Raw genomic sequence first — 288,358 nt, 5'->3', positions numbered from 1 at the left:
CTCTATTTGAACTGTTAGGTCAAGAAAATATCAACACAAAGTGATAAAATAATAAGTCACGAGTAACCTTACTGATGTTTATTTCTTGAAAATCCAGTTCGTAATTTGTCTAAGCGTATATTTAATATCTTTACGGATTCTACGTTCATTTCACCAAGTCAACTATTTGGTAGAAAGTCTTCAAATGATAAGGAAGTGAATCTAACAACTTGATCTCTAGTTCTGTAAATAAACTTTAAATATCAGAAAACATTTCTAACTTGTTACATCATATAATTTATAATCATAAAAAGACATCTGAAGACAAATTTATAGATTGGATGGTAGGGAATTCATAGATTTTACTTTCATTTAATCATATTTTGAAAATACTTTGCAGTATTTGTTATTGGATCATCCGATTTGAATCAATTGTGGTTTGTCTTCAGACGTTTAGATTGTGTACTGCGTCTTCGGAAGTATTTGAAAGCTAATCTTTTTATGTATTTAACTACTGAATCTGTAATTAAGTAATCAAGAAAGGTTTGAAAAGAAAACAATTGTTATCATCTCGTAAACACTTGGATAAAATGAAATAAAAATATTATTTTACAATCAAAATAGCTCAATATCATTGTCTCTAAATCCAATACTGAATGATATATTTAAGTCGAAGAAACAGTGTTGTTCCTTTTAAAGTTTCAGATCAGCTTAACTGACGACTTTGAATAAACAAGACATACAATTGCAGAACCGTCTGAATATTCAGTCAAACAAATTTTGCTCTAATGTCTAATCTCCTTGTATAGTGAGTGCATCTTAAATGTGACTGTTAGTTCTGAGGACCGTAAAACTTAATACATTATAGTTGCTAACTGCTAAAATTTTGTATAAATGATTTTTGTCTATATATCAGATGTTTCTATACTGTTACAGAAAACGATCACTATACATAAAAATCAGCGACTTGGATGCATTCTAAGAGACGGAACAATTTAACCCTTCAATACAATCATCCGAATTTCAGGTAAATAGACTCAATTTTATTTGAACCCCTCATTGGTCCAAATAAATTGATGTATGACAGTTCTATACCTTTGCATTTGAATTGTTTGCGCCGACTAAATGTTTACTTAAAATTCACTTCTAATGAGTCAATATCGCGAAATTTCAATCCCTGATAAAATATACTCTGGGATAATGAAATATAGTTACGTATGTCAATTGACTGACAAGTGAGTCTTCCAGCAAGTTACTTACAGGTAATTAGTTTCACATTTTACCAGAGGCTAAGATTTCTTTGTGCTTTAATTCTAAAAAGAAGTATCCTTCCATTATGTGGGGAACCTGGAAGTGACAACCACCCTCATATATGTAGTGCCACTGGAAATCTCGTTCACAACCGAATCTTTTCGTCAATTGTTAATATCTCATCTCCTCACCAAAAACTCCTATGATTTTACTTCCATGCGCCACCAGTGCTAACGACTCGAGTCCAAGAGATATTATTTTTGATTTATTGAAACCGCGCTCTAGACTACATGTTAGAGCCTTCAGTATTCAGAACTTGTGTAAATTGACCAACAGGCCTCTATGGCTAGGACTCTAGAATTCTATGCCATAGATGTCTCAAAAACACACATACAGTATCAAAATATAGTCATTCACTTGACCCCACCTAGTCAAAACAGAGAATCGGCAAGCAGAACACTTCAGCTAAAACTCGACTGCCTAATTTTATCAAGTAACTTGAATGGGTTGTCAACATGAGCTTTTTAACTCTTAAAAAATTAGAAAAATTCATAGTCAACCTAAAATGCAGAAGAGTAAAAGGCCCTGTTAGATTAACCCCTGATTTCTTTAAGGATAACGGTACAGTTTTAGCTAGCAGTAATTCCGTATGACTAGTCTCATTTGCTGATCGTTCTAGTCTATACGAAAGAACAAAAGTTGTCTTGTTGCAACCACAAAAGAATCGTTTTGACTAATATGACGTTTAAAATAGTAGCTTCAATAATTATCCAAGACCGAACTAGGCGTCGTAAAGAACAAACTCTGGGAAATCAGGTTGGTTTTAGACGTGAGCATGGATGTATTATTCAACTATTCGCCTTTCACCCGGTTCTGGAACACAAACACAATTATTCATTCCAACCATATTTGTATTTCTCGATCTTAAGGCATCGTTCGAATCCATAGACTAACAGGTTTTGTGCTGGTGCTGTAATGCATAGAACACGAGTGGGGACAATCGGATGCATCTAACACAAAATTACAGGACTTGTTAATAAAATCTAACAATCATAAAGTAAATGCTTAATTTGCAAAATGTCCATCGATTGTCTCAAAATGACTCAGACTTCATTGTTCTTGCATTTTCATACAAAGTGCATCCTGTTTCCATTTTTTACTGTTCGATCCTCTTGTCTCTCTGCTTTTAGACCTTCTGTTCACTACTAAGATCATATACTACTTATGTCAATATAAGTAGCACACATCACACTCGTCCCCCCTTTTAAAGCAGTCGTTCTTGCGGTGGTTCATGCTCGCCTTCGTCTCTGCAGTCTGTGCTACGCTCTCCGTCAAAATGTCGAGTCTGCGGAGCGCTGACCTCCATAGCTCCGTCGACCAGCCGGGGCAATAACAAGGCCTGTCATTGAAAGAAATGTCAAAGATGTATATTGACCTTGTATAGCTTCTAAAGGATTATTGTTTCAGGAAGAAAAAATTGTTAGAATGATTAACCACCATTTATTGAATAGTAATTTTATTCTTAACTTTAAAACTTATACAACATTAGTGTACAGTTTTGATAAAGAACTAATCGAAAAGGAATATTTCTTTACTCATGTTTTCAGTTTGCTAACTATTCGATTGTAATTGTAAATGTTTCGTTTAGTTTCTTATTATCGAACTGTGACACTTCTTTTCCCTCGATAATATAACCATTTCTTTATTCTTGCAGAATTATTTCAAATTCTTTCATAGAAACTCAATAAATTGTACTTTAATGTGTTAAAATCATCTACAGATAATTTCGTTTTATACTGTTTTAATCTCAACTATCATTGATATATCCATTGATTTCTATATGTATATTGATGAAAACCGATTGTTTGTAAAGGTATCTTTGAACAATAAAAACATTTTATTTTTCGGTATAAAAACGAATGTATGACGAATGATAGACGAAAAATGCATATTAACATCTGAATGTCTGTATTAAAGTCATACCAAATCGGTTTCTAGGATTATTATTAATAATAATTGAATCATTAATTGATTAACCGAGAAATTTAAGTAAATTATAGATATCAGAAGGGGTTTTGTGGATATTATAGTAATTTCAATGGTTGAGGTCATGAGTCAGTTGAAGTTAGACCACCATGAAAAACCTGGAATCACTGGACGGCCGTTTCGTTCTGTTGTGGGACTATTTGGCAGTGCGCATTCACGATCCTGCCTCGCAAGATTCGTACCCATGACCTATCAGTCTCGTGCGCGAGCCTTTAACCACTAGACCACTGAGCCAGCCGGCATCCAACAGTGTTAATGTCTAACTTCAACTAATCCACGAAATTGAGTGCCACGTCCACCACTGTCATCAGTAAGAGAAAATACTACGGTACAAACAAAACTTAACTATTCCCCATTTTCGTTTTACAAGAATGGGTTATATTTCTCCACTGAAAATATTTCTAATGAAGAGAATTAAACTGGTAAATATTCTGAAAAGACTTAAAAATTATCATAAGTTTGCATAGAATAACTTTGGAAATTCACTATCTTAATGATTTTAACAAATTCCATGAAGTGGATTGAAATTAAGAATAAATTGGTTACTCTAAATCTCTACTCAGAACTGTATAATTTATCAGTAAATCGCTGAACGCTAGTTGTATAAAATTAGTAAACTCATCGGAAGAAAAAGTAGTGGTCGATTATATTAATTATTTTTCATGAAGAGTAGTAGTAGTAGTAATAGTCGTGGTAGTAAAATACACGTGAGCTCATCTAATTACTTATTTTGTTACTCCATCCAAATTTACATTACGGATTCGAAAAGCTCGTTTGACTTTTGCCAACTTACGTCACCTATGGCGAAGGCGAGATATCCGTCTATCAATAAAAGGACGAGTATACTGCGCGGCAGTCCGTTCTGTTTTACTTTACGGCAGCGAAACATGGCCATTAATAGTAGAAGACACTCGTAAGCTACTAGTATTTAACCACAGATACCTTAGAAATATTGCTCGCATCTGCTGGGATCATCGGGTAAGTAATAGTGAGGTTAGACGCAGGGTATTATGGAATGATGGTAAATCAGTTGATGAGGTTGTGAATCTTCATCGACTGGGATGGTTGGGCCACGTGTTACGTATGCCTGAACACAGATTACCACGACGTGCAATGCTAACGGGTGTTAGAGATGGTTGGAAGAGAATTAGGGGCGGCCAAACCAAAACGTGGCATCAGTGCTTGAAGACACTAACTTCTAGTCTGAGCCATGTTGGTAGATGCAGACTACTTGGTTGGGGTCCCTGTGACTCTCATAATCAATGGTTGGAGACTCTTGGTGACATGGCTCAGAATCGATCACAATGGCGTCGGTGTATACACTCCCTGTCTTCTCTTAAACTGTGAGATTTAAATCGCTTCATATATTTCTTTCTAGGAACTAATTCTTTCTTCCTGTACTATATCCTTATTGCAATCTTTCTTTTGTATATTACCACCTCTGAATTAACTACTTTTATGAATCCGGTGTTCATCTTGTTGTGTTAATGAGGTATGGCAACTTGGACCGATGCATATATGTGCCTGGTCCTACGTTGTAGCTGACTGACTGGCTGACATTACTTCGGAACATGGACAGAGAACTTTTAATTTCAAAAAGTTCACAGTTTTCTGATATTTATGGAAAATGATTAATGAGATTCTCGAGAGTAAAAGATATGATAATATTAAGTTCTGATATCCATAATTGAGTATCGATCAGATGACGGAACCAGTTATCAGCAAAATGACTATTTTTTCGGTAATATTGAATATCTTCTTACATGTGATTAAAAGCCGTCTAAAATTTACAAGATAATAGGAAACAAGCCATTATAAATTACCTATCAGGTAAACAAGACTCATATATAGAAAAATAATTTCTTATTTTAGAAATAAAAGTTGAGATGAATAAAGGCAGACTCGAGATGTTTGGTTATTAGTTCTCTTATTAGAAAGAAACATTTAGCTAAAGTTATAGTCATAAACAGTTTATTTAATTTGTATATGGCAACTACTATTCAAATGAGTGAACTATGAAATAGATTGCCTAAACTTTTAGTAAATTAATTAAGACTATCTAATCAGAAGAGATTGTAAAAGATAGAAACAAGGTAGTTTTGATGTGCAATTAAAACTATTCGCATTTATTAGTGTATTCTCCTTAATAATAGTGGTGAGACTATAATTTATGGACGACATTTGAGCGACACAAAAGTCACCTTGAGAGTGTTTACCTATTTAATAGAGCTAAATAAAGGTTATAATGATTTACAGTTGATGATAAGGATAAGAATTTCGATTTATGGTTTTCCTCACGGACTGACATAAGCTATAATCCCAAAACAATATTTCGCCAAATGAATGAATGAATTTCGCGCCAAAATCCAAAACCTATTATCCTAAATCTGATTGGTTCGGTCATAAATGATAGTCTTGCCATAATAGTCATATCCATGTAAAGATCTAAAATAGAACACAATCAATTATTGAAAGATATTGAGAAAAAAGCAAACAAGATTGAACATTGACAATAAAATATAAACATAGTTTAATAAATGTTTTATACAAAAGGTTTATTTTATGATAAAGGTAATAATATAAATAAATGTTATACACTCTTATATTCAATTACCCTGAATGATTAATTTATGGCTTAGATACTAATGTTATATAACATGGATACATGTAATTGTAACGTTCTTTTTTGAATTTCAATTTTTTTTCGTTTCATTTGTCAAAAAGTAAAAGAATAAAGCATAATTTATGTTGGTTTCCATGGGTTGATAAATTATACTTCATCTTTAAAGGTTGTTCGTATTGTTTGAAAAGAGGATAGATTTGAAGGTGAAACTTTTGTAACTGTTTATTCTATGGAGAATTGTAGTATTTATATTGTGTAATTCTTCAATAACTGGTTTATGATACTTTCGTATTGTCTTAATTATAAGCTTTCGTATAACTTATCAACTGCTCCACATACCCTTTTACCGTTCTGGATTTATTGTTAATCAACTATTGATCTATTACTTCGTTATGCGTCACTGATGAATTAGTTGTGTAGGTATTATGATTTCTTATGTGTGATATGTTGTGGTCAACTAACCAATATATATAAATCTGTATTGAGTTATATTATACAAAAGATTTATCGACTTTCTGAGTTCATCTTCTAACTGATAATTTGGGAAAAGAAAAATGTCATCAAATCAATAGGATTTCGGATTTTGTGATCACAGAACTATTGGTCAAGAGAAGGTCATTGATCAAACGCCATAATTAAGTAACCTAATTAAATGGGCAATGGTAAAACTATGAATTTATAATAATTGTTCCAAAATGATTGAAATATTAATAATAAACATGATAAGTCTAGACAAAGAGCCTTTGTCCCTATTTAACGGGCAACCTTTCTAAAGACTGAATCAACTTGAAGAGTGACCAGTGTATAATTGATATTATACCGCAGATATTCTATTAACCGATTTTAAAAAAATACAGAAGAAATACAGGGTTCCAATTGTAAAATGTCCAAAGGAAATATTAGAACATATTTATATGTCAGATCCTACCATCGATTTCTGTAATACTTCCAAATATCGATATCAGTTATCTGAATATCTTGTTATAGTTATAGTTATATAATATACCCTTGTGGGTCAGGGTAATTTTTTCATTGGTTTTCAGGAGAACCACACACCACCTAAAAACTACGGCTCAACCCCATCTAACAGGAGAGCCAGGCACCTCCCAGGTTTAAATTTTATAACCCGAGCAATACAGCTCAATCTCGCTTCACAGGAAAAACAGACACTGTATAGGCTTTAACTTTACAATCTGAATGGTACAGCTTAATCCAGTGGCACAACCACACAGATACTAAGCACCCTGATGGACCATTGGCACCATTCATATACATATTCACGTCGTATGTATAGTTATTCCGATCAATGATCGCATGAATCAATTATGCACAGCACAAACAAGCCAAAGCTGGCCTATTCCGCTTACACGATAGTCAAACTCATTAATGTTAGCAATGGTGGCAAGCCTTACAATGTCCCAATGACAATGGCCCTTAAGAACACTGAAAAGCAACCACCAGTACGAATGAAATCAGTTAACCAGCAAACCAATCTTGTGCATGAACAGTCAGCAAAACTTGCCAAAGCAATGCCAAACCTTTAGCTCTACATAGCCATATCTTGTAATCTTTTCTAAATGAAAAATATCTCTCAAAAGGCCAATCCACAGATTAGTTTATTGTTTAACTTAAAATATATTTGTTATAAAACTTTTATGTTGATACCAAATATCAAAATCAGAATGGATTTCATAAAGTGAGTTATGATATTTTATATAACTGTTATACAACAATCTTTTATTTTAACTTTGAGTATGAGTATTTACTCATGAATATTCCTTAATTTTGTTTGAGATCTTATTGTAAATTATTTTTCACCTAGTTACAGCTTGTTTTCATTTTCAAAGGGGTAAGTTCAATGAGACTTGTGATAAGTTCACAAAATTAAAATGCACAGATTTGTGATTCATGTATATACACATGTGTGTGTGTGTGTTGTTCAACACAACTTAATTTAAACATGTTGTAAGTTTATTTGGTTGATAGACAAATCAACATTCTATGAATTCGTTCATCAATTAACAGTTTAATACAAGTTACATTTACCATTCATTCGTGAATTGAGTAGTTCCATTATGCCAGTTCAAATTTTCAAACAATGATGTATTTCTACAACTCTGAAAATCCGACTTAATTACATCTAAAATCTTTTTCTTAACTGATCAAGTTAATTAAGTTAATTTGTAGTGTTAGACATTAGTTTTAGCCCATAATACATCTTATTCTGGTTTCCGGACATTCCATTCTATTCGCTCTACTTGAGTCATGTTTTGACCTTGTTAATTATTCGCTTATTAGCCTTGATTGTTTTCACATGAGCGTATATGTGTGTACACTTCATGTCCCATGACTCATCACATGTCTGTAGTCTATTTTGTCTGCCTATAAATATTGAGTAATGTCCGGCTTGAAATGGAGTTGGCTTCCCAGCCATCTTCCATACAATCTAAAATGGAGTCGAGAACCACGGGCCGCAAAAAATTTTGTTAATTGAAAACTGTCGGAAGAGCATTAATTGACTCATGAATTCAACTGTTAAATAACTAAAATATCCACAAAACCCCTTTCTAATAATAATCATCATCTACTCACTAGTCAGCCAGTTAGCAACAACGTAGAACTTTGCACGTACGTACATCAGTTCAAGTTGCCATACCACATTAGCACAGAGATGCGATTGTCAATTCAAATCCAATAGCGGTAAAGGTATTAAAAGTGTAAGCAGTAATTGCGAAAATTAGGGTTTGAAGTTGTTATTCTAGGAGTATAATCCAGTGACTGGCTTCAAGAGGTATTTCCAGGAATTTTAGTGTGAAACAGTGACCAGTGGAGTTCAACCGGGACTGTTGTGAGAGAGTAACTGACTGAAAACAGTGGTGGATGTGTCACTCAATTTCGTGGATTAGTTGAATTTAGATATTAACACTGTTGGATGTCGACCGGTTCAGTGGTCTAGTGGTTAAGCGCTCGTGCACGAGACTGATAGATTCTGTGTTCGAATCTCGCGATGTGGGATGGTGGATGCGCACTACTGAGGAGTCACATAATAGGAGAGAACAGTCGTCCAATACTTTCAGGTTTTCCTTGGTGGTCTAGATTCAATCGATTTTATGATTTCAACCATTGAAATTACTATAATATCCACAAAAGCCTTCTGTTATTAATTACTTCGCTTAAATTTAGTAGATTCTTTCTTTTTGTAGAATGATAAAATCTGAACTTTAAGTTTCTATTCAATTTGGAATTCATATAATTTTTTTTAGTACCATGTTTCGACGTAAAAAAGTTTCGTTATTATTACTAGTGATGAATCGGATACTAAATTTTTTTTCTCTATTCATACAATTAGTCTCTATTATTTTTTTTTTATTATTGCTTAGTGACTTGAATTAACAAATTTCATTTTGAAAATATGTGTGATCTTTTGTTATTGAATCTATTCAATTATGATTCGTTATATGAAATACAATGCATCTAATATATTTTTATGGATCGATAATGAAGTAGGAAACTATGTGATATCTTTTAAAATGAACAAAAAAGTGTTGCACAACTGTTTCGTCTTATTATATAACTCCATTTGTATTGTGTATACACGACTCCGTTATGTATCGAAATCAAAACTTTTAGATCTACGAGAGAGTGTTTAATCTTCAGACTATTAAATTGGCTTCCAGTAGCTTACATTTGTAACTTTAGTCAATTTGTGATAATGTGTAACCATCATTCATCTCAATTAGTGGGTAACTGCCTTACATCAGGAATGATTGAACTTCACTGATTAATTGTTTTTAGTTATTTAAATTAATGAAATACTGAATTTCTGAATTACGTTTTGAAGTTATCACAAACTATTTACTCAAGGGTTGTGATAATACTATTCTGACTGTGAAGCTGGGTGACACGGGATCGAATCCGTCAGGGAGCACCAGTTCCCTCAAGATTACAGGTACACCTTGCTGACGAGTGCCAAATAGTACGAAACCCGGGTCCAGGGTTTCCTGTTGACTACCTCCAACCACTATTTTATCTCAACAAAGTGCACGCAATGTGGAGTCACTTAGACTAGTAGCCACATTGCAGCTTGGTCGATAGCATTCGATCTGCACTAATAAGGACTTGACACACATGACATTGATCACCACCCAGTGATCAATTAAATGTGGCAAGCAATAACTGGAAGTCCTGAAGAGAAACGGGAAAGAGAAAGACCAAAGAACACACTACATCGAGAATTGGAAAGAGATATGAAACAGATGAATAGCAACTGGAAAGAACAAGAAAGGATTGTTCATGTCAGAGTTGGATGTAGAATGCTGATGAGCAGCTTATGCTCCTTCACGAGGAGTAACATAGGTAAGAAAGTTGTAACATACAATGACAGCTAGAAATAGTAAATGATGATGTTAAAAAGAACTCTAATCATTCTACCAGTTCATAGGCTAATTTGGAGGTTATTTATACAATTCGTCCAAATCTATCTAGATTTCTTTGTATCCGACTCTTCAAAACGGCAGAAACTCTTGTTATCCATGAGATGAAGCTGGAACAGTGAGTACAAAAGAACTATGTCTTATCTGTATCATTACCATAGCATTAAACCATATTATTATTGTATTTCGTATTTGTAATACACCCCCACCCTCACCCTTTAATTATGTGTTATATCCTCATAATTTTATCTATAATTGCTTTCTGACATCATTTCATTTCATTTAACCTCTCTATTACCTTTGATTAATATAACAAAAACATTTTAATAATCTTACTTCATTCTCATACTAGGACGAAACAGACATTCATTACTTCCAGGTTTTCCATGGTGTAATCTAGCTTTAATTGACTCATGAACTCAACTATTACATTATAATCCGTTGCTAACGCACACAGATACAATCTTTTATTGTTATTATTCACATGACGTAATCTAGTATTAAAATCTGTCTATAACATCATCATATTAATATCTGGTTCAATTGTCCTCACGGAACTACTACTATAACAATAAATTTTAATATATTTATACAATAGTATATCTTGATAATAAATTCATTGAAAACAAAATGGGACCCCTTCACTAAACTTTGTGTTTTTAATGTTTAAATTGTTGATTATAATCTCCATTAGTAGCTTATAAATAGAAAATTAAACATAATCTCAATTATTCATTGGATATCAATGATCAACTATTGTATATTTTGTATATTATCATTGAGATATATTTCTAATTTATTTCCAACATGATTGATGTTACAGATCACCAACGTAGATGATCTATGTCCAAATGATTGGAAGCCTACTCGAGTTAGACGTGAATGGCGTGACAAACTAGCTAACGTTGAAGTCACACCTCGTGGTCAGCACCTTACGTGGACTACCCCATGGACGTATCAAGGTACCATAGATGCTTTGAAGACTGTACAACACAGAGGACGTTATTACAGAAATATATTAGGTAAAGTAGATACAAGCGAAAGTAAGACCACTGCCGCATGGGCCAGTCCATGGCACACAACTAATTGATGCGCGTTGGTTGCCCCTGACCTTGACGAGGATCGATGATTTGCTCGATATTCAATGACCCAACTGCCGGATGATTTGGCTAGGGCTTAGTGACATTTCGCTGGCCCTACAATGTAACTGACCAAATTAAGTATCATTCATTCATTCATTGATTCATTCATTAAATCAATTTATAGAAATCACTGATTTCATATTAGCTTTCTTGTGATCTTTTTATGTTTTCTTTAAAATTCTAATATAATGTGAACGATGCAAAAGCTTTCTTTTAACCTGTGATTGATACATTTTATTAAATAAACACTTCAAGAGTGTTTGATACTTTTCACTATTGTGAAGTTAATTGTTACAAACAATGAAATAATGATCAGAGAATCTAGTCTATTGTGAAATTATTTTCATATTCAATTTGAGATGGTGGAGATTATTTGTAGCTAAGGTGGATGATTTTGATGGAGTTTTGTTGTTTGAGCTAAGTGGTTTGGTCGTGGAGCTTTCACTGTTCTTCTGAAAGACATTATCAACATATATTTCAGGTAGTTACAATCAGTTTATAGTTTCCATATTCTTTTAGTGAACATTTTAATTACAGTAGTTATGAATATCAGAAGGGTTTTGTGGATATTATAGTAATTTGAATAGTTGAGATCATGAGTCAGTTGAAGCTAGACCACCATGGAATACCTGGAAGCACTAGACGGCCCTTTTGTTCTATTGTGGGACTCCTCAGTAGTGCACATCCACGACCTCGCCCCCTGAGAGATTCGAAACCAGGACCTACTGGTTTCTCGCGTGAGCGTTTAACCACTAGAACACTGAGCCGGTCGACATCCAACAGTGTTAATATCTAAATTCAACTAATCCACGAAATTGAGTGACACATCCGCCATTGTCATCAGTGAGTTACTCTCTCACAACAGACCTGATTGAACTCCACTATTCACTGCTTCTCAATAGAACTCCAGTAAATACCTCTTGAAGCCAGTCACAAAACGACCGTAAAGTGCTTTCAGGTTTTCCATGGTGGTCTAGCTTCAAGTAACTCATGATCTCAACCACTGAAATTGCGGCAGTTATGATTTACCCAACTAAGTTAATGCTAAGAAAGATATTGAACCATCCTGTGAGTTGACAGAATTTTAGAATGTCAACTTCTGAAATCCAATTTTATCATTTATTTATTGTATGGTTCAAGTTTCTAGTATTTTTCAAAATGTATTACATTAGAATATTAAGTTAAAGGATCCTAAGTTAGGTCAAGAACAAAAAAAGGAACCACTTGTTTATTTCATGTAAGCTTGTTTAATGATTACTTAAATCTAAGCAAATATATGCGGTAAATTTATATGTTACATTAGGAAAATCATGAATGTCTTTCTTTTGAATGTTCATGTTGTCTTCATAGTCGAGTTATTCTGTTCAAAAGTTGATTATATGACTATGTTTTATGATTAGTGTTGTAGTTCAATATTTGTATAATTGACATTTCTGATTATCTTGTAAATAATCTGTGCGTATTTTATTGAAGAATGCATGTATTATGGGACTCTTCAGTAGTGCACATCCACGACTTCGCCCCCTGCGAGATTCGAACCCAGAACCTACTGGTTTTATGTTCATAGTAATGTTCATAGTAATATATATAACCATTATTATGTAATAGAAAGTAAAGGAAATAAGAGATGTTACTTTAATGTCAATCATTCTTTAAAAAACTGAATTGGCACTAATTATGTTCTGGTTTTAATTCTGAACAAAAATCACATGATGAAATCTATTTAATGATATACATGTTTACTTTACCATACTTTACTTTCTATCAATTAAATTTTATTCTCAGAAGGGGTCTTGTGGAGATTTTTAGAAATTTCACTGATTGAAATCATGAGTCAATTGAAGCTAGACCACCATGGAAAACCTGGAATCATCGGACGGCCGTTTTGTTCTAGAATGGAACTCCTCAGCAGTGCGCTTCCATGATGCTGCTCCCCGCGAGATTCTTTAAACGACCGTTTTTTGGAATATGTTCATATTTTTCAAGATCCGTTTTTTTAAATATTTTTAATTCCTTAAAATAATAGAATCTTTGATTATTCAAGAGGTGAAGTTTAATTATTATGTCAATAAGTCATATAAAATATACAACCTTGTACATATAAGCATCAATTTACACTATCACATCACATTAGCATAGCTAGGTGATATTATCAAGGTATATCCGAAGGTAATGAAAGTTGTAATCGTATCAACAGTAGAAGAAAAGATTACCTAAAGACAATATAATTCAAGAGGGAAAGAAATTTACAATTTTAGATCATTTTAAGACTCAAGGTCAAAGGAAAGAAAAAGAGTAAGTGTATACATATCAATATGATCGATTATGAACTATGTCATCCAACGCTTCAAATCACTGGTTACAATAATCCTGCTAACATCAACCAGATAGTCTGCATTTACAAACATGGTTATACATAAATAAAGCAAATTCAAAGTTTCTCTCTGTTTTATCCACAATGTTCCGTATGCATTATATTCTTAATAACTTGACAACAACTAATTTGCCTATATTATTCTTTCACTAAAAGATTTCCTTTCTTAATTTCTTTTTATCATAAAGAATCAAAGTTATTGTGAATAATTAAAACGGAAATATTTCGTATGTCTTTAAGTGGCTATGAATGTATGTAAGTGTTTAAGTGTTTTATCACAAAAATAGAAACATATGATGCAGTTTGTACACTTCTCAATGTCCTAAATCTTAGAATCATTGAGGAATTCATTTATTATCAGGTGATACGTTAACTGACTAATTGATTGATTGATATAAATTGAATATTTTACCATACAATGAATGGAAAGATTTTCTATTCGTTTACAAGTAATTTATATTTTTAGATTAAATTATTTGATATGTTATACAATAAATTATCGTATAATAGAATAATCAGGAAGAAGCGCTGGAAGTAAATAGGACACACAATGAAGAAAGCACCCAACTGTGTTACAAGGTAGGCACACAGAATCCTCAAGGCCAAAGGAAAAGAGGAAGACCAAACAACACATTACGCCAAAAAAATGGAGACAGAAATGGGAAGAATGAACAACAATTGGATAGAACTAGAAAGGAAGGCTCAGGACAGAGTGGGTTGGAGAATCCTGGTTGGCGGTCTATGATCGATTGGGAGTAACAGGCGTAAGTAAGTAATTATTAGTCCTTTTAAGGTTGATTGATAAATTATTGTTATATAAAAAACTTGATCTTTCAAAATGATTCATTACATGTATCAGTATTAAAAAGATGAACAAACATCATTATTAAATGGCCTTGGCGTAACTAAAGAAACCTGAAGTTTCTCAACATAAACCATCACGAACTTTTAATATTGTGTAATGACAGTTATATCAGTTTTCTTTAATACTTATGTGTCTGGGAATTACTTAGAATATCCTTGGCATAATAGTTTCCGTAGTGAAGTTTGGTAGATACATATACGAGATGATTAAAATAATTTCAAGTTTGTACTGAAATTGAATAATGAATAATCAAGGTTTGGTTGAAACTAACGAATTGATTTAGTTATTTAATTTTACGACATCACATTAAACAAACACTTCTTTATCTTATCATTGTTTAGCTAGTAGAACATACAAGTCAGGTAAAAGTGTATTACTTACCTACGCCTGTTGCCCCTCGTAAAAGAGCATAGACATCCTACCAGCATCTTGTCCTGAGCGATCCTTTTCATGTCTGCATCCGATTCTCGGCACAGTGTGTTCTTAGGCCTTTAACTTTTCTGTTTTTCTTCAGGATTCCAAGTTAGCACTTGCACCGTGATGCGGTTTGATGGTTTCCTCAATATTTGTACTATCCACCTCCACCATCTTCCTAATTTCCTCCTCAGTTTGAAGCTTGTTTGTCCTTACCCACGGCAGAGTGTTCTGATGGTATCCGGCCAACGGACATTGAGTATATTGCGTAGACAATTATTGACAAATATTTGTACCTTTTTGATGACGGTTGTGGTAAATCCCTAAATTTCAGCTCCATACAGTAGAACTGCCTTGATGTTCGTATTAAAGATTCTGACTTTGATATTGGTTGACAGTTGTTCTGAGTTTCATATGTTCTTCAACTATAGGAATGTTGTCCTTACCTTGCCAATCCTTGCCTTTACGTTTGTACTGGATCTTGCTTGCTCATCGATGATGCTTCCCAGGTACGTGACTGTTCCCACCTCTTCAAGAGCTTTTCCATCGAGTGTGACTGGGTTGGTGTTCTCCATATTATATTTGAGAATCTTGGTTTTTCCCTTTTGTATGTTGAGGCGTACTGATGTAGAGGCTGCTGCTACACTTGTTTTCTTCATCTGCATTTGTTTATGCGTATGAGATAGAAGGTCCAGGTCATCTGCGAAGTCCAAATCTTCTAATTGATTCCGAGCTGTTCATTGTATTCCGTGCTTTCACTCAGATATGGTCTTTATAATACAGTCGACAACCAGAAGGAAGGGGAAGCGGTAGACTAGGCAGTCTTGTTTGACTCTGGTCCTCATTTTGAATGCGTCTGTCAACTGTCTTGCATGTTCTACTTTGCAGTGCAGTCCGTCGTATGAATTACGTATGATGACGATTTTCTCAGGTACACCATAGTGTCAAAGATGGTTCCAAAATATTCTACTGTCCATACTGTCAAATGCCTCATAGTCGAGGAAGTTGATATATAGTGACGAGTTTCATTCAATTGATTGTTCAACGATGATCCGTAGATTAGCGACTCGGTCTGTGCAAGACTGATCTTTACGGAATCCAATCTGTTGACCGCAAAGATTGGCGTCTACTGAATCTTTCATTCAGTTCAGCAACACTCTGTTGAAAACCTTTCCTGGTAATGATAGTAGTATGAATCCTTTGTAGCTCTCACAATTTCTGAGATCTCCTTTCTTTGGTATCATGATGAGGTGATGTGAACGGAGAAACAAGAAGCCCTGACAAACTACGAAAGCTATTTTTCGGGACGTTATTTCATTTTATGCAAAGCTTGTGGAACACTAACATTTATTTTTGTCCCTAATCTATTCTACAGAACATAGGCTTTCGTTCGATGCATGATTCATTGCCATACCCTTTTCTGTTCCGAAGCTATTGTAATTTAAACATAATATTTTGCACCCTGTTTTCTACGCTAATTCCCGAATAATATTGTCCGACCGGCCATTTTTTTTTAAAAAAAAATTTTCCAACCCCAAATTACAATATTTTTCATCCCGTGTTTCGTCCAATGAAATGGCTAGTTCCAAAAATTAGATTTAATTGGTTAGTTATGTCTTGAAAATTGTTATAAATTATCAGTACTTGTCGACGAAGCACAATCTCAATCGTCATTATGGAGCAGAATAACGTGCCGAGTACGAGCGCTGGTGTTTCTCACGTAACGGAAATGGAGGAAGTCTTTTTGACTACCTTGTTTCTGGTTGCGTTTCCATCGGTTGAAGCGTTAAAGACCACTATCACAAATTTTGAAAGATCGACTTACAGTCATTATGTAGTGAGAGATTCGCATATTGGCAGAGATCAAAAATCCTACATTAAATTTGTGTGTTGGCGAAATGGGCGTATAAGATCTAGCGGTTCGTCACAACGTATTAGACGGAGGAGGTAATTTGGTAAATTGTTTTATAATTTTTTTTAATGAAGGGCTTCTATGAACACCCAATGTCCAGCATTTATGTTTTGTAAGATTACAGACGGCTATTGGACTGTTGTACGTGGGAATGTACATCACAATCACGAGTGCAATTCCCTGAGGTACCAGGGTAATTCATGGATGCGCAGGTTAACGGATGGGGAGTTTGAAACTGTGAGACCGCTGCTGATTTCCGGTACCGCTGCATTCCACATCAGGAATTTTGCTTACCAATCTTATGGGAAATGTCTGACCGCTCAAGATGTCTGCAATATGCGGTACAAAGTGTTCTCACACGCGAACCTTCCTGGTACGGAATTTGCCAATTTATAATGTACACTATAGGTGATTACGGGAAATTGAAAGCTCACATAACATCCTTGGGTGGGCTTTGCGAATACGAATTGGACGATGAGAACTGTCTATCGTATTTCTTCTTCATGACTGCTGAGCAAGTGAATTTGGCCGGTCACTTTTGTGACGTAATTGGTTTTGACGGGACGTACAAAACTAATAACGAGAACGTCCATTTATATCAAGTCGTTGCCATGGATATGAATTTTAAGGCAATACCCATGTGCATTGCCTTTTAAGTCGCGAAACGTCGGCCTTGATTTCTCGATTCCTCTTCTTTTCCAACGGTGTACCAACAGTCGACAACTGGTAGGCATTGTGACCGATGATTCACCTGCAATTGCTGCTGCTTTTACGCAGGTGTATCCGGATGCACACCATATTCTGTGTCGCGTACACCTTGTTCGGAATGTGATAAAGAACGAGAACGAGTAAAGGCCCTTTTCAGGGCCACCCACAATTTGATTTCCATTATTTTTTATCTACTACTTTTCCGCCGCAAAGGTCAAGTGATTAAGCACTTATTAATGTCTCATGAATTTAGATATCCCTTAGAGATTAATAGTGGAAAAGCGATTATCGTTCATGTATTCGTAAACTTGTTTCTAACGTTTATTAGATATAAAGGTTAAGAAAACTTAGACAAGATTTTGTCATCTAATGAAGACTAATCTAGTAATTTTATATTGAAAATAATGTGATTAGCGTTCATGTTTTAGTAACACATTTGTAAACTATCTAATAAAAGTACATTTTGAGTACATTTTAATAGGAATATTTTAAATGAGTGAAAATCGTAATTTTGTCGTTAGGTCAATAAACTTATGATGACATTTATTAGTGAATGTAATAAGATAATTACAAAGATGAATGTGATTAAAGCTCATAGAGAAGTAAACGAAATTGAGAAAATTAACTTATTTAGGAATAAAATAATGACATTTGAAAACAAGTTGAAACCATCATCATTGAAATGATGATGGTGATAAAAGGTCATACAGTAAGTGTAAAAAGAAATAAGAATATTATCCGTTTCATAGATACACAAAACAAGAACTTCATATTCTTGTTTTATATTAAAATTTCCTGAAACCAGAACTATGAGTACGTAAGAAGTACGTCTGATCGTAAACTAAGCCTCCATAGTTATTCATAACTACTGATTATATCACCGTATTCATTTGCACACCTCATCAACTATTTATGACTGGTACAATCTCGTTGTACCAGTTAAATATTCCCTTAAAATATTCAAAAATCAAAAATAATTTAGGAAACAATCGTTTTCCTTAACTTCATCATCACACTATACAGTTATTAGTCCATAATTTTATTATTTTATAAAGTCCAAAAATAAGGCATGACATTTATGAATTTGACAATGTAATGTGTTAACAATGGTTAACGTTTACATCTGTAACGATATATATATTTACAAATTAAAAAGGTCATTCACTAAAGGTCGGGATGATTTGCAGTAAAGTGTTCAGTCACAATAAGTGACTAAGCATTATAGGAAAATTGAAAATGCAAAAATTTTGTGTCAATGAAATACATAGTACAAGAATTGAATCTTGTCAATTGACATAATAATAATAATAATAATAATAATAATAATAATAATAATAATAAGGAAAATAAATAATACTAATAGCATTGTAAATGTTCATTGATACAGTTGACCTTACTCATATTTATACGTTTAAAGTCGATAAATATTTGTTGAGTCAGTCAGACGACGTAGGCTTGTTCATTTACACTTCATGAAACTGATATTTCAAATGCTTGTCAAAAATGGTTACATTCATAATGTCTAGATAATTCAGGTTTCATATTACGGCGGTTAACAATATTCACACATGACTGATTAAACACACTAGTTCTTATTACGACCAAATAATTAATTTTAAAATAAAGAACTACAAATAATTTACAAGTGAAAATAATGAACCGTTTCAATGGATTTCCAAATTAACCACATTTAAATCTAACGTTTTCTAATTCTCATTAAGAATGAACATTTACAAAAAAAACGTTCACTAAATATTAAGTGCCTATTTCGGTTAAATTTACTACTACATTCATATACTGTCAAAGTCAGTTCATTCAATGATGGTCTACGGTTGCTTCACCTGAATTATAAATATTGCAACCAGTAATTTATCATGATGATTTATTGATATGTTGATTTCTTTTTCCCATTAACACACCGTGTGTTACAAAAAGCCTATGCACACACTTTGGTGATAATTTGTTTATTAATTTGGTATTAAATATTTGACTACCGACCTCATTCAGTAATCACTATTATCAAATATTCAAACCGGTTTACAGATGCTTTTTCCCAAAAACTTTCTTTTACTGAGATACATATGATTATTCCTGTTCCGATAACTAACGACTTCAATTCAAGGTATACTTGATCGGAAAACAAAAATTGATCCCAATACACATTCACTAACAGTAGGATTGCATGGTAATGCAATTAAGTTGGTGTCTTTTTCTTCAAAAGTCTAAATTTTTTTCAAGACTAAGATTACACAAAAAAAATTATTCATTATCATTAAATTTCAAATGTAAAAAATGAAAATTCTGGTATCCAATCACAGCTCCAGATGTGATTTCGATTTCAACTAATCAGATTACAAAGATGAACAGTTTACGACCAATCACAAAATTATTAAAGGTAACAAAATGTTTGTTCATTATCACTTGAGCACACACTTGCAAAACAAGTCCACCAATCAATGATACCTAAATTTTTCATTCACACCCCACAATTTTTTTAAAAGGGGTGGTAGGGAATCATATAGGCCGGTTACTTAATGTCAACCCTAATTCCCGGCTTTGGACATAATTGTATTTTCCCTAATTATTGTACGTTGTGGTTGGGTTAGTCACCCATATTATTACTATTTATTATCGGGAATAGATCGCGTAGTGTTCCAGTTGTCTTGTCTTCTCTCATTCGCGTGCTTGTCAGCCAATCAGGTGATAGAATAGTTTTCTTCTCTCTACCCCACTTCGAACTCACGCGTACTAGCCTCAAGGTTAAGTTGGTCAGCCTATCGCGCCAAGGTCTTAATCTGGATTAGATAAGTGGCCTCAGCACCAAAAGTGGGTAGACAGATCAAGGACATAAAATGAGGTATCCTTCTTTCCGGTCTGTCGGTGCTTGTTCCTCCTTAAAATTGTATATACTATCTTAATTTGCTCATTCCTTTTAACCATTATTTATTTGCACTTCTGTCAAGCTATTAATTTTATTACCATGTTGGATTTGTAGAGATTATTGAATTTCATACCTTACACAAGCGAGTGAATTAGGTTTAACATCCACTTAAAATAAAGGAGGAATGAACATCAGTTTTGCCCTAGTATGGAACTCTTAAGCACTGACCATTCACTGACTAACCAGGGATCGAACTTATGACCTTCAGATCTCACGGTATAATCTCCAGACCAATGAGGATTTATATATTGAACTTTACCCTATTCTTCATACTGGTCATTAGTGGATGAATGTCTCACACCATATATGGTCTCAGCTTACCTCTACAATGACAGTAGGATCAATAATGCTCATTATAACGAAGCTACTCTTCAATGCTTCTTGGTTTAAAATAGCTGTTTAGCCAAATACATTTACTAATCATTTTTTCAAAACATCGTAAATTTTCTTTATCGAATGTCTTTTTTTTCAAAAATCAATATCTTTTATTTTCATCAGGGTTATTTAGATCGGCACTGCTGAGGAGTCCCACAATAGGATGGAACGGCCGTCTAGTGCTTCCAGGTTTTCTATGGTGGTCTAGCTTCAACTGACTCATGATCTTAACCATTGAAATTACTATAATATCCACAAAACCCATCTGACCTTTATTATTAGACAAGAAAATAATTGATAATTTAGATGGTGGTTGGAGGTAGTCAACAGGAAACCCTGGACCCGGGTTTCGTGCTACTTGGCACTCGTCAGCAAGGTGTACCTGTAATCTTGAGGGAACTGGTGCTCCCTGACGGATTCGATTTCATGTCACCCAGCTTCACAGTCAGAGACGTTACCACTGAGCTATCCGAGCCGCGACTGACCTCCTGTAGGACTGAGATGTAGTCACAATTGATTGATCACTGGGTGGTGATCAACATAAAACAATATCACATTATTCATTATCGTTTACTGTTCATGTATTTCATCCAAATACAAATGAATAACTGATCAATATTTTTAACCATTCCCAATATGTAAAAAAATAATCATCAAACCAATTAGAATGAAGATGATGAAATAGTCAATCAGCCCATCAACCAGGTGATTAGTCTGTTTAAAACTAAAAATAACCTAAAGTAGTGTTAGACTGATTGCGTTTAGTACAGGAAAATGACTACTTTAACCATTGGAAGTTAACAGCGTTGTGTATAGAATAATGTTTATTTTACCTGACCAGTAAATAATACTCATTATAATATTGTCTAGTTTATACTTTAGACTAACTTTCGTCTATTGTGTTCTAAATATAATCAATAAACAACTACTTGATATTCATGCTGTCTTACATTTGATATTGAATGATTCAAGATTGCCTCCAAGAGGAGTATTGTCTATATTGATTATTTATAGATACAAGTTGACTGAAAATCTCTGATCCCTAAAAACATTATTATTCACTTAGAAAAATGCAAATCCTCTTCATTTGATAATGCTACTACTTACAACTCGAACAACTTCAACATGAATGAAATCTTACATTTATATGCATATGTTAAAATGAAAAATAATACTACTAATAATCTTAACATTATGCTAACTTAAGATTAAACACATCGATGTATTGAAACCTTAGTGTAAATAAATAATGTATTTTTGGTCTGTAAAGAACAATTTCATCACATAAAATAAGAAAATGATAAGTCTTCTAATTGAACGCTAAATTTGGTTCCTAAGCTATTCTGGTAACCCCCAGGCTAAATCTATACAGCAACTTGAATACAAGAGAAAAGATGCGAAATGCGTAGGAAAACTTTTACTCCACAGGTTCGTTTATGTACGGAAAATCTAGGGTATTTGCAGTATTTTGAATGGCCTTGGGCTTCTGGGAAATTCTGGGACGCTACTAAATATAGTACCAACATAGGTAATCATCCAATCAAAAACTCGACATGGAAATTTTCACTTTCTAGATGTTTCTGGCAAAACTTGTATTGAATGCTGATTGGATAAAATGTTTCACAGCGTTTTCAAAGCCTCTTTTTGGCTTTTTTTCGAGGAATTTTCTGAATCGACCCAAAAGAAAAAAGTGAGCACTCTGTTGGAAATAAAGAATTACATCGATTTAATACTAAAAGTGTTTTCACTTTACTCTTATAATTTTCAAGTTCATTCTTGAATTGATTTTTGTTGTTGAAAATCGAGTATAACTAACTTGGATTTTGAATGTTTTATTAGCTTAGAATCAATTAAACAGTCTATCTTAGTTCTCCTGTCGTTAAACGATATTTTTAGATCAGAATAAATACATTTTATAGTATTTAGTAACTTTTAGAAAGTTTGATAGAGGAATGGGAAGATTTCAAAAGAAAAATGATTTGTTCACACTATATATTTAGAATGATCTGGCCACGCATATAGTTGCCAATGCATTTTTAATTCTGAGATAGAGACTAAAATCAACTATTAAGAAAACATACTATGCTGTTAAACTGATTATTCTTGAGAAAACTAAGCCTGTGATTCCATGTAGACCTATATACTGGACAAATGATTGTGTCATACTGCACTGGATTGGTTTGGATACACATATATAAGGAGGAGTAATCAAACAATAAATCAAAGGTTATGGAATTTATGGTTAGATGGATTCAAAGTCAGTAAGTGTCAAACACTCCGATAATATAGAAAGTAGAAAACTATATTCATTGTTGGCAAAACATATAATGGAAAAACGGGCTATAAAATTGACATAAATACATCTTTTAAACCATTGTGTAGATACTGTCAAGAACAAATCCTCAACCTTATGCAGATCCTTCTTTATATGTACAGAAACAGTTTGTCGTAACAATGACTCCTCCTTTGTAATTTTTAAGCAATTTTACGGCCTAGAATGATGTAATAATCTCTCCTCGTATTATATTAATTTTCCTTTCTTTACAATCATCGCTTCATTGTTGTTCAGTTTGCGTTTATGTTTTGATAAGTAATACGTGTGACCAGATTATTATTGAAAATGTATAACACAAATACATCACATTTTTTTAGATTAATAGAAAAAAACTAGTTAGTTACTATTTCATTTGATGTTAATTCTTTATTAACTATTATGATAATGAACGAGAAAACAAATGGTGACAATCGAATGTATTTGAACACAAAATTACATAACATCACAGTAACCATACAGTGAATACTTCATTCGCTGTTAATGTCAATCAATTGTCTCAAATTTGACTGTTCCTTTTGTAAATATCAGTCAATTATCTCAGAATTCAATGTTCCTGCATTTTCATACCAATCGCCTTCTTTTCCCGTTTTTTTTTTCTCCTCGATGTTCTCGAACTTCTATTGTCAAACATTCTGTTTCTGACCTGAGTTATATACTACTTATATCGATATATGTAGCACACATCACATGATACCACCCCCCAAAAAAACTCATTGTTAATTCTCTTAGTAATCATTATCATTTAATGATTGTTTATTTCCAAAGTGTATTTTAATACAGAATAATGAAATGACATTTCATATTAAATGTTTAACCGAATGAATAATCTAATAACATAAAAATTTAATATCTAATTATTATTTATTTATTTATTTTATTTTTAACACATAGATATTGGTACAACGAGGCACCAAATACATATGCGCCACACAAATCTCATTGAATATGTGTGAGGGATGTGATACTGCCTGGGTGCCCAAACAGAAGCAGGTGGTTTTCTTAGGGGGCCATATCTGGAGCCTTCGACCTGAAGGTCTGATCCACAAGGCAGTGGAGAATCGTCAGGAAATGCAGTTCCATGTGAGCCGGTGACCAATAATTGGTTCATACGCCATTTGTTCCCTCAGGATACTGGAGCCCATGTGCAACATTGGTTTGGGATCCGGTTAAAGCGCCGGTGATAAAGTGTAGTGGAAATGATTAATAATATCATTCCTTAATAAATCAATAAATTAATCATATTCAATGTGTAATATCCGTATATTAAGTGTAAATGACCTGTGATAAGAAGTGAATGAAATCAACTATCATAGATTTCCATATTATGTATCCGATATAAATTAAATATGAAATATTTATATAATTAATTACAATTATGTCATTTTAAAAAGGTTTTGGATACAAGGATAATTCTAATTTAATTTAACTTCATTATGAAATATAGAAGAAATTAATTATCAAATATGACATGAAATTAATCAAAAAAAGAAGATAATTTTCTACTAATTAATTATAATAAAATAACAAACATATTAGAAGGATGTTTGTGGATATTATTGTAATTTCATTAGTTGAGATCATGAATCAATTGAAGTTAGACCATGTGGAAGCATTGGACGGCTGTATTGTCCTATTGTGGGACTCCTCAGTAGTGCGCATCCACCATCCCGCATCGCGAGATTCGAACACAGGACCTATCAGTCTCGTGAGCGACTGAGTCAGTCGGTATCCGACTGTGTTAATATCTAACTTCAACTAATCCACGGAATTGAGTGACACATCCACCATTGTCTTCAGTGAGTTAATCTCTCACAACAGACCTGGTTGAACTCCACTGTTCCCTGCTTCTCACTTGAACTCCAGGAAATACCTCTTGAAGCCAGTCACTAATGAGCATATGTTGATTCATATCAGAAGGGTTTTCGTGGATATTATAGTAATTTAATCGTTGAATTGATGAGTCAATTAAAGCTAGATTACCACGGAAAACATAGAAGTACTGGACGACCGTTTTGTCCTAGTGTGGAACCACTCAGTAGTGCTCATCCATGATCTCACTCGACGAGATTCCAACCCACGACCTATCGGTATTACACGCAAACGCTTCTAGGTTTTCTATGGTGGTCTAGCTTTAATTAGCTCATGAATTCAACTATTGAATTATTATAATATCTACAAAATTTATTTAAGTCAAATTAATTTGTTAGTTTTTTATTTCCGATATTTAAGTGTAGCTCCATTACTGAAGTTAAGAATTTAAGAACTGTTAGTTAATATTCTGTTAATTGATTAGTGATAAGTCTTGCAAATTGAACGCTATATCCGTTTCTTAAGTTATTCTGTAACCCCAAGCTAGAACTATACAGAGACCTGAACACGAGAGAGAAGACGCAAAGTATGCGAGAAGTACTTTACTCAAGGTTCATTTCAATACAGAAAATATAGGGTTTTTATAATATTTTTAAATGTCCTTGTGTTGCTCAAAGATTCTGGAATGCTACTAAACAAAGTAGCAGTATAGCAACCAGCCAATCAGAACCTCTACATGTGACGTTTCACTTCCATGATATTTTTGGCTAAAACTTCAAGTGAACGCTAATTGGATGAAACGCTTCTTAATGTTTCTTGATCCTTGCTTGTCTTTTGCAAGAAATTTTCTGGATCACCCCAACAATTAGACTAAAATGAATTCATGTTACATGAATCAATATAAGTTACAAATTCATTGAAAATTAAATTTTATTCAGTTATCAAACTGTTATTTAAGAGTTAAAAGATGACAATTTTCGGGACTTGAGACAGATCATCAAAAGATATAATGAAGTTAGTAACTGATTTAAGGGTTGATAGTTATCAACTATTTTCATCGAATTTACTAAGAGAAAAACGAAAGTAATAGTGAATTAGGCGAGACTCTAATTTATGGACGACTTTTGAACGAATCTCAAGTAACCCTGAGAAATATTAGACAATCAACAAACAGTCAGTGTAGAGTAAAAATATGATATACAAAACCAAAGAAATAAAGTGGATACACTTCTTATACATGGTTCAAAATTTTGTCAAGGTTAGGAAGAGGTTCAGAGGTTCTAAACTCGTAATGCATGCAGTAGAGGAAATCATCCATACGGCTACAGAATAGTCGGCCTCTGGAGCCATGGTAAAGTCTCAAAAACTCTTTCAGCCTCGACCACGTAGTTTCAATATTGTTTATGTGCACTCCAGTTGTTGAGTGCACAAAATTTTACTTGTGGATAACGACACGATGCACATGACCAAGCTTATGGAGGATTCTGTACGCTCTCCAAACATCCATGCATATTGTAGTACCTGGCTGCAGCCAGTGTTACTGATGCTTTTATTATCCAGTTCACAATAATTGTCGTAATTTGCCATAGTTAGGAATTATATATGTGGTTTTCATCACGAACTGACATCAGCTATAATTCCAGAAATGTATTTAGCCAAATGGATGAAAGGCTTTCGCGTTAAAATCCGAGATCTATTATCTTATACCTGATTGATTCGTCCACAAATTATAGTCTCGCCGTTTTATTTGTTATAGCCGCTCAATTATCAGATTTTGTACAAAATTCCCTGTGAACCGATCGTACGTTAGCACTAAGCGCTGAAGTTGGCGCCGTATCCTTGAAATCCCTAAACCGCTTCTGATTGGCTCGTTCGTAAATTAGAGTCTCGCCGTAAATCATTATTATTTTTTTGGCAAACAACTTACGATGAAAGAAACTCTTCGATACATTTGACATTCTAATCAAATTCATGAACTGAATCTTACATTTCAATCATTTTTACAATGATAAAAAGTAAAATCACAGGGTTATACTGATTATCATCTCGATAAGTTCTTAACCAACTAGCTAAACAGAATAAAATTTCATTTAGTCAGTTAATTTCATCTTTAATACCTTGGAAGAGTCTGATCGATGAATAAAATCTCCAAGTTATTTTCGATTTTATAAGATATTTCAGTTTATAGTAGATTCCATGATCATTTGTCTATCCTATCTCCATATATAGTAAGAAATTTTGAGTTTAAGTCCATACTATCAAATAGCAAATACTACACTATCAGATACTAAAAGGTTTGAATTTCTTCACTAGAACTATATGAAACTAGCTTATATCTTTTAAATATAACGAAATTATTAAAACAGTTATATGAACGAAGAATACTCTTTTCAGGTTCGACAATCATATATGCAAATTAATAATCCAACAAATATGGTCAGGTTTAAGACAAAATACATCGTTTAGAAATTATAGCATGTGAATTTAGGATTGTAAAATAAAATCGTCAATTCATTTTTCTATTGTTTGTTTGAATCTTCTCATTGATGTTTAGGAATGTGATTGATCAGTCTTTTATTGACTTGTATGCATCCTGTACGGACTGTCTCGATCTTACCTTAATTCACAAGCATTATAAGCAAAGATGGTTGGTGGCTAGCAGTGGAATACAATGTTGCGATGATTAATATGAAGTGTTGACTTGAACAAACGTTTATACGTTAAATGAAATTGTGAAATCAATAATCAGAATAAATATGGTTAACATAGTGTGAGATAGATAATAATGTAGTTACAAATCAGAAATCACTTAATATGTAGAATAATATAAATTAGATACGAATTATTAAATAGGGGTAGATGCTTAATAAATTTGACAAAGCGTTTGTAAGTGTTATAATAATAGTAATAATAATACTAACGGCAAGTTGTGCGCTTAAGATAAGTTTGAACTATGAAAGTACAAAGAAGGTTGTATGCTGTGCCGATGGATCGTTTTTGAGTTTAATGTGAAAAATGTAGGCCAATATGGGACCTAGTGGTGAGCCTTTAGTGATCATATATCCGAATCCAGTTAGATCGGACAAAGGATCGTTATCGAACGATTACTGTCAAAATATACATCCTCCTTATCCTCATATATAATCATCGACTTAAATCGCATTAGTGAATAACGGAATTAGATAAGTCAAATACGAGAATGCATTTCAAATATGTATATTTTATATAATCGTTGATTGGAACAGACAATCAGAGAGACGTAGCAAAGAAAGCAAAGAGAAGATAGCAAAGCGAAATGACGCGCGATGGAGAAGGCGTACGAGCCAACTCGATTTAATCAAGCATGGATCAATATTTGTAGTCACATAAAAATAAGTTACACACATGTGATGGGTAATATAGAAAATGCACACACATACGATTACATAAAAACAGTCAGGTTTGATAAGCGAATAATGAACAAAGTGAAGGTGTGATTCAAGAAGAATGAATAAATTGGTCTGTCCGAAAGATAGAATAAGCTGTGTGGGCTTGTATAACACTACAAACAGATAAAATGGAAGAGATCTTGATTGAAAATTGAAACAACTTGCTTAAATAACTGTGAAAATGTGAATAAAGCGAACAAATGATATAAACCTTTTTATAATGAAGTTTTAGATCACGAAACAGATGAAATTTCACACGATTCTGATTTTAAATGGTTACTATTAGCTACGTTTCAATCAACTTTCGATTATCTTTCAAGATTCTCTAGAAAGATTGACTAAGCTTTTGGGCGTGTGATCGACATACATCATTAAAGGGTTATTTTTTATCTGATTACCTTTGAGCGTATAGTATTTGTGACCAGTTGGTAGGCGAGATTACTTACTTACGCTTTTTACTCCTAATGGAGCATAGGCCGCCGACCAGCATTCGCCAACTCACTCTGTCCTGGGCCTTCTTTTCTAGTTCCATCCAATTCTTGTTCATTTTTCTCATTTCTATCTCCGTTTCCCGACATAATGTGTTCTTTGGTCTTCCTCTTTTCCTTTGTCCTTAAGGATTCAACGTGAGGGCTTGTCCTGTGATGCATTTGGGTGCTTAGGCGAGATTAGCTCATTTATTTTTAGTTTTAAAGCCTGATTCAAACGATGGATATAAATTAGTGAAGCTAAAATGATATTTTCATAGAAAAACAAATGATTGTTTTGACAATTAAATCATTTGCATAAAATTTATCCGAAATTCAGGAAATTGTTTCCAGATTATGACAAACACTGTTTGTTTTGTTTTTCGAATATTAGTTGAGTTGATCAATGAAATATTAGCATAACATTTGAATTTAGAGTGTTGTTTGATTATCTAACCGTAAATTTAGGATAGATTTAAAGCATTTCTTTCAGTTTATTTAATGTTTATAGGAAAGATAAGAAAAATAACTGAATGGGTCCTGGGTTCGAATCCCGCGAGGCGGAGTCGTGGATGTGCACTGCTAAGGAATCCCACAATAGGAGGAAATGGCCGTCCAGTGCTTCCAAGTTTTCCATGTTGGTCTAGTTTCAACTGACTCATGATCTCAACTATTGAAATTACTACAATCTCCACAAAACCTTAACTATTTGCTTTTTATGACAATTTGAGAAAATTAACTTTACGCTGATGATTGCAGCTTTTAATAAATACAACAAAGGTTAAAAGAAATTTTAACTGTCCTGATATAATATATAGCACTATTGAAAAATTACTACAAACATATCAGCTTTTTATAAAGTTAAGAAGGTATACTCCTCTATAGAATTATTACCATAAGTGTAATTTCTTTCATAGTTGTTTGTAGTTATTTTCTTGATTTCACTGTTTTTGTTTACTTAGAGTCAAAACCATCAAATTGGAAATGTGTTTAGTTTTAGAATTTGACATATTAAACAAAATGAATCATAATTCATTTGATATTGTTTATTTGAATCTTCTCATTGATGTTTAAGACTGCAATTGATCAGTCTCTTATTGGCATATATGCATCTTGTACGGATTGTCTCAATATTGCCTTAATTCACAAGCATTATAAGCAAAGATGGTTGGTGGCCAGCAGTGTAATCCAGGACATGTGTTTCGTCCTATATGTGACTCGTCATCCGGATGTACCTGGATCCCAGAGCTGATGTTCACTCTGGGACCCGGTCTCAGTACCGTTCGCTTTAAACGACATCACATTATCCACTTAGCTACTGAGTCAAATAGGTCAATCACAAGTCGAATAGAGTATTTTATCAACTTATTCCAACTATTACTTAGAATAATGATCACAATGCAACTTGGTTGATTAAACTCGGTCAACATTAAAAGTTAAACGAATATGATGTTGGTTACCACTCAATAATGAACCAAAATAAGTACCTCGACCATACATGAGGCTAGTTGTTGTCCGAATAATGTCTCAGGCTGTGATTCTCAATGAATAGGATTTAAGTCCGATAGAGTGTATTAATTACTTCACTACTATGTAGGCCCTCATATTGTGTATTTCCAATTAATTAACTTCAAGTTCATAACACACGAATATCTGTTTATATCACGTGAATATCCGATATAATAATCTACATATAAACGATGTCAATAATAGAATATATCATCATATATTGTCATGGTTACGTGTTATTATCATCTATCCATTAATGTCTAATTGACATTTTAATGACCAAAAATTGTGTGTATATTAAAGAAAACAACAATAAACTAACAATGAGTTAGTTCCATAATAATGTAAAGTTAACTGCAAAGGAAAAAAATTAATATCAAAAGGGGTTTTGTGGAGATTGCAGTAATTTCAATAGTTGGGATCATGAGTCAAGTGGATGCGCACTGCTGAGGAATTCCATAATAGGACGAAACGGCCGTCCAGTGCTTCCAGGTTTTCCATGATTATCTAGCTTCAATTGACTCATGATCCCAACTACTGAAAAAAAATCAATATCATTTTTTATGTAAGTGCACTGTTTAACTAATTGTACATTTTGAGTAGTTGTTCATTTTAGAAACAAAATAAATAGTTTGTCAGAAATAGATTAAGTTGAATATTTTTTCAATACATTCTAAATATATCCTTTGGACAGAAGTTGGTCATTCTATTTGGTTGCTTAGTTTTAATCATTAATAAAGTTATGAAAGTAAGGTTACTATATATATACAGATATATATATATATATATTCTTTTTACCATTGACAGAATTATGAACAAACTGTTAAAGAATTTCAGTGAAAGGCGGTCTGTTTGAATATCCAGGCTATCTGTTCCTTCCGTCTAGATATTTCAACAAGTTATCTGTTTTGTTTGTTTGTTTGTTTTCACACATCATTATGCCTGTTAGTCTCATAATCTATTTAGGTGTGTTAATGAAAAGTTTACGATCTTTCGGTGTACAAATTACATAATAACCCAATCAGCGGCATCGTGGTTGTTGACAGTATGCATTGAAAAGAATGAACATTATTCAGATGTCGATCCCTAAACTGATAACATTTAATTGGGGATCACTCAATGTTTACCGACAATATCGATTAAGAAATAACAAAAAGTAACTTGTTGAAATACTTTGCGCTGAGAATTCTATATTGTACCAAAAATATAATATTGAATAAAGCTAATAATAATAATATGTTAGATCTACAAACTAAAGAAAATTTAAGCAAAGTGACACGAATGTTATTAAATTATATTGAATCTGTTTTATAGGCGTTGATTGTTGTTTAAGATCTTTTAAAATCATAGAGCGTAAATAAATAAATAATTTAAAAGCGAATGATACAGTTAGGTAAAGTAAGGTTGCCATAGCTAACGAAATGTCAATCATATCCTCCAGGTACAAAGTTCAGGGATTATTTTCACAAAGAATTTACAGGATTGTAGAGAATCAATAGTGTCCTTAATGTTTTTTCAGAACTATTCATCATAATGTTGCTGCGAATCAAACAAATGCTACCATGGCTACCATAGAGTTGTTGTGAAAGGGAAAAACAGTTTGTACATATATCTGGTCTTGATTATCTTTTAATATGATGAAAGAATAAATGATAATTTAACAATGGTTGAATTCATGAGTCGATTTAAGCTAGACTACCATTGAAAAACTGGAAGTACTGGATGGTCGTTTCGTTTTGGTACGTGACTTCTCAACAGTGCGCATCCATGATCCCGCACGTGGAACTTGAACCCAGGACCTTTAGTCACGAACGCGAATACTTAACCTCCAAACCACCGAATGAGGATCCTGTTATGGCTGCTGAGGAATAATGTGCCAATCATTATCATGTTAAGCCTAATGATGTCCTTGGACGTTAAATGAACATTTCCTATTGGCCGTTATTTATTTCACTCGTTAAATATTGTACAGATGTTGTTTTCTATTTTTATGGTACGATGTGGTCTGGTTGGTTAGTATATAAATAGAGTATGTCTGAAATATAATGATTCATAACTCAGAGGCTGTGACTTGCGTTCTAGACTCAACTGGCTGGGCTAGACAGGGAAGCGGGACCAATCGGGACTCTAGGTCGTCCGTACGTGTTTTATGTGTCACTGTAATCGATCGATAAATACGCTGAGCATCTAACCCTGCAGTCCACACGTTACAACAGATCCAACGGTGTTAATGTTTAACCTCAACCAATCCACGAAATTGCGCGATCATCTACTTTCTTCGTTAAATAACTGCCTCACACCCAACATGGATTAGCTCCATTGGTCGTGGATGTGCACTGCTGAGGAGTTCCATACTGAGACGAAACGGCTATCCAGTACTTCCAGATTTTCAATGCTGGTCTAACATTGATCAACTCATAATCCCAATCAAAAATATTTGACACTAGTCAGGAGAGCAACCTGTATTCTTGGGAAGACTGATGCTTCTTGTTGGAATTAAATCCACATCAACTATATTCACTTAGATTTTAATTCTAAGCTATTCGGGTGGAGACTAACCTCTTTTATTACTGTATTCACCAACTCAGTAAAAAATATTAATGTACTAAGCAGTATATCGTAGGAGAATGGTTTGTATCAAGCTAGTTAACTGAACATATTATTTAGATTATGATTATTTTAATTTTTAGTGTTGAAGTAAACTGTATTGTATGTACATTTTAAAATAGTTGCACAACATACTTGCTATTTATTTGATGAACTATATCAAAGCTTATACATCTTATGTTTTTCATATTTTATTTTCAGGTTATATATGTTAACAATTATATAAACATTTTCAGTTGCCTATTTTTACCATTATTTTTCTGGTAAGCGTTTTTTTAGCGAGTTAGTTTTCTACGGGATGGGGACGCTAACCCCATGCCCAACCCTCCTCCTTTACCCGGGCTTGGGACCGGCAGCAACCCTATAAGAGCTACAGGCGTCGGATAATAGAAGCAGATATGAAAAGGATGAATTACAACTGGACGGAGCTAGAAAGGATTGCCCAGGACAGGGTTGGATGGAGAATGCTGGTGAGCGGCCTATGCTCCTTCACGAGGAGTAACAGGCGTAAGTAAGTAAGTAATTTTTACCATTGATATCTCTTTTTATAATGGACGCATAAAAATTAAAATTACACAAAAATGTAATATTGAACAATCTAGAAGATTTTTTCAAATTAATGTTAGTTATCAGTTATTTCTTAATGTGTATTGCGTAATTGTAAACATACCCAAGTTTCGTGCTTCTTGACATACGTCAGTTATGTGTACCTGTAATCTTGAGGGAACTGATGCTCCCTGACGGATTCGATCCCGTGTCACCCAGCTTCACAGTCAGAGATGTTACCACTGGACTATCCGTGCCACGACTGACCTCTTGTAGGATTGAGATGTATTTATAATTGATTGATCACTGAATGGTGATCAATGTCAAGTGTTTTAGGTCCTTCCAAGTACAGATCAAATCCAATCGACCAGGGTTAATAGCTCAGTGGTAACATCTCTGACCATGAAGCTGGGTTACATGAAATCGAATCCTCTAGGAAGCATCAGTTCTCTCAAGATTACAGGTATACTTCGCTAAAGAATGTCAAAGAGCACGAAACCTAGGTCCAGGGTTTCCTGATAACTACCTCCAACCACCATCTTATCTCAACATAGTGCACGCAATGTCAAGTCATCTAGACTAGTGGCCACATTGTAACGTGATCGATAGGATTCAAATGACCTAACATACATGATATTGATCACCACCCAGTGATTAATTACTGGTAAATGTAAACATACTTCATGTAAAACGAACAAAGTGGATAAGTTTGAAATACAGATTGATAAATAAATCATTTTTAAATAATATGTGAATAATAATTACGTATTAGTAGTAGGTTTAAGGTTATTCATTAAGGTTAATTTAGTTTTAATTAAGCTGGTTTCCGGATATACTTAACTAACTTATGAATTCTTTTCATTTTGTAAAAAGGTTATATAATAGTGAAATTAATTATGATTATATTAATCTGTCTTTATAATGAATTTATCATAGACTATAATTATAAACTAAAAATTAAGAAAATAACAAACACAGGAAATTAGTCAAATTGAAATATTCATTTCATTCAACACTAAAATTAAATTTTATTGAAAATGTGATCAATAGTTTTCTTTCTCGAATTCAGGACTTTCGGTCTCGCTCGCGAATGCTTAACCTGTAGACAACTGAACCGGCATTTAATGGTGTTAACGTCTAACTTGAATCAATCTGTGGCGGTCTTATCATTTATACTTGAAATCGAGGGACCTCTGCAATTTCGATAACGCGACAGTAAGAACATAAAGACTGGTATAAGTGAAGATTTATTAATAACCAAAACACGACCACGACCATAACGACTCTAGTTGAAAATACACTCATTTGTATATTGATTGATAAACGCAGTTTTTGATTAATAATTAAGATGAAATCATACATACGGAAAATATTCAGTTATCACAAATCATAAGCTGAGTATAGTTCATGTTAACTTAATACAAGATTACCGCATATTATACAGAATAAAAGATCATAAGGGAAAAGAAAATAAACATTCTACTGAATAATCATCACATAAAATTAAAACGGAAATAATATTGAATAAAACTCATAATGAGGAAATCAATCGAATTTTAACTTTTTATCCTATCATATCAACATTATACAATAAGTGGAAGATTTTACATGTACACTGTTGAAGAGTGCCATAATAGTACAAGACGGCTGTCCAATGTTTTCAGATTTTCCAATGGTTAAATGCTCGCGTGCGAGACTGATAGATCTTGGGTATGAATCTCGCGATGCGGGATGTTGGATGCGCACTACTGAGAAGTCCCACAATAGGACAGAAAGGCCGTCCAATGCTTCCAGATGGTCTAACTTCAATTGATTTATGATCTCAATTACTGAAATTACTATAATATCCACGAAAACCCTTTTGATATGAATCAACATATGCTCATTAGTGACTGGCTTCAAGAGGTATTTCCTGGAGTTCAAGTGAGAAGCAGGGAACAGTGGAGTTCAACCAGGTCTGTTGTGAGAGATTAACTCACTGAAGACAATGGTGGATGTGTCACTCAATTCCGTGGATTAGTTGAAGTTAGATATTAACACAGTCGGATACCGACTGACTCAGTCGCTCACGAGACTGATAGGTCCTGTGTTCGAATCTCGCGATGCGGGATGGTGGATGCGCACTACTGAGGAGTCCCACAATAGGACAATACAGCCGTCCAATGCTTCCACATGGTCTAACTTCAATTGATTCATGATCTCAACTATGAAATTACAATAATATCCGCAAACATCCTTCTAATATGTTTGTTATTTTATTATAATTAATTAGTAGAAAATTATCTTTTTTTGATTAATTTCATGTCATATTTGATAATTAATTTCTTCTATATTTCATAATGAAGTTAAATTAAATTAGAATTATCCTTGTATCCAAAACCTTTTTAAAATGACATAACTGTAATTAATTATATAAATATTTCATATTTAATTTATATCGGATACATAATATGGAAATCTATGATAGTTGATTTCATTCAATTTTAAATCAAGATCTCTTCCATTTTATCTGTTTGTAGTGTTATACAAGCCCACACAGCTTATTCTATCTTTCGGACAGACCAATTTATTCATTCTTCTTGAATCACACCTTCACTTTGTTAATTATTCGCTTATCAAACCTGACTGTTTTTATGTAATCGTATGTGTGTGCATTTTCTATATTACCCATCACATGTGTGTAACTTATTTTTATGTGACTACAAATATTGATCCATGCTTGATTAAATCGAGTTGGCTCGTACGCCTTCTCCATCGCGCGTCATTTCGCTTTGCTATCTTCTCTTTGCTTTCTTTGCTACGTCTCTCTGATTGTTTGTTCCAATCAACGATTATATAAAATATACATATTTGAAATGCATTCTCGTATTTGACTTATCTAATTCCGTTATTCACTAATGCGATTTAAGTCGATGATTATATATGAGGATAAGGAGGATGTATATTTTGACAGTAATCGTTCGATAACGATCCTTTGTCCGATCTAACTGGATTCGGATATATGATCACTAAAGGCTCACCACTAGGTCCCATATTGGCCTACATTTTTCACATTAAACTCAAAAACGATCCATCGGCACAGCATACAACCTTCTTTGTACTTTCATAGTTCAAACTTATCTTAAGCGCACAACTTGCCGTTAGTATTATTATTACTATTATTATAACACTTACAAACGCTTTGTCAAATTTATTAAGCATCTACCCCTATTTAATAATTCGTATCTAATTTATATTATTCTACATATTAAGTGATTTCTGATTTGTAACTACATTATTATCTATCTCACACTATGTTAACCATATTTATTCTGATTATTGATTTCACAATTTCATTTAACGTATAAACGTTTGTTCAAGTCAACACTTCATATTAATCATCGCAACATTGTATTCCACTGCTAGCCACCAACCATCTTTGCTTATAATGCTTGTGAATTAAGGTAAGATCGAGACAGTCCGTACAGGATGCATACAAGTCAATAAAAGACTGATCAATCACATTCCTAAACATCAATGAGAAGATTCAAACAAACAATAGAAAAATGAATTGACGATTTTATTTTACAATCCTAAATTCACATGCTATAATTTCTAAACGATGTATTTTGTCTTAAACCTGACCATATTTGTTGGATTATTAATTTGCATATATGATTGTCGAACCTGAAAAGAGTATTCTTCGTTCATATAACTATGTTTTAATAATTTCGTTATATTTAAAAGATATAAGCTAGTTTCATATAGTTCTAGTGAAAAAATTCAAACCTTTTAGTATCTGATAGTGTAGTATTTGCTATTTGATAGTATGGACTTAAACTCAAAATTTCTTACTATATATGGAGATAGGATAGACAAATGATCATGGAATCTACTATAAACTGAAATATCTTATAAAATCGAAAATAACTTGGAGATTTTATTCATCGATCAGACTCTTCCAAGGTATTAAAGATGAAATTAACTGACTAAATGAAATTTTATTCTGTTTAGCTAGTTGGTTAAGAACTTATCGAGATGATAATCAGTATAACCCTGTGATTTTACTTTTTATCATTGTAAAAATGATTGAAATGTAAGATTCAGTTCATGAATTTGATTAGAATGTCAAATGTATCGAAGAGTTTCTTTCATCGTAAGTTGTTTGCCAAAAAAATAATAATGATTTACGGCGAGACTCCAATTTACGAACGAGCCAATCAGAAGCGGTTTAGGGATTTCAAGGATACGGCGCCAACTTCAGCGCTTAGTGCTAACGTACGATCGGTTCACAGGGAATTTTGTACAAAATCTGATAATTGAGCGGCTATAACAAATAAAACGGCGAGACTATAATTTGTGGACGAATCAATCAGGTATAAGATAATAGATCTCGGATTTTAACGCGAAAGCCTTTCATCCATTTGGCTAAATACATTTCTGGAATTATAGCTGATGTCAGTTCGTGATGAAAACCACATATATAATTCCTAACTATGGCAAATTACGACAATTATTGTGAACTGGATAATAAAAGCATCAGTAACACTGGCTGCAGCCAGGTACTACAATATGCATGGATGTTTGGAGAGCGTACAGAATCCTCCATAAGCTTGGTCATGTGCATCGTGTCGTTATCCACAAGTAAAATTTTGTGCACTCAACAACTGGAGTGCACATAAACAATATTGAAACTACGTGGTCGAGGCTGAAAGAGTTTTGAGACTTTACCATGGCTCCAGAGGCCGACTATTCTGTAGCCGTATGGATGATTTCCTCTACTGCATGCATTACGAGTTTAGAACCTCTGAACCTCTTCCTAACCTTGACAAAATTTTGAACCATGTATAAGAAGTGTATCCACTTTATTTCTTTGGTTTTGTATATCATATTTTTACTCTACACTGACTGTTTGTTGATTGTCTAATATTTCTCAGGGTTACTTGAGATTCGTTCAAAAGTCGTCCATAAATTAGAGTCTCGCCTAATTCACTATTACTTTCGTTTTCTCTTAGTAAATTCGATGAAAATAGTTGATAACTATCAACCCTTAAATCAGTTACTAACTTCATTATATCTTTTGATGATCTGTCTCAAGTCCCGAAAATTGTCATCTTTTAACTCTTAAATAACAGTTTGATAACTGAATAAAATTTAATTTTCAATGAATTTGTAACTTATATTGATTCATGTAACATGAATTCATTTTAGTCTAATTGTTGGGGTGATCCAGAAAATTTCTTGCAAAAGACAAGCAAGGATCAAGAAACATTAAGAAGCGTTTCATCCAATTAGCGTTCACTTGAAGTTTTAGCCAAAAATATCATGGAAGTGAAACGTCACATGTAGAGGTTCTGATTGGCTGGTTGCTATACTGCTACTTTGTTTAGTAGCATTCCAGAATCTTTGAGCAACACAAGGACATTTAAAAATATTATAAAAACCCTATATTTTCTGTATTGAAATGAACCTTGGAGTAAAGTACTTCTCGCATACTTTGCGTCTTCTCTCTCGTGTTCAGGTCTCTGTATAGTTCTAGCTTGGGGTTACAGAATAACTTAAGAAACGGATATAGCGTTCAATTTGCAAGACTTATCACTAATCAATTAACAGAATATTAACTAACAGTTCTTAAATTCTTAACTTCAGTAATGGAGCTACACTTAAATATCGGAAATAAAAAACTAACAAATTAATTTGACTTAAATAAATTTTGTAGATATTATAATAATTCAATAGTTGAATTCATGAGCTAATTAAAGCTAGACCACCATAGAAAACCTAGAAGCGTTTGCGTGTAATACCGATAGGTCGTGGGTTGGAATCTCGTCGAGTGAGATCATGGATGAGCACTACTGAGTGGTTCCACACTAGGACAAAACGGTCGTCCAGTACTTCTATGTTTTCCGTGGTAATCTAGCTTTAATTGACTCATCAATTCAACGATTAAATTACTATAATATCCACGAAAACCCTTTTGATATGAATCAACATATGCTCATTAGTGACTGGCTTCAAGAGGTATTTCCTGGAGTTCAAGTGAGAAGCAGGGAACAGTGGAGTTCAACCAGGTCTGTTGTGAGAGATTAACTCACTGAAGACAATGGTGGATGTGTCACTCAATTCCGTGGATTAGTTGAAGTTAGATATTAACACAGTCGGATACCGACTGACTCAGTCGCTCACGAGACTGATAGGTCCTGTGTTCGAATCTCGCGATGCGGGATGGTGGATGCGCACTACTGAGGAGTCCCACAATAGGACAATACAGCCGTCCAATGCTTCCACATGGTCTAACTTCAATTGATTCATGATCTCAACTATGAAATTACTATAATATCCACAAAAACCTCTTTCTGATAAAGTAATATTAGTCAGTTAAAACAATATTCGATTTAATTGTGAAAAACGAGTAGATTATTCTAATCACTGTTTCTTATTGTATTAAACTCAACATTACTAGTTTGATTTACAGGTACATTGTGAACTAATATAGTCTGAAAAAAATTCTTATCAGAAATTTATTTTATTCAATCATATATAAATGATGAATTGAATGAAATATGGTCAAATAAGCCGTTTTACAAAGTATATAATGATACTGTTGTCTTGATAGATATTGAAATCATCCAAATCAATGAACGCTATCTTTACTAAATACTCATCCTGAGATACAAAAATATTCTCCATATGCGATTCCTCAGCAGTTCGCATCCACTATCCCGCCCTGCGGGATTAGAACCTAGGACCTTCGGTCTTGGGCGTGAACGCTTAACCTTTTAACTTCAATCAATCCACGACCGTCCTCCATCGTCTTCAGTAGGTAATAGGAATATCTTGATAGAATTCCATGAAATGACAAAATATTGGGTATTTGTATGATTCATTGTAGAATTCAATGTGACCATATATTCCAACTTACAAATTACTATTAAAGTTCTACAGTAATATTCGTACAAGTTCATTTTGTGGTAATATTTCAGACTATGAAGCCTAGTAATGTGGATTCCAACCTTATGGGAAAAAATCAGTCCTTTTAGAATTTTAGATACACTTTGGTGACGTGTGCCAACTGGCATAGAATCTAGGCCAAGGGTTTCCTGATGACTACTCACAATCAACTAAAGTCATACCTAATCTTACTTAAGGATGTTGCAATTAAGTTCAAACGATGTGAAATACCATGTTGTCTCGTAAAAAATCTAAGCTTTTATAGTGTATGTGATAAAAATAATGGGTCATGGAGATAAACAATTAACATGGTTATAACAATTTTGGGAGTTACCATCTCATCTTCAGAGATAAAGACAAGAATTGTAGTCAACGTGTCTCTTATTTACTGACAGTTTGTTTAATAACGTATAAAGTTCATTTTATCTTTACCAGGACATAACTAATAATTTGAAAAGCACTGTCTAAGAGATAAGTTAGTTTCATTCAACTGAATTGATATGAATCATTTAAACTCACTAGTTCTATTTAAGAGATTAGTATATGATGAGTTTTACATGGTATCATTTCAATTTAGAAAGTTCTAAAATCAGTATTAAGTTCTTTCTATTGTGTAACTTACATTAATCAGTGTATAATACTACTGCATTTCCTAGGGGACATATTAGTTAGTCATTATTCACAGAATGTATGTAGTAGATGGGCAAATAAATGTGGGATTTGTTACAGCTTAATTTTTTGTAACGATCAATTATGTTTGTACGTAAGTGTTTCATTATTTACTTAAACTATTTTGAATTTCTTCAAGTATTCACATGCAAGTCAACATCATTATTATCGTTTTCTATATGACTTCGCATATAACGTATACTACATTCAAATGGATCTTCTACGAGATTGGATTATCGGTTTCATATAAATTCAGTTTACTTTATGTGTATAGCTTTTCTGATGTACTAATAAGCATTTCCAAAGGTTCGAGTTTTTTCGGCAAATGATTCTTTATGGGATTCCCATTCAATGCAGATTTATGTAAACGGGGAAGAAATATATATCAAGTTTACAATTATGGAGACTGTTTAGTTTCACTGAAATCATCAATCGATCTAAGCTAAACCATCAATAAAAACCTAGAAACACTGAATGACCATTTCATACTAGCATAGAACCCTTAAGCAGAGCACATTCACAACTCCGTATATGAGAATGGAAACCAAAACCTTCGGTTTCGTGTGTAAACGTTTGATTTCTAGACCATTGAGCCGAAATCCAATGGCGTTAATGTTCAACTTCAACTAATCCATGAAATCACATGATCATTTTCTATTATCTTCGATGGATAATATACATTCAATTGAACTTTTCAAGTTTTATCATTACTCTGTTTATATTATATTTTATTTACTAATTTCACTTATCAACTAACTGCTAACATTTCATAGCTACACTAATCAATTCAATTTATAAAAATCAAATAATTTAACACTTATCAGAAGGGGTTTGTGGAGATTTTAAAAATTTCACAGATTGAAAGCATGAGTCAGTTGAAGCTAGACCACCATGGAAAATCTGGAAGCGCTAGACGGCCGTTCCGTCCTAGTATGGGACTCCTCAGCAGTGCGCATCCACGATCCCGCAGCCAGCGGGATTCGAACCCAGGACCTACTGGTTGAAGTTAGACATTAACACCGTTGGATGCCGGCTCAGTGGTCTAATTTAACACTTAATTAAAATACAAATTATTTTTTTCATGTAACCTATTAATAATAGTCATCATATAAATCCAATACAATTTACACAATGATAACATTAAAGATTGTGTGGTTGTATTTGAACTTTGAACTTGACCTTTGCATTCGATATATGGATAGATAGATAAATAGATAATTTAACTGATTGTCTCAATCATTTAGAGCATAGTAGCGAACATTTGATTAGTCACATTGAAATTCATTGAAAAACTACAATGATAATATAGTTAGTGAATTCCTGTTTATTGTTCAGGCAGATAGGTCATAGAGATACTTTATTCGTACAATTGTATGTTGTATTTTTCATTTGTAAAATAATAAGTATTCATAAATATTTATATTCAAAATTTCATTTATCTCTTTATAAGAAGAAAAAAACTAAGTGAATGAGATCGTACATTTGGTAAAATGTTGAATATCTGATATCGCTATGTATAGCTTAATGAATTACGTCATGGTAATAATTTGGGTTTTAGAAATAGTTTAGAAACGACTATTAAAAATCCACTACCAAATAATCGTATTTCATAGTATTAGCTGGTTAGAAGTAGTTAACGGCAACCTCCGGACCCAACTTTTGCGCTACTCAACGGTCATTAGCATGATGTATCTTCAGTTATAATGGAATTAATGCTCCCTATTGGATTTGAATAGCTCAGCGGTAGCGTCTCAGACTATGCGGCTTGTTGGTACAACTTTTATTTACACAAGGGATATTGGTTCCTTCTAGATTATAAGTGCACACTACTGAAGAATACTTACTAACAAGAAACCTAAGTCTTGGGTTTCTGGTTGAATACTTCCAATAACCTAGCACCTCAACATAGCACATAGGACCTTGATTCACACAAACTAATGTTCACATTGTAGCCTGATCGATAGAATTCTATCAGTGATCAAATAGTTGTAAATTAATTCATAGATTTAACACTGCTAAAGTGTAGCTAGTATGGCTCAAAGTAATACCATAATTAGACACTTTAATTAACTAAGAGAAATGTGACTTATTGATAAACAACCAACATGTATGTTCCTTGGTTGAAACCTTTTATTCTAATCAGTATTAAAATATAGTTATCAATGATACAAATGATCATCAAGTAGGACATGTATATTCATTCTAAATATAAATGGTCGTTCATCTAGATTCCTCGTATCGAATATAGGATAAACCACCCAGATGGAAGTAAGCTTTGAGATCCAATAAAACTGTTCTTATCAGATCATCATATATAAGGGAGCATACTAAACATTTGACAAGATAAAATTTTCAGTTAATTATTGATGAATAACATTCATATAACATATTCGTCTGTGTCGCATTCTTGGATATGTTCCACCTGTAATTCGGTATTCAAACTGTACTTCTTTTGACTTTCTTTGGCATCTTGTTAGATTTACAGGTTCAACTAAAAGTTTTAGTAGGAAATAAATATATGTAACAAGTGAAATGACCTGGTTGAAAATCTCATATCTCTTGATAATAGTACCAAATGTTTAAATAAATATTTTTCATTTACCGCCACAGTTATTAACTGATCACAATGACTACTTAACAGTTCGAACACAAACTTAACCTAATAGTATGAAAGAAATGTGTCAAATGAGAGATTAAAGTTATGAACAGATCAGTGTTAAACCACCATTGGAAACCTGGAGGTAATGGATGGCCATTTGTTCTATTATGGGACTCATCAGTGAGCATCCACGACTCCGTTAGTGCGGATCGAAACCAAGACCTTCGGTTTCATGCGCGGACGCCTGACCTCTAGATCACCAGGCCGAAATCCAACGGTTTTATTGTCTAGTTTCAATCAATCCACGATATTGTGCGACTATCTTCCATCGTCTGTGGTGAATAACTGGCTTACACTCGCCACGACTGAACTCCATTAGTCACAGCTCCTCCCACCGAAGACAATGGAAGATGGTCGCACAATATCCTGTATTGATTAAAATTAGACGCTATTACCATCGGATCTCGGCTCAGTGATCTAGAGATTAGGCATTCGAACGTGAGACTGAAGGTGCTGGTTTCGATTCCCGTATACAGAACCGTGCATGCACACTGCTTAAGAGTCCTATACTGGGACGAAATGGCCGTTCAGTACTTCTAGGTTTTCATGGGATTAGTTTAGCTTAGATCGGTTTGTGATTACAGTAAAACTAAACACTCTGCATAATCCTATACTGATGAACGAATGATCAGTCACTCTAAACTGAAATCGTGTTACGAAAATAATGAAGGTATTTTTGATCTTACCTCAACAGTTTATAGTTTGTCTGTTAGGTTTCATGAATATACTTCCAACTTTTCAAACCTTATAATTATTGGGGAGCGGTTACATCTCACATTATTTGTTGATTACATAATGATCTCAGAGGCGTTAAATACAGTTGAAGAACAAATAGTTTTGAGTCGGAAATTTTACGTAATTCAGAAGTCTGATTGCGTAAATTCTGGATTTTCGGTTTACCTTACAAGATATATAGTACTGATATATTTCTAATATATGAAGTAGGCCAAAATGAAACGTCATAGAATCTTTATAGTTTAAAACAATTAGTTCCTTTGATAAATCTTGATAGTGTAATAAGCGGGCGAAGATTATCAGTACTATTTGATATATTGGCGCAATATATTTCGGAAAATCTGATCACATGTATACTTGTTAAGAACATTTATATATAAAAACAGAAGGTGAGAGAGGCAAGTGGAGGGTAGGAAGAACCAAAGATAAAAAAAGGAAGTAATGTAAAAACACTGTGAAACTCACCGGGCTGAATAGTAAAAATAATGTTATCAGGGTGGGTTTAAGATGAGAACAAACTGTTTTTGAATACATAAGAGGGGTTTGAATTTTTGTATGGCTAAAGCTTCAATAAACTTTAGTATACACCCTTGAACACTTTTGTACAACACCACAAAAGCCGTGTTAAGATTAATCTTATGACCTGTTTCAACTACATGTTTGGCAATAAAGGGCGTTGAATATTCATTATGCACTTTTATTGGTCCATTTGATTTATAGTTTAGATTAAGCAAGTGTAACACCTTACTTATGCCTGTTACCTTTCGTGAAGGAGTATAGGCCGCTCACCAACATTCTACATCCAATTCTGTCCTGGACAGTCATTCCCAGTTCTTTCCAATTGCTATTCATCCACTTCATGTCTACTTCCAATCCTCAATCCAGTGTGTTCCTTGATCTCCCACTTTGCCGTTTCCCTTCAGGATTCCAAGTAAGCGCTTGCTTCGTGATAGAATTTGATGGTTTGCTCAATGTGTGTCCTATCCACTTCCATCGTCTTTTCCTAGTTTCTTCTTCAGCTGGGAGCTGGTTTGTTCTCTTCCACAGTAGGTTGTTGCTGATAGTATTTGGTCAACGGACATTGAGTATCTTACATAGACAGTTGTTCATAAATACTTGTACCTTTGTGATGATGTTTGTTGCAGTTCTCCAAGTTTCAGCTCCATACAGTAGAACTGCCTTGACGTTCGTATTGAAAGTTCTGACTTTGATATTGGTTGAAAGTTGTTTTGAGTTCCATATGTTCTTCAATTGTAGGAATGCGGCCCTTGCTTTGCCAATCCTCGCCATTACGTCTGCATCTGAACCTCCTTATTCATCGATGATGCTTCCCAGGTATGTGAAGGATTCTACATCTTCCAGAGTTTCGCCGTCAAGAGTGATTGGATTGCTGTTCTCCGTGTTGTATTTGAGGATCTTAGTTTTCCTTTGTGTATATTGAGGCCTACTAATGCAAAGGCTTCTGCAATTACTTAATATAAATATGTAAAAGAAAACAAACAGTTAGCAACAAAACTGGGAAATATTTTGTCTCTCTCTCTTTTTCAATAATAACCGGAATTGGCAATGATTAATAGAGTGTTTCCAACTTAACAAACTATTCTTCAAAAATTCATCGGATTCTTAAGAACTATGTTCTTTGAAAAAAAACAACTAAATAAATAAATAAATAAAGAGTCGACTAAGTTACAAATTTTACCGACAATCAATAAAGTAAAATGTCAATTTATCTGTCTTGATAAAAAAAAATCTACCAGAAAATATCTTCAAACTTGTCTCTCTTAACTGTTTCTTTCTTTTTTCTTTCGTTTCTTTTTTGTAACAGATAAACAGATTCAAAAGGAAGAACGTGTTTGTAAGATCTCAGTGAATAAATTCCAAGTAAATCCAATGTTTTTTTGCCTGGCAATCTGGTTCACGTTTATTTTGTTGTTTTTCCAAAGAAATAAACAGATTGTTTGTTGACATTTAGGCTAATGACAAAACTAAAACTCACAGAGAAGCACTATATTTGTCCGTAAAACAAGTATAGATGGTTATTAACATAAGTGAAATAAATGCATAAAATAATATTATTCAATTCATAAATCTTTTCGATTTCATTTTCTATGTTCAAAGACTATAATGTAATGTCTATTTCAACTGTTACAAGTACTTTACAGTAAATACCAATACCTTTTGTAAGATTTACTAAAAGAGAGTACTATCTTTTCCGTAGATACTTGAATCTTGCTGGCGTCAGTTAAAAATAATTTTATTTAATAAAACCATATAGAATCTCTTAATGGTAGTCGTTCTTATCATGACTTTTTGTTTAATCCTAAACATTGATTGAACTATTACTTAACTTACTAAGTAATTGGATTTTTATCTTTCTTTTTTCTAATAATCATAGACAATTTGTATTATTTCTGTTTCAAATGAAATTCTAAAGTATTTAAAATGAATAGATACCGTAGTTTTCATATATAATTAGTAGTGAGGATAGTAACAATGTTCATAATTGATTGACTGAAGCATTTGCTTTAAAGAAATTCAAAATTTATTTATGTATTTAGATAGAAATCATTGTCAATTTATCACTAACATAGTAAATTTATAATTTTCATAAAAAAAGTCATTTCAAATTAATTATTGTTTTACTATTATCATTATCATTACTATTATTATTATTGCTACTACTACTACTACTACTACTACTACTACTACTACTACTACTACTACTACTACTACTACTACTACTACTACTACTACTACTACTACTACTAGTAGTAGTAGTAGTAGTAGTAGTAGTAGTAGTAGTAGTAGTAGTAGTAGTAGTAGTAGTAGTAGTAGTAGTAGTAGTAGTAGTATTGTTCTATACAATCTTCGCCTAGTTAAATGTTAATTTATCCAGTTTGAGATGATCTCTCCACTTATCTGTGACTCTCGCTCACTCCAATTTTTAAACATATTCAAACTCTTTAAAAAAACTCCCATATTTAACACATAATCCATCTTATCAATTTTTTGAATTTTGAATAAATGACTGCCCCATCTCGTTATGTTCTCGACATCCATCTTCAAATGAATTTAAACGTACTGATTCATATATCATATTGATTATCAGTTATCAGTTTGACATTTTTCAGTCACCAATGTTTTTTATTTAATATTATGGGATATCTCAATACAGGCAGCTGAGAAGTAACCACAAAGCTAATTCAGTTCATATTATCAGTATGGGGTTGTGAAGATTATTAAGTTATTGATTGAGATGATGAATCGATTGGTGTAAGACCACCACTGAAAACCTGAAAATACTGGACGGCCGTCTCATCCTATTATGGGACTCCTAAGCAGCGCGCAATAACGATTCTGCTCGCGAGATTCGGACTCAAGACCTTCGGTCTCGCGCATGAGCGCTTAAACCTTAGACCATTCAGCCAACATCCAACGGTGTTAATGTGTAACCTCAACCAATCCATTGAATCGTGAGACCATCTTCCATTGTACTAAAGTAGATAACAGCCTCTACCTAATGTGGATCAGCTCTACTGGTCACAGCTTCTCTGAACTCTGATAATTCCCTCACGAGCTAATGCATGTCGGGTAGAGTCAGGTATATACTTCAGTACAATGGAAGATAGTCGCGTAATTTCGTGGATTGGTCTAGGCTAGACATTAACACCGTTGGATGCCGGCTCATCGATATGAAGGTTAAGAGTTCGCTCACGAAGCCGAAGACCCTGAGCTCGAATCCTGTGAGCGGGATCATCCATTCTGGTGTACATATTAACTTACTAATTTTTTCTACTTGTCCTCATCAGTTATCATTTTACACTGATACAATGTTAGTTTTTATGTTGTTGTCGTCTTTTTTTCAGAATCATTTTTATATCGAATTTGTTTATAACAACATGTAGTAAAAACTAACCTTGAATCTATTTACTCTTTTTTTACTCCTTATATTGAAATACAATCAGAGATTATCGATTAAGTATTTGTCTTGTTTTTTTTTCGTTGTTGTTGTTGTTGCTGCCTCTATTCTAATCAATTTGATCATAGTTGGGTTTGGAATCATTTCATTGAAAACAATTCATAATATATTGAATTAGATTGTACTTAACAACTAATTAGTAGCAATAATAATTAATATTAAGAAATGAATCTAATTTATTTATTCATTTTTCATATTAGACAGTAAGATGAAAGGAATGTATATTTGGAATGTTTTTATAAAACCACTCAACAACAACAGAAAAACAAACAAAACATTAGTACAAATTCTCAGTATAACAAACATTTGTGTGAAAATGTAAATCATTATTGATTTTATTTATTGATAATAATAAAAAAATGATCTCATTTTGACCAATGATTAAAGTCTAATCAGACATTTTTCTGTCAATCAATCAATTAACCGATCCATATGATAAGTTCATTTAATTTGCATAGTTCAATGAATTAAATAAAGATTATAATTTAAGTGTGTTGTTATACTTTAAAATAAATAAATAAATATAGAAACCTTTTTGTAAGCAATGATGGATAGTGGCTAGCAGTGGAATCCAGTTTGACGCGCGTTTCGCCCTATTTGGGACTCGTCAGCTGGATGTAACTGCATCTTAGAGAGTTGATGTTCACTCTGGGACTCGAACCCAGCACCGTTGGCTTCAAACGCCATCACGTTATCCACTCATCTACTGAGTCCTGATAGCCATTTGCTTGTGCAATGGGGTGAATTTAAATTCACTTGGTATTGTTTGGCTTGTATCTTCCCATTGAGGTATAAGACTGCAATTGCTCAGTCTGTTATTGGCATATGTGCATAGAAATCTTTAGATAATTTTATAATCTTGATATTCAGTAATTATTTTAGTTTATAACGGAATATATTCATCATCATCATCATCATCATCATCATCATCATCATCATCATCATCATCATCATCATCATCATCATCATCATCATCATCATCATCATCATCATCATCATCATCATCATCATCATCATCATCATCATCATCATCATCATCATCATCATCATCATCATCATCATCATCATCATCATCATCATCATCATCATCATCATCATCATCATCATCATCATCATCATCATCATCATCATCATCATCATCATCATCATCATCATCATCATCATCATCATCATCATCATCATCATCATCATCATCATCATCATCATCATCATCATCATCATCATCATCATCATCATCATCATCATCATCATCATCATCATCATCATCATCATCATCATCATCATCATCATCATCATCATCATCATCATCATCATCATCATCATCATCATCATCATCATCATCATCATCATCATCATCATCATCATCATCATCATCATCATCATCATCATCATCATCATCATCATCATCATCATCATCATCATCATCATCATCATCATCATCATCATCATCATCATCATCATCATCATCATCATCATCATCATCATCATCATCATCATCATCATCATCATCATCATCATCATCATCATCATCATCATCATCATCATCATCATCATCATCATCATCATCATCATCATCATCATCATCATCATCATCATCATCATCATCATCATCATCATCATCATCATCATCATCATCATCATCATCATCATCATCATCATCATCATCATCATCATCATCATCATCATCATCATCATCATCATCATCATCATCATCATCATCATCATCATCATCATCATCATCATCATCATCATCATCATCATCATCATCATCATCATCATCATCATCATCATCATCATCATCATTCTATAAGTTCGATTACAGTAAAAAATATTCTCAGTTCAAAAATAGGCCTTATTAAGATGAAATTCTCGTTTGATAAATTTCCAAGGAAACTTGTCATAAACACGAATTAACATCCATTTATATTCATCGATCAGTTTTTATAATCAATCTTGCTTTGAGATATCACTTACTTTTGACTAATATATTTTATGAATGAATTTCTATTATAATCACTTCCTAATTACTTCAAGAAATGGATTAAGAATAAAATATACAAATGATTATAGTGATATTCCTTGAAATGTTTGGTCATTATATTCATGAGTGATTAGGAAGGTTCAAAACAATATGGAGTCAACAAACATAATTAAAGAATGAATAACACTGGATTCAATTTTTCACTTTAAGATTAAGAAAAAGGAATAAGATTAATTAGACTCATTAGCTAAGTGGATAATGTGATGGTGTTTGATCTGAACGGTATTGGGTTTGAGTTTCAGAGTGAACATTAACTCTGAGATGGAGGTACATCATGGTGACGAGTCTCAAATAGGATGAAACGTACCTCGTGGATTCCACCATCCATCTTTGTTTATAGTGCTTATGAATTAAGGCAATATCGAGGCAGACCGCACAGGATACACATATATCAATAAGAGACTGATCTGTTCCTAAATATCAATGAGAAGACCCAAATAAACAATACCAAGTGAATTAATTGAACTAATTTCATGATATTAAACAAATACTCGTACCATAACATTTTTTTACTATCAGTTATAATCAATTATAGTTGTTTTTTTAAAATTTGTACTTAATACGGTAAGGTTATTGCATCTAAACAGTATGCATATGTAGTGAACAAGAACACCAGTAAGAACAATCGAATGTGTTAAACACAAAATTACTGGACTTGTTAATAAAATCTAACAATCATCAAGTAAATGATTAATTTGTAAAATGTCCATCAATTGTCTCATATTGACTCAGACTTCATTGTTCTTGCATTTTCATAGAAACCGCATTTCGTTTCGATTCTTTACTGTTCGATTCTCTTGTGTCTCTGCTGTCAGGCCTTCTGTTCACGACTAACATCATATACTACTTATGTCAATATAAGTAACACACCACACATAAAGCCGAGTTTATAATTATTTAGTTAAATCCTAAATAAAGCAACTGCTTTACGAATTTCATTGTGAAGTACAAAAATAATAAATAAAAAATAGTAGACATTACTTACGCTTCACTTTATTATATAATATAACATTTCCAGGAGGAATTAAGTAATTAAGAAATTAGGACAAAACTATGGTTAAGTATTTTAGCAAGCAAATTGTTTGTAATTCATATATTTCGGTCAATGATGCGATTCCAAGTAAATCAATAACTGTAATTATTAGTTACACCTTTGAAAACAAGTTTGATTTCGTTCATTAAAACTATCAGAACTTCAATGTTCTGTGAATTTTTGTTCCATGCTTGAAGTCCATCTCAACGCTCAGTACATTCAACCATTTTTCTTTTCATTTAGTCTGTAATTGTCATCAATTAATATAATTTTCATACAACATTTAATTTCAATCTAGATTATTGACTATAATTGTGTTTATCACCTGTCGTGTTTGGCTACGTTACACAGAATCTGTCTAATAACAAACAGTTTAGGAAAAACTTCAATCTTGTTCTGTTTTACAATAATAAACTATTTATATTACATTCCCCTTTCTCATTATACTCTATCTGATAATTTTAAGCTTTTAAAAAAGCATAAAAATTGTTTTTGTTTAGAAAAGAAATACAGTTTCTAAATAACCATGATTCTACTGAAGATTGTTTTCTACAGTTATATCTTTTAAAAACTGTTTTTTTTTTATACTTTGGATATGATAAGTAAACAATTGTTTACTAGTAGCCTAGTCGACATTTTATTTTATATTATATATGGGCCATAATTAATCATCCTCACCATCAGTGATTAACACCATCAATTACATATTTCATTTTACAGTCATGAAACTATAAACACACACACACAATTTCTTCATTCCTGTAAGTTTCATTCAGTGTCAACCATACTGGTCTTTTCTTTTTCATTTCAGATTTTAGAAGATTAATAAATAAATTAATTGACAGAATAAGATTTTATTGTTTAAATGAAGTTCATGTTTATATTACAAATTACAATTACAAAGTAATAAGTCCAAATGATTTATACAATGATATTGTATCACTTAGCTCAATGTTTATATTGTAGTTCTTTTGACCAAAAGAATTTGATTAGAACTAAATAAAAAAAGAGAATTTACACTATTTTGTAGTTCCTGAGATGGTGGAGGAGATATGTAGTTCAGGTGCATGATTATGATGGAATTTTGTTCTCTGAGCTGGATGGTTTGGTCGTGGAGCTTACGTCGTTCTTTTGAACGACATCATCAGCACAAATTTCAGATAGAAGTGAAGCGTTCGAAGTTCTCCACATGTGGTTTACAGCTTGTCCTGTAGACATCGATGTTGTTTGGTTATTGTTGACCCTACTAATTTTTGACATTATTTCATTTCAACTAGAAGTTAATATGAACCGACTGATGTTAGACCATCATTGAAAACCTGGAAGCACTGGACAGCTGTTCCATCCTAGTATGAGACTTCTCAACAGTGCACATCTATGGTCTCGTACGGAGGATTATAACCCCGTAACTTAGGTCTCGCGAGCGAACGTTTAACCTGCAGACCACTGAGCCAATATCCAACGGTGTTAACGTCTAACAATAACTAATCCACGAAATTGCGGGTGAGTTGGTTGAGGTTAAACATTAACACCGTTGGATACCGGCTCAGTCGTCTAGAAATTAAGCGTTCGCGCGCGAGACTGAAAGCCCTGGGTTCAAATTCCGCCAGCGGGATCGTGTATACCCACTGTTGAGTAGTCCCATAATAGGATGAAACGGCCGTCCAGTGCTTCCAGGTTTTCAATGGTGGTCTAACATCATTCAGTTCATGATCTCAATGAAAAACTTAATAATCTCCACAACCCTATACTGAAAGTTATCAGTTAATCAAACGACATCGTCGTAAGATTTGTCAGTAGTATGGATACTCTGAGAAATCTGTGTTTTCATTCATTTAGATTGTTAGATAATTCATCATCGTATAAACATAATAAATTGTGATATATATTAACAACTAAGAACTCTTTATATGTAGAACTATTTAAACTCAATTCATCAAATCTCAACAAATGGTATTGAATATTAGTAGGTCACTTAAGATCTCTCACTAAATACAAACACTGAAAATGAATTATTGGAACTATAGTTGGAAATTAATTCACTTGATATTGTTTTACTTGAATCTTCCCATTGATGTTTTTGGACTGAAATTGATCAGTCTCTTATTGGCATATGTGCATATTGTACGTATGCCTCGATATTGCCTTAATTTACAAGCATTATAAGCAAAGATGGATAGTGGCTAGCAGTGGAATCCAGGACCCGCGTTTCGTCAGTAGCTAAGTGGATAACGCGATGGCGTTTGAAGCGAACGGTACTGAGTTCGAGTCCCGGAGTGAACATCAACTCTGAGATGCAGGTGCATCCAGCTGACGAGTCCTATATAGTTGAAAATGTTAAAAAAAACAACTTTTAAACGTTTGAAAACAACTGAAATCGGTCTATATAGAGATGATATCTGAACTACGGTTACAAGGAGATCATATAATCACCGGTTTTTGAATCTTACCTTGGTTCTATTTCATTATTTCCTTTACATAATCATGATACTTATTATCACTATTATTATTATTATTATTTTCAGTAATGTGATCTTTGGATCAATAATTTAGAAAAGAAAACATGATCTAATGTTATCTGTAAGTTATTGACTATTAAGTTTGTTAATAGCTAAATGAATGAAAAATTTATCTTCTTCAAAGAGATTCAATCAATTACTCATCAATTATGCATGAAGAATTTCATGTAACTAAGTATGTGAATTCAAAGTGTTTTTAAGTGTTAATTCGTTTACAGTCATTGAAAAAACAACCCCCCCCAAAAAAAAACATAGTTATTATTTATTTAATTGAAACAATAAGGATACGGTTAGACTGATCTATAAAAATTCATGGTTGTTACTATTGTACACTAGTATTTATAAATGAAAACAAGGTTAATCCCGGTTTACTTGACCTTGTCCACCGTATTTACATATAATAACAATTGTTATTACTTTTTAGAGATATTATAGTAGTATGAATGTTAAGCGAACCTGACCTAAGATTTACAGAATTCGACATTTGAAAATGATGTCTTACATAAATATAGTCATACCATAATGCTGACTAATAATAAAGATTATATTTGATGATAATGAATACTTTGCATTAGTTCATTATCTTCTGTTTAAATTCTACAATTAATCAAGTGAGACAAGAATAGATAACTATTGCAAATTAGATTGCTATGGATATCTGTTTCTTTTTAGTATGCTTGAAGTTAGAGACTAAAATTATTGGAATCTAACTCAGTGGTTTAGAAATTTTAGGAACTCATTATGAAACCTAAAGATCCTGGATCAAATCTCCAATGTGCTCATAGATGAACACTGCTTAAGAAACCCTTACTAGTACAGAACAGCTGTCCAATGTATCTTGGATTTCAATTGTTGTTTTACATAGGTCAGTCCTTGATGAAAACAATAAAATTAAATATGGTTCACAAATTCTTACACTGATAAAGGATAAAAGTAATTTAGTGAGAATATTTCTAGTCATTGACTCAATTTAATAAATAGACATAATCTACCTCGAAATTTATAATGCAACCACTGATAAGTACTATCTTACGTCTCAGTTACAAAGAAGTAAACATTCTTGCGATTCAAAACATTTCACATCAGTAAAACAATTTCATTACAATTACGATATTTTGTAGTTTTTATTCTGAAATTTAAAACAATGAAAACTTTGTGATCAGTTCTGTTCTTGATCAAATCGCTTAATTGATTTTTGATTGATTCAAGTAATGATGTCATTTTGTTCATAATCATAGTTTCATAATCCCATCAATTATTTTAATTATTGATTTATATGTCAATGTTAAGTTTTATTATGATTACATATCTTTTTTAAAGCCATGTTATGTCCAGTCTATTAATTATAGTATCCCATATTCACAGCCATTTTTGGCTAGATCTTGTACAAATGTTATTTTCTATTTTATGGTACGATGTAGTCTGTTTGGTTGGTATATAAACCCAGTACGTTTGAAATAAATGATTCATATCGTTGAGGCTGAGATTGGTGTTCTGAACTTAAGAGGCAGGGCTAGACAGGAAGCAGGACCGGTAAAGACTTTAGACTGCTCGTACGGGTTTTATTTATTATTAGACCGGTCGATAAATCACTGTTCTCTAATTGGAAGTGTCATTACATTATACATTAATAGGACACAGGGCACAAGTTATAACACTGGGATGCAGGTACATTCATCTGACAAATCTCAAATAGGAAGAAACGCGCGTGCTGGATTCCACTGCTAGCTACTATCCATCTTTGCTTATAAGTATTTAAATATTAATAATCTACAGCCATGGTAACTTGGTATACATCAGTCTGAGATAACCTTAGTTGAAAGATAAGGATAATAAATAGAGGCACAATGCCTGAAGTTGAAGAGAAATAAACTGAGATAAGATTTAAACTGCCAACATTTTTTAGTTTTTCCAATTAATGGTTATTTATTACATAAGGAGTAGTTCTAGTAGCATTTATTGATCTTCAGCTTTGAAAATATTCTACCATATTCTTATAATCGAACCGAATCCTATGTTTTAAAGTTATTATTATGTTCATTGTGCTTTTGCATAATTAAGACTGCTGTTTTCATGATGCAATCGCTTGTATAAGTTTTCTTCCAAACAAATGTTTTTCATTTATCGAATAGTTGAAAATAATCTTCTTCCGTACAACCAGCATGGACGAACCTTGTTTAATTTTCAAAGGAAAATAGATATATAAATATTTTAAGAGTAAGGGGTTTTTGAAAATGAGTGAGTTTTATGGTTTGTGTCACAAATTAAAACTAGTTGAACAACAGCTGAAAATCACGAGCGATCGGACTGATGCTTAACCCTACTAACTGACTCTTCAAGAGTATGAATCCATAACTCCATTTGGGATTAAGCTAATAAAATTCAAGTCTCGAGTTGAAAAGTTACTCTTTAATTCATTGAGTTAACGTTCAGTAGTTTGCATGTCAATCTTCAGTGAATTTCGGCGATTGGATAACCATCTTTCAATGTCATCGGTGGATAACTGCCTTACACCTAGCATAAGTAAACACCACTAATCACAACTTCTCTCTGAATTCTGACTCAGCAGTTTGAAAAACCAGTGATATCATCAAGATTTGTGGGTTTTTGGTTTGATTCCGGGTGGGACGTGAATAAAGATTGTTGAAGAATCTTATGATAGGGCGAAACAACTCATTAATGCTCCGTGGTGTTCAACAGTTGTCTGATAACGGTGCAAACTATAAAATATGAATATTATGTTTTGTAATGAAACTACATCGTAAAAAGATTGCTTTTCACTAGTCCCTTACGTAAATTGTTTGCACAATGTATGTGGTGGTATAACATTGTGTAGTAATTAGATTTCATTGTTTTTCAGTAATTTTATCATTAGTTTTAAATTATTTTGAGGGACGTATTGGAGAGTTTTGTGTTTCATTAAGACTGAATTTCTTAATATTCTATTTGGAATAATGACGCAATGATATGATTGAATTAATAGTGAACAATCAAATCGTTTTATGCATAATAATGATTTACTGGTTTCCTGAATGCTTAACATGATTTGAGTGGAAATCCGGGAGTGTATTAATGAGTTAAATAAAAATCTATATTTTGATTTACATAATTTATATAGAAATGTATGTAAATAATAATGATTTTTTTATGTGACTAATCAATAATATCAGAATTAGGATTTGTGGAGATCCATGAGACGATTTAAGCTAGACCACCATTGAATGGACGCCAGTTCAGTAGTCTAGAAATTAAGGGTTCTTGCGCGAGACCGGAGGTCCTGTGTTCGAGCCTTTTTGGTACAGAATCGTGGATGCGTATTTCTGAGGAGTTGCATAGTAGGACGAAACGGCCGTCGAGTACTTCTAGGTCTCCAATAGTGTTTAGTTTAGATCGACTAATGTATTCAACTATTAATCAATAATAATCTTAAATAATATTTGGTTAACCCTATTAGACCATTTTAATAAAAAAAACTATTTGACCGTAAGAATATAACATATTCTCGTAATAAATGGATATTATTTTCAACAGTTGAAATCACGAGTCAACTGAAGCTAAACCACCATAGAAAACCTGGAAGCACTGGACGGCCGTTTCAACCTAGTATGGGACTCCCCAGCGGTGCGCGCCCACGATCCCATCCCCCGCAAGATTCGAACCCAGGACCTATCAGTCTCGCCCGCGAGCGCTTAACCATTAGAGCACCGAGCCGGTCAGCCTCCAACAGTGTTAATGTCTAACTTTGACCAATCTGCGAAATTGCGCCACTGTAAACCATAGTCTTCAGTGAGCTGATATCTCATAACGGACATGGTTTTCCATAGTGGTCTAGCTTCAATTGACTGTTGAAATTACTAAAATCTCCACAAAACCCCTTCTGATATATTATTTTGTTATTTTCAAGCCTAGGAACGTTAAATACCAATATTTCCCCAGTGATAACAAATTTGACAACTAGAAATTATATCATCCAATATTTGCTGAACACATTTCCAAATTAATCATTTTTTATCTGAGTTCTATAAAAAAAATGATTTTCATAATGATTTCTCCATTGTACATGAATTTGAACGTATAGGATATTACACACGGCCGTTTCGTCCTAGTATGGACCGTTCAGTGCTTCCAAGTTTTCCATGGTGGTCTAGCTTCAATTGACTCATGATTTCAATGTGTGAAGTTTCTCAAATCTCCACAAACGCCTTCTGATATAGAATGTTATCAGATAAAAGATAATTAATGATCATATATTTGATTATGGATTGTATTATCTTAGATTAAATATAAGATAGAATACTTAAAAACATAGATTATTTTAATTTTTCACATCTTAATGATAATTCTATTCATGTATAGATATTAATCCATTCCAAAGTGTTTTAGAATTGTACACAAAGAGACAGTTGCTGATCTTCCAGAACAATATAGAATTTTAACAAAGCTTTATATACTTTTTAAAAGGCTCGAATATTTTTTTCTGGTTAGCATTTTTTTAACGAGTTAGTTTTCTACGATATGGGGTCGCTAACTCCATGCCCAACCCTCCTCCTTTATCCGGGCTTGTGACCGGCAGTAGCCCCCGGAGGGACTCCAGGCGGAGTTATATACTTTAGAACTATACAATAATTCCAAAACATTTCTATGAAATCAATCACTAGTCCAGGATTATGATCTGTTTCACTAATTTTGATATACTTAAATCATTCGATATTACCAAGTAAACAATTTAAATTCTAAAGACATTTGATTTGTTCTTCTATAGATTGATAATTTTATAGTTAAATTATATCAATCTGAAGGTAACTAATTATTCAAGGCTATTGTAACCTTCATTATGAACAAAAGCTATTGGTTAGCAACGTAGATCGATTTGATTGGTTAGGGTTTTTGTTTTCAAAACTATATGACTTATCCAATCGTATTATTGCCTTGTTAATGATTGTGTATAAGGAATTATTTGAAACAGATTGTTTATAAACTATTACACATTATTACATTGTTTGACATTGATTTATGAATGAAAATCTATATGGTAAGTAATTCATTATCATTTATTTTATTTCTATATATAAGTAACCTATAAATATTACATTAAAGTTTATCTGTATTAGAGTTTTAAATAAATTCTGTTAGGTTTACAAATATTCATATTAGTACTATTAGTCTTAGCATAAAGGGAATGAAATTAAGAGGTTAAGTGTTCACGTGCCAAACTGAATGTCTTGGGTTCGGATCCTATAGGTGGGATCATGGATATGAAGTGCTGAGGAATCCTATACTAGGACGAAACGGCCATTCCGTGCTTCCAGGTTTTTAATAGTGGTCTAACATCTATCGTTTCATGATCTTAATCAAAAACTTAATAATCTCCACAACCCTATACTGGTAATTATCATGTGCTCACTAGTGATTAGTTTCGTGAGGGAATTCTCGGAGTTCTAGTGAGAAGCCATGACCAGTGGAGCTAATCCGTATCGGTTAGAGGCAGGTATCTACTTCAGTGCAATGGAAGATGGTTTTGCAATCTCGTGGATTGGTTGAGGTTACCCATTAATACCATTGGATGCCGGCTCAATAGTCTAGAGATTGAACGTTCGCACGAGAGATCGAAGATTCTGGATTTGATTTTTTTAAATTTTTGTTTTAACACATAGATATTGGTACGAGGCACCAAATAGATATGCGCCACACAAATCTAATTTGATATATGTGAGGGCTGCGATACTAGCCGGGTGTCCAAACCGAAGCAGGTGGTGTTCTTAGGGTGCCACATCCGGAGCCTTCGGCCTATAAGTCTGATCCACAGGGCAGTGGAGCGTCGTAAGGAGATGTAGTCTCATGGTAATCGGTGACCAACATTTGGTTCATACGCCATTTGTTCCTACAGGATACTGGAGCCTATGTTCACCATTGGTTTGGAATCAGAGTTTTCCAACTCCCCTATATGGACTTTCCGTGTCTACCAACCCGGTTAGAGCGCCGGACATTCGCTTTTCGTCCTCTCAATTTCATAAACAACAACCCCACCACGAGAAGTCAGTGAGTAGGGCTTCCCTGGAAGAGGCTATGTACGCGTGGCCAAGTGAGAGCATCTTTAGAGGGAGAGCGGACTCTTCCCACTCTCGGCCATACCAGGGCATTTGGGGGCAATTCAATGAATTGATATTATTAGCCAATTAGATTTTAAAGACATTTTTAATTATTGTTATTATGCACTCAATATTAATTGTCTAACCTCTTTAATAAAACTATAATGTAGTTTAATAGTTAAGATTGAGTCAATTGAAGCTAGACCACCATGGAAAATCTGAAAACACTAGACGGTCGTTTCGTCCTATTGTGGGACTCTTCAGCAGCGTGCACCCATGATTCTGTCTCACGAGTTTTTATATCATATGATATGTCATAGTTTACTATGAATGCGGTTAATGATAATAGAGTATGAGTAGTTAGTCTATGCTTATTTTTTTAATAATATGAATCATATTTTATAAATTTTATTTCGATTTACTCCGTTGCATTGTCTAACTTTAAATTGAGATGAATTTAACTGTAAGTTTTGATACTATATCATAGTTTTCACTAGCTTTCTTTTTTTAAAAATATATTAGTTTGGAACTTCTTAATCGCTGTGTAGTTACCAATGACATGTTTATCTAGTTGTTTAGGGTCGATCGAATGCTGTTGATCAAGATGTAACATTTATCATCAATCTAAGTGACTCAAGATCATATGTAAGATGTTTAGATGTTAGGTGGTTAACGGTGGTATTTAGGAAGCTCTATCTGACCTAGGGTTTATAATAGTTGATACTCATAAACAAACAATATATGAAGTCTTAAGGGAAGTGATATTCACGCTGGGAGCCAAACCCAGATCATCCAGCTTTGTATTTTGAAATGTTACCAATAAACAATTCGGACCACCAATGATATCTTGAAGGATTAGGAACTATACTGAATAGAGCTTTAATTTATTCATTAGGTATTTTATAAATTATAATCAAGTTTCAGCTATCCACTTGGATTTATTCTTTGAAAAAAAAAATCGGGCAAGTTATAAGGAAATCTTCACTTGTTTTAGTATTAGTAATGAGAAAGTTTTCCATTCAAATTGCTTATTTACATTTTAGTTGAGAGTAGAAAAGATTAAATTTACACTTTAGCCTTTAACAAGAATGACCCAATTTATTTGTTAAGCTTGTATAAATTGAATGGAATTCTGCTTGTTTAAGTTATTGTTATTTTATTATTTGGTTATAAATCTATCTAAATCTAAACTAGGCAATTTATATTGGCATAGATATATATGAGGTGAATTAAGAAATCGATAAATCTTTATAAGCATATAGAACATACTTTTTTTTTTTTAATAGTTTGATAGGGTTCAGTTACCGGTTACAAGTACAACTTGTTCTGTTTCTTGTTTTTCTTTGTTGTTGTTGTTTTCTTTGTCATAAGAGTAACATTTAATCGTTGATTCAACTTTTTGTTTTTGGCATATTTATTTAATGCTGTAATTCATAAATCAACACAAATGGATGTTTTACTTTTTCCCATTATAATTATAAATTAAAGATGAGTATTTAATGTTCTTAAAACATCTGAGAAATCAGTCAGTCAGTTACAAAGTACGACCAAGCACATATGCCATAACTCATTAGCACAACAAGATGAACACCGGATTCATAGAAGTAGTTAATGCAGTGGTAGTAATATGTAAAAGAAAGATTGCATATAAGGATATAGTACAGGAAGAAAGAATTAGTTGGTAGAAAGAAAGATATGAAGCAATTTTAGTCTCGTAGTTTAAGGAAAGATAGTGAGTGCATATACTGACGCGATTGTGATCGATTCTGAGCCATATCAATCCGAGTCTCCAATCATTGGTTACGATAGTCACGCCGACGCCAATCAAGTAGTCTGCGTCTACTAATATGGCTCAGACTAGAATTTATTGACTTCAAGCACTGATGACACGTTTTGGCAATATGTAAATTGATTGTGATAAGAATTTATTTGAAAATAATTTTTATGTTATACTAACATAATAAGTGTTGAACCATTAGGACTTAAGGAACATTAAGAACATTCACAAAAGATCTTCTTTATAATGCATAATTCTCATGGTGTGAATAATTCTTTTAAATACTTGATTTGGAATTCAATTATCAATGAATTATTTCAACTAAAGTCACTTTACTATAGAGGATAATTTATATTCAATATCATTCTATGTTATGATTTGAAACAGCTTTCAAGTAAAACTTATGAAAATGTATCTTCAAGCTGATCATTACTAGGTAAATGATTATTAAAATGTCATGATTGTTGTACTATTTTACCTAAAAATCACGGGTTTTATATCATCTTGGTCAAAGATTCGCGTTACAGAAGAATTGTAATAAAGAACAAATTATCTATCTAGTAACACTTGGTTATTTATAGTTTACCACTTGATGACAATTTATTACAAAGCCTTTCAAGACTGTTTTTTTCTACCACAAATTGTTTATGATATGTTATTGTTCAATGTAAAACTACTAACTGCCGCTTATTCTGAGAGTAAAGAAAGTTGTTAATGAGAATTATACAAAATTTCTCGGGTATGACCTAAATTATGGACAATCTAAAATTGTGTATAGTGTCAGTATATCAGTCATTCATATGATGAATGACAGAAATAAAATGTATATTACATGGAAACTAAATTATTCAGATCTATACAGTGAGTATTTTAATTCATACATCAATGACGCAAATTTGTTTTTTATACTTTAAAAGTAACTTACTAACTTAATTGTACTGACGGATATTTGAGGATTTTACATACTAATAAATGAATTGATTTCTTGAAAAAGGTAACTTACGACTTAACAATACAATTATATAAAAATAGACACAGCAAGAGGTTAGTTATAAAATTAGTTCTCAAGGGGACCAGACACTGTACAGACTTTTATACTACGACCCGAACAGCAAAACTCAATTCTGTGGCGTAACCATACGAGTAGCCAGCACCTTGGCAGACCATTCGCATTATATACTATTTCCGATCACTGATTGCGTCCATCAATTATGCACAGCATGAACAGATAAATTTTGAACTACCACGCTTAAATAACTGTTAAATTAGCAATAAAGACACGGATTACGAGGTACCAGTGACAATAGCCCTTAAGAATTCTAGAAATCAGTCATCAATATCAATGACACGGTTATCTAGCAAACCAGTTATGAATATAAGTTATCAAAGAAATCTGTCATAATGATGCCAAACCATCAGCAATATTCGTAGTAAACCTCCAGTTTTACACAAAACCTTCAGCTCCGACATAACAGCATACACTTTGTTATATACATGTGGGATAGGGTATTAAGCGAGGCAGCCTAGCTTAAAGTAGTAAAGCTCAAACACACTTAAGACCCATTGTCTCATGTCGGTATATGATTACTCAGCCATCGAGATTATTATTTATTTAAAAAACGTCAAATTAATAAGTCGATTTAAGCTAGATCACCATTAGAAACCTGAGAGTACTGAACGGCTGTTTCGTCACAGTATGGGACTTCTTGTCAGTGCGCATCCACAATCCCACACACAGGATTCAAATTCAGGACCTTCGATCTCATGTGTGAACGCCTAACTTCAGCCAGTCCACGATATTTCACGACCACCTTCCACTGTCTTCGGTGGATAACTGCCAGTTGAACTCCACCGGTCAATGATTATCACTAAGACTTCGAGAATAATCTCTCAAAACTAGTTAGCATGTACTCATTAGTGATCAACTTCAAGAGGTAATTCTAGAAGTTCTAGTGAAAAGTCCAATGGCCAATGAATTTATTTAATTAGTTGAAATTTAAGAACTTAATCCATAGTTTCTTTAATCAATTTTTTTCTACTCTTCATATAAACAGTTAATATTTATGAAATATTCTATGTTTACACAATTTACATTGTTTAATCACGAATAGAAAACAAAATGATATATTTAGTTATTGTTGTTTATATATTTTATTGTTTTTTCCTTCCTTCTTTCTTTGTTTCTCTTTTAAATTTCACTCAATTTTTGACATCTAAAAGATTTTCTATATATTTTAACAAATCGTTTTCTTAGAAGGGGTTTTGTGGAGATTTTTAGAGATTTCACTAATTGGAATCATGAGTCAATTGAAGCTAGACCACCATGGAAAACTTGGAAGCACTATAAGGCGGTTTCATCCCAGTATGGGACTCCTCAGCAGTGCGCGTCCACGATCCCACACCTCATGAGATTCTTCCAAGTAGTTCAGTTCACTCATTAGGGGATGTTTATTTATTAAAATTAAAAAAAACATCGTTTATCATTTTTTATTTGTGAAGTTTTATATGTGATTGTTTGTTCTTAGTTTTATCGACCAATTATGTTTCTGTTTTTTTGGTATTTTTATGAACAAATTTTTCCAACATGGATATGTCGTGAAACTATAATTTATGGATAAACTAATCAGATATAAGATAACAGGTCTCAGATTTTGGCGCGAAATTCACTTATTCATTTGGCTTGATAGAGTTTTGGGATTATAACTGATGTCAGTTCATGATGAAAGTTCTAAAAGTAATTCCTAACTTTAACCATCCAGTTTAAATCATAATTCGAATTCTTCACACTAATTTATAATCATCATTTGGTCATAGTTATCAGGTAGACACTCAAGGTCAGTTTAGTGTCGCTCAAAGATCGTTCATAAATTATAGTCTCACCGGATATGTTTCCAGAGCGATTGACTTCCGAATTATGAGCTAAATTTAAAGATCTAAAGTTTGATAATATCTGAAGAGTTTCCATCACTAGTAAAATGATTGTTATTAATTTTAGATTATGTTAAACTTACTTGTAAGGATTTGAATTTTTTTCGGCTAGTTGAAACTTGTGACTAAATGGGAATATTGAGGCAATCCGCTTAGATTGTGTATATGTCACTATAAACTGATCATTTGAAACTCTCAATATAAGCAACGGAAAATTAAAAACCCTTAAAAATAAAAACTTGTTGGGTAATTCATTGACTGTTTGAACTCAGTAGTTCAGTGGATAGCACATTGAGGACTTGAAAGGAAAAACATTGCGTTTGAGTATTAATATGGTGATCCAGTTACATTCGACTAACGAGTCACAAATGAAATGGAACGGGGATCCTATATACTACTGATGACCACAATCTAAATTTATTAGAGCAAACTTAGTTTGTATTGGATTCAACATCATCATAGGTATCTCTAGTAGTATCTTACAACGCTTTAGTGATTGACTGGTCATTTTAACCTTTATCCGTTCATGAGTGTATTGGTCATTATTTTGTCGTTAGATGAGTAAAAGAAGTTAGGCATGTATATGTTGTCAACTAAATGACTAAGTGAGTCGCAAAAGTGACTGGTTTTCCGGATTCGGTAGCTAAGTGAATAATGAGATGGTATTTGAAACGAACAGTATTAGGTTTGAATCTCGAAGTGATTATCAACTCCGGGATGCAGGTACATCCGACTGACGAGTTCCAAATAGAATGGAACCTGAGTCCCGGATTCCAGCCCCCTGAATGCCCTGGTACGGCCGAGAGTGGGGAGAGTCCGCTCTCCCTCTCGAAATGCTCTCACATGGCCACGCGTATATAGCCTCTGCCAGGGAAGTCCTACTCATTGCCTTCTCGTGGCACTACTGTTGTTTACGAAAATGAGAGGACGAAAAGCGACTGTCCGGCGCTTTAACCGGATTCCAAATCAATGGTGCACATGGGCTCCAGTATCCTGCGGGAACAAATGGCGTATGAACCAATCGTTGGTCACCGGCTACCATGGGACTGCATCTCCTTACGATGCTCCACTGCCTTGTGGGTTAGACCTTTAGGTCAAAGGCTCGGGGAGTGGCCCCTAAGAAAACCACCTGCTTCCGTTTGGGCACCCGGGCAGTATCACAGCCCACACACAAATTGATGAACTCTTTATGCCTATGGAAATTACCTTTCTCGCTTTGAAAAACAAACAATTGATTCAGATTATTATCATTACAATTCTTGTCATTATTAATACTATTATTATTACTACTACTATTATTGTAATTATTATTATTATTATTACTATTACTATTATTATTATTATTATTATTATTATTATTATTTTCCACATTATTCACCCTCTTTTATACTTATACAGCGGCTCGTCTTTGGTGGAAATTCGACTGTATCTAAACGTTCTCGAGTCACTGTCCGGTTGAAAATTGTATGTTACCACCGAATACGAGGACTGAAGCAGTTTTTCTGAAACCACGTGCACCATTCAAACTGGCTGCCTTCAACGTTCGCACATTTATGCAGGTCGGACAACAGATAGGGCTGGCTATGTCTTTGGAAAGTCTTAATATTGATGTTTGTTGTCTATCTGAGACCCGTATTCAAGACTCTGGCGAAGTACTACAAATTCGATCTCCATCTGTCGCTTCGAAAAGCTTGTTTTACGTGCGCTTATCCGGGGACCCTGTGGCATCTTCGTCTGGTCTTGCTGGCGTTGGTGTCGCACTAAGCGCTAGAGCTGAGGCAGCACTGGTCGATTGGATCCCCATTAACAGTCGGTTATGTGCTGTTAGATTAGAAAGTTCCATCAAAGTGAGAAGAAATCGGCGTGAGAAACGATGTCTTTTCGTCATCTCCGCCTATGCCCCGACAGATTGCAGCCCGGATGCAATCAAGGATGAGTTTTACCACCAGTTATCAGTTCTTCTCCAGAAAGTGCGTTTGACAGATATTGTAGTACTAGCCGGAGACTTGAATGCCCAGGTCGGGCGTCTAGGCACAGAAGAGAGTCGTTTAGGTGGCCGATGGGGACTCGTTGGTCGCAGGTCAGATAACGGGGACCGTCTACTGCAACTTCGCACAGACCACAACCTGTTTCTGGCTAGCACTAACTTTCGGCACAGTCATCGCCGATGTGCCACCTGGCGTCCTCCCTCTGCATCTCAAGCCTGGACTCAGATTGATCACATCGCGATCAGCTACCGCTGGCGTGGTTGTGTACAAGACTGCCGCTCCTTTTGGAGTACCTATCTGGACTCTGACCATGCCTTGGTCTGCGCCAATCTTGCCTTACTTTTCAGTGGCCAACGAAGTGACCACCACCAAAAGATTGATGTTAGCAAGCTGGTTGCAACTTCTGTTGCAAGTAAGTATCGAACCGAGCTAGCCTCTAGGCTAGCTACCACTCCACCGAAAAGTATAGACGAGCATTGGTTGCAATTGCATGACGCCATGAAAATGGCGGGAAGTCAGTTGTGGGTTTGCGAAACGTCCCGCTTTTAAGCACTGGGTTTCTTCTGGTTCCTTACAACTCATTGAAGCCCGTCGGTCTACTCCGGGTGACCGTGAGTTTGACCATAAACGAAGGATGTTACGTAAGGAAATTGGGCAAAGCTTGCGTAAGGACCGAGAAGCCTGGTGGTCGAAGCGTGCTAATGAGTTGGAAGCAGCAGCTGCATCTGGTAACTACCGGAAGCTCTTCCAGCTCATCCGAGCCACTGGCAGCAAGAAGTCTGGTGTGAGTGAAACAATCTGAGAGGATGATGGGATGCCAATCACTAACATCCATCGACGTCTTGGACGATGGGCAGAATTTTTCGAAGGGCAGTTCAACTGGCCTGCTGCTCCGGCAACATCGGTCAGACTATCCTGCCCTCCATGGCCGGTGACGAATGATCCACCAAATGAGGAGGAAGTCCGCAAGGAACTCCAACTCTTGAAGCGTTACAAATCACCTGGCCCAGATGACGTACCTCCGGCTCTTTTTAAAGATGGTGGTGACTTTTTGACTAAGGAATTGACGACGTTGTTTACAAAGGTTTGGGAACTAGAGAGTGTACCAACGTCATGGAATGAGTCGATAGTTGTCCCTATCTTTAAAAGGGTTCACGTCGTTCCTGCAACAACTATCGGGGGATAAGTCTACTTCCGATTGCGTCCAAGCTATTGGCTTCCGTCATTCTTCGTAGGTTGTTCAAAACCCGAGAAAGATTGACTCGCGAGGAGCAGGCTGGGTTTCGTTCTGGTCGAGGATGTATTGATCATATCTTCACCCTCCGCCAAATGTTAGAACACCGCCATACTTTTCAAAGACCAACAATCGTAGTGTTTCTTGACATCAGGGCTGCCTTCGATTCGTTGGACAGGACTGTTCTCTGGGATTGTCTATTGAAGAAGGGTGTGCCTGAGAAGTTTATTAACATCCTAAAAGCCCTATATACAAACACCTCAGGCAGAGTGAGGGCATACAACCACCTCTCTCCATTGTTCCATTCGAGCAGTGGGGTTAGGCAGGGTTGCCCAATCTCACCATTCCTCTTCAACTTTGCCATCGATGACATTCTGGAAACAGCTCTGATGAATGTAAGTAATGGTGGTGTGGATCTGTTGCATGGAGAAAGACTTCTCGACCTTGAGTATGCGGACGATATTGTCTTACTGTGCGATAATGCCCAAGGCATGCAATCCGCACTTAATCAGTTGGCAATCAGTGTCCGTAGGTATGGAATGTACTTTGCACCTTCGAAGTGCAAAGTACTTCTACAAGACTGGCAGGATTCTAATCCTGTACTCACCCTGGATGGTGAGCAGATAGACGTAGTTGAGAAGTTCGTGTATCTGGGTAGCTGCATAAGTGCTGGTGGGGGTGTGAGTGATGAGATCAATGCACGAATAGTGAAAGCCAGAGCGGCTTATGCCAATCTGGGCCACCTTTGGCGCCTTCGTGATGTTAGTCTGGCTGTGAAAGGTCGGATCTACAACGCGTCGGTGAGAGCAGTTTTGCTCTATGCTTGTGAAACCTGGTCTCTCCGAGTTGAGGACGTTAGACGACTCTCTGTGTTCGATCATCGCTGTCTCCGAAGGATTGCTGACATTCAGTGGCAACACCATGTCAGTAATGCAGAGGTTCGGCATCGTGTGTTCGGGCACAGAGATGATAATTCAATTGGTGTCACCATCTTGAAACACCGACTTCGGTGGCTTAGACATGTTCTCCGAATGTCGTCCCAGAGAATTCCACGTCGTGCATTATTTGCCGACTCTGGGACTGGTTGGAAGAAGCGGAGAGGTGGTCAGTGCATGACATGGTGTCGTGGTATGAAAGAAAGCTGCAAAGGACTGGCTTGTGTTGGTCCTTCACGACTCCCTGGTTGGGGTCTGAGAGATGGTGCTACACAGTGGCTAGAGACGTTATCAGATATGGCTCAGAATAGAAGCCAGTGGCGATCCTGCTGTAACCTTCTTTTACTTTCTTCATAAAAAAGTGGTTGTGTCTCTACCTGAAAGATTTCTTCTGATTGTACCTTTTCGTTCCGTCGTTACTACCACACTACCTTACTCCAATCTCTTCGTCATTGTTCTCTTTTTCCTTTGCGCTCCTTAGTTTTTTTTTCTACTTCTCTTCGAATTCTCATTGTTTTGTGTGGCGCATATATACTGGCGCTCTCTTGTACCAATATTCATGTGTTCAAATAAATAAATAAATAAACCCGGATTCCACTACTAGCTACATGTCATCTTTTCTATCCTAAATGGGAGAATATTATTTGATACATTTTTAAAATAAGTACTTATTTCAAATATATTTTTCGAATTAAATAATTGCTGGAGTTTGAAGAAATTAATAAAACTAGAAATGAATTAATACTATACAGATTTCATGCTTTATACATTCTCTAATTTTCTCAGTGGCACTCATTCATGATCCATTTCAACGACAACAAACATTGAACTCATTGACATTTTTGTACAGTAAGCTTTTCTTGTATTACCCTCCAAAACTGGTCGGTTTTATTTATATGCTATGCTAAGGGGAATGAATCAATACCCCCAAATGCCCTGGTACGGCCGAAAGTGAGGACAGTCAACTCTCCCTCTCAAAATGCTCTCGAGTGGCTACCTGCATACAACCACTGCCAGGGAAGTCTTACTCACTGCCTTCTCGTGGCGGTGGTGTTGTTTACGAAATCGAGAGGACAAAAAGAGAATGTCCGGCGCCCTAACCGGGTTGATGGACACGGAGAGTCCACCTACGGGAGTTGGAAAACCCTGATTCCAAACTAATGGTGAACATGAGCTCCGGAATCCTGAGGGGAAAATGGCGTATGAACCAATTGTTGGTCACTGACTATCATGGGACTACATCTTCTTACATTGCTCCACTGCCTTGTGGATCAGACCTTCAGGTCGAAGGCTCCGGATGTGGCCCCCTAAGAAAACCACCTGCTTCGGTTTGGGCACCCGGGTAGTGTCCCAGCCCTCACATAAATCAAATGATTTAGGTGGCGCATATCTATTTGGTGCCTCCTTGTACCAATGTTTACGTATTTAGATAAATAAATAAAAATGAATCAATAAATAGGAAACGTTTAAACTAACACATGTTTTACATCAATAGTTAAGGTTAATAATTTCACCCTAGAAACTTAATTTTAGAACCCATAATTAACCAACGTAAAAGAAGTTATATAAATGAATAGTTACTTATTAAGAAAACTTTTACCATTCTGCCTAATGAGATTGTGAAAGCCTGTTTTTGTCAAGGAAATGATGCATAGAAATTGAAAATGTCATTTGTCTGGTATGGAAAAAGAAATAATCAATAATACCAGTTAAAAACTATTGAAAATGTTATAATGGACTGGAATCAAGAGTGGTTTCGTCTTTTTTTCTATAAAAAAAATCAATATTCCATAGCTGAATGAAAGTTCCAGAGATAAATGGAACAGAAGGCAATGATCTAGCTTTTTAACTACTTTCTTCTTCAACCAATCAACCGTACAGATTATTAAGAAACAAATCTTGTTCGTAATTAAAATGCACATTCACAAAGAACAAGCATAAACATTCATGTCCATATCATTTTAGAAATTGATAAACAGAATAAGAAATGACCTAAATCATGTAAAAAAAAACATCCACAAGTATGAGATTAGATGAAATAGATTACAAACTGTAAGTTAGAATGATATTTATTAGTGGGAACGTAGGCAAAAGTGACAAAAAAGGCAACGACGTATGTTCCTATCTTTTCGAGTTCTTACGGAGCCGTTTAGCTGAACAGTTAACGGTGATTCATTCTAATAGTGTTTGTTCTGCCTTCATACTTAGTGCTATGCCTACACATACCAGTCCATGAGAATTAGCTATCGAGTCGCCAGATTTATCTCATCTATCCTGAAATGTAGGTTTTGATATTTAATTGTAGAACCCAGTAGAACATCTCAGATATAATATATAATCTAACAATATAATCATTCTGAATAATTCATGACAATATAATCAATAAAATATCAAATTAGATAGGATGGTGATTAGGTTGTGACAAATGTAATTCTTTGTAAATATTTTATGAAATTCATTATACTAAATACCTACAGTTTTAGATAGAAAGTATTTATTATCTAACAATGTTGTGTTAGATTATTCAAAAAATCAAAGACAATTTATATTACCTTTCATTAACACAACCATAATCTATAGAGTCTAATTAGTTTTAAGAAAGAATAAATGATAATCATTAATGAGTCTTTTTTTTTCTATATTAGAGACTGGATTATAATTGACAATTAATAAATCTTAATGAAATACCATTGTACACTTACCATAAAACATAAGTATTGTTGTTTTTGAAGTCTTATAAAACAAAAACTACAAAAGAATAAGTTAAATAACAATGTTTATTCTTAAATCGGGCCTACTTAACTTGTTACTATGAGATATAAATTCAATATGTTTGTATCGCATTGGTTGAAGTTAGACATTAACATTGTTGGATGCCAACCGGCTCAGTGGTCTAGTGGTTAAGCACTTGCTAGGCGAGATCATGGTATCACACTGCTGAGGAGTCCCACAATAGGACGGAACGGCCGTCCAGGGCTCCCAGATTTTCCATGGTAGTCTAGCTCCAACTGACTCACGATCTCAACTATTGAAATTATTATAATATTCGCAAAAACCCTTCTGATATTATTCAATGATGTGCTAGATCAATTCGAAAATTTCCCTCGTTATTTTAATAGGTTAACTTGCTAAAATTTCGTAGTTTATTTATTTTATACACATAGTTCCGTTTATTATTTTAAAGAGAGCAAGAACAACGGTTAGTGCGGAATAATATGAATTCATTTTATTTCGTTAGGTTCTCATCAGCTGCTTACAACCTAAAATATGTGAAATTCAAAGTTATTAAAGATATTGACATACTTATACAACAGAGGGCGATGAAGGATGAATATATGTAACATAATGTAGCAAAGATTTCGTTAGAGTTAGTGAGGTCATAAAATTTTGTTTCGAACATATAGAGTTTGGGAGGGAAAGTTCCAGAAAATTGAGATAGTGATTAGAAATCATGGAATTAAAACACATTAGACGATTATGTAATGAAGTAACTGAAAATAGATTAATGTTAATAAAGAGAGATATGAATTGAAATTGGTCAGTTATGAATGATGTAATTATAAAATTCAGAAAGAGTTGGAAAGAAATAAAAATAAAAGGGTGTGTGTGGTGAATGTTACCAGGGCAAAAAAAGATTTATTACTGTTTCTTTTTGTATACAAAGATCTGGTTTTAAACGTTTGATTGCTGTTGCTTCGGCGAATTTCAAAAGGTTTGAATTTGATTGTTTGTTGATCACTTTGAAGGAGATGTCTTGCAACAGCGCTGCTAAATGCTTTTAGTCCGTTTGATATCAAACTCTTCGGAATATGTTCTTTGAATCGGACGTAGGCTCTCCTTTCTGTTCTATCAATGCAACTGCTTTGGCATTATTATTATCTTTATTCAATATTATATTTTTGGTACAATATGGAATTCTCAGAACAAAGTATTTCAGCAAGTTACCTTTTCATATTTCTTAATCGATGTTGACGGTAAACATTGAGTGATTTCCAATTGGATGTTATCAGTACAGGAATCAACACCTGAATAATGTTTATTTTCAATTTATATTTCAATGAATTGACATAATATTCTGTTGACACAAACAAAAGACAGATAACTTGTTGAATTATCTAGATGACAGGAACAGATAGCTCAGATATTCAAGTAGACTAACTTTATTTAATAATGAAATGTTAGAAATCTTTAAACAACTTCTGTTAATTGAACAGAAATTGTATCAACAAAAAAAATCATGAATATGGAGATAATTTACAATGATTGTATTTTATTATATTTGAATAATTACTATCAAAAGTTAAGCTAATTATTAATTGTAAAGGCAAATATATATGAAGTTAAGATTTAGATGATAGGGATCTGTAGTGTTAGTCATTATTTTAAGCCTATATACCTTATTCTAGTTTTTGGACAAACCAATCTATTCATTCTACTTGAGTCATATGTTGACCTTGTCAATTATTCGCTTGTCAGTCTTGATTGTTTTATATGAGCGTATATGTGTGTGCCCTTCTTATTCCATTAATCACATGTCTGTAGCTTTATTTTGTCCGACTATAAATATTGAGTAACGCTTGACTAAAATGGAGTTGGCTTCCCAACCATCCTCCCTGCGTGTCATTTTGCTCTGTTCTATTACATTCACTTTACATACAAAATATATGTATTCAAAGGCCATTCTCGTTAATTGACTTATCTAAATTCCGTTATTGACTAACGTGATTTAAGTCGACGATGATATACGAGAAAAGGCGATAACAACCATTTATACGATCTAAATAGGAGTCAGATGCTCGGGCCACCCAAAGATCATATATGATTCAAAAGTCATAAGTTGATATTCAATGAACTGGGAAATTTGAATCATCATCAACTATAACTATTCATTATATTCACTTATGATTATTCTAGTGATCATTTTAGTAGAATGTAGGTAATTTTATTGATTATTATGATAATAATAATAATTGAAGAAGATAAGTTGAGTAGAAACAGAAATAAAGAAATTGAATGAATCAATATATTTTATCTTGTATAGATTTAAATTTCAAAAAAAAACTATCAACTGGAGATTATTATAGATAATCTATTTTATAATGAATGATTTTAGAGTTTTTATTAAAGAGTTGAGGCATTTAGCTAGAACAGTGTTTACTCTTGCACATTATGCACATCACGTATGTTCAGTGTTTCAAAGAACTCTTCCGAGTTAACCATTATCATCGAACTAAGAAAAATAGGCAATTTTACTAGTGAGAAGCTGTGACCACTGGGACTAATCCGTGTCGCGTAGAAACAGGTATCTACCTCAGTACAATGGAAGATGGTCGCGCAATTTCGTGGATTGGTTGATGTTAGACACTAACACCATTGGATGTTAGCTCAGTGGTCTAGTAAGATAAGCGTTTGGGCGCAAGACTGGGTTAGGATTTTGCGAGCAGGATCGTGGATGCGCACTGCTAAGTTGTCCCACAATAGGACGAAACGGCCGTCCGTGCTTCCAGATTTCCAACGGTGGTCTAACATCAATCGGTTCATGACGATCACAATGGCGTCGGTGTATACACTCTCTGTCTTCTCTTAAACTAAGAGATTAAAATTGATTCATTGATTCTTTCTACGAACTAATTCTTTCTTCCTGTACTATATCCTAATACACAATCTCTATTTTATATATTACCACCTCTGAATTAACTACTTTTATGAATCCGGTGTCCATCTTGTTGTGTTAATGAGGTATGGCAACTTGGACCGATGCATATATGTGCCTGGTCCTACGTTGTAGCTGACCGACTGACTGACTGGGTTCATGATCTCAATCAAAAAACTTTTTACTCCTGATGAATCTGGCTAAAGATGAAACACTTGGAGAATGAATATTTAGATTTTACTATTTCATACTAGATTAATTTGTTTTATTTTAACTTATTTGAAATTTCTGGTTTTATAAATTAATTTATTAAAATAGGTATCCATGCCAATATTGAAGTTGCTCGTTTCAAACAAAATTGAGTATTGGGTAGGAAGTTTATAGAAAATATATCGTTTTGTTATATCTAAATAGTTAGAAAAATTTGTATTTTTGACGTTTCGTGACTTAATCTAAGTCACTTCTTCAAAGTGTTTGCTTACTCTGAAGAAGTGATTTAGATTAAGTCACGAAACATCAAAAATACAAATTTTTCTACCCATTGAGATAAAACAAAAAAATTATTTATTATTAATTTAATAAAAGGTTTTTTTAGGATATTGATTCACTTAAAATATAAAAAAGTTAACACATACTAAGGATACTGTAGTAATTAGATAGAGGATAGTTTAAGATTGTATTCAATTACATTAACTTATGATCTACGGATCATATTGATTTTCATCATTCCCATTTATAATCTTGAATTATTCAGTGACTCTATATCTTAAATACTTTACAATCATTAAATGTTTTCAGTAGTATTTATTAGAATATTACAAAATAAATGGGATACTCAGTCAGTTTTTAATAATCAAACGTTTTCCAACCTGTTATTGGATCTGAACCGTTTTTTTTGTATGTGTGATTTGGATACCACACTAAAAATGATGCCTAATAACTTGGTTTGAGTTATTGACATCAGTGAAATTTTTTTAATGAATTATGATAGAACTTAAACATTTTATTCTGTGAATGATCAAATTTCAATCTAACTATCACTATTAGATGTTTTGGTATACGGAAATTGTAAGATTTCTATAAGATAGAGATGATTTGTAGTTTATGAGAAAGTTTTGGAGGTATCATATTCTCTAAACTGAATGATTCGATTAAGCTTAGTCACAATAAAATTTGCCTGGAAATCTAAAGGATTCAGTGACAACAATGGAAAAAAAAAACCAAATATCATTTACGAGATAAGATGAAATAACTGTGACTAAGACATTACATATAACATTCGTGACTGGCCTTTCTATATGAGTTTACATGCATACCAACCAGCTATTTAAACACCATGACATATTTTCGCATGTAAACAATAATGGATAGGAATTCAACCAAGAAAATGTCTAAATATTGGACAGAGGAAACAAATAAAATCAAGGAATTTTTAGAGTGTGAAGGTCAGGTCACTTATTAACTAATAAACAAATTCCAATTGACCCTACAGTCAGCTAATAGAAAAGGCAAACAAATGAAAGGTCAGAGGTCAGGTTAGGGATGAAGACAATTAAAACAAAGATATAAGGAACGAACATAGAATGATGAGCAAAAACCATTCAAATTTCATGTTAATAAAAGAAGCCTTTTAGTTAAGTGTGGATGAACCCTGATAACTCATTTCCTTCTAAAGTAATGTCCTGAGGATTGTTGTCTAGATGACTAATTAGAGGTTAACGATTAAACCTTTGAGGTTAGAGGACATGACACTTGGAAAAGCTGCACTAATTCGAAGACTACTCTTAGACAGGTGAGTAGAATGATGTAATAGGAGTAAAATTTTGTTTAGATTTTATACGATACTTGCAAATGATGATACCTTATAGATTGACTGTCGAAGTTAATTTAGATGTTTTGTCTCACTAATTAAATATAAAATTACTAAAGAGATCAAGCAGAATAATACCGGAAATAATTAGAAATAAAAGAATATCAGGGCACGAAGTTAGTCAAACGAAAAGAGGAAATGTTGTCCGCATAACCTTTTAAGTTTAGTGAATGATGTTTAGTGGTTTTTTAAATAAAATGAATATGACTTTACCTAAGCAATTTTTAGGACAATTTAAGACACGAATGTTGTTTGACATAACCTTTAAAAAGACTAAAATCAAGTTTTACTGACGAAAGTTTGACATTATAACGCAAAAAACCCATTTAGTTACTTTATTATTATTGAATCATTGAATCACTGATTGTATATAAATATTTGTGAATGGAAGATACAGCTCGGTATTGGGTTCACTCAGTTGCCCATTGCTCCTGGATTTCAAAGGTTATTTAGCTAAAACCAGTCCATGATTTGAAATTTTGAGTTGAACAATCTATACAAAGTTCTATAATTAGATCACTTTGTTTACTTAGGTTGTATTTTTTTTGTTATCTCAATAGAGAATCTCCATTTGTGTCACTGTCAACTTCTCTCTTTATTCTTCTTCAGGATTATTTAAACTAGAAAGATGTCAATGAAGAAAAAAATTCCTTCCATATATAATAATATACAAATAGAATAACAATTGTTTCTGTTCAATCAACAGTGAATATCCGAACTCGTGATTAAAAAAATGCTGGGGCGTGTGAGGATAATCTGCTTGGTTGAACTAAGATTTTGGTTTCCAAATTTTTTAGCATTACAAGTGTGATCCACATGGTAATGAAACAAGCAGATTTTGACCTCGTATTTATAAATAGATTTATTCTAATATCCATTAACTTTAATAGTTTGTTTGAAAACTAGATGAGCAAATATAAACCCGTTTAGCCTAAGGAAAAACAAGTTAAAATTTATGAAAAAATACGAGGTCTAAATTTTTAGCCTATTTAGTCCTGATAAATCTATTATAAGTATATATATATATTGTAAGGTGGTGATCAGGGGTAGTTTACAGGAAACCTTGAATCTAGGTCTCGTGCTGTATGGAACTCACCAGCAAGGTGTACCTGGGATCTTAATGGTACCTGATGCTCCCTGGTAGATTCGACCTCGTATCAACTAGCTTCATGATTAGAGACGTTACCACCGAGATTTCCTGTAGGACTGCAACTAATTGATCAACTGGTCGGTAGAGTTTGATATGCACTAAGAAGGACCTGACATATATTACATTAGTCACTACCTAATGGTCACTCAGGTGTAAATACATCACAGTCCTACAGGTCATTCGTGGCCGGTAAATCTCTGTGGTGACGTCTCTAACCGTGAAGTTGTGTGAAACGAGGTCGAATCTACCAGGGGCATCAGGTACCTCAGGATGATGGATACACCTTGCTGACGAGTTCCGAACAACACTAAACCTAGGCTCAGGGTATCCTGTTAAGTACCTCCAAGCATCACTTTGTTTCTAAACACACTGCTTGCGATGTCGGGTCATCTAGACTAGTGGCCACATTGAGAATTGACCGATAGAATTCTGTCTGCACCAGGAATGGCCTGACATGCATGAAATCGGTCATTACCCAGTGATCGATTAGTTATGAATATTCATTTTCCTTCACAGAACGCAAGGACCATACCAGGTTTTCTTCTAATGCCTATATCATTAGATTCGACAGATCATAAAATTTTTAATTCCGTAATACTGTAACAACACTCTTAAGTATTAAGATTATTTATTTTTAAGGATATTTTCGTTTTATTTGCAAGTGTTTATAAGTTCCTTTTATTGATATAAAGGACTGGGATTGGTCAACCCCTATTAGTATCTGTGTATCTGAACTGACTACTTCAATATTGCCAGTTACAAGTTTTCAGAACAATATAACAGTGAATTTCAGGGCTCGCATTTTGTTCTATTTGGATTTCACAAGCTTCATGTACCTGCATCTTAGTGTTTACGTTCACACTGAATCTATAACCCATTGAGTCCAAGATGAGCTTCAGGATCAAGATACAAACTCTTGCAAATAAAATTCTTATCCCTTACACTAGCTTGTGACTATATTCACTCAGTAACTTTTTAGATAATGCCTTGGTGTTTGAAGTGGCAGGCACTGGGTTCAAATCTGAATGTGAACATTAACGCTGGGATGTAGATGCGTACAGCTGATGAGTTCATGAGAGAACGAAATGTAGATCTTGAATTCTATTGCTAGCAATTATCCAAATTTATTAGATATTTTCGTATCTATTCTTTATTATCACATGGGGATAATTTTTGGATCTATAAACCAGCAGTCATTTCCTATACTATTATAAGTAATACTTGCAGAAGTTGGTAAAACCAGTTTGGTTTCCAAGTGTAGCGATAATTTTTTAATCCAGATGACCATTACTTATGATATTTCCTCAATGGGATCAAATCATTTTGAAGAGGATACCGAAAGGCCAAATGTTATGAATATGAGCTTGAATAATGGTAACCAGCTGGTGCTTTATTAAGTTTAAATTATTGAACAACAAATCTTTATTAAAAAAACCTCTACCAATGGTAACCTTTATGATTTGTTTAGTTCCACCTATAAGAGGATCGGAGGAAGAGATTCAGAGTCCCTTTTACCTTGACATTTATCATTAACTTGGAAATATTTCCTAAACAGTTTGGACTAATTAATATTAAAGTCAAAAACTAGTATGTTTGTTTGTGTAGTTTATCAAACACAGTATACTTAAAGGAAAACATATATATTTATAATTACATCTGTTTGTTTTAATGAAAAAATAATATCCGTTCCTTTTTGGTTTTTATAACTCAGAACTAACAACTTGAATATCTTGACACATCAAAAGGTCATGTGTCCTATTAGCCTATTCATTGTTGTATATCAGGTTTACAGTTTAGAACAATGAGTAGTCTTGGTAAATATTCTAGGTACTCTGCTACCGTATTTTGGCAATAGATTTTTAGAATTAAAGTGACTATATAGTTACTATATAGTTTTAAAAAATTTTAAAATCTATTTATGTATTTCCACTGGAAGTTAATTTTGACAGAGAGAGAAAAATGTTTCATATTCCAAGTTTCAGTTTTGGTATTTAGGGTCTTTGGAATAGTAACACTTACATTTGATAGTCTTTACTAAGTTGCCTTTATAGAGTATTATCACGAGTAACTTCTAGTCACAAAACTATATCAAGATCACAAATATCAGTTTCAAGTGGTATTTCTTGATATTAGTAAAATTCTTTCAAATGTTATATATTTTCCTTAATTATTATCTGCTGATTATCTTATATCTTACTTTCTATCAACTAATTCTTTCTTCTTATACTATATCCTTATATACAATCTTTCTTTTATATATTACCACCACTGAATTAACTACTTCTATGAATTTGGTATTCATCTTGTTGTGCTAATAAAGTGTGGCAACTTGAACCGATGCATATATGTGCCTGGTTGTACGTTGTAGCTAACTGATCTGCTGATAATGGTAAGAGGTATTGAGAAATAGGATTTCATCAGTAAATCAAAAGTAGATTAAGGATCAAATACCAATTGAACGACACTTTTATTTGTTGGAATTGATTAAGTATTGATCCAACCAGGATTGCCAGTCTCGTTCGCAAGATCATGAATCGATTGAAGTTAGACATTAACACTGTCGAGTCCCGGCTCAGTGATCTAGTTGGCTAGGCGCTTGGCGCGAGACTGATGGGTCCTGGGTTCGAATCTCGCGGGGTGCGGGATCGTGGATGTGCGCTGATAAGGGGTCGTACAGTAGGAGGAAATGGCCGTCCGGTGTTCTCAGGTTTTTCATGGTGGTCTAGCTTCAATTGACTCATGATTTCAATCAGTGAAGTTTACTGATTTGTTGAGTTGTGGAGCAGTATGAGTTTATTAACCAGTTGAGGCTGTTATCTGTTAATTCATTGATGTAAACCATAATAATTTAACTAATATTTATGGTCCAGACCGTGGCTGATACTTTCATACGGTGGTCTAACCTTGCTATCATTAACCACTCAGTGGAGCTTTATTATAAGAAAAGTTCGTTCCTTGAGATCATACCATATCAAACAGGTTGGCTGGATAGTGGTAAGATAATAGTCAGCAAATCGAAATTCCAGGAGGAAGTTGCACTCAATCATGCATTGATGCTAAAGGAGTGAAAATTTTCCCATGAATAGTCATCACCTTCAGTGGTACTTTCTTCATGCCATTGACGAGAGACATTGAAAATATCCATCCTGAAATAGTAAATCTCGTCTTTCTATAACGTCTGTTCGCCACAGTCGTAAGCTCTGAAAAGTATAGATCTGGTGTAAAGTAATCAGCCATAAGTAGTTGTTTTGTCGTCTCTGCGTTCAAAGACAAAGTTTTACTAGATCACCACTATCAAACCATTTTTGTTTTCAGGTCTTTCGTGGAGAAATTTCCTTCCACGTTATAAAGTACTAAAAAGTGTGTACCACTAGCGCACTCCTAAATACGTTCGATTTGTGTATAAACTGAAACCCACTCCTTGCTTTCTAATGTTTTTTATACTCCCATCACTGATGCTAATTTTCTGGTTTGTTTTTATCTTTTGCTAATAACCAATGCTAACGATCCCATAATATGAAATGTTATCCCTGATCTCTTTACACTGAACTTAAAGCTATATTTTAAAGCTACTAATATTCAAACTCCGTGTCAAATTGGACATTAAGATTAACTATTTAAGATGGTTGGCTCTTATACCTCTGATATCTAGAACTTGAACGTACTTATCTACTTGAACTCGCCAAAATGGGTAAAGAATCAGCGCTAGGAGCACTTGTTGTATTTGGAGACTGGAAAAGAGCTTGCTGTGGTCTTACCACCGTAGGGAGAGCAACAAATTTGAGAACTAATTCTGGAATGCATGTTTACATTCCGACCACGTATTTGTCCGTTTCTTATTCGACTCGGAAAAAATCTAACATGAAGATGTCCTCAAGCCTTATTCAGAAATGTAAGGACAAATGTTATGTTTACGATAGAATTAGTTAAGCATCTAGTCCATCATGTAGGAAACATTCATCTTTAGATAGGATATCGTGATTCGCTGTCTATTGTAAAAACAGCATTAACATCTGTTAGCTGACCAAACAAGAAGTTATAGGAAAGCAAGTGGATCTCAGAATCTTCTACTAAGCTGATACATGCTTAGCGGTTCATTGCGGAGGGCTCTAAACATCATATAAACTAGAGAAACATACATATGGACTAACGAAAAGTTCATCAAGTGTTCGTCAGCAGTGGTGTTTACGAAAGCAAAGGTAGCTGAAAAGACATCAGCACTAATACTAGTATTACTGCATAAAGAGGTTGAAAAATGTCAGGTGTTAGTGAAATCATCTCTTGAAAGGATAGAGCCTTTATATACTCTCAGACTGGGCGAATAAAATGGTAGGCAGAGTACTTCAAGAGACATTTTCAACTGGCGCTTATATACTCCTCATTTACCCACAACTTGTCTACGACCTGAATATTAGATCAGTATCAGGCCTTAGAAAAGTTGTGAAAGCCACAATCGAATGAAATTAAGTAACTTCAGCTTGTCCTTATGGGTTAGCTCTGGAGGTTTCTCAAGATAGTAGTCCATTTTTCGTAGTCGGGTTAATCAAGATGCTACCTAGAGTCTGAGAGATGGTTGACTGGTTCGATTCTCCCAAAACAAAAATAATAATTCTCATGAATATTTTCAAACTAGGAGATTTCAGTCGTATCAATGTTTTACAGTGATAACAGTATATTTCATGTCAATCTAGATTAAAATACTTGTATATAGTGTGAAAAATAAAGCTAGAAGATAACATAATTATGGGATAATACTAGTTATGTATGGAGAAAAATCTATTTAGTAAAATGAGTTAAGATCGATAGCGTGAAATCATATGAATTCATCTTTTTAAAAATAGACTGAACCATATGTCGAAGTTATTGTAAATAAAGAAAGTTTAATGCGTATTTGAGAACACTTTATAAGAATTGGGGGATGATAGATGTTTCGGTTGCTAACATATTTGAGTAAAAACGGGTGATGCATTTATTGTTAAAGGAAAATGAATATATCAATTTTCTTCCAGTTGATGTGAGTGGAACGTAATTGTGGACCTTGTGGTAGGTCATTCAGAATCAATACAGCTTCTTTTTCCTTGCTGTGATATTCACTATATATCATTAGCGAAAAAGGGTTGTTAGTAGATTTGATCACTTTTTTTCCCGATCATGCAAGTACATTTTCATCAGCTTATAAGAATAAGACCCTTTAAATATGACATGTATCTAGCTACACATATCAATTAAACTCATATCCACAATATAATGTATTAATAAGTTTCACTTGAATTATTATCATTGTAGAGTAACTCTGTGCTTATCATACCTTAACTCTACTTTTAAAAAAAAGAGATTTTTTAAAATGTAACTTAACTATTTTACATCAAATTTTAGTGCTTGAAAAGATTAATCTAAAGAAGTACAAAACATTTTTTTAATCACTATTCTTAAACTGACACGCCAGACCGATAGGTCTTGTGTTCAAATCTCACTGGATGGGATCATGGATACGCACTACTGAAGTATCCCATACTCGGATAAAATGACCATCCAGTTTTTCCAGTTTCATGAATTCAACTATTAACATGTAGAAAGAGAACTTTATTATGATTTAAATTCACTTGGTATTGTTTTACTTGTATCTTCCTATTGTTATTTAAGACTGCAGTTGATCAATCTCATGTTGGCATATGTACATCTTGTGCAGATTGCCTCGATATAGCCTTAAGTCACAAGGTTTTTAAGCAAAGATGGCTAGTGGCCAGCATTGAAATCCAGGATGTGCGTTTCTGGGTTTGAGTTTCGGAGTGAACAGCAACTCTGGGATGCAGGTACATGCAGCTGATGAGTCCTAAATAAGATGAAAAGCACATCCTGGATTCCACTGCTAACCACTATTCATTATGATTTGTATCTGTTGTTAATAGCTAAATCTATGTTACATTATTAAAAAAATATATAATGAGGTTTTATATGTTTTGTACCATTCTCTTATTTCCGTATTAAAAGTGTTTTTTTCCTCATTTTTTGTTGTTGTTTCTAGCCGGAAATATATCCCAATAGATTCAAATGATAATTATTCAATGAAATTTATAAATAATTTCTAATTTGTAAATTGATCCTCTCAATTCAATCTTATTGATCGTTGAAAAAGTCTGTTTTTTTCGCTGAGAGAGAAAGAGGGATAAGGTGGGGGTGGGGAAGAGAAAAAAATCTTTACTCAAATTTTATTATTTTTCCCAAAAAAATTTTTAAAAATTTTTTTTTTTTAATGTTCCATATAAGAATTGATCATTTCATGAAGAATATTACTGAAATAATTTAATAAATCATCATTATGTTAACAAAATTGATCATAATTTGAAAAAAGCATTTCTCTAACCAAATTCTCATAATGAAATTACAATCTGTACAGAATACATCGAAAACAAGTAAGAGCATTTCTTTCTTTTTTTTTGTATTTATATAATCAATATATTGATTAATTGTATTTTGAAAACATTTTGTCTTGTTGTTATATGTAAAGATGGATAGTGGTTAGTAGTGGAAACTAGGATGCGCGTTTTGTCCTATTTTGGACTCGTCTTGAATTTAAATTTCACTTCATTGTACAAGCAAATAGCTATTAGGATTCAGTAGATAAGTGGAGAATGTGATGGCGTTTGAAGTGAACAGTACTGGGTTTGAATTCCGGAGTGAACATCAAATCTGAGATGCAGGTACATTCAGCTGACGAGTGACGAAATAGGATGAAATACACGTCCTGGATTCCACTGCTAGCCATTATCCATCATTGCTTACAAAAAGCTTGTGACTTAAGGCTTTATCAAAGCAATCTGCACAATATGAACATATACCAATAAGAGACTGATCAATTGCAGTCCTAAACATCAATGGGTAGATTCAGACAAACATTACTAAGTGAATTTTTTTGTTTTTTTTATTGCCTCAGTTATTATGGTCTTAGACATATATATATTACTCTTGAAGTGAAGTTTCATTATCATCTTCAATAGGCTGTGATGATTAAGGCTATTTGTGAGATTCAGCAAAGTATTTGGGTGAGATTATAATTTATGGACGAACCAATCAGATATAAGATAACGAGTCTAAGGTTTTGGAGCTAAATTTATTCATACATTTAGCTAAGTAGAGTTGTGACGTCATAGCTGTTGTTAGTTCGTGATGAAAACTGTAAAACTAAATCCTAGCCCTAACCATCAACTGTAAATAATAATTCTAATTACTTACGCTGGTTTATAACCCTCATTTAGTCCTAGTTATTAGGTGAACGTTTTCAAGGTTAACCTAGTGTCGCTCAAAGATCGTTCATAAATTATAGTCTCACCAATATTTGAAATGGTTAGTTTGAACAATGTAACACTTAGGCGTTATCTCTTATAAAAGGGTTCTGGCTTCGCACTGTTATGAAGTTTCATTTGTAATTAATTTTATGTTATCACAATCTATGGTAGAGTAGAAAATCCTCGTAAGCTACTAGTATTTGACCACAGATACTTTGGAAATATTGCTGGCGTCTGCTGGGACCACCGGGTAAGTAATAGTGAGGTTAGACGCAGGGTATTAGTGCATGATGGTATATCAGTTGATAAGGTTGTGAATCTCCATCGACTGATAGGGTTGAGCCACGTGTTATGTATGCCTGAACACCGATTACCACGATGTGCAATGTTAACCGGTGTTGGATATGGTTGGAAGAAAGTTAGGGGCGGCCAAACCAAAACGTGGCATCAGTGCTTAAAGTCACTAAATTCTAGTCTTAGCAATGTTGAGAGATGCAGACTACTTGGTTGGGTTCCGCGTGACTATCAAGTCTCTGGGTGACATGTCTCAGAATCGATCACAATGGCGTAGGTGTAAACACTCTCAACCATCCCTTAAACTATGAGATTAAAATCGCTTCATATCTTTCTTTCTACCAACTAATTCTTTCTTCCTGTACTATATTTTTGTATATTACTACCATTGAATTAACTACTATGAATTTGGTGTTCATCTTATTGTGCCAATGAAGTTTGGCAACTTGAACCGATGCATATATGTTCCTAGTCATACGTTATAGCTAACTGACTGACTCTTTCATTACCCCCCGGCACCCAACTACTATGAGACTCCGTTCAGTGATTTGAAGGTTAAACTCGCTCCACAAGACTTGGAAGTCATGGGCTCTAACCTTGGTGGGGTTGTGGATGCGCACTACTGAGGGGACTTAGACTGAGACGGGACAACGTTTTAGTTCCTCCTGGTTTTTAATGGTTGTCTAGCCTAAGTCACTTCATGATCTCAAGAACATTGAGACAAACTGTCAGTGTACCTAATGAAAAAAGTAATTTTGGGGAATTTCTTGGATTCGGTGTATTTGTGAATAATCTAAACTCATAATCGTCAACCGAGCATCCAAATATTCAATTCTAAACGCTTAGATTTATCATCTAATCAGATTTACTGTATTATTTTTCCCAAATAGACGATGTAACGAAGTAATAAATCTGTGACTATAGGTTATTTTATGAGGACTATGGGTAAGAACAATTTGACACACTTCAAAATTAGTAGCCGTATTGATCATTATTTAGAAAGCAACTGAAAAAAGTCACAACAAATAGGTTATATCTATTTGAATAAACCAATTGTAGCACCAATATTTATAAAATAGATTCAGTTCTACCGATACCAGCAGTGAACTCATGAATGACCTAGTGGGTGTATATAGTTTTTTTTTTCAGATGTAAAATGCCATTTTTAAGGTTGTATGTAAGTAGAATGTTTGTTGATTGATAAATCTTCTAAATGAATGCTCGATTAGATCTCCTAGCCTCTCTTAATAATCCTAGACTGAGTCTACACGGCAATTTTGAAAACATGAAAAAAGGCGTAAAAACTAGTGATCAGGATTTATTTGACTCTAAACAAACCAAATTGATTTATGAGTACGTCACTTTTTATATAATTTATTTACAGTTAGATTAACAGTCAGATTTCTGTAAACTGGACTTAGTTCCATTCAATAATAATAATAATAATAATAATAATAATAATAATAATAATAATAATAATGATAATGATAATAATAATAATAATAATAATAATAATAATGATAATGATAATGATAATAATAATAATGATAATAATAATAATAATAATGATAATAATAATAATAATAATAATGATAATAATAATAATGATAATGATAATAATAATAATAATAATAATCCAACAAGTTACTGTATAAATGCATGTTTACAATATTATAAGATTAAGCATCTATAAACCTCAATATGTAAAAAAAAACACAATTTTATATGTTGTTAACATGCCACTTGATAAAGCTGTTACTCACCATATCATTGATCATCAGTGTAAACATTATTAATTAAGTATAGATGGCTTCATTTATTACCATATGCAGTAATATAAACAGTAGCATGACAAATAAACTCAATATGACGAATCTAACAACATTAAAAACATTTAATAGTAGAAAGTGGACATGCTTTCGGAAAAGACAATTAACCACACATCAAACACCTATTAGTTTTAAATTCAGTTTTATAAATTGATATTGTTTTTATGAATGTTCTAATACTGAAGTTTTCAGGGGGAAATACGACTTCTGTCCATTAAACATAGGATCTTTACAACCTTGAAAGTTTGCTTGATCAGAACAACTGTGCGAGACGCTTGAGATTTTTATGAACTGCAAAGCAAGTTCATGCATTATTGAAATTAGTTTAAGTAGTTTTCACCTCCTAAAGTACATCCCACAGTAGTTATATTTTCATCTTAAATTCGGTATGTTAATTCTAGAAATAAAGAAATCATAAAATCAAGTGCACGTCTGATCCTCGAAAATGTACTTTTTTTAGAATTCCAATATAAAATACTTGATCTGATAATCGCTCTCTCCATTTGTAGTAGTCACTTGTAAAATGACTGTACAGAAAGTAAACTGTATTTTGTGAATAGATTTCGTTTTTTAACAACTACTCTGAGAGTTTTATAAGCAAAGATGAATAGTCGCTAACAGTGGAATCCACGACGCGCTTCTCATCCTATTTGGGAAGCGTGAACATCAACTCTGAGATGCAGGTACATCCAGCTGACGAGTGCCAAAATAGGATGAAATACGCGTCCTGGATTCCACTGCTAGCCACTAGCTATCTTTGCTTTAAAACCTTGTGACTTAAGGATATATCGAGGCAATCCGCACAAGATGTACATATGCCAACATGAGACTGATCAATTGTAGTCTTAAATAACAATGGGAAGATACAAGTAAAACAATACCAAGTTAAAATACTTACAGAGTTGTTTTTGCAATTATGTTGTCGAGTATATTTCAATTATCTCTGCATTATATATTACCAAACTATGTACTTATTTTAAGTCTGTTTGGTAAGTTATAAGAGCACAATATTGGTTCTGTAGTGAATAAGAACACCAGTGGGGACAATCGAATGTATATAACACAAAATTACAGGACTTGTTAATAAAATATAACAATCATCAAGTAAATGCTTAATTTGCAAAATGTCCACCAGTTGTCTCAAAATAACTCAGACTTCATTGTTGTTACATTTCCATACAAATTGCATCCTGTTTCCATTCTTTACTGTTCGATCCTCTTGTCTCTCTGCTGTCAGATCTTCTGTTCACGACTAACATCATATACTACTTATGTCAATATAAGTAGCACACACCACAGTTCTACTTCAAGTTAGTTATATTTCACTTCCTATTATAATGGAGAATTGTAATTTGTTTATGATTATGTAATAATGTGATCAATTGTTATAAACAATTTGGACTATGGCTGATTGCATAAAAAAGACTCAATTCATAGAGTTTGTCACTAACTTAACAAAGTATATGAAGACAAAATAAACAAACAAAAGCTTATTACGAGATGGTTGAGAAGATTTGTAGCTCAGGTAAATGATCTTGATGGAGTTTTGTTCTGTGAGCACAGAACAAAACTCCATCAAAAACTTATTTCTTTTAACAGATTAACATACGACATAGAGAATGTTTAATATATCACATTATCATTGAAAACATTCATACATTTACAAGACTTATATCATTTTAAGTCACTAACCAACCAATAGAATATGAATTGAACTTTAAAACTTATTTCATTGTTGCTTGATAATTAGGACAACATTACCAAAAATTAAAGCTCATTTTTGTTTTTATCAGTGTTAATTGATGTTCTCATGTAATCACAAAGAGGATCTATAAATCAATAGTTTATCCCATACTAAATATTAGAAAGTGTAAATTATTTAAATCCATTTAAAGAGAGGTTTACAGACCTAATGTTTACATTTGATTATAATAGAATATTTTAAAATATAGTCACCTTAGAAACATATTTCTTATTAATTCTTATTATTATATTCTTTATACTTCACAGATATTATGAGAAAAAAAAGAGAGCGTAAACATCGAAGTAAAATGTCTAATACTGTGACATTATCATCTTGTTTGCTATTGTCTTCATCTTTAGACCAAAAGAAAACAGTAAATGATGAATTGAGTGAGAAACGTGTTAATCTAAGAAAAGAACGATCTCGTTTAGCTGCACAAATTAGACGTAATCGAGAAGGTCAAAGTTTAATGCTAATACAAAATGCTCTACCAATATCTTCTCATGTTTTAGGATTAAATTTAGTTCAACAAAATTCAAAATCATCTAATTCGATCAATGGAACGAAACAAATAAATCAATCATCAGAAAATAATAATGTAATTAATTCAGGTACAATTGGACGTGGACAAAAGAAGACTACCTATTTTAATTCATCAATGTCAAACACAATGACAGGATTTTTAACAACAACATCAACAGAACTATCGTCATCTACAATTTCTAATATACCATCAGCTATTAATTTAGAAAAGACTAGAGTACTTCGTATTGCTGGACATACATTATTTCTTCTTAACAAATTGTCTTCCTGTAAGTTATAATGGTTATAGTTAGTAGAATACTTAATGATCTTTCCCCAAGTGGTCTATATAATTATTGATTTCTGTTGAAAGATAAATGTGTAACTATAAAAGTACATACTAGATTATTTTCCAGCTGTATAATCTGTAATCGTCTTTCCATACATGACTGATATTCAAATATGTTGAAGTGATATCGAGTTAAAACATAAAGTTATAATTTTTATTCGTTGAATTCATGAATCAATTAAAGCTAGACAGGCATGGAAAATCTGAAAGCACTGGACGGCCGTTTCGTCCTACTATGGGACTCCAGCATTGCGCATCCATGATCTTGCACACGAGGTTCAAACCCAGGACCTTAGGTCTCGCAAGCGAACACTTAACCTGTAGACCATTGAGCCAGCATCCGACGGTGTTAATGCCTAACTTCAATCAATCCACTACAATATTCACAAACCCCCACCTTGATAAAATTATAATATTGTTTATTGAAACTTTGAAGATATATTTCAATTTCAAACTAATGATACGTTTATATTATTTCTACAACACAGAATTATTATGTTGTTTTGAAGCAAATACTTTGGTTATCATATATGATAAGGCTAAAAAACACGTTGTAGATGGTAATCAAAACATAGAGTTGAAAGATTCTAGCAGAATAGCATGAATTCATTTTATTTTGTTTGATTTTCGTCAGCTGCTTACAGCCTGTGATATTTAAAATCATAATTATACAATAGGTTTAAATTACTTACATGAAAGAGTTTAGTTGGAAGTTATTTTAATGAAACATCAGTATAGTATAGCAAGGGTGTGAATAAATTCTGCCAGAATCTTTGATCTTGCTGTCTTCAAGATGATAAAAGGAACTATCTGTATGAAACATAGAGTTTAATTTGAATTGTATAGGTTTAAGAATGAAATCAGTGAAAGTTCTTTTTGTTAACTTCCTGTCACTGGTTCTGTCTACGAAATATGTTGTTTTGAAGCACAATTTGATGAAATAAATCGATTTCACCGTGGCAAAAATGTAGTGCAATACATGTAGCATAGCGGATTTTCTAAAGACCCAAATAAATAACTTTACCGAAATCACTAACCGATTTAAGTTAGTCAACCGCTGAAAATCTGGTAGTACTGGAGGATCGTGTCTTCCTTTCATGGAACTCAGAAGTGGGCACCCGTTACACCTTAACCACGAATTGAAGTGAGGGCCTTCGTTCTCATGATAGAACACACCCTCTAGATTACTAAATTGGGATCCGATAGTTTACTAGTCTTAAATCAATCCACGATACTGTACGACCGTTTTCTATTGTTTTCGGAGGTTACCTTTCTCATACCTGACACGAATGAACTTCACTGATCACGGTTTCTCATTAGAACTCCGAAATTTTTTCTCGAAGTGATTCACTAGTGAATAAATAATTATTACCAGTATGCAGTTGTGGAGTTTATTGAAGTTCATTTCATATTGATCCTACAAATATTCATTTATATAACTTCATCGATCCGAACTAGGAAGTATAAGTTCCTCAATACAGTAATAATCAATCAACGATAGCTTCATGAACTTGTAGAGCAATTAGAACAACGTACTGCAGCCTATACTCCTTCACAAGGAGTAACAGGAGTAAGTAAGTAAGTACTGCTACTTCAAACTACATTGCACCACAAATTTGAATCGTTGAAATTATTCTCAAGAAATTTATTATTTATGTACATAGATTAATCAATACATTAGTTTACTAAATAAATTCTTCATCTTATTATTTTTATCTTTGTTCATTTATTCAATGATTGAAAACAATTTAGATCTTAGATTACAAGCAAAACTTTGTTTAACTTTAAATAGTCAATCATTGTATGGTATGTTGATTGATGCAAAAGAAATGAGAATTGCTTATGTAACACCTGCTTTAGCTAAAGCTATTGGTTGGTCATGGGTAAGTTTTGTTGATTAATTTCATTTCCTGTTTTTTTTTCTCTTATTAGTTTATATCATACTATCATGTGGATTTTAATACTGTTATGTTATATGTGCATTTAATGTTATAGTAAAGTACATTATAAAGTTCAGATTCTGTGATTATTTTAGGTAAGAATTAAAAGTATATTTGACTGAAAACAAAGAATAATTACTCTAATATCTTAATTGAAGATGTTGCTAAACTAATTCATGCTGATGACCATTAGACATCTTAACTGTGATCCTAGGAGAATGTCTAACCATTAATTACTTAATCAGAATGTAGACTCTGTTGACGAATTGTGTTCTAAGAAACAAGAAAATTACAATGGATATGATTTTAACATGATTAATGAATTTATTGAAAGTGCCAATGGATTTATTAAGACAGAAATCAAAGCAGTTACTAAACGACGATTCGCCTTTATAGCTACAAATTAGTCCCTCTCTAATCAAAAGTAGTTCTTTAATATTTTTCGCATTGCATCAACGTTATTAGGGTGTTTGTTCGTTAGACAGTCTACAAAATACTGTTTTCGATCAAACACTCGATGAACACAACATTGCTTCTGATTACACCTATGAACCCTCCAATAGTCCATGTAAACTGTTTTTCCAGGTAGAACACACTGTCTTATTACAGGTAGAAATGTTGGTGGGTTTCTATTTGTAATTCACTCAAAATGGACTTTCTGCAATGTTTTATGGATCAAATGTCTAGTTAATAATAAGTTAAAATATGTTAAATTTGCATAGTGAAACAGAGTTCGGTTTGGTCGTGGAGCTTTCATCGTTCTTCTGAACGACATCATAAGCACAAACCACAGAGAATAAAACTCCATCAAAATCATCTACCTGAGCTACGAACCTTCTCCACCATCTCAAAATGCAATTTAACCCATCACCAATCTATGAAGTTCACTAACTGGTCGTTGAATATCCAGATGACGATTTGTCACAAATTAATGAACCAACAGTTCTAGTTACGATCCCCGGTAAAGTCATGGTTAAGCACTGAAAAGGAGTCTCACACTAAAACGTGATAGCTGTTCAGGGATCCTCGATTTTCCTTGGCGGTTTAACTAAGGCCCGTTACTTCCCTACTTACTTATGCCTGTTACTCTCAGTGAAGCATAGGCCGCCAACCAGGACTCTCCAACCAACTGCGTCCTGGGCTCTCCTTTCCAGTTATTTCCAAGTGTTATTTATTTCTGCAATGTTCCCCTCCAATTCCCAACATAATATATTCTTTGGTCTTCCTGTTTTTTCTTTCTCTTCCGGATTCCAAGTTAGGGCGTGCCGTGTGATGGGGTTTGATGATTTTCTCAATGTCTATCCTATCTACCAATAGCATCTTTTCCTAAATTTTTTTCCAGCCGGAAGTTGGTTTGCTTGCTTCCATAGTGGGTTGTTGCTAATGGTATCCGACATAAGATATTGATTATCTTGTGTAGACAATCGTTTATAAATGTTTGTAACGTTTTAGTGACGGTTGTGGTAGTTCAACACGTTTTAGCTCCGTACAACAGAACTGTTTCGACGTTTGTATTGAAGATTTTGACTTCGATGTTGACTGAAAGTTGTTTTGTACCCCATGTGTTCTTCGACGGAATGAATGCTGCAGATGCTTTCCCAATCCGTACCTTCACATCTGCATCAAATCCCCCTTGTTTATCGATGATGCTTCCCACTCTTGATTTGTCTGTTCACCATGCTGACTTATTTGATGGGGCGTGGGGTGACATCTAAATGAAGGTCTGTAGGCGCTGCTTCGATGTCTGGCGAGTTCAGTTGGGCTGGTCAACTCAACAGTTTTCCAAAGTGCCTTATCCACCTATTGTACTGTTCTTGAACAGCAAGGACTGACTTTCTCTCTGTTACTGACTGGTCTCTGTGGTTCACTATGTTTCTCTGCTGGGATTTTCGTCTTATCATGTAGTCGTTCCGTATTTCATTCTCTTGCAGCTTCTTCTGCTGTCACTTTTGGGTCTCCCACGTAATTCCTCATTCTGTCTCTAATTCCCCCCTCTTCACCCTCATTTTTGACTCTCTCTTCGAACTGTGCCTTGACTTTCTCTGCTCCTGTTCAACTGTTGTTAATTACTGTGTTCTTGTTCTTCCCCACTTGAATCTTATAGCAGAATATCAATAGAGATCCATCCTTTATGACGGTGCTTCTTGAGGCCCGGCACATTCCGGAACGTCGAAGTTAGTGGTTTTTTGATCCCTTCCCAACTGTCATCCATAGCAGTTTCTTCTTTTTCGAGCAGATCTCGTAAGGTTTAGAACCTGTTGTTGAGAACTATCTTAAATTCGTCGAGTTTGTCATCATCTCGAAGAAAGGCTTTATTGAGCCTCAATAATACTGTCTCTCCGGTGATCTAGTGTTTCTCTAGCCTTAGTTTCATCTTGACACCCACTAGATGGTGATTTGAAGCTATGTCAGTTCCTCTCCTGATTATCATGTCTTCTATCGATGCAAATATGATCGGTCTGGTTCTTTGTAGACTGATCCGGTCAGACCCATATAGCTTTTTGTCTGCGTTTTGGGGGAATATTGTGCTTACTATAACCATCTTGTTGAATGCATATGAGTTTGCAAATCCCTCATCGCTTTCGTTCCTTTCTCACAGTCTATGATGTCCCATGATATCGCGATACCCAGTGTTTTCCGTTCCGACCTTGGCGTTCGGCTGTCCCATTAGGATTGTTAGATCGTTTCCTGAGTACTTCTCTACGATCGACTGCAGCCTCTAATAGAACTGATCTTTATTGTCTTCGTTGTTATAATTGGTTAGTTTATAACACTGGATAATATTCACTTTATTCTCCTAGTTCTTTGCTTTGAAACATGCTATAATAATAATAATAATAATAATAATAATAATAATAATAATAATAATAATAATAATAATAATAATAATAATAATAATAATAATAATAATAATAGTAATAGTAATAGTAATAGTAATAGTAATAGTAATAGTAATAGTAATAGTAATAGTAATAATAATAATAATAGTAATAGTAATAATAGTAGTAGTAATAATAGTAGTAGTAATAATAGTAATAGTAATAATAGTAGTGGTAATAATAGTAATAGTAATAGTGATAGTAATAATAGTAGTAGTAATAATAGTAATAGTAATAGTAATAATAGTAATAGTAATAGTAATAGTAATAATAATAATAATAATAATCCTAGATCCATGAGATTCCCATCCTGTAAGAGCTTTTCGTGCTTCTCTGAACAACATCAGTGCAACTCTTTGTATATGCGAAAAATTTTCTTCTTCATGACGAGAGTACAGCAGTTTCTCTCCTAAATCTAATCTCTCCTGTTCAGCCTGTGTCTAATGAGTTTCATTTATTCCGAGCACCGCCTAGTTTTATCTCCTACATTATCTGGATATTTCATGTACCGATATAAATTGTTGCTCTGGTTGTTAGAAGGGACGTTGGCCTCCTAGCCTCCGAAAAGTCTCGGCTTTCTTCATGAGACATCATAACTTTTCTAAATCAAGATTCTTTAACTCCCAGGACAGAATTTAAATGTTTTTTTCTTGTTAGAGTTTTAAAAAAAAATTAAAGTTGTAAACTATGTAATAGAAGGAATACTAAGAGAATTCAATCCTCATGATGATATATTTATTATTGAGTTGCCATATTGTTGAAATAAACTATAAACTAACTAATTCTACTTTGCAATGTGATCTCTTCAGTTAGTTCCTAAATACTTAATTTATTGTTTCTCATCGAATACATTCTATCGAGTAAAATGTTTACCGGTTTTTTTTCTCAACAGATAAAACTTTTAGGTGCTCCTTTACATAAATTAATAAAATTTACAGGACTGTCTCAAAATTCTACAGAGACTCATACAAAATTATCATCTAAATCTCAATATTCTCCATTCATTTCATCATCTCATTTCAATAAAACAATCAAAGCTTCAATTACTTGTTCCTCTCATCCTATTCAAGAAACTTCTTGTACAAATCTTACTTCTATCAATAGTAATGATGAATATATTAATAATATTACTGATAATGAATTTATTTTACCGGAATTTATTACTTTGTTAAAATCCAACTCTAATGAACAACATTTATTGTGTACATCAAAGAATAATAAACTGGATGAGAGAATATTGAATTCTTCCTTGATGTTGGATAATAATATAAACAATAATAATAATAATAGTAATAATAATAATAATAATAATAATAATAATGATAATACAATGAATACCACATTTTCTAATGTCAATGATATAAATACAAATGGATTTACTGGTACCATTTCAAAATCTCATCGAATAATCAATTCGGATTCATATTACAATAATAAAATGAAGAATATGAATAAATCTATTAGAAAATCTTCATCTACACCATTGATATCATCTAAATTAGAATTAGATAGATTTATACCTGGAAACAATATTACAAATATAATCAATTCATCTATTGATAGTAACAATAATTGTAATTTCGATGATCAATTGCATACAAAATCATCTCTTCAAAATAATAATGATAATGAATTGGTAAATTATATTGAAGATTGTATTTCTGTTGTGTTTTTTGACATTTATTTTAATCAGAGATGGGTTTTGTGAATATATTATAGTAATTTAATAGTTGGATTCATGAGTCAATTGAAGCTAGATCACCAGGGAAATTCGTTCGTTGTGTGTGTTAATGCCAGCTGAGTGGTCTAGAGGTTAAGCGTTCGCGTGCGAGACCGATAGGTCTAGGGTTTGAATTCAGCGAGGCGGGATCGTGGATATGCACTGTTGAGAAATCACATCCTAGGACGAAATGGCCATCCAGTACTTCCAGGTTGTCAATGGTAGTCTAACATCAATCGATTCATGATCTTGATCAAAAACTTAATAATCTCCACAGTCCCATAATAATAATTACCATGTACTCACTAGTGATTAGCTTCGTGAGGGAATTCTTGGAGTTCTAATGAGAGGCCGTTACCAGTGGAGCTAATCCATGTCGGGTAGAGACAGGTATCTTCCACAATACAATGGAAGGTGGTCGCGCGATTTCGTGGATTGGTTGAGGTTACATATTAACACCATTGGATGCCGGTCGGCTGAGTGGTCTAGAGGTTAAGCGTTCGCGTGCGAGACTAAAGGCCTTGGGTTCGAGTCATGGATGAGAACTTCTGAGTAGTCTCACAATAGGACAAAACGGCCGTCCAGTATTTCCAGGTTTTCTATGGTGGTCTAGCTTCAATTGACTCATGATCTCAACTATTAAATTTATTTATTTAGTTAGTTAGTTAAAGTGGTTTTTTAAAATTATTTATCTGTTTTAATTCTATTGAACTTTGTACAATATGCTGTTGACTTTATTTTGAATAACTTATTGAAAAAGATTATGTAAACGAATACAAAAAATGAGATCATAGTGTTTAGATGAGAATAAGATAAAACATACTGGATCGTATGACCAATTGTACACATCTGCTTAATAATGGTCTTGTTTGGGTTGCAAACAAGGTCAATTTTTAACACAAGGATTATTTTAAGTATAACCTTGGTATAGTTATTGCAAGTACTAAACTAGTTTGTTTTTATTCTGGGCAAAAGGATATTAAAAGCTTAGTAGTTGTTTCCTTAATTTTGTCTGAAAATTTAAATGTAAGTCTTTTTTAAAATATTCTAAATTCTGCTTCTGTAATTATGATTTTTGATAAGTCATCCAATTACATTATAATCTCATTAAAATCATGAAGTGATCTAAGTTAGACAAACATTAAAATCCTGGAAGCACTGGACGGTCATTTCGTCCTACTAGGGAACTGAGAAGTGAGCATCCGTGACATTTCAATTAAAAATTGAACTCACAGCCCTCGGTCTCGCTCACGAACACATAATCTATAGACTACTGAGCATACTTCCGACGGTGTACAAGTCTAATTTCACAATGTCGCTCAATATTTATCCATTACCTATGGTGGATAACTGTCTCATAACCAATATTGTTGAACTCCACTGGTCTCAGATTCTCACTAGAAATTCGCGAGTTGTATCTTGAATCTAAACACTAGTGAGCCCATGATGATGATTAAAGTAGAAGAATGTGTTATATATATATATCACAATGGGCGTAAGTCCGTTTAACTACGCTCACCACTCACTTCCACCCGATAAATGAGTGAAACCATTTCAATTCAACAAAACAGATTGAATTATGACTTTGATAATCCTATTTGAAGAAAATATCCAATGAATTTCAAGAAATCATTTATATGATTATTGGTAAAGTTGTAAAATTGATTTCGTACATACTGACTTCGATGATTATTTGTTAGGTAGCTCTATTTATATGTGTTTTGAGATTTGTTTGCAGTACATAGATTTATTTTTCCATTGAAATAACGAACTTATACTGATTAATGTTGAATGAATTACGGGTTTTCTTCATAAAATTTTTATGCTGTTACCCATACTCTATAACTTCAGTTAGACAGCAATGTATCGATAATAAAACTGTTGAAAAATGTTTATCTACACAGTTGAAAATACATTGACTTGTGACTAGAAACTTATGAGTGACTTGTTCGCCAATGGTTTTATCCAATAAAAGTTGAATAATTTCATGAGTTGTGTAATTCCCCGTAAGCTATCTGTTTGCATATTGATTTAAGTTCAGTTAAAAGTTTCAGATTAATGGTTTGTTCAGTCTTGAGTGCTATTAGAGGTAGGAGGGCGGTTATCACTTCTCGGTTGCTCACACCGTGGAAAGGTTCTCTAAGAGGTGTCTGAAAAGGAAAGTGGTTCAGAGGTGGTCTTAGTGACCTGGGAGCGTGACGACAGGTATAAATGCGACCTTTTTGTGGGTAATTTTTGTGTTAGCTCCGTACTTGCTGGGACCTTACCGCCGGAGACAGAAATCCGTGGGATAAGGCGAGGTGTGCATTTTTAAGGTCGACCTTTTCTAACCCCACCCTTCTTCTTTGTGGGAAGGCAGCATCGTTGTTATGCTGGTTGTCTGAAGGAAACACCATAAGGCCACCACTCCTTTGTACAGTTAGCAGTGCGATTACGCCCCTGGACCTTGGGTTTGCTGCTTTTAGTCCTATCACTCTTCAACCGACCTGTCTGTCATGTTAGGACCTTGAGGAACTATTGTTCCAGCCAGTATAGCTCGATTAGTTCATCACAATAGGCAAGCCCGACCATTGCGTCAGGGTAGCAGCGACGGTTGGGATTGTTATTGGAACATGTGAACAAAGGTTACAGAGTGTAACAGTGTAAACTAGCAAAGAGATTTAAAAAGAACACTGTAATACTGAAAAATAAATTCATGTTGAAGAACTATGAACAGACTCAATTTTAAGCTAATTAACGCTCAATCAGCCTTGCAGACTTTCTAGTTTAATCAGATTTTACTATCCGTTTATTTCATGTAGATCTTATACCATCATGAACTTTAGGATACTAGATCAGTTCGAGAAGAGGACAACTACCATTTCTTATAGACTGGAAAGATCAACGGGTGGTGTTCACTATGAATACCTTAGTATTTAATATTTAGATACTTAGGCCCGTAAACGTACTTGGTTATGAATCCAAAATAACATACCATAACAAAGCAAACATAATAAACCACAGTAAGTACATAATTAGATGATTGTTTATGTGAGGCTGAATAATGCATTTATCATTAATTTAACCATAAACAATAGATAATAAGAGATAAAAAAATAATTAGTAGATGAAAGGTTACTATAAATTTAGAACTAAACAAAAATATAAATTAATTGTTTAATAAATACATATTGGGATTATATACCAAAGTTCTAGCATTTCCTTGCATCACTACTTCTTAGCAATAGAAAGCTAGAACCCATAGTCGGGTCGAGAATCAGAAAGATTAATCCCCGATTACATTAAAACTTTGTAACTTCTATTATTCGACGATGTGTGTTAATATTCACTTAAAGTTATCAATGGGAATAACTATCTCGCTGTAAACTTGCCTGACTTAACATGTAAAGTTTCTCACTTTCCTTTTGGAGAGTCTATCATGAAACTAATAATCGATTACCTATAAATTACTTTATATAACTAGTTTATAAAGATCCTTCAACAATCATTGTAATTTCAATAGTTGAGATCATGAGTCATTTGAAGCTAGCACTGGATGGCCGTTTCATCCTATCGTGGTTTTCCATAGTGGTCTAGCTTCAAATAACTCAACTATTGAAATTAAAGAATCAATCGAAAGTAACATATACTCAATGTGTTTTTATTAGTTAGTAACTATTGATTAGTGCAAACTGACAATACTACATTATACCAAACATTTATACCACCATAGTACCCAGTTTATTAAATATAAATACAAGGAGATTTTAATTAATTACTTTTATTTTATAGATAAGATTCGGTTCAAGAAAAATTATAAATTACTAGGATTCATTCAAGCTCTAACCAATTAGTTTCTCGTATAATTTTATAAAATGTAATTTATTTGTGCTATCAGTTTATATAAGCACATTTTCTGTTTCTAACCACATCCTGACATCGGTATTATATACATATCTTTTATTATTCTTATCATGTTACCTTGTGGAAAGGTTAAGGTTTCTAGTATGAAATGATAACTTGACTTTAAACTAGTGGACTGTCTATTTGATATTAGTTGTGATACCGTCAAAGAGTCTAAGATATATATATATATATATGCAAGACATGTAATTCATTTGTAATTACAATTACAGTTCATTGCACACCATACCAAATAAATGACGTTTAGTCAGCTTATGCTCAATTCGAATGAATTGATGAATATAATTCAATTGGTATTGCTTGTTTGAATCTTTCCATTGATGTTTAAAACTTCAATTGATTAGTCTCTTATTGGCATATGTTCATACTGTGCACATTGCCTCGATATTGCATGAATTCACAAGCATAACATGCAAGGTTGGATAATGGCTGGCAGCTGAATCCAGGACGCACGTTTCCTCCTATTTGGGACTCATCAGCTAGATGTACCAGCACCTCAAAGTTGATGTTCCCTCTGAGGCTCAAACTCAGTGAATAACGCGATGTCTTTCAAAGCAAATGGTATTAGGTTTGAGTTCCAGAGTGAACATCAACTCTGAGATCCAGGTACATCCATTTGACGAGTCCCAAATAGGACAAAACGCGCATCCTGGATTCCACTGCTAGCCACTATCCATCTTTGTATATAATGATGAATAGAAGTTTTAGTCATCAGATACTTCAAAGTTAAACTTGAAAATTATCATGATTATGAATTTATTCTCAAATAAATAAACATTACTGAATTACTCAGTTTATATTTTGAAAATATTACAGATATGTTACTGTTGGAGTAATTTAATGATCAATATATTTACTGATGATTCTACTGGATTCAGTGAAATTTTGAATTCATTAGATGAATGTAATGTAAATAATAGTTCCACTGATGATAGTAACTATATCAATGGTGATGATAATGATTATGATGATGATAAATCTCTAATCAATAATGAATTATTGGATATATTAATGAAGGATTCATTTTCTCAAGATTCTTCAACTTTTGAATCTTCATGTGATAATTCTCACCCTTTTTCCATAATCAATAATCCATGTAATTCATGTGATAGTTTTGATGAGATTAGTTCAACTTTATCTACTGGATTGTACTTATGTCTTTTACAGCCTGTATGCAGTAAAACTTCATCATTTGATGATTTGACAAATCATGTGTATTCCATAAGCAACGATACTGAATATAATCATAATAACACTATTAGTAATGATAGTAATGATAATAATATTGGTGGAGACATAAATCAAAATAATCTCTTAGATTCATCTGTCCATTCACTTGAAGATTCACAAAAGTCAGCTGCCAATGATAAACAGGATTCATCAATTTCTTGTGAGTTACATAAAAACATCAATATTAGACAGTCAGATGAATCATTAACGGAACTCTGCAATGTTGATACGACAACATCATCATCAGTACTTAATGTATCGACGTCAATGAAAATCCCTTCCCTTGAACAAAACAAGGAATGTAGACAATCAAAATCTTTCCAATGTCATATATATTTAAATTGTGCTTTGACAATAAAAATGGTTCAAGGAAAGTAAGTGATTCTTGAAAAATTTCTGACTTTACTGTATTTAATAAATAATGAAAATAATATTTTTAGTACAGGGGTTTGTGAAGATCGTTGATTGTTATTGAGATTTGGAATTGACCTCAGCTAGACAACCATTGAAAATAAAGAAACACACAAACAGCTGTTTCGTCTTATTATGAGATCCTTTTGTAGCTAATTCCCGCATCTCTACCATGGTTCAGACGCCAAACCTTGATATCTCTCATAGATAACTCAACCTTTATGTTGTTGATTCGGGATTTCATAGTTTACGCTCCTGAGTTTAATCGACTGGTGATACTGCGTAACTGTTTCCTCGTGGCACTGGTGGACAAATGCTTAGCGTAAAATATAGATTAAATCCACTGCCCATTCAGAGTTTATACACGCTTTGTCTTACCTTAAACCGTGAGATTAAAATTGCTTTATACCTTTATTTCTACGAACTAATTCTATCTTCCTATATTATATCCTAATACACAATCTTTATTTTATATGTTACTACCACTGAAGTAACTACTATGAATTTGGTGTTCATCTTGCTGTGCTAGTGAGGTATTACAACTTGGATCGATTCATATATGTGCCTGGTCCTACGTTGTAGCTAACTGACTGCCCACTCACTACTTTCTAATAACACCCCGTCTTTTCTTCATCTAGAAAACTTATGTGAAGCCGTTACCTGGTCGTTAACACACTAAGTTTTCAACCAATCAATCACTGGTTAAAATCCCTGTCCATCTTTCGGAAGCTAAGTAATATCATTATTTTCATACAAATATCGTGGCTCAATGTTTAAATCATGAACATTTATAATAGTCACATGATATTAATCAAATTCCATTGCTTGATCAATTGTTGTAGATCTTCCAATGTTATATTATCCTACTATATTTGTGTCGATCGTAAATCTGTCTATAAAATAAAAACCCTTCGAAAATTGATTACCTTTTGATATATATATATATATATATTACTACAAAAGTTTATGAAGATTGGTGAGTTTTAGTCTACTTCATGGTCTGGTCTTAGAAGACCATTAAAAATTATGAAACAGTACCCAGCTATTTCATCCCAAGTAATATTAATCCTCAACAGTGTGTATCCAAGATACAACCGTAGATCGAGATCAACATTAGAACAACTGTTGTTTAAATTTATCAATCACACCTACCTCTTACATTTATGAACAGTTTTTCACACTTCCCCCCTTTCGTATTCCACAAATCTGTTGCCTTATGATATTATCAATCTTAAAAATGGTATGATTAGTGATTAGTGTTTTAAGATGGATATAAAGGTGATTGACTTTTCAGTAATAATGAGGTCTAGCAATCATACTACTGATAATTTAGATTTAAACTCGAACGTGATTACAGTTAGAGATAGTTCGAATCCCAGTATGCTATATCTTTATATATTTGCGCGAGAAATCTGTGCATCTGGTAATAATATTCAAGACACATTACGATAACACTTGGGCCAATCACTATTTTTTTAAAATGTTTATAATTATACCTTTAAAATCGATCATTTGGGGCAAAAATAGAAACCACAGTCATTTTAATATCATCCAGGGACCAAACCCAAGACCTTCAGATATCATGGAGCGCACTTGAAGATAAGACTATTTGATATATACATGATAATCGGATGAAAACACGTTTAAATTAGAGGATGTAAACTTCTAGCTAAATGAAATAAATGGAATAATAGAATGATCTAATTAATCAGTGAACCATTAACTAAATATTTGGATCTTTTTGAAAAAATACCTTTACTTATATTTTTGTATTCAAATAGCTTGTTTATAATTTTTCTAATGTGCTTGATTACATTTTACAGTTATACAGACTGTTTCGATATTGAAGATCTGAGTGGTATAATCAATTATTCTTATCTTGAGTTTATTCATCCTGATGATCTACAAAATGTTATTACTATTTTTACTAGAAGTAGGTTTCATTCTTATTGCCAAAAGTTGAAAATTAATAATACTTCATATTGAAATTTAATCATGATTTACTGTTAGTGAAACGAAATATATACTTACTTACACCTGTTACTCCTCGTGGAGGAGCATAGGCCGCTCACCAGCATTCTCCATCCAACCCTATCCTGGGAAGTTCTTTCCAGTTGTTATTCATCCTTTTCTAACAACCAGAGCAACAATTTTTCTAGGTACACGGAATGTCCGGACAATAATTATAGGAAACAAAATATATATTGAAATCAAGTTAACAGTAATGAAGTATACCAGAATTAATCATTGAAAACCTTATAAATAACAACAACAACAGATTCAAACATAGGAGTAACCAAGTTTATATTAAAATATTAACTTATTCTGATTAGAATGGATAGGTAGTCAAGACAATTAAGATTACAAATCATATTAACTAACTGCATATTTTATCAGAATGGGTTTTGTAGAGATTTTAGAAATTTCACAGATTGAAATCATGAGTCAGTTGAAGCTAGACCACCATTGAAAACCCATTCTGATAATAATCAACTGCTCACTAGTGACTGACTTCAGGAAAAACTCCCGAAGTTCTAGTGAGAAGCCGTTACCAGTGGAGTTCAACCAGGTCTGTTGTGGGATAGGAACTCACTGAAGACATTGGTATACGGTGGCGCAACTTCGTGGATTGGTTGAAGTTAGACATTAACACCGTTGGATGCCGGCTCAGTGGTCTAGTGCTCGCGCGTGAAGCCAGTAGGTCCTGGGTTCGAGCCCCGCGTGGTGCGGGATCGTGGATGCGTAACTGCATATTTGTTGAATATAGAATGTTCCCATATACAACTTTACTTTATAGTCTTACCTAATGAAAATTTGTGGTCACCCTTAAGTATAATAGTCATAGTTATTGTTATATGATCTGATTTTAATTATGTTTTTACAAAATGGAATGTCATTCAATCCATTATTAGAAATACCTCCTGTGAAAATTGACTGAAATAATTGAATATATCTCAAGAAAGTAACATTCTATTTGATCATTGGATTATATATTACATTTTCAGTTAACAGCGAGTTCTTGATGTTCCTGTACATTGTGATAATAAGATCGGATAATATCAACAGATACGAACCCAAAGTTTGGTTTTTGACTGTTATCCTGATTGAAAATTATTAATAAAACTTGTCATTATTGTGGTCTCTTAAAATTGAAACTTGCTGTTTTCTAATTGTTGGTAACCCTCTAAAATTCCTAGGAAACATTTTCAGCAACTTACAGAAAGATGAAACTCTAAAATCACTCGAGACTTAGTAGAAACTTCTCCAAAAGTTTTGGAAAAACGGTAGATTATATGTTATGTTCATCAAATTTCCAGACGCATCTAAAATGTTAAGGTTGTACACAGACTTATATATAACTTTCTTCTTTGTATGTAAACTAACATTGGAAGAAAAAGTTCTTTCCGTATTTACCACCTTTGCTCGTTCTTTCAGAGTTGAAGTTTTGGAGGCATCTGGAAACTAGGGAATGGTTAGTAGTCAGTATTAAGCATCCAGTTACCAGAAACATCATTGTTTTTTTCATTATGACACCTCTTATACAAAATATTGTTGTCAAGACAACAATACATTTTAAAACAACTGTTGGTTTGATCAGCGAGTAATCTACCATTCATTCATTGGGTAAAACAGAATTTTAATAAAATGTATTAGAAACAGATTAGTAAGTGAGTCTCAGTCTTAATATCAACACTGGGATGTGGATCCATCTAGATGAGTAGTCTTAAATAAGATGAAGCTCGCGCTATGGATTCCACCGTTAACCATATATCAGATTAATAAAAGCCAAGAATATTCTGTTTTCATAAAATATACATTCTTCCTATCTATTTGTGAACATTAACTTTTTCGATGCTCTTTACTTTATACAATTCTCTTTAGTAATTCATACAAATTCTCTGGCATGGATCAGTCCATACAGAGTATCAGTACACAATAAAATGGTAAACAATAATACTGAAAAATCTTATCGTTGGATACGTAGTTTAGTATCGTACAACAAAATGAAAAATATTTTTATATGTTCCAGTCAGTTTCTTGGGTAAGCACTTGTATTACAATATTTACCATTGTATGTTGATTGTGTATGAATTTAACCTATTTCTTCTATATCCTTTTTTAAATGAATGAAATTCGTTAAAAGCTGCAAAAAGTAAATGACACAGATTGAAATCATGAGTCAATGGAAGCTAGACCACCATGGAAAACCTGGAAGCACTAAACGGCCGTTACGTCCTCGTATGGGAATCCTCAGTAGTGCGCATCCATGATCCCGCACCCCTCGAGACTCGAACCTAGGACCAATCAATCTCGCGCCAGTAAAAAGTAAATGAGTCAGAAAGAGTATTTGCACTTGATTCAAGTTAAGAAAGGTCAATATTAAGTAGAATCTGTTCCTGTGCTTATTTTATAGTCACCATATGTTGAATTTGATCTCAGATAAATAATACCCGGATATTTTATATTTTCAATTATGAATAGTATTCAGTTAATCCTTGAAAAATAATTATCATATGAGTTGATACTTATGTTGTACGAAGTTTAAACTTGGAGAACTATTTAATTCATCATCAAAAAAGTACTAGTATTTCTAAAGAGTTGTGTACTCAAGATACTCAGTGTTTGTTAACCGGATACCATCAGCAACGTTTTACTATTGAAGAGCATAAATCAGATTCCAGATGAAGAGGAAATTAGGAAAAGACATTGGAAGTAGATAGGACACACATTGAGCAAATCATCAAACTGCATCATGAGGCAAGCACTTACTTGAAATCCTGAAGGAAAACAGAAAAGAGCAAGACTAAGGAACACACTGGGTTGAGGATTGAAAGTAGACATCAAAAGAATGAATAGCAACTGGAAAAGAATATTTAGAGCAAAGGAGTTGGATAGAGAATGCTAGTGAGCGGCCTATGCTCCTCCAAGAGGAGTAACAGGTGTAAGAGAAGAAAAGAGATGATAATTATGTTCAGTAATAATAAATATATCTATTTTGTTATATCTCAATGAATAGAAAATTATATTTCTGACATTTCGTGACTTTATGTAATCTACTTTTGAAGAATCAACTCTGAATAATTGTCTTATATTAGGTCACGACATGTCAGAAATATAATTTTCTATTCATTGAAATATAACAAAATAGATATATTTCTTATTAACTTTCTAATCAATTCTTAATTTATTTGAAATTATCAAGTCTAATCTTGGCATTGATACCTACAAACTCGTTATATTCAATAGATTAATAAAGACTGTATATATCAAATATCTTCTTAATATAAACTACTAATGAAGATATTATAAATGATTTACGTTGGATTTACTTTGAATTATTTCAGTGAGATTTTACAAATACCATTCTTCTTCTTTGATGTCTTACATTAACTTGGCACCCAAACACTAGGACGCTATTCGATCAAATTTAGACGAAAGTTCTTAATGATTTAAGTAGTTTATGGTTTTCAATTATCGATAATAAATACTGAAATTGTATATTTATTTGTATATTAAAAAAGAAAAAAAAAAAACTATTCATCCACTCTCTGAATATGATGATTTACTCATTTGCTAACGTATCCATGTCTTTAAAAAATACAATAAACATATTAGTAAACAACATTTATACTATAAATTGTTCCTGTCATTGAGAAAATGTAAAAAGAAAAAAGAAAGGTACAATAAATAATTGAGATATACGGAATGGAATGTGTAGCTATTTTTAGCTTCCATATTTTGAAGAGATATCTACTATAGTAGAGTGTACATATGATTCCGAAAGTTGAAATTTTGGTAATTCCTATATTCGGCTACAAATAAATGGGTTTTTTTTCAAGTTTCCTTAGATTGTAAGCAAAGGTTGCTAGTGGCTAGCAGTGAAATCCAGGACGCGCGTTTAGTTCTATTTAAGACTCATCAGCTGGATGTACCTGCATCTTAGAGTTATTGTTCACTCTGGGACTTGAATGCAGTACCGTTCGCTTCAAACATTATCACGTTATCCACTTAGCTACTGAGTCCTTATAGCCACAAGTTTGTTCAATGGAGTGAAGCTTAGATTCATTTCGAGTCTCGAAGTGAACATCCAATCTCAGATGCAGGACATCCAGTTGACGAATCCAAAACAGGACGAAACGCGTGTCTTGGATTCCGCTGCTAGTAACTAACCATCGTTACACATAATGCTTGTGACTTAAGGCAATATCGAAGCGATAAGCCCATTATAAGAGACTGATCACTTGCAGTCCTAAACATCAATGGGAAGATTCAAACAAACAATACCAAATGAATTCCTTAGATCATGTTACATTTTTCATTTGACTTCTCTATTACTAATCTAATTTCAACTAAACAAGCAAGATGATATTCATGCAAAGTTAGACTATATGATTTCTGAGACCAACTGTACAGAGAATGAGCCTGAACTTCGATACCATTGAATGATAGTCTTATGATGCAACGAAACATATTGAAGTTGATTAATGTGAACCATTACACGTGGATTTAAATGGATGAATGACTGAACATTGATGAGCAGTTTTAAACGGAAATGAAACAAATAGTTCAATAATTCATTTTCGAACTAATGTTAGTATGGAATGTAAACTATTTTCATACTAAATAAAAATTTTCGATAGGTTTCAAGTATGTTGAGAAAAAATGCAGGCTAAATTATACTATTCATAGTAATAAAGAATCTGATAAAAATTGGTTGATTTAACCTCATGAGACGAGCATACTGAATCATTAGTACACTTTGTCATTACTTATTCTAACCTCAATTACAATAATGAAAACTTGATATGATATATTTTGTTGGAGTTTTGTTCTCTGAGCTGGATGGTTTGGTCGTGGAGCTTTCATCGTTCTTCTGAACGACATCATCAGCACAAACTTCAGATAGAAGTGAAGTGTTTGAATTTCTCTATATGTGTCTCAAAGCTTGTTCTGTGCACCTTGACGTTGATTGGTTCTTATTGACCTTAAATTTGTCGTTGTTTACTTCTTTTTTTTGGTTGTGTCTCCCATTGTTTTGATTTTTGTTCTTATGTTTGTGCATGATTTTTCTGATTGGTTGATAAATTGGATTGATTTCAATATGCTTGTTGATTGCTGATTGACCTGAGTGTGTACAAATATTGCTGTTCTGTGATAGAGTTAGGATTTATTAATTGATGGGTACACGTATACAGTGTTCAATGGCATAAGTCATGAATCATATTTTTAAAAGGTCTATTTGCGTGCATAATACATGTTTGAAATAGATGAATTGTGGAAAAAGTTTTCTCTGAGGATAATTTTATATTTAGGTAAATGATAACAACTAAATAATTTCCTTTCCTAATCACCATCGCTTAATTAATCCAAAAAAAATTACTGGGTACACTAAAACATCTTAATAACAATTAGTTATAAGAATATAATACATCATGGATCCTTGACACTTTTCAAGAATACGGAGTAAAAGAATTTAACAGAATCAACTATGTTGCTTTATCATTCAAGATTGTCATATCCAACCGCTTATCAGAGATTTATAATACTGGGAATATTAAATGTATGTTCGAGTGAGAACATAAATATATAATCAATACCTGTACAATTATACTTATTCTGTATGCTTTAATTTACGAATTTCATCATTCTTCCTGCTTTTTATTGTGAGATGTTTAGAGGTAATCAACAAGAAACCTTTTATCATGGTTTTGTGCGAGTGGACAATTACAACCAAGGTATAACTGCAGTATTGACCGAATTAATGTCGCTGGTGGATTCAAATCCATATCACCCAGTTCCACAGTCTGAAATGTCAGCACTAAGCTATTAAAGGTGTGACTGACAATTAATTGATTGCTAAGTAATGACTGAATAAAAACGATTTGGCTAGAAAGATTTTTTGTCTAATATACAATGAATCTAAATTACTTCTGAAATTTAGTCAATCATTCGATTTAGCAATACTGAAGTTAGCAGTATAATCTTAGTAGTCAATATGAAGAGAATCAACGACATCCATGTTTTGAACGAATTTATTACAGCTAACCATGCATTTGTTATGTATATATTTAAACTAAATCTTCAAATACTAAAAGTGGAGTATTGACAATATTTAACCAAGACAGTCAATCAAGTGGTCTGAGGTTAATTTATTAAAGATGATTCACTTCGCGTCCGTTATCATCATGATGTTAAACAATTTTTGATTTCAGTATATATTTAATGAGTGAGAGCTTATGGCGAACTGTCATCAAAACTGATTACATCATGTGACGTTCGTCAGGGCTGTCCATTCTCTCCATTCCTGTTTAACTTGGTCGTTGACGTGGTTTTAGAGATAACACTTTCCTCATCTAAATTTCCAGGAGTTGAACTTTTATCGGCAGATTCATTTATTGACTTAGAACATGTCGATGAGATAGTTCTATTTGGTGAAGACGCTGACAAAATGCAGAGTGTTCGAACCACTCTAAGCAACAATGCATGCATGTTCGGGATGTGATTCTCCCCCTTGAAATGCAAAATGCTTCAGGATTGGGTTGGACCGATACCTGAAGTAATGATGGGGAATGAAGTAGTTGAGCGTGTCGACCGCTTCACTTATCTGGGAAGTCTCATCAGCCCTTGTGGTCTGGTGTGTGACGAAATCTCAGCACGGATACAGAAGACTCGACTAGTTTTTACCAACTTGCGTCATTCATGGCGTAGGCGAGATATCCGTCTATCAACCAAAAGACGGGTTTACTGCGCAGCAGTTCGTTCTGTCCTACTTTATGGCAGTGAAACATGGCCGGTAAGAGTAAAGGATATTCGTAGGTTACTAGTATTTGATCATAGGTATCTTCGAAACATTGCTCATATATCCTGAGACCACCGAGCAAGTAATGTAGTTGTTAGGAAACAGTTACTAAGTAAGGGTGGGAAATCAATTGGTGAAACAAAGAAACTTCATCAGTTGAGGTGGCTAGGACGTGTATTAGGTATGCTGATCCCCCGACTCCCCCGACGAGCAATGTTTTATAGTGTAGGAACAGGTTAGAAGAAAGCTAGGGGCGTCCAGGCCAAAACATGTCACAAATCCACTGACAAGTGGACTGAGTCATGTTGGTAGGTGTACACTACCTGGTTGGGATCCGCAAGTTGATAGCAACCGATAGTTAGAGACCTTAAATAACATGGCTCAAAATCATTTGCAATTGCGCAGGTGCATCTACTCTCTGTGTTCTCCTATATTCTAATCTTCTGAATTCTTTATGTCCCTTCTTTATTTCTCTTCCCAAATTTATTTCACTGGATTATACTCCTTGAATAACATCTTCAAACCTTAATAGTTCCGATTACTGCTTATACTCTTACTACCTCTACCACTACGGGATTTAAATCGACATTTGTATGTCTGTGATAATGTGGTATGGCGACTCGAACTGATGTACGTACTTACGAAGTCTTACGTTGTTGCTGACTGACTGACTAAAATATTTAATTAATTAATTTACACAAAACACTATTATTTTAATTTTTATATTGTTACATGTTATTGAACAAGAGAAAAAAACAATATTGTTTATTTCTTTTATTTAGATTATGTGAATTATACACTTGTGCTGTTGGATCGAATCAAAGATTACTAAGTGTAACTTTTGAACTTTCACTTAAACAATTTGAATTAAAACTAAATAATACTATCAATGACAATTATATCTCTTCTCAAAACATAATGAAACCATTCAAATGTAATCCTTCAAATGAATATTCAATTAATCGTCGTTATCATCAACAATTGAAAAGTAAACAAGTTCGTATATCTAATTCATCATTTCGTCCTGTACGCTTAAAAAAACCATCTACATCATTAGTGATTAAAAATAGTAACCTTATTAAACCTATCAAATTGTTTCCATTTCAATCTACTCAATATATAAAACAACAATCAGGACAAGGATATAATCAGATTATTTCTACAAATAATCAGATTAGATCCATTAGGCTACTTTCATTGAATAATAATGGTAATAATAATAATAATAATAATAATAAAGTGTCTTATTTATCTCATTTGAATGCACATTTATATGATACTACTAAGGCTAATGATAATAGTTATAATATACAAATAAATTCTGTATTAAATATTTCTACAACCAAATCTTCATTGCATCATTCTCCTTCAAATATATCATCAGTTCCATATTATGTAAAATCTATGTTACCAGTAGTTAACTATACATCATTATCATCATCATCATCGTCATCACCTTCAAAAAAGTTAATTTTCTTATCTTCAGCTTCATCTTTACCATCAACTGTTTCAACAAAATCAATAATGTTAAATAAATTACAAACATTTAATACTTCCAATATATCTAAGAATAAATTTCGATATGATGATAAACGTGGTAAATATACTGAATATTCAACAATGTGCCAAGACAACAAACCTACAATTTTACATACTACTACTACTACTACTACTACTACTACTACTACTACTACTAATAATAATAATAATAATAATAATAATAATAATAATAATAATATTCATTCTTCATCATATTCACAAATAAATTATCTTTACAATCAAATGGTAAGTTCAATTCATTGCTAGTATTATTTATGATTGTTATCGATGATTATCATTTGTACTTTTGTTCACTTTTGAAATAGATAAATAGTACAGTTGTAGGTTATGACAGTGTAATAATAAAGGTATAAGGAAAAACATAGTACTATAGAGTAGGATCTAGAGAGATTGAGTTTAAATAGTTAACAGTTTATAGAAGCTGATTTCACCATAGACTTATTTGTCGAAGGTTTGCTTAGGATGTATGTACTATCGATATGGGGATTTGTAGAGGTTAATAAATGTTATTAAGATCATGAACTCACCATTGAAAATAAATAAGCGCCGGAGAAGCTATTTCATCTTATGGTGGACGTTCTTAGCAGTTCGCATTCATGACCCCAACGAGGAGGAAACGCAGAAACTAGAGATCTTTCAGTGATAGATCAACCTTTAGACCACTGAACCGACATCTATTGATTACATGCTTAACTTTGAGAGGAAATTTACGGTAACAAGCCGTGACCAATTACGTCTAGTCGTGTCAAATGTGAGTCCACTACTCGGTAAAGACAATAAGAGATAGCTGTGAAATATTATAAATTGACTAAAGTTAACAATGCAAAGTTTCAGGCTCCACACCGGTGATCCAATGATTAGGCACTCGCCACGAGACCTGAAAGTTCTAGGTCCAACCCCCGAAAGGGTCATTGATGCGCATCACCTGTTAGTCCCATATTAGGACGAAACGGCTGTTTAGTGCTTCCGAATTTTCGATGAGTCTAATGTGGGTTAGTTCATGATCTCAATAAAATACAAACTTTTTTCTCTCAAACTTTCTTAACTGAGAATATTTAGGAAATCATGTCATTGTTGTTTATGTCTACTGATTATCCGGCTTAATTATAAAAAATGTCCAAGCGCTTAGATGATGTTTCCAATTTTCTAACACTCAAATGTATATATTCCGTATCTAAACATAGTGACTTTAACCGGATATCATTCTCACTTATTTTCTGAATATTTACTTGGCACAGAATCTTTAAAATGTATCTTTGCTCATAATGAAATGATACAGTAAAGTATGTTTTATGAAATAATTCCTGTATTTAAGTAATAAGTAAATTTTATTCTTCAGATTTTTTGGCATATTAGTATCTGTTCTCAAAATACTAAAAATTGCATCACTTACATTCATAGTACAATACGAGTTATCTAGTTAAGCAGCAGCTTTATGGTCAAACTAATCAACAAAATCTAGTCAATATGAATGAATGTCAAGATTTCATATTTATGATAAGTCATGTACTTAGCTATATTTATTTAACTATTAGATGTAACATGAATATATTTCTTACCACTATAAGAGTTGTGGAGATTATTAAGTTCTTTATTGAGATCGTGAGCCGATTGATGTTAGACCACCGTTGGAAATCTGGAAGCACTGGACAGCCGTTTGGTCCTATTGTGGGATTCCTCAGCAGTGCGCATCCACGACCTCGCTTGCGGGATTCAAACCCAGAACCTTCAGTCTCGCGCGCGAATGCTTAACCTACTGGACCACTGAGTCGGCATGCAATTGTGTTAGTGTCTAACATCAGCCAATCCACGAAATTGTGCGACCATCTTCCATTGTACTGAGGTAGATACCTGTCTCTACCCGACACGGATTAGTCCCACTGGTCACGGCTTCTCACTAGAACTCCGAGAATTCCCTCTTCGTGAGGGGTCGATGATAGGCACTGCTGAGGAGTCCCAAAATAGGACGAAACGGCCGTCCAGTGCTTCCAGGTTTCCGACGGTGGTCTAACATCAGTCAGTTCATGATCTCAAAAAGTTTATTTTTTCTAATATTCATGTATATACAAAACAGGTACTTGCTCATGACAACAATAAAACATTGAACCCAATCAAATTAACTGTAAAACCTGTTTATAATGATCATCAATGGAAATCTGGAGATAATTGGTCATCATCTTTAACAGACAATTCATCACCTCATTCAGTATATTCATCTCATGGATCAAGTACATCAATCGATCTTAGTCCAAATGAACAAAATCTAACAGATTTAAGTGTGAGTATGCAAATGGAAGCTACTGTTAGTGAACTATTAGAATCAATACCATTATCAAACAAATTATCATATGATAATGACGGAGTACAAATGCATATAGATTTTAATGGTAATTCATATGATTCAAATATATTTGAGCACGAAGACTCAGAACTATTACCATTAGATTCTGATTTTGAAATTAGTGAAAATTTTACTGGATTCCAACCAGATTTGATACCTGATTCAAATTTTCTCAGTAGTCCTGTTTAAAGAAATGTAAGTTGCATGTGTAAATATTTATGTATTTCATAATAAACTATTGTTTATATAGTTGAAGATTAAAAGTTTTTGATTGATATTTTAAATTTTTTGTTTATAAACAGTTTTACTGTTAATTTAGTCATTTAACATGAAATGTATCAAGTTGTTATTAGGGTTTGAGATTCGCGTTTGAGATCCACGAGGTGATAGCAACCGATGGTTAGAGACCTTAAATAACATGGCTCAAAATCATTTGCAATGGCTCAGGTGTATCCACTCTTTGTGTTCTCCTACATTCTAATCTTCTGAATTCTTCATATCCATTTTTTATTTCTCTTTACAAACTTATTTCACCGGATTATACTCCTTCAATAACATCTTCAAACCCTAATCTTTTCACTGACTGCCTATACTATTATTACCTCTACCACTACTGGATTTGAATCGACAATTGTATCTTTGTGATCATGTGGTATGGCAACTCGAATGGATGTACGTACGTTGTTACGGACTGACTGACTGAGAGTTTGATTAAATTTAGAAATACTATAAACGTAACTATTTTGACGGTTAATATTGATAGGAAAGTATAGGGATTTTAGTCAGATGTAGTTAGAAACGATGAGTGATACAAAAGTGATCGAGTTTTTCTTTTTGCAAAGTTCAACTTGAAGTAGCTGAGATTACACAGCTTTATCACGTGGTGTAACTGTAGATATTTTAGTAGTTCTTTTATTAAAATAGATGAATTTTAGTTAGTAGGGGAGGTCGTAATGGGAATTACAAACGTTTTAACCACGAATGATGGCAGTAGGCCTCAACATACACAAGAGAAAAACTAAGATCCTTGAATACAACACAGAGAACATCAACGCAATCACACTTGATAGAGAAGCTCTGGAACAGGTGGAAACCTTCACGTTCCTGGGAAGCATCCTCAATGAACAATGAGGATCCGATGTAGATGCAAAGGCGAGGATTGACAAAGCAAGGCCAGCATTCCTACAGTTGAAGAACATATGGAACCGAGAACAACTGTCAACCAATATCAAAGTCAGAATCTTCAATACGAAGCAGAAACTTGGAGAATTACCACAACCATCATCAAAAAGGTGCAACTATTTATAAACAATTTGTCTATGGAAGATACTCAATGTCCGTTGGTCGGGTACCATCAGTGACAGTCTACAATGAAAGAGGACAAACCAGCTTCAAGCTGAGGAAATTAGGAAAACTGTGGAGGTGGATAGAACACACATTGAGGAAGTCATAAAACCGCATCACAAAGCAAGCGCTAACATGGAATCCTGAAGAGAAACATAAAAGTGCAAGGCCTAGGAACGCACTGAGCGAAGAATTGGAAGTAAATAAGAAAAGGACTGCCCAGAACAGGGTTGGATGGAGAGTGCTGGTTGGCGGCCTATGCTCCTCGAGGAGGGATAAGAGGTATAAGTAAGATTTTCCATAGATCAGAATTTTCAACGGTTTAAACACTTTACTTATTTGATTTTACGTAGTACGTTAGATACCTATATAAGAATGAGTACGTTTTCAGTGACCTGAGATTTGACTCCAGTTAGGTCGTATGGATGATTGTTGTCAAAATATACATCCTCCCTGTCCTCTTATATAATCATCGACTTGAATTACGTTAGTGAATAACGGAATTAGATAGGTCAAATACGAGAATGCATTTCAAATACGTATATTTTATATAATCGTTGATTGGAACAGACAATCAAAGAGACGTAGCGAAGAGAAGATAGCAAAGCGAAATGACGCGCGATGGAGAAGGCGTACGAGCCAACTCGATTTAATCAAGCATGGATCAATATTTGTAGTCACATAAAAATAAGTTACACACATGTGATGGGTAATATAGAAAATGCACACACATACGATTACATAAAAACAGTCAGGTTTGATAAGCGAATAATTAACAAAGTGAAGGTGTGATTCAAGAAGAATGAATAAATTGGTCTGTCCGAAAGATAGAATAAGCTGTGTGGGCTTGTATAACACTACAAACAGATGAAATGGAAGAGATCTTGATTGAAAATTGAAACAACTTGCTTAAATAACTGTGAAAATGTGAATAAAGCGAACAAATGATATAAACCTTTTTATAATGAAGTTTTAGATCACGAAACAGATGAAATTTCACACGATTCTGATTTTAAATGGTTACTATTAGCTACGTTTCAATCAACTTTCGATTATTATATTTCAAGATTCTCTAGAAAGATTGACTAAGCTTTTGGGCGTGTGATCGACATACATCATTAAAGGGCTATTCTTTGTCTGATAACTTTTGAGCGCATAGTATTTGTGACCAGTTGATAGGCGAGATTAGCTCATTTATTTTAATTTTAAAGCATAATTCAAACGATGGATATAATTTAGTGAAGATAAAATGATATTTTCCTAGAAAGACAAATGATTATTTTGAAAAGAACGGATAAATTGTTTTGTCCAGAAGCTAGAATAAACTGTGTGCGCTCGACACGGGACCAGCCACTACACGTTGCTCTCGTTCGGAGAAAAGAGACTATAATTTATGGACGAACCAATCAGGCATAAGAGTCTTGGATTTTGCCACGAAATTCACTCATGCATTTGTCTAAATTGTTTCTTGGCAATATAGCTGATGCCATTTCGTGATGAAAACCGTAAATCAAAATTCTAACCCTAACCATCAACTGTAAATAGCAATTCTTATTCCTCACACTGGTTTATAGCTTTCATTTAGTCCTTGTTAATGGGCATTCTCACGGTCATTTCAGCGTCGCTCAAAGGTCGTCCGTAGATTATAGTCTCACAGAAAAAGTTTTCAAACTAATAAATATATGGCAAACATTTTATCTTAATAACTGTTGCTAGTATGCCTGTTAAAAAAGGCTTTAAAATATTATATTTTGCTTTAACCGTATGATCGAGGTAGAATTCAATTTTCATCTAAAGAGATGACCAGTCTCCTGATTTTCTATACGATATTGCGTAACGTAATAGAATCATCGAAGTATTGAGTATCACGTTTACTTGCCAACAGACTACTAATTGTCAAATATACCCCGACAAGTTAGTATGAGTGTCAATTAAGTTAAAATCAAATCAACATCTTAACCGAAAGCTAAGCGTTTTAGGTATACATGAATACCTTTCCCCATTAGTTACTGACGAATGGGGTCACAATTACATTCAATTTAAATATAAATCGTTCGCTTGTTGATGAAATTATTTTTTTGAAACAACGTCAAAAAAACCATACTGTACAAATGTATCATTGAATTTCTAAGAAACATTTTGTAAATTACATTTTACAAACAATCATTAGCATTTGATAAGCTTTTCGTATAACTACTATGATATGATGGGTTAAAAAGGCAATTACCACTATAAATTCGTGCTTTATTTAGAATATATATAAGAACACAGAGATATCAAATGTAAGAATTTTTATTATCACTAAGTACTATGGCTTATTCAGAACATGATATCACTTCAATAAAGATAAAACCTAAATATCTTTATTTTGATTTGTAAAAGTACATTCGGTTGATAAGTCCCGAATATGTGCATATTAAACTTCTACAAAGTTGAATTCACGAGTCAATCTAAGCTAGACCACCATTGAAAACATGGAAGCACTGGCCGGCCGTTCCATGCCAACATGGGACTCTTCAGATGTAAGCATCCACGATCCCACACTAGGGACTCGAACATAGGACCATTTAAATTTCACTATTAACCACGTTCCGTCTATCTTATATTAAATGTCAATAGTATTGAATCTTCAAACATTTATAGCCATTCAATAACGTTTACTCATAATGAACGCCCAGGATTTAATAACGAGAATATTCTCTATTGAATTATATAGAAACCCGGTACAATCTACAAATTGTATTAGAAAGAACCCACGAAAGGTGATTTGTAGATTGTTTTAAATAGTATGTTTAAAAATACGTATTTTATCCTTACACTTTTATTGCTTTTTTAGAAAAGGAATGTACCGAATTCAAATAAAACAAACACTTAATTGAAATTATGAAAGAAGCTTAAATCCTATTCTTAGTTACATCTTTAAAAGAAAGAAAATAATCAGCAAACTACTACTAATATCTGTTCAAAGTGAACAAATTTCGATCATCATCATTTCATGTCTGTATATTTTCTTATGATTTTGTCTTCATTTAAAATGTTATTTATTGAAAGTGAAAATATTGCTTAGTTCCTTTTTCATATATCCTTACTCCTTTGACTAGTACTTCCCTACCTATCTATCTATCTATTCATATATTTGTGTATCTACATAATTACCTTACTTAAATAACTTATTTATCTGTATAATTTATATTCAATGTTAACCCCGCATTGTTAGTCCAGAAGAGAATTTGATATTTAAGAAAATGTGTAGTAATGTATACAGAAGTAATTTTGAACGAAAACATGAAAAAGGAAAAGCATATTTCTATTTAATAAGAACAAATTATTTTTTTATTCATTGACTTCTTGTTAAGTTACGAGGCGAGAATACAAGGGAGAAAGAGTGAGAGAGGGAAATAGACGGAGAAAAAAGTGCGAAAGAAAGTTAAAATAAACATAGATTAAGAACATTTGAAAAAAAAGGAATTGGAACTTACAATTTTAAAACAAACTATTTTTTAAGCAATGATGGATAGTGGCTAACAGTGGAATCCAAGACGCGCGTTTCGTCCCATTTGGGACTCGTCAGCTGGATGTACCTGCATCTCAGAGTTGATGTTCACTCTGGGACTCGAACGCAGTACCATTCGCTTCAAACGCCATCGCGTTATCCACTCAGCTACTGAGTCCTGACCATTATTTAAATCTAGAAGGAACTAATTGATACCAAAAATGGTTGTATTTAGATTGATTTACATGAATTTACAAATTCAAAACATCACTGATGTATTTTAAACTTATGACAAGTAAAGAATTATACCTAAAAATGATATACAACCAAGATTTTCACTTGACAATATAACTTATTTTTATAACATCATTTTTTGCGCCAATAAAGATTTGTGATAAGTTTGTCATAAAGCTAAAGTAATGAGAATAATGGAGGTGGTATTTGAGAGACAAAATATTAGAGTCTTAGTTCGATTTGTCAAGTACTATAGTCATTGACAGTTTGCTTATTAAATCATTATTAACCTTTTGTAATCTTAAAATATTCCTGCAAGTCGATATTTCCATGCTTATTCGTTTTATATTACATGTTAGACATAGGAACATAATATGTAAGTCTCTTTACTGTATTGGGTTGATTATAAATGAGAACATTGATGAAGATTTCGATATCAAGATGAAAAATAACTTTTCTCTGTGTGCAAAGCTTTTTATCATCACAACTATGATCATATTACTACAACTAATGAATTAATTTTTCCCTTCATATCTAATACTTCACATGTCCTGAAAGAATAGCAAAAGAATTTCAGTTGTAAAAAGAAGAGGATATAACTGTGATAAAATTCAAATCGATTATATCAATGTGATGAAATCAATCCATTACTTTTACCAAACTATACTAATTATCTGATGGAATAACAATAATACAAATGTAATCATTCCTAAGGATTTATTAACAATTAAGAAAACAGAGGAGAATAATAGGTTAAGAAGAATAAGGAAAGGAAAACGGTCAAAATCACCAAGGGAAACCTGAAAAGAAAACACACTATATAAATAAGTATTTCACATAGGAAAGTGTATACACATCATATAAGATATAAGAACGACATGAAGATATAATAAAATATGACAATATAATATTGATTTATGATACTTCTTTTTTCTTCATTTCATCAAACAATCTTCATCCACATGAATAATACCATTAAAATTGTGATGAATATATCAATTAAGTATAAAATGGGATAGAAAATAGTGTGACATGGATTGGTTAGTAATAAAAGAGGACCTATTTTGAAATGTTTCTTCTTCTTCTTTAAACAGAATAATATTACAATAAAAATAAATTCTATGGAATAAACAGATTTTCATTGGCATATAATAATAATAAGTAACATAAAGGTATGAACATTTGTTACTGAGAGAAAGAAATTTATTAGTTTTCATTTCTTTGACAATATTTAATGTATCATAAAAGGAACAAAGCATGCGATGGTGCGGTAGAGAGCGGGGGGGGTGGTGGCGGAGAAAACTGTACATATATATATGAAAATTATGCATATTTATTATTTGACATTCATTTGTTGAAATAATACCATGTACATAATATATTGAAATATCAGAAAATGGATAAAACACTAATCAATATATCGTTGGAAGACAGAGATACTTATATATATATATATATATATATATATATATATATATATATATATATATATATATATATATAATCGATAAACGTTCCGATTATTCATTTTATCGTAGCTGTTGCCCACTTTTTTCTAATATCAATTTGCTTCAACTACATTGATTAAAGAGAGTAGAAAAAAAGAATATACAATAAGAAATAAAGGCCATATACATATATACATTTACTGAATAGATATACAATAAGGACAAAATGTGATTAGGAATTAATGAACACAAAACTAAACAATCAATCAATCAACCAATCGACAAATTTACATACCTCACATATCAAAATTTTGTCTTCAATATGTTAGTATCTGAAAATTAGTAGTAGTCACAAGAAAACCTTGATATTACTTTTTTTACTAGTGAATACAATAACTTTGCATATATGGGAGATACTATTTTATAATACACACACTACCATTTTCTTTTTTTTTTTACCAAAAAGTGTAATTCAACAAATGTCTTTTGTAAATCGATTAACAAGATTTCGTTTATGTTCTGTGGTCGATGAATCGATTAGACAACATGGTGATCAACTTTCTATTTCTTTTTTTTCACCTTATTTAATGCAATGACTAAAAAGGGTAAGAATAGACTGATACTATTTCATAACAATTCAGAGAATTCGTCTTTGTCATAAGTAAATATTCATTTTCTGAATTATAAACAAGATATCCATAATAAAAGTAATGATGATTAGTAGAATACTGAATTTCTTATATTTTATGACCTAATATGTGAGCTGTCCCTTCAAATAATAAATAAACCAATGAATAGCAGATGTAAACAGAAATTTTGTCTTCACTTCATCTCATAAATAACCCAAATTAAGTAAAGTTACATAGTCAGTTACATTATCAAAACTATCTTTAGGCAATAGTATGTATAATCAATAATAATAGTAGACATATTTTACATAAGTAGAGTATATTTAATTATTTACAATATGAGTGAAAATTAAATTTTCCATCAGGATTTAGCTAATCGGATTGGACAATTATAATAATAACCATTACTCAATGATTAATCAACAAATAACTTAGTCCGATAGAAAGTCGACCGTGATCTGAAAAGGTTAGTAGTAATGTCTTAGACTGTGGAATTGGATAATCTAGAGTTTGAATCCAAAAAAAAGAGACATCATTCCCTTGGAGACTGTATGTAGTTCTTGCTAACAAGAATAATAAGAAAATATGATATCTAGGTTCAAGATTTCATTTTAACTATTTTCAATCGCCTAACACTTTGTTCATCCTAATCATCAAATATTTAAAAAACTGTTCATAGATGAATACATAGATATGTAACTAGTAAATGAGGTACATTTCTATTTATTGTATATATTCGGGCAGTTTGTACAACAATCTTAACTCATACTAATAAATGATATAAATCTTTGTGAGTATATAAAAACCTACATAATAACTAGACTATTGAAAATTTCACTATATATGGACCCAAAAAGTACATTGTCAATATGGGAACTTAGGCGAATGCTTAAATGATATAACGTTCCAATTAAAAAGTCAATACTTAATGTATGTATGTATAGAAGCTTCCAAGTATTTTTACTAAAGTCATATAGCTGATAAATCATTATTGATATACTCTGGTCTACTTCTTAGTACATTGATGATATTTCAGATTAATTTGCATAAAATACAACAACCATTTTTTTACTTATTTACAAGAGTGATTTATTCATGTTTATTCTTAGACAAATTAGAAAAATGTAAACTTTATTGTTTTCAGTCAGTGAATCTAATAGAAACTTTATGTTTTATATTTGTAAAATTAATCGGTAGCAAAGTGATTAGTGTATACACTCTTTGTCTTCCCTTAAACTAAGAGATGAAAATCGCTTCATATCTTTCATTCTACCAGCTAATTCTTTCTTCCTGTACTATATCCTTATATGCAATCTTTCTTTTATATATTACCACCTCTGAATTACTACTTTTATGAATCCGATGTCCATCTTGTTGTGTTAATGAGGTATGGCAACTTGGACCGATGCATATATGTGCCTGGTCCTACGTTGTAGCTGACTGACTGACTGAATAGAGCTGATTAACTAATTTAAGAAATTTGGGCAAAACAATCAAACTATTGATTGTGTTGTTTTAACTTTAGGATTTCAGGTGAAAACATATGAGAATAGATAGGATGTAGCATGAAAATAGATTCACAATATATTGAATAACTACTTATCTGATACTTTTTTCTTCCTTTTCATAGGAAATATATCCCACAGATTTGTTTCACAAGTAAACATGAATTTTGTTTTTAAAAAAGTGACAGAATAATAGAAGTTTTTATGTAAGAATTATTACGGAACAGAGGAATTTCGTCAAAGTTAAACTGATGCTCATTCTATTAGAATTGTAGTCAATAAAATAAAATTGTATCAAACTTGGCATTCACCAAATTATAGGCATACTGAACTAATGAACTTGGACTTCCATAGGATTCGATCTGCACTAATAAGGACTAGACAAGCATGACATTGATCACCACCCAGTGATCAATCAATTGTGATTACATCTCAGTCCTACAGGAGGTCAGTTGAGGCTCGGAGAGCTCAGTGGTAACGTCTCTGACGGTGAAGCTGGGTGACACGAGATCGAATCCGTCAGGGAGCACCAGTTCCCTCAAGATTACAGGTACACCTTGCTGACGAGTGCCAAGTAGCACGAAACCCGGGTCCAGGGTTTCCTGTTGACTACCTCCAACCACCATCTAATCTCAATACATAGTGCCCGCAGTGTCGAGTCACCTAGACTGGTGGCCACATTGCAACACGATCGATAGCATTCGATCTGCACTAATAAGGACTAGACAGGCATGACATTGATCACCACCCAGTGATCAATCAATTGTGAACTTGGACTTCGAAATAAATTCACACACGTTTTGTTATTTTAATTAAGTTACTTATGTACAATATAAGTAGTACGTAACAAATGAAATAAAAATTATCACTATTTAATCCCGAGATTTATTTTTCTTCAACATAGTTTAATAATTAAGAAATAATAGTAAACAAGAAGGTATAACGTTTTATATGAGTCTAAATGAGGAATGTCTTCCTTGTTGTACTTTGGAGCAAAATTTTTGTCTCAAACCTGAAACTTAATTGTGATAGATTGAGAGTAAACTAATTCAACAAAAAATATATATTAACTTGGTAAGAAAGGAAAACACTTTAGTTTCATTTAATATTTTGATATGGCGTTCAGTATATTTGATTTTATAGAATTAGTTTAGCTACTGACTGTTATTAAGGTGGTTTTCCCTGTCATTTTACTTACTAATTTTGAGTGTGAAACATAAGTTGAATAAAATCTAATCTCCATGTTCGTCTATTCATAACCAATATCAAAACATAGTAGAAATTACAATGATAATTCGTTTTAAATTCGTGTGAAATAAACCGAGACAAGTGTAAACACTTAAAGTCCGACCGTTTAACAAACAAGAAGGAGATCTACCACATATATGTGGAGCGTAAGAGTATGTGTATCTACACTCTTGAGCCAACGAGGTCGATTTTCCAGGACTGTTCGCATTGTGATTAATATCCGTTAGTTTCATATACTCAATGAAGTATCCTAGTGAATAGCACATGTATAGACGTACAACAGCGATTCACAAACGTCGGGAAGAAATAAAATTAACATAACAATGTGAGTAAACGAACTTTTTTTGGTTGCGAAGTGCATAAATGAGTGGCAAATTTCTTGAAACCCAAAAATGTAAACCAAAAGATTTTTACTTAGTAGCTAATCAGTATCAAGTCTATTAAGAGATTCGAATGGTCTGTGTTTATTTATATGTGTGGGGCTATGGGTGTGCATCTCTTATGATTCCCTAACTATGACAAAATATCTGTCCCAATACTTCTTGTTTTCATACAGTTCTATGAGTCATGTCAGTTGATGACAAAGACTGAATTTAAAACATAATGATCATCTTCAATTTTTATTTGCTTTTCACACAGTATTTGTGGAACAATTCCAAAACAAATCTTGATAACGATTTATTTAACATGTAGGAATATTGATAGTTAAGTAACTGATATGTAATACATATGTATAACTAAATTCCTAAATCTTCGGTTAACTCACAGGGCTTGGGGCTTCATCTTATCCAGGTCTAGAAGATCGAGAGGATCCAGATTTAAAATGACGAGATGTACGGGAATGATTCACAAAGCCAGAAGTTGCAAGTGGGGCCGTTTCATCATGAGACCGTTGTCGTCCTACAGAACCACTACTGACGTTTTGCTAAAATGATAAAATATATCCATTCATTGAAAACCAGTTATAATTACTACAACATGTAATCCAATACCAAAAAGTCGAATTTCAAACGTAATCTTGTGATCAAGTTTGATTCTTATGTAAAAAAAAACTGAATAACACAACAGAATACACCAGGAAGTGTATGTCATTTAAAATCAAATATAAATCATGTAAGGAAATTGCTGAAGTACAGATCTTTATATACCACCATTACTGTTTATTCCAGATAAACTTATTAGCTACCAAAATAATGAATCCTTATAAACTGAACATCCAACTACTTATCAAGACGTAAATGACCTCCGTTTGTTTATGATAGAAATAAGATCGAAATTTTTCATATAAACGTATGCACCATTAAAAAAGTATTCTGTCACTGGAATCTTTACTGACATCCATATGCTAAAAATGTTTTTATAAATAAGAACGTATAGGAGGGGGGATTTGGTAAATGGTAACTTCAAGGTTGTATGTAATTGAGAAATTGGAAGTTTCGTGAAGAAAAATATGATAAGTTCTATGAAAGATAATAATCCTCGTTTGTAAAACGTTATTGGGACCCGCCTCCACGATTATCATGAAAGGAAACACGAATGTAACTAACCGCTTGTCTCAGCTGGACATAATTATCAAAGCCAAAAATTGTAATGTCCTTCTGTACATATCCTCGTACAGTTCAAGAGTACAATTGTCTCTCTATCCATCATTCCTTTCAAGGACATAATTTATGTAGTTTTAGATTTAAACATTTAATAAAATAGTATAGAATAGCGAATAATAGATTACAACAACAGATTTTATCAATCAAATGAGAATGATCCACCGATTTGCTCTTGAATTCAGTGGTAATAATTGAGATTTTCAAAGGTAAGCAAAATCGTACTCTTCTGAATATCTCATTACAACGTAGATAAATAAAGTGAAACAGTTAAAAATTCGAAAGTTTAATCGTATTTAAATTTATGTTAATTCATGACTAGTAGAGTTCAGATATGTTGAAAGTGAAACAACAGTTGCCAATGGTACTAGATGTTGGTCAAGCTATACAGCAAAAATAAATTTACGTTTGCATTGTATCACTAGACGCTTGTCGAATGATTCTAACGAGTAAACATTCTCTTTGAGACCTGAGGGTACTAGGTTAGATCTCTAGGAGGGTCGTGAGTGAACATTTCTGAGTAGTATCATTGTCATAGGATGAAATATTAGTCCAGTATTTTCCGGTTCTCGACAGTATTTCAATTCAAATCAATTTGTGACAAACACTATTTACAAACTCACAATTAAGTTTGGTTATTAAGTTGGTTTTACTAGTAAACTAATATCATATGGCGACCTTACACACGTTCATTCGAACAACAATTTGTTTGTTCAATTCAGCGTTATAATAATAAATCTACCTATTGTTAGCTTCAAAAAACTAGCTTAACTATGTAAAGAAATGTTAACACAGACTGGGAACATTGTCGATAAGTTGTCAATTTAATAGTATATTGTTTTAAAGAAAACCAACAATCTTTTCTTTAATCAAGTATGCGTTTGCGATTGTCTCAAATATATGATTAAACATTTATTTGGAAGATATTTCCTTTAACATTATGCTTTATTTCATGAATTAATATGTAAATACATGGAGAAGATGATATAACTATAGGGAACTGTTACCTGGAATAGTCAAGACTAAGATTTAACACAACACAAGAAAGATTTTATTCGTCATACAATAATAATAATAATAATAATAATAATAATAATAATAATCTGAAAACTTATTAACCAAAGGTTACTCATTTAGAAATAGATCTTACTGACATTTGATAATTAATCAACATGTACAACTGATGAAATGGAGATACAAAATTGTTTGGTTTTTCACAGAATTAATACAAAATGGATGTTACACTGAAATGAGACGAATGTGATGCGTAACATATATCATTTTTGAAAAAAAATTATTACACTGAATTAAAGCGCAATATCGAGTTTTATCCCATTCTAACAAACGATTATTCATTAGTGAATAAATTTAAAGTTTATATACTTATAATATGACTTATACCAAAAACCCCATTTATTTGTATGCAATACTTCACACATACTTACCTTCCAATTATTACTTTTGACTGGTTTTGATTCACCTAAAGTTGATGGTGACAGTATAGTTGAATTTTCTTGAACACTTCCACCATTACTCGCAATTTGAGTACCAGGATTAACACTGGAACCTAGTCCTGAAGTGGTGTAGTTTAGTTCTGGATCATCTACCACATGTTCTGAATCATTATTAGGAAATAATCTATATGAGAAATGATTCGATTTTTTGCATAAACCATTTAATGAATCAGTTAACGATTGAACACTATGAAAATTGCTTGGAGAATGGCTTATTTCATGAAATGAATTAGTCAGTAATAATAGGGATTTTTGTAATCCATTTGCTGAATAATTATGATCGGTAATCTCCTGGAAAAGAGAAAAACAAATAGAAAGAAGGGAATAGATTAACTGGGATTATGTATCGTCGATGAACAAGGATCTAATGTAGATGTAAAGGCGATGATTGTTAAAGCGAGGGCAGGATTCCCACAGTTGAAGAACATATAGAACTCAATAAACTGTCAACCAATATCAAAGTCATAATCTTCAATACGAACGTCAAGACAGTTCTACTGTTCGAGGCTGAAACTTGGAGAACTAAAACCATCACCAAAACAGCACAAGTATTTGTAAACAAGTGTTTACGAAAGATACTAAATCTCCGCTGGCCGGATACCATCAACAGCCTACTGTGGGAGAGAACAAACCAACTTCCAGCTGAGGAGGAAATTAAGAAGAGACCTTGGAAGTGGATAGGACATAAATTGAGCAAATCACCAAACTGCATCACGAGGCGAGCGTTAACTTGGAATCCTGAAGGAAAACGGAAAAGAGGAAGACCAAGGAATACATTGCACCAAGAATTGGAAGCAGACATCGAAAGGATGGATAGAAACTGGAAAGGATGGTCCAGAACAGAATTTGATGGAGAATGCCAGTGGGCGGCCTATACTCCTCCACGAGAGGTAACAGGTGTAAGCAAGTAAGTGATGTATAATATCTGACTGTTGGTTAATACAGATATTCCTAATTATTCGATTCATTGATTCCTTAACACAAAAATAAACGTATCAAATGTAAAGTTAAACCATTTTTATATCCTGATGCTAAGATGAAATGAAGAGAAATTCTTTCTTCACACCCTTTAGATTAGAACTACTTTGAATTCTAAATTTATCTACTTATATGAAATGAGATTTTTATTGAAAAATGTTTTAATTATTACTTGAATTCATGTAGCAGGTTGTATAATTTAAGAAAGTGAAATGTTAAAATTTTGTGTATTAACCATCAGTTTTTCACACAAGCACAAACTCAAAATTCTTTGAAACCTAAATATATTCTAAAGAATAAAGAGAGAGGGAGAGAAATCAAGGAAAGAAGAAAGGAAGAGAATATAGTGTGTCAATGTTACTTGTTTATAGCCATTTATTCTTAATAGAGAGTAGAGATTATCCAATTGTTTCTTGAATAAAAGCTTTACAAAATGGTGATCAGATGAAAGACTTTTATTCAATATAAGTATCAATGTAATATTATTTTTTATCATAGCAAAAAATATAAGTGAAATATGATACCTGAATCTCTTGATCATTTGATGAACGATCTTTCACAATTCTGGAATCTGAATCAGGATTTAATACTTCACGAATTCTTTGTCCAAATAATGTAGAATTAGAACAACCATTTTCATCTACCACTGACGCGTTCATTGTATTATTATGCTGTTCTAATTCAGCTCGAACCGCTGACAAAGCAGCCTCCAAACGTTTACCATGTTCAGTTAATTCTGTTTGAGAAGCAATCTATTCATCATTTCATAATGAAAAAATAATTCGAGAATGGTTTTTAGGTAAAACAAAGTAATTAGAAATTATAATACTGTTTTAGTATACATGCAGGTACACAACAAGTACACGAAGAAAAAAGCACGTATATAAAATTAACAAGGAAAAAGGTAAGAGAAAAAAGTTTTAATTATATTGATTGTTGACTGTCTTTTTCGGTTGACCACTGATCTCATAAGTGACAGACTTTATTTATATCCCTATAGTTGCATGATTACTTCGAATGTAATTATGTAATATATATAAATAAATAACAGTTATCAATTCAATAGTTCATTCTATTTAAAATTAAACACCGTGGGAAATTAGAGAAAGACAACACTCAGCTGACCACGCAAGGACAAAAAGCCTTAAAGAAACTCAGAACTAGTGAAGATATTTAGTTTCAGCGGACATAGGACGTACTGCAGTAACTATGGACAAGGAAGAGTATGTCAGGAAGGTGGAGGAACTACTTGAAGATAAAAGGGTATATAAATCAATTGAGGTAAACCCAATCAAAAGGTTCGACAACGATATCTCGACGACTTTAAACAAGCTTTTCAATGCAAAATGAATATCGAAACAAGGACAGTGGAGAATGAAATCCAATGTGCCGAAACTACGTAAATCAAGCATCCCATGATGTCCATTGTACCACACCTCTTAACCCCAACATACAATCTATCGAGAGAAATTTCAATATTATGGAAACACTTAGTGGATTCATCCAATCACTCCATTAAATCTCCCATAAAAATCGTGGATGAAATTAAAGAGATTCAAATCAACAACGACGAGCTGAAAATATCCTTCGACGTTACAGATTTATTCATTTCAATCGAACCGAGGTTAATAAAAGAAAATCTATTCCTGCTCCTCACCAATGACACAAATCTCCCAAAGTATACGAAGCATTAAAGTCAATGTTTACTAAAACTCATCGATTTATGCTAAACAACATATTTTCAGTTCAATAATAAAATCTACGAACAAACGAAAAAAACACCGATGAGATGGCTAACATCATCTATAAAATAAACTGTTCACACTGCGGAAAACACTATATTTGACAAAATGGACGCCTCCTTTATCTTCCTCTTTATGAATATTGATTAGCGACCAAGTACCATGACATGTCTTCGGTTATATCAATGCATGTGGACAACTGTGGACACAGTCGACTGGGAAAATATTGAAATATTGGGTAAAAGGAATACTAAAAGCACCAGGGAAATTTTAGAAACTTGGCACTCAGATCAATCAGTAATCAACAAACACATTTAAATCGACCCAATCTAGCAACCAGTCGGAAAACTTATGGATAAATATAGGACCAAGAATCAAATCAATGGGAGATACAATCAAAATAAAGAAGTAAACATTGACAGGTTAAAAGTAAACAACAATCAATCAAGATCGAGGTCTAAAGCATAAGCTGTGAATCAATGTGGAGAAATTTGAATACTTCACATCCACTTGAAGTTTGTGCTGGTGATGTCGTTCAGAAGAACGATGAAAGCTCCATCACCAGACCATCTAGCTCAGAGAACAAAACTCCACCCAAATAGTTCATTCCATTTATAATTAAACATTGTTGGAAATTAGAGAAAGATTATAAAGTTCACTGAATAAAAAACTCAACTTGTGATATCATGAAAAAGGTTATATCAATTTTCTTAATATAGATTTTAAAATAAAACAAAATCCATGTATCATCTGTTATTGCACACATACAAACAAACGATCAGTAATTCACAACAAGGAATCAACAATTTGTTAACCGTGTGTCAATAAAAAATCGAGAAAAACATTTCTTGATGACATCAATTTGCTATGGATAAATAAATGACAAATACCCTTCACCATGATGAATTTGTATTGAATGTAACATCAGCATGCATTTTCATTAGCAGTTAGACAATGTAAATACGTGCATTTTACAAATGTACTACAACAATGACTAAACATGAAACAAATAGGGAAAAAAAGATTTATTAGAAAAATTGAAAGAATTTATTTGTTTGTTTTGAAAAATTACCGTAATCACTTCATCCATCAGAATTCCATAAGTAGCAATCTTGTATAGTAAAATGAAGGAAGATATTGAAGAAATATACACATATTAAAATATGATAAATTAAATTAGTAGTTATGTGATTCAGTAGTATATAGATTCAACGTCAAATTTTTTTAAATAAACAATGAAAACTTTAAATGGGTATGTTGTAGCTTTGATAATTCACTTAGATTATCTAATGAATAATCATTATTTGATTAGAAGTATTATGCCAAAATACTGAAACAATTCCTGACTATCATGGTGATTATTAGATTTGTTAATCAACTGTTATAATCTATATACAACATGATACTATCAAATTAAAACAGTCAAAAATTTTCGGAAAACAACCGAAAGTTCACAATATACACAATTTCTAGGTGATTGCTTGGTCTGGAGAGAAAAAAACTAGACAAGTGAATAAAAAGTAGAGTTTGTGTGAATATCAGTGCCTAGCTAATCAACAACAAAAAAACAATTACTCAAAAAGGAAAGAAATCATTGTGATTAGAAAAAAGAAAAATAATTCAGATTAAAGTACATTAATAATCAACTTACCTGACTTTTTAGTTGAGCATATTGACGTTTAGCTAAAGATAATTGTTCCGTTAAATCACCAGCACGATTACATTGTTCTTCAGCAACACGTTCTAATTCAGCAACTTCACGTGCTGTACGACGTTTTAAACGTTTCGACTCACGTTGAGCAGCTATCAATGCTGATTTGGTATCCATTAAAGCTTGTAAAAGGTTATTATTATTAATTTTATCATGTAATTTAGTCATATTGTCAATTTTCAATTCATTGAACTGATGACTGTAAGTTAGTTGTTTATTTCTATCGTCTAATCGTGAAAAAACTTGCTGTTGTTCTATAAAAACAAAATGAAGTCAAGTTCATTGCAGTGAACAATAATGCAAGGAATTTTTACTGTTAATTTCATGGAAATGCTTAATTTTAGTTCGATCACAGTAAACAATCAATACTCAAAGACGATATTGTGTCTTTAAGGTGAGTAGACTTATTGTATCAAAAAGTACTCATATATTAGTTTACTTTTCAAAACAATATTAATTTGAGGCAAAACAATTTTTAAATTGTCTCAATAACCCAATCAAAGAAACAACTTCTAAGTGTTAGGTAATTTTTCAACTGACCAAAGTATGTCAAGTAAGTTGACTTATTATTATGAGTGTCTACAAATGTAAATTATTGGACGAATAGAATTGTGATAGCATATTTTTTCTTGGAACTATTACATTTTTACTCGTTTGTTCTACTTCTTTCTAATAACATTGATGAGAAAATGATGAAGAGAATATTCTACTCAAATTTCAGGTATGAATCAAACAAAAGTACAAAAAGAAAACTTGAACGTAGTAGACTGAGTAAACAATAATGAGAGAGAAAAAATGTAGGCAACAACGTCTTAAATAAATTGAACTGAGATGTAAAACTTAACGTCAACAATGAATTATTAATTGGTCAAAAACATTCAGATTATTGCACACTGATATAATATCTACCCAGAATAACCTTAAAAATTAAGATATAATGATTTAGTGAATAAATATTTTACGGGTAGCATTAATTCACTATTTTTTTCAGAATGAGGATTTGTAGAGATGGTAGTAATTTTAATAGTTTAATTCATGAGTCCATCTAAGCTAGACAGCCATTGAAAACCTGGATGCATTGGACAGCCGTTTCGTCCTGGTATGGGACTCCCCAGTAGTGCACATCCGAGATCCACACGCAGGACTCGTAATTAGGACTTTGGGTACCACGCGCGAACTCTTAACATCTAGACCATTGAGCCTGTACCTAATGATGTTAATGTCTAACTTCAATCAATCAATTATCTTGAGCAACCATTCATTTATTGTATGAGGCGGATAAGTGTCTCACAACCGACACGGATTGGACTCCACTGGTCACGGCTTCTCAATAAAACTCAAGGAAATCCATCATGAAGCTAGTCACTAGTGAGCACATGATTATTATCAGAATGAGGATTTGTGGTGATTGTAGTAATTTTAAAATTTAAATTCATGAGTAGAAACAACAAAATAGTTTTCTCCTTCCTCCACTTCAGCAGATTGTTTTTATAACTTAATTTGAAACTATACCGCTTAATAATAGAATAAAAGACGCATTTGTTTTATTTATTTTCTTCAGTCTTATTTGGTGGATTTTAAAAGACAATTTTATTGATAATGAATGAAATATAACAAACATAAAGAATAGTTCCTCATGGAAAAAGTGATCCTAGATCCTGATGAATTATTAGTTTAAAGGTTGTTTATAAATAGATTTCTAACAAAATCATATCAGTTTAATAAAAGTAATCATTAATAAAAATAAAAAATCGTACTGCATTTTTCCAGTTCTTTCTCTAATTCTGGACTATTGGATTTTGTTTGTTCTTTTTTAATATATTCATTCTGTACAATACAAGAAGAAAAGGAAGTCGATAACGAGGAAGTAGCAACAAAAAATATAATTAATTTCAACAAGGAAATTGTGTCATTTTCTTATTGAATGTATTCATACAATCATTTTATTTTAAAAGTAAATATAATAAGTTATATATAAGAAAGTTGAGTTTAATTATGGTCAGAAATGAAGTTTATTGTATATATTCAGCTTGAGATTCAATATTATATATATATACCCACAACCCTATCGGAGATAGAACACGAGACCTTCGGGTTTCGTGATAAGGATTTAACCTCTGAACTGCAAAGTCGGTATCCAATAGTTAACATTTCCAACTTCGATCAATTCGTGATGCTATGCCACTATGTTTCATTGCTATTGGCAAGTAATCTCTTTAAATCCAACAAAGCAAAGCTATATTGATCAAGGCTTTTCACTAGATCATTAGAAACATTTTGAATTAAATCGATAGCGAATAGAGAGCTGAAGGTCTTAGGTGGGTATTTCTGAGAAATTCCATACTAGGACGAAATAGCTATGCAGTGTTCCTTGGTTTTCAATAGTACCTAAACTGAGATCAATTTATAAAGAATACAACCTGGAAAATGAACCAATCTTCACAAAATTTTATTGTGTGCTACTTTATCTTACTTCATTTATTTGAGCAAAAAAAATAGAAAAGGAAGTAAATTGAAAGAATAGTATCCAGAAAAAAAGCAAATAATCACCTGTAATGTATTTAATTTTTCACTGACTTCATTCAATTTTAAAGATTTCTGTGATAATTCCGATTCTACTGATTCTAAATGTTGACGTGTATTATGTAGACGCTTAAAATTTAAATAACAACAAGTAAATTAAATTATCAAAGAGGAATATGAAGAGAAAACAAAGTTATTAGTAGAAAGAGAAATATATTGTGTACCTCCTTAGAATTCGGTCTTCATATTCAACAATCTTGATACATGAACAAAACGAAACAAACATAACTTTGAATAAAAACTTTCCTTTGTACTATCTAAAACCAAAGTTAATTCCTTTGTTGTATTTTTATTGGTTCTCTGAGAAAATGATTCACACTAAATCAATAAAGGATATAAATTTTATTCATTAAATTGTAATTAATATAACATTATTTTTATTAAATCATCTTTGAATTATTTGTTTGGATCTTCTCATTGATGTTTAGGGTCTAGTTATTATATATTTCTAAAAGCAATTGGCGCCAGTCATTAAATTTAAGCGAAAAATATATATACTGCTTAATCACATGTTCTGCATAAAATCAAGGCAAAACAGTACAGTTTTAAATCATCTCTTGTCGAACAAACTCTAATCATGACTAACAAAAAAAAGAATTATGTGACAAAATGTATTGAAACTTACCTCATTTAAATAGTGGAGTTCATTGTCTTTCGACATTCGTAAACTATCCAACTCCTATATTTATATTTATAATAAAATATATGAAATAATAAGCCGTTGTACTAAACGGAATGAATTTGAGATATACAACATGTTCATTAACAATTATAAGAAAATATTATTATTACTTGTCGGAATCTTCCCATTGATGTTTAGGACTGTAATTGATCAGCCTCTCATTGGAATATGAATTAACACTTCACCTCATTGCACAAGCTAGTGGCTATCAGGACTCAGTAGCTAAGTAGATAACGTGATGGCGTTTAAAGTGAACGGTACTGGGTTCGAGTCCCAGAGTGGACATCAACTCTGAGATGCAGGTACATCTAACTGACGAGTCCCTAATAGAGCGAAACACGAGTGCAGGACTCCATTGCTAACTAATATCCACCTATACATATAATGCTTGTGACTTAAAGCAATATCGAGCCAATCCGTACAGGATACACATAAGCCAATAAGAGACTGATTAATTGAAGTTCTAAACATCAATGGAAAGTTTCAAACAAACAATACAAGATGAATTTAATATTATTAATTATCAAATTATTAACTCCACCTATAAAACATAATGAAAATATTTATATCAATATTCGTGTAAAGCAAATAATTCATTGTTGAATTCTCATAAATAGAGATAAACTGCTGGATGTCGATTGGTTTTCATCTGATCTTTTAAACGTATGTAGTGATTAGTGCTTTAACGCTAAAAGGCGAAATATTAATTGTTAAATGACGGGGAAAACTTACTAAATATATAGAGGAAAAAAAGGCAAGTAGAGTATGGTTTTTCTGGTTAGTATTTTTATTTAATAAGGTTCTTTTATATGGAATGAAATTGCTAACCCAATACCCGGGCCTCCTTTATTCGAGTTTGGTACCTATAGTAACCCTGAAAGTGTCCTATCTCATACACATCCATAAATGCAGGCGAAAACAGCCAGTGTGGAAGTAGCCTCTGTAGCAGTAGCTCTCAGCGTACTCAAGGGAAAAGTATGAACCTGAACTGCAATACAGTGAACAAATCACACTCAATGGAGAAGCTCTAGAAGAGGAGGAAGGTTTTAAGTACCTGGGAAGTACCGTTTATAAATAAGAACATGATACACATTTATAATCATCCCATAACTATGAATCAGTACTGTTTGTTGTATTCTAAATGTATATATAGTTAGTTGTTAGTTAACATTTATTTACATCGATACATTAAGATAACATCATTAAAAGACACAATTTATTTATACTGTTTGTCCTAATTTGATCATTTTTTAAATTTTTCATAAAATTACTCTAATGTAGAACGTTCCGCGTTTATAGCATAATACAGTTTTAACAAATTCTATATTCTTATAGGGCCATTTATTAATTATTAATTTAACTAAGATTAAGATCAATCTTTTATTCTACGTTGGATTTTTTTAATTAAAGACTGATCTCTATCATACTGTTCATTTTGTTAACAATGTTCAACTTGTGTATTTTCATAATTTTCTTTGATCCATTGTAATTCACTGTGAAAGTCTAATCCATTTTCACTTGTAAATAAAGACAATACTGAGATAATACAATCAAGATTCACATATGCCAATAGAGACTGATCAAATGCACTCCTTAATATCAACAACGGGAAAACCCGGGCATATATATATATATATATATATATATATATATATATATATATATATATATATATATATATATATACCGACTATCTGGACTCAACAGTACAGTGAATAACGTGTTAGACATTCAATGTGAACACCAATATTAGGATGCAGATACACTCAGCTGTCTGACAGATCTCAAAAGGGACGAAACGCAAAGCAACTACTAGTCACAATTCATCTTTATATATGTTTATTTATGTTACATATTATTTACTAGTTCTTTATGTTTTTATTGTTTCTTTCGTGATGCTATTAAATGACTGACCTATTTTTTTTTTAGTAATTTCGATCCACAACATGAAGAAATTTCGGTAAGCAGAAAACGGATTAACATTTAAGTGACAAAATTGTGAGCATTTGATCAACTATTAAAAGGTTATTCATTAATCACACAAATTGGATTTGAATAAGATATGAAACAAACAAAACAACACTGATAGGAAAATGACTTAATAAACAAAATATGTATGCAATATATATGTTATATGAAGTGTGTTGTGCAAATGATGTGCATGTGTAAAGGTTATTTTTACTAAGTGCTTAAGCAAGTGTAATAATAAATAATTCACAGTGTGTAAGTACACGATTTCATGCATAAAATACGACCCCATCCATTTTTTTTGAACATCTAAATTCTATTAGGAATGAATAGGAATGACTTAGAAGATTAGAGATTATCTTAAAAGCATAAAAAATTATTTTCTAATAATCAAATTCTAGAATTCATTTGACAAATAAAAGCAAATGATACAAAACTGTTTGTAGCCTTTCTCCTATGTATTTTAACGTGCACAAAATTCAAAGGACTAATTATGTAAGTGTAGCTTACTACCATACGATTAGCTGATGAAGGACGCTTTCTGTAAGTCTAAATAAAAATAGTGAAAAGAATGAACAATGTAGGAAAAAAGAAAACAACTGACATTGTCAGATATTCTTATCACTTGGGCATCAAAATAAAAATGTATGATTAAAATTCATTAATGAATTAGATGATTATTTTTTTAGACGTGACTATTAATTGGTCAGAATCTTCAAAACGAACGTCAAGACAATTCTACTGTACGGAGTTGAAACTGGGAGAACTACTACAACCATCATTAAAAAAGTACAGGTATTCATAAACAATTGTTTACACAAGATAATCAATGTTCGTTGGTCAGGTACCATCAGCAACAGTCTATTGTGAGTGAGAACAAACCAGATTCAATATCAAGAGGAAATTAGGAAAAGACGTTGGAAGTGGATAGGACATATAATGACGAAATCATCAAACTACATCACAAGGCAAGCACTAACTTGGGATCTTGAGGGAAAACGGAAAAGAGGAAGGCCAAAGGACAAATTGTGTCGGGAATCGGAAGCAGACATCAAAAGAATGAGTAGTAACAGGAAAAAATTGCTCAGGACAGAGTTCGATGGAGAATGCTAGCGAGCGGCCTATGCTCTTTGACGATGAGTAACAGGCGTACGCAAGTAAGTATTAATAGGCAACAAATGACGAAGAAAAGAGAGGCTTTGAAGTAAATACTTATGTCTTGAACCTAAAGTGAAACTCAGGAGCCACATTCGGTAGAATATATATATAAAGACAAACTATTAAGCTAAAATTAAGGAATAAAATATAAATAATATAACAATCTTGATAAAACGAATTCAATATACATAGAGATTTAAATTTGTTCACTCTAGTTAAAATGAAAAACTTAGACAAAACAATAAAATAAAACTAACTTCTTCAAGTAATTTTTTTTCTGTTTGCATTTTATTTAATTTATTCACAGCACTTTTAAGTGCTTCTTCACTAGCCTCCCTACTTTCATCTGCCAATTGTTTGGCTAATCTTCCTGTATGTACTGCTTCTTCTAAATGATTTAATTCATCTGATAATAGAACACGTTGACGACGTTGTTCATTGAGACTTGATTCAATTGATTGTTTTAAATCATTTGCTTTTTGTAAACGTTGCCTAAATACACATTACGTAATCAAATGAAAATAGGTATACGTAATACGAGTAATTTATAAACGAGGAAATTGAAAAATTAATAGAAACCTTTTCACATAAACAATTGAATAATACCATGATTTTCAATACAACAATTGGATACGATATAGTTTTTAGGAAGATAAAAAAGAGTGAAGTATGAAAAGAAAATAAGAAAACAAAGTAACCTAAGTGAAATTAAATTTTAAAAGATTGTTTCCATCTTTTAAAAATTGAATGATGGAAACAACTCGACTGAAGTTGTACGAATTGATGAAGAAATAAAAAAGAAACACATTTATTGGATTTATGATTGATTTTATCTCATATTGTGGTATGTGCTACTGATGTCGACAGATATAAGTAGTAAGTGAAATGCCTGGCAGCAGAAGATTGAGAAAACCGAAGAAAAGAGAACGAGAACAAATAGTGATTGATATTGAAACGAAGGAACAACAAAGTCTGAGACAATTGATTAATATTTTTCAAATGAAGTATTTATTGTATGGTTCCTAATTTTTATTAAGAGATTCTGTAATTTTATATTCAAGTACTTTTGGTTGTCTCCACTGGTGTTCTCGTTCACTACAATATCACAGGGTTTATATAAATGCTATGGTTTTATTGAATCATGACCTAGAAATAAAGAGATCCATACATAACCACCAAATACTGATGGCAAAAGCGTTTAAACAATGGTATTGTGAGCTTCAAAGGTTATGGTCTACAAATAACAGCATTGGCAGTATTTACAGATAGATACATTCAAGCATAAAGCCCTATTAACCAACCCATATCACCAAGCATTCATACGGATATATACGCCGGTTTATATCATCCTATTTCACATCGGTAGAATGAGAAATCAATCATATATAAGCAGGTGAGAAAATAATCATATTTACAACAGTTGAAAAATAAGTATATGGGAAACATAGTTGGCGACATCAGAAATCAATGAAACCAGGTTGGAATTACAGTTAATCAAATTTTAAAAAAAATGAAATAAAGTCTGTTGTAGATTCAACCAACAGAAAAACTAAATGGATATGATAAATATGCCGTCAAATATGTCTATCGAGTTAAAATATGGTTTTCTGAAACTCAACTTACTCAGTATTATTATTATTATTATTATCATCAAAAGTGTAGCATGATTTAATTTACTTGGACAAACGAACATAGTGCGGATTTTAAGTCCTTTATTTGGTAGAAAATCATTAACACTCTTGAACATAGAAGCAACTTTGTTGTTATTCACTTAAAAATCACAAGTTTCCCTTTTTAGTTATCAGAATTAACCGGTATAAAGATCAAGCGTTACATTAAATTTTTTAGTATCAGCCGGGGTAGTTTTTCAGCATAACCCTAAAGAAACACACTTTCTCAAGTAAATTTAAGCATAGATCATTCGGAGATCTTGTAGATAACCAACATTCATAAATCATTTTCCTTATGAAATTGGATCACACACAAAAATGGGAGGAACGGTGAATCTTACTGTTTAACACTTTGTAAATACTAATGAAACAATGAATGAATAATATGTCTTTCATCATTATAAATTCTTATTATCCGTAATAATCCAAATGTAAAATAAGAATTACATATAACATAACAAGTTTCGTTGAGGAATATCACTTCACTCTTTTATTTCTATACATAAGTGATGAATAACAAGGACCATGACTAAAAAGAGTCAGTTAGTTAATCACAACGTGAAATTGCAAACGATTTTGAACCATGTCACTCAAAGTCTCTAACCACTGGTTACGACAACCCCGCATACTTCAACCAGGTAGTCTACATATACTAACATGATTTAGTCTAATTACTAATAACTTTATGGACTGACATGTTTTTGTTTGGCCACCCCTGGCTTTCTTCCAACATACTCCTACACCAGACAACATCACTCATCGAGGTAGGCGGTGGTTGGGCATACGTAACACATGTTTCAACAACCTCAGCTGATGAAGATCTACTACCTCAGCAAGAGATTTCTCATCTTCACCTATGACCCAATTCCTAGCCCAGGCATTGTTTATTCGATGGTTCCAACACATACGAGCAATGTTTCGAAGACATCTATAATCGAATACTAGTGACCAACGAATACTCTCTATTATTAATAACTATGTTTCACATCCATAATATAGAAAAGAGTGAACTGCACAGTAGACTCGTTCCTTGGTTGGCAGACGGAAACCCCACCTACATCTCAAGCGACGCAAGTTGGCAAAAGCCAACTGGAGAGATTTCGTTAGACACCAGATCACCAGAACTGATGGTACTCCAAAAAGAAGTGAAGCGGTCGATATTTCTGACCAATTTACTCCCTATCATTAATTCAAGAGCTAACGCAAGCGAATTCTGAAACAAAATGTTGTATTTTGAGGGAAAGGATTTCATCCCAAACATGTGAAGAGTCATACTTTCCAGATCCTTAAAAAACTGTAGAATTATATTAATTATTACAATGGTTACGAGCATAACATGTAGAAGGTTAGCTGCCGACTATTTCTGATCAACTAACATCCCGACATAGTGAACACTATGTCAGGCCACTTACTCTAGTAGGCAAATCACAACATAAGTAATAGAATTCACAATTAGAGTCAAAGATTAAACAGACATGACCATGATCACTACTCTGTAACCAATCAACTGAAAATATGTAGACAACTAGCACGAAGAAAAGACAGACTTAACTCACTGAGCAATATTTAATTCATCACGACTATCAGATGTTTGTTTGAACATTCTATCACAATCAGCCAAAGCTGCATTACATTCAATGTTTTTCTGTCGAAGTAAATTGGATGCTGATTCAGATTCCGCTTTAATTCGTGCTAAAGTTAAATTAGCTTCAGAGATAGAATCATGTAGCTGGACTTTTTGACTGGGATTAAAAATAAAAATAACAAAAGATAAGTATTTTAGATATTGATAATTCCAACTTAATAGTAAATCATAAACGACTTTTTTGTTTGCTCAACTGAAGCCCCTAACTTGACAGCGTGGTAAAGCTTGAATATTGTGATGATTTAAACAAGATGCACTAGCGAGGACATTTGTTTCTTTAGGTTTTATCACACTAGGCAGGAGAATGGTAGTAATAAAAGCAGCAGCTTGAAGCTAGAGAAGAAAGTTGTACAGGCGACTGTATTATGAAGTGACAGAAGCAAAGTGATTCTTTCAGATAGCCAGCATTTCCAATGATGTCACCCTCCCATAGCAGAAGAATTGGTTACAGAAAGGCCAAACTTAAAAGTACAGATAGAACAAATCCAAAACGATCCATAAAAATGACGTGTACGGCCGACCTCAGATAGTTGTTTCTTTAACTCTACGGTTACACTCCCACGTCCTCAAGACAATCGATAACCCAGTTTCCTTATTGAGTTCTTCGAGAAGCGTTCTCCCACGATGTGGGTAACTAGGAAGTAACAACCAATTTCGCAACTCTGACAGTACTAAAAGTTGTTTCTAATACACGTATTACAGTAATGAAAAATTTCTATTAAATGAATCACAAATTCGAGTAAGTTGTTGGATGATAGTTAGTGTTTCATAATGTTGATATATCTAATGGCTTCTTTCATGAACGATAACACTGATTAATGTAGAAGAATATATAAATCAGGTTAAAAAACGATATGACCAACTGAATTACCACTTGTAGCAATCCTCTTTCAAACTAGTCTGACTTTGAGTAACCTAATTTTACAACTACTTTTTTTATATCAACGTCATATAAACACATCATGTTATGTCATGCAAGTGTGTAAAAATAAATATGAGTGACCTATAGTGAAAAAAAAGGAAACTAATAGTCTTGGAAATATGCCCTATCTCTAGAATAACAACTTCACAACTACTGCTACGAGATATGCCATAAAAACGTTTTTCCGCTTGTTAAAAGTTCAATTAAATGTCAAATGTAAGACCGATGTTGCTATAGTAACTTTAAACTGTATATTACAAAGTGTAACTTTTAAAAAATTAGTATGTAAACAATGCATTCAGTAAGATTACTAAATTTCATGGACCAAATTGTGAAATCCCAAGATTTTTTTCAAAGTGCAAAATAATTTGATATGAGAGTCAGATCTCTCTTTTGAAATGCTCTCATATCGCCACACACATGTATAGCCACTGTCAAGAAAGCTCTATTCACAGATTTCTAGCAGAGAGGAAGTTATTTACGAAATCGCGAGGAGAAAATGTGTATATCTAGCGCTTTAACCACATTGGTGGATATGAAGGACACATTAGAGGAGTTGGAAAACCCTGATTCCAAAACAAACGTGTACATGGACAACAGGATCCTGAGGGAACAAATGGCGTATGAACCAATTGTTGGACACCGGTCACCATGGGACTGCATCTTCTAGCGTTGCTCCACTGTCTTGTGGTCAAAGGCTCGGAGTGTGGTTCCTTAAAAAAACCACCTGCTTCCGTTTTGGAGTCCGGGTAGTATTTCAGACCTCACACAAATAGGATGACGAAGTGTGGTACATATGTATTTGGTGTCTCCTTGTACCAATGTTCATATGTTTAAATAAATAGTGTGTTAAACTTTATATACTTTATCTTCAGATAGAATAAATATTAGAAAGTGTTAGACGTAACAAGCATTTGTTAACAGCTAATGGCTTTTCTAAAGTTGAATAAATACAACGCCTACAAGTATACGAATATATTATTTATCAAAAATGCTGTTTAATCAGATGATAATAACAGATATCGTTTAAATATTCACAAAATGTCAAACATTCACAAATTGATACTTTAAAAGCTATAGGAAAGTAATATCTGGTGACATCGACAAACATGAGTAGTCATAAAATGTCTTACAACAGTATAAACAATACGATTTTGATTGCAATGTGATTGGAGGTTGTCGACAAGGAAAGTTGATGACCTAAGAGTCGTACTAGTTTGTACTCCTCATTCATAAAGGTATACTTACAACCTTCATTGAACTGGTACTCTCTAATGGATTTGAACTCCGACCAGTCAGTTTCACAGTTTAAAATGTTACCACTGTACTATTCGAAGTGCGACTGACCTCCTGTAGGACTAGGATATTTAGGGTTGATTAGTTGCTGACCCATCTTAGTCGAATTCTATTGATCAAGTGGCTACCAGTCTAAGGGACTCGATGTTAGAGTGTTAAATAGATGGATTTGGGTTAGAAATGTCAATCCACAAAATAGCTGGTAATAAATTACTTTTCTAAATCTTTAATTTTTGACTGGAAACTATCCCACTGAGATTTAGTTATATCCCGTTCCTGTCGAAGATGAGTGAGTTCCAATTCTACTTGTTCTTTTTCCTTTTGAATACGCTCCAATTCTGACTGTTCACGTACAACATCTTTACGCACATTTTCATATTCTGTATTCTAAAAAACACCATGAAAACGATAAAGAATTTGATAATTATAATAAAACATAATTAGATCTACGTGAAAAATATGATGTGTAAGCACTAAGTAATCAAGTTGGAGTGTAAGCGTTGAACTCAACGAAAAAAATAAAACTAGACACATTATTTCTGAAAATATTGTTACTGCAAACCGAAGGGGGTTAAGAAATCCTATTTTCTTTAAAAAACATAATTTCGGAATAATCTACTGATAAGTGGCATACGGATAGCTTAGTAATCAAGATACTTGGTTTTCTGGAAAAGTTTCAAATTCCAACTGTTTCATCGACTTCGGTTTGAGTAATCAGGTAGTCTGACTGGTCCTCCTACATACAGTGTAGCTCAAAGAATCAAGTGGATAAACCAGTACATGGAACATTAGCCAGATTAAACTGAAATTATCGATGATAAGGAATTGATCAGTGACGCACGTGAGTACTAGATAGGGATGAATATGATGTCTTGGTCAATGATGTCAGGTGAATTCTTATGACCAGGCTAGGAAATACAGCTAATAAGCATCGTGATAGAAATAAGAAATGCCTCGATACGTAGTGAGTGATTACGGAAACGACTTAAGGATGATATTTACAAGACAATGAAGGAAATTCTTCGGACTGCGCTGGAGAGATGTTTTATGAGTCTTAGAAAGATGGTAATAATTATATATTGTTCTTTGAATTTTCACTGATTGATCAACACTTTATTTCTAAGCTTCCACTTACACTCTGACCGTCGTTGTGAAACATCTTATTCCAGTGAGAAATCAATAAACTAAAACTGATTTCATTTGGTAGTATTTTTTTGTCATGGAACGTCGATTATTTGTGGATGTTCTGACTGATTACAACAATGAGCCTACAAACTGTTGACACTTTAATATCTGCCAACAAATCTGTTATCTAGTCGTCGATAGACCCTGTAAAAACCGACGTATTTAATTTATTTCTAGAAATGCTATTTGTTGTATTACACCTCTTGTATGGGGGAAGGCGAACAAAATTTCATTCTTTTACGATTCGTATTTGCATCTGAGGTCACGTATCGTGTTCGATAAATGGCTGGTGACCTGAACTTTAAGAAGTAGTTATCTCTGAAGAGAAAGTCACTTGTTTTCTACAACAGTGTATTTGGAAAATCGATAAACTGTTGGTGCCTGCCACATACCAATGTCGAGAAGATCGACCAACTTTGAAATGTTACTCATAATAGTTAACAATATGTTGATAATTACATTTCTACCTCCGTAATCAATTATTTTTAAATGACAAAGCAGGTGAATGGAAAGTTTGGTGTTATTGTGACTATCTTAATTTTTTTTGTACTACGTTACTACTAAATTGAAAATTCAATTACCTCTGTTCACTTACTTTTACTTAAATCAAAGTATGTGAACGGAATGTGATTAATTTAATGAATGGATCTGAAGATAGATATATTGAATGAATCCAGTTTGACATTATAAATATCATATACATACCATGAAATTATTTATTTCCAAACATATTTTACACTATATATTGATATTTGTTTATGGAGCAGTTACTAATCTCTGTGACAACAAAAAGTAAGCCTGGACAGGACGTCCTCTCACCAAAATAAGAATAATAATGTATGTATTCCATGCATCAATTATAATTATAATTATTACAATTATAAGTTAGCTTAAATGGCGATATTTTACATATTTGCCAGTTTATATCGGGTAATGAATGATTGAAGTAGTAAAACTTCATCATTTGAGATGGCTGGGACATGTGTTACGTATGCCCAACCACTGACTACCTCGATGTGCGATGTTTTATGGTGTAGGAACAGGTTAGAAGAAAGCTAAGGGCGGCCAGACCAAAACGTGGTAAAAATCCATGAAATCACTAACAAGTGGACTGAGCCATGTTGGTAGATGCAGACTACCTGGCTGGGATCCGTTAGACGATAGCAACCGATGGTTAGAGTCGCTGAATGACATGGCTCAAAATCGTTTGCGATGGCGCAGGTGCACTCACTCTTTGTGTTCTCCCAAATTCTAATCTTCTGAATTCTTCATATCCCTTTTTTCGCTTTCCAAATTTATTTCACTGGATTATACTCCTTGAATAACATCCTCAAGCCCTAATGTTTCCGATTACTGCTTATGCTCTTACTACCCCTACCACTACGGGATTTGAATCGACAACTGCATCTCTGTGCTAATATAGTATGGCAATTCGAACTGATGTACGTACGTACGAAGTTCTACGTTGTTACTGACTGACTGGAGTGTGTTACTCTCAGTTGCTTAGTCATATGTATTAATTTTTTGAACGTTAAAGTGATTAAAAATTTACTATAAATTAACGTATTACAATCATCATAGAAAGAAGGGTATTATTCTACATTTATATCTGGATATATTTAGCCTATTTCATAATTCTATTTTTATACCAGTGATAAATAAATCTAACAAAGTGAACTGGAACATTACGCCGTATTCGCATTGTAACAATTGATAAATTCTAACCTTAATTTATATGCCTTTTTTTAAGTTACACAAGATATATTCCAAATATTGTCAAGTGTTTTTTTATCCAAAATATTTTGTACCAACCAAATAGGATGAATACAATGATAAATGTAAGAAACTAAAATATTTAAAGGAATTTCCGAGGTAGTTCTTTGGTTACCTAGAGGGTGGTCAGATGTAGTCCATAATATAAACAAGAGGAAAAACTTCAAAAAAACAATAAATTCTGAAAAATGTAGGCAACAACAAAATCAAAAAGCAGTACTTTTCTAATTTTTGCAACTTCACGTTCACGTAGTTCTTCTTTTTCTTCATTTAATTGAATTTGTAATTTTTCTAATTGATTAATTAAATCACGTTGTTGAGAGCTTAAATTCAATATTCTCGATTCTTCTAAGTGAGACATTTCAGTGAGATGTTCAAATTCACGTTTTTGTCGTGTTACTAATGCTGTCAATTCTGCAACAGACTTTTAGAAAATAATCATGGACAAAAAAGATAATCAAACTTGTGAAAAAGCGGAAGAAAAAGATTAAAGGGAATTGCAATGAGACCATAATTTCTGCACGACATTTGAGCCGCGCTAAAATGACTTTAGAATGTCCACCTACTTATTATGGTTAAATGAGCGTCATAGATTAGTGTGAGGAATCAGGATTAGGATTTGCAGTTGAACGTTCAGGTTAAGAATTGGATTTAATGTTTTTATCACGAACATACATCAGCTATAATCCCAAGGTGGTATTTAGCCAAATAAGTAGATGAATTTCGCGCCGAAATCCAAGACCTGCTATTTGAAATCTAAATGGTTCGTCCTTAAATTATGGTCTCGCCGGAATTACAGTTGATGCATTAAATTTAGGATAATTTCATTTCATTCATCAACAAAAATTATTTGAAAAATCAATTTGCAAAACAATAAAAATGTCTTATCATCATTATCTTGAGAAAAGAGAAAATCATGAGACTTAACGTGAAATACAAAATGTTAAATCGATACTATTGTAACCACAAACGTCTGGTTGTTTAAATGTTATTGAGAGCAACAATTAGAGGTTAGTGTAAATGATTTACAGTAGTTTCTCAAAAATTAATTAACTTTTATTTATTATTTAGTAACACTAAAAACAATTCACTACAATGCAGAAGTTTCCATATGTAAAATTAAAAAAGTACATATAGTCAGTTTTAGATGTCTATAGAAATATAAATCTACGTGGGGACTGTTGTTCATAAAACAGTTTTACTTACTAAACTAAGATGTTATTGGTGTATCTGAAGAGAAATTTTTTTATAACCTCAACCAAAAAAATTTATCATTTCATTTGACTTCAAATGGCCTGGTACGACCGAGGAATATGAGAGTCAGATCTCTCTTTTGAAATGCTCTCACGTCGCCACACATGTATAGCCACTGTCAAGAAAGCTCTATTCACAGATTTCTAGCAGAGAGGAAGTTATTTACGAAATCGCGAGGAGAAAAAGTGGACATCTGGTGCTTCAACCACATTGGTGGATATGGAGTACACATTAGAGGAGTTGGAAAACCCTGATTCCAAAACAAACGTGTGTTATGGATGCTGAGGAATAATGTGGCAATCATTATCATGTTAAGTCTAATGATGTCCTTGGACATTAAATGAACATTTCCTATTGGCCGTTATTTATTTCACTCGTTAAATATTGTACAGATGTTGTTTTCTATTTTTATGGTACGATGTGGTCTGTTTGGTTAGTATATAAATAGAGTATGTCTGAAATATAATGATTCATAACTCAGAGGCTGTGACTTGCGTTCTAGACTCAACTGGCTGGGCTAGACAGGGAAGCGGGACCAATCGGGACTCTAGGTCGTCCTTACGTGTTTCACGTGTCACTGTAATCGATCGATAAAAACGCTGCTTATCAAAACCTGCAGTCACCCCTTACAACAACGTGTACATGGACAACAGGATCCTGAGGGAACAAATGGCATATGAACCAATTGTTGGACACCGGTCACCATGGGACTGCATCTTCTAGCGTTGCTCCACTGTCTTGTGGTCAAAGGCTCGGAGTGTGGTTCCTTAAAAAAACCACCTGCTTCCGTTTTGGAGTCCGGGTAGTATTTCAGACCTCACACAAATAGGATGACGAAGTGTGGTACATATGTATTTGGTGTCTCCTTGTACCAATGTTTATGTGTTTAAACGAATAAATAAAATTTAATCTTGTAATAAAATTTCAACGAAATATGAGAAATGTAGTTAAATTCTTATTAACAAGTCAGATTACATAATGATCAAATCAGTTTTACATTGAAATACCACTTGGTAATGTTTTAGAGAAAGAATGTACATAGAATTTCAGATATCCTCTGTGAATAAATCGAATATTTAACATAATTATGATAGTTTGACATTATTTTGATGGATCACGAAATAACAAAGTTGAAATATAATCGACGAACGATGAAACACACTCTACAGAAATCTGCTACAGTTTATTAAAATTTTTAAAGTCTAACTAGATAAAACCCAGTAATCTTTAGGTATACAGTTGGTGAGATATTTTAAACAGTAAACTGCACCATTAAAATGTATTTTTCACAAACCAATTGATGACACATAGTTTTTAATAGTAATTTATGATTAGAAAATAAAACTTCATTATAAATAAATATGGAAATCTGATTAAAAAAATTTAAAAAGAGAAGAAAAACAAGAAACTAAGTAACCTTTTGTTCTTGTTCCAATGCTGTGCGTATATTATCGCGTTCTAAACGAAGTGTTTTAACTGATTGTAAAATACGTTCTTTCTCATCCAGAGAAGCATTTAATGATGTCTACATTAGAAATATAACAAATAGATTGCTCAACATCAAATTTTCGGGAAAAATAGTACAATACAAAGAAAATTGTTATGTATAAATGGTTCGGCAAAATAAAACCAATAAAAGAAATAATAACCACCAGGTAAGTAATTATCGATGTAGCATATAGACAACTTAATATGCATGTATCAGATTTCAGTTGAAATTTTTTCGTTAATGTTTATTATTCGTAGATATTTAACTAATCAGCCCAGATTGTGAAAAGTGCAACCTAAGTAGATAGCCCCAATATTCCTATTCAGTTATACGTTTTCAACAGCAGGAAATTGGCTAGCAGCAGAATCGAGGACATGTGTTCCATATCATTCTAGACTCATCAACTGGATATAAAGGGAGAATACAAACTTTTAGAAATAACATATATCACTATCACACAAAGCAGTAGTTAAAAAAATTATGTACTCCAGTGTATAACGCGTTAGGACTTGAAACAAAAAGTAGTGGCTTTGAGTTTCAATGTGGCGGTCAACAGTGGGATTCAGCTGGATTCAATTGATGAGTCATACAAATGTCAAAATGCACATCCAGAAATCCACTATCAGCCAATATTCAACTTTAGTGAAAGTTACCATTCACTAAACTTTTGCTAAAGAACTGTTTGATAAAATTATTTAAAAAATAACACAACTTTCAGATAAACAGAATAAAATAAGAATTCCATCAAAATAGTTTTAAATGTTACCAGTTACTTCTGTGAAAAATATACATTTCAAACTGTAAACTGATAAAACAATTCATTGAACAGCAAAACAAGATGTAATTTGAAACGAATAAACTGATAAACAGCTATTAAAACAGGATATTTGATGAAACACGAGAAATACATATGATCATTAGAACAAACAGAGTAATATGTTACTAACATAACCCATTGATATTGTATATGAATAAGGAAGTTACACTTACTTGTGTTTCATTTAATTCACGTTGTTTGATCGCTGTTTGGTTAGCTAACTCTCGAACTATGGAATTCGAATTCTCTAATTCACGACGTTTCTCAGCTTTAATTAATTCTAATTCACTCTTTTTTGCTTCTGTATCTTGTGCAAGTAACTCGAGACGAAGTTTATCTTCTTCGATCTAAAAATGATTGTAAAACGATTATTATCATTATATTTGTATACTGGAAGATGTTTGATTAAGGTCGGTGAACTGAGGATTTGTTGTCGTAATCGTAAGTCTAGGTTTAAATTGTTTTGAATAATAATTGTGCTTGAATTCCACCAGAATGAGTTTTCAAATATATTTTGGTTTGAAAAAAGCTTCCGAAACCCACTTTCAAATCTCAACATACTACTGAAGTGATTGACAAAAGTTACTGGTATTTTTTACAACAGGTTGAGAACACTAGTTTATTTCACTAAAAGCATCTACAACATACATTACCGAGACAGGTCAGCCTTAATTAAAATCGTGATGTATTCATATTCAATCCGAATTCGAAGAGATTATTCTGCTGCTGTATTTCTGAGTATATTAAAGAGTAGACGTTCACAAGCTCACACTGAAACATGGTCAGAATTACAGCACGAGCTTCAAAAGGTAGGACTCTGTTGATTGATTGTTGAACTAATTTCATGAATCAATATGAGAAACGACTATCTCCGTTATTACTTGTCAGAAATAAGCATAAAATCACGGTCAATACTGTCATGTAACAAGTTTAAACTAACCTCACCAAATTAAACAAAATCAGTCAACTTCACTAATAAGTGAGGCTTATAACTTTAGAAAATCAAAATAGATGATACATCAAATCGTTATTGTTTTTCCTATCGGTTTGTATCAATGTTATCTGTTTTCTCTATACGGTGAAAGTAGAAGAAACACTTACAGTCATTTTATTACGTTTTTTTAGGGATCTGAAATGTTAGTTTATAACCATGAATGACATTCTCCTTAATTATCCTAATTACTGTCTATAGTCCGAATTTCATTCATGGACGACGCACTTAGTCTAAGACGAGTATGATATTTTTGAACCAATCTAAAATAATGTAGTGTAGGCTAAATAATTATTCTAGATTATGTGACTAATATGATTCGATAATGAAAATTGGACGAGATCTAAAAATCTTGAGTCAACAGAATTAACATTTATAATAACGAATAAGTAGTCAAAAAGGTTGAAACGAAATAAAATGAATTCATATTATTCTGCACCAACCTTTGTTCTTACTCTCTTTAAGGTTGATAGTATTGACACAAAAGATAACAGACAAATCTGATCAACAAAGATTAAACAAAATATAGAGAAAAACTACAGAAACAATACATTGAAATCTCTCTGTAGGAGCGATTTAACAACTGACTTAAATGAATCATAGGAAAAGAAGTATATGATTCCAGAGATTCCAACTTTTTTATACAAAAAACGGAATTCAATCAGGAACGAAGGACCAGACAAATATGAAATTGGTCAACACAAAATAATGATCAACGTAAATATCTCAATCTTACGGATCAATCGCATACTGAGTAGTACAGAGGTAATGAAACAATATGAAGCTGAGCTACCTAAATTCGAATCCCATGAGGAGTTTTAGTTTCCTCAAGATTAGAGCTATACTGACCAGCGCCAACCATCACGAAACTTAGATCAATCTAGGTATCCTGGTGACTACCTTCAGCCACTTAACATGTACATAAGATCAAATTTAACATAATGGTGTGATGAAAGCAACAGTGGTATGTACCATTTCGGTTTCAGTATATAATCCTTAATTTAAATGTTGTAAGCACATGATACATAGATATTGATAATGTATAACAAAATATAAATATCCAATCTAAAAAGTTACACCGTTTTATAAAAAAAACCGACCGACTGATTAATTCAAAAAAGCTGTATTTACATCATAATACTTAGCGTGATACCTGGTAAAATAAACCATCAATAAAAAATTAAGGATGAACTACCTTCCGTTTGTAAAATTTCATTGTTGTAAAATATTCCTTTGTTCAAACTTACGCTACATTACAAGAAAATATAATTCGGTGTAAATAGTTAGAATGTGCTCGATACACGGATAACTTCCTGTGGATAGATGTTGTTGACCATTCGCCATTACACACAAACACATACTGAATATGTATGAAAAGGAAATGTAGATGTATATGCTCCAGGAAACAGTGATGAAATATAGGGTCAAATTACATTGCAACCTTAGGATTTATAGCTCACATGAAAATATATGATACATTTGTGTTATATAAATTGGAATGTGATGACAACACAGAAAATGGGCATAAAAGAATTATATTTATGGGGACGTGGGATGAAGGGTATTATATTGATAGATATATACTTTAGTGTGATTATAGACCGAAAGCCAACGGTGCACGTACATATACACACAGTTACACAATATGTGTTCAAAACATTGTCCATATAGGAGGACTTTAACATTTTGATATAAAAAGTAACATTGATTCTAACAGTAATACAAATGGATACTGAGATATAATTTATAGATTTATAGTAAGTAGTATCACGATTGAAATACAAATATCATCGTGATAAACCTACCTGAGGATTCAATGTCTCAGTAGAAGACTACATAAAGATTTTACATAATAAAACAGAATAATTTTAAAATATACAAAAATCGAAATAAACAACAGTGCCATTCATTCCGAAAATTCCCAGATCGTTACGCAACTCATAAATTTAAATAGGACGAAACGCGCGTCCTGGATTCCACTGCTAGCCACTACCTATCTTTGCTCATAAAACATACAATTTTTATAAATGATATGAATCAAAAATGTCACAGCATGCATAAAATGGAGATAAATGGATGAATTCAAAGAGGAAGAATGTATTAGTAACTGAATGTTTGTGTTATTTTAATGTTCCAGTTAATTGTTAAACATATTCAGATAACTAATTAGAACCGTTGAATGTAATTTCTATTATTCACATAATGCGAGATACATAAAATGGAGTAAGGAGTTCATGTTTACTAATTAATTATTAGTTGCCATGGGACAGCTTAATGTATTCCATCTCTCCTAGTAATACTATTCGGATTTGCCCATATGTGTAGGGCTTCAGCTGTTAGTCTTTCTTTGTAAGAATTAAAACCTTCCTGATTTTTTCTTCTTTATATCAAAGTATGATTAATTATCTCGAAAAAGTTTTAAAACTACAATAGGCTTTGTGTTCATGAGTGACGCATACAACATATTTGATTAAAATACAGTTGAACTGAACAAAATGCTCAAATATTACAATGAAAATGAAACCAAATTTTCATATTAAATAAATTTTAAATACTTTCCTATTCAAGAATCTCGCGAGGTGAGATAGTGAATTTGCACTGCTAAGGAGTCCCACAATAGGACGAAACGGCCGTCCAGTGCTTCCAGGTTTTCCATGGTGGTCTAGCTTCAATTAACTTAAATATAACTTGTATAATTTTTTTCAATATGATAAGCAAGGATATTACAGAAATGGGCAATAACATTTAAAAAGTTTGTTACATTGATGGAAAAAATACATACTAGCAATGAAGAATAGAAATTCATTGATTAAAATCACATAATTTCACATATTCCTTGTACTACAATCTAGTCGATGACTTTTCAAGACAGGATTGAATTAGGTATGTTAACAACATATAAGGTTTTTTCAATAGTCCTTTTAAGTTTATCTTGAGTAATTAGCTGTCAGGATACTTGTTTTTATAAACTTGAATAAAGAAAGAACAAATACTGTAACAGAATAACGTGAATTCATTTAGTTTATGGAGGCTCCTCAGTTACTTACAACCTAAAACCATAGTACTATTCATTAAAACAAATGTATATACTTCATACCAGAAGCATCATGAATAAACTGAGTTAAAATATGGAGATAGAATAATATTAAGAGACTATAATAAGGAAGAATTAAAATTGTTCAGTCGTTCGCTTATTTATAGGTTGGATATATGAATATTCTAAAGGTAGATTATGTTATATAGACTAGTTGAGTAAAGCTCAGAAGTAATAATTAAGGTACTAGAATATTATCAGTATGAGAAACTTGTGGAGACAGAAGGTTCTGAGTTCGAATGCCACGTGTAAGATCGTAGATACACACTGCTGGAAAATCGCATACTAGAATGAAACGGTCATATAGTGCCTTCAGGTTTCCAATGATGGTTTGACTTAAACCGACTCGTGATTTCAAATGTGAAAATACTTGAATTTTGATTAAATTTTCTGGAAGAAACGCAAAGTCATACGTAATAATCTCACGAAAAATAAGGTTGGTAAAATTTATAACTATTTCTGGACACATAAATTCGGTTTAAATATATTTATTTCAGCAGCTTCGGTGAAACGTAACAGTTTCGAATTCATGCCTACTATTGAGCAAATGACGAGTAACTGCACTATTGAAAGCCTTCTATCCATTCAGTCTCAACTTTGGTGAAATATATTTGTATTAACAGATCATTATGTCAATTAATTGCATAACCTATTCAGGTGCGTTTGTGAAATGTTTACGACCTTTCACTGTACAAATTGTAAAAATGTACAATCAGAAACATCGTGATGGCTTGCGAAATGCATGGAAAAGAATGAATATTATTCAGATGTGGACTTCTGAATTACTAATACCTAAATAGCGACCACTCGATATAAATCGTCAATATCGATCAAGAAATAAGAAACGGAAACTCGCTGAAATACTTTGTACTAAGAATTCTATATTTTACCAAACATATGATATCGAATAAAGCTAATAAATAAAAAATATCATGTTCGCCCACCATGAATGTATGAAACACTTGTTTTTCTTCAGTATACAACTTAATGACTTTTAAAAATTTCATGTATCAGTTTTGTCGAAAATTTAATCGAAATGTCAATATTCAGGGCTAACCAATTATAAGTATGATCGAGTGATAACAGTGAAAAATATGACCAAACAATGAGAGAACAATAGATGACAAATGGAGTACTGGGAAATTAACAGCAAAAAAACAGACACCCATACTTGAATAAGAGGTGAGAACCGTTAATCGACAGTTAATTAATTAATTAATATGTCAAAGTTTGAAATAGCAGATGCGGCGTACAAATCTCAATAGAAACGCTCGCATACACTGAGACGAAGTTTAATTCTAGCTAAAAACTCCTACAAAACAAAACGAGATCTTATTATTATTATTATTATTATTATTATTATTATTATTATTAATGACGTTATTCAGTATTATATTTTGGTATAATATAGTTTATATCAGAAAGTGATTTGGGATTGAAAACCATGGAGCACTGTATAGTCATTTTCGTTCTAGTATGAAAATAATCAGTAGTATAGATCCACAAACCCCACCAGGGACCGAACCCAGGAGCGCTTGATGTTCAAATCACTAGAGTGGCACCCAATATTCAATATTTCCAACTTCAACCTATCTAAAGTCAATCACTTATGTAAAACTGTGAAGTTCCGCAATTTTCAAAATCACCTATTCTGAAAGAATGATTGTTCACTGTGATTAAACACATCTAATTATATATATGGATGCCCATTAAATTTCCATATCTTGGATACAAAGTCCGATATAGTCACCATAGATTACAGTCCACTTCATAAATACACTTTGTATGATCAAAACGAAACAAACACAAGTAAATCGCAAATATGAGGAAAACAAAAAACAATAGAGAGGAAAGAGGGAGAATGAAAAAAAGATAATGAAACAAGTACAAAAGATTATATACACTAAAAGTTAAAATAACTAAATTATGTGAAGCAAGGAAAAAGCCTACAACACGAATTTTTCTTAATTTTTATGTATTAAAATTATGAAAGAGCAAACTAGAATATCACTTTACTTCCCTTTATAAATAAATACATCATAGTCAAAATTAGAAAAGCGGAAGTATAAAGTATGTAATCAGAACACATATGATAAACTATAAATTGAAACTATAGGGAAATATATATATATATATATATATATATATATATATATATATATATATATATATATATAACTGTTAAGTAACTAGATTATATGTATTTTCATATTCCTTTTACCATAAGCTTCCATTTGACCTAGTGACCATTATTATACGATTCACTATTACTAATTTATTCCCAATTTAGTAGTTACAGTCTCTCACATACACAACCATTTTTGGTTTGATCTTGCGTAATCATTATTTTTTCATTTTATATTGTGGTGCGGTCTGATTTGCTTGTATATAAACTGAGTATGTCTGACATACATGGTTAATACAGTGGAAGGCGAGATTGTGTTCTGGACTCAAACAGACAGGGTTAAGCGAGAAGGACAAGTAAGAACTCAGAGATGACTCGAAGCTGCTCGTACTGGTTAAAGCGTTATTGGTTTGGCACAGTATCAAGGTCGTATAAGTCGGTGTTCTGATTGGTGATCTTATCACGTAATAATTGACAGGGGCAAATATTATTTTTTCTTTGAGATTAAGAAGGAAACAATTCACAATGTTTATTTACAAATAACTGGTAGTTGACTATAAGAAAAATAAAATGTAACTTGCAGATGTATCTACCTAAGTGGATGGGATTAATGTATGAAACAATCATACCGTGAATAATTTTATCACTCATTCTACGAAGTAATACAATGAAACAGGAAAAACACTTTAAAAAATGATATAACATAAAATGTTCAAAATATGATGCACAGTTATAAACAGATATATATTATAATCATTATGGTTAGCTAAGTATATATATATATATATATATATATATATATATATATATATATATATATATATATATATATATATATATATATATATATATATATATAAACCTACTTGTCTAGCTAACCGAGTTAATTCAGCTTGACGTGTAGCTGATAATTTTTCATCTTCTAATCTTAAGTGTTGATCACTACGTATACGTTCAGCACCAATTTGAATATCATGCTGAGTGCGGGTTAACCTATAGAGAATATATATATATAAATGAAAAATAAAATTATATTTTCTTTCATATATATTTTAAAAATATAGTTTATTTGACTAGACAAACAGTGTCTGTGAGTAAAATAACATTTTAATTCATTAAATTATAGGTTAGTAGTCAACGCAACACATATTTAACTCCATAATAAATCTAGAAAAATAAACAAAGGGAGTATGTGTACAATGAAAATTTGATAAAATAAAAAGGTATATTAAATTTAAAAAGAAAGAATGTTTGAGAAAACAATTATTTTTAAATAACTCTATCATCAAGCTCTACAGTAATAATTCAACAATTATTGCGATATTTTATAAAGGTCAAAATAAGGCGTACCCACGAACATGTACTAAGGTGGTTGGGAAAAGGGGTCACTAAATCGATGAACAGCGCCATTATCTCTCACTTGGTAGATAATGAACATTCTATTAAAATGGATGAAACTTTCATTGTTTTATATCAAATTTCAAACAATCTATCTAGAGGAGCTAGATTACGGTTACTCTACATAGTAAAGCCATCTGGATTAACTCTAGAAAACAAAACTTATGTATCCAGAGGAGGTATACCCATATCCAGCCTTTACCTTGTTCCATGACTGGATCCGCAGATATATAGACTGGATATTATAAACGTCTTATTTTCCTTTTCCAATTCCTTTGATGCTTATATCTTTCTTAATCTTCACGTTCATCTCCCCTAATTCATGTGAATTCTTTTTTATCGTAATCAACTTGATAACACCTCTCTTATTAAATATTATATTTGTGCGTTATTATTATTATTATTACCTCGATTAGTAAGATGAAGCTCACTAAGTTTACATTTTATTCACACGACTCTTTATCATATTACTGTTATATTGATTATAATTTGACACTTTACGACAAATAGCACACTTTTGAAGTATTCGTGTCGTAACGGAGGCAAACGTTCACCATTTCTAACATATAAATTCATTAATACATGTCTTATTATGGTCTTTGTATATATCACAATAATTATGAACTTATAACTGTAAAGCCTAATGATGAAATTATTAAAAACAACTGTTTATTGAAATTTTTCTTTGTTTTTTCATATTAAATTCTATGAAATGTTCTAAATAGAGCGGTTCCTTATTGAACATACTGGTTCCATTTTTATTATTAATGCTACTTTCGATGTAATATTAGTTACAATAAAAGTCTCGTTATCCATTGGTTGAAAAATAAACTGTTATTTATTAAATGATTATCGTCATAATCATCAAATAACTGCAAAGGATAGGTAAAAATGATTAAAAGTTCTATTCTCTCTCACTTGGTTGACACAGGTCATCAAGTTGAATTGAATAAAGCTTTTAAGGTTATCTATCATGTCCCATCAAATTTGCCACATGGTTTACGAGTGCGCCTTTTGCACATTGCGGAAGTCATCGCGATCCATGTTCACAAACCTAACCTTTGAATTCAAAATAGATTTGTACAACCACTTTCGCTGCCTTGGCCATCGGTATAAGATTTACCTCAACAGAACTACTTTTCATACTTCCATTCGTTTCTTTTTATTTTTTTCTAGTTTCGTTTTTGTTGTTTTTGAACTTCACAACTCAACATTCGTTTCTTGGTTCTACTACTATTCTATTGACCATCCATTAAAAAAATTCTGTTCCTTCTCTTTTTCATATATTATGCAACGTAGCAACTTCCTGATTTAATAATTATTTTGAATATTATTAATCCTCTTTCTTCCAATTACTCAATGTTAATTTATAGTAGAAATGTCATTATGTAATTATTACGTAACGTATCCACTCGATGAGTATTATTTCATTATTGTAAATCATATATATTTATATTAGTGTAGAGCCATAATGAAAAACTAATTGAAAAGAAATTTCTTCGCTCAATTCATTCCTTCTTTATAACTGTAAAACATCTATAAGTGGTAGGTTATAGGTGAATGAGTAGGAGAAGTTAAACTTTGAAGACTATGCTATAATAGGTTACGATATATTTTTTTTTACTATGTATTTGTTAATTATTTGGTTTACAGTATTGTTCCATTGATTTAATTGTAAGCTTTCATTTGATTCATTAATTATACACTTGTTACTCACTTTTATACTATAAATGATCTACCTACCTAAAGATGGTTTTTTAAAACGTGTGGTGTGTTGTGGTTTTATAGTTGGCACACATCAACGTGTGAGTTTTGAATCATTTATAATATACAGTGCATATCGGTTTGCTGTTTTCCTCTTCTCATTAGTCAGATTAATGGTAGATGGAAGTTGAGTAGATCAATAAGCGTCAGTAGATTAGTTGGTAAAACAGATAAAGTAAAGTTCATTCATTCAGTCAGTCAGTCAGCTACAACGTAGGACCAGGCACATATATGCATCGGTCCAGGTTGCCATACCGCATTCGCACAACAAGATGGACACCGGATTCATAAAAGTAGTTAATTCAGAGGTGGTAATATTTAAAAGAAAGATTGCATATAAGGATATAGTACAGGAAGAAAGAAGGATATAAAGCGATTTTAATCTCATAGTTTAAGGGAAGACAGGGAGTGTATACACCTGCGCCATTGTGATCGATTCTGAGCCATGTCACCAAGAGTCTCCAACTATTGGTTACGATAATCACGTGGACCCCAACCAAGTAGTCTGCATCTACCAACATGGCTCAGACTAGAAGTTAGTGACTTCAAGCACTGATGCCATGTTTTGGTTTGGCCGCCCCTAATTCTCTTCCAACCATCTCTAACACCCGTTAACATTGCACGTCGTGGTAATCGGTGTTCGGGCATACGTAACACGTGGCCCAACCATCTCAGTCGATGAAGATTCACAACCTCATCAACTGATTTACCATCATTCCATAATACCCTGCGTCTAACCTCACTATTACTTACCCGATGATCCCAGCAGATGCGAGCAATATTTCTAAGGTATCTGTGGTCAAATACTAGTAGCTTACGAGTGTCTTCTACTATTAATGGCCATGTTTCGCTGCCGTAAAGTAAAACAGAACGGACTGCCGCGCAGTATACTCGTCCTTTTATTGATAGACGGATATCTCGCCTTCGCCAAAGGTGACGTAAGTTGGAAAAAGCAAAACGAGCTTTTCGAATCCATGCTGAGATTTCGTCAGACACCAACCCATTAAGGCTGATCAGGCTTCCAAGATAAGTGAAGTTGTCGACGCGTTCAACTACTTCACTCCCTATCCTTAGTTCAGGTGTTGACGCAGACCAGTCCTGAAGCAACAACTTGCATTTAGAGGGAGAGAAGCGCATTCCAAACATTCTGGCATTGTTGCTTAGTGCTACCAGAAGACTCTGCATTTTGTCAGAGTCTTCACCAAACAGGACGATATCATCTGCGTATTCTAAGTCGATAAGTGGACCTCCTGGATGGAGATCAATACCCGAGAATTCAGTCGACGAGAATGTTATTTCCATCAGTAGGTCTATGATGAATTTAAACAAAAATGGAGAAAGTGGACAGCCTTGACGGACACCACTTGAGGTTGCAAAAGCAGATGACAGTTCGCCATAAGCTCTCACTCGACTAGTAGTGTTCGAGTAAAGAGCCCTCACAAGGTTTATGTACTTCTGAGGTACGCCTTTCAATGACAGACACTGCCACAGAATCTCGCGGTCTATCGAGTCAAATGCTGCTTTCAAGTCAAGAAAGACCACCATTGTAGGACGCCGATAAGTATGCCTATATTCTAGAACCTGACGAATGGTGAATATGTGGTCGATGCAGCCACGACCAGCTCTGAAGCCAGCTTGGTTCTCTTGTGTTTGCAGTTCACGAGTCTTAGTTAGGCGTCTGATAATTATCGAGGCTAGTATTTTAGATATTATATTAGTTAAACTAATCCCTCTATGCTTGTCACAGGATGATTTTGACCCTTTCTTATATATTGGGACGATAAGTGATTGCGACCAGTTAGATGGGATAACGTCTAACTCCCAGATCTTAGCTAAAATATTAGTCAACCTAATCGCTAAAATTGGACCACCATCCTAAAAGACCTCTGGAGCCAATCCATCTGGACCAGCTGCCCTTCCTCGTTTCTGATTAGCTATAGCCTTTTGAACTTCTGCTAGAGTTGGGGGACCTACTTCAATGTTCCATTCACACTGTCTGGGAATGAAGGGTAGTTATAGAGTAGCTGAAGGCCAGCTGAACTGTTCCCTAAAATGTTCCGCCCATCGTTCTAAACGTCTGGACTGGGAGCAGATGAGAGTATCGTCTTTTTCCGAAATAATCTCACTTACACTTGACTTATTAGTTCCAGTTACTTTTATTAGTCTGTAAAGCTGTCTTGTGTTCCCTACAGTCGCCGCCGTTTCCATCTCTTTTGCTTTCGTTGCCCACCACTGCTCACGGTCGTTTCTTAGACTTTTTCTTAACCTAGATCTGATTTGTTGTCGCTCTTCATCATGTTCGGAACCTGATGGGACGAGTTTGCGAGAATCCATCAGTGTGATAGACTTTGAAGAAATCCACTGGTTCTTTGTAACTCTGTGGTTTAAGTCACTAATAGATTTCATTGCTGTTTCCACAGCTGTTTGTATATCTTTCCAAGCAACATCTGGGTCAGCCTCGTCTTCAGAACTACCTAATTGTGACCTCAGTTGTTCCTGGAACCTACTTTTGGTTTTCTCGCCACTCAATTCAGTTCTAATGGGTCTTTTTAATGTGGCTTTTTTGCGTCCAGTGAGGCGCAAGCAGATGCGTGCCCGTATTAGGGCATGGTCGGAGTCAAAGCAGGTACTCCAGAATGAACGACAATCTTCTACCGACCTTCTCCAACGATGACTGATGGCAATATGGTCTATTTGAGTCCATCGTTGGTTTGGTGTAGGGGGTCGCCATGTTAGACGATATCTCTCCTTATGCTTAAAATTTGTGTTTGCTAAAAATAAACGATTGTCTGAGCATGGTTGCAGCAGACGATCACCATTATCTGTTCGCTGTGCCAGTATACTAAAATACCCATCTAAATGCCTTTCTGTTTGGTTTAAACTACCTATCTAGGCATTAAAGTCACCTGCTACGAGTACTATGTATGAACGTTTAGCTTTCTGAAGAAGTTCAGATAGCTTTCTGTAAAATTCATCTTTCATTTCATCTGAGCTGCAGTCAGTGGGAGCGTAGGCAGAAACGACTAAAAGGCAGCGACGTGTGTCCCTATCCTTCCGAGTTCTTACGGAGCCGTTTAGCCGAACAGCACATAAACGACTGTTGACGGGGATCCATTCTAACAGTGCTTGTTCCGCCCTCATGCTTAGTGCTATCCCTACTCCTGCCAGTCCACGAGAGCTGGCCATCGGGTCACCAGATACACGGAGGGTGTGTCTCGTTGGCTCTCCGTTTTGCCGAGGTGAAGCCAAATGAATGACCACCCTGGGACCCTGTATGCGTGTTTCGGAGACACAGCATACATCAATGGTAAGAGATTCTAGGGTTTTAGCCAAGGAAGCCTGCTGACCGATTTGACATAGGGTGCGTACATTGAAGGCTCCAAATGTGTAGTGTGGAGCGAGGTTTCAGTAGACCTGGGAAAGTGTTTTGCGCGCTAGAATCGTTGGCTATGGTGACACTTGAGGGGGGAGCCGAAAAAAGAAGTTTAGAGTTTGAAGTTGATGTAGGAGGAATAATAGGAATTGAAGAGGGAGGTTGGTCATGAATACAATGGTCTTGAGTGCTGTTAGAAGTATGAGGGCGGTTATCACTTCCCGGTTGCCCACACCATAGGAGGGTTCTTCTGGAGGTACCTGAAAAGGAAATTGGATTAGAAGTGGTCTTAGTGACCTGAGAGCGTGACCGCAGTGCCCAAGGGACAACTGCTTGAGGTCGGTCACACACGACCTTTTTATGGGTAATTTTTGTGTTAGCTCCGTACTTGTTGAGACCTTACCACCGGAGACGGATATCCGTGGGATAAGGCGGGGTGTGCATTTTTAGGGTCGACCGTTTCTAACCCCACCCCCTCCTTGTGGGAAGGCAGCATCGCTGTCATGCTGGTTGTCTGAAGGAAACACCTTACTGCTGTCACACCTCTGTACAGTCAGCAGTACGACTTCGCCTTCGAACCTTGGTTTTGTTGCTTTCAGTCTTACCGCTCTTCAACCGACTTGTCTGACATAGTAGGACCTTGAGGAACGGTTGTTCCAGCCAGTATAGCTCGGTTGCTTCATCACGATAGGCAAGCCCGACCACCACGTCAAGGTAGCAACAACGGTCGGGAGTAAAGTTCATTAGTATAAACAAACTCATCATTAGTCAAAGCGATAAATTAACGATCCTGTTGAATGGGCATACAAAAGTATGAATTCATAACGAAACGTGTCGGTTAAGGTAATAATCAGCTTAGAGTATGTTGCATGAATTATCATTGCTGAGCTTATTTTAACATACCTTGTTTCCAATTCACTCAAATTGGGTAGTAGCTGATTATATTCCAATTTCTTTGCATTAACAGCATCTTCTAATTGTGTAAGTTGATTTTCAAGGTTAGATTTATTTGACTCCAATCGTTCAACCTGTGTGTCATAGGGGAATAGAAAAGGTAAATCAGAATATTAAAAAGTAACACTCGGACAATTATATTCGCTATTAAATGATAATAAATAGTTCAGTTGAAATTCAAATAATGAAATAAATCTAATGACGCTAATGATAAACAGAGTGACTAAACACTGAGAACAGGATTCGAGTGGATGGAATGAAAAAGTATATATGGACGAATACTGGAGCTCAACATCTAAAGGAAAATAAACAGTGAATGTATCAGCGCCACTATGACCCACTCTAAGGAATGTCACCCGAAGTATACATCCATTAATTCATAAATAAAATGTGATTTCCCCCACAGTAATTGAGAATATGCATTGAATAAAGCTTTAATTCCCAAAATGGATTCTATCGCTATAATATTACTAATAATAAAACTTTAGTGGCCCTACATCTTGGTCCAGTTTGACCGTACGAACGATTATTATTGATTTATATATCCCGGATACCTTCGTATACAATTATCGACTTAAATCGCGTTAGTGAATAACGGAATTGAATAAGCAAAATACGAGAATAAATTTCGAATACGTATATTTCATAGAAGCGTTGATCTAGACAGACGATCAAAAAAACGAAGCAAAACGGATGGGAGAAGGCATGTGAGCCAACTCCATTTCATGAAGCACGACACAATATTTATATTCAGATAAAAATTAACACATATACGATCATATAAAAAACTTCAGGGTTAATAAACGAATAATCAACAGGGTCAAAATATAGATTAAGGAGAATGAAGAAATTAGGAGAAACTATAATAACCTATTTGGGCTTGACATAGTACCTGCCATTATAAGTCGTGGGATCGGATCTATCACTTATGAAACATATTCGCTATGCAAATTGACTAATAAGAATTAGAAAAGAAAAAAAATATACGATTGTATAGATGTTCAGACCAAATTAAACACAAATTGACAGAAAAAATAAAATAAAATGTTTTTAAAGAAAATCTGAAAGGTTTGGGAGGTTTTTTGTTACTTTTAAATACCTGAAGTTTAGTGTTTGATAATTTTGTACGTAACTGTTCCAAATTTTCATCAGCTAATGATTTCTCCGAACGTATCATATCTAATTGTGACTTTACATTGTCATATTCACGTTTAGCTTCTTCATATTTTGAAACAGCTTCTTTAGCCTGTAGAAAATGGAAGTATTTAACAATTTCTAGAATATTCACCAATAATTAAAGTATGATTTTTAAGTAAGCTGATAATTAATTTGTCAATAATGAGAGGATAATTAATTGTTCAACTCATGATTTTAGTGAAATTCAACAATCTCCAAAACCCAATACTGACGACTATCTTATGATAATTAATTGAGGGCTGTGAGATACTATTCTTACAAATTCCTATTAAGCTATCCTCTCACTGATTAGGTATAAATAATAATGTGTTTATAACGAAAGAGTGATAGTGTCTTGGAAGCATACAGAGATAGAAAAATATCACTTCGTTTGTCTAAGTTGTAGAATCTAGCTACTTTGATCTAAAATCAAAGACATATTTCACTAAAAGTCAAAGTAGATCAACTAGAGATAGAATTAACTGAAATTATCAATGAGAATATATACACATTAAAATAACAAAAAAAAAACTTCAAATCTTAGAACTATAGTGATAATTAAGGGAAATAAAGTAAGAATTTTAAAAGATAAAAACTATTAATCCATTTGAAACGTGTAAAAAAACGGCCATCTTCAAAATATTAGTTTCAACTGACTTGTGCTTTAATTATTGAAAGCTGTTGATCAGAATCTTGAATATTCGTATCAAGTGTAGTGAGTTCTGTACGACGTTGGGAAACTGTGGCTTCTAGAGTGGCTAGATCTGTAACTATACCGGCTAGTTGATCATGCTTTGATTTTTGTGCAGCTCTACAGAAATATAAAATATGAATTATTCAGGAATATAGCAAACTGACCACGTAAAAACAAGGCAAAATAGATAACGTAGAAAAGTACCGCTTGAAAACTGAATAAGAACTCGACGCAGTAAGGTCGGCTAACACATGTATACACATAAATGAACAGGATTCTTGCTTAACTCGTATATTAAGTAGCAAAATGTGTATTATACAGTGAGTAAACATTTCATTTTGACCAAGTTACATACATCTAAATTCTCATAAACCCTCAATAAATTGATGATCAACAAAATTTCCGTCCGGATGAGATCTATCCAATAGTTTATGACACGTTAGTACGGAGATGAGATACATAACTATTGAACTGAAAAGATGTGGTAAAATTACCAATATTCGATCATATGTTTTCGAAGCTGTACATCATCACGCCGGAATCAAGCTTCTATTTAACATACGACACCAAATAAACTATCTAAATCAATTGATAAGGTTTTGAAAGTTTATTGATTTGTAGTAATTGGCTCACTTACTGTGCACTTGCAGTAACCACGCATTATAAACAAGGAAAACAAAAGTGGTGATGGAAGAATTCAAGGGATATGATACTTAAATAATAATAGAGATGCATATCAATCTATTATTTATTTCAGTCTCAATAATAAAGTAAATCAATCTCTAACTTGCTAATTTTAAAAAGTGTTCTTGTACAGTCGAGGGTGGGGAGAGTTAACTCTTCCTCATGAAATACTCTCACATGGCCATGTGTATATAGGCATTGTCACGGAAGCCCTACTCACAGTCTTTTCGTGGAGGGAGTGTTGTCTACGAAATTTAGAGGACAAAAAGTGAATGTTTGACGCTTTAATCACGTTGGTGGATATGGAGGACACATTTAGAGAAGTTGGAAAACCCTGATCCCAAAACAATAGTGCATGTAGGCTACAGGATCCTGAGGAAAAAAATAGCGTATGAACATATCAGTTGAACATTATCAGTTTGTTACAACAACTACAGTTATCAGATTTAAATATCACATACATTTAACCCATTGAATATACTTAAAAGTATATCTGTATAACTATAACAGACATCATGAGTAATAAAACAGACAATGTTACATAATCGACTACAACTTACTCCTTTTCACACGATAAACGTGTAACATCTTGTTTTGCTATTTTCAAGTCTTCTTGACAGGACATTAATTCCGATTTCAATCGATTTAAAATAGAATCTTGTTCCTATTTACCAAGAAAACAAAGAAAAATAACCGGAAGAAGAAAGATATAAGAGTAGTGATCATTCAGAAATTTTTTAAATAATACTGACTAATGACGATCTGATTCTTCAAAATGAACATAGAAAATGAAATGAAGCCAAAACAATAATTAAGGCAGAACAATATGAATTCATCATAGTTCATGATTTCTCGTCAGATGTTTACAACCGTATTCATATTAAAATGTAACAATACACACTGATAGTGGAAATTGGCATAGCAACGACAGATCACGAACTACGATGAATTCATGTTATTCTCTGCTAACTGTTGTTTTGGAATAAATAGTATAGAATTTTTATCATGAATGTATATTGAAATTCGTATTATTTTAAGAAAGAAGATAGCTAAATGAAATGATCTGAACAAATATGGCGTTTGTATATTGATCAGCTGATTGTAAATAATAATACACCCATTATTCTGAAGATTAAAGTATAATGAATAAAATTTAGAGAAAAAGTAGATTAATTTCCATGGGCCCAAACGTAAACAATAAGGAATCATTTGGTATTCATTACAAAAATACTTCATCTGTATATTTAATTGGATGATTAATACGATAGAGACTGAGATTAATATTTGTAAGTTGATCTGTGAACACTTTGTTCATAAGTATTTCATTGAAATAATGAACAATCTTAGACTCCCATTGAATATCTGAAAGTATTGGACGGCCGTTGTGTCCTAATTTGGGACCCTTCAGCAGTGCAGATCCACGGTTCCACACCCAGGATTCAAAAATAGGACCTTCGATCTCGCACACACACGCTTGACCTTTAGACCTCTGAGACGGTATTCAACGGTGTTAATATCTAACTTCAGCCAGGCCACAATGCAGCACAACCATTTTCGATAGTCTTCGGTGGGTAACGGCCTCACACCAATAGGGTTGAACTTCACTTTTCACGGCCCCTTACTAGGTTCAGTGGTCTGGAGGTTGAGAGTTCACTAGAGACTGAAGAGTCCAGGTTCGAATCCATCGCACGGAATCTTGAGTGCACACTACTGGGGAGTCTAGTGCTTTTTCGTTCTCAACGATGGTCTAACATTGATTGATTCATGATTTCAATAAAATTCAACAACCTCCACAACCCCAAGCTAAAAGTTATAAATATTTGTTAAAGGAAAATTGAAGAGATATGATCTAAAAAACTGTCCTCATGTGGTGCATGCTATTTATGCCGACAGATAGAAGTAGTATGTAGCACTAATCGGAAGTGGAATGTCTGCCAGTAGAAGATTGAAATAAATAGAAGGGAAAGATAAAAAGAGAGAAATTAGAAGAATGAAGAAGTATGTACAAGGTAACTGAAGGAAGACGTGCAAATAATGTATTTAATGTATGATTTTCATATTTTATGAAAGCGCTGTGTAATTTTACACGGAACAATAAATTAGCTTTCCCCACCTGAGTTTATCGTTTACTACACTAGTACCATTAAGATAAATAATTAACGAACCAGAAATAATTCATCTATAATAATACGATGGTAAATCGATCGTTCGAATAAATTAATACACTATGGCAAAAGAATACAGAATAAGGGATAAACAATAAAGATTCATGTGTTCAATAAGCGAGAAAATAAAAAATAAACGAACTAATTATTATGTAATAATTACAATGATATAAGACAATTACAAGATATCTACTACACAATTACCTCTAGTTGACATTCTAATTTTCTGCGTATTTTCATATTATGCCGCAATTTATTCTGAACAAAATGAATAAGAAAAAATAAATAATTCTTTTAATTATAACAACGTTTAATCATGAAAACATGAAAACTAATGTATTTATCATAAAAATTTTACGATTAAGGATAGTAATTAAATTATTATCACCATAGTGATAAGAATCATCAATTTTTTTAAAAAAAAAAATAAAGAATAAACATATAAGTCAAACGTTTTATTCCTCAAACATAAAAGTTTGTTTATTCACTTCTCTTCTATGAATGAAATTAATACGATAACATTGTTTTCAAATAAGGTATATCTGTACAATAAATGGATGGATAGATTGTTAATTATTTTTTTCCTCAAAAAAAAAACAAAAACAAAAACAAACAGGATCAACTTATATCAATAATGAAATTAATTTTACGTAATTGAATACAAAACAGAATAGTTATAAAGTATATTTAAATAATGTAGTGAGTAGATGAAGTTTATCAAAAGTATGGTAGTAGATTAAAATATTGTATATTTCGAGAAATTTACATTTACTAAATATATAAGTAAATGGCAAAAAAAAAACAAATCAATTTTAATGGTTTAGTTAGTTAGTTAGTTAGTCAGTCAGTCAGTCACAACGTAGAACTTGTACGTATGTACATCTATTCGAGTTGTCATACCTAATAAGCACAAAAAGATGTCCCAGAATAGTCGAGGTGGTAACAGTATGAGTGATGGTATAAATGATTAAGCATCGAAGATGAGACTTGGAAAGAAAATATAAATTAGCGAAATAAAAACAAAACAAGTTATGGGGAATTTAGAACCTCAGAATTTCGGGGAAAGACAAAAAATGAATGCACCTACCCTATTGCAAATGACTTTCAGTCATGTCATTCAAAGTCTCGAATCATTGGTTACATCCAATGATTTAATAAGAGTACATATGAAACGAACATATTCCTTACTCCATTAACATTTACTTAAGAAGGAACATATAAACGATATCAAACTAAACTTTGTGATGGTGTATAGAAGTGTATAAAAATGAATAGGAATATTTATAGAAGCTTTAGTCATACAACATTTCAAACCTCTTTCATATGCTCAAAATAACAGGTTGTATTCACTTTGAACCTATTCTGATAATAATGATTTACTATTTTGTGCAGCATGATTCGTTTTGTTTTCTTTCCCACAATAGGACGAAACGACCGTCCAGTGCTTCCAGGTTTTCCATGGTGATCTAGCTTCACAATTGATTCATGATCTCAACTATTGAAATTACCATAATACCCACAAAACCTACTTTTGATATTACTCTTCCAGTTTGTCTACTCTGTCCTTTACTTTTTTCTAAACAAATAAATATTAGGTCACGTTGCTCAAAACAAATCGCGCTAGCATAATTCTAATTAAATTCGTCTTCTTATTTCATTATAGATTTATCAAGGGAACTAACTATTTAACATTACAAAGTACACACGTTTTACCGACGATAATTATCAGTTAATTATAGACTTAGAATAAAACAATTAGTTTATAAGCTCCATTGATCGCGATATAGTGTTTGAATTAAAGCTATTATTAATTTGAGAAACTTCTCCTACAATAGCCACTGGCAACAATAATCGATTGAATAATATATTCGGAAATTTTAGTATGAAATATCATCGAAGTGTAATTGACTTTTTCATTTTCAACGAAAAATTAATATCAGAATGGGGATTTGCGGAGATTGTAGTAATTTTAGTAGTTGAATTCATGAGTCGATTTTAAGCTAGACCACCACTGAAAACCTGGAAGCACTGAACGGCCGTTGAGCCTTAGAATGGGACTACTCAGTTGTGCGCATTGGTTTACTAAGGTTGCAGAAATCACATTCATCATTAGAAAATTCCATTAACTAAACACAACATTAAGTAAATTAAACTAAATAGAATAATAATAATATTATTATTATTGATATTAATAGGATGATCTATATAGATCGAGTAACGCATCTACGGTAAATCCTATTTCAATTATTGTAAACTATACAAATTTACATCATGTAGATAGAGTTTGGGAATTTATGTACGTTAATTATTAACATATATTCAAGCTCATACCAAATGATTACAGAAAAGTTTTAAAATAAGCACTTTTATTTTGCATAACTTCTACAGAAATGTGGAATTGAATATCTACATATTCCGGGTTATTTTTATATATTCAGGCTTTTGTCAACATATACCCGTTAGTTAGAGTGTTTTATTTAATTGTTCATATTAAATGACAACAGTAATCACAGATTATAATTCATGAATATAATAATTGTGAAGACCGGAATAATGTGTAACGTAACTTTGAGCAAATAGTTATCATTTTTAAATAAGAAAATCATTTAGAACCATCTTTATAACATTATTTAAATTTCAGTTGAAAAACAAATGAAAACGAAATGTAGTGGACAACTACAACGTCTTGGTGAAGGAAGGCCACAATTATTTTATTACAGTACCTAGGATATTGAACTGTTATGTGGTCAGCACGTTAAAGTTTTAAAAAAGTTCTTAAAAAAGCTCTATAACAAAAGCTAACAATCATTTACACAATTTCTCTTTTATAGACGTTAACACCACGTTAACTGTTTGTAGTTAGCCGTCAGGATACCGTGAACCTCAATCTCATACTAATAGTCATTCGTTATCAAAGGGTACCAGGAATCTTTACGCAATTGATGCTCCCTGGTAGGCTTAAACCAGGGTCAACCAGTTTCGTGATCTGAAAAACTACCACTGAGTTATTCAGACCTTGACTGACCTTCTGTGAGACTGAGATACTTATACTGATTGCTTACTAAGTAATTGTCAGAGTTTTAACGAATTCTATCATTAGAAATTGATTGGAAGTAAAAACCAGACAAACATAACATTGGTCATATTGCTCGATGATTGACCAATGTAAGTTAACACCATAATCTCTGAATAAATGATGGGCTAATGTTATGGATGACAATCAATAATCTCGTCTTATATAGTAGTCTTTCTGTGTAATTAAAGCAATGAGATTTATATTCAGTTAGTAATGAAACGATTAAAATTTCAAACAACAATTAACTGTGGTTGTATTAGTTTACAGTGTCATTGTAGTAGCAGCCAATCTACAGATATTTATCCATATTGAAAAAAAATAAACAAGAATTTGTTCAGAATGAATTGATTTTTCATAAATTGATTCATTTATTATAACCATGGAGACGCTATGGATATATGAAATAATGCTTACGTTTATTTGATATAAAAAAGAAGGTATTATTCTATCTATTCGATATGGCTAAAAATAGATTAAGAAATTCTCGTAAACACTGTAAATTTATTAAACATGTTTAAAGTAGAAACTGTGAATTCCTGATTAAATATACACAACTTAAATAATTGGTCTCATATAGTTTTTCCTTATAAAAAGACATATTTTTTACTATGTGCTGCTTTTATGCCAGCAAAAAACTTTATAATAGGTAGTATAAGCAGAGATGGATGATACATTAAGCTGACGAGGCCCAAATAGGACGAAACGCGAATCCTGGACTCCACAATCCACCTCTGCTTGTATCGCTTGTGACTTGAGAAAATATGGAAGCAATCTGTACAAGATGCACATATGCTAATAAGAGACTGATCAATTGCAGTTCTGAACATTAATGGGGAGATTCAAATAAACAATACAAAATGAATTCATAATAGGTGCTGTTACTGTTGAATATAATAAATTTCAATTAATACTAATTCTCAAAGAGGTTATATTTTCTCTCAATTTCTATATACAACCACTTTATGTTGGTTTTAATGAAAAATCATATCACATACCGTAGAATGTTGGATGTAACATTAATGAAAATAGTTAAAAATAGGAAAGAATTATACTAAAAACACTAATAGGAACATAAGGCAAAAAAAGTTATTCAATAAATAAGACCTATTTTTGACAGTTTCATTCTTAAAACTGTGAAATCTCCAAAGATATACAATTTCCAAATGAAGAACGTTTAATATATCAAGAGTCACTTAGAAATGACGAATATATAGAAGGATGATAGTGGAGACAAAGTTGTAAGGGACCACTTAATCAGATCACTATGAAACATTATCTCTATGCTGCCTTATTGCGGGTATCCTATAGAAGCTAAAAAGTGGTTGGTAAAAAACACCTGCGTAAGTTAGAAGTTACATATATACATATAATAGCTTCTTTGTATTAATGAACCTAGGTGTATAATTCAATCATTATAGAAGAACATATAACAATGAATAAAATATAAGTTCACTGTATAACTCAGTAAACGAAAACATAATTGATGGACCTTAATAACATAGTATCAAAGTTATACGATTAAACCGAGTTAGATGCTAGACTAGTTTGATTTGTCCTTCTTCCATGTTGAAAGAACCAAGTGAACATGTTTCAAAGAGTTTCCATACCAGACAAGAATACAAAAATACTAATAAGAAAGAATGAAAGTGGAACTAAATATATACTTCTTCATGAAGCAGATATCCTGAGGCAAACCGAAGGATATATGATAGCAGACTGATTGATTCCAGTCTTAAATAATAACAATAGGGGATTACAAACTCATACAAACAAATGTATTTTGGGTGAAAAAATAGAGACATTGCTTTAATGTGCAAGATATGCAAAAACATTCATCAAACAGCAAACATATTGCCAATATTATGGTCACTAAATTTATCTTTAGAAACGAAACCAAATAAACCAGTTATTTCCAATAACTTAGATAGATAGATAGAATAAGGGCATTAATTAGTTAATGAAATATGCAGTATTGATATTGTAGGGTTAAAAATAGTTTCATAAACCATGGTTCTAAATCCTTAATAAGATAATGACTATTAAAAAATAATTTCATTTTAAACTTCACCTTATGGAAAAACACAAACATCATCCAGTCTAATTGCAAGTGTGATTCAGCAACATACATTTTATCAGGTTATCAGGTTAAAAGAGTTGATACACTGGATAATTTATCAAGTAGTATAGTTCAAAGGTAATTAATTACCAAATTATAAAATGAAACGTTATCGTTCTTTAGAAAAAATCAAAGTCGTGAATGCATTTTCATTTAAGTTATTATACAATAAGAAGTAGAAAAGTAGAATGTTAACCCTTTAAGACCATAAGTATGAACAATGTAGGACCTAAAATAAATAAAAATACAAACAAACAACTGGTTCTTAAAAGCGACAAAGATAATAATAATAATAATAATAATAATAATAGCTACCTGAGTAGTTTCATGCTGATCATATAACTCTTCAATTTTATATTGTAACTGACCAAGACAATCTTCTAAATCATGATGTTCAGGTACATTGCAATATAACTGGTGATTTCCACCAGATGACTGAGTAATAGGCGGTGCTGTATTATTGGAATTTAACCAATCCACTTTGTTCATACGTTCATTAGCTGGTACACCAGTCAAACCAGTCATTAGAGATTGAGTACGATAAACTATAGATATAGATAAGGTAAATTTAAAATCAAGCATTCAAAAATAAGTCTTATGGTAAGATTTTAACAAAGAATTTATTAGGTAATTATTACATAATATGACTGAGAAAACAGCTGGACATTTGGATCAATCAATATTCATTGTTAGATAGTCAAAAAAATATCCAATCTCCTGATGGTTGTTTGAATAAAGGTACGTTTATATACATATTAATTGTGTTCTATTTTTAATTCACTGGAAAAAACGACACTTTAGTGGTTGTCAGTAAAATCTCGAAGTAAATTTTCTTTACGAATGAAGAAGAGTTCAAATTTTCACTAACTGACAATAAACTGACTGTATGCCAAACTTTATCTACTCTATTAGAATAAATAAAGTACAGTTTTCAAATGTATTTATCTCTTTCTCACCAGCAGTTTTTACTTCATTAGAAGTGTGAAGTTACCCAAGAATTCATTTCTTCCGTTGAATATGTTTACTAAAAAAATCATGTGAACTATTTTATCCTACCAATCTTGATAAATGTTTGAAAAAAAACATATTAGGATTATAAGCAGATGTATAGTGGCTAGCAATGAAATCCAGGATGCGCATTTCGTCTTATTTGGGACTAGTCAGCTGGATGTACCAGGATCCCAGAGTTGAGGTTCACTCCGAAAACCGACTAGTACAAAAATGAACTATAGTAGAAATATTTTCTTCATCCCCAAAATATTACTACGAACTATTTACTAAATCATGCACGTTCATTTAAGTGGGAATCTATCATTGCCAACAAATGAGCATTTATTGTCAAGAAATTTACTAATATATTTATAACAGCATAGTACTATGGGATAAGTACATCAAGTTATGCAAATAACATAAAATATAAAATAAAAAAGAACGATACTAAGAATGTGTATCAGTAAGAATATACCACTGAGTTTAATCCTACAATCCTACAAATAATAGACTTATTCCACTGGCAAGCTATCATGGATGTCAAATAAATTGGAGGGCATAATAATCTGATCGTGTAAACAGTTATCACTTGGCTACATCGTATTATTTCAGATAAATCTATTATTCAGCACCGCATTCATTTACTTTAGTAATCAAAAATTCGTTTGTAAATTCATAAGATCTTAACTGAGAATATAAATACTACAGAAAAGTGATATTTGAAATGGAGAATAGATGAAACTTCTTAGTCTACTACTGTATACATGTATATTATAGTCTACTTATATGACAATACATGAAAATACACAGTAAAATCAAGATATCTAGATTTTTATGAAAAATGCACAAACTTACAAATTGAAGTAAAGATTTCAAGAAAATTCACTTGATGTTTAGTGTTAATTATGAGTCGAATTTATTAAATGTAAGTATATTATCAAACAAGTATATTTATTAAAAAAATATGTAGTTATCATAGTATTCCCTTGTTTACATCAACCATTAAATGGAACTGATAAGAAGATCAAATTGACTGAGTACACTCGTTAACTCAACGAAAGAATGAATAAAACAAAGGAACAAAAAAAATTAAAATAGTGCTTTTTTGGACAAGATAACATCACTGACTTGTTCATTTACACAAAATCATACACAACTACACATAGACACACAAAGAACTGGATTTTGGAAAGAAAAATAAACTAGTCCTATCATATAGATGACAACTGACAAGATCAAATCAATTCTGTCAGATAAATTAATAAACACTTAATGATGTCTATAAAATATAAGATAACGAAAACAAAGACAAAAGCTTCTTTTTGATTAATGACATTTTGACATTGAAAATTTGTAATGACCTCAAAAACAAAATATTGACAGCAATAAAAACAACAGAATAACAAAAGGAATAAGGTAAATCTATCAGTGAACAAATAAATAACACATTATGAAATAAGTTCACAAGTAATCAGGTGTCCTTTTGTGGTTTAAATATACAGAAATCATTGCATAGTCACGTGTGAAATACTATGACAGACTTCTCCATTATGGATAAATTCCTAAGAGATAGATCGTTTACATCTTCATAACAGTAATGTGAACATTACAGGCATATATGTATAATTAGTCTAAGAACCTAGACTTTATTGATAAGATAACCAATTTACATTTCCAAAGCTGGAAGTTAGTTTCTACTAATTAACTCATAATACAATTTAAGAATTGAAAAATGAAAATCCTATAGTGTAGTTACAAAAATTTAAAGTACAGACTAACAGATCATAGATATTTTAGCAGAGAGAGAACAACAAAATTGGCAGAATAAAATGAATTCGGTCTATTTCACTGCTTCTTATCAGTTAAACACAATCTAAAATTACGATAACTAATAAATTGATGAACGAATTTTGAATAAACTTTAGTCAATGAATTTATACGAACATTCGTCAAGACTAGAACGAATATTTTGACAATAATTTGTCGCCAAGTATAGAGAAGTCATTATATGTGATTATTACCCTGAAGAAGTCCAGACAAGTTTGCTGGACGAAACGTTGGAATTATTTTAAATTTCAATCGCTAAGATTATCTCAAATATAATTTTCACATATTATGACTTTAGTCAACGAAGTTTAGATAAATGTTCAAAATGTAAACGAAATCATAATAAGAGGGAGAATAAGACTAAATGTATGATAAATAAACAGAAGCCAGATTGATGCGCATTTATTTGTTGGAAATTAGTGATGTAGGGTAGGATATGCGATGTTATGGACATTAGCAATTATAGTACGTAACCTCATTTGTTATTTAGTCTCGAATCCATTTTTGCGATGCAATCTTTTCTATCCTCCTAGGGACATATATTTTCCATATAACTATATATACGAATGTACAGCTTAATTAAATGAACTCTCTTTTTCCTATTTAATGACATTATGGGTTATTTTAATTATAATCAAGATAAGTTATGTAAGCATAGTGAAATCAATACTTGATTGCATAATCAGTTAACATGATAATAAAAACAAATTAATATATGGACATAAATACGATTATGTAGGGGATAGAAATTACATAGAAAAAATAAGAGCTGAATTACTGATGAAGATTATTTGATTAACACTCAGTCACCATGGCAGCGAAAGGCTAATGACACTTTCTTTTTGTATACATAGGTCAAGTCGAAAACATTTAACAGTGGTTACCTCTGCAAAACAGTAAAATTGGCGTTGGTTGTTTGCTAATTAAAATGCATAATATCCACTATCTGTCAGTTGTACAAAAGGTGGTAGGCAATTGAACTTGTGAAGACGTGACTGAATTTCGGACATAGGATCTTAGGAATATGTCCAAATTATGTTAAGGATTTGTTCATAATTATATTATTAATTAAATTTCAGTCTGTATACAACTGATGGGAAGCAATGAAATATACTGAATTCATTCTCTTCTGTAAACTTTACTGTTCTCGTTCTGTTCAGATTTACAAAGGGATCCAGTTGTAAAAAATCACGCACACATTTGATAAAAATATATTCTAGTTACACAATAGTCGCTCGAATAACTAAAATGCTGCCACTTAAGGTATAAATGGAAGATGAATTCATTTACCAAAAGAAAATTGTACGCGAATAATGAACTGAACAAATTAATGTATAATAAACGATAATTGAATAAAATGCTATCGGAACGTAAATTAATCATTAAGGTAGTAAGCAATAGAATGACTCGTATAGCAACTGGTCGGTTATAATCAATGTAGAGCCTGGTAATATAAATGAACGGGTTTAAGTTATTATACTACCTTAGCACAAAGAGATGACAATAATAATGTGAACAGAAGATAAATCTAAATAATAATGTAGCAGTATTAATAAGAAAACAAACATAAGGAAAGTGGTTTAAAGTAATTAAATGGAAAAGTTTGTGAGATTGAATATTAGAAATCAAAATTCAGAGTAGGATAATAAGTGAAGACATCTGGACCATTTTGAATGGCTTTGAGTCATTTCACTCAACATCCCCAACCGCTGATCGCGGTTATCGTGCGAATATCTCAACCAGCTAAGTTGTATATACCAACATGGCTTAAAAGTCAATGGTCAATAATTTCATAAACCGCCAGCTAATCCTTTACTGTGAGAATGATGAACAATGACGAAGAGATCATCAAATTCAACGCTGTGAGTTACGAATTTTATCGAGGTTTCTAAGGAGCCATCAATAGAATACAACTTTGCTCTGTTTCAATTTTTGATTTTAAAAAATAATACAAATAACAATATGATGAAAGCAATTTTAAAAGATTATTTCGTTGAAAAAGAATAGTGCTCAAAAATAGATTTATGTAAGAATATGTAAGTTACTCTTATAAAAAATGAAATCTAGACTCCTGGGTCTGAAAAAAACAACTAAGACGTTTCAACTCGTAACAAAGAGATCAGGAATACTTAACCCAACGTGTTACAATTTTTCAATGAAATACAGCTTATGTTCTTATTAATAGGAAAAAAAGTAGGCCAACATTCATTGCATAACGGGGGTTAGAATAATAATTAACAAAAATGAACTAAAACACCACTTACGAGTTTGACGAGGATGAATAGGATTTGGTACATGTTGCTGTCTTTGGTAGTGACAATATTGATTGGCACAATCTGGTTGCATATGTTTATGTAAGTCAAGTAGACCAACTTGTAAGCGTTGTAGATCGTTAGGAGATACATCATCTGTGGAAATATTACATAAATATACATAGAAAAGTGAGAAAAAAATGAGTGTCTTCAAAAAGTGAGCGAAAGAAAAAAAAACGAGTCATTTAATAGTTTCCATTGGAAACATATGAATATCTAGAATTAAATTTTATTTTTACCATCTAGAATTAACTGAAAACATGTTTTTATGATTAAACTTTTGTTAAATAGTGATTAAACTAAAATTTTAATCATTGAAATTATTAAAAGGATAAGTCATATTTGATATCACCTATATATACATAAATACTTGAAATCCAGAATTTCTGTGAAGCTATTCATTAGAATCTTCATGTATTCACAAACTGGAATTCAGAATAAAGATTCATTGACTTTACGAAATGACCATCTATCAGTTATGTTGTAGTGGACACTACTAACAAGATTGTGTGTAAGTAGTGCGCAGCGGAATGTGACGTTGAATTTGTTATAATTGTCAGGCGGAGTGAAGGAATTCAGTGCATCGAAGGTACAGCGTTAGCAGAACACTTGGAGATAGGCGGATAAAACAGTTCAGATTACAGAACACACCGAAAGCTGCAAATGGACGACTGAAGGTTATGTATGTACATAATGTAAATACTTTGTAGATTCTCATAATTAATATACATACCTGCTGCCTATTGTCGTGTTTTACAGTGTCTATCATTGAGAATTAGATTCCTCTTAATCTATTATTTTTACAGAATAAGTGTAAGCAAAAATATACACATTACTTTTTTGAAAATTATTAATGTTAGGATAATCCCGATAAAATACTTCAGCGTCAAGACAAACTTCAATGTTCAGTACAGGGCTGTGAGGATTGTTGAGCTTTAATTCAGATCATAGAACAATCAACACTAGACCACCACTTAAAACCTGGAAGCATTGAACGACCGTTTCTTGTGAGTATGGAAGTCCTCGGAAGTGAACATCTGCAATCCCGCACTCAGGACTCGAATACAGAACCTTCGGACTCGCGTGCAAACGCTTAACCTCTAAATCACTGGGGTGACGTCCAACGGCGTTAATGTATAACTTAAACCAGTTTACGATATTGCGTGACCATCTTCTATTGTCTTCGGTGGATAATTGCCTCATATGGGTCTGCGTTCGAATCACGCATGCGAGATCATGGATGTGCACTGCTGAGGAGTTCTATACTGAACGATACAGCCATCTAGTGCCTACGGGTTTTCTGGCGTTGATCAGTTTGTGATCTCGATTTAAACTTTATTGTGCTGCTACTTCAGTCTAATTTCGACCACAGAAAATCAGAGTTGAGAGTTCGCTATTCACGCGTTAGTTTCTTCATGAAACTGATTACAAATTAAAAAATTATTTTAATTGATTAATGACTTAGCAGATAATAAGAATGTTTTGTTCATCGTGACTTCAATAGTGATAATTTGAATGTAAAACGGAAGGTCTAACATACTTGATAGATAAATTCGTCAATCAAATCTAAGACAAATACTATAGCAACTAAATGTCAACAAATCATGTTCCCAAAAGGTTAGGTTTGACTAGAAATAATCATATTCCAACAATAAAACGAATTCATAATATGAAGTTATATTCCATACAAATCAGTAGTAAAATCCTACTTCACTAGCTCTCATACTCTAAACAACTAATTTCTAGACTGGTTGGCTACCATTGTTTAAGCAGAATGTATCATTTATATTTAAAAATACAAGCATTTTCATTATTACCAGAATTTGCTACATTCTATGACTATCACTTAATGACTTTATTTAACAATGTTATAATATATAGATAAAAAAAAACATCGAAGACTAATATGTGTATGCATAAAAGAATTTACTTGGATTAAGACCCAATAATGAATTGAGTAGATTATTCAAAGTGGTTATCTCTTCTTTTTGTGCATCCAATGTTGCTTTAGTCTGATCTAATTCTAATCGTTGACGTTCTGATTAAAAAAATAAGGAGCAAAAGTAGAATAGATGATAAATAAATATACAATATCATTGAAATCATGAACCGATTGATGTTAGACAACCATAGGAAAGTTAGAAGAATTAGATGGCCATTTCGTCCTACTATGGGACTCCTAAGCAGCATGCATCCATGGTCCCCCACGCAGACATAGGACCTCCAGTCTCGTGTAGACACTTATCTTGTAGACCATTGGACTGGAATCCAAGGGCATTCATTTTTAACTTCAATCAATCCACGATAATGCACGATCATCTTCCATTGTCTTTGGTGAGTAACTGCCCCATACCCCACACAGTTGGGTTCTACTGGGCAGGAAATCTCACTAGAACCCTCTGGAAGCTAGTGACCAGTGAAAATATGACAATTTTTAGTACAAAGTTGTGAAGATTGTTGAATTTTATTGAAATCATGAACCAATCAGTGTAAGAACACCAATGAAAAACTAGTCTTCAAGGTTTTAAATGATGGTCTAACATTGATCGGTTCATGATTTCAATGGAATTTAACAAACTAAACAACCCCTTACTGAAAATAACCAATAAGAAAAATCATGTAATGTTTTTTACGCAATATTGTCTTTTAAATAAATATAGAGAAACAATATTGAGTATCAATTAATCCTACGAAAAAACTGAGAACACGATAAGAATAGTCTACTTGAAAAAAGAAAAAAGACCAGTATTTATTTATCTATCCAAGCATTTGTCTATTTCGTATAATTACAGAATATCAATGAGAATAAACAAATATTATCAGAATGGGGATTTGTGGTGACTGTACTGATTCCCAAAAGTTGCATTCATGAGTCGATTTAAAACTAGACCACTATTGAAAATCTGAAAGCACTGGATGGCCGTTTCATCTAAGTAATGGGACACCTCAATAAAGCGCATCCACGATCCCGCATGTGCAATTCGAGACCAGGATCTTCAGTCTCGTGCGCAATATCATGGACCGATTGAAGTTAGACACTAACACCGTTAGATGCCACCCCAATAGTCTAGAGGTTAAGCGTTGGCACGCGAGTTCGAAGGTTCTATGTCCGAGTCCTGAGTGTGGGATGGCTTACATGCACTTCCGAGGACTCCCATACTCAAAAGAAACAGTCGTTCAATGATTTCAGGTTTTCAATATTGATCTAGTTTAAATCGATTCATGAATTTAACTATTAAAAATAAATAAATAAACATAGTTTCACTGTTTACAATATGATTAAATTAAAAATCTGATATACAGATGTATACAATATTCAAGATGATGAAGATTTGTAGCTCAGGTGGATGATTTTGGTGAAGTTTTGTTCTCTAAGCGATGAACGATGAAAGCTCCACGACCAAACCATCCCTCTCAGAGAACAAAACTCCACCAAAATACAATATTCAACTTAAACAGTTTATATAATGTAATTATTTAGTCCATAGAATTCTACGGCTATAGGAGAATATTTGCTAAATTAAAAATTAACTTTAAGGTGAAATTTCTTCTTTTTTTCTTAGAAAAAAAACCATAATGACAAAAATAGTTTGTAAATAATTAATGAATCCTTTAAATGATGATTATGTCAACAAAAGATAAACAATGTAGAAACAAAAACAAAACTTAAACAAACCTAATTTTAATTCAGATTGATCTGTAATTTTTTTAGATGATTCTAATTGATCAACTTGTTCTCGAAGTTTACCAATATCTATTTGACAATATTTTAATTCATTAAGTGTTGCAGCTAAACGCTATAACAGGAAAAATAAAAGAATAGAAAAAAACTGATAAATGTTTCCTTAATAGGGAATACAATGAAATATTGTTATTTTATATAACAACATTTAAAACTCAATAAGATGTTGATTGAAAAAAACGAAATGAAAACTGATATGTCTTGTGAATTGAATATTAATTGTTATATTTGATCGTCGCTGTTTGTTGTGTCGGAAACGCTTATCAATTATACTCGAAACGAGTGACCTCTGCAATTCCCACAACCCAAAAGTAGGAACATGAGGATTGGGATAATTGAAAATTTATTCACCCCAAAAACACGATGATGATGACGACGACACTAGTCGAAAATACACTCATTTATATATTGATTGTACACTCATTTTGATTAATAATTAGGATGAAATCACATAATAAATCACATGCTGAGCGTAGTTGGTGTCAATTGAATACAAGAATATCGTATATTATACAGAATATTATACGAGAAAAGAAAACAAATACTACATTGAGTAATCATTACAGTGAATCAAAACGGAAGTGATGTTGAACCAAAACTCATAATGAGTAAATCAATCGAATTTTGACCTTTCTTTCCATCATGGATCATTTTACGGAGACTTTTTGAAAGTATATTGAAATAAAAATCTTACTTCTTTAAGTAGATCACAAAAAAGGAAAAGAATAAACGCCTGAATACAATACTTATTTGAAAAAATTTATCGTAAAATAAATGCAGAAATAAGACGATAATTTAGTTTTAAACATCAAAAACAGATGATTATCTAGTGTGTGAAACAAACAACCGTTGTAGAACACGTTTGTCGACCACAGTTTTCCGACACCACTCATTTTGAAAACTTACATTTTACCAACTCGTCAATGAACTTTATACGGCATCTAATCACTTGGATATTATAAGGTCATTGAAAACAAACACTAAATGACTGAGGTGGTTAAGAAAAGCATATCAAACAGCCAACTACCTCTATTTACTAGTGTAAGAGTAGAGTAGAAAAAAGTTAGGGGGTCCAAATCAAGACTCGACATCAGTCTATAAAGTGATTGGCTATTAGACTGTACTACGTTGACAGGTAAAGATTACCTGATACGGGTTCATGCGACTTTTGCAACTAATGGTTGAAGTAGTTGGATGATATGGATCAAAATCAATCTTAATGGATTTGATATTTGTCTTCTTTTCAATTCCAAGTTTTAAAAGTATCTTATATTTCTTTATTTTATGAACTGTCTTTTGTATATGTCTGATGATTTCTGTTACAATTGATATCATTTCTATTATTTTGGCACTCGTCCTGAAAATTACATCTCACTGTGCTGATATAAAATAGTAAAGTGAATATATATGTGTCCGGTTCTACGTTGTTGAAAAACGAATAATAAGGGTAATTCAAATAGCTAATAAATCTACATGTCAAAGCAAAAATATTGAAAGAACAGAGAATGGAGTAAAAGTTCACATTTTTAAGAACATTCCAAAGAGACTAAAACGTGTAACAACTCTAAGAGATCCAATATTTCGGTATTTAATTAATAACGGGTATATTGTTGACACTTGTTAATCCTTTGAAATTATCAACAGACAAAATAATGCAACTGCTCTTTGTTTCGTTAAGGTAGGAGCAGTTTGCAAAAATCAAACTGGATTGTTCGTTCAGAAAGAGGTAACTATCAACTCATTATTGTTTTGGTAAATTTCGACTTTGATTTAAGTCACTTGTTATTATTATTATTAATTTATTGTGTGTATTTTATTATACAATCTACTTCAAGCCGATTTCTATTTCATCTGTGTCAAAACCATTTCATTCACCTGGGTTTTTCACATGTTCAATTCTCAAAACTTATGTCAACTCTTCAAAACTTCTATGATAATTACATAATCCACCTTATTAATATCCCAGACCCTATGCTTTCAAATAACATCGTAAATCCTTATATATATCGTTAATACTGATAATCGTTATTATTCCAATTCAGACCGCCACCAATGTCCGTTACTTCATAATGTAGTATACACGAATGTTACACTTTAAAGAGAATAAGATTATAAGCAACTGAAAAGAGGTCATAAATTAAATGAATTCATATTATTCTACCTCAGTTATCGCTTTGATTTTATTCAAATAAAGGGATAAATCAAAGAAATATAACAAATAAATTACCTTTTCCCATCGTGTACGTTCAACTTCACGTTGTCTAGCCACTTCTGCATCATGATTTAAACATCGTTGACGTTGTAATTCCAATTCGAGCAATGAAATATGTCTCAACGCAACTTCAAGCTAATTAATAAAAAGTGATCAAAGATCACATTCTAATGTAAACGCTATTATATATCATGTTAAGGTGAAAAAAGTGAATGAGGAAAGTACAAAATATAACATTAAATATTCTTCCGTTATTTAAAGTAAAGATGGATAGTGACTAGCAGTGAATATATGACGCGTGTTCTGAACCATTCGGGGCCCATTGGCTGGATGTACTTTCATTTCAGAACCCACTACCGTTCGTTACAAACGCCTTCACCTTATTTGTTTAGCTACTGAGTCCGAATAGCTACTGGCTTGTGCAATTAGGTGAATTTTAATTCATATATACATTGGGTATTTGGGTCTTCTCATTGATGTTTAGAACAGCACTTGATCAATCTCTTTTGATATACATCCATCGTCTGTGAATTGATTTGATATTCTAATTAAGTTACAAGCATTTAAAGGGTCAATAAAAAGATCCAAACAAATATTTTTTTAAATTCTATTAACTTCTCACATTTGAATCGAACATTGATTTCGACTTTTTTGAGTAACCCGTCATCATCATCACAAGAAATCAATGAATTTCTCGAATCCTTTAACACAACTACAGGATTTAACAAAAGTCCTAAATTTTTGAAATACAACTTCTCAACATCATTTCAATATAATTAATTCTAAAAGAACAGATGAATGTATACATGAATTATTATTAGTATACACATAAAACAACTACATTTTGATATCATAGGGAATAACAAATAAGCCCATAATTTGTCAAACAGAATGGAAAAAACTTAAGTTTGAGAAAAAAATCATTTAAGATTAATTTCATATCGACATTTTTGCATCATGTGTTAGAATGGTATCAATATACTTTATTTCCATCGAAGCATATCTTAAATGTCTCTTGTTCATTCAGTTGTCTCAAGCTATATACTGATTATGTTAAGCATATAGACTGCATTCTATCCGTAAAACGTTCATTTATACGGGGCTTTTTTCATTTCGTTTCGAATAATTAGTACATCTAAGGGAAGATTCAGAGCGATGGTGGAGAATATTTTAAGCTTAGATAGACGATTTAGGTAGAGTTTTGTTCTCCGAGCTAGATGGTTTGGTCATAGAGCTTTCATTATTCTCTTGAAAAACACCATCAGCACAAACTTCAGGTAGAAGTGAAGTGTTAGGATTCCTTCACATATGACTCACAGCTTGTCCTGTCCACCTCGATTTACAGTGCTATTATTCTTTGTTTAATAATCGAACATTCAATTAACTCATGATATAAGCTGAACATACCCACAGCATTAATCTTAATTCAAGGTTTACTAATGTCTTCTCTATACTTTAGGTAAGTAAGTATATCATTTATCATAGATTTGTCATTTTTTTACACGTGTGTCTTCAACTGTTAGGTAAATGCAAAACTACAAACAATATTTATGAATAAGACATAAAGAAAACTCCTAAAAAGGAAATAGTGTAAATAACAACCTATTCGCATATACAAATTACAAAAAAAAATTAACTGTATTGTTAAAAACAACAAGAAGAAAGGCGGAGAATACTCACTCTTTCTGAGTTAGCTTCACGTGTTCGCTTCAAACCTTGACGTAATCCAAATAGTTCGTCTGTTAAATGAATAATTGCTTCAGTTTCAGATGTTGGATCAACATCATGATATTCTATATCATTTAGTAAACTAGTTGCAGAGTTTCGTAATGCGGATTGTTTAAGATGTTGATGAGTATAATCCAGTGAATGCCCACGAGAAAATCTTCTATAAGTGTTGTTATGATATGGTGAGAAATTAGCGTTGATTGGATGCTGACGAGGTATTGATCTTGTTCTTGGACGTCGACTAAAAACTCGACTTTTATGTAAAGATGTCGGCCTACGATTTGAGGAAGCTAGTGAAATATTTTATGTAAAATATAGCAAGAAAAACGATAATAAAGTTAGCGATGGGTGATTTCTATGCTTTTATTGAAAGAAAATAACCAACCAACTAGAATATAAAGAAGTAATAATAATAACTACGAAACCCCCAGATTGTTTAGTTGTAATTCAATCAAAAAATTTAGTGATAACGAATTATTTAGAGTTGTTTTAAAGTTTATAAACTTAGCGGTTAACCTATAGTTTTCAAATCCAAGCAACTTTCTCAACACATAGGTTTTGCAAGCCAACAGGTATTTCTTGATAATACATAATAGGATTGGTTTAAGGACTGGTTTGTGAGCCGAGACTCAATAATTGAGTTGGATTGACACTTTGTAACACTACAAACATTCTAGATCGAATAAAGGCATACAAATAAAGTGTTTTATAAGAAAGGTTGAATGCTGCATACACATAATCTAATAATGTTGTATATAGGGGATATTTTTAACTAATTTGTTAGTCGATAAAGGGATTTTGTGGAGATTAGTTACATTTGTAGGTGGGCACTATTAAGAACTAAGAACAATGAAAAGTTGTGTCATTCTGGTGTAGGACTCTTCAGCAGTGTGCAACCATGACACGACCAGGGACTAGATTGGTACTTGGCCATCGGAACACTAGGTTAAAATCCAATAATACACCAATAATCCAAATTTATTTAACTCATGATATAGAGCGATTATTCAACATCGTTGTTGATGTATTTGTCTCCAACTATAGAAATATCTTAAGCCCGCTTAATGTTCTCTTAGATAGTATGAGTAGTTGGGGGAAAGCATGTAAAACGATAGTGAAAGTTTCCCTTTATACCGAATGTGAGTCCCATTTATTTATGTTTTCAGTAGTTTATAGCTTACAAACTGTGCGTTATTATCTAAAAGATAGCTTATATCACAATTGATTGATCACTGGGTGGTGATCAATCTCATGCTTGTCTAGTCCTTATTAGTGCAGATCGAATGCTATCGATCATGTTGCCCGCAGTGTCGAGTCACCTAGACTGGTGGCCACATTGCAACATGATCGATAGCATTCGATCTGCACTAATAAGGACTAGACAAGCATGAGATTGATCACCACCCAGTGATCAATCAATTGTGATTACATCTCAGTCCTACAGGAGGTTAGTCACGGCTCCGATAGCTCAGTGGTAACGTCTCTGACTGTGAAGCTGGGTGACACGAGATCGAATCCGCCAGGGAGCACCAGTTCCCTCAAGATTACAGGTACACCTTGCTGACGAGTGCCAAGTAGCACGAAACCCGGGTCCAGGGTTTCCTGTTGACTACCTCCAACCACCATCTAATCTCATGATAGCTTATATCAGTTATCAATAAAAAATACTTAATAATGAAAACAAGCATGGTGTACTTACGTAAAAATAAATGCTTTAAAAATGAGCTAAATACATATAAACACAAAATAATATATACTTACAACGAATAGAATTTTTCTGATCATTATTCCAGTTAAGGTCCTGTACTCCATTCGGCAGCCAATGATCTTTAAAATTAACCGGTGGTTCATTTTGTCGTTTATAATCTTGACGATGATAGAAATAATTCATTTGATCGTTATAATTATTATCAGCTGCACAAAAATCATCATTATTATGATTACTACTGTCAAGCTGATGATCATTCAAATCGAATCCATCATAGTCATCAAATGATTTAGTATGTGGCAGTAATCTACGTGTATGTGGTTTATATTGTGAATGATTTGGATTGAGATTTTTATCGTTACTATTATTATTGTTACTTTCAGAAGGATACTGATGATAATTTGTAAGTGATTGTGCTTTTTGGTACACAGTAGGTTGACATTCTGTAAAACTACAATCGTCATTATCATCGCCAGCGGGTGAATATCTAGTCTTTAAAGAATCAACGTGATTTCGCATCGGTCGAACACAATCAACATAGATCTATCACAAAAGAAGAGAAAAATAAAAAATGAATGGGGTGTTTTTCTGTTTTGAGAATTACTTAAAACATTTTACATTTTAAAAGAAAAATAATTATTCACAGACTATATATTCATCTATTTGAATGGACTTTTAAAAAACACGACTAGTGAATATTACATTGATGTATTCCGCATGATTTTATATAGATATATTGAAGATGGTCAAGAGTTAAGTGCATTCAACACTTATTGGTCTACAGATATTTATAACAAATGATCCGTATCTCTAATTGGTTAAAAGGTGTTGTTCAAGTACTGAATTGTTTTTACTTAGAAATTTATCATGGAAAGAAATATAAGTTGATGTTCTTTTAGTAATGTATAGAAATAATCATCAACCAGGAGAAAATGTAATCTTGTTTAAAAAGAAAACTAGATAAAAATAAAATGTAGAGGAGATAATTACTTAAATAATACTATGCATATGATCAAGAAAAAGGAGTTTATGGATTGATGATAGACTAGATTGTACTACTTTTTTTTTAAAGAAGCCACTATAATAGGATTGTTCATTATGGTGCTACAATTTAAGTGTCATCACAAAGACTTTTCCCAATGAATATCTGTATACAAATAATTTTGTAATGCAAACACTATCCAAAGACAATAGAACTAACAAAAAAAAGTCGACAGAAAAGGCTGATGTTTTAAAAAATAACTATGAATGAAAAACGTATCACAAGCTAAAGGATTCTATATTCCAATGGGTAACTAATGTTACTGAAGTGGTGGTTCAGTTTTTAAGATACTCGACACCTAGTTATAAAGTTTCAAATTCGAACCCTGCCTCGTCCAGCTCAATATTGGTTTATCGAGTAGAATGACTAATTCTCACATTTTAAGTGTAGCTTGATGCTACGTATATAATTATGTACCTGGTAAATAAGTTGTTTAAAGTCACTAAAACCCAATATAATAAGAATAATTTAGTTATAAAACGTACTCTTTCTGAGCACGATTACAAACTGTTAAAATTAGAATTTATACAAGCTAATAACTCATAAAATTAAAAACAACTTTGTACGATAAGTGTCAAGTTTTTGTAAGACAATAAAAGTTCTTATGTCAAATTTACAATTTATGGCACCAAATATTGATAAGTGAAACATGATTTTGTCAGAAAAATATTAAACATGTCATATGAGTCTACGAAAATACATTCAGGGGAATATTTTCCTTTTTTTAAAAAACATGTATAACTGTATCAAACTAACAGACAATAACAACAGCAAAATTCTCTTAAACATGAAATACTGTATACAATGCATAAACCAGAAGTTATTTCGTGAATTAAGCATTTGAAATATTATCATAAGTGTAACACCAGGATGCATATACTATGTCATTATTATTACAAACACAAGCATCATGTAGACACTAATTGTAACAATAAGGATATTATTCCCAATAGAACTAATAATGCATTTAGTCAGAGGTTACAGTGAGACTACATCTCATAACGTCGTTCCACTATCTCGTAGATTAAACGTTTAGTCCAAAGACACGGGAACTACCCGTTCCCCCCCCCAATAAAAACACTTGCTTCAGTTTGGCCACCCGGGTGATAATCCAATGCGCACACACACACACACACACAAGTAACGTGTATAATTAGAACAAATTGAATAACAAAAATTGCCAAACTATAGAAGATTATCACTTACATAATAATTTGGTCAAATATGTGATTATATCAATAGATTATGAGATTAGGTTAGATTAATTATAATCCATTTAACAATAAATATTTTTTTTTATTGTTTAATCTTGTCTAATAAATCATACGAGACAAATAAATGTTACAGAAGAATTGTGAATTTTCCTTTTTATGTAACTTTAATCTTATAAATATACAAGTTCATTGAAATTATTAATTATCCATAAGAGTATAATACTAAACCAAATATGGACAAAGTTCAATAGATGATATTCATCAAAATTATTCGATAAGGTCAAATATAACACATAAAGGTTAATGAGAGAACAAATCACACTGAATGAATTAATTAGAAATACACTAACGTGAACTGAAATATATCAGATACATCTAATAATTATTTTCTTCATAGTATACGTGAGAAGTGATTGAACAACTTGAATTTTCAGAATATATGCCGTATACAAGAACACACAACACATCTTCATATGAATATAAACAGAAACAGAAGTGTGAAATATGATTGCCCCCATTGCAAACATTATCATTTAGCTTCTCATCTTTGGCTTATACCATTGACACACACGCACACACAGATATTCATATAAATGTGCATAGACATAAATAAACGATAATCTATCTAAATTTTATGTAGTAGTTCACGTTTTGTTATAGCCCTGATTACGATAAACTGAAGTTAAATGACATACGATGAATAATAAGATCACTCTTCTGATAAAAAATATAATTGAAACAGTATATGACCGGTCAAATGAAATAATTGATTGTTATCATTATTATTATTATTATCCACAGGTCGATTCCGATGATAAGATAACTTTCATTTAATTATTCCTTGTAATAATAATAACAATCGCATAAGTACATAGAAATACAAGTGCAGAAATGGGAAAAAATATCTGTTAATGTATATAATGTTATCTACGTATTCACTTAGAGGGTAAATATGCAAAACTTATTTTAATATTATTAGTATTATTATCATTGGAAGAAGTCGACTATATGAATAAGTCACAGTAACCAAAAGTCTCTTTGTATGTGTACATACATACTACTATTGTATGTATGATGAGCAGTGTATATAAATATGCTTATAAATGAGAAATTTTCAGAAATGAAAATGAGAATAGTAAAATGTTTGTATGTGTATGTGTATAGTAGACATAAAACCAGTGAACCAGGACAGATACACTTGACCACTCAATGATTTGGTAGGAGGACACAATGAATATAGAAAGATGTAGATAGTAGAAAAAACATAAGGAAAAAATCTAATCATTAATATTATTATCACCATTGCTATTAATATGTTATTATACTCCTGGGATAAGCATAAGTAACACACAAAATTTTTAAAGTATGAGTTAGATTCATAAAAATGAGAATGACATCATTAAATTGGGGGAACAGAAAAGTCTTTAAAAGATGAATTGTTGGGATGGCTCGAAAAAGCACGCCGAAGACTCCAGAGGCTCTAAAGGAGTCGAAGAGATGCCATACAATTAGAACCTGATAGAACCTTCTAGAATATGAATGTGACATGCTATGGATTGGATAATTGTATAACTTCCCTACTTGAGGATTGTCTGGATTACAATGATGTTATGGCTTATACTAAAAATTATAAATACCCCTGTTTTTCTATACATTTTTGACTCTTTCTCAATAAGCGCTTCCCTTGTTTCTCCCGTCTCTTGACTTGTGACTGTGGGGTGAGGTTCTATACGTTCAAGTCCCGATAGTTGTATACCACATTCTGCCATAATCAAGTTGAGGATGTAACGTGAATGAAATTTTGTAAATCATAACAAAGTGATACCCTAAGACGATCGAATTGGGCATATTTCAATGTTGTCTTTCACAACTGAAGTGGAAAAAGTGAGATCTAGTTAGATTTTTAAGTAACCATTCAACTAGTGCAATTTGAACGAAAATGATATGAGACTCTATTGATAATCACATCAAAATTTACTTGAATCACTAAATTAAAAGTAATTAATATGGTCAAGATCAAACGATTGTTTATCGTACTCAATGTGACATGAATTAACAGAAGACTTAATCCCTAATATGTTTTTAATGAATAAAGTATAATTATACCCTGATTATTTTAAAGTGACAACTGAGTAAAATCCTTAATGATTAGATTGAAATACAAAACCTGATTGAAATATAGTCTGACTTATGTGATCCAGTGAATAAGTGACGCAAATATCTCTAAATAATGTTAAAACATGATCTAAAATTGCTTCAACCTAAAACAAGTAGTCTAATTAAAAAAAAGGAAGGAATAGTACTGGGTTGTTACACTAAATGTTTACAATTCAAGAAGTTTTTCTCCAATTATCTGAATCATTCTGTTTTAAATAAACAAAATGCAATCTCTGTGAGATGAAAAATAAACTTTATCACATTTATTTAATGTTAATCAAAGTAAGATATTGCACATTATTAATAACAACTTACATGTTGTTTACCACTTTGTTTTTTATGATCTAAATGTGTTTGACGTTTTGAATCGGCTTTATACAATCTTGATAAGTCTTCTCGTATACGATCTACTTCCATGGAACAAGCATCTCGTGACATTACAATCTTAAAATTTATATTTCGAAACACAAAAATAAAATAATTGTGTGTGGATAACAAAATCATAAATGTATTGTTTAAGATTGGTAACCAGAATATATTTTAGACTAGATAATTAGAGATATATTAATGTGACATTATGAATTAAATTTATATCTTTTAACAGTTGAATTTACGAGTCAATATTAGCTAGACCACTATTGAAAACCTGAGGAATCCCATACTAGTACGAAACGTCCATCTATTGCTTCCAGGTTTAGCTTAACATTATATATCTGCGAAAAAGACTAATCGTCTTTGTAAACACAGAATAAAAAATTTTTATAAGTCATTTTAATGTTTCCAATTCATTAAAATTCTTCGTATGATATCGTTAATGCTTAATTCAAAGTTAGACAAGATAAATAAAATTAAGTCGATATTTCACTAGATATTGAAGCATATAGTTGAGTGGACATTCGACTTTCCAGAAAACAATTTATTGCTTCATCGTCCATAGTACTCAGGGTTTTTTTCATCTCCAAGATAAGAAATTAGCAGATATTAGCTTATTGAAAATAATATAATTCATTATGTTAGAAATTTTAGGATAGTCAACTACTTTTGCTATAAGAACTAACCTAGAAGTGAAGGTAAAGATTGTAATAGGAAATTATATATATATATGTAATACATGTGATACAATGGACTGGACAGTAACCAAACCAGAAATCCATAATTCCATAATTTATTGGCAAAAATAATTCAGTATAACGAAGATAGATGAAAAGTCTTTACATATCCCAAGGTAATATAAATCAATTTGATCACTTTTAGAATTACTAATGCAATCACGAGATTAAGTAGCTAGTGGTGAGTAGTGATACAACTGTGATCTATTTATTTTAATGATGAGTATAGCCTGAAAGTGATCAGTAGATTCTAGTTACATTTTCCCTTACTCTGTGAACAATTACTTCTAAGAATATTTTACGAGGATCCAGTATTATCTATGCTTTAGTATTGATTATATCTAAGTTATGAAGTAGTCTAGAAATAGAATGACCATTCCAAGAATCATTGGATTAAAACAAATATGGCTATAATTCTAGCATGCATATCGTTAAATACATCCACTTTCTATTCTTAACATTTGGTAAATATTCAAATGACTTTTATTCAGAATGATCATCTATCAAGAACGAACACTTTAACAATAAATAAGAACCATTCTATCAATATGTATGAGGTACCTTACTAGAGCTCAATAGAAAACTAGTACATACAAATGAACTACAAAAGCTGAAACTTATGTTTCATAGAGGAACTCTGAATGAGAATAGTTTGTCAAAAATTTGCCAGGAATTATACAATCAATCAGTATATGGTTTTGAATGTATATTTATATGAAACACCCATATGAGGCACCATAACAAATAGATGCCACAAGAAATTAGCAAAAAATTATACCAATAGGGAAAAAAATCGATATGAAAAATAACTAGAGATTGCTTACTAAATTCAAAAGTTCTTCTGCATGATCACTTAGACTATAATTTTGGCTTGAATTATTCGAATCTGACATATTTTTTTCAGATTTATGTGAAACACTACGAGATCGTGGTTGTTTATGTTTTTGTTTAGACCATTTAGCTCTTACACAAGATCCCAATCGTGAAAAATTTCTATATGAACGACATTTTGAACTTAGTTTTCTACTTTTCCGATTATATGGCCAAGCTTGATCACTATTGAACTGTAAAAGATCTGAGCCTCGAGATAAAGTACGAGTAGGATTAGGTTTAGGCAGTCTGGAGATGTGATACCTTCTAAAGTTATCAGATTTTTGAAAATCTGAATTTTCAGATGACTGATCTACAAAAATGAAGGAGACAAATTGAAAGAAATCGAACGATAGATACACGCATGTAAAAAGTAAAAGTTAAAAGCTTTGAAGTTGATTGTTCCAAACACAAGGCATTGTCTTCCTAAACAAATGCTAATCCGAATAGAATATTCACGAATCATACGGAAGTATGACTTGGACAACGTACAACGTGCTACTGTCAATCAAAATTATTACTGTTTATAAACCGTTGTAGTCTAAGATAAGCAGATTCTTAGTAATACATATTTGTATAACATAATGTGCTTTGTATGAATACAATGAAACTTCACTATAATATTATGTAATCTGTGTAACAACAACAGTAGTTTCTTTGGATGTTTCTTTTATAAACACATTTCTTATGTTATTCAGCTAATAAGTCTTATTATATAATGAATACATTAGGTTATTTCAATAAAGATGTTAATAGCGATTGGTATATTTAAACAATAACATGAAAGTTCAAACCTAAATGTCTATTATGCTTATCAAAATCATATTAAAAGAATTTTTAAAAAAATTAGGAGAATTAATGATCTTTTCACGGCGTACATGAAAAGAAAATGCATTTCTTGATATTGAGTAACTAATAATACTAAGAATCGCACTAACAAGACGTTTGTAACATCCAAAGTTTATATAAAAGCTATTAAAGTTTATTAGCATTTGGAAACGTTTCATGATAACTGGTTTAATTTGTAGGTAGTATTCATCTCATATTTATTTCATTTGAGATACCATTTAAAATCATGGAACACTGAACAGATGTTACGTCCTAGTATGAAGACTACTCAGCGCTGAGAACACAGGATTCCACGAGGAATAGAACTCACGACCTTACAGCGAACGCGTAGTCATCATAACCACTTGGCCGGTATTCGATTCCACAACTCTAAATTCAATTATTTTAGGATATAGCAAGACGAGTATCAAATGAGATCAGCCCATGAATACTACCTACAAATTTATGAATACATTTCATGTTACTATCTATATTATTACATGAGTGACAAATTTTGATAATGATTACTCAATGATGAAGGTATTGTAATCGTCATTAATGTTCGGTTTAAACAATGTATGAATCACAATCTTCCCAAATAATTTACTTTTACTATTAGGTTTAACTGATCAAATAAACTCACTGTTATTATTATTGTCATTATTATTATTATTATTATCTTCATTAGAATTTGCAGTATACGAATATAATTGAAACGAATCAAATGATGATGGTTGAGAAGCATTTGTAAGAGGAAGAGGACCACCAACACCTGAACCACGTGTACGTTCAAGTTGTATATTCGGAACACTATCTTGAGTATTATGGATATTCGCTTGCATAGTAGTAGATTCACATGGAATACAACTGTTATTTGATTCATGAACATCTAATAGGCAATAAAACAGTCAGCAAACGTAGAATGTCATGTTATTTTAGAGGGCACTTTATGAACGGTAATTATAATAATGATGAGATTGAAATTAACAAAAAAGAATGGTTGCATAATCATAAACAATTAACTCACTGCTTATCAAACAAACAAAAAAATTAACAACTTTGTCAGTGATTAGTAAAAACTTGAGCAAATATATCATGTAATTTTGATAAACTTCGTCTTCTCATTAGATTATCGAAATTTATCAAAGGGACTAATTGTTTTTAAAAAAAGAAACTTGAGCGCGAAAATCGAATCAATTGTCCGATACAACAATTAAAGCACTTACTTTCTTAAAATCTAGTTTATCATCATGAACTAATTGGTTCTAAAAACCAAGAAACATCAGATGCTTTGACAATAATCTAATGGTTGTTTAATTTTAAGATATAATTTCTAACGGCTATCTTCCGTGAAATATTTTACAGTGACAAAGGTGACAGATGAAATAAAAATACCTTCGTATGTATCCAGCTAAGAAAGTAGAACTGTTCTGATGGAATAAAATTCCAGATCATTGTTTCATTCAGAGAGATAGTTATTTAGTATCACATTCTTTTTTATGAATTTAATTATATTTATTTGGCGTTTTGTTTGGATTAATTTAGTGAAAAACCTATATTTCCAGTATTTACTACTTTCTATTATTGCATAATATTCACTAGTCACTACCAGTCCACAAAATATCGGTGAAATCTGCGTATAAATTTGTGAATGTATCTGGTTAATGGGTTATATATATTTGGCGAATGAATAAAAACTTCATGTGGCGTTAGTTTTTCCTTTGACTTTCTCTTCTTGTTTCAAATTCTGTTCCGGTAGTTATACCAACTTTTCAGAAGTAATCAATACATTTAAACTAAGTTTTGATTAAACATATTCGTATATGGAAATTTGTACCTTGTTGCTAATTCATTACAAATAAATTCTCAAATGAATAACAAGTTTGTCACACATTGTTAGGTCGATCCATATTTATTATTGTAATGAATTCAATTCGTTTTTTATATCACAAAATAGAAGGTGAAAAAACTTCGTTTCATCTTATTAAATTCTTTAGTCATTCATCTATTACAACGTAATTATATGAAGGTAAGACAATATATTATCATATGCATCAGTTCAAATGTTTATGAGAATAATCTGGATCTAATCAGAAAGAATGTGATAAAAATACAAATTACTTTATAAATCAATCATTTAAACAACTTATCTTCTAATTTCATTTGGTCAAGTTGCTTGGATATCAAATCCATCTGTTATCAAATGAGTTATAAGGGTAAATATATCAATTTATTCATAGTTTTCGGTCATTTAGTTTTAATATTGTAAGAAAACCATGTGTTAAAGACTTAATAAACTTCCGTTCAGTTGAACAAAGCTTTACGTGAACTTATCAATCATTTGTTAAGCAAATAGTCAACCTAAGTTTCATCATTCTTTTGTTGAACGACCAAGAACACTACATGTATACCTGGTATAACTAAATGTACAATTTAACTATTCAAGTCAGTAGTCACGTATTAGAAATTTTTTAAAATTTTTCCTAATTTGAATGAATAAAATAGATAGTAATATCTAACTTTAATTATTATTTAAAACAGAGAACTAGTTCAGAACTTTTATTTAAAACAAAATTGATAGTGTTTGAGATGATATAATAAACCAATTCGTTGATAATAGCCATATTAACTGATTATATAATACTGCTTATTCAACAGATAGTTTGTAGTTAATTTAAAATAAATTATCTGAAACATTTTATCGTGAAACAAGTGTTCTTTATTATATCACGACATAGTAGCAATCGAAATCAAGTTAGGAGCCTAGGTTTCATACACTTAATAAACTTCAAGTGTAACCAAAGTTTCGAACTCGATCAGCTCAAAACACTATTATTTGCTTTAGAAAACATTGTTACAAGTAATATCTCTTTATGAAGCTGAATGGGTAGTAAGCCACCTTAACAATGTTATATATGTTACGCAAATCATCAAACTACATCACGAGGCAAGCCCTAGCTTGGAATCCTGAAGGGAAGCGGAAGAGAGGAAGGCCAAAGAACACATTACGTCGGGAAATAGAAGCAGATATTAAAAAAGATTAATAGCAACTGGAAGGAGCTGGAAAGGATTGTCCAGGACAGGGTTGAATGGAGAATGCTGGTGAGCGGCCTATGCTCCTTCACGAGGAGTAACAGCCGTAAATAACATCACATAGTATGATAACCGCTTTTGTTAATTGTAATTAAAAGAATTTACATAATTCATTTAGATAGTGAAATGGTCACTATCGATTTAGAAGATATTTAATTCAATTAATATTGATCGTAATCAACTCTGAATAAACTGAATAGATGATGATAGGTAGAAAATTAGTTAGTTATCTCTCTCACACTCTCTCTTGTATTATGCATGGATTTTAATAAACAAATAAGCAAGTAATAATGTATATAACAACAAGTAGAATAATATACATTCATTCATACAGTCAATAATTGTTACTAATACTAATGGTGACAAAAGCAATGGGCGTAAACCACCTTTAGTAAATATATGTACATATTGTTATGCAAAATTATTATGCAAAGTAAAGGGATAAAAAAGACTGGACAGTAGTATATGCGCTTTAATTATTTAGACTAAACTTGGCAAGAAATTAACAATTGAAACTATGGCATAAACATTTGTATATTATTTAGGTTTGATTTTAAATGTAAGTGTAATTAGATACGACGTAGTACAATAATGTAGAGTGAGTTTTTGACTGCAACTATTGTATTGTACTGTATGCTAATTATGCTGATAGCTATAAGTAGTGTGTAGTAGTAACTGGAGAATGAATGCTTGGCAACAGAAGAATTAAATGAAGAGAACAGGAAGGAAATTAGAGAGCAGTCGAAATAACAACAGAATTACAGGTACAATGGAGTATGTAAAAGAAAACGCAAAGAACATATGGAAATGATGAATTTAATGTATGGTTTTCATATTTTACTAAGTCACCGTATGATTTTGCCATAAAAATAATAGTTTTTCCGACATGAGTTTTCTTTCACTGCAACATCACTGTTAAGATAGATAACGCCATCAATAGTCTCAGATTTATTTCATTTGGGCAGTTCACTATCCACCACAACTCTTAGATTCACTTTACTAAGAACAACTGTTAAAGGTACTATTTTCGATTAGATATTAAACTAGTAGATTTATCATGAAATAATTAGATCTTGAGCTGCATACTGTGAAATCATAAGATAAAAAACATCTTCACAAGGACAAAAGACATAATGTTTTGATCGTAACACAAAGAGTTAACAAGAGGTAAATTCAAATACAGTAATTACTTAATTCGGGAATCTAACTCAAGACTACGACATTAACTATTTCATCGTCTAATTGCAAGAGCACTACATATTTTCCACACGGAAGACATACATTGAAACACAAAACAAGAAATAGTGTTTGAGCTAAGAGTTCCCCTTTAGAGTAATCATTCATACTCGTATATTTCCTCCTACACTTGTTAATAAATAGTTCTAAACCAACCAGTATTTCAGAAAGGTTATTAGAAAAGATTGTTTATAAAGTACAGTAATTACTCAAAGGAATGTGTATATTGTTAAAAACTAAATTTTTGTTTCGTTTTTAATCATAATGCCAAAAAACATGAATGGTATAAAATAAGCTTTTCAAATCATACCATTGTGTAAATTTTTTCTTGAATGATCCAAAGTATTTCTTGCACTAACAGAAACGAAGGGTTTTGATAAATGATCCATTGTGTACAAGTCATTTGAACGAGGAGTATGCATAGATAATAAAGCACTACGCCCTGTTCCTGTTGTACGAGAACTGGGAGTTGATGGTGTGACAGAGCCCATACAACGATCATGTGATAATGTGAACTGATGACTCTGTACGATAATAATAATAATAATAATAATAATAATAATAATAATAATAATAATAATAATAATAATAATGGTGAAACATCATGAAATATAATGGAAAAAAGCCTTATACTGTTTTGCCGTAAATCCACATAAATCCTACTGAAAAGTTATCAGAAAACTAGTGTGTTTTTATCATTAACAATAGTAGTGTTAAACAGTAGCGAATGAGTAATCACCTCACGAAAACAAACTCACACACTCATGAAATATGTCAGATAGTTCTGGGTATAATTTTGAAACTAGACAGAAATAAAGTACATAAAGTACACTGGAATACTAGATGTAAACAAATACATTGGACTTATATATATATTTATTTACTGTGAAGCTATTCAAACAATATAGTTGTTAAATATAAGGCTATGCTCAAAAGTACTCACATTTTTAAGACTTATTCATTAGAGATTTACATAAGGTTAATATTATCAAAAACTCATCCTGGAGTCCCTCTGGAAGCTACTGCCGGTCCCAAGCCCGGATAAAGAAGGAGGGTTGAGCATGGGGTTGGCGACCCCATCTCGTAGAAAACTAACTCACTAAAAAAACGCTAACCAGAAAAAATTATTCAGGCCATTTGAACTCTGCCTTGGAAGTCGGAAGGTCTTCATTCAGAAGAGTGATGACGCCTCATGATGAAAGCCAAGTTCCTTCGGAAGTTACGAGGCCGGTGCCCCTTCTGACAACCAGAGCCATCATTTATTTAGGTACATGGAATGCTCGTACAATGTGAGAGACTGGGAGAGTCTTCCAAATTGCTGCACAAATGAGGAGATAAGACTTAGAGTTGCTGTGGATCAGTGAAACATATTAAGCGCATGTTGGACAACAACGACTAGCTTCAGGGCAGCTTTTGTTATACTCCGGCCATGAAGAAGAAAATGAACCACATACACAAGGAGTTGCATTGATGCTGTCCAAACAAGCACAAAATGCACTTATAGGATGGGAATCTCATGGACCAAGGATCATCAAAGCCTTCTTCAAAACAAAGAAAAAGGGCATTACAATGAACGTCATCCAATGCTATACGCCTAGCAACAACTAAAATGAAGACGCTAAAGATCAATTCTACAATAGGCTACAGTCAATCATCGAGAAGTGCCCAACAAAGGACCTGACCATTCTGATGGGCGATTTAAAAGCCAAGGTTGGAACGGACAACACTGGATATGAAGACATCATGGGACGACATGGACTGGGAGAAAAAACGAAAATGGTGAGAGATTTGCAAACCTATGTGCCTTCAATAAACTGGTCATAGGCGGCACCATATTCCCACATAAACGCACACACAAAACAACATGGACTTCACTGGATCACACCACGCAAAACCAAATCGACCATATTTGAATCAACAAAAAGTTCAGGAGGACGATGGAAGACGTGAGAACCAAGAAAGGAGCTGATATAGCATCAGATCATCACTTGCTGGTCGCCAAGATGAAATTGAAACTCAAGAAGCACTGGACAGCGGGGCGGACAATATCACAAAAGTTCAATACGGCCTTTCTTCAGGATACTAACAAACTCAACGAATTCAAGATAGTCCTCAGCAACAAGTTCCAGGCCTTTCATGATCTACTCAATGGAGAAGGAACTACTGTGGAGAGTAACTGGAAAGGGATCAAGGAGGCAATCACTTCAACATGTCATGAGGTCCTGGGTCACAAGAAGCACCATCAAAAGGAATGGATCACTGTTGATACACTGGATAAGATTCAAGAAAGGAGGAACAAGAAGGCAGCAATCAATACCAGTCGAACAAGAGCAGAAAAAGCCAAGGCACAAGCTGAATACACAGAAGTAAACAAACAAGTGAAGAGGAGCATCAGAACTGACAAACGTAAATATGTGGAAGATTTAGCAACGACGGCGGAAAAGGCTGCGAGAGAAGAAAACATGAGACAACTGTATGACACAACAAAGAAACTCTCTGGAAATCGCCGCAAACCAGAACGACCAGTGAAAAGCAAGGAAGGCGAGGTAATCACCAACATTGAAGAGCAACAAAACAGGTGGGTAGAACACTTCAAAGAACTCTTGAATCGACCGGCTCCACTGAACCCACTTAACATCGAAGCAGCACCCACGGACCTCACAATCAGTGTTGGCCCACCAACAATTGAAGAAATCAGCATGGCCATCAGACAAATCACGAGTGGCAAACCAGCAAGACCAGACAACATCCCAGCAGAGGCACTGAAAGCAGACGTAGCAGTAACTGCAAAGGTACTCCATATTCTCTTCAATAAGATGTGGGATGAGGAACAAGTACCAACAGACTGGAAAGAAGGACTTCTGGTCAAAATACCAAAGAAAGGCAAGTGTAATCGACTGAATCATGAAGACGTCAACATCTGAAGGGAAGCACGGAATACAGTGGACATCTAGGATATAGCTGGACGATCTAGATTTCGCAGATGATCTGGCTCTTCTATCGCACACGCAACAACAAACGCAGGCGAAGACGACCAGTAAAGCAGCAGTCTCAGAAGCAGTAGGTCTCAAAATACACAAAGGGAAGAGCAAGATTCTTCGATACAACACAGTATGCACCAATCCAGTCACAATTGATGGAGAAGATTTGGAAGATGTAAAAACCTTTACATATTTGGGCAGCATCATTGATGAACATGGTGGATCTGATAGAGATGTGAAAGCGCGGATCGGAAAAGCAAGACCAGCATATTTACAATTGAAGAACATCTCGAACTCAAAACAACTGTCGACCAACACCAAGGTCAGGATTTTCAATACAAATGTCAAGACAGTTCTACTGTATGGGGCGAAAACCTGGAGAACTACGAAAGCCATCATTCAGAAAATACAGGTGTTTATTAACAGTTGTCTACGCAAAATACTTTGGATCCGTTGGCCGGACACTATTAGCAACAACGTACTGTGGGAGAGAACAAACCAGATCCCAGCAGAGGAAGAAATTAGGAGGGAGCGCTGGAAGTGGATAGGACACACATTGAGGAAAACACCCAACTGCGTCACAAGACAAGCTCTCATATGGAATCCTCAAGGCCAAAGGAAAAGAGGAAGACCAAAAAACACATTACGCTGGGAAATGGAGATAGATATGAGAAAAATGAACAAGAATTGGATGGAACTAGAAAAGAAGGCCCAGGACAGAGTGGGTTGGAGAATGCTGGTCGGCGGCCTATGCTCCATTGGGAGTAACAGGCGTAAGTAAGTAATATTATCAAACTAAAATGTGCCTACATCTCAGAGTTGATGTTTACTCCAGCACTCGAACCTAGTACCGTTCGTTTCAAACGCCATCACATTAGCTACTGAGTCCTGTTAGCCATTAGCTTGTGCAATGGGATGAGGATTAAGTTCATTTCGTATTGTTTATTATTGATCAACAAAATTTTGCAGATTAAAAAAAGTTCAACAAAGGAAAGAAATATAATTTTGAGGCAAAATAACTACAACAAGATTTTTACTTAATTTTACACCGGTCAAAAATATATCTTCTGGTCAACAGAAAAATAAAGGAAAAGACAGTGGGCGTTTCCTGACTTTAAAATGCTTTCCACTTTACGATTTAAAAAACCCAACACGATTTCATTCTAATGGAAATAATTCTGTTACTATTCAGTCATTGAGATGGGAAATTAATGAAAATCAATGGAGATTTTATTGAAAAACAAACAAATAACAAGCATTATATGCATATTTTTCGATGCATAATTAATTTAGTCATCTTTATAGTCTTTTTTTATTTGACAAGATATAATAAGAGACAAATAAACCCACATATACATACAGATACGAATTTTTACAAAAAAATTGATAAAGGTATTCATGAACTAAGGCTTTCTAACAATTATAAGGAACAAATATCTGTAAAAAAAAGAAAGCTGGTAAACCAAGAAATATGTGTTGTAATCATCAGCGTACGAAATTAACTGGACAGTATACAATCAATCATTCTTAGGAGGAGACGGAAAAATTAATCTTTGCGTAACACTGAGTGGTGTTTAAGATTTTTCCATGCTTTATATGATTTCATTTAAGATAAATTGCATTAGGATTACACTGACAAACTATCATACACAAAATAGTAAGGCGTTCTTGAATTGATCAACTAATCATGTTAGTTAAGTATGGATTAAATATACTAAACGTTGGTATAGAAGAATAGATAATTATTGTAAGTTGCACAAAACAACAAACCTAACTCATTGAATCAACGTGGGTGGTATGAGTTTCTTGGACTGATGGAATTAGTTAAAGAGACATCAGGTCGAGAACATAGCAAAACAATATGAGACTACTCAATGGTTTGGTAGTAGTCTAAATTTTATTTTGAAAAAAGTATGATATACATACCTCTTTCTTTTTGGAACTATTGATTAATTTTCGAGGACTATCCACAAATTCTTCACATGAATCAAATTCCGAGCCCACACTTGTTGTCCCATTGACGTGATTAAAATTATCACCAGATAAAATTTGTTTCAGATCAATATCCTTACTAGGAAGACTAAAACGTCGTTCACGTTTCTGATGAGGCGAGTTTTGTCTCGAGAATTCATATGAAAAATATTTAGGATTCTTGTCTGATTTGGAGAGGTTAGCCTGTAACAAAAATAACTTTATGTTTTAATTTAAATTAGCATGAGAAGACTTAAACATAGCCAGAAAGCAATTTACTGGAATCGTGATGAGAAAAATCATATTGCCCTGAGGATATTTACGAAAGGTTACTAGTAGTACTCGACAATACAAACCTTTTCATTTTATCATTTCGAATCGTATTCACAATATTCATTCATTCTTACCAACACTGCTACTACATTGTTTCGATTGCTTTACTACTGTTAATTTCATCTCATCGTGCTGTAGTATTGTAACTTCAGACTGACTGAACCAATACTCAACGTTTGATTATTAGTTCTGAATAGAGTAAAATATTAACATAAATCCATAGACCGTTAATGAAGCCATGCTTATTCAGTAACCCAACTTTTATTTACACTCACAAAAGTCAGTTACATTTGATATGTAGAGATTTAGAAGTAATAATCAACTGGTCTTGACGACAAAATTTGAACTCATAACAAAGTTTAAACAAAATTCATTAAACAATGAAATTGTCAGAAAATGATCAAGTTCAGAAATTAAAAAATGATCTGTTTAAAATCAATAAAATTCAACCTATAAAGCATTAAGATAAGTTTCTTGTGACAACTTCAATAATTATCATTGTTAAAGAGTTGAAAATCACAATCATTGTGTTATTATAAACAAATGTAACATGTAAACTATTGTAATTCGATTCAATAATTAGTGATTATAAAGAATTCAATTCGCTTGAATATTAACTTCGGATCTAACATTAAATGTAGACAATAGTATATGGCATAGAAGTCTATATGATATGCCAAAGACAATTTAAAAAAACAATCCATAATTACAAAGCACTTTACCGTTTGCGATAAAAAACTATTAATGTAATATCAATTGGTTTTTACCAACAAATTCCTTCGCGGAAAAAAAACATAACTTGAAATACATGTAAAAATCAAAATGGAAACGTCACATCACATTATATCATATAAATCAATTCAGAAGAATGTAATTACAATGTCGAAAAAAAGATAAAAGTATAATATACTGACGATTTCGAGTGACATATCAGCCAACTAGAAGATGCTACCTAGTTATAAAACAATTAACGGTACAAAACAATGAAATAATAGTGGAATAGTAGCTTTGATCTGAATAATTAAGCCTCACATATCAAAGAAAAAAAGTTCAAGTTTACTCATATCCATATATATTGAGAGTCTGACTAGTGTTGTGAGTTAGGATTATCAATTCCATAGATTTTTCTTCACAAACTGACATCACTTATAATGCAATACTTTCCACCCTTCTGTTTACAAACTTGAAAAAAATTGGGTTGAGAATTATAGTAATGGTAAGAACAAAGCAGAATCTTATCTAGCTCCACTGGACACTCTTGATTACGCAGTGAACCACAACAAGTTACTTTAACACACAATCTACCTTGGGAGCAGGTGTGTTTTGATATTTAAATTAAAAGCCATCTAAAATTCACTTTTTTTGGTTGGATAATAAGTAGTTTAATTGGTTTCAAGGATTTTAGTAGCCAAATATTCCTTTTTTTTTTTACTTCGTTAATAGTAAAAAAGAGTTTAGAGCAAAATATATAAGGCACTATCTTGATTCTGATTGGTCAACTGAAGATCGTCAGTATATTAATACGTATACTCACTAATAAATAAATAATGAAATGATTTCGCTTACATGTTTTACTCTATCTGACGATGATTTAGGTAAAGTCACGAAAGAATTCAAGTATACATTATTAGTAGTGATATTATTTCGACTAGTTAATTCATTTTGATTGGATTCAGATTTTAATAGATGTGCCATAGTCCACATTTGATTCAGTTCACTTTCTAATATTTTTATACGATTATTCAATTCATTTGTTTCAGGATTGTTATTATCATTGATATTACTATTATTATGATAAACAGTGTTATTTTGTATAGTTGATTCTTTAATTCGAAGTTGCACTAATTCAGACTAAAAGAATTAAATAAATAAAGTACACAATAATATTCGTGAAAATAAGTATGAAAAAAGAAACAAGGATTAGCTTTTATGCACTAAAAAAAGAAAAGAAAATCATGTAAAACGGGTTTCATAGTTAGTCACTAACTTATCGGATAAAAAGTAGAGTTTGATCAGCACTAAGGACTAGATAAATATAACATTGGTCACTACTACTCAATGATCAATTAATGTAAATATCTTGGTTCTACAAGAGATAAGCTGAGGTTCAACTAGGTCAGTGGTTACATATCAGACACTGAAATACAGTAACCTTTGTTCGCATCCATCATAGCGTATCAGTTCTTTGAATATTAATGTTAGGTGGTAAGGGATAGTCGGCAGGAAACTTTGCTTAACCTACATTGCTTATGAGTCATCACTGACTAGCAAGGCATACTATCAAACTAAGTTCTATTAGCAAAATCGAGAAAAAACAAATAGAATAGATGTGAACGAGAGATTGAATTTGCTTTTCTGATATTTAGATGACACAAATGTCAAAATCTCCATTGACTTCTATCTACTTTCATAGGCTACGGTTCAAATGAAATGAACAACTGTTTTCAAAAAGAAAATTAAACCAGAACATCCACTGCTTTTTATTACATAATATACATGAAATACGATCTTTAAAAGTAGGGGGTTGAAATGACTAAACATTTATACTAAAAATTTTTGGATGAGTCGCAACCAATAAATGAATAATGATGAATTTAAATGTAGAATACTAAGTAAAGGTAATATGAATCTTCATACTCTAAAGTACTTGCTATATATGTTATGGATACTTAACCATAGCCTACGTTGCCACACTATACGGATTAGCTTTAAATCAGGTTGGCTAGAAGGGACAAACCGCAGAGTAAATTCATGGATTTAGTGACAGTTGGGATGGGCAAAAGTAAGTGCGAAATTCCTGGTTAAAATTCAAAAAGTAACTATAATAAGTGACCGAAGATACTATGTGATACGGCTTATAACGGGTCTTCGTAGTGTCAGTGTATCCACCTAGGTAGTTTAGTGAAAATTTTGAATAATCTGATGTCACTCTCATTTCCTCTGTCCTGTTTCACTCGCACATTTTATCCTTTATCTGAATACTAAAGTGAAACATAACAACTTTGGCCGATACATCTTTGTGCTAGGTTCTACATTATTCATTTTTATCTGTTTACTTGACAATAAACAGTTTCTGTGCTACTAAATATAATTTAGTTCTAGTCTTCTTATCGAATGATAGATATCTATAAGCGTCCTGCTTTACTCGCATAAAATTACTAGTTAGCAATGAACTCTGCAGCATTTAGTCTTTATATTATACATGAAATTAAGGAACATTTAGTGGTAAAGGAAAAGTATAACAAACAATATACACATTGGAACTAGCAATTTTCATACGACTGTAAAATTAACAGTAAATTACAAATTATAAAAGATGAGGCAATGGTCTAGAGACTTTTAACCAACTAATCGAAAATTCGGAATCTGCCGTGTTGACTAAGGTTAAAAAAAGATAAGTAGTTTTGCCACTAAGTCTTACAAAAAAAAACATTTAGCTTAAATTTTAGTTCATAAAATACTCATGGCTATTAAATGAACTGGATTATGAAACATCAGTCAAATAAACCGTTTCCAACATTATGTTTCATCACTACCAAAAACTGAAAACTTACCTTACACAAGCAGTTATTGAGAGGTAAATTTTATATTGAATGAATTCTAATATATTGGAATTATACACATGAATTCTCGGTTTGTACAATAATTTAACTTGACCCTACATAACCTTAACTCTTGAAGTCCGCATTAGAGAAATCGTCACTAGAAACTTTTTACATTTAATGCAATAAATAACTACTATAAAATCACCTAGAAGTGATTTCTCTCTTTTCTTAAAATAAAAAATTGACCTGCTGTATTGATAAGTGACCTACATTATTTTGAGGTCTCCATTTATTAGAACACTTAGAAAATTACGTTTAAATATCAGAGCAGAAAATAAATCAGTGCAAACTACAAGATTCAGATGAGTAGTCGAAAAGAGATTACATATTTACCTCCCGTAATCTAAAGATTTCATCAACTACTACTCGTGAGAACACTGTATCTGACCTAAGCTTTTAAAGCCTGTGTGTTGACGATAACCTTTGATAATTTTATTGATTGACTTAAAATTTTACCAATGAATTAGAAATCTCGTCACTCTACAGCAAGATTATTATTATTAAACATTTGTAAAACAAGTTTGTCGTTCAACGTAACTAAGTCACTCCCGAATTAATAAAAAAAAAGATCTTCCAGCGCAGTCTATCTGATAATAATACACGATCAATCTATGCCTAAAAATGGACTTATCTTTAAGCCTACAGACCAGGAGATTTTCAACTTATAACAGAAATTACTGATGAATCTGAAAAAATTAGTGATGACCACAATTGTAATCAACAAAATGTAACAATGAACTCATCTGCAAGCACTCTCATAATTCAACCTTAGGATAATTCCCTTTCAATTAACTTTCCTACTCTTATTGACAATTTATGATATCAATTTACAGTCAACATTCACCACAATCTTATACTGATAATTACAGTTACATCTTAACCGATAATTACACATTTAGGCTCTTAGAGTAAGAAATAATTAAGTCTGTAAATCGAATATATATAACAGTTAAAGTAAATCTTTCAACATACCTGTAATTTAGATAATTTCATTTGAATTTGTTCCACATCTGATTGTTTGAATGATTTACCTATAACTTTATTCTCTGGTTGTGTTGATGATCTAGTTGATGTTTTCTCTTCCAATAAATCAGACTATTCATTTGAATCAACAATTAATGAATGGAGAAAAAAAAAGAATGATAAAACATATACTGAAAAGTATATTTGAATAGACTTCCAACTGATATGTAGAAAAATGTGGTGTTTTCGAGTAAATAAAGTCTATTAATGAAAAAATACAATTCATCAAATCATAAAAGTCAACTTAGTCTATTTAACACACCCTAAATAGTCATTTAAATAAATAAACAAAATAAGAAAATATTTCTCCCTAAATAAGAATATTTACACATTTGTATTGGAAAAGTATATGATACACACATGTTCAGGGGAACCAATAAATAATAAGGAATACTTGAAAATAAAATGGAAAACGCCTATTCAGAAAAAGTTCGAAATATGATATTTATGAAGTGGGAAAAAATGTCAATAATTTTATTAAGTGATTGTTTTATATGTACATATAGACTAATAATTTATAGGAGTGATAAGAATAACATAGCAATGATTACAAATTGTCTTTACAAAAACTAATTATCACAACATAAATGAAATTAAACTTATCAACACATGAACTATTGGTTATTGGACAAGTTCAGAGTCAAAGTAGAAAATGGTTAGGTTTAATGAAGTATGTACTCAGTTTTGATTATGCCATTCATTGCACAGTTATAAATAGTAAGAAATAAAAAGTGATACTACTTATTACATTTTTAAAGAATCCTCCCAAAAAACGTAATCTATCACAAAAGTACAAAAAAACCTGGATAGGTAATATGTTGATTGTTTCGTAATTAATGCGAACTAGTATAATGAGACTACTTACTACTACTACTACTTAAACACATAAATATCGGTACAAGGCGGCACGAAATAGATATGCGTCACACAAATTATTCGGTTTGTGTGAAAGTTGGGATACTGTTCGGGCACCCAAACCGAAGCAGGGATCTTTGGATCTGTGATATAACACTTTTGTGGATTTCTAGTATACTCTGATTAGCTTCTACTTATGAATGATATCTTTCTTTCAAATTTAAGCTTCGGTTCGTTATTTTCGATGACAGCTTGTGTAAATTATTCGCCTTCTTAACCAGATTCATGGATGTTTTAAGTGGGCTATTACACATAGCACTACAATCATCAGTTTCTCTTCAGTTGACAAATATTTGCTTGTACTTGGAACTCAATTGAGAAAGAATTCTGGTCGTTTATTGTTTACAATTTATGCAGTGTATGTTTCAAAGTATTCACACTCATCATTTATTGAAACTTTTTAAACATTGTTACAAACCTCTTTAGCAAAATTAATTGGACTATTTTTCACACTTTCAACTAGTTCACTCTTAAGAGTTAGTCAAAAGAGGGTGGCCGTCTTTATAAAAAAAAAACCAATACTTTAAAGGCATAAGACACTGTACCAGATAAGAATGTGGTTTTAAAAAATGTAAGCGAGTGACATACGAACCAATCTTAGTCACTAGCTACTACGGGACTATGACTCTTGATATTATTCCATAGCCCTGTGGATTAGACGCTAGAGCCAAAGATTCTCTAAGAAAATTAACTGCTCCAATTCTGATCCTCAAGCAATACCCCAGTCCATACACATGATAACGACGATTACAATTCATTTAATTTATACACTGATGTTTATAAGCATGAAAACTATAATTATATTATCAGGCTGAAATCTAATTTATTTCATGTTGATATTTAACATTGTTTTGCTGTCATAGTGGCTAATTTGTCCCTCCCCCCCTTTATCTACTGAAAATATCGTTTCATTTGGATGATTTATTTTTTGGTTTCTATCTACAATAAGTAGATAAGCTATAACAAAATCAGTCAAAAATGCATTAAAATATTCTGACAAATGAAGTCGACTTACTGATTTTACATCATCGAGAGGTTTGTCAAGTGTTGGGGACTTACGAACCTTATCAAGAAACAATTCACCTGTTGGGGATGAACGATTGGGTGGTGGATCTGATTGAGGTAAGTGACCTGAAAAATTAACGTATTACGCAATCCTGGTAAGAAACTTGAACCGCATGTTAATAGAGATTACTGTGACAACTTTCAAGCAATTACCGAGGATAATCATGAAACATTGATTATCATAGACGAGAGTAAAATACTGTAAATCATTGTATTTAATTAAAACTTCAGAGTAATGTGAAGCAAGAAACCTTTGTGATTATTAGCTGAGTTGAACATTTAAGGAAATAACGTTACGCTACTTACTAGGATTAAGTAGTATGATACAATCTCACGAATTATAAGGCTTGAAGAAGAATCCCTAGTCCTTCATTGATTTAATTCCCTCAGTGAACTCTTCAATCATAACTTAATTCTAAATTACTAATTAACCGATGACAAACTAAACTATCATGTTATAGATCAGTAATATTGCTTTTTGAGGTTAGTTTCTCATACACTTTATTTCAATGAATGGAAGAGGGAAAAATTTTATGAATTACAGGTAAATCTTGTACCAATCAACAATTGATTTTATGAATAAAATTGATACATACGATTGTCAAAAAATCTGGATCATTTAATTTACGCGTTTACACTACCTTTAAAACCTGTGATGTACTGCTCTTTAATATCGTTTATTATTACGATTGATTTTGCTACCATTAGTTACCAACAGATTAGTGATGAAACAAGTTTAGTAAGTCCAGATTTAAGTTAACCACTTTGATTCAAACTCATTAGTTTCATATTGGCTTATGATAAATATTTGTAAGATTATCATACTATTCGGATGCCCTTTAAATCATGAGTTTAACAACAGGTTTCACCAGGATAAAATAGACCATCTTCATTATATTGTAAATAAGAATTAATTTTTTATAGGGCAATACTAAAATCCCTAGAGGTAAACATCCCTAGTTAATCTACAATATGATTATTTGTAAAGATTGCACTAGAATGAGTCTCAAAAAGATTGGCAAATTTCCCACTGTTATTATTTGCCAATAGCCTAGGATTTAATCGTATGTAAATGGAAAGTGAAACTGTTGGCTTTGTCAGAATTAAATACCACTCAATCATATTCACAAGAAACAACAGTGAAACTTAACTACATTCTAATTTCATTTTCACTGTGTTTAGTTTCATTGTAGTGCGTGATAAGAAAACATATGTAATTCTCTTCATATCTTGTATCACAACATAACTGGCTGTTGGGCTTAAACTTACTTCTTATGATCAAAACTAGTCATAGGATAGTAATCATAATTGAGTAACTAATAAACCATCTATTTAATACATATATTAAATAAACTCCTGAGATAAAGTAATTGAAAAAATCAATATAAACTAGGAATCTACTTGTTGTTCAAGTTTAATAATTAAGAGCCGATAGAACAATACAAATCCTTTATTAATAATTTTTCAGATCAACTAAACAATTCACCTTAGAAGAAGTAATGCAACAGTTGATGACATGTTAATGTAAATCAAAATTATATTGTATATACTTGAACGTTAAAGAGTCAAATGATATAACGTCATTTAATAGTACACTTAACAGTTCTCACTTAGTAAATTTAGATGAGAAATGAAATAAATATGACCCAAATGGTGAGTAAGTAATTACGACTAATAATATTTTCTCTTTTTTGTATTGAACATGTTCATCCTTACATTTTTATTATATATATACATATTACACATTGTCGTCTATTTTAAGTCACAATAAAACAGGATATATGAAAGTGGTGAACAAAACAAAAAGAGAGAATATTTGCTTACTGAATTGATTATTCAAGCTGATCAGATTACGATCTAATTCAGGATTTAATTCTTGATTTCCATTAATCGGTGGTACCTGATAAATTTAACAAAAAAAACCGTACGAATTACAAGGATAACCAATATTGTTTGAATGTGGTAAAGTATCGAACTAAGATAAGTTATAGGAAGAATGGAAAATAAACAAGTTGTACGCTGAAAATAAACAGTTAGACAATCATTTAAAAGTTTTATGTTTACAAAGATTTGAACCTAGACAGAAACAAATCCATTGTAATAGCACCTTGACATAAACTCTGCTAGACAGAAGTATATACTAAAAAATTGATTAAACTACCCTATATTACTGATACAATGATGTTAAAGTAAGATGAACTGGAATTTGTTGAGTTACTTTATATAAAAACCATGGTGAATGAGGTTAAATTCTGTAACAATGTACGTAATTTAAAGAAATCAGTTGAAGTTATTCGTAATGCTTTCAATGTTCACTGAGTGTAACGTAACTAGTATTTTCTGTTATTTTTCTATTCAGCTATTGAGTGGGTGATGCATACTACAGTGTAATTCTTATTTTAAAAAAAACTTATTTCAAGTAGTAACTTTCAGTGTATTTGTGTTTTTTTTATTCACCAAGTTCGGCTTTGATACACTTGATATGCTCATAAAATGCAGACTTAGATAATTCCGACCGAGAAGTCCACAAGCGATTCGCTATTACTGATATGTTATGTCATCATATAAGTAGTCTAATTGTAGTCATGATTTTAATAAGACTATTAGTTTCAGAAGTTGGGTTTTTTTAATGATTTTTAGAAAAAGAACAAGCAAAATGAGACTCAAAGGGTTAAATGATATCATTTGAGTCAAAGATGAAAACAAACCAAAACTACAACAAAAAATAATATCAGATATGGATGGTGGCTAGTGGTGTAATCCAGCAAGCGTGTTTTGTCTTATTTGGCACTCGTCGGCTGTTATAACTGGATCCGAATTGACGTTTACTCTGGAACTCGAACCCAGTACCGTTTGCTTCAAATATCACCGCGTTATCGACTTAGCTACTGATTCCATATATCCATTAGCTTGTGCAATGAAGTGAAGTTTTACTCATTTTGGTATTGTTTTTTTGAATCTTCTCATTGATGTTTAGGTTTCCTAATGATCAATCTGTTTTGGCATCTTTGCATCCTGTGTAGTATTGCCTCGATATTGTCTTAAGTCACAAGGATTATAAGCAGAGATCCTTGTGACTTAAGACAGTATCAAGACAATCTACATTGGATGAAATCACGAACTAATAATAAAAATAATAAATGATTACATAACTTAGGGAATTCAGGTAAAATCAACTGAATGAATAGAAGTCAGCGGTTTGATAAAAAAATGAGATTACATAATCATAATTGTCTCATGACAGTTATTTTTGTCGCAACAAAGCAGTAATTTCCACACTTTCATTCTATATACACAGACTAATTTGGAAAGGTTTGTTAATTAATGGGTTTTGTAAAACCAAATATGGTGTTTGTTAATTATTTTAAAAGACGTCGAATACATCCATCCAGTAATCGCTATCGATCGAGTGTTGGACGCTTGTATATGTGAATATTTTGTTCTTTTAATAAATATTTAGTAATATAAACCAAATCTCGTTGAGTTATGGGTTAGCTCTCTATTAGTACAACTGTAGTTGTTTTGTAAATTTTTCTCTAAAATTTCATCCCCTCTTAAACGGTGGACAACCAAAGCCAAGTTCTCTAGCTGACAGTTTAGCGTTTATTATAATTAAGGATGCGTTTTTTTCTCCATAATTCATGATAAATATCTTAAGATATCAATATTCCAGTATTTATATCATATCTATTGAATGTAGCTTATTTAATTTAACGTGTACATAATGTTAATAATGTTTAGAATGTCAAACGTCTTCTATACATCTTAAACAATGGAGTTTCCTCATCATCAACATTATCGTCAATAAGACTAATCGGGTTGTACTTGATCAAAGTATCATCATCACTAGTATTATACCAACCCGATAATTTCGAAGGATTAGGGGGATTTCCAAAGTGAATATATTCACTACCAATATATTGAGAATTATTTACATAATTACAGTGAAATATCACTACACTAAAACCGTAAGTGGATACATTCCTCACTGCACTACATAGTTAATTGTCGTTGAATCAATATAAACTCAGACCTTTTGTGGGGAAAAAAAGAAGAGAGAAAGCAGAAAGTAAAAGAGAACAACAATGATCAAATGAGAAAATCCCTTTCATATTAGTAACATTTACTAATCATGATTAAGTAGTCTAACTAATTCAACTAAAGATAAACTTGATTAAACATCTTAAATAAGAACTTTCGTCTAAATTTGATCGAATAGTATCACAGTATTTGGGCGCCGAGTTAATGTGAGACATTTCAAAGAGCAAGACATCATTAAATCAGAAAAATTTTTAAATAAAACAAAAATGATTAATTGAGTTTAGACATTTAAACATACAGAAAAACATCTTTCTATAGATAAATAGTTCCAAAACTTTCTACCAAAAATTCATAGTAACATACTCCACTTACAATATCAGAAGAATATTGATGTGTAACATTAGAATTTTCATGGATATTATCATGACAATTATTTTCTAATTTATTATCCAAACAATTAAGATATGATTTATGACAGTCACTATGATCGTTTATATTTGAACACATTTTATTTTGTATATTGATTAGATGATTATCAGATGGACATTTATTCTCAACTGAATGATCATTTATTGAATTATTTGTTGATGTATATTTAAACATACATTTACCTAGATAAGGTTGATCACCAGTATCTGGAACCTTCAAGAGAAAAAAAAGAAAAACGAGAGAGAGAGACAAAAGGACAAAACAATACAGTACAAATGAAAAATAAATTTTAAGAACAAAACAACAACAACAACATAAGTTATTATATGTGAAAATTATATTTGAAATAATCTCAGCGATTGAAATTTAAAATAATTCCAACGTTTCGTCCAGCTAACTTGTTTGAACTTCTTCAGGGTAATAATAACCAAAATCAAAATCATCAAAGAAATATATATATATACTTTTTAACAATCAAAACTATACTGTATTAAATCAATCATATTTGGATGTTGATTTTTGTAAAATAGGATAACATGAGTCAGTTTACATCGTAATCATGTGAAAAACAACAATATAACTTTAAGATAAATCTGTTATATACAATGTGTATTGTATAATATGAAATGAGCGCAATAACAATAATAGGGATATTGTATAACTAAACAAACTTAATTCATTTGCAAAACTTGAAACATAATGCTACAAATGATATAGATTGAACAAAGACAAACATGAATTAAATTTTTTTTCCTAATCAATTATGAAAAACGATCACTAATTTTACAATATCAACTATTTATAATGGTGTAACAACATTGAAATCTAATTCCACTATTGTATCATTGAAATTTATTTAAGTTGATAAATTTGAAACTATATTTCGACAGTTGAATTCATGAATTGATCTAAGCTAGATTATTATTGAAAATCTAGAAACATTGAACGGTCGTTTCGTTCGCGCAATTTCGTGGATTGGTTCAGGTTAAACATTAAGACCGTTGGATGCTGGCTCAGTGGCGCAGTAGGATAAGCGTTCGTGCGCCAGACTCTGGGTTAGAATCCCGCGAGCGGGATCGTCCCACAATAGAACGAAAGGGCCTTCCAGTGATTCCAGGTTTTCAATGGTGATCTAACATCAATCGGTTCATGATCTTAATCAAAAACTTAACAATCTCCACAACCCCTATATACTGATAATTTGATTTAGTTACTAACTAAAAGCTCCCGATTAATGAACGATCAATCTATATGTAGAGTGATTTCCAAAAATAAACAACCAAACCTAATCAAAATAATTTTTTTTAACTTTTTTCCCACAATATCTCACTAGTATTTTTCATTACATAAAGTTGTATTATAACTCAAATAAACCTGCTGTATGTACGGCTTGAAAACAAAGCTATTTCTAAAACCATGTATTACCAGACAGACAATTAGGCAAAAATTAAAGTAACACGATGAGTCATAATTAAATTAGTCGAATTTTATATTGGCCAATTATATTACAGAATAAAATGATAAGCCGTTGATTTTATCGACCCAAAGGGATAGAAAAATCATCCAGGTAGTGTAAAATATTGGAATAAACATGCTAGTGACAAAATAAAAACCTAAGATGTGAACAATGTTGACAAGGCTCTAACTATTAGTACACTTTTAACAAGAAGTAGAATTAAATGGTTAACATTTGCTTCATTAGTCATTTGTCTAGGATTTGAAATTCTCACAATAACTGACAGAATACTTAGTCACACTATTATAACGAAGTAATAAAAACATGCTTAAACAAAATCTAGGATTCTAGCGACGATCTTAAGCCATTTCTCTTCTTGTCAAATAATTATGAAATGAAGTCAAACCAATCACATAGATATCGAGGATTTTGTTCTAGCTAATTAAAACGAATTTTCCACTTTCAGAGTAAAGGGATCTGTACATTGTTTAAGTAAGATTTAGCTCATCGTTATTTTACTTATCTAAAGAATTCTAATGAAATATTGTTTAGAGCAATTAAAGCTGATTCATAAATCATGAAATATCATCATTTCCACTGGTAGTAGTACAACTGATGAGAAGAACAACCGGAGCTTCGATGATTTTCAGTGTTACTATATTGATGGTTACTGAATTATGGCTTTAATCGCTAGTTTGACTTTATTTTTGATCAAACTGTCACCAAGGTTGACTAGGGAATTTCAGGGTACTTTACATACTGAAAGATTATCATATCGAATAAAACTAGTTAGTATTATATTGAAATATTTTACAGGGAAAGAAACAGTTAAGTAAATAATTGCGATGATACAATTAGGATTTCGATAATAAAGAAGGAATAAATAGTTAATTTGAATTATTTTGGTTCTATGCGGGAAAAAAAAGTTGTAAATCCATACTTCCAGAGAAGTGCATCTAAGTTGTAGCTAAACATATTCCTAAACTATTTATTAACGGTCAAGTATAAACTCCTATTCAGAGAATTTCGTAGTCGGTTTGGAGCGGTGAAACACTGGTTATGTCTAATGCACACTGACTTACGATTATAGATAATCCATATTACAAAATATTATAGCAAGAAATCTATTAAAGACCCAATCGTAGTACAATACAAAAAGTAAATATTACTTACTTGGTGAACATAAGATGAGTTACGTCGTGGTTTTGATAAACATGAACCAACCAAGCCCAATTTCTCATCAATTTTATGAAACGCTAATTGCTGTTCTAATTCAAAATGTTTTAAACATGCGCGAGCTAATTCCTCAGATTTTAAATGAAGCTACCAATTTTTGAAAACATAAATGAAATATTAAATAAATGTGGTTACGTAAGCACAACAGTTTAATCATTTATATTACGTTAATATGTGACCTGACAAGACAAAACAGTATGACTATATCCCACCCAATACTGAGTACAAATATTCATTATAGTAAACCAGGTCAAAAAGAAATTATGAATTGTAATTGGTTAAAACTAAACAACAGAAAAAGGTGAGATTATTAGCCCTATTATATCAAGTGTTCTGCCGTTCTAAAAACATGCTTACAGAGCACCGGGGAACGGTCATTATAAGAAGAATTAATAGATATACGTATAGAAAGAAAACTTCTTAATGTTCGATGAGAATAATACAAAAGACTGATTAAGTTGAGTTGAATTGTGTTCATAGTTTTATGTTCCCTGTTTAGTATTACAAACTAATATTGCTAAGAGGTAGTTTGAATCATTACGATTAAAATTAGGTCATCTGATGTAACACAACAATACATCTTATTCGGTATTAACTAACCAGTGAGAAAGTATGACTGAATTGATTATGTGTCAATTTTTTGAAGCGACTTCTAGTTTCCCAACCACAAAAATTGATAAATTAATGGACGAGTATCGACAAATTCTACCTTAACGTTAAACTAATAGTATTCATTTGCAGATAATGGTCACGTATATCCGCTGACAGATTTCTGGGGCGACAGATAGTTAGTAACAGGAATCTTACTGAGTCGTTAAAACAAAAAAAATGTTTAGTGTCAATGGTTACAATAAGCAATAATCAACCCTACGTGGTTGCTTTTTGATTTAACTAGATTTGAAAGGGAATTATTTATTAAATCACCATTGAGAAAGTTGTCACGATTTGACAAATGATTTTAAAGAACTTTGCAATACGATCTCATCTAAGAACTATGAGCATTATACAGAAGAGAAACAATTGTGATATTATTAACAAAGCACGGAACAACCAAAGAGTACGTGCTGAAAAAATATATAACTAGCGTAGATCGATAATATACACCTATAGTTGTTAAGGTTAACCCAAATCAGTATTAATATGACTCGTAGTGGTTGCCAAGGCAAATATTGTGACCTTTCATGCCCTAGTATTATTTTGAACCCCTTAACATAGTATACAACAGGTAATTCATACATATTCCTAATGGTTCCTATCGTGTACTGTGGTATGTACTTATTCTATTGTCATTCCTTGAGATAATAGCTTTCTTGTAAAGCCCTGTCTCTTTTCTTTGGATTCACCTGCGATTGTTGTCCTTAGAATTGCTGTTATGCATTAGCCATACAATTTGTCCAAATCAATTAGATTCGCTCTCGTATTAAAAGTATCCCCTATCGTTCATGTTTGAACCGAACCTATATAAATAGTAGCAGCGGTTACTCAAAAAATGTAAAATTGGTGTTTTAAAGGTAACAATTTTTGGTCATTGACAAAGTTAGATGATTAATGAAACATTTGATGAATATTTGAACACTGCATAATTATGCAAGACGGCTTCAGGTAAAATATCACATCATATAAAATATAACACCTTTCCAGTAAAAAAACCATAACTACAGAAAAATGGAACAAAAACAACATTGACTTTTCAGATATAAACTGTATTAAAGTGTTAGCAAAACAAATTTACATGACAATATTAGAATACATAAGCACATTTCTAGAATTAGAGACTTTTGGGTCAAACTTATTGGTAGCCTTTTGCCTGCTTCCGCTTAAAAAAAACAATACATAGTAAAATGCCAATGGTACAATTCAGTCCTACAACGTGTATACAAGAATACACATCAGATGGAGAATAAGTAATTAATGTTTGTTTAATCACGTAAGTAAGCAATCCAAGGCTTCGGTATGAACTGTTATTTAAGCGCTAAATAGTACACTAAATGGTAAGCACATACGGATTATCGCAAACTATAATACTTAACACAAACCAATGTAGATATATTTGGGATGGGTTTATTTAACAATCAGATAATGAAGTGACTAGTGAAGAAGATTGAATTTCTAGTGTTCAAATCAAAGTCGATTCAGTATATAACCTAATGTAATTTTCAGCTAAACTGTAAATGACTTCTAGTAAATCATATATAGTTTTTTAGACTATCTAGAGACTCAACTTAACTGAATGTGACAGCTCTAAAAAGATGCGAAGTTTCTAAAAGAAAATAAATAGATTATTCGACTAATAAAAAGGATTTGAGTTTATATTTATGTGAATGTCCACTCAAATAAGTAGCAAAACAATCAATTAAAAATCAGTGAAAACTTATTACCAATTTATCCTTAGCATGTAATTCTTCTTCTAAATGAGAAATTAAATCACTCTCCAACTTTCTTTTGTGTAAAGTTTCACTTAGCTGAGATTGTTCATGTGACAGATCTTTTTTCAACAGCGAGTTTTTCGTCTCTACTTCTTTTAATTGACTTTCATACGTGTTTAACTTGTTTAAATATCTCGATATTTCAACTGAAAATAAAAAAGTGAATATGCCGATTAAATCTTATTATTCATTTGATAAAAAGTAAATTCTAACAATCTTTACGACCTCACCTTGAGAGAATCGTTGTTCTGCTACTTGTCTTTCAAATGGAAGAACTTCTCTGTTATCCAGTAAAATAAGTGAACATAAATGAAATATTATAAATATTCGACAAAGTGACTGAGCGTCAAATTTTTCAATGGTATTTCGCACTGCAGCTTCATCACTACTAGAGCTGTTATTAGTATTTATTATAAGTTGGTTAACCGCTGGATTGCCTTCAAATGTGAAAACTGTGAGATTAGACAGAGATCTCAAGTATGTTATTTGATGAAGCTGTAAATAGAAAGGTAGAAATCAGCAGAAGTATCATAGATTATTGAATCACCACAAACAAAATATCTGGAAGGATGCTTATGTCCAAATAAAACAAATTTATCACTGAATTAATAGTCACTTAAAAACCAAATAACCTGTCAGAATGAATCTAATGTCAAAGTGAATTACTAATACGGGAAAATTGGCCCGACCTCATATCATAAACATGGTACTATTAAAGCCCTTGAACTCTAAGTATCCAAGAAAACCCTAGCGAAACTCAAAGATTTCTTATATTTATCAGATACTGTTAAATCTGTGTATACATCAATCACTCATAAACAGCATAAAGTCAGGTACATATGTGCATCGGTTCAAGGTTGTGGATACGTAACAAGCGCCTACCAAGCAATCCACTGGTAAAATGTATAGCTTGTTATGGGACATATTAGTCGTAAAAGTAAGGACATCACTTGTCCACATAAGTCAGATCCACTAGATAAGGTTTGAAGCATTAGACGAAGCAGCACAGAAGTGACACCACTGTAAGTTTACTACAGCAGATGAAGGCATATAACGTTACCAACACCAATATGGCCAAAATCATTCAGTAGCCTTAACTTTTTTACGTTAAGTAGAGATAAGAATAAGGGTTTTAGTCATACCAGTCAAGAATCTATACATAACAAAATCTAACATCGGTAAATCTTGATTTCTGTGATTTTCTCAATTTCTAATCAGTTAATATCTTAAGAAAGTGCTCAAATGTTACTCATGCAAACGACCTAGAAGTCATGGACTCGAGTTTTGTTAGAATATAGATTGAGATACAAGTAGAATATTAGTTGCTTTATCTGTATCGACGAAAGAATAAGAAAGTCTAGCTCATGTGGACTTATTTAGGCAGATTAAAAATAGGGATGGCCAGAAGAAAGACGAGTATGACCACCGTCCCATCTTTTCAGCAGCAACAGAAAAGTACCTAATAATTCAAGTAGAGAAACGTATATTGGCTCCTGGCAGAAAAATCGACATACAACCAACTAGACCAAGTCAATAAAGCTCCAACGAGTCAACACTGTGAGACATAACATTGACTACAACTCTAGAAAAGACTGAAGTGTGAATAGGTTAAAATCAGGAAAGGAGAATAAGATTAGATACCACAAATAAACAGAAGCCAAAGACTTGGCACTGTGAGGAGTAAGTCATCTCTATAAAGTCTTAAGGCGGAGAATCGAAACCTGAAGTTTGTCTTAAGAACAGTATTCAACATTCAATAAACGAATCATACTTCACAGGCTAGAAGGTTTATGGGATATTACGCCAAACCACACACTCAAAATAATATAGAACCCGACTACTCAAGGAGGTATTTCTGTACACGTATCGCAGGAACGTTATTCCATCATATGAGTAAAAACTGAAACAGTGAGCAGTTTTTGCCATAAAAACTGTCGTTTGCTAACCGTAAGGAAAATCGAGCCTTTAAAGTCTCTAACTCTTGATCACGACGGACTCATGATCACCAGCCAGGTGATCACGTACTTAGGTAACTATTTGCCTAATAAACAAGTGACTATCCTATTCTCCTGTCCTCATTGACATTGTTATATACTGATAATGTCGAAATAAAGTGATACAAAACGAACAAAAGCGTCAAAAATATCTGAACAAATTAACAAGATGACACAGCATTTGGCAAATTTCAGTTAATATATCAAACCACATGCTGCACATCAAGACAAAATTTAAGAAGCGTTGAATAGTCCCGAGTCACTCTTATCAGAGTGATTTGTATCATTACTAGTGAAGACTTGAAAACCACGTTAATGTTAGCTGGAAGTTTTAGAGCTATTTGAACTATACAAAGTGTCCAGCTACATAGATGACTTGGCATTCATCACACTGTATGCAATATTCGTTCAGCTAAAACACCAATATGGCACACAAGCAATAACGACGCGACCGTAATTTATTGATGATCTTTAAGCAACGTTAAAATGACCTTGGAATGTCCACTTATTTACTACGGTTAGATGAGGGTTATAGATTAATATGACGGATGAGGATTAAGATTTAAATTGACGGTTAGGAATAAATTTTGCTACTTGGTACATTTCCCCCCGTTAATTCAAAGTATAACCGTTCTTAGAACTTACAGTATCAATTTGATTGTAGTGAAAGTGGATTGTTTTCAGCTTCGGTAACCGTTTAGGCAGCCATTTAGGAATGGATGTAATTTGATTGTTATTAACTTTCAGTACCTGCAAAATGAAAGTATGAAAAGCAGACGTACCAAGAGATTTGACAAGGATTGGATGCCATTAAGGGACACGAGACAATTATGTGAGAGGTTCAAAACAGTCAACTGACAAAGCGTTGACAAACCACTGATTTTGCAAATACGATTGTATGAAAGATTCAACTGTCTCAACTCACAAAACTGTTCCAAGTTCTCTATCTTTTCAATTTTATAATCGTTGCTCTTGTTAGACAGATTAATAGCATACGCTCGTACTGGATCTTTCGATGTTTTTTTCATGAGCAAATTGGGTGTTATATACTGTACAAACGAATGATCTTATGACTTGAAGTGAAGTGAAAATTAAAACCTACCTTTTGAACTGCTCACTGCCATACTGAGACACTTGTCATATTTAGAATGAATAAGCCTACACGACACGTGACTTTCCGCCCACGGTTAACAACTAAGTAACCAACAAGGAGATAAAATACATAAACGCTGTGCGCTGGAAAATTGCAGAAGAGCGAATCTGTGAGATTTGACAAACTATTAATATATTAGACAAGTAGCTCGACAATTCAGATAATAATATAGGTGAGGCATTCGACAACGACATCCAAGAATTTCATAGTACGCTCTGACCTAATGACCTAGAGTGCAATAAGGAATATGTATCTAAACAAGCTCAAAAACGACAGAATTTGTTTCAGTTTTCGAACACGAACCTACGTATTTACTATTTCTCCAATATATCCAATATCTTTGTCATGAACTTGTATGGCCCAATCGATTAATGTGAGCTCTCTGCTCATTGTTTCGTTACGATCCCAGGTATTTGATTATGTCCAATGGATGATAGTGTAGTCATACTACTACACTGATTCTAGTCGACCGAACAGTTGTTTTAAGAGTTTTATATCCTGTACTTGAGTGACTGTTTTGTTTTATAGGTGAAGGGCTTCTGAATACCATGAACCATAACATTAGCATGCATGTGGTTGAGATATGTGTAAATATTAAGGTAACAGTTAGAGTGCCAAGTAAAGATGCCCGCTTCAAGAATAACAAAGAAATTCATGATTTGGTAATGTGTAAGAAGACCGAACTAAAATAATAACAGGGGAAACAGAGATGATAAACAGCTACTGATATGCGGGAATGAAAACCGTTGCAATTTGCAGTGATTCACATTTATCACGAGAACACGACTGGTTTAATAAAAACAATTATTATCATAACCAACTGTACCAGTGCTTGTTTTAATGTGCTTTTGTTTGACTGTGCTAATGACAGCTATATTGTGCTTCCATTCTTATTCTCACACTTTGATTGTGACTTCGCGCGAATTCGGTTACGTTCTGTAACCAAGCTTGTATCCTGGCACGATCTCGGTATCCTTTCGATGCCACGAGATCGCCAGCAAATATATCTCGATTTGGTCCATTAACTGGCTTCTGATATTTGGCTTCTCGGAGATTTTATGGGTTTCTTTAGTTACGTTCAACCTACTCCTTCTGATTTATTTGGCACGTGTTTCTTGGTAGCGGTGTTCATAGTTAATCTCAACTCGACGCCACGCTACAACTGGTGAGCCGTATTTTGGAACACGCCTCAACCTCTGGTCGAATCTTCCAAAGAAGCCAATTCGGTGAGTTTATAGTTTATCTATCCACGTATGTCGTATATTTTCATATTACCTTTCAGTATATAATATACGCGACATGACGGATAACGATAAGAATAGTATTAATTTAATAGACTCACATGTATGTTTACCGAATCCTTGTCAATTTTTATTCGCGTGACGATGAATTCCACGCTTTATTCGAGAAATTTTCCCCTATTAACTATTCTCCTCGCTGACCCGGCTGCTTGGTACGGAATGCATTCACATACACATTAACGTCTACCTCCCAGTATCAAATGGTTAAGTTGAACGGTTTCACTGCCAACTTAAAAGTGCTCTACGAGCACACAAGAACGACAACTGGTACGAAACCTTATCGCTCGTCCCCTTAGGTATTCGAATGAGCTTGAAGGCAGATATACAATGTTCCGCCGCTGAACTGGTATACGGCACGACATTGCGTCTGTCCAGAGAATTCTTCACACCACGGAGCAGACCTAATTTCGGTAAATCAGACTACGTCCATCGACTGCCTGCATTTATGCGAACGCTGTCTCCGGTGTCAACTCGAATACAACATCGACAGGTCGCTCTTCCTCGATAGTTATCTACCTGTTCACATGTTTTCATACGAGTAGATTCGGTACGCAAACCTTGGCAACAACCTTACGAAGGCCCTTTTCACGTGATCGCTCGTCACGAAAAGACCTTCAAGGTTGATCAACATGGCCGCGCCGAGATCGTCAGCATTGATCGTCTCAAACCAGCACACGTCGATGACAGTGCCCTATCTGATACCCTGAGATTCAATGCTAGACCTATCAAACCTAGCGGGATCCTTAAATCTTCTTCAGGTCCCACGCTAGATAAATCTGAGACCTCATTCTCACGTCCCGGTCAACAGCACGCGTCATCTGCACCGTCTACGGACGAGACGACAGTCTCACGTCCAGATCAGCAGACCACGCCGCCCTTGACTTCGGATGAGATTGCAGGCTCACGCGACGCGAACGAGACTGCCGTCTCACGTTCCGGTCGCCGAGTACGGTTGCCCGTACACTTCCGCGATTAGCCTCACAGTCAACAACCGATACGGTGTAAGGTTATTCCTATACTACACGCATGCTACACTCTTCTCTTTTTTGATTTTTCTTTTTGTTTCCTGAGTCCACGCCTTCGACCATCTCCGTTTGGTAACGTCGACTTCAGTCAACTTTGGCGGAAGCTGGCCTGATCACCCACGCTCTTGTCAACGTACTCAGTCGACATTTTGGTTTCGAATGCTTGACATACGCTTGGTCTCGAACTTGGTCGTTATGGTCGCTACTGGTTCCTCGGCTCAACGTGGTTTCGTCCTACGTCTGCAGCGTTTCTGGTCCGGACCCCTACGAACGCAATCTTCAGATTCTGGATACAAACCACTCTGGTGTAGCATGCCAACTCAAGCAATAAATACAGCACATCGCTCCTGGTACCGTTCTCCAAAAAAGACCTTCGTTGGCAACTCGACAATCAACGATCGCTTTCCTGTTCGCCAATTCTTCCGTCCTACAATCGCTCGTCAGCCGATCAGTCCCACGATTTAAACCGCTACTTATCGAAAGTGTAAACCCTTTCTAGCGGGGGGCTCCTGTAGTGACTCACGTTTATCACGAGAACACGACTGGTTTAATAAAAACAATTATTATCATAACCAACTGTACCAGTGCTTGTTTTAATGTGCTGTTGTTTGACTGTGCTAATGACAGCTATATTGTGCTTCCATTCTTATTCTCACACTTTGATTGTGACTTCGCGCGAATTCGGTTACGTTCTGTAACCAAGCTTGTATCCTGGCACGATCTCGGTATCCTTTCGATGCCACGAGATCGCCAGCAAATATATCTCGATTTGGTCCATTAACTGGCTTCTGATATTTGGCTTCTCGGAGATTTTATGGGTTTCTTTAGTTACGTTCAACCTACTCCTTCTGATTTATTTGGCACGTGTTTCTTGGTAGCGGTGTTCATAGTTAATCTCAACTCGATGCCGCGCTACAAACTTATTAGACGTGCATTGCATAGTAATTTATTGGTGAGTGGTTGTTTGTCAAGTTTCTTTTTAAAGCTATTTACTGAAAGGATTTCGGTCACTTTGACTGTGAGAGCACTCCAAATGATGGATACTCTTAATAAGAAAAAGTTACAGGGTGTTTTGGTGTTCACTCTCCGATTAGTAATCTCTAGAATGTTGCCTCGTGAACCGTGATGGTGATGTTCTAGTGCCTCGGAAAGCCTAATGTGTTTAATATCATTATCAGATCACTTCTTATTCATAGAAAATAATCCCAGTTGCAGAAGTCTGTCCTCGTAAGATTCACGTGCAATCTCCACCAACCGCTTGGTTGCCAGTTTCTGTACTTGATCTAAGAGATTTATATCTCCTTCTCACCTATCTTTTCAGCTAATACCACTGATGCTATATCTACTACTACTCTGCGACTTCTCTTGATAGTTTTATTTCGGTGTGCTCTTGCGATATGATAACTAGGAGAGATGCATTTATATGATGATTAGAAGTATTCGAACTGTTGTATGAACCAGGAATTCCCGAAACAGTCCAATTTAAACCAAATAGAACTAAGTGAGCACAAAAATTTTTATTGTAGTTAGAATTCGAAATCAACCAGGAATCAAGCATCAAAACAATCATTATTTCATACGAACACCACAATTTATGTGCAAGATTCTATGTTTCATACGGCTGAGTGACAGAGAGACTACACTAAACATCAGTTTTTTGACAAACAAATTAAACTTAGTAGTCAAAGAACAATCATGTCGATTGGAAAAAAACTTGATCTGTCCATAAGTAATGTATAAATAATTCATGTTGTTGTAATTTTATTTAGCTTAGTGTACAATGTACTTTTGTGGTTTTTATTACCATACACTTCTCATTGTTTGCATGTTTCATGAGTGATTCAGAATATGCTAGTTGCTTCTATTAAATGGTCGATTCCTTTGTGCATATGATTCAAAAACGCATTTCATGTGCAAATGAGTGGTACACCTCCTGATTTTATTATATCTTGACCTCCCGTTATTGCTAATTATTCGCTCGTATTTCACCGTTCTCTGTCCAGGTAAATACTCGTGAAAAGGGATTTTCATATCATACACGAATTCGAATACTTTGTCCATATTTCTGAATAAAATTGATCTGTAGGTTTTTCCACTCTTTTCAATGTGATGGAGCTTACTTATGTTATTCGATGGGTATTACTTAATTATGTGACAACTTAATCTATGTAATCTCGCGTCGAATTCACTTCATTTGGTGACTTTCTAGTCTATTTAACTAAGACTTGGTTTCCAACCCATTGTGTTTACACATTTCACTCAGAAAATAGACAAAACGACAAAAACGACGAGTAATTACAATAGTTGAGTGAAATACAAATAAAGGGCAACACAGAAATGATAACTTTCGTCACCAATATTTTGAGCTTTTACAAACTTTACGACAAAACATCAATACCAATTTATTTTGTACTTCACACTATGTTATACCAACACTTAAACAGTACACAGCGATGTTATGAACGTCAATAAAAAAACGATAGAAATGCCAACTTCATTAGCATATATGTTTGTGCTTAACATTGCTTTTGATCGTCGCACATTTACTATCTAAAGAAACCAACCAATTCAAATGGAAAATCTGTAGCGTGGCGTCGAGTTGAGATTAACTATGAACACCGCTACCAAGAAACACGTGCCAAATAAATCAGAAGGCGTAGGTTGAACGTAACTAAAGAAACCCATAAAATCTCCGAGAAGCCAAATATCAGAAGCCAGTTAATGGACCAAATCGAGATATATTTGCTGGCGATCTCGTGGCATCGAAAGGATACCGAGATCGTGCCAGGATACAAGCTTGGTTACAGAACGTAACCGAATTCGCGCGAAGTCACAATCAAAGTGTGAGAATAAGAATGGAAGCACAATATAGCTGTCATTAGCACAGTCAAACAAAAGCACATTAAAACAAGCACTGGTACAGTTGGTTATGATAATAATTGTTTTTATTAAACCAGTCGTGTTCTCGTGATAAATGTGAGTCACTACAAACCAGTAAGGAGGAAACTCAGAGTGAGACTTGGAAAGTCATCCATATGTTGAGGAGCGTTATTGTGAGAAATTAGTTCCTCTGCTTACTCAATATTGATCTGATGAGGATCTGTATCTGTGTCCAGTAGAACTAGTGAGGTCAGTATCAATGTCAAAGACCTACAGGACTACATATTGTGGGGATTCGTTTACCGCTACAAACATTTATTGCATCTGGTAGGAATTCTTAATAGAGCACGTGAGTATGTTCAAACCATGAACAAATTTATATACTTACTTGCGCACGTCAACTATCATGGAGAAGCATACGCCGCCCACCAGTACTCTCCATCCAATACTGTCCCGAGCAATCCTCCCCAGTTTTTTCCAGTTTCTATTCATCCTTTTCATATCTGCTTCTAAGTTCCGACGCAGTGTGTTCTTCGATCTTCTTCATTTCCGTTTCCCTTCAGGATTCCAAGTTAGGGTTTGATTCGTGTTGCGGTTTGGTGATTTCCGTAAGGTATGTACTATCCACTTCCAATGTCTTTTCCCAATTTCCTCCTCAACTGGAAGTCGGTTTGTTCTCTCCCACAGAAGGGTGTTGCTGATGGTATCCGGACAACAGATAATGAGTATATTTTGCAGACAACTGTTTGTAAATACTTGTACCTTTGATTATAGCTGTAGTTGTTCTCCATGTTTCAGCTTCATACAACAGAACCATCATGACGTTCGTATTGAAGATTGTGACTTTGATATTGGTTGACAGCTGTTTTGAGTTCCATATGTTCTTTAACCGTAGGAATGCTGTCCTTACTTTGCCAATCCCTATCTTTAAATCAGCATCGGATCCTCCTTGTTCATTGATGATGCTTCCCAGGTACGTGAGAGCTACCACCTTACCCAGAGCTTCCCCATCAAGTATCATTAGACTGGTGCTCTCCATGTTGTATTTCAGGATCTTGATTGGCTTCTTGTGTATGTTGAGACTGGTTTCTTGACCTGCATTTGCTGGTGTGTATGGGATTGAAGCACCAGATCATCTGCGAAGTTCAAGTCGTCTAGTTGCATTCAAGCTGTCCAGTGTACTCAGCGCTTCCCGTCAGATGTGGTGGTTTTCATAGTCCAGTCAACCACCAGAAGAAAGAGAAAGGGTGAGAGTAAGCAACCTTGTCTGACTCTGGTCCTCACTTGGAATGCGTCTATCAGCTTTCATCCATGCACGACTTTGCAGTGTATTCCGTCATATGAATTACGGATGATGTTCACGATCTTCTCAGGTACATCATAATTTCGAAGACGTTTCCATAAAGACTTCTCATCCACAATGTCAAATGCTTTCTCATAGCAAAGAATATTGATGTATAGTGACGAGTTCCATTCAAACGATAATTCAACGATGACCGTAATGTATTGATTTGGTTTTCGCAAGATCGATCCTTCGGTCACTCAGCGTGTTGATCTTTATGTCTTGCGTCTACTCAATCTTTCATCTTGTTCAGCAACACTCTGTTGAAAACGTCTGCTGCTGCCGACAGTAGTGTGATGCCTGTGCAGTTCTCACATCTGCTCAGATCTCCTTTCTTTTGTATCGTGATGAGGTATCCTTCTTTCTGGTTTGTCGGGATTGTTCCTTCTTCCAAATCTTACTGCATGGAGTGTGAAGCATATTTTCAGTTACTTTTATGTCTAACTTTAGTGCTTTGGCCAGTATACTGTCAGGTCCTGCTGCTTTCTCAATCTTGATTTGTCTGATGGCCATCCTGATTCCTTCCGTCGTTGGTGAAGTGACATCTGTGGGAAGGTCTGTAGATGCTACTTCCATGTCCGTTGGGTTGAATGGAGCTGGCCTATTTAAGAGTCCCTAGTGTATTCTGTCTATCTGTCTCTCTGCTCTTGAATTTCAGTGATTATCTAGCCTTCCTTGTGTTTGACTCGTCCCTCTGGTTTACTATATTTCCCTGCTAGTTTCTTCGTTTTGTCATATAGTTTTTTCATATTTCCTTCTCTTGCAGCTTCATCCGCTATCGTTGCTAGCTCCTCCACGTATTCCTGCTTGTCAGCTTTAATGCACCCCATCACTTGTTTGTTTTTTCTTCAATGTATTCATCTTGTGCCTTGACTTTCCCTGTTCTTGCTTGGCTGTTGTTAATTACTGTCTTCTTGTTCTTCCCTACTTGAATCTTGTTCGTGGTTTGGATAGAGACATTATTTATGATGATGCTTCTTGCGGCCCAGCACCTCCTAGCACTCTGAAGTTAGTGCTTCTTTGATCCCCTTCCAGTTGTCTTCTTTAGTAGTTTCTTTTTCTTTGAATGGGTCCTGTAAGCCTTGGATCCTGTTGTTGGGAGTTATCTTAAATTCGTTGAGTTTGTCCGTATCTCGAAGGAAAGGTGTATTGGACCTTTGTAATACTGTTTTCCCAGTTGTCCAATGTTTCATTAGCTTCAGTTTCATCTTGGCAACAACCAGGTGATGGTCTGGAGCTATGTCAGCTCCTCTCCTGATTCTCATGTCTTCCATTCACCTGAATAATTTAGTGATGCAAATATGATCGATCTGGTTCTGTGAAGTGTGGTGCAGAGAGACTCCTGTAGATTTGTGCATGCGTTTGTGTAGTAATATTGTGCCACCTATAACCATTTTGTTGGATGCACACAAATTTCCAAATCTCTCACCATTCTCGTTCGTTTCTCCCACTCAGTCTATGTCGTCCCATGATATCTTCATATCTGGTGTTGTCCATTACGACTTTGGTGTTTATGTCTCTGATCAGAATGGTGAGGTCCTTTTCTGGTTACTTCTCCATATTCATTGTAATTCCCTCGTTCTTTGTTTTGAAGGATGCTGATTACTCCAAATCTGTTTGAATTTAACAACTATTAATAATGACTCATTCATCTTAGAAAATCATTCCTGTCTTTCACCAAGTTCATTGTGAAATAGCCCTATCTTGATAAAAATTAAATTTTTCATATGATATTGAATTGAAACAAAATGTATCAACTACTCTTAATATAATGCTTCCACCTATTATATTTAAGAGTCATTATTTTCAAATGAGCCCCAATGAGAATAAGTACCTGATTTTTTCTAGGATGCTGGTGACTTTTAACTACATCTCACGCATGATTTTTCTAACGTGTAAGAGAAAAATACCACCTGAAATGTAAAGCATGAGAAAGAATTCAGCGAGATCTCTTCCCTGGAAATTCGTTCTTAAAGTGGCATGATCACAGATATACACCTTACACAGTGATAATTGAAAATATTTGTTGATACTAACAATAATTTACTAACTATGATGTTCTTTTGTTTTTTTTATTTTACTATTTTTAGTAAACTACTTCTAGTATCAACAAGCATACTCTCGGTTATAATTATGAACAGCGTATACTGATAGTTGCAAAGATCTAAGAATGAATTTACTAAAAACCAATCTCTTCACTGAATCAATCTCCCTTGTTTTGTGTTTCATCATAACTTATCATAACAGTAATATTTGATTTCTGTAAACACATGAATCGCTATAAATATTCCCAGTGAAATTAATCTTGTTAACCCGATATTAGTTTCTCATAAAAGAAAACACTAGTATGGATATGTCGTATCTTCGATTAATAAAAGATGTTAGTGAAACTTAGGCGTTCAGTAACTATGACATATAATCTCTAGGAGTTACATTGCAAATAATACACAATAAAAGGACCATCATGTGAATTTTCTCTTACACTATCGTATACAAGAAATCTATTCGGAAAACGATCAAAGTCACTGATAATTATAAAGACCACCAAAATCGACTGTCTCCATGCTAAAGAATATTAAACGCCAATATAAGCTTACAACCAAAATGATTTGGTTACATTAAGTTATAATTTATTAATTTATGGTAATGCGAATTCAATAATTTTCACTTAGTCTTCCTATATTTTATTTTGTCCTCAAAATGTCATTTAAATTACCTTGTGTATTTAAACCTCGTCAAATAGCAAAAAATAAATGCTCGTAATCTAAATAGAATATTTTTAAAAAATTTGTAAGTCAAATATTGGCAAGATTGCAATAATTTCACCGCAGATTACTGCAATGATGCAAAAGATATTCAACTAGTGTAAAACACTATTGTATTGAGTGTTGTGAACAACATTATTAACCTTTCACTGAAACCATGGACCGGCCAATGTTAAACCACAATTGAAAATCTAAAAGCACTTGACGGGGGTTTCATTCTATTATAGGACTCCTCAGCAGTGCTCATCAACGATTCCGCAAATGGAAATCGAATCCAGGATCTTTGGTTTCACGCAAACATATAACATCTGAACCACTAAGTGGGCATTCAATCAGTGTTAATGTCTGGCCTTAATCAACCAACGATATTTAGTGACTATCTTTCTTTGTCTTTGGTGGGTAACTGTCTCACACCGGATACGGATTAGCTCCACTAGTCACGGCTTCTCTCTAAAACCACTGATGTGTGACGGAGCTACTTACCGTAGACACTGGTGGATGGTCGCGCAATATCGTGAATGGACACTGCTTAGGAGTCCCATACTAGGACGAAACACCAGCCCAGTGCTTTTGGATTATCAATGGTGGTCTAACTTAGATCGGTTCATGATTTCGATTAAACCAAACTAGTTTCATTAAGCATATTCTCGAGTTCGGGTTCAGCTTTACTACCACAGGAATACATAGAGTTATAAGTTTTTTTACTGACATATAACTTGAATATTTTTACTCACTTGAAAGTAAAAATTGTAATTTTGATATCTGACAAAAAGTAACACTTTCCAAATAATTTATAGTACTTGTAAGTAACACCAAATTAGGTTTCAACTTTCTAAACTAAACATAAATTCGTCTCACTAACATAAAATACATCACAATTCACCAAAATTCATTATAATATTTTCCAGCAATGTTAAGTAAAAACCCTTCTGACATTAATCAACATATGCTCACTGGTGACTGGTTTCAAGAAGTATTTCCTGAAGTTCTAGTGAGAAGTAGTGATTAGTGGAGTTCAACCGGATCTGTTGTGAGATAGTAACTCACTGAAGACGATAGTGCATGTGTCGCTCAATTTTGTGGATTGGTTGAAGTTAGACATTAACACCGTTGGGTGCCAACTCAGTTGTTTAAAGTTTAAGTGTTCTCGCGTGTAAGACCGATAGGTCCTGGGTTTGAATCTCACAAGGGAGGATCATGGATGTGGAGTACTGAGGAGTCCCACAATAGAACGAAACAGCTATCCAGTGCTCCTAGGTTTTCCATAGTGGTTTAACCTTAACTGACTCATGATCTCGACTATTGTAATACTAAGTAAGCTAATATATACCTTATCAGTTTGTAATATTAATTCATGAAAAACAAACATATTTCATCAAACATAATTTTATCTTTTCTTTTTCTTTGCCTTCTCCATTTTCTGTTTATCAGGAAGAAAAAAAGTAGATAAAACAACGGGTGCCATCGTGCTAATTTTTGCTTTTTCTCCAAAAAAAATCTTTTCTGAAACGAGGAAGACTAGAAAGAAAGAGGAATACAAACAATATAATACAATAATAATGATAATAATAATAATAATAATGAAGCCAAGTTATTTTTATCGAAGATATATATTCGCTTTTCATCAATTATTATGTTTGTGTATACTTATATTTGTCAATGTTCAAAGTGTTAATTAAAGATAAGTCATGTAATGAGCGTTTTCTATCAAAAGGATAAAATTAATAGTCATAATATGGAATAAAAGAAAACAATTACACTTGAATATATATATATATATATATATATATATATAGAGAGAGAGAGAGAAGAGAAAGAGATTATAAACATTTAAATAAATCTCTAAACAGTGGTAATATTTTCCTTGAAAAAGCTTGGACCAGATTGCCAAGCGAATCGTTGGATTTACTTCAAATTCTTTTGCTGAGATATTACAAATACCATTGTTCATCTTTAGTAATAATCAATTTAAGGATTTTATTTTTCAGGTTAATTTATAGACTAAAAAGAAACTACTGAAATCGTAAATGCTCATGATCTATTAAGTTGTAAGAAGAATAGATTACAGAGTATGTACAGAGTTTTACCATTAATCGTATGTGTTTTATTTTAATAAAGATTTACTTAAATAAGTTAATCCTCTATTAAAATGATTTTATTAGTTCAGTATTTTAAGCAAATATCCATCTAGATATTCTACCAATAATCTAATTTATAAACTATGAATATAACTTTTTAAGCAAAGATGGATAGTGGCTAGCAGTGGAATAAAGGAAGCGCATTTCGTCCGTTCGCTTCAAATGCCATCGCGTTCCTCACTTAGTCCTGATAGCCACCTGCTTGTGCGATAGGTACTGGGTTCGAGACCCGAAGTGAACATCAGCTTTGGGATGCAGGTATATCCAGCTGACGAGTCCCAAATAGGGCGAAACGTGTGTCCTGAATTTCACTGCTAGCCACTATCCAACTTTGCTTAAAAATGCTTGTGACTTAAGGCTATATCGAGGCAATCTGCACAGGATGCACATATGCCAACATGAGACTGATCAATTGTAGTCCTAAATAACAACGGGAGGATACAAGTAAAACAACACCAAGTGTATATGAATATAACGTTTTCTTATCGGATATGCTTTGGAATACAGTTGGTTGTTATTGAATAATGTTTAATTACTGAAAATGATTATACATTGATTCATTCAGAAATATAGAAACAAATTATTCTTTTATTCGTTAAGATTGATAACAAGAGTTTTTTATTACATCAATAACACATCATATGACATTCTGTAATATATCTACATGAATAGGCAAATAACTATTAATGAAAGCAAAAACAGAGAATAATTTCTTATAAGAAAGGGCTTTTGTGGATATTGTAGCAATTTCAATAGTTGAGTTGATGATCCATTTGAAGTCGGACCACCATGGAAAACCTGGAAGCACTGAACGGCCGTTTTGTCCTATTATGGGACTTCTCAGCAGTGCACATTCATGATCCTCTCTCGCGAGATTCGAACCCAGGACCTATCGGTCTCGCACCAGGCGCTTAACCAACTAGACCACTGAGTCGGTCGGCATCCAACAGTGTTAATGTCTAACTTCAACCAATCCACAAAATTGAGAGACATATCCACCATTGTCTTCAGTGAGTTACTATCTCACAACAGATCCGGTTGAACTCCACTAATCACTACTTCTCACTAGAACTTCAGGAAATACTTCTTGAAACCAGTCACTAGTAAGCATATGATAGTTGTTATCAGAAAGGGGTTTATGAATATTCTAGTAATTTAATAGTTGAGTACATGAATCAATTTATCAACGAACTAATTCCGTTCACATTATTTTTTTTAAAAATTATCATTTTACCAACTGCTGAATGTAGATTCAATATAATTTAATTTAATTGGATCAAAGAAATATCAATGTTAATCTGAATTTTCACCATTTACTTTTATGTATACAAAAATCATAAACTCTTTTCATAAATAAGCACAAACTAGCAATCCAAAATGAACCTAAGCAAAAGCCTATTGTATCAAGATTATCATTTGATTCTTATTGAATACTACACATATAAGATGAGAATAAACCTTACACTTTATTATTGAACCAATGTGTCCATTAGTTTCTTTATCAAACTTTATAGAAATTATGTAGAATTTTTTAGGCTGATATGAAAAGACTTATTCTATTTAAACAATATTTAAACAAATTGCTTTCCTATTTATGTATTTTATATTGATATCTTATCAAGAGTTTATTGATGGCTGTTAAATGTATGGGTTGAAGTAACCATTTACCTGGGCACTAAATTATTAAAAATAATAACTTTACGAAATCAAATGATGATCTTCTAAATATCTCCTTACATAGTATTTCTTACTAAACAGTAAAAAATTGGGTGGGACTCTAATTTATGGACGACCTTTGAACGAATCTTAAGTAACCCTGAGAGATATTAGACAATCAGCAAACAGTCAGTATAGAGTAACAATATGTTATACAAAACCATGGAAATAAAGTCGATATACTTCTTATACGTGGTTCAAAAACTTATCAAGGTTAGAAAGAGGTTCAGAGGTTCTGAAATCGTAATGCATGCAGTAGAGGAAATCATCCATACGGATACAGAATAGTCGGCCTATGGGGCCATGGTAAAGTCTCAAAAACTCTTCCAGCCTCGACCACATAGTTTCATTATTGTTTATATGCACTCCGGTTGTTGAGTACACAAAATGCTACTTGTGGATAACGACACGATGCACATAACCAAGCCTATGTAGGAGTCTGTACACTCTCCAAACATCCGTAAATATTGTAGTACCTGACTGCAGCCAGTGTTACTGGTGCTTTTATTATCCAGTTCGCAATAATTGTCGTAATTTGCCTTAGTTAGGAATTATATATGGGGTTTTTTATCACAAACTGACAGCTATAATGCCAGAAATTTATTTAGCCAAATGGATGAAAGGCTTTCGCGTTAAAATCCGAGATCTATTGTCTTATACCTGATTGATTCGTCCACAAATTATAGTTTCGTTGTTTTATTTGTTATAGCCGCTCAATTATCACGTTTTATAAAAAAAATTCCCTGTGAACCGATCGTACGTTAGCATTAAGCACTGAAGTTGGCGCCGTAATCTTGAAATCTCTAAAACGCTTGTGATTGGCTCGTCCATAAATTAGAGTTTCGCCATGGATATCAAATAAAATCCTACGTGCCTTCAACTTTTTCTGCTATCTCATTTTACATCTTTCATCTCAACAACTTTGTTTACATAAAATTAAATCATGAATACCAAAGATGTAAATAAACTAAAGTTTCCCTATTGATGCTAAAAAATATTTTAGGTTCAGTCAGTCAGCTACAACATAGGACCACGCACATATATGCATCGGTCCAAGTTGCCATACCTCATTAGCACAACAAGATGAACACCAAATTCATAGAAGTGGTTACCTCAATGGTAGTAATATATAAAAGAAAGATTGCATACAAGGATATAGTACAGGAAGAAAGAATTAGTTGGTAGAAAGAAAGATATAAAGTAATTTTAATCTCGTTCTTTAAGGGAAGACAAAGAATGTATACACCGATGCCATTGTGATCGATTCTGAGCCATGTCACCCAGAGTCTTCAACCATTGGTTATGATAGTTGCGCAGACCTCACATTTTAGGTTACATCTAGAAAAATGACATTTTTTCTCCTCTGTACTTCTCCAAAAAAGCTATGCTACAAGCTATTAGAATAATTAAGGTTAAATAAATTCATAAGTAGATTTCATCACACTAATAATGACTGGAGATAATGCCTACGTCATAAGAACAAAGCATTATTTTATTAAGTTCAAAGTTTCATATTAGTTTATTTATAACCAGTTTACAATTGTTCTATCTCATGGAATTTATGACTAATACAATATCTTATATAACCTTAATAATTAAATAATAATTCCAATGGTTAAGATCATGAGTCAGTTGAAGCTAGACCACCATAGAAAAACTGGAAGCGCTGGACGGCTGTTTCGTCCTATTGTGGGACTCCTCAGCAGTGCGCATCCACGACCTCGCCCTCTGCGAGATTCGAACCCAGGACCTACTGGTTTCGCGCGCGAACACTGGATCACCACTTAGACCACTAAACTCATGATCTTAACCATTGAAATTATTATAATATCCATAAAACCCATCTGATATTAATTAAACAATAGTTGAATAATCAATTTTTGTAACCCATTAGTAACATTACATTCAAAGTTAATAATAAAAATAATCAACTTCTAAGTGAAAACTTTTCAACCATCTTTTGGTATGTAATCTAAGACAAGCATTTTTATGTAATTGAATCAGAATGATTTGACTGAACTTACAACTTTTATTTATCTGTTACATCATACCTCTTTGAAAGGTATCATAATTTCTTCTAATAATGGCAAACAATTTGAAAAAAGAAGAAGAATTCTTTTTTTCCTCATTGAATCTGTTGTTTCCTGTGATCAGACGATATAGTACTAGTTGCTAATAGAACTAACCTTATTTAGTAAATAACCATCATATAATAATGAAAGAATATAAAAGAATAAAACAGATGAATCTTATTCTATAATCCTATTGTGAAAAAAAAAGGTTTCATCAAGAGGGCAATGTAAAGTAGTTTTTATGTTAAACAAAATAAAAATTCAGGTTAATATTTGAATATAGATAATTCCATCTAGACATTTACAATTATAAATCGTCGTGGATGCGCACTGCTGAGGAGCCCTACACTAGGACGAAACAGCCGTCCTATGCTTCCAGGTTTTTCATGGTGGTCTAGCTTCAGTTGAGTCATGATCTTAACCGTTGAGATTACTACAATCTCCATAAAACCACTTCTGATATTAATCAACATATGCTCACTGGTGACTGGCTTCAAGAGATATATCCTGGAGTTTTAGTGAGAAGCAGTGATCAGTAGAGTCCAACCAGGTCTGTTGTGAGATAGTAACTCACTGAAGACAATGGTGGATATGTCTCTCAATTTTGTGGATTGGTTGAAGTTAGACATTAACATCGTTAGATGCCAGCTCAGTGATCTAGTTGTTAAGCGATCGCGCGCGAGACTGTTAGGTTCTGGGTTCAAATTGCAAGGCGGGGTCGTGGATTTGCACTGTTATGGAGTCCTATACTAGGACAAAATGGCCGTCCAGTGCTTCCAGGCTTTTCATGGTGGTCTAGCTTCAATTGACTCATGATCTTAACTGTTGAAAGTTTTAAATTCTATAATATGGTATAGAAAGTGATGTATAGAAGTTATATTGTTTACTTATTATTTTTCAAAGGACACTAAAGATATACATTGTTTGTTTGTTTGTTTCACCCAATATCTTTGATTATAACCTATAACTTATAAGTTATATTTTATTAATAGATCAATACAATTATTTGATCATAATAATCCAGGTTGATCATTTTATTATATAACATTCATTAAATAAAATGAACTTTATTAAATCAGGTATATTAATTATTTTAACTTCTTAATAAGTAGAACTTTTATCACTATGTAGTATAGAAAAGTGTTATTTTTCTTTTTCATATTACCTATATCAGATAAACTGAATGAAAACACTATGCATATATACATTGAAGATGGTTACCCGTTTTTCTCTAAATATTCATTTTACAAAATATATTTAGGTTATTTTACTAATAAAGATAATAAGAAACTTCAAGATGATAACATATAAATTTAAGAATGTAACATTATTGAAATCTTTCTTTCTCTCTTTTTTTCCTTGTTCTTTTTTCTTTCTTTTTTTCAAGTGAAAAATCTTCTCCACCATTTCAAAATGGTATCTATCTTAAATGTGAAAATAAAAATAATACGTTAGTTATAATAAAATAATGAATTGGCATTCATAAACTTTATCAATAGAAACCTGGTTATGTGTTTTTGTAAGCAATGATGGATAGTGGCTAACAGTAGAACCCAGTTTGACGCGCATTTCGTCCTATTTGGGACTCGTCAGCTGGATGTAACTGCATCCCAGAGTTGATGTCCACTCTGGGATTCGAACCCGGTACCATTCACTTTGAACGCCATCGCGTTATCCACTCAGCTACTGAGTCCTGATAGCTATTTTCTTGTACAATGCGATGAATTTAAATTCACTTGGTATTGTTTGGCTTGTGTGTTTGTTTATTTGTTTGTTTGTTTTTTTTAATTTAAGTCGATAAGAATTAACTAGTGATTGATATGAACGTCCATATAACACTTAAGTAAAAGAATAAATATTTATCAGAACCGGTTTTGTGGATATTATAGTAATTTCATGATCTCGTGATCTCAATCATTGAAATTACTACAATATCCACAAAACTCCTTCAGATAATAATCATTTGCTCACTAGTGACTGATTTCAAGAGGTATATCCTGGAGTTTTAGTGAGAAGCAGCGACAAGTAGAGTTCAACCAGGTATGTTGTGAAATAGTAACTCACTGAAGACAATGGTGGATGTGTCGCTCAATTTTGTGGATTGGTTGAAGTTAGACATTAACACTGTTGGATGCCGACCGGCTCAGTTGTCTAGTGGTTAAGCGCTACAGGCGGAGTTGATTACTGTACTAACAAATTAATAATGTGTGAATGTACAGTCCTTTCATTTTTGGCTCCTAAAATCTTTAAAACCTCTAAACTATCTCTTTCTGTCCCATAGAATTCAAACTCTTGAAAAATATATAACGTGGAGTGATTCATTCTAATTTCATTTTAATTACATCGTTAAACTGAATTGAACAGTTTTGAATTAAAGCATGATACTTCTAAACATTTATATATATTATAACTTCCCCAACATTTCTTTCGTTTACTGAACATTAAGAGTTTTATTTATAACCTCTTCATAGAAATCATTAATCCAAATCCAAAATTTATCTACACTCCACTATATCTTCAAGAGACACTCCCGGAGTTCTAGTGAAAAGCCGTGATCAGTGCAGTTCAACCAGGTCTGTTATGAGATATCATCTCACTGAAGACAATGGTGACGGTGGCGCAGTTTCATGGATTGATTGAAGTTAGACATTAACACCGTTGGATGCCGGCCGGCTCAGTGATCTAATGGTTAAGCACTCGCGCACGAGACTGATAGGTCCTGGGTTCGAATCTCGCGGGGGGGGTCGTGGATGCGCACTGCTGGGGAGTCTCATACTGGGACGAAACGGTCTTTCAGTGCTTCCAAATTTTCCATGGTAGTCTGGCTTTGATTGACTCATGATTTCAACTATTGAAATTACTAAAATCTCCACAAAACCTCTTCTGAGAAAAAAAGCTGAGAGCTAAATGTTTATTTTCAGATATAATGAAAGTAAAAGTAACAGTCAACTGTTTTAATATAATTGATGTTATGTATGATACATTTTGAAATTTGAGTTGTTCATCAACGTTTTTTGTTTGTTCTAGGATTGATCTATGTATGTATAGACAGTGTTTTCATTTTGTGCTTTATCCATAAAATATGACGTAATGTTTTTTTTACTATTTTTTTGCTGTTAATCTTGTGCATTTTCAGTTTTCAAATAGTATTTTAGTATGATATATTACGGATAAAAAGTTAAGTTAAATATAAACGTGTGAGTTTCCATGGTCAGATTGTTTGGAAGTGTAAAGAAATAGGAATGATAATTTGAAAAAGAATGTATGAAATACTGTTTATTGGAAGATCTAATGGAGTGTAGATAAATTTTGGATTTGGAGTAAAGATTTCTATGAAGAGGTTATAAATAAAACTCTTAATGTTCAGTAAACGAAAGAAATGTTGGGGAAGTTATAATATATATAAATGTTTAGAAGTATCATGCTTTAATTCAAAACTGTTCAATTCAGTTTAACGATGTAATTAAAATGAAATTAGAATGAATCACTCCACGTTATATATTTTTCAAGAGTTTGAATTCTATGGGACAGAAAGAGATAGTTTAGAGGTTTTAAAGATTTTAGGAGCCAAAAATGAAAGGACTGTACATTCACACATTATTAATTTGTTAGTACAGTAGTCAACTTTGCCTGTAGTCTTTTGGGGTTACCGCCGGTCTTAAGCCCGGATAAGGGAGGAGGGTTGATATGTGGTTAGAAAACAGAAAAAGACATATTTTTTCTCTCATTTTACTTTGCCTCCATTCAATTAATTGTTATATAAGTCATCTGTGTATGTGTGTCTGTCTGTTTCTTTTTTGTATCACAAAACGTTTACTTTTCTGAACTATATTTTTCCTGTTTAAAATTTAGTAATATTTCTACTAACCGAGATCGTATAAAGATCTTTTTAATCTGTATAGAATTTGATAGAGATCAATATAGATTAAAGAATGATTATGATTATTAAGTTTTAAGATTATCGTACAAGATTCGTTTAATTCAAACTTAATAGACCGGACAACTGTACTATACTATACTTTAATAATAATATTCAAAATGATGAGAGATAATAAGTCAAAAGTTCAAGAAATGTTTGATATTCAAGAGGATTAATACGATGAAGAATAACTCTGTACTGTTCTAATCTATCAACTAAAGTTCTTAATAAATCTTATCATTTATATTAATATAACTTCTTATCAAGTTTAAATGATAAAGCTATTATTAATGATGATTGTTAATATGACAAAAGCATTTGATATAGTTCTACATTTAAGTTGTTATTCATCAACTTTGTTGTTTGTTTGCTTTTTGTTCGTTTCCAATTTACTCATCAAAACAGTTAGTCCATATAACAGCTTGAATAAAATAGCTTTTCAAGAAATCTTAATTTTACCATCTTTTTTTATAGTGTGGGGTTAGAGGGACTACTGACTCTAACATTTCCCCTAACAAATTATTGTTCATAACTATTTGAGAATTCAAATTCAATTGTTGTCGTTTTACTTGTATGATCAGATGATGATCAGAACTGCAATTGATCAGTCACATGTTGGCATATATGCATCCTGTGCGGATTGCCTCTAATATAGTCCTTAATAACAATGGGAAAATACAAGCAAAACAACAGAAAGTGAATTAAAACTTCACCCCATTACACAATCAGGTGGTTATCAGGACTCAGTAGCTAAGTGGAGAACACGATGGCGTTTGAAGCTAACGGTAATGGGTTCGAGTCCTGGAGTGAACATTAGCTCTGGGATGCAGGTACATCCAGCTGACGAGTCCCAAATAGGATGAAACGTGGATCGGACTGGATTCTACTGCTAGCCACTATCCATCTTTGCTTAAAATTTTTGAGAATTCCTTAATCAAAGTAAATTAAAAGGTTCAATAAACTTTAATGAAACTGATTATTTCTTAAAATACAAGTTTATCTAGTCAAATGACCAGAAGTCTACTAACTGAATTGAGACAAATCACTTAACCAATAATGTTTGACAAATATTGATTTACTAGTTGATATTAAAAAATAATTTCCATCCAGTGAGGAATTTATTGAAGCAAACTTGTAAAAATGAAGATCACTATGATAGATTAAGTTTCTATTCTTTCTGGAAATTCAGAGAATCGCATACATATTATATACCATTCCTTAAGAAATACACATCAAATGTGAATTCCCAAAATATTCTCCCATCTACATTTGACTATGAGTATTTGAAGGTACTTTTATACATTTATGTACTCAAATATCATATTTGATATTAGTGTGTGATCATAAATTCTTTAACAGACATCACATTATATATTTTAAACATACAGAAGTTATGATTTTCGATTGTATTCTTATTACATAAAATAATAAACTAGGAACAAGTATCGTTTCTTGAAATTGTGGCCTAATAAATATTCATCTTAACAGCTTTTATTAACATACACTTGAATACTATGCAGTTATTAAACAAAATATACTGACAATTTTGATGAATAGATTACTTCGGAACAATCATCCTTAAATACGTTACCCTATTTATATAAGGAAGAAGAGTTTAAAACTTTCCACTTCCTTTTCTAGCGCGTGGTTAGGATGTTAGAACAATGTGAAAATAACTTCTCTAATTAGTGACCAGGTTTTATAAGTTATCAGTTAACTTTCTAAGCCCAGGACAGGGTTGGATGGAGAATGCTGGTGAGCGGCCCATGCTCCTTAACAAGGAGTAACAGGCGTAATTAAGTAACTTTCTAAGATCTGATTTATAAAGCTATCTTGTTATGTAACCGAGACATAACATTTCCATCGTTTCTGAGCTATTAAGGTTTTTGGTATTATAAATAAGTAAATTATTTATTTCCTTAGCTTGAATAAAGAACGTATTAAAAGGTTAGTAAAATAAGAACACAATACAATAATTCCTAATTAGATACAAACTCACTATAGAAAAGAATTTGTTTCATCCAGATTCATATATTTTGTAACCCTCTAACATGCAAGACTTAGTTCCGAGTTTATGTATGACCTCTTTTTAAGATACGGCTTAACGCTTTTGATAGAACTAATATACAATAAAGTGTATGTTATAAAGGCAATTGTAAATTATTGTTTAATTATTAACGTAAAATGTATAATTTATATCATTAATTATTCAATATAAATACAGATTTATTAAACAGGAGTTAACTTATATTGAACAGAAAAATAAAAAATATTCTATCATTAGAAGCAAAAATGGATAATGGCTAACAGTGGAATCCAGTTTGGCGCGCGTTTCATCCTATTTTAGCACTTGTCAGTTGGATGTGCCTGCATCTCAGAGTTGATGTTCACACCAGGACTCGAACCCAGTACCGTTCGCTTCAAATGCCATCACGTTATTCACTTAGCTACTGAGTCCTGACAGCCACCTGCTTCTGCAATCGGGTGAAGTTGAAATTCACTTAGCGTTGTTCAACTGAATCTCCCCAATGATCTTTAGCACTGTAATTGATCAATCTGTTATTGGCATATGCGCATACTGTGCGTATTACCTCGATATCACATTAATTCACAAGCATTCTAAGCAAACACGGATAGTGGTTAGCAGTGGAATTCAGGACGCACATTTCCTCCTATTTGGCATTGTTCAGCTGCACGTGCCTGTATCTCACAAATGATGTTCACTGTGACACTCCAACCCAGTACCGTTTGTTTCATACACCATCACGTTATTCACTTAGCTACTGAGTCCTGACAGCCACTTGCTTGTGAAATGAGGTGAAGTTTTAAATTCATTTGATGTTATTTACTTGTATATAATAATTTTCACATGTATTAAATTGTTTAAAATGAAAGGTTTTAATGTTTGTTTTAATATAAAATTGACTCTTGTGTCATAGTTTTCAGGATTGTTTGTTTAATTCAAATTGAATTAGATGAATGAAACAGGATGGCAAATCAAGTTTAGTTCATATATATATATATATATATATATATATATATATATATATATATATATATATATATATATATATATATATATATATAAATTTATGTGTATCTATGATTTCATATTACTGAAACCTTTTATAATACAAAAATAATGGTTATAAAAACTCAACATTGGTTACTATGCACACTAACAACAAATAGTTACGTAAGCATTAAAAACTTTTCATTGGAATCAATGTATATATATACTAGTCAATGTATATAGACTCACATAAATGTAGATAGAATGACTAGAGTCTTATAAACTTTATCCTGAACAAATTATATAATGATACATGATTATGTAACAATGTAAATTGGTTCATTCCTTAATATAACTGAATTGTACACATTGAATTCTATCAGTACGAAGTTCAATGAGTATACACTTTTACTTAATCATCAGATTTTCACATATATATAAATAAATTTTAATGAATGTTACTATAAAATGGTCAAAATGAATTGTGTAATCTTTTTTGTTTGTATGTTTGTTTGTTTGCTACAAAACATACACACAATTCTAGTGAAATTGTTCTAGAAAAAAAGGGAGAGAGAGAGACAGAAATACCTTGTGTAATTCTACAACAGTAACAGTGAATCAAAACAACAACAACAAAACAAAATAGTATTCGAATATATATATATATATATATATATATATATATATATATATATATATATATATATATCTTAAATAAATGTAGTGTTGATGTTATTTTACCTGACGCCTAAAATTATGTTGACAACCAATATAGAATGTTTTGATAAAATTTTATATAAATGTTATTCATTATCTTAATCAATTTAATGAATTAACTTCTGTTCATTTATGTTTTATAGTACAAAGAGGTAGATTGTTTGTATTTTATGTATATAAATGAATATTTATCCGGAACATAATTCAATTTTACATTTAACAATATTTGGTACACTTTGTTTGAACTAATTTACAGTCAACTATTCAAAACAAATATTCACTCTCTCTATATATATATGTATATAATTCTATAGAAAATTGGGATGTATATACATCAAAAGTCTATTGAATATACAGAAACTTCTTATCTAAGATGAAAACTATTCTTCTATCGTTATGCTTCTTATCTCTCTCTCTCTCTCTCTCTATATATATATATATATATATATATATATATAGATAGATAGATAGATAGATAGATAGATAGATATGTTGTTTGCATAATTTCTATAAAAATACACCTGTGTACATAAGAAGTCATTGAATTTGCTCATGTTTATCATTGAAATAAAACTTACATAGAAATTGTTACCAAAACTAAATAAATAAACTATTTGAATTTATCCTGTATATTAAGGAATTTAAGTAATATTAGACTAGTATAATGTGAATAGAATGAAATGAAACCTTTATGATAGATTGGGTAATAAGTGACCAATTAGTTTCTATCAATAAATTTCCATTATAACTGCTGAGGAGTCCCATACTAGGACGAAACGGCCGTCCAATGCTTCCAGGTTTTCCATGGTGGTCTAGCTTCAATTGACTCATGATTTCAACCTGTGAAATTATCATTTCTACTTTGTATAAATTTGGAATTAAAAACTAATTGTATAGAATTATATGTGATTATAATAATAATAATAATAATAATAATAATAATAATAATAATAATTTAACAATGAAATTTTCATACTGAAAAATCGAAACATCATCAGTTGTTAAGTTTTCTAATACAGTTCATAGTGTATTGTGGAGATAACTGGGAGATCATTAAGTTTAAACCATATGATTATTAAGGTTTTCTTTTAGTTTCTTTTAATAACCGCTATATAGTCACAAGATAGCTGAATGGTATCGGCTTTGGATATGACCTTGGGTGATACAATTTTTGATGTCTTAAGTTATATGATGAGTAGATTACGCTTGATTAGTTATTAGTTGACTGACGAGTAACACATAGTCATACAATTAGTAAATTATCTGGAGGGGGTTTTGTGGGGATTTTAGAAATTTAGGATTCCCATACTAGGACTAAACGGCCGTCCAGTGCTTCCAGGTTTTCCATGGTGGTCTAGCTTCAATTGACTCATTATTTTAACTATTGAAATTAGTAAATTGTAGACGAATAGTAGTTGTAGGTATCATTACTAAGGTTTGACTTGTTAATTTCGAATAAATTGAGCATTGGGTAAATAAATTAATATATTTGTACCATATTTTTCTACTCATTGGGATATTACGAATATATTAATTTACGTAGTAGTTGTGTTTTATCATCTAAAATCTGTTGAGTAAGGGATGATAATTGATCGGTTCAGTGAGTAAATTATTGTTTCGAATAGATCAGTTGTTTCATTATTTCATCAGATTGATTATACAGTCATTACAGGAGCAAACGTCAGTTTCCTAAATGTTTTACCGACTAATACCATTAAGTCATAAAATACTATGGAATAAAACCTTATATTCAGAGATGGATGGTGGCTAGAAGTGGAATATAGGATGCGCGTTTCGTCCTATTTCAGCACTCCTCAGTTGGATGTACTTACATCTCGGAGTTGATTTTCACTCTCAGACTCGAACCCAGTACCGTTCGTTTTAAATGTCATTGCGTTATCCACTTAACTACTTAGTCCAGATAGCCATTATCTTCTAGTCTTGGAGTGAACATCGACTCCAGGATGCAGGTACATCCAGCTGACGTGTGCCAAAATAAGTCGAAATGCACATCCTGGATTCCACTACCAGCCACCATTCACCTCTACTTATAATACTTGTGATTTAAGGTAATATCAAGGCAATCCGTACAGGATGTATATATGACAATAAAAGACTGATCAGTTGAAGTTCTAAACATCAATAGGAAGATTCAAACAACCAATACAAAAATAAATTAAAATTTTATATTGTTTATCTTCTACCTTTCTATATTAAATAAAAAGAATTTTAAATCAATTAAGACATTTAATCTATACGATTTAACTAACTTTGTAGGCTAGGCAACTTGATAGTATTTAACAATCAACAACTAATTAATCTACGACAGAAAATACAGTGAATAATTTTCTGGTTAGCGTTTTTTAGTGAGTTAGTTTTCTACGGGATAAGGTTGCTAACCCTATGCCCAACCCTCCTCCTTTATCCGGGCTTGGGACCAGCTGTATCTCCAGAGGTGCTCCAGGTGGAGCTAGAAAATAAAACGATAATGGTGAATTTCAGAAACCGTTCCACAATGCCACTCGGAAGTTAATATATATATATGTAAATTCGTTTGGACATAAAACTAGTGAATGCTAAACTTTAGTTCCCAGTCAAACTAAATATCAGTAAGTTTATTTCCGATTGTCTTGTAAAATGAATCACTTTGTTGTATCAGTTAGTTATGACAGAATGAAATCCAAGAAGATCATTTATTCAGTCAACATGGTTTCTGTTCGGTATTCACTCCGTATTTAATTCCTTGTGTTAGTTGATCAATATTAATATAATATGTCTTGATCTAGTGTAACTTTCATTCACTAAAATCTACCTATAATTGACTTTATTTGGTTAAAAACCTCATCTTTTTTTCTCTGGAATGTGAATCAAATATGCTTCTGTCATCAGTTTTGTCGGTTTCATTATATCATAAAAATCAAGGTATCCTACATCAAGTACCAGTTCTCTTTAGTTATAATAACATCAACCAAACTATTATTCTTGAAAGAATGTTAACCTTATTTTTTTTTAGAAAAAAACTACCCTAGTTAATCTAATATGAATGTAACTTGTAAGATATAAAACCTTCAATTATGTAGAATCTCTTGTCTGTTGAATGATATATAATGAGTGAATTTTTTAAAACATTAATTAATGTCAATGACGTCTTCATTGCGTAAGAATATGATGAGTTACTATAGGTTCGTTAGTGAAATTCAGTAGCTTTGATCTTTTGTATTTAATATATATTTAAAGTAAAACAATAGTAAACTGATTCATTAATATGATGTATAATTTAAGAAAATCTTTCAATCCAATCATATAGTCATATTATTAAAGGATTGAAGTAAAATAAAATAGATATTTTACTATATTGAGTTATAAGTGAAATAAAGTGATGTAGACTGTTTAACTTTGAATTCACTTGGTATTGTTCTATTTGAATCTTCTCATTGGTGTTTAGAACTTCAATTGATCAGTCGCTTATTGGCATATGTGCATTCCCTACGGAATGCCTCGATAATGCCTTAAATCACGAGTATTATAAGTATAGGTGGATGGTGGCTAGCAGTGGAATCTAGGACGCGCGTTTCGCTCTATTTTCTCACTCGTCAGCTGGGTGTACCTGTATCCCAGAGCTGATGTTTACTCTGGGACACGAACTCAGTACCGTTTTCTTTAAACGCCATCTCGTTACCCACTTAGCTACTGAGTCCTGATAACCGCCTGATTTTGTAATGGGGTGAAGTTTAAATTCAGGACGAATTCCCAATGAGATGAAACGCGCATCTTGGATTTCACTGCCACCCACTTTCCATCTTTGCTTATAATGCTTAACTTTGAGATATTCAGCTAACGAAATTTGATTCAAACCACTAATTGATCAACGTTAGATAAACATTGAATAAACTGGAAGCAATGAACGATTATTTTGTCCTTGTATGGGATTTCCCAACAATGGGCATCTTCATCTCAACTCACAAGAGTCAAATCTATTACTTTCGTTCTCATGCATATCAACCCTTAACCTCTGAATAACTGAGTCGTCATTCAAAGGCGTTAATATCTAATTAGTTTTCAGTTTTAAAACATCAATTTGGAAACATCTTTATCAGTTCATTGCGATAAATGTCTGATAACTTCAGAAAATTGATCATGACCAAAGTAGAATAATACGAAATTGGATAAATATATATTACAAATAACTGATATCACCCAAAAGTGTTATTAAAACAAGTTATATATAAAATAAGTTATTTTAAGCATATTTTAGTGTTATAAGGTTATCCTTTAAAAAAGAAAATTCATTTCTGTCTAAAGCTTATTTACGTGTAGAATTAGAAAATTACACTTGTGTTCTTAAATCAGTATCCTATTTTTGTGCTTGTTTATCTTTGTCTTTCCTTTATTGAATGATGGTATGAAATATTCAAACTATCAAATAACACTCCCAATATATCACAGTGTAACCTTTTCATTCATTCTCTCTATCTATCTATCTATCTATCTATCTGTCTATTTGCACATCATGTCTGCAGACATTTAGAATGGAATCACAGATGACTATAGATAGATGTAATTCATTTGTTTAGTTTGTTTTTATTTTGTTAGAAATAACTTATAATATCTAAATTTCTTATATGAAAATGTTGTCAATATATGATATATGTTGATTATAGGCAGATTCTCCTTCATTTTCCCTTCAACAATAAAACAAAATGAAACAGATAGAGGAGAAAATGAAAGTGGATAAATATATAGGTGAGTATCAAATTACATAAACTACAGTTAATACTGTGACTATTTACAGACAAAGAATTATGACGATATTATACTGACATATATGTATACCTTCCTTGTTAATTTGATCCCGTTTGGGTGCATGTTTATGTGTATGTTAGCGATTTATAGAAGTCAATTATTCAACAGATATTTTAAGCAGAATAGTAATAAGAATATAGAAATGACAAAAAGTGAAACGTTTAAATCCTTATTCCTCTTAAATATTTAACCAGATTTGAGCGGATCTGAATAATTTGCCTAAGTTGAACTACTCTAGCTACACTATTGATCAGCTCTGCTTTATGAAACTTAAATAGCTATCTAATGTATAAATGACCACAACCTGGATAGCTAATGTCTTTGTTTAGTTTACTGGGGTTTCGAACTACTTATATTATTCAATCGTATATAATGTGCAAAATATAAATGGATTTAGAAGAAAATTATTATTGATTAGGTTTGTAATTGACTAACAGATCTACAATTCATAGAAAACTATAAAGTAGATTATTTAATTAGAACTAAATGAATGCATGAGTTCTTCTGTAAAAGGTGGTTAGCTTAAATACTCTGTAATACTAAATAGGAGTTAAATACTATGTTTCCACTGGTAGAGCATCAGACAACCATTTTGTATAACTCTGGTTAGTATCTAAACCATAACCCACGTCCTTTCTGGGTGCAAAACTGTGTAAATTTGATGTTTTTAATAATTAATTTGGTGGTAACCATTGTCATATTATGTCATTTGAGATAATAAAATTCTATCAGTCAATATGGAAAGTGGTCACAATCCTAGGAGATTCAACATTTTGGAGTGTTCTTTTTATTCTAGTTGGTTGAAGGGAATCTACCGGAAGTCTTTGACCTGGATTTTGAGTTAGCTATCGCTCGCCATAAATGCGTATAAGCGATCTCAAATTGACCGACATTCCCCTTAGGATTTGAACCCTCATCTCTCTCTTAAAATGCTGGTACGTGGCCTAGTAATAAAGGTTTTAACCAGGAAGTTTTCAACCAGAGTCTCTAAGTAACAGAACTTTATTAATAAAAACCAACAGGAGGGAAAATGCATAACCAGTTTTTAAAGTATTTCAGTGGAAATATGCATGCACTAGTTATACCAAGTTGGAGTTGATTGTTAGATAAGCTATACAATCTCCGTTTCTGGGTATCAGAACCTCACGTAAGCCATAATGCGACGTACGAAAATAGAGGTTCTGTAAAGGTAACATAATTTTCAGATTTTATGACTAACTATACTTATTTTGTGTGTCGCTAACACAGTTTATTTTGTTTTTTGTTATTAGTTATCCTCCTAAACAAATTGATATGGGGAAATAAATCAAGTGAAAAACCACGCTAGATCTATGTGTCACCGTTACTCCAATAAAAATTATAAACTAGTGACCTTTACATAATTCCGGTAAAATAACGCGTAATAACACTCACAGTTTATTAAAGTTTCCTCCATTAATAAAAGAGTTTTAGTAGGCATGATGCAACTTTTTAAGGTCTGTTTTCTTCTTCCAGAAAACTAAGAATAGAATAATGGGTGTAGGTCGCTTAGACAAATAATCTCACAAATCCTGTTTATTGGCCCGAAAGACAAGTGGTCATAATATCATATAAATATTCTAACATTAGCTACATTTGAAAATTACCAGGAACGATTTCACTGTCTGAACCACCAGAAGCAAGAAATCTAGTGTTACTGTAGAAGTCTACAAGGGAAGTGAAAAACGCCCACCAACAATGTAAAAAAAATTGATCTTTGGGTGGATAATCTTAAAGCTTTTAGTTGAACTATTTCTCTGGAAACGTCTGCATGTCCATTATGTCCTACAGTCACTGAACATCACCTCACTTAACAAGAGCTAATGTCCGAAAAGAAATCCAGATACTTAAATATTATTGTAAACCCAAATAAAACTATGTATCATCAGATTACCTCAAGGAGAGTGGTAAAATTTTTATACAGAGATTTGACTCGTTTCTATAAAATGGTATAGTAGACTAAGAGAGTTTAGTCACTCTGCTTTTATGACGTAGTTTTTTCTGTTTTCGAAGTTGATATGAATAATCTAGTTAACAATCATTAAAGTGAGGTTCATTAAAAGTTGCGTTAAAATATTGGCCGCTGTCATATTGCTCAAATTATGTGGAACGTATAAAAACAACCCATAAGTAGAGGTTTATGTTTCATTCAGAAGCGATACATTGTCAAGCTCTCATCCTCTAGATTGTCACTACAATACTATAGACTAACCATCATTATATTCTTCCAACATTATAATTATATTGAGCAGTAAAAGGTTTTTGCATTGTTTGTTTAAGAATTCCCATGCATTCAAGACCCTGGAAAAAATTCTCATGTGGAGTATTTGTAGTCACATTCATTCATTGTTTTTATAATCGATGGTGAATCAAGTAAGGTTGGTCAGCTTTGTCACTTCTCTTCAGTTTTGTATTTAAAGGTACTTCGAAAACAGTTCTGAAATAAACTAACAATCAAGAAAGTAAGCCTGTATCTACAAATGAAATCCATTTTAATCATTATTCAGTTGAAAAATATAATAACAAGAAATTTAAGCAAGTTATGTGTTATTACAAGTGGTTTTTCAAAGTATCATTCCAGTATGATAGAGTCATTACAACAATAATTTTTAAAAGAATGGGGATTTGTGGAGATGATAGTAATTTTAATAGTTGAATTTATGAGTCAAATGAAACTAGATCACAATTCAAAACCTGAAAGCATTGGACGGCCGTCTCGTCCTAGTATGGGACTCCTCAACAGTACGCATCCACGGTCTCGCGTGTGGGATTTGAACTCAATGCATTCGGTCTCTCGAGTGGACGTTTAACCTCTAGACCACTGAGCCGGTCGGTATCCAACGGTGTTAATGTCTAAGTTCAATCGATCCCTGATCTTTTGTGTAACTATTCATCCACTGTCTAGCTTAGATCAACTCATTAATTCAACTATTAAAATAATTTTAAGGGTAAAATAAATATCTGTCCAAAGCCTCAGTTGTGGCTGAAATACGTTGTGAATTTTAAAATATTAAACAAACCGAATAGAGATTGTTGAACAAGCTAAGAATTATTTGGTTTATTAATCATGTAAATATTAAGTAAAATCTTATAAATCAATAAATTCTCTAAGCAGTGCTTAAGTAAGCCAATAACTGATTAGTTACACTAATTTATATGATTTACACTAGTATCCCTATCTTATAGTTACGCGTTTCATGTTTCTTTTCGTTATCACCCTTATATATATATATATATATATATATATATATATATATATATACCGAGGTCCTCCAATCGCTTGGAAAATAGTGATTTAAAAAATTGTTATCAGTGACTGATTTAATGTATTTTCATGCTTCACCACTTTAAAAAGATGAATCTGTTTCTTCCCTTTGTTTAACTACCATTTTATGAACTATAACATATTAAGCATTCAGCTATCCACCACGAAACATTATTGGTTCTTAGAGGTGGGGGAGACCGAGGATAGATCTAGAAAAATAGTGAAAAAAATTCATTGTTGTCTACTTTCAATTTTGTAATGAAGAAGCAGTTGTAGAATATACTTTGACAGTTTGAATAATTTCATTTGTTGATTATGATAAATATTGTTTGTAACTTGATCAATTTAACAGTCTACTATCAAAATAAATTTCAGATTGTATATTCGAACTCTAAATTAATTGCATTGATATTATAGAAATTTTCTTTCACTTATCTCAATTTGTTCTATTTTCCCTTTTTATATTATTTCTATCTTTGAAACATCATACTTTTAAAAAAAAATTTATTATCTTCCCCTTTGACAAACTCTCCCTTTGAATTGTTGATTTTCTCACCAATAGAAAATAATTGATAACGGAAATTACTAGTCTGTATCTGTTACTTTTTGTCATACGCGTAGGTGGAATCATATATATATATATATATATATATATATATATATGCTATTAGAACAATAGATTAATACAATCACAATATTACATACATACACAATCTATTTAGCTTATAATATCATTCAGCACATGAAAGCATAGGTGACTATTATTAGTTATAAGTGTTAAATAAACTTTTTCCGGCTTTAACTATCATTCACAATATTGTAACGTATATATATATAACCACTTAGCAACAGAATTACTAATCCAAACATTGTACTAATTTGATATGAATCGAGAATCGAACTTATAAATCATACAAGTTGTAAAAAACACAAATATTCCCTTCGAACTATACAGAGAAATAAATACGTAAAATAACTATTTGAATTAAGATTGATTCTCATTCTCAATATTAATGAACATTTCCATTGTCATCCTTATAAACACAATCAAATTGAATAAGTAGTTGGTAAACTTTTCAAATTGTGCTTTGTTTAGAAGATTAGTAACATAAAAGAAAAAATTTATAACTGAGTTGATCAGTGAATATTTTATTTGATTATCTAGTAAGTTTCACAGTTTTCTTTTCTTTTTTTCTTTTACTACCTTTTCATTGTTTATTTTTTCATGATACTGATTCATAAGTAATTCTAATGCATCTTGATGTTGTTGATGTCTTAGAGCATCATGTCGGAAAAAAACATTCGATGAAGTAACCTTTATCTAAAGTCATTCATAAAAATCTGTCTAGAATGTTAAAGGAAAGTGAAAAGTTGAACCGATGACAACATCATAGGATATGCAATCATTGAAATGTTGTACATTGAAAAATAATGGTAATTGAAATGAAAATGTTAACTGTACAACTGATTTCTTGAATAAGCAATTTGATGAGGAGAAGAGAAAGGTTATCAGAACTAACATGATTCTAATATCTTTTGTTATCTCATTGCATTAATCAAAATCTAACAAGAGGACTAAATATTTTACGTAATTTGAACCTTTTCAATGTTTTCCATAATCGTCTTATATTTGTCTTATAAAATGAAACTAAGAAAGAGTAGTACTAACGACTAAACTATTGTTTAGAAGGTAATTTAAACAATTCCTTTTTTTTATCAGAAAGGGGCTTTGTGGATATTATAGTAATTTAATAGTTGAGTTCATGAGTCAATTGAAGTTAGATCATCATGGAAAACCTGGAAGCAGTGGACGGCTTTTTCGTCCTAGTGTAGGACTCCTCGGCAATGCTCATCCATGATCCCGTTCCTATAGTATATCTTCCAAAACTTCCACTATTATAATATTGATATAAAGACATAACCATGATTACTGCACACTTCTAATTTGCTTCCAAATGCAATACATAAAATTTATTGTTAATATATAAATTGATAATAAATTACATTGTCTTATTTATCATTTAGTAACATCAAGAACATCTAATATACATCTAGTATAAATTACAATGTAGGGCCATTGTTAACGGGTTTAGACAAGGGAATTTTATTTACTATTTGACATATTTTGAATATCATATCTCTGAGTTGGGTAGAATAATTAGATCATTAGGGTTGACATTAAAATTATGTGACCATTAAGTTTATTATTACATGAATGTACTTAAATAATAGTAGGGTTGAATTGTTTTCTTTTATACAAAATATTAGTTATCACGCTGGAAAAAGAATCAAATGTTTATCTCATATCATTTACAACTGCAGTTTTCCATCAAAAATGATAGAGGATTTTTTACATGCTTCAATTGTTGACAGAATAGTGTTAGTTCGTTCAACAATCAATAAGTGTTCGATAATGGAAGTTGAAGAAACGTTAATATTTGAAACAATTTTACCTAGTAGACATAGAGTAATCCACTTAGTACATCATGTATAATATATGACTAATGCACATTTTCAAGGTATTTTACTTATATTAATTTAAAAATTTATCAGAACTCTCTTAATCTTTCACTATGAAGTGTATTGAATCGTAAAAAAGAGGTTTTATTCACTTTTGATGTATACTTTATATTCATTTTGCTCAATAATTAGTAACATGGTACCGATGAGCTTTTGTCATTGTCCAATAATAACCAGATACTTATATCAGAAAGGGGTTCTATGGAGATTATAGCAATTTAATAGTTGAATTCATGAGTCAATTAAAGCTAGACCATGATGGAAAACCTGAAAGGCCGTGAGTGCCCACTACTAAGGAGTCCCATACTAGGATGAAACGGCCGTCCAGTACTTACAGGGTTCCTATGGTATTCTAGCTTTATTTGATTTATGAATTCAACTAATAGATATTTAGATTTTTGACAGTAAAATACAAGATTTCACACTGAAACTTCTAAAGTATTAGTTCAGAAGTTTAATTAAAAATTAAGCTTATAAATAGCGTGTAAATTCTTAACCTAAGTACCATTATGTAAAGGTCAACAGCATTCTGAAAACCAAAATCACTAATATGAACTAGCAAAAACATATTAGAAACAAATTTCACAGCTTACCTGATAATTCATAAGAAATAGTTAGGAAAAAAGAAGGAAAACCAAAACATTCAACAAATCAGTAGACTATTGAAATCTTACTATTTTTCATTGATAAATGAAAGTAGATTAAAATATAAAAAGCAATGAATAAAGAGGGAGTTTCCCTCTCGACAAAATCACTTGTTTGCAATCAGTAGTTACATTTGGGGGCACCTCATCAATTTTAGGCACATTGCCCTGAAGAAATCTACCTTTAAAATAATTTACATAATCAAAAGAATGGAGTCAAATGGAAGATGAATAAAAAACGTATGCACTTCTAAGGTATCGGCATTTCACTAATTAAAGTTTGAACTCTGTTTGCAAAACAAATAGCACGTCCCAGTACGTTTTTGTCCTGGTTGTTTCTGTTTTTCATCATGACCAGTTATAGTTATCCTGTAACAATTTTTTATGATTATTATTGAATTGATATTGTAACTTTTAAGTCTCTCATTGCTGCTTCACATTTATTAAGTGAATAATTGTCTAACATATTCATGGCCCATAAATTAACTTTATCCTCCCTATTCTTTTCTAACTTTTCTGACGTTACGCAACCTTCTTTTGATATCTGCGATCTAGGAATACGTTATGACATAATCTTTTTTCTGTTCTTCTATAAACTTATACAATAACCAAAAAACTATAAACATAAATGTACAAATTAAGTAAATGCGCGAGACTGATGGGTCCTGGGTCCGAATCTCACAAGGCGGGGTCGTGGATGCTCACCACTGAGGAGTCCCACAATAGAACGAAACGGCCGTCCAGTACTTCTAGGTTTTTCATGGTGGTTTAGCTGCAATCGACTCATGATCTCAACTATTGAAATGATTTTGTCAAGAAGAAACTCTTTATTTTTATTTATTGACACAATGGGTTATTTTAATAATTTAATGTAGATTAGCATAACTTGAGAATTTAAACAATTTGGCTAACCTGTAAAGTGAATTTGAAGACTAGATGTAAGTAACAGAGATAACAGTAATTTCCTGATGTTGCAGTGAAATAAACGATTTTTACATGATGCTTATTATCCAACATGAAATATTCTTTCTATTAATTTAGACTTTTCACCAATCATAGTAACCAATAATCGATGGTAGCTGACAGTGGAATCCAGAACGCGTGTTTCGTTCTATTTGGGACTCGTCAACAGGACATGCCTGCTTCCCAGAGTTGATCATCACTCCGGGACTCGAAACCGTTACCGTTCGCTTCATACACAAATTTGATACCCATTTAGCTACTGAATCCTGATAGCCAGTTGCTTTTGTAATGGAGTGAAGTTCAAATTCATTTGGTATTGCTTGCTTGAATCTCCCCATTGATGCTAATAAGAAATTGATCAATTGCAGTTCCAAACATTGATGGGAAGATTCATGCAAATAATGCCAAATGAATTCATAATAACCAATGTTCTGAAAAATCTTCAGTTTAACCGAATGATATATATTAAGCTGTTAAAGATAGGTTCAATATCAGAATACCAGTTTCGTATGTGCTAACATCTTTGGAAAAGAATCGTTTCAGTACTCCAGAAATTACATTTTTCTAATAAAACTTTGACCAACATAGTTGAAAGCGTCAAATATAAACGACTCTATTAATCTCTTCTCCTTTTGATATTTCAAGCACACTTTGTTAGCTGTTATCATCATGTTAACATCTCTTTACTAACTAACAGCACTACGATTATATAAAAATTAAGATAAGCCAGAACAAGGTACGCATATCAAGCAACTTCAAAACACACTTCATCTTACATTAGTCTTTCAAACTAACAGTTATAGAATATATTTCGACAACTTACAACGTATATAAATTTATAACCAAAGTTAAATGTATGACAAACAATATAAATTTACATTTAAAAAAATCGGTTGAACTCTTCCAAACTGCACCTCTAATCTTGTTCAGTTCCAAGTTCTTAATAATAGTTTAATCTCCTAAACAGGCAAACTTGGAGATCTACTAATCAAACATTTAATTGTTTTCCCTCTACAATCGCGATAATAAGTACTTTGCACTAAATTGACAATAAGGATTTTCCTAGAAAACCTATACACTATAAAAAATATCTTTTATGATTTAACGAATTACTACTTATTATGATAGTTTTAACATTATCTAAGCTTTGTTCATTTTTTATATCTTATTACAAGTCTGTCTCATTTTTATTAGAACTACTAAGAAGTTCATAGTTCTTTCCATAAATGATTTTTTTGTTTTTTTACTTTATACCCAGTGATTATCAGGTAGTTTATCATTGAATGTTATTTTCTATTTGTGATTGTCATAAGATAGACATGAAATAGGATCTTACGTAAAATGGTACAGCATAAAAACGATATACGCTACGCATTGAATAAGATTTTATTGAAATAGTCTAACAATTTTTAATGTATCAGAACGGGTGTTTTGTGAATATTATAGTGATTTCAGTAGTTGAGATCATGAGTCAAATGAAGCAAGACCGCCATGGAAAACCTGAAAGCACTGGGCGGCTGTTTCGTCCTAGTATGAGACTCCTCATCAGTGCACATTCACAATTCTCCACATGGGACTCAAACCCAGACCTTCGGTATCGAGTGCGAACGCTTAGCCATGTGCTCACTAATGACTAGCTTCGTGAGTTAATTCTCGGAGTTCTAGTAAGAAGCTGTGACCACTGGAGTTCAACCGTGTCAGTTGTGAGGCAGTTACTCATTGAAGAAAATGGTGGATGATCGGGCAATATGGTGGATTAGTTGAAGTTAGAAATTAACACCATTGGATACGCGCGAGACCGAATGCTGTGAATTGGAGTTCCACGTGAGTGATCGTGGACATGCACAGTTGAGGAGTTCCATACTAGGACCTTCCAATGCTTCCAGGTTATCCATGGTGGTCTAGATTTAATTGACTCATGATCTCAACTATTGAAATTTTGAATATCTTCACAAAATAGTGTTAAATATTCAATATATAACAGTATGAGATCCATTAGTTTTACTCTGGTATCACCAAAGGATGGAAGAAGATAACTCGAGATAAAATACAATAAAATAAGGGACAAATCTAAGTTAATTTCAAAACATCGTAATAATAAGCATTCAAAATGTGTATTGTAAAGTAATTGAACCTTTAAAATTTACTATTGTTAAAACGAGTTTTCGGTGTTTCATATTATACAAAAATATGAATGAACTACCTACTTTTATGAATCATCTCATTTCTGTAGCAATATGGATGACTCTCCCGGTCTCCCACATTGCGCGAGCATTCCATGTATCTAAATTAATGGTTGCTCTGGTTGTCAGAATGGCCATCCGCTTCGTAACTTCCGAAGACCTTCTAACTCCCAGGGCAGAGTTTTAATGGTTTGAATTATTTTTTCTGATTAGTGTTTGTTAGGCAGTTAATTTCTTACGTGATAGGGTCGCTAACCTCATGCTCAATCCTTCTGCTTCATCCTGCTTTGGGACCAGCAGTAGACCCAGAGGGGCTCCAGGCGAAGATTCTTTCATAGACTTCTTAAAAATATATGTGATAAATTGACTAATAAGTTTTGTTTTTAAGAAATAAACTTTTAATATTCACTTATACAAAAAAAATAACGAAATAACTCAATTATTGTATTACGTAATTATTCTTATCGTTACCTTGCTTGAATTTATGAAGATAATATAATGTTTTGAATTATTCGAATTATAGCACGAACTAAGAGTCCCAGAAATAACGCAATTGAATTAAGAAGTAAGACACAAGCACAAACGGATGTATTGTATCTGGAATTCGAAATCAAGCATTCAACAAGTACAAAGGTATTATTAGTTCGTTCAAACACCACAGATAACTAAATATATAAACTTATAAAGGTACATTTTTCAAACGAATACTTTTCCATTATTTCACATCAAGTTCTTACCTAAGTGTTATACTTTCTTAAGTTATGGAAAACTTCAACTCACCATATTAAATAATTTCTATTCAGTAAGTATCTGATAATTTTAATAGTATGATCTAACATGAAATAGATAAAAAAGCTCAATGTAATATTTTATTATCAGTATGGGGTTGTGAAGATTGTTAAGATTGAGATCATGAATCAATGAATATTAGACTACCATTGAAAACCTGGAAGTACTAGACGGCTGTTTCGTCTTAGTATGGAGCTCCTCAACTGTGTACATTCACGATCACTCACGTAAGACTCCAACTCACAACATTCGATCTCGCGCGTATCACCACTTAATCTCTGCACCACTGAGCCGGTCAGCATTCAACGGTGTCAATGTCTAACTTCAACTAATCCACGAAATTGAGCCACCGTCCACCATTGTATTCAGTGAGTATCTACTTCACAACTGACACTGTTCAACTCCACTGGTCACAACTTTTTACTAGAACTGCATGAAATCCATGTTGGAACTATTCACCAGTGAGCACATGATAATTATCAGTATATAGTGTCGTGGATATTGTTGAGTTTAGAATGGTGTCATGAATAGATCCATGTTTTCAGGTTTTCAATGGTGGTCTAACATTGATCCATTCATTATATCAATCTGTGAAATAGGTTAGCTTCTTTTTTGTTTCTTTTTACTTTCTGGTCACCATTTAACTATTCACTATAAAATTCTGAAAAGAAAATTTATAAATTTGTAAAATCTATGGATATATTTTTTAAAAAGAAATTTCTTAATAATAATCAAAGAAGAAAATAGTATGTTCTCTATAATAAAGATTCATAATTGATGAAATTGATTTTAATGGTATTTGAACTGGCAAATGTTCAACAATAATGATGATCCTATCATTAATAAACTAAGCAAATATCATTAGTGTAAACTACTTTTTTTTCTTTATACAATAAAAGCTTCTTCTTCATTCAAATTTAAATTACTTTGTGGAGAAAAATTTCAATATTAGATAATGTAGACTAATGCGGCCCCCAAATGACCTGGCTACGGCCAAGAGTGGGGAGAGTCCGCTCTCCCTCTCTATATGCTCTTACATGACCACGCGTATGTAGCCTCTGCCAGGGTAGTCCTACTCACTGACTTGTTGTGGCAGGGGTGTTGTTTATGGAATTCAGAGGACGAAAAGCGAATGTCCGACGCTCTAACCGGGTTGGTGGACATGGAGAGTCCATCTAAGGGAGTTGGAAAACCCTGATTCCAAACCAATGGTGCACATGGGCTCCAGGACCCACCGGCTACAAGTTCATGTAATGTCAAGTCACTCAAACTGGTGAGACACAGTGCAACTTGGTAGAAAAAACTCGACCAGTACGAAAGGATTAGACAAACGTAATATTTGCCAATACTCACTGTCTAATCAATTGTAAATTGTCTGATGATAAGGAATTTTCATTCAGCCATTGTTCTTTAACCACACTAGAATGAATTCCTAAATTTTATGTGGATCTTTTTAGTTTCCTTGCTATTAAATATTTGGAAATTTCAATACTTAAATGTAATGGTATACCATTTAGTTAGGAAGAATTCATGTATCAATTTGAAATGGATTGAATTATGCGGTTGTTGATATATTGCTTGGCATATGTGCATCTTGTGCAAGTTGCCTCGATGTAGCCAATTATGACAAAGGTTAGCATAGCATAAATGAAATATAGCTTTCAGTAGAATCCAAGACGCGCGTTTCATTCGATTTTGGGCTCGTCAACTGGATGTATCTACATTCCAGACTCGATGCTCGACTGGAACTTAGTATCGTCCGATTCAAATACCATCCTATTATCTACTTAGCTACTGAGTCCAGGTAGTCATTCACTTATGGAATAGGTATGAGTTTTAATCCATATTAAAGTGGATTAGATTATCTAATTTCTGATATTTTGACTGAATTTTGTATGATTAAAACTATCTATTTAATACAGAATAAAGTTTAGTAAAAAACGAAATAGTTCAAAGCTTTAAACCGGCTCTTGTCGTCTGAAGTCTCATCAAACATAATGTTAATGACGTTGGTAACTACAACAAAAAGAATCGTTTAAATTTAGTAAACCTTGTCTCCTAAGCTTATAAATATTTTTTTGTAGTTCATTAACCAGGTAAATATCATACTTCACATCATGAATTGATCTTAGTGAAATAACCATTAAAAACTAAGAAACACCGGACATTTGTTTAGTCATAGGTCAAGAATCAAGAACAGTGACCAGCTAACAACTCAGAACTTGATAGCGTCACAGCGAGCGCTTAACCTCTAGACCACTGAGCTGGCCTCCATTGGTTAACATTTGTTAATTATAATTAATTTGTGATATTACTCAATCATCGTTCGATAACAACGTCATATCAGATATCACACATTCACTGGTTACTGATTCTCACGAAAACGCTAAAATTTGCCTCTCGAAGTTAGGCACTAATGAACACATGATTAATATTAATGTAAGGGGTATGTGACGTTATGATATAAGATGACATATACATAAATTCTGGCCCTATGGTTTTACTGTCTTGCTTTTAAAGATCGAATAGAAAAAAGAGGGAGAATAATCACAGTGTACTAGTATAAACCCACCTTTTATTTATGAGAAAAATATAAAATTAAAGAATATTATTAAGATACATATATTATTTCACTTGCTATTGTTTACTTAAAACTTCCCATTGATGGTTAGAACTGCAATTGGTCAGTCTCTTATTGGCATGTATAGATCGCTTCGATACTGCCTTAATTCACAAGCATTCTATGCAGAGATGGGTAGTGGCTAACGATGGGATCCAGGAGTGAATATCAACTCTGAGATACAGGTATATCCATCTGACAAGTCCAAAATGTCATGAAACTCGCGTCTTCTATTCCACTGCTAGCCATTATCCATCTTTGCATACAAATATTATTATTTTTGTCAAAAATATCCTCTATATATTATAGTTAATGAATAGAGATAAAAGTATTACATGAAAAAGATCTTAAATATAACTTTGTGCTGATTATGTCTTTCAGAAGAACAATGAAAGCTCCACGATCAAACCATCCAGCTCAGAGAATATAACCCCATCAAAATCATTCACCTGAGCTATAAATCTCCACAATCTTAAATATAATTGAACATTATTTAAATAAACCAATGAAACAATTAATAAAATCAACATCGTGTTATATTTTATTTCAATAGTTGAGATCACGAGTCAATTGAATCTAGACCACCATGGATAACCTAGAAGCATTGAACGGCCGTTCCGTTCAAGTATGGTTTTCCTCAACTGTGCATGTCCACAATCACTCACATGGAACTCCAACCCACAACATTCCATCTCGCGCGTATCAACATTTATACTCTGCACTACTGAGCCTGTCGGCATCCAATGGTGTTAATTTCTAACTTCAACCAATCCACCATTAAAAACCTAGAGACAGAAGGTCCTGTGTTTGAGTCCCACATGAGGGATCGTGGATGCTCAATGCTGATAAGTTTTGTACTAGGATGAAACGGCCATCTAATGCTTCCAGGATTTCAATGGTGACTTAACATTGATTGATTCATGATATCAATCGAAATTCAACAATCTGCACAACCCTATAGTGATAATTCATGTTTTTCTAAAATCTAAAGTTCACTATTAGGACCTAAAACCGTTCTATTTAAAGGTGTACAGCTTAAAATAAAATAACTTTTAATTAAGAAAAATTTTTTTACCATTTAACACTCAAATCTCTTCATATAAATTATCTTACAGACTTTCTTCACCCTGTCCTTAGTATTTTTTAATAACTTTGTAGAACTCCACAAATTGCTATTCAACACCCATCAGTTTAGATTAGATAAAATCAATTTATAATTCAACCTAAAAGTAACCATTATATAAACAAAAGATCAATTATTAGAAGAGGTTTTGTGGAGATTTTTAGAAATTTCAATAGTTGAAATCATGAGTCAATTGAAGCTAGGATACTATGAAAAACCTGGAAACACTGGACGGCCGTTTCTTCCTATTGTGGGACTCCCCGACAATGTCCATCCACGATCCGCACCCCCCGTGAGATTCGAACCCAGGACCTATCATTGTTGATGCCCACTGCTGAAGAGTCCCATACTAGGACGAAACGACCGTCCAGTGCTTCCAGGTTTTCCATGGTGGTCTAGCTTCGATTGACTCATGATTTCAACTATTGAAAAGATGAATTCTCAAAAATAGTCAATAAAATATAAACCCACATTATTATGTATTGTACATTTGTTACTCTGATATAAATGTGAAATATTGATGAACCAATATGAAATATTCATATCAACTAAGACAACGTGTTGTAGAGTAATTAGAGGCGGGAATTTATTAAGAAACTATGAATAGGGCAAAATGTGATTGGATATTTCAAATAGATAATCAAATAGATTATTTAAAACCTAATGAATTCAATGTAAGAAATTGATGATTCTTAATATTTCAAAGATTCAATATATTGAAATGTAAAGGTAAATGCTTACAGCTAACACTGAAATTATTTACAGACAATAGTCAGCATTTGTGTTAGCTTCGTTAGAACTATTGATTATTTGACAATATACCTGAAAAATACCATACATATATTAACGATATTCCTTTATGTTTGATACTTACCATGTTAATCGCAATAGTGATATTCAAAATGATTAACTTTTCATTATCACTTTCTGTATTCAACGACATGAAGATTGAAGACATTGACTATAAGGCATAAGGTTGTTTGAATATACCTTAAATTAGCTATTTTTATCTATTTTGATAGAGCTATGCCTTGAAATGAATATATGTAATCAGATTGTTTGAAATAGATAACGCAAATACATTGCTTTGTTTGGATCAAGTCCGTCTTCTTATTTCTCTAACGGTATATACTTTGATTTAAAGAGTATGTTTATGATGTACTAAATAAGCTTTGAATCTGCTATCATTCATATTCATTTTTGGTTTCTCACCGAGATTAAACCTAGATTCTCTAGGTTAAGTGGCAAGCAAGTTTATGTTGACCAAATAGATCAGCAAATAGAATATGACACAGAATACCATACTTACTGTTAACAACAATGTTATACATTAAAATTATGGTTTAAAATTTGATCAATAATTTTATGTCATTCCATTTTATTTTGTTTCATTGGATCTTCACCACATGAAATGTATCTATCTTGTGATTACTGTTTTGTATACATGTGAAATTTGAACAGATTCAAAGTCAATTATCGGTTCCTTTGATTGGAATAAATCTTCGAATGTAGTATACATATATACTCTAATTATAATGGGTAAGATATAGAGAAATGATACAATTTCGGATACTTTGAAAACAGATTACCATGACAGTATATATATATATATCATATTGTTAGGTTCTACTGTCATTTTGCGTATATATGTCTTCGTAACAATTGTTACGTATACTAATTTACAAATGATGATATGAACATCCAGTATGTGTATAGGTAATTTGATTCTGAATAGAAAAACCTTATTTCTTTAATTTTATTTTATTTTTCGATATGTGAACACATGTTTTAGAATCAAATTACAATTTTTACTAATCGGATTTACTGAATTAATAATAATAGTAGTAAATAGTAGTTAATTGGGATCATTTGTCATAAAGATGATGATAATGATTAATACAGTGTTACTGTTATCAGTGATGATGGTGATAATGATGACAATCACAAAGGAATTGATAATTGAATTTACACAACCCTTATTCTTTTTACAATATTTAAACAAATGACAGTAATCAGTGATTACGTATCTCAATTTACATTTTGCTGATAGTTGTTACACTTTGAAGTAACAGATTACAAGTTATATATGTGTTACAGTTTCATATATACGCGAAAAAATGTATAATAGATTACTTAATGTATTAGAGGAACTACTCAATCACGATACTTGTGATTAATTTGACCTTATTTGTAATAGTAAATACTAAAGCTTATATATAAATATATATGATGATATATAACATCATTTTTCTTCTAATTTGTATAATAAGGTAAATCGGTGCCAGAGTTTTTATCTTCAAATGATATACTATTACTGTTACATTCATTACAAATTACAATCTGAATATATTTTACAATGGATAAATCAAAAATGAATCTGTTCAATCATCCTTTGTGACCATTATGAATGAGCAGAGTTTTAGTCGCTACCATCATTCAACTAATTTAGATGAATGTCAAGAGAATAATAATGATGTTGATAATGGTCGTCCATTTGATAATGACTCATCTTTAGAATATCAGTCAAATAACAGTACACCATCATCATCATCATGTTATGTTAATTATGAACTACAAAGTAAGAATTATGATTCTGATGAAATTCTTGATTTGAGAATGCATAAAAATAAAATCTTTGACACTTGGCCATCAACAACAATATCTTCATCTTCGTCCTTTAACTCGTTATTTTCCACAAATATAAACCATGATAATCATCCGTGTAAAATGTCAAATTCAGAATTATTAAATAATCTAATTGAAATGAATAAACAACAACACATTGATGCTTTATTCAATCATTATTTAACTTCATCATTATCTTCATTACCAAGTACTACTACTAATACTACTACTACCAGCACCAATAATACTACTAAGTTGAATACATTTTCAACTGCTTTAACATCATCAGTAGTATATGAAAAATTAACACAAACAATAACCACTTCCAATATTAGTCCTATAAATAATTTAATAGATTTTACCAATACACTATCAAAAACTATTCATACATTATCTAAATATCATTATTCTAAATTAAATGATCACCAACCAAAATCATTATCGAATATTAAACATTCAATTAATCATGAATTTCAATTGGATAAAATAAATTTTCTTTCAAATTTCCCATATTATCTTTATCGATTTTTTTCTACATCAAATATAATTCCTACTATTCAACAACTACAACAACAATCACACCAGCATCAGCAGCAACACAATCAAGAACGACAATCCTATAATTCTATTAATTCATCTTCAATAGATCCTTTACAAGATAATACAAATATTTCATATTCATTATTAAAACCATGTATAAAATTTTCTAATATGAATTCAATCAATCAACAATATGCAACATCATTTGAATTATCAATTAATTTTATAAATTGGTATCATCAATTTATGCAAAATTTACATCAATTATTATTAAAACAACAATTCAAACAACAACAACAACAGAAGCATGATCATCAACCTCAACAACAACAGCAGCAGCATGATCATCATCATCCTCAACAACAACAAGATCATCGACAACAACAACAACAACGACAAATTGATCATCAACAAAATGATCAAAGTTTAAAATGGATTAAAAATGAGACAAATGAATTCAATAAAGAATATCACATTAGTTTAAATTCATTTAATTTACATTTAGATAAAGAGAAATATTATCAAAAGATAAATAATTCAACAGATCATTTAAAAGTCAATAAATATGATACATCAAATGATGAAAATTTTTCTAATTTTCAATCAAATCAAGGTGATGATTGTAATATACATATTTATATATCAGAAGGGTTGTTGTGGATATTATAGCAATTTCACTGGTTGAAATCATGAGTCAATTGAAGCTAGACCACCATGAAAAACCTGGAGGTATTGAATGGCCATTTCTTCTTATTATGGGACTCATCAGCATCCACGATCCTATCTTACGAGATTTGAACACAGAACCTAACTGTATCACACGCGAGCACTTAACCACTAGACCACTGAGCCGGCAGTGGAGTTCAACCGTGTCTGTTGTAAGATAGTAATTCACTGAAGACAATGGTCCATGTGTGGCTCAATTTAGTGGATTGATTGAACTTAAACATTAACACCGTTGGATGCAGACTCGGTGGCCTAGTGATTAAACGTTAGCACACGAGACTGATAGGTTCTGGATTCGAACCTCGCGAGGTGGTATCGTGTATGTGCACTGCTGAGGAGTCCCACAATAGGTCGAAACCGCCATCCAGTGCCTCTAGGTTTTCAATGGTGGTCTACATTCAATTGACTCACGATCTCAACCATTGAAATATATATATATATATATATATATATATATATATATATAACATTAATCGTATTTTTATTCGTATATAGATATATTCCCCTTATATTAAATGGTTGGAAATGATCATTTTGAAACTTTGTATCTAGATTTTATACTAGTTGGTATATTCTTCCTTACTAAATTTGCAATATTTTAAGAGAAATAATACTTCCTATGAGAGTTAAAATTATGTAACAAAGTTTTCAAGTCTTGATATTAAAGTATTAAACAAACATGAATGAGACTACAGTTTAAGGACGACCTTTGAGCGGCGTAAAATAACCTTGATCATGTTCACCTACTTATCAGGGCTAAATAATTGTTATAAACCAGTGTGAGGAGTTAATATTATGATTTTCAGTTGAAATTAGGGTTTTCATCACGAACTGACATCAGCTATAATGCCAGAAATTTATTTAGCCAAATAGATGAAAGGCTTTCGCGTTAAAATCCGAGATCATTATCTTATACCTGATTGATTCGTCCACAAATTATAGTCTCGTCGTTTTATTTGTTATAGCCGCTCAATTATCACGCTTTATAAAAAAATTTCCTGTGAACCGATCGTACGTTAGCATTAAGCACTGAAGTTGGCGCCGTAACCTTGAAATCTCTAAAACGCTTGTGATTGGCTCGTCCATAAATTAGAGTCTCGCCATTCAACCAATTGACCAGAAACCCCTTGGTTCGAATATTATTGTTGATTAATATTGCTGATCTTAAACCTACTCCTATTTTTAATTTGTTGTACCACATAAGTCACAGCTTTCTCTACGGTAAGAAAATGATTCCAGAAAGATGAATAGAAAGTCAGTTAATTTAAAGGGAAATAATCTATTATATTAATTCAGTGTTTTTATTTTACATAGATATTCACTGATCTCTCGTTTATATGATCAATGAAATTTCATATGCTATTTCTCATAACTCTGAACCATAGTATATCTCAGTCAGAATAATGTAAAATCCAACCACATTTAAACTATCAGAATTAATAACTAACAAATTTAATGGTTTAATTATAAAAAAAGACATGAAGAAGCCTACTATTATCAACAGAATCAAAGAAGAGGGAGATGAAAATAGTTAATATTAGTAAACTTCATTTTAAGATGATACAACGGCTGAAATAATTTTATATTCTAAGAACAAAAAATTTTAGAATTTAAGTGTAATCATGAACCTTTAACAGTTTTTTTATTAATTTACAATTGATTGATCACTCGGTGGTGATCAATGTCATGTATGTCAGGCCCTTTTTAGTGCAGATCGAATCTTATCGATCAAGTTGCAATGTAGCTATTAGTCTAGGTGATTCGACGTTGCGTGCACTATGTTGAGATAAGCTGGTAGTTGAAGGTAGTCAACAGGAAACCCTGGACCTAGGTTTCGTACTACTTGGCACTCGTTAGGAAGGTGTACATGTATTCTTGAAAGAACTTATGCTCCTTGACGAATTCGATCGCGTGTCACCCAACTTCACAGTCAGAGACGTTACCACTGGGCTATCCGCGCCACGACTGACCTCCTATAGCATTGAGATGTATTTACAATTGATTGATCACTGGGTGATGATCAATGTCATGTATGTTAGGTCGTTCTTAGTACAGATCGAATCCTATTGACCAAGTTATTTATTAATGACAAACAACTAAAGCGTACTTATCAGAAAGTTTATCTACATATTAGAAATGAATAACAATGTGTGTACTTTTTTTCCTTCACACCGTTTGTGATCTAACTTTACTATGTTCGAAGTTATCTGAATTTCTTGAAAATGATAGGAATGTCAAGTTATAAATTAATGATAAATAGAGGCTTTCATCAATATTCTAAATAAAGTCTCCTTTACAGTATGAAGTAATGAATCAAATAGAAACAAATCTCGATTGGTACCTTGTTTTAATTAATTGTTTACTAATAAATAATAAGTTGTTTTTCAAATTGATGAGATCCTGTAAGCTATTGATTTAACTATTAAATAAAACGTTTGAAGCCTAAGATAACATAAAGCTCACCTAATAGTCTATATACTTGCTGTTATATCAATTCCATTTATTCATAAACATTTAAAAGTAACAGCCATAATACCCTCCTTCGACTTGTTCACAAAATAAATAAATATTATTCTGGAGGTTTCTTAGTCTTAGTCAATTAAATCTTGTTTATAATCAGAAAGGGGTTTTGTGGATATGATAGTGATTTTAATGGTTGAGATCATGAGTCAATTGAAGCTAGACCACCATGGAAAACCTGGAAGCACTGGACGACCGTTTCATCCTATTGTGAGACCTTTCAACAGTGAGCAACAATGATCCCTCCTAGCGAGACTCGAACCCAGGAACTATAAGTCTCTCTTGCCGACGCTTAACCTCTACACCACTAACGGTGTTAATGTCTAACTTCAACTAATCCACGAAATTGAGCGACACATGCACTATTGTCTTCAGTGAATTACTATCTCACAACAGACCCGGAAGCACTGTGCTTCCAGGTTTCCTATGATGGTCTAGCTTCAATTGGCTCATGATTTCAACTATTGAACTTACTATAATATTCACAAAAACCCCCTCTGATAATACTCAACATATGCTTAGAAGTGACTGGCCCCAAGAGGTATTTCCTGGAGTTCTAGTGAGAAGTAGTGACCAGTGGAGTTCAACCGGCTCCATTGTAAGTTAATAAATCCCCGAAGACAATGGTGGATGTATCGCTCAATTTGGTGGATTAGTTAAAGTTAGACACGAACACCATTGAATACCGACAAGCTCAGTGGTGTATAGGGTAAGCGTTTTATTACGCGGGAGACCGAATGCTGTGGATTGGAGTTCCACGTGGCAGATGATGAACATGCACTATTGAGGAGTCCCAAAATAAGACGCAAACGGTCATTTAGTGCTTCCAGGTTTCTCATAGTGATCTAGTTGCAATCGACTCATTTGTTTTTATTTTGTTTTATTTATTTTAGATGAATTACCTATTGATTCATGTTCACAAAAATGGATCATTTATCAAAATGAATCAAATCTTTTATCTGAACAATCAACATTTACTAAATCAATAAATGATAAAATCAATACAAAATTATTCAATAAATCTAAATTATCCTATTCTATTAATTCATCATTATCATCATCATCATCATCTAATCCAATTCATTATTATCGTCATATTTATCATTATCATCATAATCAACAATTAATTAATAATCGTATTAAATATAAATTACAATTAAATAATAATAATAATCATAATATAAAAATCAATAAAAATTCTAATTTATTATATCGTTATCAATGTCCACATTGTAATAAAGAATTTCCACGTTCAGCCAATTTAAATCGTCATTTACGTACACATACTGGTGAAAAACCATATCATTGTGAATATTGTCAAAGAGGTTTTAGTATATCATCTAATATGCAACGTCATATAAGAAATATACATCAACGTGAACGTCCATTTATATGTACAATATGTAAAAGAGCATTTGCTCAAAGAACTAATTTAGATAGACATAAACGTAATCATTGGTTACATAATTCATAAAATTTATAATAAAATGTATATTTATTTATTTATTTATTCAATTCGAATCAACATTATTTTCTTGATTATTTTGTTTGTTTGTTTGTTTGTTTATTAGTCACTTTTGATTGTTGAACTTTGTAAGATGATTTCATGTTCATATTGTTCATGATATTTTCTTTTCTTTTTTTAAAAAAATAAACAGTAACAAAGAATGTTGATCTATTTACTTTTGAGATGGTGAAGAAGATTTGTAGCTCAGGTGGATGATTTTGATGGAGCTTTGTTCTCTGAGCTGGATGATTTGATCGTGGAGCTTTCATCGTTCTTCTGAACAGTATTATCAGCACAAACTTCAGACGGAAGTGAAGTGTTCGAATTTCTCCATGTGTTTCACAGCTTGTTCTGTACACCTCGATGTTGATTGGTTCTTATTGACCTTAAATTTATCATTGTTTACTTCTTTGTTTTGGTTGTGTCTCCTATTGGTTTGGTTTTCGTTCCTATATTTATGCATGATTTTCCTGATTGATTGATTTCAATATGGCTGTTGATTGCTGATTGACCTGAGTGCTAGGCTTCTAAAAATTCTCTAATGTTTTTGGAATTTCCTCTGTCCAAGATTTCCACATTTTTCCAATCGAATGAATGTCCGCAGTTGTCCACGTGTATCGATATAAGTGAGGAAATATCATAGCGTTTGACTGTTAATTGATGTTCATGTAGGCGAAGGTGAAGAGAGCGTCCGCTTTGTCCAATGTAGTGTTTTTCACAGTTGGCACAATTTATTTTGTAGATGATGTTATATTTGTTTTTGGAGGTGTACAGAACAAGCTGTGAAACGCATATGGAGAAATTCAAACACTTCACTTCTATCCGAAGTTTGTGCTGATGATGTCGTTCAGAAGAACGATGAAAGCTTCACGACCAAACCATCCAGCTCAGAGAACAAAACTCCATCAAAATCTGTTTACTTTTATCAACAATTTTAATGATTGAATAGATATTTGAGGTTATTCAACAGGAAATCTATATTGTATTCTAAACAGTTTGTTCACTTAATGAATAAATGAAGTGTATTCAATCATAGATAGTGGCTAGCAGTGGAATCCAGTTTGGTACGTGTTTCGTCCTATTTGGGACTCTTCAGCTCGAAATATATGCATCTCAGAGTTGATGTCCATTCTAGGAGTTGAATCCAGTATCGTTCGCTTCAAACGCTATCGCATTATGTACTCAGCTACTGAGTCTTGATAGTTATTTGCCTGTGTAATGGGGTGAATTTAAATTCACTTGGTATTGTTTGCTTGAATCTTCCCATTAAGGTTTAAGACTGCAAATGATCAGTCTGTTATTAACATATGTGCATGCTGTGCGTATTGCCTCGATATTACCTTAATTCACAAGCTTTATAAGCAAAAATAACAGACTGATCAATTGCAATTTTAAACCTTAATGGGAAGTTTCAACGAATTTATACCAAGTGAATGTATTCAATCATTTCTGAAATAATTTCCCTTTCAATTTACGTCATTATCTTCATGATAATTTTTTCTATCTGATCAGTCTCATTGAGTTATATCTAATTTACTTATGGTAGACTTATATTTCATAGGAACATTTGTAAACTGAAAACATTGGAAATTGTTGTATTTAGCCAAATATAAAGTATTTATACAACAATCTGTGGAGTTTTGCGATTACGGTAGTATAAAAATAGTTTAGAAAATTACTATTAATTTCCTAAGCACTCTGAAGGTAAACCCTAAAATAGCTGTCTTAGTTAATATAAAACAATGTCAACGTGAAAAATGTTATGCAAATAACACAATTACTGTATATTGAAACAACAGAATCCGTAATAACATCACAAGCGATTAAACAATGAACAGCGAAATATTCAATGTATAATAGCAGTACTCAAAAATCTTGCCATTAAAAGATCTGAAGTTGAAAATCGGATATTTTCCACAATATAACTTCAGCGTAAATAAGTAATATTATGTAGAATTGTTTATGTAAAAAGAAATGACCTTTTGATGTTTATATTTCAAGTTGTACTCAGTCCTGAAATAAACCTGTTGTTAGTTATTTGAAAATTCAATTATTTCTGAGTATTTTTTTTATCGAAATCATGAATCGATGAATGTTAGATTACCATTGAAAACGTGGGATCATTAGGTGGTTGTTTCGTTCTAGTATGGGACTCCTCAACAATGCGCATCCACAATGCAACACGTGGGACTCCAACACAGGACTTTCTGTCTCCAGCTTTGCAATGGTGGTCTGACATTCATCCATTCATGATATCAACCAAAATTCAACAATATCCACAACCCTATACTGATAATCATCATGTAAATAGTTTCAACACCAATTTCATGCAGTTCTAGTAAGAAGTTGTGACCAATCGAGTTCAACCGTGTCAGTTGTGAAGCAGTTATTCACTGAAGACAATGGTGGATAGTGCCTCGATTTCATGGATTAGTTGAAGTTAAACGTCAACACCTCTGAATGCCGATAAGCTTAGTAATGTAGAAGTTAAACGTTAACATAAGAGACTCAAGATCCTGGGTTCGAGTCCCACATGGAGGATCATAGATATGCACAGTTGAGGAGTTCCATATTAAAAAAAAACAGCCATCCAGTCGAAATTATAAAATTTATTCTAGAAGTATACTTTATGAAACTTAAGAATTTTGAAATAAAAGTATCCAATTAATAATCAAATGAATAATCTTGAATTAAACGTTGAAGTATATTGTATCCTCTTTGATTTATGAATATTTAAACTGAAGAATATTTTAATGAAATTAAGAATATCGATAACCTATAATGAGATTTAAGCACATTTTTGTGTAGGGTGTTTTAAAGTTCATTATATAATATAAATCGACATATATAAACTCCATTTCATATGTTTCTTTCTAGGAACTAATTCTTACTTCTTGTATTATATCCTTATATGTCATCCTTCTTTTATATATAGATATTACTACCAATGAAGGAACTACTTCTATGAATTTAGTGTTGATCTTGATGTGATAATGAGGTATGGCAACATGGACCGATGTATATATGTGCCTAATCCTACAATGTAGCTAACTGACTGATATATATAAACTAAATAAGAAGTTTCTTTCTTTCTTTCTTTCCAACATCTAAAGAATTAGATAACATAAACTTAATCTACAAAACTATCCTTATTGTTATTCATTTTCATTAAATTGTGGAAATTCGCTTAATCAATGAAGTTATATATGTTGAATGAAAACAAGTTAATGCTTTGACATTACGTTAGGAATTTGAAGGTATCTGGTGTTACAATTAACTCCGCCTGGAGTCCCTCCGGGGGCTACTGCCGGTCCCAAGCCTGGATAAAGGAGAAGGGTTGGGCATGGGGTTAGCGTCCCCATCCCGTAGAAAACTAACTCACTAAAAAAACGCTAACCAGAAAAAATTATTCAAACCTTTTAAACTCTGCCCAGGGAGTCAGAAGGTCTTCATTTAGAAGAATTATGACGCCTCATGATGAAAACCGAATTCCTTCGGAAGTTACGAGGCCGATGCCCCTTCTGACAACCAGAGCGACCATTTATTTAGGTACATGGAATGTTCGTACAATGTGGGACACCGGGAGAGTCTTCCAAATTGCTGCACAAATGAGAAGATACAACCTAGAGGTACTTGGGATCAGTGAAACACATTGGACACAAGTTGGACAACAACGACTAACTACAGGAGAGCTCCTGTTATACTCCGGCCATGAAGAAGAAAATTCCCCACATACACAAGGAGTTGCATTGATGCTGTCCAAACAAGCGCAAAATGCGCTTATAGGATGGGAATCTCATGGACCAAGGATCATCAAAGCCTCCTTCAAAACAAAGAAAGAGGGTATTTCAATGAACATCATCCAATGCTATGCGCCTACCAACGACTACAATGAAGACGCTAAAGATCAATTCTACAATAGGCTACAGTCAATCATCGAGAAGTGCCCAACAAAGGACCTGACCATTCTGATGGGAGATTTAAAAGCCAAGGTTGGAATGGACAACACTGGATATGAAGACATCATGGGACGACACGGACTGGGAGAAAGAAACGATGATGGTGAGAGATTCGCAAACCTATGTGCCTTCAATAAACTGGTCATATGCGGCACCATATTCCCACATAAACGCATACACAAAACAACATGGACTTCACCGGATCACACCACGCAAAACCAAATCGACCATATTTGAATCAACAAAAAGTTCAGGAGGACGATGGAAGACGTGAGAACCAAGAGAGGAGCTGATATAGCATCAGATCACCATTTGCTGGTCGCCAAGATGAAATTGAAACTCAAGAAGCACTGGACAGCGGGGCGGACAATATCACAAAATTTTAATACGGCCTTTCTTCAGGATATTAACAAACTCAACAAATTCAAGATAGATCTCAGCAACAAGTTCCAGGCCTTTCATGATCTACTCAATGGAGAAGGAACTACTGTGGAGAGCAACTGGAAGGGGATCAAAGAGGCAACCACTTCAACATGTCATGAGGTCCTGGGTCACAAGAAGCACCATCAAAAGGAATGGATCACTGTTGATACACTGGATAAGATTCAAGAAAGAAGGAACAAGAAGGCAGCAATCAATACCAGTCGAACAAGAGCAGAAAAAGCCAAGGCACAAGCTGAATACACAGAAGTTAACAAACATGTGAAGAGGAGCATCAGAACCGACAAACGTAAATATGTGGGAGATTTAGCAATGACGGCGGAAAAGGCTGCAAGAGAAGGAAACATGAGACAACTGTATGACACGACAAAGAAACTCTCTGGAAATCGCCGCAAATCAGAACGACCAGTGAAAAGCAAGGAAGGCGAGGTAATCACGAACATTGAAGAGCAACAAAACAGGTGGGTAGAACACTTCAAAGAACTCTTGAATCGACCAGCTCCACTGAACCCACTTAACATCGAGGCAGCAGCCACGGACCTCCCAATCAATGTTTGCCTACCAACAATTGAAGAAATCAGAATGGCCATCAGACAAATCACGAGTGGCAAAGCAGCAGGACCGGACAACATCCCAGCAGAGGCACTAAAAGCAGACGTAGCGGCAACTGCAAAGGTACTCCACATTCTCTTCAATAAGATGTGGGATGAGGAACAAGTACTAAAAGACTGGAAAGAAGGACTTCTGATCAAAATACCGAAGAAAGGCGATCTCAGCAAGTGTGATAACTACAGGGGCATCACTATTCTCTCAATACCGGGAAAAGTCTTCAACAGGGTATTGTTAAACAGGATGAAGAACTGCGTAGACGCCCAACTTCGAGACCAACAGGCAGGATTCCGTAAGGATAGATCGTGTACAAACCAAATCGCAACTCTACGGATCATTGTGGAACAATCAATTGAATGGAATTCATCACTCTACATCAACTTCATTGACTACGAAAAGGCATTTGATAGCGTGGACAGAACAACACTATGGAAATTTCTTCGACCCTACGGCGTGCCTCAGAAGATAGTCAATATCATACAGAGTTCATATGATGGAGTACACTGCAAAATCGTGCATGGAGGACAGTTGACAAAATCGTTCGAAGTGAAGACCGGTGTTAGGCAAGGTTGCTTACTCTCACCCTTTCTCTTTCTCCTGGTGATCGACTGGATCATGAAGACGTCAACACCTGGAGGGAAACGCGGGATACGGTGGACATCTGGCATGCAGCTGGACGATCTAGACTTCGCAGATGATCTAATCCTGCTATCGCAAACGAAACAACAAATGCAGGAGAAGACGAACAGTGTGGCAGCAGCCTCAGCAGCAGCGGGTCTCAATGTACACAAAGGGAAAAGCAGGATTCTCCGATACAACACAGCATGCACCAATCCAATCACAATTGACGGAGAAGATTTGGAAGATGTAAAAACCTTTACGTATTTGGGCAGCATCATTGGTGAACAGGGTGGATCTGATGCAGATGTAAAGGCGCGGATCGGCAAAGCAAGAGCAGCATATTTACAACTGAAGAACATCTGGAACTCAAAGCAACTGTCAATGAACACCAAGGTCAGGATTTTCAATACAAATGTCAAGACAATTCTACTGTATGGGGCGGAAACCTGGAGAACTACGAAAGCCATCATTCAGAAAATACAGGTGCTTATTAACAATTGTCTACGCAAAATACTTCAGATCCATTGGCCGGACACTATTAGCAACAACGTACTGTGGGAGAGAACAAACCAGATCCCAGCAGAGGAAGAAATCAGGAAAAAGCACTGGAAGTGGATAGGACACACATTGAGGAAAGCACCCAACTGCGTCACAAGACAAGCCCTCACATGGAATCCTCAAGGTCAAAGGAAAAGAGGAAGACCAAAGAACACATTACGCCGAGAAATGGAGATAGACATGAGAAAAATGAACAAGAATTGGATGGAACTAGAAAAGAAGGCCCAGGATAGAGTGGGTTGGAGAATACTGGTCAGCGGCCTATGCTCCATTGGGAGTAACAGGCGTAAGTAAGTAAGGTGTTACAATTAGATATTAATTAAGAACCAATTTGATGTTCATTATCAATTCAGTATTACATACTGACAATAATTGACTGGATTTATAAATGAACTATTCAGATATATTCTAACTATAAACAGTAGGTTTATGTAGACTAAATATAGGCTATTAAAAACATTAAACTCACTTTAAGTGACTTAAATTTACTTAATATTGTTTTACTTGTATCTTCCCATTGTAATTTAGGACTGCAATTGATCAATTTCATGTTGGCGTATGTGCATCCTGTACGGATTGCCTCGATATAGTCTTAAATCACAAGCTTTTTAAGCAAAGATAGATAATGACTAGCAGTAAGTAGCAAGCAGACCACTGTTCTAAATGTAACAATAGACCTAGATAAGATATAGAAACATATAATAATGAAACTCTGAATAAAGATGGAAATACTTTTTCTACGAAGACACTCATGGAGGAAATATAGTTGTTCTCGAGTGGAGAACACACTTTTTCTACGCCTAATGATAACCAGAAACATTTCTATCACATCTAAATCATTAACAATAAGGATTTCAATTATGTTGAAATAAACAGTAGATTAAGTAACATAATATATATCTTCCCTTGTCATTTGATAGAGTTAGGTTTTTTTAACTATGTGTCAACGTATAATATTAAAAGCTTTGAATAAATGTACTTCAGGTATAATGATATGATCAGACTATATTCTCCTATCATTATATTATGCTAGTAGTTGGATTAAGTAGAAATCATAGATATCAGTAATTATTGTTAATTATTCTATATATTATACTCTAAGGGACACTCTGAAGATAATAAATAATGGTATAAATTCGTTATTGTTTGGTTATAAGAATGATTGTAGAAAAAGTGAAATATGATTACTTTTATGAAGTATCATAAAGGATTTGGTTTACTTTGTGCTCAACTAATTCACTTTAATGTGTTGTAACATGTATGGAAGTAACTAAAGAGTTAAACGACACAGTATTTCTAAACTAGCGATGAGCAAAAATTAAATTGTTAGTTCTATAAATAGAAGTATATGTCTTTTTTAAAAGAAAAAAAGTAACCTAGATCATGGAGCTTCAAAGGAATCTTCTTAGTTATATGTTCCTGAACACACTATTTACAAATGATATGAAATTAATTACTGATATATTCAACGTATTAAATAGATCAACAATTTTTTCTAAGGAATTCCAATTTCTATTGAGTACTTCATCTTTTATCCTGAAGATGAAAGAAATTTATTGATTTCAATCTGTTATAAATTGTGGCTTGTGTGCCCTGTTAATGTATAACGTAACGATACCGCCAATTAAAGAACAGTGAATTATCGATCATATCAATGACGCCTAAAACCCGTACGAGCAGTCCAGAGTAGTTATCGGGTCCTGCTTCCTACCTAACCCAGCCAGTTAAGTTCAGAACACCAATCTCAGCCTCTGTAATATGAATCATGTATTTTAAACATACTGGGTTTATAGGTATCATTACCAAGGTTTGATTTGATAATTATTGTTACAAAAAGGCTTTTCCAACTACAAAGAAAGGAAGGTAGCTGAGGTGATCCATATAATGCTTAATCCTACTTCTCTCAATAGAAAGGAAGGTCTTACCATACATCCTACTTGGACCATCTATCCTAACCATTCAGTCTGATCGTATTTACAATTTCACACTATCATATTACGAATTTAAACTCTATCCTTTCTTACCATAAAGGTCACACAAGTTTTCATTCTTAAACCATGCACACATACATACATACACACACAAATTTACATACATATCACTAATGAATCACCTTGACAGAAATGACATGACATCAACTTGTTCAGACCTGTTTTTGATTGATCAAATATTATTCTTATTGTTCCGTTGTACTATTTAAACTTTTTAATTTGGTTATTTATTCTCTGAAGAAGTGACTTACACTAAGTCACGAAACGTCAGAAAATCTAATTTCTACTCATTGGGATATTATAAATATATTATTATTTTTTATTTATACTGGGTTTATATACAAACCAAACAGACCACATCGGACTATGAAATAGAAAATAACATTTGTACAAGATGTAGCCAAAAGTGACTGTGAATGTGGGAAACTTTAAATAATAGACTGGACATAAATACGGTAAATGGTATAATAACAGTCTATGGGTCAAAATAAAGCTTTTAATAAGAGAAACATGAATATACTTAGTTCTGCTACTTGATAGTTATACAACAAAAATATATGTGTCGTAATGGTCCATACATATTTCTCAAAAGTTGCCATTCATAATTCTCGTCGTGATATAACATAAATTTATGAAGTAATCTAATTGTATGGAAATTCACTCACTTCCTTGGGAAAAAGTTATTATTTTTATACAATACAGAATACATACTTTGATCGTATGGCTTTGAGATTCAAACATAGCAAGTTCCTTCAACCTGTATTTACCAAGAGTTATCATACAAACATAACAGAAAACATTAGTTTATACTTATTTAGAAAATATATACCTAAGTGTTTATCATACATTTTGGTAGTTCTTTCCATAACATCGCCCCCAAATACCCTGGTACGGCCGAGAGTGGGGAGTCCGCTCTCCCTCTCCAAATGCTCTCACATGGCCACGTGTATATAGCCTCCGCCAGGGAAGTTCTACACACTACCTTCTTGTAGCGGGGGCGTTGTTTACGAAATTGGGAGGGCGAAAAGCGAATGTCCGACGCTCTAACCGGGTTGGTGGACATGGAGAGTCCATCTAGGGGAGTTGGAAAACCCTGATTCCAAACCAATGGTGAACATCGGTTCCAGTATCCTGAAGGAACAAATGGAGTATGAGCCATGGGACTGCATCTCTTTACGATGCACAACTGCCTTGTGGATCAGACCTTCAGGTCGAAGGCTCTGGGTGTGGTTTCCTAAGAACACCACCTGTTTCGGTTTGGGCACCCAGACAGTATCACAGTCCTCACACATATCAAATGAGATTTGTGTGGCGCATATGTATTTGGTGCCTCCTTGTACCAATATCTATGTATTAAAATAAATAAATAATAAATAAATTTCATTACATCATAACTATTTAAACAATGTTTTGTTAAATGATTAATTGTCTCAGACTGAAAAAGATGATGACTATACTAAACAAATGTTAAACCAATTACCGTTATCAGGCAATAAGAGCATGGTAATTATATTTATTTATCACTACTTCATGGACATCTTATCTTTATCAATAATTTACAATTAAATACAATGATAATTATAAAAATGGTTCAGTCCACTTTAGACTGAATTCGAAATTTGCTTTCTCATCTCTCATTGAATATATATATATATATATATATATATATATATATATATATATATAATACATAGCTTACTTGTAAGTAGATTTTAGTAGTTAAAAGCTTATTCTAAGCATTTGAATACGGTAATTGCATATTTTATATTCGGATAATCTAAGTAGTAGAGCCTATTTCATAGTTCAGTCAACATTCTATAGTTTTAATTTATACGACCAAACGCAATGATTTAGAAATTGGTTTAATACTGTTTGCCTCTGAATGAAATGTTTGACAATAAAAATGGATTAATTTTTTTAGTTTTAGAAGGCCTAAACGATATTGAATTTTCGTCGTGTAGAACATTTGATCCTTATCAGATCAAGTATTAAACTTTCCAGATGCTAAGAAATTTCATTTGCATTTTTTAGTACAGATTAAGCTGTATAGTTATTTTTAATTTTATCGGAGTGTCTAACAAAATAATGAAGTGATGCACCGAAAACCAGGATCTAAAATAAAGGTTTGCCTATTCATTTGTACTATGATTACAAAAATTATATCCCAATTAAGGTGAGGTGTGAGGTGTTTAATGTTTGTTTTTTGTATGGAAATATATCCTTCCTAAAATAATTTTACAATCAAAAATCGGAAATATCTGAAAACAATCATAATGGAAACTAAAAAAACATAGTTCACGGAAACTGTTGTTCTTGTACGAAGGTCTAATTTCTACAGAGAAATCAGAAATAACCCCTAAAAATATCGAGAGTTTAAAATTACAGTAATAAGGGAATTTGTTATTACGAATTTATGTAAATAGAGACTTAGGTATGTCTCATAAAAGTTAAGAAGCACGGTATATCATGGGCTAGAAATGATGATAAATGAAACGACTTATTAGATATTATCAAGTAGCATAATTTAATACATAAAAGTTTATTGAATACGAAGGAATAAAGATCTGGATCGTGAGCTGAATGAAGTTTTTTTCCAGTTAATTAACATGTTCTTATTGTCATTTTAGAAGGAATATAATACGTTTACCTCTAAATGAAGAAATTTTGTGACCATAAAAACATATATTTATATATAGAATACATTTTCTTTCCAGGCCTTCAAAGAGTAGAAGATTACGTAAAATGATTTATATTAATTCGGTCAAAATTTATTAATGAAATTCATTTGGCAAAGAGTTCTACTTACCTCACATAATTTACCAAAGATCATAATTACTGATTAAGGGTGTCAAATAACAAACAAACACTCAATGCCAATATTAGATTGTACCAGCTAAAATAATTTTTTCATGATAGACAAAGATGGATAGTGGATATCAGTGGAATTGAGGACACGCGTTTCGTCCTATTTCGGATTCGTAATCTGGATGTAGCTGCATCTCAGAGTTGATTTTCACTCCAGCCGTCGAGTCCCAAATATGACGGATTCCACTGCTAGCCACTGTCCATCATTGCTTAGAATGTTTGTGAATGAAGGCAATATCGAGGCAATACGCACAGTATGTACATATGCCAATATTTGATTGATCAGTTGCAATCCTAAACATCCATGGGAGTATTCAAGTAAACAATATCAAGTGAATTTAATTGTTCATGATCTTTATTCTATTGATCAAGTAAATACAATGATATCATTTGATGGATTTAGGTATGTAATTGTCTCTTAACAGAAAAAACAATTTCATGGTGATCTTAATTAGAAGGGGAAAAAATGTGAAAAACAACATCTCCACATAGAAAAACACTGTACTTTCTATAAGAAATATTCTATTTTTGTGTATAGAAACAGATTGATCTAAACTATATCAATGAAAAATTAATATAACGGGATAAAAAGGTCAAAAATTACATTTTTAACTTATTATAATTTTTATCCCAAATGACTTACGTTTTCAATTCATTATGATAATGACTTAGTACTCAGTATTGATTTACTTTAATATAGTGTTTATTCATGATATGATATTCATGTGTTACATGGACTTGAACTATACTTAATATGACATGTAGCATACGATTTTAATGTAATTTCATATATATAAATCAATATGAAGAATGAGTATAGTTTCGATTTAAGGGGTCGTTATGTTGATTTTAGGGGTCAACAAATCTTTACTGGTATCAGTCTGTTGTGTTCTTACTTTGTGTTATAGGAAATTGTAGTGGTTCCTCATTTGAAGTATTAAAAAAATATAGGTGATGTGAATATAACACAAATTCTATTTATAACGAACACCATATAATCGGTTTTTTAAGATATAAGTTTAGGTATATTGTTATTTTATATTGTTTCATATATTCTTGGTTTTCTAACATAGAAATTAAAGGAAGTAGCTGTGTATGATATAACTTACAATAGACCACAACATACTGTCAATAAATCATTAAGCTTCAGTATATATATTGTATTATATATATATTAAACTTTTTCAGCAGTAACTTTACAAAGAGGGAATATGACTTGTCTAATATTTATTAGAGGATTAGAACAATACTTTATTGCCATTATGTTGATGAGACTTGGAGAAATTCTCAATGATTCCATGAAACATTGAGAGTGTAGGGCCAGTGAAATGTCACTGAGCCCTAGCCAAATCATCTGGCAGTTGAGTCACTGAATATCGAACAAATCATCGATCCTCGTCCAGATCAAGAACAACTAACACGCATCAGTTAGTTGTTTGCCATGGACTGGTCCATGCGGTGGTTGTCTCGCTATCTTCTCTGTACTCATTCTTACTAATACATTTTCATAATAACGTCCTTTGTGATATACGGTCTTCAAAGCAGCCATGGTACTTTGATATGTGGAAGGGGTAATCAACGTTAGATGCTGACCATGAGGTGTGACTTTAAAGTTAGCTGGTTTGTCATACCACTTCCGTTTAACTCGAGTATACCTCCAATCATTCGACATAGATAATCTACGTTGGTGACCTACAAACGCTATTTACTGAAGATAATACATTGAAGAAGATAGCTCTTTTCAGGTAAATCAGGAGTGTAAATAAAAGAGGATGAAAACTGTAAGCATTTTGACAAGCCAGGACGACCATTAACCTTCAATATTGATGTATACATCGGATAGGTGCTTGTTGATCACCAGATTACTGTTCGAATGGTTGTTGATTCAATGTTTTTAGGGAAGTCGTCTGGCTACACGATTCTAGCAAAATATTGGGGAAGACGACTGAATATAAAATGAAGAGACAGCTGAAGTGCCTAACTTCTTATGACTGTTAGGGGTGTCTTGGATAACAGAAGTGGAGGTAAACAAGTTTATTGGCACGCGTAAAGATGATTTTTAAGGGAACGTGATTAGTGTCTCTAAGATCCCATACACCGAAGAATTATAACCCTAGATTTCACATTTGTTTGCTACAGCAGAATGACAGTTTGTATGTTGAATAACACCTTACAAACGAGTTTGGTTCCCTCTTCATATTATCTCTTGACATATTCATTAGTTCCCTTATTCAATACTAATTGACGAAAAGTGAAACGGAAATGTACGAGGTTTCAATTATTTTGAATAAATTTCAAATTAATAAGTTTTTGAGGCCAGATCATTTAATCACAACGGTTGTGCTACTCAATATTTTGAAGTTATTTTCATATACAAACTATGGATTATTTTTGGCCTGTTGTTACACTTGAGATTATTTATACTTTTAAGATACTCGAAAATATTAAAATTTGGACATAGGATTCTCAGCATTTTGGCAGGATGCAAAAATTCAGCAATAATATTTTGGGTCTCAATTGTACAAGTATTATTAACGCCTATTAAATTTTTGTATTCTGTGTATCTCTTCCATATGTTTTAAAATATCTACATCCCTAAGTCATTTGATATTTGATTCATTGGA

The 288,358-nt window shown here is 32.8% G+C and overlaps 3 protein-coding genes across 3 annotated transcripts; 2 read left to right on the top strand and 1 right to left on the bottom strand.

Moving 5' to 3' along the window:
- Positions 1-59,260: 59,260 nt before the first annotated feature.
- On the top strand, positions 59,261-121,275 carry MS3_00003547 (uncharacterized protein). The gene is made up of 12 exons (XM_051211371.1): positions 59,261-59,361; positions 77,413-77,622; positions 83,979-84,366; positions 89,373-89,918; positions 91,730-91,860; positions 95,689-96,432; positions 101,236-102,023; positions 103,884-103,993; positions 105,943-106,102; positions 111,643-112,645; positions 114,495-114,956; positions 118,942-121,275. The coding sequence occupies exons 3-11, from the start codon at positions 84,330-84,332 to the stop codon at positions 114,948-114,950; spliced, it is 3,975 nt and encodes a 1,324-aa protein (XP_051073256.1). The 5' UTR covers positions 59,261-59,361; positions 77,413-77,622; positions 83,979-84,329; the 3' UTR covers positions 114,951-114,956; positions 118,942-121,275.
- Positions 121,276-121,338: 63 nt separating this feature from the next.
- On the bottom strand, positions 121,339-225,803 carry MS3_00003536 (uncharacterized protein). Its single transcript, XM_051211360.1, has 44 exons — positions 224,906-225,803; positions 224,586-224,869; positions 224,449-224,553; positions 222,040-222,304; positions 221,762-221,955; positions 219,321-219,470; positions 216,635-216,904; positions 214,046-214,121; positions 212,172-212,287; positions 210,191-210,313; positions 207,180-207,464; positions 205,236-205,484; positions 200,639-200,852; positions 196,643-196,888; positions 195,126-195,484; positions 193,508-193,636; positions 188,833-189,322; positions 187,024-187,361; positions 185,359-185,478; positions 183,066-183,186; positions 181,320-181,427; positions 179,342-179,485; positions 174,576-174,805; positions 169,273-169,326; positions 167,464-167,567; positions 166,183-166,336; positions 165,449-165,595; positions 164,299-164,423; positions 157,727-157,853; positions 150,824-150,997; positions 149,762-149,869; positions 147,311-147,514; positions 144,347-144,519; positions 141,826-142,011; positions 138,857-139,091; positions 135,417-135,470; positions 134,759-134,860; positions 133,966-134,035; positions 132,149-132,462; positions 131,570-131,608; positions 129,280-129,507; positions 127,709-128,068; positions 125,429-125,587; positions 121,339-121,407 (listed from the first exon to the last, which is right to left on the bottom strand). Exons 1-43 carry the CDS (start codon positions 224,925-224,927, stop codon positions 125,447-125,449), a joined length of 7,737 nt encoding a protein of 2,578 aa, XP_051073255.1. The 5' UTR covers positions 224,928-225,803; the 3' UTR covers positions 121,339-121,407; positions 125,429-125,446.
- A 30,883-nt stretch (positions 225,804-256,686) lies between these two features.
- On the top strand, positions 256,687-274,781 carry MS3_00003525 (uncharacterized protein). Its single transcript, XM_051211349.1, has 3 exons — positions 256,687-257,094; positions 269,043-270,550; positions 274,077-274,781. Exons 2-3 carry the CDS (start codon positions 269,176-269,178, stop codon positions 274,655-274,657), a joined length of 1,956 nt encoding a protein of 651 aa, XP_051073254.1. The 5' UTR covers positions 256,687-257,094; positions 269,043-269,175; the 3' UTR covers positions 274,658-274,781.
- Positions 274,782-288,358: the final 13,577 nt, after the last annotated feature.

This window comes from Schistosoma haematobium, chromosome 1, assembly GCF_000699445.3.
Source record: "Schistosoma haematobium chromosome 1, whole genome shotgun sequence".
NCBI classification, from domain to species: domain Eukaryota; kingdom Metazoa; phylum Platyhelminthes; class Trematoda; order Strigeidida; family Schistosomatidae; genus Schistosoma; species Schistosoma haematobium.
Note: the sequence above shows the minus strand (reverse complement) of the source record. Positions and strands in the feature narration are given on the sequence as shown.

Coding starts and splice junctions, on each gene's coding strand:
- MS3_00003525 (XM_051211349.1), top strand. CDS start 269,176: ATGAATGAGCAGAGTTTTAGTCGCTACCATCATTCAACTAATTTAGAT. Junction 270,551..274,076: donor TAATTTTCAATCAAATCAAG/GTGATGATTGTA, acceptor TATTTATTTTAG/ATGAATTACCTATTGATTCA.
- MS3_00003536 (XM_051211360.1), bottom strand. CDS start 224,927: ATGGCAGTGAGCAGTTCAAAAG. Junction 179,486..181,319: donor ATTATTGGGTCTTAATCCAA/GTAAATTCTTTT, acceptor ATATTTCCACAG/ATGATGTATCTCCTAACGAT. Junction 147,515..149,761: donor CATTGGAACAAGAACAAAAG/GTTACTTAGTTT, acceptor ATTTTCTAAAAG/TCTGTTGCAGAATTGACAGC.
- MS3_00003547 (XM_051211371.1), top strand. CDS start 84,330: ATGAAATTACAATCTGTACAGAATACATCGAAAACAA. Junction 84,367..89,372: donor ACAGAATACATCGAAAACAA/GTAAGAGCATTT, acceptor TATACTTCACAG/ATATTATGAGAAAAAAAAGA. Junction 89,919..91,729: donor TCTTAACAAATTGTCTTCCT/GTAAGTTATAAT, acceptor AAAACAATTTAG/ATCTTAGATTACAAGCAAAA.